This window comes from Micromys minutus (genome assembly GCF_963924665.1).
Source record: "Micromys minutus genome assembly, chromosome: 2".
Taxonomy (NCBI): Eukaryota; Metazoa; Chordata; class Mammalia; order Rodentia; family Muridae; genus Micromys; species Micromys minutus.
The window spans coordinates 19,366,761-19,644,701 of record NC_137971.1 but is presented as its reverse complement, the minus strand read 5'-3'; the positions used below and the strand labels follow the sequence as shown (position 1 = coordinate 19,644,701).

At 45.3% G+C, this 277,941-nt stretch overlaps 5 protein-coding genes and 1 pseudogene across 8 annotated transcripts in view; 2 read left to right on the top strand and 4 right to left on the bottom strand.

The window, feature by feature from the left end:
• DNTT (DNA nucleotidylexotransferase) overlaps positions 1 to 29,351 on the top strand; it is a gene marked incomplete at both ends in the record, with an annotated part of 29,988 nt that extends 637 nt beyond the window's left edge. Inside the window, 11 exons of one of the 3 annotated variants that reach the window (XM_080913103.1) lie at positions 8,736 to 8,910; positions 9,916 to 10,044; positions 10,795 to 10,965; positions 11,842 to 11,913; positions 13,395 to 13,518; positions 16,538 to 16,670; positions 17,841 to 17,949; positions 22,964 to 23,203; positions 26,367 to 26,450; positions 28,868 to 28,948; positions 29,265 to 29,351. In XM_080913103.1, coding sequence (XP_080769229.1) covers positions 8,736 to 8,910; positions 9,916 to 10,044; positions 10,795 to 10,965; positions 11,842 to 11,913; positions 13,395 to 13,518; positions 16,538 to 16,670; positions 17,841 to 17,949; positions 22,964 to 23,203; positions 26,367 to 26,450; positions 28,868 to 28,948; positions 29,265 to 29,351 — 1,405 coding nt within the window. The remainder of the gene's footprint in view (positions 1 to 8,735; positions 8,911 to 9,915; positions 10,045 to 10,794; positions 10,966 to 11,841; positions 11,914 to 13,394; positions 13,519 to 16,537; positions 16,671 to 17,840; positions 17,950 to 22,963; positions 23,204 to 26,366; positions 26,451 to 28,867; positions 28,949 to 29,264) is intronic. The other 2 variants (XM_080913105.1, XM_080913104.1) reach the window with 2 other exon arrangements.
• Positions 29,352 to 34,473: 5,122 nt separating this feature from the next.
• On the bottom strand, positions 34,474 to 49,670 carry OPALIN (oligodendrocytic myelin paranodal and inner loop protein; the record flags this gene model as incomplete). The annotated part of the gene is made up of 6 exons (XM_080912102.1): positions 34,474 to 34,650; positions 36,795 to 36,851; positions 39,130 to 39,249; positions 41,095 to 41,130; positions 44,197 to 44,232; positions 49,584 to 49,670. The coding sequence occupies 6 exons, from the start codon at positions 49,668 to 49,670 to the stop codon at positions 34,474 to 34,476; spliced, it is 513 nt and encodes a 170-aa protein (XP_080768228.1).
• Positions 49,671 to 54,741: 5,071 nt separating this feature from the next.
• TLL2 (tolloid like 2) lies at positions 54,742 to 166,772 on the bottom strand (the record flags this gene model as incomplete). The annotated part of the gene is made up of 21 exons (XM_080910729.1): positions 54,742 to 54,876; positions 56,111 to 56,361; positions 58,699 to 58,912; positions 61,084 to 61,211; positions 62,396 to 62,521; positions 64,539 to 64,719; positions 66,253 to 66,413; positions 67,065 to 67,190; positions 71,612 to 71,807; positions 72,782 to 72,927; positions 73,569 to 73,685; positions 80,994 to 81,096; positions 85,398 to 85,513; positions 88,145 to 88,269; positions 95,679 to 95,784; positions 97,710 to 97,888; positions 104,923 to 105,040; positions 107,580 to 107,735; positions 119,708 to 119,782; positions 144,657 to 144,767; positions 166,604 to 166,772. The coding sequence occupies 21 exons, from the start codon at positions 166,770 to 166,772 to the stop codon at positions 54,742 to 54,744; spliced, it is 3,039 nt and encodes a 1,012-aa protein (XP_080766855.1).
• A 7,046-nt stretch (positions 166,773 to 173,818) lies between these two features.
• TM9SF3 (transmembrane 9 superfamily member 3) lies at positions 173,819 to 221,148 on the bottom strand. Its single transcript, XM_080912142.1, has 15 exons — positions 220,639 to 221,148; positions 212,048 to 212,243; positions 204,862 to 204,984; positions 203,609 to 203,769; positions 202,387 to 202,464; positions 198,424 to 198,555; positions 195,883 to 196,049; positions 190,595 to 190,689; positions 189,442 to 189,572; positions 183,279 to 183,418; positions 180,969 to 181,037; positions 178,124 to 178,270; positions 177,304 to 177,387; positions 177,110 to 177,186; positions 173,819 to 175,163 (listed from the first exon to the last, which is right to left on the bottom strand). Exons 1-15 carry the CDS (start codon positions 220,732 to 220,734, stop codon positions 175,096 to 175,098), a joined length of 1,764 nt encoding a protein of 587 aa, XP_080768268.1. The 5' UTR covers positions 220,735 to 221,148; the 3' UTR covers positions 173,819 to 175,095.
• LOC308416926 (myb/SANT-like DNA-binding domain-containing protein 4) lies at positions 191,306 to 194,243 on the top strand (annotated as a pseudogene). Its single transcript has 2 exons — positions 191,306 to 191,367; positions 193,278 to 194,243. The product of its transcript is annotated as a myb/SANT-like DNA-binding domain-containing protein 4 (transcript).
• A 10,399-nt stretch (positions 221,149 to 231,547) lies between the features above and the next one.
• The window catches only part of PIK3AP1 (phosphoinositide-3-kinase adaptor protein 1), a 107,227-nt gene continuing 60,833 nt past the window's right edge, over positions 231,548 to 277,941 (bottom strand). Inside the window, exons 9-17 of the mRNA XM_080911751.1 lie at positions 266,104 to 266,199; positions 261,242 to 261,439; positions 257,148 to 257,213; positions 255,695 to 255,900; positions 252,608 to 252,680; positions 246,078 to 246,233; positions 241,878 to 241,948; positions 240,667 to 240,803; positions 231,548 to 231,710 (exon numbers count right to left, since the gene is read on the bottom strand). Of these exons, the coding sequence (XP_080767877.1) occupies positions 231,653 to 231,710; positions 240,667 to 240,803; positions 241,878 to 241,948; positions 246,078 to 246,233; positions 252,608 to 252,680; positions 255,695 to 255,900; positions 257,148 to 257,213; positions 261,242 to 261,439; positions 266,104 to 266,199 (1,061 nt within the window). The 3' untranslated portion in view covers positions 231,548 to 231,652. The remainder of the gene's footprint in view (positions 231,711 to 240,666; positions 240,804 to 241,877; positions 241,949 to 246,077; positions 246,234 to 252,607; positions 252,681 to 255,694; positions 255,901 to 257,147; positions 257,214 to 261,241; positions 261,440 to 266,103; positions 266,200 to 277,941) is intronic.

Here is a 277,941-nt window from a genome sequence, read left to right as displayed (position 1 = left end):
GAATATCTCACCACAGGTACCTATATGGTCTTGGTGATGGTTTTCCAAAGAGTGGTCCAAGTGGGCTTCAGGAAGAGTTGCTCTTTAAAGATGTTTGCCTAGTGGTGACAGATGGCACTCTAGTGTGGTGTGATCAGAGTCTAGAGAGGGAGGCGTCTGAAGCTACTATTCGGACTAGACAGAGCCGCTCAGTAAGCACCAGTTATCATTGGTTTTCTGACTGTTCTATACATTCATTAGATTGAATCAATCAAGAGAATGAAAGTGATTCCACTCCAGTCACCGCCTGTGACTGTGCTAGTTTGGAGGAAGTGCTGAACACACTGTGTCAGAGATGATATGACTTTTACACTTCAGATTTTAAGACTGAATTTCAAAGAAAATTGCCAAACATTTTTGGCTGATGAAATGCTGGCTTTGGAACATTGTAGAGACACATTTCCAAAGTCTGTACTCGGGGAATGTTACACTCCACATGCCCAGCTGAGGGCATGCTTGATCTTTTGCTAAAATGTCCCTGAGGTTCTGGGCCTCTCTCTTTTCTGAGTTTTTTTGTCCCATGGTCTCCTATTTTTTTTGTTTTAAGTCATCACAGCCGCCCTCAACTTCGTTCCCTAATGCTCTTTTCACACGATCCGGCATTCCTACTCGATTTTGATCGTAACTGATCTGTCAGACTCACATACCATGTTAGCTTTAAAAGAGAACGATTAGATAGGTAAAGGGGGGGCAAAAAAAAGTTCAAAGAGAAATTTAAAGACAGAAATCAAAAGTTTTAGCAGCTACAAAGATGTAGTGGTAAAGGACTTGAACAGGGACCAGTCAGGAAAGCAAGAGCGGTCAGGCAGGATGCCACTTACTCAGACAGCTCTCTGGTAAAAGGTCCAAGCTTCTAGTGGAGGCCACTGAGTCCCCGGTGCAGCAAACTGGCTGAGGCAGGTGTTTGGGGCGATGATCAGGAAGTAGGTAACTTTGTTGGCAAGGTGAATCAGAGCGATGCCCCAGCTGCCAGCTGCCAGAACCATGCCGGCTGCAGGAGAGACAGAAGAAACGGGTGAGCAAGCCGCTGCCATGCCCATGATGGAGCAACGTTCTCAGGCTGAGAGCACTGACACACTAACACGTGTGTGCTGCTGAGGGAAAGGAACCACAGGAAGCAGTAGCCCCGGGGCGCTAACAGAATTTCTGTGCTCAGATATAGAGTCGTTAATTCCTGCAGAGAGAACCTTTAGGCTTCACCTCCTGGTGCTAGTCCTTTCCAGATCAAAGGTTCCACACAGCCTCCACCCCCTTTGCTCACCAGCCGGGGCATCCAGATCAATGGTCTGTCCTCTGTCCGATGTGATGCTGAGGTGAGAGGTAGGATGTCAGAATCCTTTGATAAACTTCACCATAGTACAAGTGTGAGTCTGGTTCATTAGTTAGACCCACTGACCTGTACAGCCAAACCAAAGGTTGTCTGTCCATCGTATAAGCTAGGTCAGAGGACAGAAACAAGCAGAACAGAGACAGGAAGGCAGCCCATGAAAACGCTATAAGCAGTTATCTGGTACTTATATGGAGGGTGTATTCTCATATTTTCTGGGTCTTTTTTTTTTTAACAGCAGACATACTTTGTTTATTTGTTTGTTTTTGTTTGTTGAGACAGGGTTTCTCTAAATATCCTCGTTGTCCTGGAACTCACAATGTAGACCAGGCTGACCTCAAACTCACAGAGTTTCTCACATTCCACATTGTCTCCCAAGAGCCTCTTATATCTGGTCTTTGACATGGGTTTTTAAAAACAAAGATAGACCTACAAGATGGCTCAGTGGGCAAGTGTGTTTGCTACCCAGTCTGACAACCTGAGTTCAATCCCTGGGAACTACATGGTAGAAAGAAAGAAGTGATACTCACAAGTCAATCTCTGACTTCTCCGCAGACACCAGAAATAAACGTTTAAAAAAATAGTCTTTTAGCTTGGGGCTGAAGAGATGGCTCAATGGTTAAGAACCCTGATTGCTCTTCCAGAGGACTCAGGTTTGATTACCAGCACCCACAGGGCAGCTCTCAACTAAGTTCTGGACTCAACTCAAGTTCCAGGTGATCTGAGGCCTCCAAGTGGTACACAGACTTACATCCAGGCAAAACATGTATACCCATTAAAATTAGTTTTTTAATTTAAAAAAGTTAAAAATAAAAATGAAGAAAATAAAAAAAAAAGCTATTTTTAAAAAGGAAAGAAGGCCAGAGAAAGGAGAAAGAGAAAGAATCAGGGGAGATTCTAAGGGCAGACACAATAGCTGAGCAGGTGAATTTGAAGTCACTCCCTATACAAGCCTGGCACCTTAGATTTAACCCTTGGAACCCCAGCAAAGGAGGAGGGAAACCAACTCTACAGAGGTGATTTCTGACCTCCACATGTGCACCATGTCATATGTTAATGTGCATGTGCATATGCAATGATATTAATTACTACCAATGATAATTAATTAAAAGGAAAAATATCAAAGGTACTGATTAATAGTAATGGGTGTGCTTCTTTCTTAGCTTGTAAAATTTAAAGCCTAAGGCAAAGATAATGCTATGCTCTGGAACAGGCTAACATTCATCACTTCTGGATACTTGTGGCTGCCAAGAAGTCTTGGTTCCTCCCTTACCTGAGACCCTCAATGTACTAGAGTCTCTGAATTGATTCTGTTCTCTCCAACATACATGTGTCATTTTGAGTAGAATGCCCAGTTATTCTATGAGACATAGGAATTTGATTCCTAAAACATGTAAGAGAAGAGATGCTAAGTTCCTTGGGTGGTTTTGAACATCAAAGAACAGGATATTGAATTTATTCACCAGCATCCTAGACTTTAGTGCATGTCACTAATATCAGTTCACCTAATGCAGGTTCAGCGAAGGAACCAAACTCTCCTGTTTTCCACTCTCTGATTGCACCCTGAGTTCCCATAGAGTGAGATACTTGAAAGCTTTGATCTGTCCTCTTCCCTCCTCTGTAAATACTTTTGCTAACTTCCCCTGTGTCTTGGAACAAATCATTGTAGTCAAGGCAGAAGGACATGTAGCTTAGGATGGTGGTCCATCTTTCTATCTTCCCAGGAGCTTTGTACTTGCTAATATTGCTCTGGTTGTTGCAAAGGCATCAAAGAACATCATTGTCCTGCCAATCCATCACAGCTTGCCTGCAGTGGAAGATGCTGTCTTTGCTGAAACCAGCACAAAATTCCCTGAGTGCCTGCTCTGCACATTATATGTGGCACTCTGGAAAAACAAAATGGAAGAAAACGTGAGTCTTGCTAGCAAAGAGTTTACAATGAAAGAGGGGAATCAGAAATTGTATCTTGAGTGCCATAATCTTGATTTCTTTTCTTTCTTTTTAAAAATATTTTTATTTTTATCTTTGTATATCAGTTAATGATTTACCTGTAAGTATATATGTGTATATATATATATATATATATGAATGTATGTGATGCATATGTATGTGTATGTATATGATGTAAATGTAGATGGTGTAAATGTAGGTGTATACCTATGTATGTATGTGTGCCACATGGATGTAGTGCCCTCAGATGCCACAAGAGGGTGCTGGATGCTCTGGACCTGGTTTTAGGAATGGTTGTGAGTCATGTCATATGTCAGCTCTGGGAATCAAACCTGGATCCTCTGCAAGGGCAGCTAGTGCTCTTACACACAGAGCCAACTCTCCAGCCCCTTAGTTTCTTTTTTGTTCCAATAAAGTATGCTGACAAAAGCAACTTAGGGAAGAGAAGGATTTGAGCTCACAGTAGAGAGCTAATCACCTCACACATGACCAGTCCAGAGAGCAATAAATGTCATTGGACTGCAGACAGAATGTGACCAAAAATTAGCTTTAGACTCCACAACAACTCACTCCTTTCAGAAAGCTTGTAATGGGTGTGTGTTATCTAACCTGGTTGCCTCTGCTCCCCATCTGTTCACCGTTTGTTCGACCTTTGCAATGCGCCTCTCCTTCTCTCATCTCAGAACATTTGCCTTCAGAGCCCACGGGGAGCTCGTGGTAATAAAACCCCACATTTTCCATTTCAAAAGTGATGAGCTTCAAGTTAATGAGAAGTTTTATAATCCCATGAAAGGCATTTAAAGACTTGGGTGAGATCCTGGCCAGGGCTGGCATAGAAAGCTGTCTCTAACCGATGCTGCTGTGTGTAGATTAGAACTGACCTCAGCTGCCTTGCTTTCAGGGATTCTGAAACATACTGGTTGTTAAGAAAACTGGAGGAGCTGAGGTTGGGGTGGGTTAAGCTGGCTTCTTTAAGCAGCTCGGTTTAACTGTAAACATGGCTAATGTCATTGTTTACAAAATACCCAACTCTTGATAAAACTCACAGAGGAAAGGGTGGTAAGTAACAGTGGCTGCCTCTTATGTATATAAGGCTTCTTTACTTATATGGAGTGAGGCAGCGCCAGCCAGGAAGAGAAGGTGACAATGGTATATGAAAAAAAATATTCAGAGCTAAGATTTGTGAGTTAATTCCATAATACACAGTGTTTGAACACCTGACCTCCCACCTGACAATCCTAGAAATATTTAGAATTTCTGCACGTACTTATGCTTGTCATATATTCTAGTTAACATATAATGACTTCATATATGTATAGGGTACAGAATGATAATTGAATATGCATATGCAGAATGTAAGGATCTGTCTCTTTATAGCTCTATTATTTGTGTGTCTGGAGCTACCAGGCACCTCCTTCCTGGGTCTCCATGATGTAAACAATTCGCTATTGTGTTTCTTTTCTCTCTCTCTCTCTCTCTCTCTCTCTCTCTCTCTCTCTCTCTCTCTCTCTCTCTCTCTCTCTCTCATGCCCATGTATGTGTATTTCAGGAGGGTGAGCATTATAACTTATTTCTTTTAAATGTATTCAGTTGTCTACCTCATATGAAGACTGAGTTTTATACCCCCACCCAGCACATACCCCCCACACATGGCAGTGTGTCGTATTTTCAAATGGTGAAGAGACTTCACAGCATGCTTTCCATGCACTTTGTTTGTTTCTTGGTTTCACCCCAGGAGCCCCTCCACTGGTGGTTATTCCCCAAGCCCCTATCAGAGTATGGCTTCACCTAGAGGCAGACTAGATAAGGAGATGCAGAGCAAAGCCAGGTGGTGAGAATGTTTGATGGAGCAGCATTGCTTGCAAGATGAACCTTGGGTCTTCTGAACTCATCCTGGGGGTGCAGAACCCAGAGAGCCTGGAGCAGTTGGTGGCCCCCCTGAAGATCTTCCATCTTGGTGTGCAGCTACAGCAGCTCATTTTAGCTTTGGGATAGCTCTAACCACCTGCAATCTTGTAGTACCGATATTCAACATAAAATAGAAAGACAAAAATTATACCCAAGGGGGCTTCCTGGGCAGATATATCACAGAGAATTTCTTTACTCATTTCTCTGCCCCTTGGAGGAACTGTTTGCTTTTCAGTATGGTACCCGCCCAGATATTCCTTCTTTCTTCTTGGCATGGCGTCCACTCAGATAAGTCTTCTGTGAGGAGGGCAGAAGGGAACAGACCAGGGAACTCCTCAGCTCTGGAAAAGGCTCCAAGTCACAGATGGTAAACTCACGGCTATTCAAGTTCATAGACTTTGGGTTAAAACAGATCCGTAATCAAATTTTCACCCTACGTTATTAGCAGGGAAGGGTTTTAATGTCTCCTAAGGCTCTCTCCTCATGGCTATGTGGGTCTGATAAGACTTGCTTAACAGTATTGTTAATAATTAAATATATAACGTGCACATCTAGAGTGTTAAATATTTAATGCTAGTCCCTGATATATGCTCCTATAGGGTATGGGAGCACTTGGAGCCGAGACAAACCCACGTGTTCCCAAAGAGACAGATGATTGTCACTCCATGTGCATCAGTAAGGAACTGTCAGTGGACCACACTGGAGGGAGCAAGTTGCCATGTGACACTGTCTGGTGAGGCTCAGGATTGAACATGAAGAAGTGTTTAGTCAGAGAGGAGTGACAGCCACCAACCCGATCATGACTGTGACTGTGTTTTTTCTCATTTCCCTTCCTTGCATCTGTGGAAGACTTACTACGAACTGTTTGCTTCAGCCCTTACTTTAGAAAAATCTCATTTTAATACTTTTAAGTTTTTTCTTTCTTTATTTTATGTAGATAGGTATGCTGTCTTCAGACACACCAGAAAAGGGCATCGGATCCCATTACAGATGGTTGTGAGCCACCACGTGGTTGCTGGGAATTGAACTAGGACCTTTAGGAAGAGCAGCCAGTGGTCTTAACCACTGAGCCATCTGTCCAGCCCTTTATTTCAATACTTAATCTTGATTCTTCTTTGAAAATTGCATCAGGCTTGAATTCTGCCAATATTCTTCTAGCTTGAGTTGCCAACCAGGAATTTATCCCATGACTCAACTGTAACTAGAAAGAGTAAATATGTTTCTCACGTTACAGTTACTGTTTCAGTGTGAAATGTCCCCCCATAGGCTCACCCAGCTAGTGCTACTGTTTGCCAACATTGGGGAACCTTTAAGAGGTGTGAACTTGCTGGTGGAAGTGGGTCACTTGGGGTGGGACTGAGGGACTTTTTGACAGTTTGTTTGCGTTCCCCACCCCACTTGCGCTCCCCCCCGCCCCGTCCTAGAGAAACCTTTCTTGTTGCCAACAAGTTCTTCTCTGACTCTCAAGTCTTTATGTGACTGATTGACTGCTGGGTCCACTTCCTGTTCATCTTCGTGTCCAGATTGTCACTGTCTGAGCTCACACTCTTGCATGTGTTCCCACTGTACCTTTTGGAAACGTATGATAAACCTATCCACAGTTGGGGGAAGGGCCCTTGTTTTGATTTTGTTTTGCTAGTTGTATGAGCAGGAATCGAAAGTTTCAACCCCAGCCTTCCTCCATACGATGCCAAGTCATCGCCCACAAAGCTGGGTGATCTAAGAAGGGCGTGTGGCTCCCAGACACAGTGTGAGCTGGAGCCTGCCTATGAGGCACCAGGAAGTCCCAGGAAAAGAACGTGGGGGACATGGTAGGAAGGGTGACTGAGAAGGAGACTTGGAGATTGAGCATCAGGACCCTGACGGCATGCCTGAGTTCACACAAAATTCCATTACTAAAGAGTAAATATTACTGTTTATTCAATAATATTACAATAAATTGTGGTATATATATATATACTCAAATATATAAACACACACACACAGAGTTTCCTTTAAAAGGCAGAGAGCAGAGGTCTGGAAAGACTAAAGCTTCCTCTATGAACAAACTAGTCCTCTATGAATGAACTAGTCCTTTTGTTGTTACCTTAAAATTTTGATGTTAGGGACCTTTCAAAGAATCTGTTACAAATAAGTTCTGAAATTATATGGACCTAAGCTAGGGATGCAGTTACCTGTTTTGCTGTCTGATCTCAACTTCTGTTATCCAAATGGTCTCAGTTCCAACCTCCAGCCTGTCTTGTGGCACCGACCTCAAGTCTCACCTGCCAATCAGATGTCTTCATTTTGATCTTTCTGTCTCTAGAAACAAACAGCTCACCAGAGACAGCTTCAGCGCCATGTCTCTCTCTCTCTCTCTCTCTCTCTCTCTCTCTCTCTCTCTCTCTCTCTCTCTCTCTCTCTCTCCCTCCCTCCCTCCCTCTCTCTCTGCTAAAGAGATTTGACTTCCATCTTCACCGTGATGCTCATGTGCAAGATGTGGCTCCCCTCGTTACCCTCCCCAGTGTGCCCATCTGCTTCTCCTTGGCGTTCTCTTTAGGTGTACCAGGAGTCAGCCTGCTGTTCCCCACATCTCCCCATTCCAACTCTCTCCCTTCCGAAGCACTGTGTGGATCAGGTTGGCTTTTTAAAAATGCCATGCTAGCACAACTAGTGTTCTGCTTACAAAAACCTTAGCCCAGCTCCTGAACGAGGCATTTACAGTGCCTGCCACTGCTGGCTCGGCCATTTCTACAACTAGGACAACCCTTCCCAGTCCGTCTCTACAACCCTCTCCCGTCCCCTGACTGATGAACCCTTTCTTTCAGGACAACTCCCATTAGTTTCTCAGCTCACCCAAGAGCAGTTCTTTTTCTAAACCCCATTCTGATCTCACCCTGGCCTCTTTTTTTTTTTTTTTCCAGGATGTCTCCTGTAGGCTAAGATCCAAAAGTGCACCCTTTCTTCTGTGCCATTTGTGAGGAGTGAGCTTTCTTTGACTTTGAACTACTTCCCCCCCCAAACTCCCCCCCAGACCCCCCCCAGCATTATGGAAGACATTTTGCTAGCACCTCCAACTGATGCAGACAGACAGGCATGTGCACACTTACATATGTTTCTCTTTGCACTTTGAGTTCTCATATCTCATTGACAACTCAGGTTTCATCGAACAACTTTGAAAAGTCCTGGGTTCAAGTCTTCCATGAGCAGAAAGAAAGCAGCACACCAAAACTAGCTGCACCGTGCCAGGCACAACCTTAAGGACAGCTTCCTCTTTATCGTCTTTACACTTCTATTTTACACGACTCTTACTAGTATCACCCCCTCCCCCCCGCATCCAACCTGGGATGTACTCCATTGCTGCTTCTCCACTTAAAACAGAGATGATTTCCGTGTGGCGATCCATGGTCAGGCCCAGTGTGTGCCTTGTCTTTAACCAGCCGGGACTCTCAGAAACCTTTAGGAGTGGGGAGAGCGGGTCTCATTTTGGAAGCTCCTTCCTTTTACTGATAACGTTGCCTTCCATTTCTAGTGATTCTGTCACCCACATCGTGGCAGAGAACAACTCGGGAGCAGACGTCCTGGAGTGGCTCCAGCTGCAGAACATCAAAGCCAGCTCTGAGCTTGAACTCTTGGACATCTCCTGGCTGATTGAATGCATGGGAGCCGGGAAGCCAGTGGAGATGACAGGGAGACATCAGCTTGTGGTAAGTGCCTCCTTTGCAATGGCCACTGTCATCGACGTCAGAGTCCACACACTTGGGCTGACTAGAATTTTCTCATGTGGTCCTCTTAGCTCTGTTGGGCTTTCATTTGTCCTCTATTGTAAAGCAGTACTGCCTACCTCCTGAGATGCAGTGGAACTTGAAGTGACACACGTAAACTGTGCACAGTGCTGACATATTAATAGATTAATAATTAATATAATTATAGATTAATAAATAATACATCATAGACCATTTTCTTTTTAAAAATCTTATTTTTAGTTTTGTGTGTGCATGTGTGTGTCTGTGTCTGTGTCTGTGTCTGTGTTTGTGTCTGTCTGTTTGCACATGTGTGCACATGTCCACAGAGGCCAGAAGACAACAGGTCTCCTGGAGCAGGTTGTGAGTCACTTATGTCTTTGGCAAGAACAGCACTCACCCTTCACTGCTGACCCATCCCGCCAATCCCATGGTGAGAACTGTTTTCAGGAACATATTCACACAGAGATTTTTCAGAATATCAGTCTCGAAATTTAGAAAAGCCAGAGTTTCTTTTTTTTTCCCCTCATTCTGATAATTCATGAAAAAAAAAAAAAAGAAACAATATGACTTCTTAAATCCAAATCCTTTACTAATGATTCCAGGGTCTCTGGGAAAGGGGTTTGGGTCTTCTATAATAAAGGAAACAAATGAAATAAAATTTAACTGCTGGTTCTTTTTTATTTTTGTGATTTCAAAAATATATATCCTATACATACTTGAGCTGCCACAATGGAATTCATCTGGTGTAATTAATAAAATATGAAGAACAATCTTACATGCCTGTTTATTATACACTAGACAGGTATGTGACATAGTTTTCAGTCCTCTGTGACTTTGCCTTCTTCCAGAGACAGCCACCATAAATTGTCTTAAAGTAAACGTTTTCTTTTTGAGTTAATATTTATAGTTACATTCACACTTACTAATTCACTGTCATTCAACACAGATGCTTACGCTTCTCTGTAGGTGAGAAGAAACTCTTCCCTGAGTCCCGGCCCAGGCTCTCAGGATGTTCCACCCCCCACTGTACCAAAGATCTCCCAGTACGCTTGTCAGCGGAGAACCACGTTAAACAATCATAACCAACTCTTCACGGTAATGATGTTTTCTCAAAACCCAGGGCAAAGGGGCACTTGAGGCTTCTTTTCATGAGTCTGTAAGCTAAATTATGATTTTTATGGACATCTGAGATTGCTTCTCCATGCTTACTTGCCTAACCTGACCTCTCGGTTTTCCTCAAGTGGGCCCCCACTGCTACTCCATAGGCTCCCACTACTCAGGGGTCAGGGTTCACCAAAGTAACACATAAGTAGCGTATCGAGCATGGACTTCTCGTCTCTAACTTTCAAGCTGCATCTGTGAGGAACAGCAGGAAACAGATGACAGCCGCTGGGCCCACTGAACCACAGCTGTGTTTTCTGCTAGGCCACACAAGTCACCTTAAATAACCCCTGCTCTGGGTCTGTGTGATGAACACACCTTCATCCCACAAGTACCAGCTGTGTTTTCTGTCCACAGTAAGAGATCTGAATGTCCAAGTGTTGTGACAGAACCCTGGCTACTGACTAGTCCCAAAGACAGGAAAGGTTATACCCAACCCAGTCATGACTTCATGGATACCATGGACACCAAGTTAGTACTTGAATAAATTGTTTCTAAATGTCTAATGATACCGAACACAATTCCTTCATAATCCATTAGACAGGTATCTTTTCAGTTCAGTGACAGTGTCCCACGGGGGAGAATGCAATGGTACAGGAACTTGATCCTGACTCCAAAGGGGACAGGAGGGACTTGCAGGTGACTCTCCTGAGCAGACCTGCTGACCTGGTTTTATTTTCTTAGGATGCCTTTGATATCCTGGCTGAAAATGATGAGTTTAGAGAGAACGAAGGCTCTTGTCTGGCATTCATGCGAGCAGCCTCTGTGTTGAAATCTCTGCCGTTCCCCATCACCAGCATGAAGGACACAGAGGGGATCCCTTGCCTAGGGGACAAGGTGAAGTGTGTCATAGAGGTGAGGAGAAGTGAAATTTGCTACACCTCCAAAGAGGAGAAGGAGAGGCAGAGCAGATCAATCACATGGGTTGATTTTATTTATTTCTCTATAGATGAACCAGCATAGTGTGGAAAGAGATATATGGGTACAGATATATAAAACCCATACCCCAGCATGACCCCAGTAGGATGACTTTCCCAGATAGTGATTTTTACTAGCAGTGAAAGACTCAAGCAGAATGTTCAGCTTTCCTCCCCAGGCTGGGTGGGAGGCTTAGTCTCCCTCAGCTCTTCCTGTTCAGCACAGGGTGATGTCCAATGGGCTGAATCTGCATCTATATGTTCTAGGAAGAGACTGGGCAGTAGTTACATGTTTAGCACCATTTAAGGATTTCTCAACAAGGCACGTTCATCTCTAGTAGTGAGTTTCAATCTAACCAAATGCAAGGTAAGGTACATTATTCTAGAAAAATATCCCAGCTCAAGACAACAGAGATTAGACCTCATAAGGGCCTGATAATGACTGGCTTTTTCGGTGGGCCAACAGTTAGCCTGGTGGTTTGAAAAGCCCTCTTATTTCCACAACTTGAATCAACTGAAAAGAAAATGATCAGGACTATTTGAACAATGCTTGTCAGTGAATATTTTGTCTTAGACTCTATAGATTCACATCTTTATCCTCTGTATCCCCATCTAAGATGATAAAGGTCTTGGATCTATGCTAAACTAAGTTTTTTTTTTTCAAGATTACAAGGAAATTCTTGCTTTCTCCAGATCAGATAGGGAAAATCCTCAAGTTTCATGAGAAACCAGCAGTCGGGGCTGTAGGTTTGAGACTGGCACTTTGGTTACGCAGGGACATAACTCAAAATCTTTTGTTCAACCCTCCTTGCAGGGAATTATTGAAGATGGAGAAAGTTCTGAAGTTAAAGCTGTGCTAAATGATGAACGTTATAAATCCTTCAAAGTAAGCGATTGCACATTTGTATACTAGGAAGTGGTTGGTTTTTGTTTTTGTTTTGTTCATTTATTTATCCTGTTGTTTGCTGTGGTTGATTATGTAACTCAGGCTGCCATACCAAAATGGCACAGACTGGACTGTTTAGTCGTAGAAATTTATTTTCTGCCAGGTCTGGAAGCAGAAAGTTTAGGTTAAGTTCCTGGGGAAAGATCCTGTGGAGGACTCTTTGTGGTTTACAGTGGCCACCCATCGTCTTGCTGTTGCCCTGGCATGGCAGAGATAGAGATGGACAAATGCTCGCTCACAGCTGCCTTTCTCTGTTCTTACATGATTGCGTGAGGCATGACTTCTCGCTTAGGGAATGGCACCTTCCACAGTGGGCTTCCTCCATAAACTAACAGTTACATCTACCACAGACATGCCCACAGGTGGAGGTAATATGGATAATTTCTCATTAAGACTCCTTTCCCGAAAGAGTCTAAAATGCATCGAGTTGACAGTTAAAACTATCCAGCACATGCCACAAAGACTCCACATGCAAAGACCTAACTATCACACTGAGATTACCATGGTTACAAATGTCAAGGGGACACAAGAATTCAAACAGAGCAAACGGGGTGGGGGATGTCCTGAAGCACAAGCTGACATCTGAAAAGACCCCATTGTACTTTTATCTCTGGGACTTAGGGGTGACCACCTTCCAGTATTACCTTAGAGTTTATGGTACTCTGGCAAGTTCCTTCAGTTTATACGTGATACATGGCCTAACATATGGCCAGAACAGGAGCCAGGCTCAGAGTACAGCAGCCCAGGGTTTAAGTTTGTACTTTGCTATTACCCACTTGTAGATAGGACAAATTTGCTGAGTCTCTGTGAGCTTCTTTCCACTGAAGGAAGGTGTGTGGTTAAGGACTTTGTGTAAAAGACTGAGCAAGCTGAAGACAGCCAGAGAGATAGCTTCTCACACAGTCACAGAACAGGCAGTCTGTCTCCTTCCACAGATGTCTGTCTGTCTCTCACCTCTGTTTCATTTTGTGACCCTTTGATTATTCAAGGATCCTCTAGAAACAAAAAACCTCTGAAAGTGACCATGCCCAGGCTCAAGGGAGAACTCTTAAGTGCAGAGAACCTGAGGAAGAGTCCCATAATCAACACAAAAAGCTGTGTGTGGTAGTGTGCCTTTTAAATCCAAGCACTGGGGCAGCAGAGACAGGCAGCTCCCTGGGTTTCACTGACCAACCGTCCCAGCCTGAGGTTGACTTCTGGTCTCCAAATGCACAGTTATGTATGCTTATGCATGTTTGTGCAAGTACACACACACACACACACACACACACACACACGACCCATTCCCTTGATGTTTTCAAGAGAAACTGGGCCAAAGCTTTGTTTATATTTCTTGTTTCTGGCCTGAGACTGGAAAGCATCACTCTGTTGTCATAGTGATGATCCAAGGAATTAACAGCCTTCCTTTCCCTCCCCCTCAGCTCTTTACATCTGTGTTTGGCGTGGGACTGAAGACAGCGGAGAAATGGTTCAGGATGGGGTTCAGAACTCTCAGCAAAATAAAGTCAGACAAAAGCCTGAGATTCACAAAAATGCAGAAAGCAGGTAATGGTCTTGGGGAAAGTCACAGGTCACTCTGGGCTTGTCAGGGTCAAGTGACAAGGAAGTCACTTTTACCTGCTCCAAACTTGGGAGTCAGGTAAATCTTGGCTCCAGCACTTGTCATTGAGTGATTGAATACGCCAGTTAAAACCTGTGCCTCCGTTACCTCACTGATGAACTTGAGCTAAGCAGGGACTACATCAGCTCGCACAAAGCCCCAAGAACATGAGAACAGGCCTCTTTCTGGGCTGCTGTGATCCCTTTATCGAGGCCTTAAAGCTGAGTGGGCACTGTCCTGATTGCTCCAGACTCATCTAGACACTTGGGTCTGGCTGTCTCCCTGTGTTAGAGCCATGCATGAAGAGTTGAGGATAGAAGGTTAAGCGGACATGGAAGAAGGAGAGAGAGGAGTCCTAAACAAAGTACATCCTCATTAGGTTGGTTAAAACCATGAATGTGCGCTAGGGACTGAAAGAGAAAGAGGCAGAAATCTAGCCACAGCCTTGATCTGTTCCCCCAGAGCCCTGTAGCCTAGGAAGAGACAAGAGTGCAGTGGAGACGGAAGGACTCTCAGTATTGTCTGAAAGTCTGGCAAGTCCCACAGCTGCCATCATGACCAGGTCACTGTCTCCTGTGGACAGTGCTGGTACCTTTTCCAGAAATGAGGAATTGCAATCCATAGCCCCATTCTAAATGTGTGTGGTTTCGGAGTGTTTCTTTTTGGAGTACAATAAAAATAGAGTAGAATTGTTCTTCAAGAGGGAGTCTTTGTTACAGTTTCTAGTCCTGTAGCTTCTGTGGTTATGGGGAATGGCGAAGTTATCACGTTTTTAATATGGAAGTGATAGAGTCTTCTACTAGAGGATACTGGGTATGTGCAATCAGTCAACAGCTATCTTCTGTTTAAGTGATAGTAACAGACAGACAGATCAAAAATGATATCACGAGAAATGATTGATGAGGTGAATCATATCTTGGGGGTCCCACCAGTGACACTATAGAAATCCGTATTAAAATCTGTTCATTTCTTATTAAAACATTTTAATTCATTTTTAGTTTATGTATATTGGTGTTGTCTGTATGTTTGTCCATGTAACACATTTGTCCAGTGTCCAAGGAGGCTAGAAGAGGGCATTAGGTCCCTTGGGACTGAAGTTAGAGTTGGTTGTAAGCTGCCATTGGGTGCTGGGAATCAAACCTGGGTCTTCTGGCAGAGGAACCTGTTCTCTTAGCTCCTGAGTCATCTCTCAATTTTGCTGATTTCTAAGTGATTGTTAATAAGTTCTATATAAACCACACAGGAACTAAAAGAGTCTAAGAAGAAACATCTAGAATGTCTACTCTGGATGCCAGAAGGTGTAGTCTAATAAGCATGTTTTACATCAGCTCTAGAGATGCCTTGAAAGAGAAATGTATATAACTCCCAAACCTAAGTGGCATGGAGTCAGTCTGGAATGATAGTGAGGACTCCTAACGCTTATAGCGGAAGTTGGGAGCAGTGTAATAGTTGGCTCAGAAAGCCTTAAACTTGTAATGTCCTGTTTCAGCATCTTGAGTGCTAGGGATGCAGGAGTGGGGAGCTGGCTGACAGCTATGCATTCTTAAAACATCATAACCTCATGTTCATATACATCATCAAGTGAGGAGCATAGGGGTATCCTGGTACCAACTGAGTTATTCCCTCTCTCTCTCTCTCTCTCTCTCTCTCTCTCTCTCTCACACACACACACACACACACACATACACACACACACACACACACAAAGCAGCCATATCCCAATAAAAGGACAACTACTGAGGACAGAACAAGGGAAGTTTATATCATATCACTTACCGATATGAAGGTGGTAGATCCTCAGCCACCGGCTCGGCAGAACAAATGATGGATTAGCATCAACGTCTTTTCCTGGTCCCATCAACATACTTCGGCAGCTGTCCCATTTAGAGATTACAGATGCCCTTGAATTTGGTAACTTTGTTTACAGTATGCTCAAGCCAAATGGTAACAGGGTCCAATCAGCAGCCTCTGGAGAAGTACATCTCTTATTAGTGGAGTGGCATTTGGGTCCCTTAAATGAAAGATCAGCGTCTTATATGGAAGCATGATTAACTGTCATTAGACTCTGACTCTCCCAGACATGCCCAGCTTTAACCCAGTCCTTGAGGATAAGCCTCCTTCCCTTGTGATGCTACTTCTGAACAGTCATTGGTTCATAGTTCTCAGGCCAGGAAACAGCATGCCAACCCCTCCAAGGCACTTTGCACATTGATTTTTGACACAGTCCCACCCTCTTCCTCCTACTGTATTTCCCTTTTCTAATGAAGCCATCAAAGTTCTGAATTTTCCCACCCCCCTTTTGAATAGTAGGGCATAGCTTGTTGGTCAAGAGGGCTGGACACAGTGCTGCACACATGGAATCTCGGCACTTGAGAGGTAGAGAAATTAGGAGTTCATAGACATCTGGGTCTTTCCTCAAAACAGCAGCAGCAAGAGGAGGAAGAGGAAGGAGAGGAGGATGAGAGGAGGAGGAAGGAGAGAAGGAAGAGGAGAAGGAAGGATAGAAGGAAGAGGAGAAAGGAGAGGAGGAGGAGGATGAGAGGAGGAGGAAGGAGAGAAGGAAGAGGAAAAGGAAGGAGAGGAGGAAGAGGAGAAAGGAGAGAAGGAGAAAGGAGAGAAGGAAGAAGGAGAGGAGGAGGAAGGAGAGGAGGAGGAAGGAGAGGAGGAAGAAGAGGAGGAGGAAGAGGAGTCAGCTCTGGATCTCCATTATAATATCAGATAAAAACAGTTTAGATTCTAGAAGGATCTGAATACTTTCCCCTTGACTTCCCCGTGAGAAATCAAAGCTCCTTTGTGACCATGAAAACCCCACAAGTAGACGGACAAGGCAACGCCATAGATTGCTGAGCTCTGTAGAGTCTGGCCAATGCCTGGCAGCACTGTATAAGACAGCATCCTCTCCCATCGATGGCTGGTCCTCTTACATGTGCCTTTCTCTCCACTGCCTGTCAAATGGCCTCCTAGGATTCCTCTACTATGAAGACCTCGTTAGCTGTGTGAACAGGGCAGAAGCAGAGGCTGTCAGCGTGCTAGTTAAGGAGGCAGTTGTGGCATTCCTTCCAGATGCTTTGGTCACCATGACTGGGGGGTTCCGCAGGTAAGTGATGTAGCTGTTTTGGCATCTCTCTTCTGCCTTAGATGGTGCAGAAGTCCTGTTCTGACCTGAAACTTTGGCTCCTGCCTCTTTTGTTTCATGTCAGAGCCCCAAATAGCTTGACACCCCACACACAGAGCTTTTTCTTGCCCCTGTAACTTTGCTCAGATGAAACTTTCTCTACTATTTTGTGAATTTAGTACTCATCTGACTTCACAATTCCTTAAGACTCAATTTAGATGCTGTTGCCTCCAGAAAGCCCTCCATGACTCCTTCTTGCTCTGTGCTGGATTAGGGATTTTCTTCTGTGCTTCCAGATGCCTACTACACAATGTGTGCTTCCCCTGTGGAGCTAGTGGGGTTTGGTTCTTACCCAGACAAAGGTATGAGCCTGATCACTAAGTAGATGCTCAAGAAACTGGTTTAGCTAAAACATAACTCAATCAACAAGTTTTCAGAAATGCACTTCTTCAGTTGGATACAAATGCCTTCATGTCAGAAAGGTACTTGTCCCTCCACCTCCTTTTCTGAGACCTTACCTGGTCACTTGCACTAAAGAGAATTAAACCTAAGAGGATTTTCTGGACTTGGTCCATCACTCAGTTGGCAGAGTATTTATGTAGCATGTAGGAAACTGGCTTTGATTCTCAGTATCTAATAAACCAGGCGAGGTGATACACATATACATATAATCCCAGCACTTGGGAAGTAGAGGCAGGAAGATAAGATGTCCTGGGTCATTCTCAGCTTTATAGTATGCTCAAAGCCAGTTTGGACCACATAAGAGCCTGTATTTAAAAAGATGACAAAGAAAAGAATCTCCTAAGTCATACCATAGTTTCAAGATGGTTAACTTGTATGGTATGACCAAAGCTCTTGGTTGGCGACTCGTTGTCACACGTGTTTCTCTATGTATGTGATGCATATAGAGAGTTACTTTCTTTCCATCCACGTGCAACAACATACATTCTTGATAAAGTTTTTTTGTCCTGTCACAAATATGTTTTTCAAGAAGTAAAGTTGTCCGACCAAGAGTAGCTGGTCATAAATAGTGTGAGTATTTTGTACCACAAACCTCACACTGGGGACACAGAAACGAAGGCATTTTGTTTTGTTTTTAAATGAAGGGCTAAAAGCCAAACTGATTTCCTTTTTGTGCTTTTCATAAATTAGGGGTAAGATGACTGGACATGATGTAGACTTTCTAATCACCAGCGCAGAAGCTACTGAGGAAGAAGAACAGCAGCTCTTGCACAAAGTGACAGACTTCTGGAGGCAGCAGGTAAGGAGACCAGACAGCACCTGCCATTTAAGACTGGTTTAGCATTGCTTTCTGCTTGTTTCTGTTCCCCGTGTGTGTGTGTGTGTGTGTGTGTGTGTGTGTGTGTGTGTGTGTATGTGTGTGTGTGTGTAGTAGGTATGTTATGTTATGTATGTATGTATGTGCTGTACATGTATATGTGTGTAAATATTTGTATGTGGTATATGTATGTGGGGTGCATATGTTTGTGTGTGTGGTATATGTGTGTGGTGGGTATGTTATGCATTGTGTGTTTGTGATGTGCATGTATGTGCATATTTTTATATATGTATAGGCACACATGTGTGGGTACACATGGAGCCTGAGGTTGATGTAGAAAATGATCTTCGAGTACTTTTCCACCTTCTTCACTGAAGCAGGCTCTTTTGATTTAACCAAGAGCTCATCAGTTTGGCTAATTCTACTGGTCAGCTTGCTCTGTGGATCCCTTGTCTCTACCTTCTGAGGCTGGAATTGTAGGCAGGCTGTCATGTCTACCAAGCATTTATATGGGTTCTGGGTCCCTGTGCTTGCAAAACAGGCACTGTCACCACCGAGCCAACTGCCCAGCCCCAAACATTGCTAATTTTATGTGTTACATGATCAATGTACAGTGACTACAATTCTCAATTGTTTGTCACACTTCGTCAAAGCGCCACGTGGCTGACACAAGACTGACCAGCTTTGGGTCCTAGGCAGTGCTTTGCAGATATATATCTTCTTTGAAGAAGGAAGGTGATGAGGGCAAACTGGACCCTGCAGAGGTCATGGCCAATGGCTCCCACCAGGTGAAATCAAGCCTGCCACACAGGAAGCCCTTTGTTAATGGTCACCAAAGACTTCCGGTTCTCTAACCAAGCATCATTTCCTAGACAGACCAAGGGCTGTTTCCTGGGAACCTGCTGGTCTGAGTAGAGGAGGCTGGACCAGAGTTTTCCTAGTGCAGCTTCCCCCTTCCTGAGTAGACAGTGTCTGCTGGGCATGAGCTGAGTTCACTGATGTGCCAAGGACAAGAGCCCAGATACGATGAAAACTAGAAATAGTCAGCCCTGGAGCCATGAGCTCGATGAATGAAAGCTAGAGCTCAGATTCGGATCCAAATTCATCCGTGAAGCCATTCCACATCTCTCTGTCCTTCTCAAGGGAAGCTGCACCGGATAGCCAGAACCCCTTCAGAGACGGCAAGATAAGCTCAGTCAGGCCAGTTGGCAAGGTCTGAAACCCACTGATGTTTGTTCTTGTGCCATTGTTCCACGCTAAGACTATCTGCTGGAGAGATGACAGGGGAATCATCTTTGCATCGCTCATTCGAGGAAGACTTCCTGTGGACCCTGGGCAGAAATAGGTATTATAAGCCCAGGCCCTGCAGTGGGAACTGATAGTAAAACAAGTCTAACCTGAGACTTTAGAAGTAGTGGTACAACCTGGGATGGTCCCTAACAGTTCACAGCCCGTTTCCTGTCTGTGCTAACGGAGGATTCAACGGAAACTCTTCAGAGTGTCTGAAAAATGTCGGCTGTGATCAGCAGTAGGATTGCTTATTGAACTCAGCTTGAGAGCCAGGCACTGGGCTGCAGGGACCCAGAGCCAGCAGGCCAGCTCCTTCCCTTTCCTCATGGGCAAGGTGCAGGTGTTTTAGTGTCCCTGCACTGGACCTATGCCTTAAGCCCTGGACCCAACCCCTGAAGCCTTGAACCCCCACCCCTGAAGCCCTGGACCCACCCCCTGAAGCCCTGGACCCAGCCCCTGAAGCCCTGGACCCACCCCCTGAAGCCCTGGACCAACCCCTGAAGCCTTGAACCCCCACCCCTGAAGCCCTGGACCCACCTCCTGAAGCCCTGGACCAACCCCCTGAAGCCCTGGACCCACCTCCTGAAGCCCTGGACCCACCCCCTGAAGCCCTGGACCCACCTCCTGAAGCCCTGGACCCACCCCCTGAAGCCCTGGACCCACCCCCTGAAGCCCTGGTCCCACCCCCTGAAGCCCTGGACCCACCCCATGAAGTCCTGGACCCACCTGAAGCCCTGGACCCACCTCCCTGAAGCCCTGGACCCACCTGAAGCCTTGAATCCCCACCCCTGAAGCCCTGGACCCACCCCCCTGAAGCACTGGACCCACCTGAAGCCCTGGACCCGCTGCCAATACCTCAACTGCGAAATCAGCAGAGTTCTTCCCATCTGGTTCCTACCTCCACTTCACTCCCTTCCCTACCAGCCTTACCCTGAGCTTTACTTTACAGGTGGCTGTGAGCCCAGGTTAGACAGTGCACATGGGTGTACTCACAGAGCACACACAACACGCCCACAAGATGCTTAAATGTCTGAGAAGTAGTCTGAACAGCTTTCAGTGTATTCTCCTATCTAAATGGTGTCCTTTAAAGAAAACTCCTTGGTCAGAGGTTGGAGAAAGGGAGATGAAGAACTTAGAAATCTGATCTAGGGAGGTGGTAATTCCCCAAGATATTTGTTGTGCCTGAATTCCAATCTGGCTGTAGGTAGTTCACCTCAAAGGAAGGAGACTTCGTGACTCAGGCTTGGGTCAGGCCTGCTGAGTGGGACCCTAAGGGCTTCATGTGGTCAACCCTAGAGTTCATGGAACTTCTGGGAGATTCAAAATGTTGAGTGTGCAAAGTAATACTTTAAGTCAGAACTAATCCTGGTGGTTCACTTCTCACCTAAGCAACTCAGGAGGCTGAGAAATGAGAGCTATTCCAGGCTACCTAGAACAAAATGGAGTTTAAACTGGCTGCAACCTTGGGTTCTGAATTCATAGATTCAACTGACCTCAGATAGGAAGAGATACTTGTAAAAGAGAAAGAAGGAAAGAAAGGAAACCCACACCTAGTCTTAGCATCCATAGGCGCCTCCTATCTTCTGTTTCTAAATAATACAGTATGACAGCAGTGCCTGCCTTTATATAGTAATAGGTATTAATCTGGGAGTGATTAACAGCCTAAGGCGATGTATGTGGCTCATATAGGAACACTTTGCAAGAAGAGCGTGAGCATGACTGTGGAATGACTGAGAGATGACTGCAGGATCACGGGGGGATGACTGTGGATGACTGTAGAATGACTGAGGGATGACTGTGGAATGACTAAGGGATGACTGAGGGATGAATGTGGGATGACTGAGGGATGACTGAGGGATGACTGAGGGATGAATGTGGGATGACTGAGGGATGACTGAGGGATGACTGTGGGATGACTGAGGGATGACTGAGTGATGACTGAGGGATGACTGAGGGATGACTGAGGGATGAATGAGGGATGACTGTGGAATGACTGAGGGATGACTGAGGGATGCCTGTGGGATGACTGAGGGATGACTGAGGGATGACTGAGGGATGACTGAGGGATGAATGAGGGATGAATGAGGGATGACTGAGGGATGACTGAGGGATGACTGAGGGATGAATGAGGGATGATTGAGGGATGACTGAGGGATGACTGAGGGATGACTGAGGGATGAATGAGGGATGACTGAGGGATGACTGAGGGATGACTGAGGGATGAATGAGGGATGAATGAGGGATGAATGAGGGATGACTGAGGGATGACTGAGGGATGACTGAGGGATGACTGAGGGATGAATGAGGGATGACTGAGGGATGACTGAAGGATGAATGAGGGATGAATGAGGGATGACTGTGGAATGACTGAGGGATGCCTGTGGAATGAATGAGAGATGAATGTGGGATGATTGAGGGATGACTGTGGGATGACTGTGGGATGACTGAGGGATGACTGAGGGATGACTGAGGGATGAATGTGGGATGACTGAGGGATGAATGTGGGATGACTGTGGGATGACTGAGGGATGACTGAGGGATGACTGAGGGATGAATGTGGGATGACTGAGGGATGAATGTGGGATGACTAAGGGATGAATGTGGGATGACTGTGGAATGACTGAGTGATGACTACTCCCGCTTTGGAAAACTGACTTGAGTTTGGATACCAGATTGGTTCTTCTGAAAAGAAGATGGAAAGAAACTGAAAAAAAAAAAAAAAAAAAAAAAACAAAGTCAAGAATCCTTGCTGAAGGACTTCTCAACCAGCCCCCTAACACCCCTTCCTGCTGTTACACAATTGCTTGGTATAACCTATGGTTAATTGGTCCACTAAGTTGGAGAAGTGGAGCCCCCACCCTTGTATGAAACAAAGCTAATCTTCCCTAACCCTCGCCAGACTCCTCCAACCCCTGTACCTGGGAACAGAGGGAAGGGGTGGCAGGGAACACTTCTTCCTAGACTAGCCACTGAGTTCCTAGTAGGAAGACAACAGTGGACACTGATGGCCAAGCCTGAGCAGTTCCAGAGGAAAGAAATCACAATGAGAGAAGTGGGGACAGGAAGGGGAACTGAAAACAACAGGGGCAGCCCACGGAAAGTGTGCAGCACAGGAACTCCTAGGGGCTGGTGCTTGCCTGGCATTCCTTTGAATTACCTATTAATTTTCTGGACAGAAACTTGAGATAAAGTAGGCTTCGTGAGCCTTCTCCTGATGCCTCCAAGATGGAGAGAGAGTTCTTTCAGAAGAAGCATTTCCAGGGCTGGGGTATACTCAGCGGCAGATTGCATAGCTAGCAAGTTCAAGTCCCCAGATTCAACCCCCAGCACTGCAAAAGCAACATAACAGCAGAAGTAGCAGGTTACCACGCCCTACTCAGTGATCTGCACGCAGGAAAGAGTGTGGTCTCTGTCCATGGTGACTGTGCTGTTAAAGGAGCCAAGTTGTCCCTCAGAAGCAAACAAGGAGAGATGGAGTCTCTGAAGTTTTATATTTGGGGGGCTTGGACTCAGCCTTTCTCGTGCGGAAATTGCTTTTCTGTCGAGAGAATCATGTATTAACTTTTCTCCCAGATTCTGGGGGGAGAAAGAACAAAGTCCATCCCTGTCTCGTCACCTCTGAAAAGGCTTAAGCGCCACGGTGTTATCACAGGGGTGACCCCCAGTCCCCTGGGACCCTTCCTAACCCCCCCCCACTGCTTTTCAGGGGTTGCTTTTGTACTGCGACATCATAGAGTCAACCTTTGAAAAGTCCAAGCTGCCTAGCAGGAAGGTGGATGCTCTTGATCACTTCCAGAAATGCTTTCTGATTCTGAAACTACACCACGGGCACGTCGAGAAGAGCGGCCAGCAGGAAGAAAAGGGCTGGAAGGCCATTCGTGTGGATCTGGTCATGTGCCCCTATGAGCGCCGCGCCTTCGCTCTGCTAGGATGGACTGGATCCAGGGTAAGTACTGTGTGCTAGTAGCTCTCCTGGCTCAGGAGAGAGTTGAAGGCTGCAGGGCGAAATTGCGGAGAGTAGGAAGGGACCATACCCCTAAACCTCTAAACTGGAGCTTGATACTGACACATGGTCACATGAGTTAGATTCATTTAGATTGCCAATGTATGATTCACCAAGCTAGCAGCAGTAGCCTTACCTGGGGACAGGTTGGATTTACAAATTCTCCACTGTGTACCACTTCATCGGAAGCTCTAGGCAGCTAAGCTCAGACACGTATGTTTGTAAAACCCCTAGGTAACTGAGAGGTATCTTAGGTGAGAGCTACTGGAACCCAGGAAGTGACAGGGTGGTGAGTAACTCGGATGGATTCAGGTCTCACACCTGCTGAAGGGCCCAACCCTGCCTCTTCCTACTGAGTGATCCTGGACAAATTTCCTAAGGCTTTCAAGATTGATGTGAGTGGCGCCCTCTGGGGGCAGCAGTGCACAGCTGCACCTGCTGTTTACATTCCTTTGAAGCATAAGACCATGTGCCTGCCCCTTGTCTCCAGTGCTGCTTAACTAGTGGGGGTTTTTGGAAGAAACTTCGGGAAAGCTGCTCTGTCCCTGGCTGCGCAGCTTTTGGGTAAATAACACTCTCCCAGCCTCCAGGCAGTAGCGCTAACCTCACAGGGCTCTGTCGAGGGCTCTCTGAGACAGCGGTTCATCCGTTCCTCTTTTTTATGTCATGCCAGGCTCTTGTGGAGCACCCGAGGTCATGCAGCACGCCAAAGAACTCACAGAACAAAACAGGGGGTACTGAGCTGAGCATAGGGTGTCACTGCCTGCACCATGACATGGCCTTCTAAGGGTCTTGTTTGGTCCTAGCCTGAAGCCGCGGAGTCCCGTGAGGCCATCTGACACTCCTTTCCCCCTTTAACTCAGAGCATCCAAGGTCACTGGTAGGCCAGGAGGGGCCACAGGCTCTGCCAGACCTGCTATGTCCACTGCTGCTCACACACACACACACACACACACACACACACACACACACACACACACCGCCTCAGGCTCTGGCCAACCCACTGTTCCTACAGAGGCGAAGCCCTTTGGGGCTTTTTTGTGAAGGAAGAGGGAGTGTGTACAGTCTGGCTCCCCGAGAGAAAGAAGCAGGAATGCTCAGTGACAGTGGGTGACAGCTGACATGAATCAGAGTGGCCACATGTTGTCTGAGGCCACAACCTCTAAAAAAATAAACAAATAAACTAAGTGTTTCCCTGGCAGACTCAGTTCCTGGCAGGATGCCCCTGTGGCAGCCTGACACCCCTTCCTGCCTCTGGCAAACCTGTGGGGCTCAGGAAAGGACTGGATTCCTTAGTTAGGGTTATGATTGCTGTGGCCAAACACCATGAACAAAGAAACTTGGGGACAGAAGGGTTTATTCTACTGACATTTCCACATCACTGCTTATCAAAGAAAGTCAGGACAGGAACTCAAGCAGGGCAGGAACCTGGAGGCAGGAGCTGATGCAGAGGCCAGGGCGGGGTGCTGCTTACTGGCTTGCTTCACATGGCTTACTCACTCTGCTTTCTCATAGAACCACCAGCCCAGGAATGACACCACCTATAATAGACTGAGCCATCCCCCATTAATCACTCATTAAGAGAATGTTCTACAGCTGGATCTCATGGAGGATTTTCTCAATAGGTTTTCTCCTTTCAGATAACTCTAGCATGTGTCAAATTGGCATAAAGCTATCCAGCACAGCTCTCTCAACCATTCTGCAGCCATTAAAAAAAAAAAAAAAAAAAGATTTATGTACTTATATACACTGTAGCTATCTTCAGACACACCAGAAGAGGGCATCAGATCTTATTACAGATGATAGTGACCCAGCATGTGGTTGCTGGGATTTAACTCAGGACACCTGGAGAGCAGTCAGCGCTCTTAACCTCTGAGCCATCCCTGCCATTTGGTTTTTTATCACCTGTTTCAAGCCCTCGTTCAGTGATGCTCACCACGGCAGGCAGCCCGCTCAGCAGGTCCACAGCACTGGCTTCCTATTAGCCCAGAGTTTTCTTATTTCTTCTGTTATTATAAACCAGCTGTGTCCCCAGCTACACTCTCAGTCCCCCGAGGAACTGGCACTCCGCGGGTCTTTGTTGGGTAAACTGAATTTTTCTCTACATGCACAGCAACACTCTTGGCCTTGGCCAAGAATCTCAGGAATATGTTTCTCACTCCCCAAACCACACAGGGCAGGGAACTGAAAGTAGCCAATCACTAACTGCATTTAGCCAATCCCATTGCACCTCCAGTCTCTCCGGTTGCTGGGAATCAGTGTTAGCTATGGGCAGATTCTGTCCAGTCAAGAGCTGGGGTGAGCTAAACAGGACCCACAACTTCCCAGGCCTGTGCTAGCAAATCTGCTCCCCATCAAAAGAAATGCTTGCTGCTGGAGGGTGCGACTGACCCAGGCAGTCTGCCTGATCCCAGGGGGAAAAAAAAGACAACGTTCTGGACCTGGGTTTCTCTCAGGAAACCAGCAGCGGTATTTGTGATTCACGGCCCTTGTTTCTAACGTTTGCTGGTCGCTTGTCCTAGGCTTCAGATTTGCTCCCTGAAGCTTCAGGGTGTACTTCTGATTGTGAGAGATGTCACTCTGGGGCAGATGAATCTTCACGGAATCTCAGTATGAGTGGACATCAAGGGGGGAGGGACCTTAATGTTCACTCCCTCCATCTTGGGACAAAGCAAGATTCAGAGAGGCTAGGTAGTAAGGACACATAGACAGACACAAAATCTGGGCCAAAATCTTCCCATTCCTTACCCTCTATTATGATATTTGAAACGATTTAGACAGCGACTTCTCTGGTCCAGGTATTATTCTAGGAACAATGCTCACAATGTCCATTTATCTGTTCAATGGGTATTCACACATCACCTGCTTCCTGATGGACTGTGATTGACAAGGGACCAAGCCAATCAGCTTCCTGTCCACACTAAGTTTCTGTTCTGGTACAGGGACTCCAGAGCTCATCCACCCAGGAGCTTTGACCTGGGGAAGAAAGTCACCCCAAGAATATATGCTAGAGATAGCAGTTTCAAACACCCAAGGGATAGCTTTAAACACCGTGTACCAGAAATAATCTGGACTGGACAGTAATTTGTTTTAATTTTCTTTGTAGCAGTTTGAGAGAGACTTGAGGCGCTATGCCACACACGAACGGAAGATGATGCTAGACAACCACGCTCTGTATGACAAGACCAAGGTAGTGTCTCCTTCCAGAGATGGGCTGCAGACCCTTACCTGTAAACCCTTCCCTTGAACAGATTTTTAAAACAATTTTATTACATTTATTTATTTATTTCTATAGTGGGGAAAATGGGTACGCATACGTGTTTGCATGTGGAGGTCAGGGGTGCCAGCTCCATCCTACCATGTGGGTTCTAGGCTTGGAACTCAGGGCCTCAAGTTTGGCAACAGCACCTTCACCTGCTGAACCCTCTGAGCCCATCCCTAAACCTCCCAACACAAATTATTTTAGTGTTTAGGTTTGCTTCTTTTTTGCTACAAATGTTGTGTTCTCTGTGGATCACAGTTGAAAAGAGCTAGAAACATTGCCTTGATCCCTACTGAGCCCAGGGTGCAACTCCAGGGCTTCTGGCTCAGACAGTAAGTTCATGGGGCTCTAGAACCAGCACATAGGTGTAGAGTTGAGTTGGCTATATTCCTGGTGTTTCTAGTCATTTACTCTTAAAAAAAAATCAGGGATTGTCATGAATCATAAATGTCACAGGAATAACCATCCAATGAAGGGGCAATCACATTCTGAGTGGGCCATCAATAGGCATCTCCTGCAGTAAAGCAACACAGGTGCCCAGAGGTGGATGGGAAGCCATCAAACCTCAGTCACTAACCATGGGGAACTCAAGAAAAGTGACAAGTTACGTGCGGCTGATGATGAATTAACAATTCTATCATTAAATCCATGAACAAAAAGGTCTACCGTTCTTACAGTAATCAAGGGCACCGAATTAGGCTTGGAAGGAGAAGAAGGCATGAAATCACTATAAGCAAGAACTGATTGATCTCCTTGCCACCTATGGATTTGTTATAATTTTTAAAAAATGTGTGTGTGTGTGTGTGTGTGTGTGTGTGTGTGTGTGTGTGTGTGTCTTAGGTAAAAGGAAAAGGATCTTGGGTAAATAAACAGTGCTGTCTCTAGGGACAAAACTGCCTTCAGGTACACCTATGTCCAGGAACCCAGGCAGGTTTTCCAAGGAATAGTTTTGATTGTCAGACAAGGGTTTCCCATGAGTCCCATTCTTCTGGTTATTCTAACAGGAAAGCTATCTTCTGTGATAGGTTTGGCCTAAATCCTAACTACTCCTTGATGAGGCTTGGGTCACGTGCTCATCTATTAATCCATTGTCATACTTCTGATTGGCCAGATATAGGGTATGTGTTTCTCCCTAGACATGAGAGCAGTCCCACAACTTCATGGTTAGAGGGGCAGGATAATCCTCATAGAAATACAAGGTACTTCTCACAGAGGAGAAGGCAGGAGGTACTGGCAGAATAGCCTCAGACACAAGTGTCATCTCTGGGCCCAGGGCTGTGCTATGTATTAGAGGAAAGTCAAGGGAAGAGGTGCCTAGTCTTAAAGAGCTCATGAGGTGGAAACTGGATAGTGGGGACCATGGGCAGGTGTGTAGAGAACAGTTCTGTGTATTAGTATGTTACATGTGGAAGGTAGAAGCCAACACTGGGTGTCTTCCTCTAACATCTTACCCTTCCCCATTGTTTTTGGAGACAGGGTTTGTCACGGAGCCACTTACAATTTTCTGGGCTGTCTGATTAGCTAGCTCTGTCTTGTTTTGTCTTGTCATGCAGTACTAGGCCATTACTAGATGTTTGCTCCTCTGCTGCACATTAGAATAACCTAGAACTTTAACTAGACTGATAACAAGGCCTCTCTGGAGCTTTTGATTTCATTGGACTGAAGTGTGATTCAAGCTTCAACATATTTTATTAGGAAGAGAGGGGGGAGGGAGGGAGGGAGGGGAGTAGAGAGAAGAAGAAGAAGAAGAAGAAGAAGAAGAAGAAGAAGAAGAAGAAGAAGAAGAAGAAGAAGAAGAAGAAGAAGAAGAAGAAGAAGAAGAAGAAGAAGGGAAGGAAGGAAGGAAGGAAGGAAGGAAGGAAGGAAGGAAGGAAGGAAGAAAGGAAGGAAGAGAAAAGAAAAAAGAAAGACCCATTACAAGGTTCCAAAGAGCAGTTCTGGTTAAGAATAGAAGTCTAGGTTGAAGTGATCAGTGTTTAAAAAGCACTTGCTGATCTTACAGAGGATCCATGTTTGATTCTTGGCATCTACGTGGTGGCTCTGATGTCATTTTCTGGTATCCTTAGGCATCAGGCCTGCATGTGTGTATGTGGGATATAGACGTGTGTGTGTGTGTGTGTGTGTGTGTGTGTGTGTGTGTAAAACAAACAAAAACATGAGGAAGGGGGAAGATGTTAGAGAAAGACATCCAGTGTTGGCTTCTACCTTCCATATGTAACACACTACTGTGCATGTATCTCCATACACATATGTACACATACATAAACATGTACTCACTCACACACACATACAAATAAGAATAATTAGGAGCTCAGGAAAAATATCCATGTTTCATTTGCTAACAGTGGAAGACTGTCACCATTTCGCCTTTAGATGGGAAAATGTCAAAAAAAAAAAAAAAAAAAAAAAAAAAACAGAAAGCCTTAGTTGGTTGTTTGGATAGATGGGTGGGTGTGTGTGTGAATGGATGGGTGGTTGGTTGGGTGAGTGGGTGGGTGTTTTGGTTGGTTGGTTTGAGTTAAGGCCTCACTCTACAGCCCAAGTTCCTGCCTCTACATCCCATGTGCTGGGATTCTAGGTGTGAGTCACCACACCTTGGCTTCCTCTGATGAAAGCAGGGGGTGTGGCTTGGGTGGGATACTTAAGCTGACACTCATTCTAGCAAGACAGTTTAACAAGTCTGCACTAAGGTGCAAAAAGAAAATGCCTGAGAGTGTGTGTTTCTTCTCCCTGTGCTTCCAGAGGGTGTTTCTTGAAGCAGAAAGTGAGGAAGAGATCTTTGCCCATCTGGGATTGGACTACATTGAACCATGGGAAAGAAATGCCTAAGATGGAGCTGTTGACATTGTTCTTTTCGGGTTAGACAAACTGTGCTCTGTGTTAATAAAAGATGGCTTGGGAAAGTCAGGGATTCTTTGAACTCAGAGGTTTCTGGCAGCAAGTGGATTGTATGTATACTATGCAGAGAGAATATTCTAAAGCGACTTTGAAGTCTTGATAAACCAGGATGCAGCCGTGGTTCACATTCTCAGGCTGTCTGTCCTACTGCTGCATAGAATTCATTGTCTGTTTCTCTGTTTTAATAAAAATGGTCTTGTCATTGGAGCATCCACAGAAGTGCATCAAAGCCCACCTAACTCCCGTGTGTCTCAATTTCTGTATATTGCCAATAAAAATAGTAAACAAAAGCATAAAGTTTCCTTTGCTTTATTCAGGCATTTTGTTTCTAAGCACAAATGGAAACATAGAAGAAATACAGCTTGTGGTTGATTTTGAAGGGACACATGGGTGTAATTAGTACATCAGAGGTTTCTAAGAGGACCCTGTCCCTCTGAAGTGCTGGGAGGAAGGATCCTGACTCCTAGCTGTCTGCTGTGCTCTGAGCTGGTGCCTTTATCATTCCGAGCTGTATCAGGGATGTGCTGTCATTGCTCTCTTGGATGCAAAAGAAGTTTGTAAGGTTTACATACAAGAAACTCTTCCTTTCCCACCTGGAGCTCTTTAAAGGGAGTGTAGGTTTCTTCATCTCAGGCAGTCTCTAGATCTATTCTACTTCCCGTTTCCTCCAGGAAGGCACAGGACAGAACCTATGCCCTGAAGGGATCCAAGACCACCATTGTATTGACATCATTGTCCTCAGCCTTTTGTAGAGCTGGAGGCAAACTGATCTTGCATCAGCCTGTTTCCAGGAGTTGAGGACGGGAAGGGGTTGTGCTGAAGAAGGAAAGTGATGCCCCATGAGATGGTGAGGTCTCTCCACAGGGATCCTGGTATGATTCTCCTAAGAGAATGGAAGGAATCTGGCCTCACAGGTTACTGTGCTTTTCCCCATAAAGGGTTAGTCAGCCTGACCCATATGCCTATTCTCTAAGAAATGCTTTACTACTTCTTAAGGCCTGGTCAAAAGACCTGGGTGGCAAAACGACAATCTGGTCTGCCCCAAGAGATTAGACAATTTCATACCGTTGCTTCTCTCAGAAGAGACAACCCATCTGGGCCTGTCAGTCACTTAGCCAAGAGACCACCCTTCTGTAAGGCTGTTTCACCTAAAGCTGTGCTAAGGATATAGGAGACATAACTAGCTGTCTCTTTAAGATGGTATACTTGAAGTTGCTTATAGAACTGTTGTTGCAAAACTTTGTCAAGCCTGCCTGCTTTGTCAAATTACTCAAATAAGTTTAACACTTCCTTAAAAAACAAAAAAAAAAAAAACAAAAAAAACCCCTCTTTTTCTTCCTATTGAATATAAGCCAGAGCCACTAATGCTCTGGGTTTTCTTGCTTTTTCTCTGAAGCCATATCCCTCCACTTACCATGTGACTGCATGTCTGCCATCTGACTGCAGCCCACCATGCCCAGCCAAGGCCTGTTTTCTTCTCTTCCTGAGCCTCCTCTTCCTCCCTCTCTTCTATGCATTGCAAGATTTAAAACTAACTTTCTTTCTTTCTCTTTCTTAAATGCTACTAAAATTATCCCCAAGCTGTTATCTGAGCTGTTGTTTTTAAATTCTTTTATTATCAGGGTCAGAAATAAGAAGAGGATAACCCCAAATTCCCTGGTAACATCTAGATTGCAGCGGAACACCCTGAGGCTGGGCTCAGGCAGTCCTGGGGGAAATGAGACTTCAATCTATAGCATACAAAAGCAGCCCAAGCCCTTGGGAAGTGAGTTTGATAACATTAGTTCTACCACAAGCCTGAAGCTGGGAAGCACATGGGACCCTGAAGTGAACATGTGCACAGGACTGATTGAATTCAAACTCCTTTTAATACCTTAAGGGCTCTAGGAACAAAAACCTCAGGGAATCCAAGGGTTGTCTAGCAAGGTAACAGGACATTCTGCAAACACTCGAGACAGGCCTTCCCATAGCTGATGATTGACAGATGTCTCTCCTGTCCTTTTAGCTCTATTTATCACTCCTTGAGCTTCCCATGCCCATGTGTGGAGATGAAAGAGAATCCTGGAGTGCTGGTTTAACCTATGCCATGCAGTTGGTTGCCATTCAGCCAATAGCCAGGCTGCTGTGGTCATGGGTGAACCTTTGATGTAATAGTCCATGACTGGGGCACATACCTGCATGGAGAGGTGCTAAGTGATCCCCTTTGAGTGACTGTGGCCACCCACTCCTTCCAGGGAAGTCTGCTGTAGTCAGGGTGGGAATTAACGCAGAGTCCCTTAAGGATAATACAAACTAAATTAAAGGAGTCTGGGATCCCAGGTATCAGAGGCTCCCAGTCCCCTTCCCTGCCCAGAGTAATTAGGGTTAGAGATGACAGTCTACCATGGATCTCATGACCCTCGTGACCAGAGAAACTACTCCCTCAAAGCTCACTGAGGAGTAAACAAGGTCATTTGGTGAGTCAGAGCAGGGCCTGACTAATGCTCCAAATCCTGATCTTTTCAATATATCAGTTGCCAAGAGGAAGAAGATGGAAGGAAGAAGGAAACATGGCCACAAGGCTGTTTTCAGCATGGAAGTTCCCCCACTGCCTGTTAGTGGAATCCTACTATGACACAGGGAAGGAAGGGGCCTTAGCAGACACAGGGAAGACCAAAGTGCTAGAGAACACACACAGGCTCTGTCAAGCATCCAAGGAAGAGAGACAGAGAGAAGGGAAAGGTTGCACACTTCATGTAGGGAAAGATGAGCCACAGACATTTTGTAGGTTTATAAATAGCCATTTATTTTCACCTTATTACAAAATAAGTCTTTGTACCAACAGAAACCCTGAGCCTTGCAAGTTTAGTGAAAACAATTTGAAATGAAGTTTCTACGCAATTAACTGTAATAGAATTAAGATGAAAATTCCCAAAACAACCCAGGTCATACCTTATTTTACTGATCTGTGTATTTCGATCGAGTCTCACAGCTAACCTTGGTGGTCGGTTTTATAAAACTGAGAATCTAGGTGATCAACATTCTAGGCTGGAGCTGAAACCCATGTATGTCAAAGCCAAAGTCTCCTCAAGTTCTCAAAGAGTCCAAGGTCATTCCCCATCATGTTAGAGAATGTAACCTTTAGCGCTCCTGGACATAGCTGACTGAAGATGTTCACATATGCTTGTCTAAGACCTGGGCCCATGAAAGAACAGAAAATTGAATGTCAGAGGGGCTTTAAAGGCAGATGCTAACACGTGATGGTCATTGGGTTTAGAGAGCCCTTCCCTGCTGCTCAAGAAACTGGACTATTTCTGAACAACCAGAGGCCCCATATGAGAAAAGATGGTTCTCTGGGATATCAAGGTGGCTCATGGAGATTGTGGATGTTTTCAGAGATACTCTGAGCCTCAGCTCTCCCACTGTGAAGCATGACCTGTTTCAAAGCAGTGGATGTGCACTGGAAGGCCACAAGGAAGCTGTCTGGGGAAGTGAAGGCAAAGATCGGGCCCAAACTGGTAAAGTTGTCCCTAAATGTCCCTTGGATGGCAGGTGTGGATATATCAACCCATCCCTTTGATCTTGTGTTCATCTCTGGTCCTCCTGATGTCTCTCCCTCACAAACATCTTTTCTTTATGGTACTTCCAAATAAATGCCACATTGCAAAGAAAAGTCATTAAAGAAGGTATATAGGTTTATATTAGTTACTTCTCTCATTGTTACAATAAAATCAACTTAAGGGTGGAGATGTTTGTTTTGGCTCACAGTTTGAGGGTTCGGTCTATCATGACAAGAAAGGCGTGGCAGCAGGGGTATGAGGCAGCTGGCCATACACTTTATCTGTAGTCAGGAAGCAGATAGGAATGGATTCTGCAGGCTCAACTTGAATTCCCTTTTATTCAGTCCAGAACCGCAGGCTATAGAATGATGCTGTCCACATTCAGGAAGATCTTGCTTAGTTAAATCTTCCTGAAGGTGAGTCTCCTTGGTGTTTCTAAATCCCATCAAGTTGACAATAAATATTAACCATTTCAGACTTGAGCATCCTACAGGTTAATGTGCAACACATAACATAGGTCTCTGTACTTGCAATTTGGAACCTGGTTGACACCCAAGGACAAATGGTATCCAGAGTTGAAGTAAGAAGACTGCTAGTGACAACTAGAGCTGTTTTCAAATGTCAGCAATTTAGACTGCAGGCCACAGAGAAAGTTTAGACTCCCTTGTTGACTTTGTAACTATAGATAGCAAGGACTGCAGAGAGACTGCCTGACTTGATCAGACGGGTGGGACAGGAAGGGGCAGGGAAGAACTGGGCAAGGACAGTAATCAGTATCTCTAGTGTCTACTGAGTGGAAATCACTTCCTTTATTCCCTTTATAATTTTTCCAATGGCCAAATGAATCACAGAGTATTCTCTTCTCTTTTATAAAACCCAAAACAGGCGTGGAGAGGGTAGGCGAGCTCATCAGAATTCTCGGAAGCGCTCAGCACCATGTATGACTAGGGAGTCCATATCCTGTTCTCTACTGTATGACATGAATCAGCCACATGCTTCCTTGTGTTGGGGACATGTATGGCTCCGTGTGAGCTCTACCCTGAGATACTCAAATGGCTTCTTTCACATGTCTTCTGTTCAGTTTTCTCATGTCCTAACTTGTGCCAAGCTGGCCTTGGTCAATGTACCCAGAAAAGCCAACTCCCAAAGCTTTAATTTTTTTAAAGATAACAGTTGGAGCAGGCAGAGGAGAAGGCAGGACACTCAGGAGCCAAGCCATGTCCTAAAGGCAGACTTCTTAGATTCAGAAATAGGACATATGGAGCTCATCTGGATGCACAGATAACTCACCCAGGTTGCGTTGCTGATTACACTGCAAGGCCTGAGATCTAATGAACCTACTGCAGCCATCCCATGAAGAGGAAAGGCGGCCAGATGTGTCCTGGGTCTGTAAATGAATTTGGTATGGAATGAGAGGAAGCTGGCCTCTTACCTCTCCAAGCATAAACCCTGAGCACAGATCCCGGGTTTTCGGCCCTGTTCCAGCTCTGGGTCTGCTCTCCGATTCGGTGACATCACTCTAGGCTCAGTCTGGGTATAAGCCACCAAAGTCCTCTTCTTCTCTCTATTTCTTCGGAAGGACGATAGGTGTCGGGCACGGGCTCCTCACTTCCTGAGACAGTCTTCACATATATGTGACCTTCTTGGGTGCCTCGTGGGTTCATTTCATGTGTGGGTGACTGCCTAGGGCTCTTGAAAACACAAACAGATTTTTAAAATGATATAATAGAGACCTCAGCTTCTGGCTAAGATGAACTCAAACAACTATATTGATCCTTGAGCGGAAACAGCAAGATTCAGGCCAAACATTTGAAATGATGGTTGACAAGACAGTGGCAGGAGATGAAATGTGTGACCTTGGCAGTTGCCTGAGCTCGTTGTCGTCAAGGGGTTTTCAGGCTGTGCAGCTCTCTGGCTAATTATTGTTGGCAAACTGCCTCCACCTTTTAACTTTTAATCTATTTGAGTCTTTATATTCAGAAAGTGTTTTTTTTTATATATATAAAGTTGGGTATTGCTTTTACAGCCAACCAGACTTTCTGCCTTGTAAGTGAAGCTACTTAGGCTCTTTGCGTCTAATATCAGCATTTCTCTTGCTTCTCTTTTTTATGTGCCCTATGTATTCCCTTCTTATTACTCTTCCCATGGTTTTATTCCCTGCAGACTTTAAAACCTTACTAAGTTTACTGAAAACGTGTTAGGATTTATATCACAAATATATTTATGTTAACTTAAAATTATTTATGTGCATGAATGTATTTCCTAAGTGCACATGCCTGGTATCCAAGGAGGTCAGAAGACTGCAAATGTCCTAGAATTCAAAGAATAGGCCATTGTGGGCTGTTATGCGGTACTGGGAACTGAATCCATGTCTTCTGAATAAGCAGGGAGTACTTCTGACTGCTGAGCCATCTCTCTAGTCCACAATTACACTGATTATAGAGATGCTAAAAGTACTAGGAGTTTGTGGCGGCTGACAGCTTCATGCTGCTGAGTCTTTCTATCTAGGACTATGGTATATAACCATCATAACTTAGCTATTGTTCAATGTCTTCTACTAAGTTTTATTATTTTCATGATAGGATTAGACATTTGATCAGATTTGTTCTTTAGCACTCTATGTATTTTGTTACCACTGTAAAATAGGATTTTATAAAGTTCCTTTTTCTAACTGGTAGCTCTTGCCATTAAGGAATCGTACTGCTTTTGAAATGTTTTCAGTGCTGGAAATCACACCTAGGCCTTTGCTCATGTGTAGCACATGCTATATCTCACCTGCAGTATTGTTTTTATATACAATAAACATATTTGACTATTTTTCTAAGCCCTGTAATTTATCTGTAGATTATTGAATTTTTCTATGTTAATAGGCATATATCACCTACAAATTATGATCATTTTTCATCTTCCTTTTCAAGGTTGTATTTGCCTCTTCTTACCCCATTGTGTAAGTTAGGACCTAAAGTCCAGTGCTGAATGCAAGTGATGGATATTTTGATTCACTTCTGATCTTAAAGACATATTCCCTTGGGAGTCACTTTTCAAGTTAAGTTCCTGTTCTAGCTTAGCTTTGTAAGTCCACATCAAGGTCTAGGGGAAAGTGGTGCTTGCTAGCAAGTGTAAGGATCTGAGTTTGAATCCCCAGTACCCCCACAACCCCCACCCCCACCCTGCAAAGTACAAGCACCTGCAATCCCAGCACTCTTACAGGGAGTTGGGAGGCAGTCAGGAGAATCCCTGGAAGCTTGTGGGCCAGCATCAGCAGAGAAAAATGACAAAGATCCTTCCGAAGCAAGGTGGGTGGTAAGGACTGACATCTGAAATTGTCCTCTGACTTCATCTCACAATCCATGGTATAAATACTCAAACACATGCATGTGCACACAGACACACATGTGTATGCACACATATACACTATATATCCAATAAATAAATAAGGAAATAAGTAGACTAACCAACCAGATAAGTCACAAAACCTCATTTTTCCTATTAAAATAGCCTGTTTCTTTTGTTCATTAAATTAATTGTGTGAGGTTGATTTCCTTTTCTGCTGCTGCTCTATTAATTTTCAGGACTGGGCACAGAACCGTGTGAATTCTTTGTGCTAGGTCAGCACTTTACCACTAAGCTACAACTCGACCCCTGATTCTCCAATGTTAAATCTGCTTTGAATCCCTGTCTGGTCAGTAGACACACTGCGTGCCTCCTTTGTGCTGTCACTGTATTCGGCTGGCCTCCCTGTCACAGGATCTCACCTTTGCACGAGTGACTCTTAAAACCCATTACATTACCACACTTAAGGTCACTCTTGGGGATTATAATCGCAAGTGCTTACCTCAAATATTTTGGGATTGTCATAGAGTTCTGAAATTTCACATGGTGCCTCTGTCTCCTAAAATGGTTAAAAATAAATACATAAATAAATAACAAATATATGTATGTATGTATGTGCATGCATGTATGTGTGTATACATATGTGTGTTTGTATGTGTGCATGTATATATGTATGTATGTATGTATGTATGTATGTATGTATGTATGTATGTGAAAGGCCACAGCTGTAACCATTCAAATCCTATATTTTAAACCACTGTGCACATCAGAATTTCCAGAAGCCTTTAAAACAAAATGAACACACCTATGAGAGCCCAAACAGAGAGACTCAAGAGGATGAGTCGGGAGATGGCATCAGGAGGAAGTGACCAGGAGCAGACAAGACTGGCCATGAGTTGGTAACTGGGTCCTCTGTGCTCGGCCTCTATAGTAATGATGTGTAATCGCAGCCATTCCCCTGTGCACATGCAGTGGTTTCAGGTGCCAGTCGACAACGGGGATCTTAAAATGTTAATGGAGATTCCAGAAGCCAAAGGTTTTAAATGTCATCTTAAACAGCATGACAAAGCCTCGAGCCACCCTACCTCACCCCCACCCCCTTGAGCCACCCTACCTTATCCGCACCCCCCTTGAGCCACCCTACCTCACCCCCACCCCCCTTGAGCCACCCTACCTCACCCCCACCCCCTTGCTCAGTGTCTCCCTGCTGCGTATGCTTCCCGCCTAGGACAGTTGACAAAGGAGGTCAAGACACTTCACTCACATTTACTGTTCTATTTTAAGTCATTGCATTTTATTATTGAGGGTGTTAATCTATCAGAGTGACTAATGTATTGCTATCATAGTTTGGTGTGTGTAGTACATATAGGGTTCAGTAAGTCGCAGTGTCAAGTGACCCCTACATGGCCTAGACCACCTGATGGCCCTTTGTGAATGATGTGCCAGGGACTACGTACATGATAAAAATATTGGTTGGGTTGGGAGTGAAGCTCAGTGGTTGAGTGCATGGAAATACATGGGACAGCCGGGACTTGATTCCCCACTGCCGCAATCAAACCAAGCCCCCCAACATGTTCTTGGAACAATGACACATTCTGTCATCAGAAATTCATTCACACATTCACTTATTCAATTTTGTTTTCATGTGTCTGCCTGCATGTGTGTCTGTATGACACATACATGTGGAGGCCAAAAAGCGTTGAATCCCTCGTGACTAAAGTTACAGGTGGCTGTGAGCCACCATGGGGTTGCTGGGAACAGAACCCCAGTTCCTCTGGAAGAGCAGCCAGTGTTCTTAACCACTGAGCCATCTGTCCATCCCCCAGGAACTCCTGATTTAAAGAGCACCAAAAGTTAAACCATTGCCTAAATAAATAATACTGCCATTGTCCACAATACTTTCTGTCATGCATCCAGTTTACAGCTTGTCGATAACTCACACCGTGACAAACATTACTGCCCATTGTCTCCCGCCATCTTTCCACTGCCTCTTAACCTATGTGGTGTTTATATTTATGGCCAGGTTTCATTATTGTTGTGGTGGTGCTGGGGTTCCGTTCTATACCCTTGCATGTTTTAGGCAAGCACTGTACTGAACGTTACACCCCCACCCTGAGAGGGGAGTTTCATGACACTTTTTATTGAGCTGAACTAACTATGGCATAGAAGATGTCCAGCCACCTGTCCAGGTTCATATAAATCATACCATTCAGAGCCTGGACTAGAAGCCAGTCTTTCTGTCTCCCCATGTCAATATCAACCAGTATAAAAGCAGCCATGTTTGTTTATACATAGAGAGTTAAATTGGAACCCAGAGACCATCTGACGCACATCATACTGTGAAGCCTTGTCGGATGGGATGTCAGGTGTGCGTGCACATCCTAATGTGTGTGAGTCATGGCCTTTTAAACACAAGAGTGGGCAAGGTTATGGTCTTATCATACTCCTCCCAAGGATACTTCATCATGTTCTTGCCATCTAATAATGAGACTTGTGCCCTTTCTCTCCATAAGTGTAGATGACACCCCACTGCACAAACATATGCTTACATGTCACCAGTCATTTCCCTCCATTCCTATTTTTGCCAACTCCCCCCCCCCCCATGTCATCCTATTGCCAGAGATTTGCTCAAGCAACCAGGGAGTTACGTGCAAATCAGCTCTGCCTGAATCTACTGACAAAGGACATCACAGAGCAGAAACATTTTCTGCCTTGTCTTCAGACACAGCACAGGTCCTGAGTTTTGACATGCTTACAGCAGACAGAGGCCTGGTACACTGAGGTACCGATTCAAGCTATGCCAAGAAGCAACCATCACCTCAACAGGCTCATCTCACCTCGATGGGCTCATTGGTGGTTCTTCTTCGCTGGATCAATGTAAACAGCAAGGCTACCAGCAGGGCTGTGGCCAGCAGAGATGGGATTCCGGCTGCTAGTCCAATAGAGGGACCACAGTCCTGCTACAGAGAGATAAAACAGAGTCAGAAAAGCCCAGATTCTTCAAGAAGAGAGGATACAGCAGCCACTGTAGCACATGCCTTTAATCCCAGCATCTGGGAGGTGGAGGCAAATCTCTGTGAGTTTGAGGCCGGCTTGGTCTACAAAGCAAGTCCAGGACAGCCAGGGCTGGTGACACTGAGAAACCCTGTCTCAACAAACAGAACAGAATAGAAGATACACTCAGTGATTAAAATAAATAAACAAAAAAGGTGCATGGGCCCCAGATGCATTGGAGAAATGAAATATTTCATAAGACATTTGTGCTGCATATGACCAATGACTTCCTATCCTAGGACCTAATTTATATGGTTTAGGTCCTTTTGGAATGTTGATCCTGTGCTAGAAAAAATGGACAACTGATTTAAACAGGGGCCTCTCAGAACAGAAGCACAAACTGCCCTGCAGAAGAGGAAAAGCCAAGGTTTTTCAGTTCAGAGCTTTGTCTCCTCCCCTAAGGGAGTGTTTCAGAAGAAAAGGAAGAAGAGACAGAAGTCAAGAGAGACTAGAGAAATCAGTGTCTTATGCTCAAGACAGGAGCATCCCACACATGAACTCACCACAGCTGTGTTGTCTGCACAAGATCCAGTTAGTCAGGGATCTAGCGGAGCTCGAGGTGGGGCACATGAGCTCCCACAGCTGACTGCAGAGATGCTGGTAGTTAAGGGCTTTCAGCATAGAGAGAGCCAGTTTTCTCTAGAGGTTTGGTCCCTGGTAGGTTGGCCATACTCCAGTGTCTGGCTCCAAAACTATGTGTATTAGGGTGGCTCGAATTGGATTAGCAGTTATTAAAACAAAATTAAAAGGACATGAAGTTTCAAGGGTGGTGTAGGGGAATTTAAAAGGAGCTGGAGTTGAGAGTGGGGGATGAATATATTGAAATACATTGTGTGCACTCTCAAAATTCTAGAAGAACAAATAAAATATTATTCTAAAAAGAATAACAGATAGAAAAACAAGACATCAGTGTTGTGTGTATATCCAGGGCCATCTGTTATTACTTTGAAAACATGTACACAGAATGCATGATCCAGCTTTCAAGTGTCCACTTAGATCTGACTGGTACCAGGCATGCCTGTAGCACCACAAGGTTTCAGGGTTGCAGATTTTTCTGCAAACACGAAAGATGCAAATTACTATAAACATGCTACAAATACAATGCCAGTAGGGTGTGAAAACCGGTGCCACAGATACACAGAACAAGGACTGTTTGCAGAAGGTCATTTCACACATAAAACTGATGCTCAGATCAAGACCTAGAATTCTCCCCATCCCTTACATGTGATCACCATCCCGAAGTCTATCACTGTAGATGAATCTTGTCTGGTTTCCAAAACTCTTCTATCCCTGGCTGCTTTTCTCCATGTTCTGTGGATTTGTTTGTTTATATGTTTGTTTGCTTGCTTGCTTGCTTTTTATTTACTTGTTTATTTAATGTGCATGTATGTGCACCTTATGCATGCAGGAGCCTTCGGAGGTCAGAAGAGAGTGTAAGAGCCTCAAGAACTAGGTTGCAGGCAGTTGTGAGTTACCATGTGGGTGCTGGGAACTGAACAGGGGTCTCCGGTAAGTGTTCTTCACTGCTGAGCCATCTCTCCAGTGTCACGGCCTGTGGTTTCACAGTCTCTCTGTTGTTTTTGAGCAGGGTTGGTCATGGGCATAATTATTGAGTCTAGTCCTGGACGTGAGGAGAGCTCACAAGTCAAACTTTAATCCTCAAAATTAATGCAAGAGACGGGGAGAGCACTCTACGCTCATGTTATGGACATCAGAGCCAAGGCTTGGTCGTGGGAGTGGACACTTACTGTGGCTTTGGCACTCGTGGTAACTGGAGAGGAAGTCTGTGTGAAAAGAGAATATGCTATATAAGAAGACAAAAATCTGTTGAACACACAACATGCAAAGCACCCCATCACCCCTGAAGTCAAATTCCAGGAGAACATCTTTCTGCTAACCAATCAACAGCAGCGACTGCAAATATAGCCTTGTATGGCTGCTTCCCAAGTAAGAGTCAGAGTGAAATTAGGCTGCAAGGAAAATGAATTTCAAAAGTCGAGTGACATTGTTACCATCTACCCAGTGAATCACCATAACGTATTGTACATCTCCTGTCTCTGGCCTTCAGGCTGGGGCCAGCACACTTCAGCTCACTTGTACCCATGAGGAGAAAGCCTCTTAAGGAAGCCATGTCTGCTTCCAGACACACAGTAAGGCAAGTGGCATCTGGAGATCATCCATGGGCCTGGGTTGTGCCCGCACTGAGCAGTAACTTACATCATTCTGGTTGACATCTCAGCTTGAGGAAGGGGAGGTGCTACCTGTCACTCCTGTCTGAGGTAGTTCAAGTGCATCTCTGGAAACAAAGCATTACACGAGCAATTGTGTGCCCTGTTACATGGAGTCCCAGTGGGCCCTGGGGCCTCAGTGGTAGGGTACTGGCACATAGTACATGGGATTCCTCTCATGGTTAACAGGGATACAATGATCACAGATCGGAGGCTTGCTCTGCCTAAGGTGGAAGGCTTCTTCCTCTGCATAGCAGCTGCAGAGTCTTAAGCTCACTCCACCAGCTAAACCAGGGTAAGCAGTGGCTAAGAGGATAGCTTAGTGTCTAAGCCTTGGGACCAGAGTTCAGATCCCCAGGACCCATGTAAATATCTGGGGGAAGTCATGACCTCCCATAACTTCAGGTTCAGATGGCAGAGAATGGATTCCTAGAGCAAGCTGGATAGCAAGACTAGCCACATCCACACCAGCAAGCTCTGGGTTTGATTGAGAGGCCTTGCATCAATGAATAAGGTGAAAGAATCATGGAGGATGATTCTGACCATCAACCATGGGCCTCCACATGCACACACATGTGTATGTACACACACACACACACACACACACACACACATACGCATGACCATGTACATGCATGCACATTGCTGCACACCACATATACACACGTGAAAGCTAAAAAAGAACGATCATTAAAGAAGGACAGTAATAGCTACCTCTGGGGATTTTTTAGGGTTCACATGAGCACCTCAATCATGACCTTACTACGTCATCCCTTTAAAGCATTCACAGCATTAATCGGGTCTATTTTTATTTAATCCTCTCAGTGACCTTGATGACCACAATGGCCATGGATAACCTGAACATGAGCATTTGAACTCCAGAACAGTCCTCTTTGTCCCCTCGTGGTCTGTTGTGCCTGACATGACTACTTTCACATTAACACAACCCCACACACTCTCATATTACTGGAATCCTGCAGTATCCTGTTGCAAATTATGGTCTTTCTGAGGATGTTGGGGAGATTATTTATTATTATTTCAGGTAAGGTATTTTGTTGTCAAGGTACAGAAATTGACTTGGGCTTGTTAGGGCAAAAATTAAAATATTTATCAGGCACAGTGGGGTACACACCTTTAATTTCAACACTTGGAAGGCAGAGAGATCTTGAGTTTAAGACTATCCTAGACTACAGGCAACATTCAGTTTCTAAATAAGTAATTTTTTCCAAGACAGGGTTTCTCTATGTAACAGAGCCTGGCTGTCCTGGACTCGCTTTGTAGACCAGACTGGCCTGGAATTCACAGAGATCCACCTACCTCTGCCATCTGAGTACTGGGATTAAAGGTGTGCACTAGCAGCAGCTGGCTCTAAATAAATCATTTAAAGGGAGTTAACACCTAGAACATAGAGCCAACTCGTGGAGTCCAGGCGAGAAGCTGGCTTCTCTAGATCCTGAAGGTGTGGGGGGGGGAGCTTAGGGCGAGGCTTCCCTCTCTCCATCTCTCCCAGGCAGCATGGCCACCTCCCTGTTTACATCCCATTTCTCCTGGTGGGATTTGTGCTCTCATGAACACCTGTTAATTGCATGTGCAATGTTTGTGGAGCATTCTCTGTGCGCCAGGCCGTCCAAGCCCTTTTCCCACGTTGACTGACACAATTCACACTACCGAGTGAAGCAGGACCAACATGGCGTCCATTTTATAGATGAGGGAAGCACAACACAGGCAAGTTAAGTGCCTCAAGTAAGCTGTCACAGCCCTCGGTCACACAGATTCAGCAATAGCTTTACACACTGAAAGAATGCTCAGTTTTGATTGGCCCAGTCACTCCCTTCCCACACTCCACACTAAGGAACTAATTTCAGATACGGACGCAGCCAGTGTAGTGGCGCATGCCTGTCATTCGTGCACTAGGTGATGAAAGCAGGAGTGTTGCAGGTTCAGGGCCAATTGTATCTATACCAGAAACTCATGAAAGACTGCAAACGAGTCTTACCCATAATGATGTCCATCACAACGTTATTTCCGTCTGGAACTCATTATATAAACAAAACACTTGAAGACTAACATGTGACTATCATCTCTTGTAGCTATTAATACTGATGGAAAATATTAAAGGTATAAAAGTACGGGTATAGTAAGAGTACACCAAAGGAAGAACAAATCTGAGTACAAGTAGTGTCAGACAGAAGGGGCGCTGCTGCATATATAAAGTTAGACAGCAGGGGGCGCTGCTGCACAGTGTTTTCTGCTGAAGGAAGTTTAGGGATTTGATTTTCTTTTTCAAAATGTACATTTATACTTGTCATCGTCGTTGTTGTCGTCGTTGTTGTTGTTTTAAAACCCATAGGGTGGACAGAGAGAACTGGCTGGCTCCAATATGTTGTCTTGACTTCTGTACACATATCATGGTACATGTACACCCCCCTCACACACGGAGGGAACACACACACACACACACACACACACACACACACGAAGGGAATAACTTAAATTAAAACAAACATTGCTCAAAGCAGACTACACTTTCTATTTGGTGCACGTAGGGCAAGGTTCTGTGGTTCCAATGTAAGTCCTGTGACCTTCACTGACGTCCCTGGAGTCAGGGGTCTAACTACTTACTGTATTCGACAGCAGTGTAAAGTTCAGTGAAAAACTCTGCAAGAGAGAAAAAGAACATTAAAACTCCCGGGGATAAGTTAGCAACCCCCGAACCTCTGCCTCTAAGCCACAGCAACCCAGGGAGAGACGTACTGAACCCAGAGATGTGCTACACCAGCATCTCTCGGTCCCCGTCTCAGAACAGTCACCACAGGAGCCTGGCATGCTGGATATCTGTCTGTGCCCACAGCAATGAATCTTCCCTTCTCCCTCTCCAGCTCCCCAGCCAGGAATAGACTGAGGAGTTCATTAAAGCTCCGGAAACTGACTTTTCCCAGAATGCCTTTCGAGGGGAGAATTGTGAGAACTTAGAAATACTTAGTACTATTTTCATCATTGAGCAGATCAGCTCCCCCAAGTGGGATGGTTCAAGCCCTGACTATTAACAACCTTATGGGGAGAGTTAACTAGAGAAAGACGGAGCTGCTGGGGGGGAGGGGGCGGGGAGCGACAGGTACCCAGTCAGGTAGCAGAGAGTTGAACTTAACCCAGCTCTGCCTGGAACTCATTCTGCATCTGGCTTACCCTTCCCAACTGTGTACAATCAATATATAAACTTTCCAGCACACCACCCTGCATACCAAATTCCTCACAAATGCCTCTTATTAGGATCAGGTCCTGCCGAGGCTTCTGGCAGCTCCTTTATGCCCCTCCCCCATCCCTCCCCATCATTCCAGTTTGGGCTGATTGACACATATTTTTCTAACAATATCAAGTCCCTTCCCTGCTGCTGGGAGCAATGGGTGGATCCTACCATGGCTCTGTTTCTTCTTTCTACCTGCTAGACTTCCATCCATCCCTATTCCTGGTTCCTGGCTGAGGCCTCTTCTAGTCCCATCTCCTGGTACCCCTGTTCCTCCTGCCTCCTAGCTCTTGATCATCTCTATAGCACCCCAAAACTGGATCTGTTACTCAATCAGCAAACCTTTGCTAAATTTTCATATTAAATGCTTTCTGACAATAAAAATATGGAGTTGGGGGGGGCAGAGAAATGGCTCAGCAGGTAAAAGCACTTGCCACACAGGTATGATGACCTGGGTTCCATCCCTGAGACCCACATAAAGGTGAAAGGAGAGAATCAACTCCTCAGAGTGGTTCTCTAACCCACACACAACTGAGAAGACACAAGAACATCTCTCCCCCACTAGTAAGTTTTGACTAAAAATAGAAATAAATGAAGAAGATTAAAGTATCCCAAAAAACATAGGAGGCCTGAAGTGGCTCAAAATGCAAAAGACCTCACTGCACAGGAGAAGAGAGAACAGCCCGAGGACTCATGAGAGATCACAGCATGAACAAGTGAGAAGTTTCAGCTCCTCTCAGAAAATCTTGTTCTGGTGCTGGGTCCAGATCATAGGGCTTGAGGCCAGGTCCTGATCACAGAACCCCATGAGTGCAAAACCAAGAAGACCTACTGGCCTGTGGGCTGGAGGTCACATGGGCTAAGGGATGGTAACGTCCCGACTCCACCCTAAAGATTGGATCCTTTATTAAGATGGCCTATCCAGTTCATACACCACGATAGCTACTTTTCCCACTGCTCTGCCATGTGGTAACAGTGCATTTTCCCTTTACAGGGGAAGCTCCCAAGGCCAGAGAACGGCAATGAGTCACCACACAGCAAAGTCAGCTGTCACCAGAACCAGAGTCCTCTGGTGACACTTCCCTAACAATCCATAGGGGTTCCCTGAAACACCCCAGTTTCTGAAGTTGAATCAACAAACTTTTTCCGGACTGCTAGAGGCAGGGTGGCCCCTGAGACACTCAGGTCACGGCCTCTTTGCCCAAGAGCTCCAACCGCTGCCCTTTATGTTGATGCTACCCAAGCCTACAGGTGCCCAAGCACACTTACTGATCACCATGGTGATGCAGCTGCCCAGACTTATCTCATCCGTAGTGATGTCAGGAGGCCACAGACAAAGCTTCCTTTGGAGGAGATGGAAGAAGGAGGCCGAAAACAAGAGGGACTTTTCGTGTGTTGTTTATCGGGTGATGAAGGTTTTGGCCAATTTCAGAAAGACTTTCATATTTTTGTAGAAACAGTGTCATGCTGTCACGGCAGGGGAAAGATGGCACAGAGCCCTCTAGAGATGCAGCTGTCAGGAGGGGGTGGTGCTAAGGCAACCCTGGGCTCTGAGTCACCCGATCTGGGAGTGAATACAGCCTCTGACACTTTGAGGTTGTTTGGTCTTGGAGAACACACACTTTTGGGTCTCCGTATCCTCACAGACCCCTCTATCCTGTCAGGCTCCGTTCTCCATCCTGGGAATGGGGTACTGCTCTTCCTCCTCACTTCCCAGGAAAAGCCCAAGAGACGGACACACTATCTGTGGCAGCTCCTTCCAGCCTGCAAATGTTCTGGACTGGTGGAGATCACGTCATGTCATGTTCTTTAAGGTGTGTCTAGCACAGAGCTAGCACAGGGAAGCCACTCAGCAGGTGCTTGGCCGGTGGAGTTGTTAGCATCAAGCACCCATAGTAAAGAAACTAAACTGTTTATTAGTGTCACCTATAGAATACTTCTAAGGGCCCTTATGTTGAGGTTTGGTCTTTTGTTATGTACTGTAATGCTAACTATTGGTCCCCAAGGCCCGGATGCTCCCAGGGATGAGAGAATCTGCACATATACACAATAACGCCACGTGACTTTTCTTAATTTAAACTGTTGCTCCAATAAAGATGCCAACAGCCCATAGCCGGACAGAAGAGAGGTAGGTGGGGTTTCAAATCCCATGTGAGGCCTGCAGTAGCTGCATATGGCATATATCCTTCAGCATAATGTCCTCCAAGTCACCCAGGGCTATGGTAAACCTTGGAACCTCCTCAGTAAAGATTGGATAATATTCAGCCAGGAACATTATATGCACACATATATATTCAATATAGACACTCCATATTTATGCATACACATGTATAAAATATAGTTAATGTAAGTACTCCATATTTATACACACACACATACATTGGATATATTTAGTATCAGCACTTCAGTGGCTCATCCACTGTCGGTGGCTTGTGTTATTTTCAGGGAAGTTCATAGATTTTAGCAGCACTGATCCAGAAGGGCTCTAGTATACAAACTGCCACAGGATACCCTTCAGCAACTTGATCTTGGCTCAGACTGACTCTGAGATTATTATATTAATGAAGGAGTTGATCCCCTATCTCAACCCATCTGAGACCCTCTGCTGAAAAAAAAAATCTAATTTCCAGTAATTGGGCAATAAATAAACGTGTTTTGGCAAAAGTTTGGCATGTGTGTGTGTGTGCATGTGTGTGTGTGTATTACTTTATATTATTTCTCCTAGAATAAGTAGAAAAAATTAGGGCTTATAAACCAGTGTTTATAATCAAAGCCATTTTAATTTTTAAATGGTATGTAATATATATATTATATTTATTATGTTATATACTATTACAAGGTCATTTTCATATAGATATATAAGGTACTTTAAGCATGCCCTGCTATTCTCTCTCACACTTCCAGTTTCACTTCTACTTTTAAGTCTACACACACACACACACACACACACACAGGTCAAATAAACATATATTATATATCTATATATTAGCTATTAAGTATATATGTGTATGTAGATAGATAGATAGATAGATGATTTTATGTATCTATAAAGTCTAGAACTCACACAAAGAAAAAAGCCCCCTGATTTTTCCTCCTGATTTAGCAAATGTTCCTGGCCAGCTGACGTCCAGCTACGCATCACACATCAGTAAGAAGAGGTGACGTCCACACACTGAGAAAGAGAAAGCATCCAGCACAGGACTGAACAAGAAGCAGGTGGGACTGCTGACCTGAACCCAAGGCTTCCTCCACAGGAACTGAGGAGTGCTTCCTCCTCTCGGCATCCCCCCAAGACAGGAAGGAAAGCTTTGCATTAATAGTTGAGGTCAGCACATATTAGAGGAGATTTTTTTAAAATTAGTACTTTTCACCTAGGAACATAATTAAAAGCCAACCTCCAAGACTTTGTTGTAATAATATAATAAATTATATATGTACATGTGTATCATATAAGTTATGTGTATTGAACTGGAAGACATGAGCCTTAAAGTCTTGGAATTGGGTTACGGTGAAAGAAAGAAAGGTTAGGCTGAGAAAAGATGCGAACTCTTACCATTTCTGACAGGCTCCCTTGGCAAGCTTCTCTCTCACTGGCACTGTGGGTCCTGTGTCTCCCATTTGTAGGCCACCCGCTGGGAACAATGGGGAGGCAGGGCTAGAGGTACTTCCAGGAAAGCCCTTGCCACACCATGTATGGTCAGGGGAGTAGCCAAGCCCTCCTGATGAGCTTCTCCTGCACACTGCATGCGTGTGGCCTGAGTCTGCCTTCTCTTTGTCCTTATTTCTGTCCTTTCTACTCTGCAGCAAAGAAAGCCACAAGCTGGCCTGAGAGCTTGGAGCTCTGGCAGCTGCAGCCACTGCCATTAGTGGGTGACGGGCCTAAAGAGGTGGCTCGGTAATTTTGAGATCACATACTGCTCTTGCAGAGGTCCAGAGTTCAGTTCCAACCACTCTCTTTAGACAACTCACAACAGCCTGTGACTACAGTCCCCAGGGACCCTACATGTTCTTCTGACCTCTGCGGACACAGTCACACTACACACTGTGTATGTGCGGTGAGGGGGGGGCGGGGGGGGGGACTGTGGAACAAGACTGAGGTGAGCTGCTCCAGGCCTCACACTAAACATTCCTAGCCATGATGTGGGCAACACGACATCCGCATTAGCACAAGAAATGGCAGCATGAGAGGTGCTGAGGCTGTTCTGGGAGGGGCAGGGTTGTGGCTTCCACAAGGAGCAGCATGCCCAGCAGTCCGTGACCAGCCTGGTGACAAGTTTGGCTTCCAGCAATCCTGCCTTGCGTGAGTCCAAGTCTCCTAGGGATGAGGCTTCTTTCAGTAGTTTATGATGTCTGTCGTGAGTTTGCCTCTTAAAACAGTGAGTTGTAGGGCTGGAGAGACAGTTCAGTCAGCAGTGTGCCTGCCTGGCACTGGCGGTAGAGATAGGTGTCCTGTGTCCTGTGTCCTGTGTCCTGTGTCTCTGTGTCCTATGTCCCTGTGTCTTGTGACCCTGTGTCCTATGTCCCTGTGTCTTGTGACCCTGTGTCCTATGTCCCTGTGTCCTGTGTCCTATGTCCCTATGTCCTGTGTCCCTGTATCTTGTGTCCTGTGTCCCTGTGTCCTGTGTGTCCTGTGCCCTGTGTGTTCTGTGTCCCCGTGTCCTGTGTCCTTGTGTCCTATGTCCCTGTGTCCCTGGGTCCCTGTGTCCTGGCTATCTATGCTCAAGGCCACATAGGTCTTTTCTGGCTGTCTTTACAATGTACTTACCAGCTCCCAACTCTCCTCTGATGGCTTCATCATCTCTTCAGAAGAATGGTTGGCAGCTTTAGCTAAGTGGTATTTCAGCCTAAGCATCTCGCCTCAGGCATTATTGCCTGGCTGTATGCAGAGAAGAGAGTCAAAGGACCAGGCTCTGGGAGACAATGGATTGCTCCTCAGATTTCAATGGCAGGGATTCCTGGACAGTCCCCTGAGGATGTCCTTAGGAAAATGTGCTCCAAAATGTACAGGACACAAGACACAGGGACACAGGAGCACAGGACACAGGGACACAGGAGAAAGGGCACAGGGACACAGGGACACAGGAGCACAGGACACCCTTTTGCCGATTGATCAAGACTCTGGTTCTCGAAGGAGGAAGTCCTCAGTCTGGGGTGAGCCACGTGTCAAGGAAGAGTGCTTCAGGGTCCCTGCAATGCTCAGAAGTGGATTTGCACAACACACTTGGAAGTGTTAAGCCAAGGAAATTGGACGCATGAGGTAAACAGGCTCCCCTCCTCTGGAAGTACAGAGACTCCATCATGTATAAGGCAGTCATGCCCAACAGCCCTGCTGTAAATTACAAACATCATAAGTCAAAAATTCATGATGGATGAGCGTTTTGATGTGTTCTTGGTTTCGGTTTGCAAGGAAAGGTCATCCAGAGACTGCCCCACCTGGGGATCCATCCCATACACAGTGACCAAACCCAGACAATATTGTGGATGCCAGAAAGTGCATGCTAACAGGAGCCTGATATAACTGTCTTCTGAGAGGCTCTGCCAGAGCCTGACAAATACAGAGGTGGATGCTCGCAGCCAACCATTGGACTGAGAACAAGGTCCCCAATGGAGGAGCTGGAGAAAGAACTGAAGGAGCTGAAGGGGTTTGCAACCCCATAGAAAGAACAACAAAAGCAACTAACCAGACCCCCCAGAGCTCCCAGGGACCAAACCACCAATCAAAGAGCACACATGGAGGGACTCATGGCTCCAGCCACACATGTAGCAGAGGATGGCCTTATTAGGCATCAATGGGAGGAGAGGCCCTTGGCCCTGTGAAGGCTTGATACCCCACTGGAGGGGAATGCCAGGGCAGGGAGATGGGAGTGGGGGAGTGGGTGGGTGGGGGAGCACCCTCATAGAGGCAGGGGAAGGGGGATGGGAAGGGGATTCCAGAGGGGAAACTGGGAAAGGGGATAACATCTGAAATGTAAATGAAGAAAATATCCAATAAAAAAAGGAAAAAGACTCATGGAACACGCCCAACCTCCCAAACTTCACAGCTTGGTAACAATAAATATAGTGTCATTTTGCTGACACTTGTGACCACATGGTGCCATGAGAGAGTATCTTGCCACACACTGCTTGCCTTAGTCAAAAAATGAAGATTAGACATTTGAGAGCATGGTTTCTGCTGAATGAGTATCAGTTTTACACCACCGTAAGGGTTTTTTTTCCCCAAGAAAACTGTTTAGTCCAACCATTGTAAGTTTGGGGCTTTCTGTCTTGGGCCAGAGGAAGATCTCCTTAGAAGCAGCAGAAGGGATATCCTTAGTGAGGGTGGGGACCCAAACTCTGATTCTCCAGTCACTTACTTTTTCTCCTAGTCAGACCAATGACTGTCTAAACGCTTAGTGGCTGCCTAGAATTCTATATGCTGGGCATCTCATAAACAACAGGGTACCTTATACAGATGCTGTGGTACCTGTCAAGTCCAAGATCAAGGTTCCAACTATGTTGGAATGATAAGGGTCCATGTCTGGTTCAGGGACAGCCATGTCCTGGCTTTACTTTCACACAGTGGATGGGGAAAGGGACCTCTCACTTCTCATAGGCTCACCCTCTAAAACCATCACAGTGGGGCCAGGATTTTACTGTATTCCCATGTGGTACAAAATTATTATTGCAGTGGACTTGTTCTGATTTTTCCAAATGTTTTTCTAAAATGTCAGTGATGGAGATTGGAGATAGTGGACAGATGTCAAGAGTGTTTGCTGCTCCTGAAGAGGATCTGGGTTCAGTTCCCATCACCCACATGGTGGCTCGTAACTGCCTGCAGTTCCGGGTGCAGGGGGTCCTAAGCCTTCTTCTGACCTCCGAGGGCATTGGGCACACACAGAATGCACATGCAAATGTATAGGCAAACACAAACACAAAAAATTTAAATACATTTTTTAAAAGGCCAGTGTTGTCTGAGGCAGTAACACAAACACAGAACACAGCACTAAAGCCACATTCTTTAATGAAACCATCATTTTTAAACAAGGGTTCTCATCTCCCCATGTTCTTGCCAATTGACATTTTACATGAAATGTAGAGTTATTTGAAATAAAAAAAAATACCTTTATATTTATAGATGAACACTTTTCTATTTAAAAAAAAAGAACACTTTTAGATATTTGGGGCTTACTGATTGGAACTTTGATCACAATCTGCAAAGCAAACTTTAAAAACATCAGTGGAGGCTAAGGGACCATCTCTTCCCAAACTGCATGAACAATGCCAAGAACTCTGAAGAGCAACAGGACCCAGCTGACAACACATTCTTATGTAGATTTGCTGGTTAACTGTGTTCAGAGAATGATTTAAACAGGCTGGGAAGTTTATGAATGCCAGGACCGTGTAGAGGGAAATACTGAGAAAGATATTTTAAAGGAAAGAGTAAATTAATACACCACCTGGCTTCAGCTGCTTGGGGAAGTTTTCCGCCCTAGGGTACAGGCTTTAGTTGCTGCTAACTCAGAGTATACTCGAATAAGATCAGTTCCAAGTTTCAAATACTTTTTTATGTCATTTGTCCCAGAGGCAGTTCTTCCTTCTTAGAGCTTCATGACGTCCCCAGGCCTGGTCCCACATACAGGAGAGGATAAGCTGAAAGGTTATCCTTGAGCCCCTCTATCCATCCACATCAGACATTTTCAGAAAGGCCACTGAGCAATTGGAAGGGCCAAAGTGGACACCGGGGTCTTTCTGTGGAAGCCACCCTGAGGCTCTTTTGCAGGGCCTGTGTCATGTGCGAGTCCCTGTGGGTGCTGGCTTCTAGAGGAGGAGCCCTTGTTGACTCAAAGCCTGTCTTCTGGGAATATTTCACTCACAGGCCTAAATAAGGGCTTTCATAAGAACCCTATTGTTGTAAGCTGGCCTCCGCTAAGGCTGTGTGCTTCTGAAAACATTCACACTAAAAAGAATTATCAGTGTGTCACCAGGGTGACAAATGCTGAAACCAACCCTGACTCTCCCTAGCTCCTATTTTCCATGGAATCTGTCAATCTTATTTATACTTCTGAAGGTTAAAAATACAGAATTTTCTTTATCTCCGTGGAGATACAGTGGGGTAGGTGACAGATACCTTATGCATCATGATTTCCATTCCACCCTTGACTGACAAGATGAGGCAAGAATAAAAGCTAATCACACACACACACACACACACACACACACACACACACACACACTCCAGAGAAGTGCAATCTACCACAGTGGGCTGATGTGACAAGGACCATGGCATAAGCTGCCTCTTTTGCCATATGAAGCTCCCTGGGTAAGTGTGCCAGCAACCAGGACAGGATGGAGGCTGAGCCTTGCAGTTCAGAGCCAAGAGAAGAGGGAATGGGTCTCAGTTTTGAAAGGAGAGGCATAAGGTATGGGGCCAGCATCGGAGTCTGATGATAAGCCACAGTCAATGTCTCAATGCTCTGATTAAGGCGTTGATAGCTGATCCTTACATACACAGATACATACATATATACAGATATATATTAATAATAATACTTGGATTGGTTTCTATTTTAAGAACAAAGATCTCCCATGCATTTCTCTCCCCTTTCGTCTCATTCTAGTTTTTTGCTCCCAGCACTTATTCCAGTTGGAAGTCATCCTCCAATTGGTATATTGTGACTTTTTCTTTTTGAGTAGAACCTTTAGCCTTCACACATGCTTGATTTAAAGTGACGATCCATCACATAGGGATTCTGGTTCTCGGGAGCCGCGCCATCTCTGAGAACAATGTCTCCTGTACGGTCCTTTGTTCACCACCAACCCAGCAGAACCTGCAGTTATGTAAACATTATTTTTAAAGTATTCCAATGTAAATGCTCTTACAAAGCTAATGTACCATAGCTTTTAGCTCTTAATGCCCAGAGATGCCTTAATGAAATGCCATTCAGAACTACCTCCGATGCTTCAATTGTACCTTGAGGTGTTAAAATTATGTAAACATCACCCTTAACACTTCTCTAGAGCAAGCACCAGGGTGTTAAGAATTCTGAGTGCACGTGGATGGCTGGGTCCCAGTTAGCCCCAGCAAAGTCACCAATGCACCCTAAGCTGTCTGGTTACATGTGTGCCACAGACCGACTTGTTCTAGAGATGGTGGCTCTTACGTAACATGGAATTACTAGTTTTCTCCTCGTGAGACCCGAATTGGTCCTGAGATGACTCGGGTGCTGTTGGAACTGGTAGAACAGGTGCCTTCGAGGCTGGGGGTTCCTGGAAGCCAGTGGGAACCCCAGCATAGGTCACATCTTCTAAGCCTCTGAGTGGAGGGTGGACAAGCAGTGACAGGAAATGCTCAGGGTCTTCCAAAGCCATAATATGGCTGCCAGGTTGAGCCTCCTCTCTGGGCCCCGGGATGCTACTTTAACTCTTGTGTCCACGTGTTCAGGTTCTTGACTGGCCTGGCTCTGGTAGAGCTACATAAAAGCGTTCAGCCACACCTGTGGGCACCAACACAGCCACTACCAGTCTTTAATCCCCACGCCCAGTACTGTCAGAGGCAGCCAAGTCACCAGCATGGCCTCACGTCACCTATGGAAGCCAGTCCATAGTTGAGAAAGGGGCAGCCTTTTGCCCCAGGCTGGCCTTTTGCCCCAGGCTGGCCCTTTTCCCCATCAGAGCAAAGTTTGGAAACAAGTGCGAAGAATAACATCTTGTTTGTTCACTAACTCCAAACTTTGACCTCCTCCAGAAGCTGCAGTTGATAACACCAGAACCAAGCCAATGGGCCCCTCTTCCTCCTCCTGTTGGCCAAAGACATGTACTGTCATCCAGATATATAGTTTCAAGAATGTAGTTTGAGTTTTTGTTGTGGTACTGTACACCAGGGGCTGCTCATTCACAAGTGTTTAGAACATCCTTTGTCTCTCCGTCTTTCCAGAACCGTGGCACTACTTCCTCATGTGCAAGGCATCTTGGAACTTGGTGCTGGTGTATCGGGCATGAAAGCCTTTCTTGTTGATGGTGTCATCCGTGTGGAAGCGAATCATCAGCGAGTCTCCTGCTGAGTAGATTTCCTCTAGCGGCTGAGGGAAAGAAAAAGGAAAGGTAGGTTTTAGGTCAGCTGGTTACTGCTGGAATTCCGAGGAAGGCTTGCTGAGATGGTGCCTAAGGCCGGCCATAGCGGCTGTGAGGTCACCAGAGGCTCTGACAGCCACACAGACAGGCTCCATCTCAAAGGAAGACTCCCTGGGCCCTGCTTTTACAAGGCTGAGCCTAGACACAGAGCACACAGGATCTATCACACGTCAGGGTGGGTCAGGCACTGTGCTGAGCACATCGAGATCTCATGCAATGCAAACCTCACAAGCATGTAATAAGTCAGGTACTGGCTCCATTTTACACATTCCATTAAGGCATTAAGATCACACAGGGCAGCAGGACCCATGCTCAGGTCTTTCTGATTGTTTGTCCCACGGATCTCCTCCTGCTCTGGGATTTTTAACACTGTGAAGTGTCTGCCAGGAAACCTGGAAGGAAGACCATTGTTCAGGTCTACATTCTGTCGTGGCCAACAAGTGGGTGCAGCTGCTACATTTCCCAGGCGGCTTCTGCCAGGTTGTCTGCAAGGTGGGTGCCAGATGCCAAGGCCACTGCCTGCCAGATCCTAGGGGTGCCAAATAGGGTTCCCCACTAATTAAGGGGCTCCTTCAAAGGGAGGGCTCATTTGGTTGTTCTTTCTTTGGGGAAGGACCAAGAAAGGATAACCATTCAAAAAACATGAAGACTGGGCTGGGTGTCTGTTTTGCACTAGGAGCAGCGGTGAGTCCAAAATGATTTGCATATGCCCAGGCAATAGCAAAGAAGCATGCATGATCCGCAAAGACAGTGGTTGAAGCCCAGGGCAGATGGTGGATAGGGTGCTTTGACCAGAGAGTAGCCAGGACAGTCTCACTGGTTCCTCTATGTCCACGGAGCACAGACTACATGTCCACTCTGAGCCAGGTGCTGGGGTCACACAGTGAGCTCAGGAAGTGGGCAACAAAGAGGAAAATGATGACCTTGACATTATGTTTACACCAAGAATGATTAGTAATCTTCAAGAACACTGGTTTTGCTTAGAATAAGAATTGTGAATAAGCTAGTTGGTGGCTCACACCTTTAGTCCCAGATCTTGGAAGGCGAGAGGCGGGTGGATCTCAGTGAGTGTAAAACCAGCCAGGTCTACACAGTGAGTTCTGGAACAGCCAGGGCTACATGAAAAACTTTGTCTTGAAAAACAACAACAAGAATTGTACCCCAAACATCCCTCAGACTCACCCCTGAGCCACAGAAGCGGCCAAGCCTGGGTGCCGAGCTATCATACCCATCATAGGCTTCCATGTAGTCATAGCCACAGTCAGCTTCCTCCTCGACTTCAAAGGTCCGGAATATCAGCTCCACGCCATAACCGTCTTCTGCCAAAATCACCCAATCACAGCGGGCCTGGCTCGGGTAGTTGTTGTCCCCAAACTGGGCATGAGAATAGAGGTCTTTGGTCTGCACCTCAGCTTTCAGCCTGCCCCCACACTCTGCAGCGGAGAGAGAACAAAGGCTCACTCTCTCCCTCGGCACCCAGAGTCTGGACATCAGCACACTTCTCCCCATTGCCTTCCACACCATCTGTTGTGTATGCCCTGCAGGGGGGGAATAGGTAATCTCACCATCCTACTGTATGAGGACTAAGCAGAGGCCATCGGGGCACAGGGCAGGGTTCCCTGGAACATCCAAACTGGCCTTTTCAACCCCAAGAATGCTGCTGAGAAACACTAGCTGCTGCCCCCTCTCCCCACCAACCAAGAAAAAAAAAATGCCAAAGAGCGGATTGACTGCAGGGATGTGACTGATCTGATTGCTTCAAGCCTTATAGAAAGAAACTGAACCAGAAAGAGCTCACACTAACCCCAGCAAGACTGTAATTTGTGGTGGCTGCCAGCAGAGGGCAGTAAAAGCACATCAGAACTGTATTTGAGCCCAGCAACACAGAAACCTCCACCTGTACGAAAAGGGACACTGTGGGGTTGGGAGTGGGGTGAGGTGAGGAGAAGGAGTCATGTGGGGGGAGCAGTGCTCCTCCTGGTGTGGACTGTGGGCAATTTGGGGTCTTATCCAGTTTGAGTCTTTATTTCTGTCTTTACTCTGGCTATAGTCTCTTCATGTCTGACTTGACTTTCGACTCATGAGACATACAATGAGCACAAGAGGGCAAGATGCCTCCTTCCCTACCTGCTGTGCCATCCCCAGCTCCCTCCACCCCAGAACCCCTCCACCCCAGCACCCCTCCACCCCAGAACCCCTCCACCCCAGAACCCCTCCACACCAGCACCCCTCTACTGTTCCATGCCAGCACCCCTCTACCCCAACATTCCTCTACCCCTCCATCCCAGCACCCCTCCACCCCAGCACCTCTCCACCCCAACACCCTTCTACCCTAGCACCACTCCACTCTAGAACCCCTCTACCCCAGCACCTCTCCACCCCAGCACCCCTCCACCCCAGAACCCCTCCACCCCAGCACCCCTCCACTCCTCTACACCAGCACCCCTCCAACTTAGCACCTCACCATTCCTTATCCCCAACCCTTCCACCCCTCCACCCCAGCACCCCAGTGACCTGTCACATTGTAACTGGATTCAACCACTGGCAACATGCAGGTCAGAGGGAACTTAGGCAATTTGCACCCAGTATCCCCAGGCCTTTCTGGACAGGGTTGACTACAGCTTTGTGGTTCTCAAACTTTGTCCTGTCCCTTGGAGTGTCCCCACACTCTGCAAGCCCATTATTAAATTCTGCAAGTATGTCCCAAGTGTACGCCACCTCCCCAGAGCACCTGTGTTTGTTACTTTGCTCTGTGTGAAAGTATGCATGTGTAGTGGGTGCTTGCAATGTCTGTGGAGTCCAGAAGAGGGTATTGGCTCCCCTGAAACTGGAGTTACAGATAATTGTAAGCTTCCAGGTGGGTGCTGGGAATCAAACCCAGGTCCTCTGCAAGAGCAGCCAGTGCTCTTAACCACTGAGCCATTTTTCTGACCCAGAGCACCCCAGGTGCTGTTCTGTCTGATGGGACAAGAGGGTAAAATTCCTCCTCAGTGGCCTTAAACTCCTGTGGAGGAAGCCTAGATCCTTAAGAGGCTAAAGAGGGTCTCATGCAGTGTGGGGTGTCTGGCTAAGCAGGGAAAACTAGACTGATTAACATAGGGACTGCCATTCTGTAAGCTCTGAGCCCTATTTTTTTGGCTCTGGTTTAGGCGGTGGGCTGGGGTTAGTGGAGGGGGGATAATTAAAAAGAGCCATGGCAGGAAAGGGGACTGTTAGAAGGAATGAATGGCAGAGTCCCACTGTCGTGACCTCCTGCTCAGCACCATGGACAAAAGCTTAAGGTTCTTGGGCAGCCTCTGGTTCTGCAGCAATTAAAGACCAGGATCAAAGGGCCTACACTCCTCCACAGGGTTAAGGCTGACATGGCAGAGTTCTTCCTTGTTGGCCTTCTTATAGTTAACAGGGTAGATAAGTTAGAAACACACACATTTTCTTCCAAAGGAGCCGGCAGAGCTACTGACGTTTGGATGCCAGGAAAGAGAAAAAAGAAAAAGCCACCTTTTCTATAAGCGACCCCTCCAGAGTAAAATGGCTGCTCGCTTCCGTTCAGTTTTCAGACCTTTGGGCTTCCGAGGCCAGCAAACTGACACGGTTTAAAGAAGGGAGAGAGGAAGATGGGGCGGGGGAGGGAGGATGACGGCCACAGGGCACCAAGAAAGCATTGTCAACAGTAGCTGCCGAATCTTCTCTTAACAGGACGCGCATGCGCACTACTCCCCCGCCCTTCCTGAGCCTGCGAAGTGCTCAGCCTGAAGCCATCAGCCCCGCACCTGTGCTGTGCGCGGCCTGGAAGCCTTTCCTCTGCACCGAAGCATCCGAGTAAAACCTGAGGAACAGGCTACTGCCTGTAGCCACCACGGGATCCGGCTTCTTGCTGCCACAGAAGCGGCCGAGGATGGGGGCCAGGCTGTCCGTCCCGTCGTACAGTTCCAGGTGGTCGTAGGCACATTCCTGATGCTGCTCAACCTCAAACTCACTGAATGTCTGGGGAGGGGAGAGCAGAAGTGAGGCAGGGGTCTGGCATTGAGAAGGGAAGGGTACCCTGGGCCTGGAGGTGTCTGTCTACCAGCTTTTTAGGGGTGCCCATCATTGCCGAGATGGTATAACCTCCAGTCCTAGAGTCAGCCGGCCAAATTTACTTCTTCCTTCCCTTCCTCTAATGCTAGTACTGAGCGCTCACCCATGCTGGCCGCTGTGTTATAGGCTTTACAAACATCCCTCATTCAGTCCTTTAAACCCTGTCCCGGGCACAGCTCCTGAAGAAGACATCGGACGGCCTGGCCAGCATCTCACTGGTAGAGCTGGTTATAAGACCGCTGTCTTCAGAGGCGTGGCTGTGAGCCTGTTCAGCTGGAGTAAGAATTGAGCATGACCTAAAGCCAACTTCTCCAGGCCGCACTGTGAACCATAACGGGATGGAGGATTCTGTTACCTCTTCTTCCCCATCCTCCCACCAAAGACTGTCCCCGGTGGTGGTGGGCCTGAGGAACTGAACAGTTTCCAGCCATAAACAGCTAGTTGGGTGCTGGGTAGATGCCTGATTGGCTGACAGCCTGCCTGTGGTGTCAGGGTGAGCAGGGAGTGTTAGGGGAAGGGGGACAGTGGTGGTGTGCAAGGGGGTCACTCTATAGCAACAAAAGGCAGACTTCCCTCCACATGCTCGCCAACCACTTTCAAGGGAAATGTCTTTCTTAGAATAATTCTTGTATGCAGACACCTCCTATAGAGGCTCCCACTTTGCAGGTTTGTGGTCCCACCCCAAGGGAGTGCTGGTCTTCATGACTGGCAGGAAAGGACATGGCTGAGCAACAGAGCATCTTTCCAGCAGATGGCAGTCTAGGGCAAAGCTGGCCTTTCCAAAGCGCCCCTAACTCACCATCCAGATTCTACACTGTTGGGAGGGACCCAGGGCAGAAGAAAGCAATTTCTACACAGGTAGCACACATCATGTACAGGAGGAGCCCAGAGAGCATGCCCCATGGATTGGGGTCCCATGTTGCTTTGGGACCCCACTAATTTATCCTCGTACAGCATGAAACACTGACATTAACATCTACAAATCACCCTTTTCCCTCTGTTCTCTTCCCTCCTCCCTGTGTCTTTCAGTCTGTCATCCATAAGGTCTATCTTGCTAATTTCAATAGTCTGAGGTGTGTGTGTGTGTGTGTGTGTGTGTGTGTGTGTGTGTGTGTGTGTCTGTGAATGCATGTGTGTGTGCATGTGTCTGTGAGTGTTCCTGTGTATGTTTCTGTGCATGTGACTGGGCATGTTTGTTTGCGTGCATGTTTTTGTGCATGTTAGTGTGCATGTTAGTGTGCATGTGTCTGAGTGTGCTTCTGTGTGTGTCTATGTCTGTGCTCCTGTGTATGTTTGTGTGTATATATTTCTGTGAGTGTACATGTGCATCTGTGTATAGCTTGTGCTTCCAAGTATTCCTGTGTATGTGAGTGTGCCCCTGCATGTGTGTGTGTGGGTCTGTATGTGTGTGGTGGTGGGTTTTTTTTTTTTTTTTTTGTAAATAAGAAAATATTCTGTGTGAGACCACACACCAGATATATTGGTGAGATATTACATGATTTGCAAGGTAATTGGTTTTTTAACTGAATAAGGAGTTAGTGTGCTGGTCCTGTTGTTATTTTAAAAAGATGTATATTGCAGAGGAGTATGGATAATTGTATTTATTCTAAGAGACTGATTTGAGTAAGAAAAAAAGAGGTACATGTTTTCCCTTGTGTGGGAGACTTCTGAAGAGATTCACAAATGTCTAGAGTGGGAACAGGGGACCTGAGGACTTGTGACCTTCCCTCTCAATGTTCTGTGTAAATTAAATCTTTTGTTTCTGTTTTCTTCTTCAAGAGTGAAATGTTCTGTAAGAGATCAGCCCCGGACGCAACTGAATGACACACAGCACTGCAGGCCTGCGTGGTGGCAGCCACCTCACACAGTGCTGCTGTGACCAGTGCTGTTACAGAGCCCTGAGCATGCTCCCTTCATCTGCTCAGAGCTCCCACTGCAACATCCACAGCATCTCCCCATTTCCCAACAGAGAAACTAAGACCTGGGCACGCTCCATGCTGATCACGGAGCAGGAACTTGAATCCATATCAGCCTAATGCCAAAGTTTAAGCTCTTAACAAACTAACGAAGCGACTCACGATTTTCACCCTGTGGCCTGCAGTTGATGAAATGTTCCAGGTACATTCCTTCCGGCTGGGGTACTTGTCAGGCCAGTTGGGGCTCATCAGGGTCCCCTCTGCGCTGCTGATCTTGTACGCACAGCCAGCTGGAGGTCAGAAGGGGACACACAGAGGGGTCATTCAACCGGAGGCAGCCTCACAGGGGATCTCACGGTCGACGGGTGGGCACCCAGCCTGCATCTGGTGTGATTTGGTGTCTACATTGCTTGAAGTGGCTCAGGAGGAGAGGCTGTGACTCTTCAATTACTGGGACTATTAACATGGAGGTTGGCACTGGGAATGTGGCAGACTTAGTGCCCTGGGGTCAGGTGGAGTTCAGAGAGGGTACAGGTTCTACAACTTGTGGCATCAAACCTCTCATGGCCCCGTGTGTAAAAGGAGCTCCAGGCTCATACATGTGGGTTAGCGACACACGTACAAGGCCTGGAGAGGGCCAGCCATGGTGAATGCCTGCTTGGTGATGGTGCTTTCCCTTCGTCTTCCTCTGTGGTAAGTGGTTGGCATGCACCCTCTTTCCTAATTTTTCCCATCTCCAAATAAGGACAGAAGGAGGCGTGTTGTCTTCACATCTTTCCCATCCTCCCTCTCCCCTACTGCACCCACGGGAGAGACCTGAAGCTATGTTTATCACAGATACACAAACCTCCTTCACTGGGCAAGGGAAAAGCTAAGGTCAGGCCTCCTCCACAATGGTGGCATATGCAAAGCCATCTGACCCTGAAAGACCTTCAGCAGACACTAAGCAAAATTCCTCCTCCTCTTTCACCCTCAGTCCTCCATGTGGTACTGTTGTGACAGAGACGTGAGCCTGGTATTTATATACTGAATGGACCAGCCTGTCTCAGACACTTCCTAGGCAGGCTTTCATCACTATAGAACCCTTAGGAAAGGGGTGTGTTTACCTTGCTTGTCACGGAAGTGGAAACTGAAGTTCAGGGCAGTTAAGTAACTAGCTGAAGGTTGCACAGCGAGGGAATGCCAGAGCCACGATTGAGATCAATGTGTGTTAATTCTGAAGCCTACTGGATTAACGAGTCTGCAGTGGACACTCATGTTGGCCTCCTAAAGAGAACAGCTGTCCCCCAGGAGGGCCACCAGAGCGGTATCCTGTTGGAGGGCCACTGGAGTGAAGGCTCAGACAGAGATCTCATGGCGATCTGCATATGGTGGCTCCCCAGGCTGACTCCCACCCAAGCCTCCCTCACACACTCCCATGCCTAGGGAAGCAGGTGCTGCCACAGACAGGACCCACCCCACAGTCCCGGCTCACCCTCTTTGCAGTCATGCCCGTTCTCATGTAGCCGGTACCCGTTCCTGCATCTGCACAGGTAGCTCCCGAACGTGTTGACACACTCCTGCTGGCAGCCGCCATTGTCTTTGGCACACTCGTCTTTGTCTGCTGGGACCAATGGACTCCCCTGAGAAGACCTGCCAGCTTGCCTAGTCCCCCACAGCTCAGAACCTGATCCACAGTGGCTTCCTCTAAGGGGCCTCCCACCAAATAGTCCCTTAAAGGGATGTCAGTCACAGAAAGAGCATCTTTGAGGCATCCATTGGTCTCCTGGGGTCTTCTGTGTCGCTAAAGCACTTCCGTGTATGGAACATGTGTTCTTGTTTCACTTCCCACCAAACCCAAGGAGATCCCTGGAGGACAGGCTCACATGAACAGTAAATAATGAAAATGCCCAACATATACTGAATATTTACCACAGAACGGGCTCCTGACACTTCTTATATGTTATTGTTATCTAAGTTAATGCCCACTCAAGCTTAGAAAAGCATAGCTGTATCCCCAATTTACAAGCAGAGAAACAGGCTGAGGCAGCTCATATGCCTAGTCATTCAGCAAGAAGTGTATTATGACCCAAAGGCCTGGCCACACACTGTCCTCTGTGTGTGGAGAGGTAAGGGCTGCATAAGTGATTGAGGCTGTGCCTCAGTTGCCTTGGGCCTCCTCATGATGCTGGAGGGAGAAATGAATGGGAATCGGGAAAGCCCTTGGGAGAGTTCTAGCTCCCAGCAAGTGTCACTGCTATGAGTACAATCTCATGTGACCTCCAGTGCTGGCTCTTATGTGATTCCTGAGGCTCTGGCTGTGCGAACTCTTCCATGGCTACCTGCCTTCTGCAGTAAATGAGGTTCTGTCTCCACTCTATCCTCCCCCTGCTTCTAGCCCACTCTATGTGTGCCTCAGGGATTACTGATGTCACCTTTCCCTCGGTAACACTTTCTCTTGCCACTCTAGCTGTGGTATCCTAGGACATTCACACTGTAGCTTCATCTTTGTATTTCATGGGGACAACCAAGACCTCATCCAGAGCTCTTAGATGCAAACTGACTGTCATGGCCCAGTACAGGCCTCTCCTCCTCCTCTTCCTTCTCCTCTTCTTCCTCTTTTCTTAGGTCCTCTTGCTGACATTATGGGTCCTGACTACTCTCACACATAGCTTCTCTGTCCCAGGTTCTGTGTGCCAGCATGGAACTGTACCCTTCATCAGGGCCTTGCAGCTCCCCCTCTGAGGAGATCTCTAATCCACTCTGCTGGTCTGGTTTGATCACTTGGCGTTTGTAGCCTTCCTTGCTACAGAGAGCTTTACATCTTCTTCCACTAGATCTCAAGCTTTAGCCACTACTCATGGTTCATCATGACCAAACCTGCCTGACCTGGCCCACCGGTAGCCTCCCCAGACAGGCATGGTTCCTGCCAGTCTGCTCTTATCTCAGTCTTTGAGAACACTGAGATCCCCAAATCTGAGTTTATGACGTCCCCTCTTCTCCAGACCTTGATCACTTTCTTTCTAGTCATACTAGCTTGCACATCAGTCCTTCAGATCTGGCCCAGATCACATGCATCGGACAGAGAGCCTTTCCTTTCTCCTCCAAATACTAGCCCTTGTCAAGCCTGACTTAAGCTGGGTCTTAGAAAGATGCTGTTTTTCTGGCCTTCCCAGCCAGGATGAAGCTTATACAGTGCTGGGTGTCATTCAGGCAACCTCTGAGCTCAGGTCTGTGTTGTGCCCTTAACACAGAACAGAACTTGCTCAGTGAGAGACCTCCAGGCTCAAGAGTCAGAGACAGAACTCTGGGTACCTGTAAAAACCAGCAAGTAATAGACCTGCTTCAATGCAGAGCACTAAGACAGAAATTCAAACACCTCACTGAATAGTCACATGGCCATGGGATGTGACCAGCCGTACCTAACAAGTACTTTGTGGTGTCCTTGAATTCTGATTTCTGGCTCACAGAACTTAAGAGAGTTCTTGTTGGGGTACCCCTAGCAGATGAACTGGGCCACAGTATAAAAGCCACCTTCATGGTGGAGGATGGAGAAGAAGCTGGAGGAGGCGGGGAGGAGGCTGCAGGAACCCAGGGTCCAGGAGCCTTACGGGCCTCTGCAGGCCCGCCCCACCTGCCTGAGAAGAAATGAGCCCTGAAGCCTCGCTTGGAGACGGTGTTGTCAGACTTGAACTCCACGCGCATGTTGTTGCTCTGTGATGTGATGACCTCCGGGGTCGCGGACCCACAGAACTTGCCATGAAGCTTGGCATCCGGGGACAGGCCACTGCGCACCTCTACGAAGTCATACTTACAGACCTGCGAAGGAACAGAGACAAGGGCGGCATGCTGCCCCTCAGCTAGACCATCGCAGGAGCACTGGTGTCACCTCCTCCTCTGTACCCTTTCGCCACTATAGCTATGGTGTCCTCAGACTCTTGGATTATAACTTCGTTCTTGTATTTCATGGTGACAGCTAAGACTTTACCCCAGAACTGTACCCTGCCCTGTGGGCAAATGGGCTCACTCAGTCTTATAGCTCATGTCCTCTGCATTGTCACTATGCTGGTGAGCGCCAGAGGGTGACAGGGACTTTGGCTCTCCAGCTGAGGCTCTGCGGGGTCCCAGTGCCTGGTAGGATAAGGCAGGATCCCTATTTACTCATCCGCTCATTTATCTCTTGGGCAACAAGGCATTGGCCTCAGCAATGAGCCCCTGCTGTTAGGAGGTGGCAAAAGAGGGGACAGCATGGGAGGAAATGTCTATCATGGTCACATGCCAGCAAACTAATGCTCAGAAGGTGAACGATGTTTGTCTAAAAGTCACCTGGCTCAGCCGTGGTACAGCTGGAACAAGAGTCCACAGCACCTCATGTGCCTAGAATTTACTTTGAAAGCAACTTAACTGCGAACTGTCCACTCAGTTCCTTTTAAATGTCTAGTTTGTTTGTTTGTTTTTTTTCCTCTGAAGTACTCACTTTGAGATTAACCTTGATCAGCTCCAGAGCCTTCCAACGACTGGTGTTCTTCCTTTTGTTTGTTTTATGTGTACAGACCTGTTTTGTTTTTAGTTACATGTATGCGTGTGTGGATTTGCACACGTGAGTTCAGGTGGCTGTGGAAGTCAGAAGAGTTATGTGTGGTTGTGAGTCACCCGATAAAGGTGCTTGGAATGGAACTTGGGTCCTCTGTAAAAGCAGAACTTCCTCTTAACTGTTCAGCCGTCTCTTGAGCCTCCTGCATTGGGATTTTTGGTGTGGACCCCTCTCGGGAAACCTAAAGCATTGATGGGGGCGGGTGTAAGAGCTAGGCTGCCACTGTTGTTAAAGTGGCAGCCCCAGTTGGGCTGTGGCAGGGGTGCATGGAGAAGTACATGTAGCCCCAGGGGTTCATACCATCCCCAGGGGCAGACATGGGGTGTTCCTGTCACCATTCTGGCTGTGGGCTCTAACTTGATTATCCATAGCCACTTCTGAGAGAAAGAAAGAAGCTGTTTATAGTTTCCCTGTCTGCTGCTAGCCCTCAGAGCCTTTAATCCCCTCAGCTGAACACTAGCCAGCTCCTAGCACCTCACGTTGGCGTTTGGATCTGTTCTGACTGCTCTACCCCCAGCTCCTGCTTCTTTACTCTTGACCCCATCTTCCTTGGACTCAGTGAAAAGGGCACACGGTGAAAATGAGATGAAACACGCCCCCTTCTTCATAACCCCCAATTCCACCTGCACCCCAGGTCTCCACCAGGGGTAGCAATTTCACAGAGGCCACCTGAATGCCTGAAGGTCCTGTTCTAGCGCTGAGCCATTTCTCAACACAGCCGAAAACACAGACACAACAGTGATGGGGCTGAGACATACGTCATTGCCTTCCAGTTCAAATGCTTCGAACTGCAGAGAGATGCGGTACTGGGTGGGGGCCACCACCTGCCAGACACAGTTCTTGTTTGTGGGGTACTCCTTCGGCCATCCAGGGCTGGTGATGGTGCCGTTTAGCTTGGTAAGGAATCCACCACAGGCCACTGCGTGGAGAGAAACATTTTCGGTTCATCTGGTTTTGGTTCCGAGTGACTGCAATTTCCCCCAAGCATCTGGAGGACCTGCTGTCCTTGAGTGACTGGGGAGAAGTTAAACAGTCTGAACTGACTCGGATTCCTTTTATCTAGTTGAATTATTTCCACTGAGGCTTTGGAGGAATGAGCTGGGGACATATCTACTGCTTTTTAAGTGCTGGAGGCACAGTTGACCCGTCACACAGTAGCACAGTCAGGGTCTCCACAGGTCTTGGACCAAAGGAGAGTTAAAGACGTCAGCATCAAGCTCCTGGCCGCGCCTGGCTTGTACGAGCATTCATATATGTGGGTAGGTGGGCTGAACCCAGGCCATGTGGAAAAGTCTATCAACTGAGTCACACCAGAGTGATCACAGTTCCTTATGGGTTTTGCCATGGCAACCACATGAATGTTACACACCCACAGCAGGCGACAAGCTGCAGCCTCTGTCTCGCAGTTTCAAGGGTGTCTGGAACCTGTTGTGTTTGTGATTGTCCCCGCTTGTGTCAGCCTCGGAAAAGTAGGCATCTCTTCTGTACATAGTTTCATAGCCAGCCACCTGCCCATCCCTGTCCCCACTTCTAAAACTTGTCTCCCATTCCCTGTCGGTCCAACACCTACCTTCACATGTCTTCTTGTCAGCAGCCAGCTCATAGCCAGGGTCACAGGCACACGTGTAGCTGCCGAGTGTGTTTACACAGCGTTGCTCACACCCACCATGGTCTGGCCAGGAGCATTCATCCACCTCTGTGGGGAAGGAAGGTGACAGGGCTGAGCTGTCACCAAGATGTACAGTCCGTTTCCTCCCTTGCATACCTCAGGGCTCTAGGTACTTTTCTCTGCGACAAGAGCTACTCCTGTGGTTACCTCCTGAAAATCCCGTGTCTACACTTAACAGTCATACAGCTACAGTCATAGGTGGGATCCTGATCACAGGAGCAGGAGCATCTAGTTATCCAGAATGAAGAGGGACCAGAATTAAGCAAGGTACCCATCCAGTGCACATGACTGGTTTTATAAATCTCACCACCAGGTTCCACACCTGGGGGCTTCATCATTTTAATACCATGGAGCCTCTCAGAGGCATTCAGTTAGGGATGACAGAGGGATGCATTTCTAAACGAAGACATATTAGTATCCCAGACAGAACCAGAAGTCCGCTGTGAAGCAATTTTTAAATAGAAATTCTTAGGAAATTACAGAGAACACTGGACTCTCAGGTTAGCCACAGTTGCTGGGAGAAACTGTTGGGTGGTCTAGAAGGAGGCTTGGGGGTGTATAGCCCGAGACATTCAGCAAGGCAGGTGTCCAGTAGTTAATGCTCGGGGCATTAAACAAGAGTGAGTGGGGTGCTATGCACTGTGACCATGGACAGAACACAGAAGACACTGGAGAATTCCCCCCAGATGTCAGTTCACAAGCCCACTGAAGTAAGAAAAAGCCTTAGCATGGGGAACGAGAAACGGAGAGGCAGAGGAAGTATGAAGCTGCTGGGAAAATCTTGAAAGAATGGATTGCACAAGAGAATGAAAGAAATTGGGATGCTAAGAGTTGGGAAGAGCCTGAAAGAGAGATAGCCAACCTCACCACCACGGGTAGGACCCCTTTAAAATATCCTTGATGGGCATTTTCTCAGACCCGTGCTTACTGCTTCTCAGAGGCTTTCTTGGGTTGTTTGGCTCCGCAAACTCTCAGCTCATTGGCTGTCCACAAATGCAACGCCCTTTCTGTTATTTTCCCCTTTCTGCTTCCCTCTTCCGACTCAAACAAGCCCGCGTTCTGCCTTCCTTCTTGTCAGTTCTGCACACATTCCTTATCAGTGTGATTACCTTTCTTCGGGAAGAGGACTGCTTGTCAGTACTGCAGTGTTTCCCTCAGTGGGAGAGCACACAGAGTAACTCTGGTTGTCAGGTGTTCTTGGGCTCAACAATGACTGAAATGAGTTGGTCACTGCCAAAAGACACTCTAGGCAAGGACATGAAGTTGTCCGTGGCCATTAATAAATATAGTAGTAGGCATGTTGAAACAGCATTCAAGTAACTATTCACTCATTGCGCTGAAATATGCAAAGCACTTTCTTAGGCATCTAAACATTTTTCAGAAATTTTGTAATAAGGGAAATATATAGGATAATATGGAGCAGTAGAAAGAGTCTGGGCTTCCAGGTGAGCTGGGTCAGGTTGGACCAACGGATATGAGCCAATCATATGGGTTTGAATGCCAGTTATTCGGTTTCTCTGAGCCTTCCTCTACTTTTAAAAGGACAAGAGTACCTTGGCTTATACCCACCAAGGACTTGGTATATTGTCAGTGTGCAGAGTGGTCACTTCAGACAACTCTGGTGCAGTTTCTGCATCTCCGGGAGTTGGAAAGATGATGATGGGAAGGATAGAAGGAGGAACAGCCTAGACTAAAGGGTAGTGGGCAGGAGGCAAGGAGAAAGGTAAGGGCAGGTGAAGGGAGGGGCTGTGAGGATGGCTCAGTGAAAAAGGAACAGACAGACAGGAGGGGCACAGCAGGTTCAAGAAATGGACCAGAGAGCAGAGGAAACTTAGAAGAGATTCCATGAGAAAGGACAAAGATAAATAAAGACCCAAGGGGAAGGGAGAGGAGGCCCTGATGCCAGGAAATGTGGTTGTGGGCAGGGCATGGAGGCAAGAAAAAGGGGAGCACCATTTCTCAGCCTAGTTATTGCCAGATGGAGGGAGAGAAGCTAGTGGAATAGACTTAAAGCAAAGAAAGCGCCACTCCTGCAGAGACAAAGGGAAATGTTAGCCAGGGAGCTGGAGAAAAGCTACATGGCATCCACAGTGCCACCTGTGCCAAGCCCACTGGCCCACGCTCATTCCAAACAGGGCACACCTTCTAAGGAGATCTGGGATCATGCAGGTAGAATGGGCTGGAACCAGAGCTTAGCGGGGTACGGCCACAGCTCTGCCTTCTTTCCATCCTCTAGGTACACAGGAAAAGAAGGAGCTATTCTGTGGCTTAGTAATGAGACCCAGGAGAGAGAGAGAGAGAGAGAGAGAGAGAGAGAGAGAGAGAGAGAGAGAGAGAGAGAGAGAGAGAGAGAGAAGGGAAATTAGAGCACACCCCAGGTCTTTGAAGAAATACCTTGAAAGCAGCCTCCCACACCCAGCATCTCCTTTGGTCTCTCTTGCATTGGAATGATTGTGTGTAAGATTCAAGATGGTTGTCACAACCCTTGGACAAGCCAAGCCTTGAATGCCACCATCCTCTCTTGAAATAAGCAGAAGTGTAAGGCTCTGCTCGCTGCCTAGCCAATTGGCTCTGAGAAGGTCTGCCATCTGGCACTAGGAGATCAGTGTTGAGGCCAGCTGGCACCCAGGACTGTGTGATGGGCCAGCTGGGCCTCGGGCAAAGGCTGTTGCCAATTGGCACCAAGGCTCAAAGTTCTCTGGCTCATCCCAGCTCTGCCACAGGCTTGGTGATTCTGTTTCCAGTTCCTCCCTTCTGGCAAAGACATGTGATCCAGACACTGTGCTCTGGGGTATCCTACTGTGGCCTTGATGGTCAGAGGAAACCGGGTGTTAAGATTTTCACTCCCCAGTGCATGCCACAAAAGTGGACAGTTATCCCACATCTCACGTGAAACCCAACAGCTTACAAAGCGTCTCCAAGCCACCGCTTCATGGCAGCTTCACAACTCAACACATTTTCTTCTTTCTGTCTTACAAAGGGAAACTGAGGCTTCCATAAGAAACTAGTCTGGCTAGCAGGATGGTATGTCCTGAAGTCAGTTTTCTGTGTCAACCCTTGGAGGAGAACCTAGGAAAAGGTACCTAAAGAAGAGGCGGGGCCAGGCACAGTCAGAAGATGAGGTATGAGAATGCCCATGAGTCCCGGTGGGTTACAGGCCAGTGTGTGGGTTACGGTATGATATCCTCTCTCAAAAGCTAAAATAATAAAGTAAAAAGGAGGCACAAGGAAGACGGGGTGGTTTGGGATATTTGCCTCTCACAGCTAGGAGACTTGGAAGAGTAGGGAAGCGGAGAAATAGTCTCCCTGTGGTAGATATGGGTGGCTTGGACATCAAGTGGTACCATAATGAAGAAGCCACAAAGAAAAAGCTGCAGGCTTCCCCCTCATCTCTACCAAGAACTGGTGGCATGATCCTGGGGGCCCAGCCACAGTATACCAGGCCTAGGAAATACTCCTGTGTCCTTAGAAGTGGTGTGCGGAGACATGGAAGCCACCCCCCCCCCTTATGCTGGATCACCTTTGTGGCACTGGGTCTGATGCCACCAAGGCTGTTTGTTCTTTTACCCCCCCCCCTCTTGGACACCAGACTGCAGGATAGGAGACAATGCCTCTACAGCGGAAGACCTGGAAGACATGCTTCTCTGGCTCACACTAGGAGTGTTAGGCAAGGTTAGAGAGGGTCTATGGTCTGGTGTCAGAGAGGGTTTAGATCCTTAATTGGCTACTCATGTCCAAGAATGACCCTGAGCAACCTTTCTCAGTGCTGGTCAATATAATCCGAACATAACTGGAAGAATTATCACAGGAACAAAATGATATCAGGTAAAACAAGTGTCTTGCACAGGAGCTGGGACACAGTGAGTGCTTGGCTAATGAAGTTTCTATGCGTGTGTTTTTATTCAATCAGGGGTTTGCTATGTATAGTTTGACCTGGTAAAATCACTAGGCCTTGAAGGCTGTCTTCGGTAGGTAAAGTGTTTGCTGTGTAAGTGTGAGGACCTGAGTTCAAATCCCCAGAACCCACATAAATACCAGGTGTGCACGGCAGCCTGTTTGTAATTCCAACATCATAAGGCAGAATGATCCTCAGAGCAAGCTGACTAGTTAGGTTGGCCAAAATGAGAGACTCTATCAATAGATAGGGTAGAAAGTGTTTGAGACTCCTAAGGTGACCCTCAGGCCTTCTCATGTGCACGCACACCCTTTTAAAAAATCACTAACTCTTGTTTTCCTGAATCGAATAATTTCCCTGCAGATGCCAAGTGGAGCCTGTTTCTCACAGGTATGAACCCCACAGGCCCTGTAAGCAGTTCAAAGTGAGCAGTTTCCTCCCTGCAGGAGCCTTGCCTGCTGACAAGGTCTCATATAGGTTTTGGAATTCTTACACTGGGGAAAGCAGTATTTCTTCCCATGAACAAACATGGGAACAGAATGCTAAGCCATACCCTTGAAGAAATTGGCTGCAAAGCCCGCCTTATTGATGGAGCCGTCGGACACGAACTTCACCCATAGTCGGTTGGCACTGGATTTCACAGCCTCTGGCTTCTCATAGCCGCAGAAATGGCCAATCAGGGTGCTCTCCTCTGTGGGACCATCCCGGATTTCCAGGTAGTCATATGCACAACTGTCATGCCTTTCGATCTAAAGAGAAAGACAGAGGCCACATGGGTGATACTGGCTGGCGTGGCTTCGAGGATTTTTAGCTCAGAATTGAAACCTAACCATCACTCTCAAACCTAACCAGGCTGGGTGCATACTCAGCTGGTCCACTCTGTCTCTGCTGCAAAAGTCAGGATGAATCAGGCTGAGGAGGCTCTAAGAGAAACAAGGAAGATGAACTTGAAATGGACTTTTGCGTTCCTGTTTCTTGCCAAAAGTTGTCTAGTTCTCTCTCTCTCTCTCTCTCTCTCTCTCTCTCTCTCTCTCTCTCTCTCTCTCTCTCTCTCTCTCTCTCTTTCCCTCTCTCTCTCCTCCCACCCTCCCCTCTGTGTGTGTGTGTGAGAGAGAGAGAGAATTTATGTGTCTGTGTGTCTATGTGTGTGCAGTGCATCTCTGTGTCTATGTGCACATCTCTGTGTGTGTTGATGTGTGTGTATGTGTGTGTATGTGTATCTGTTTATTTGTGTGTATGTGTATCTGTCTATTTGTGTGTATGTGTATCTGTCTCTGTGTCTATGTGTATGTCTCTGTGTGTATATGTGTGTGTGTGTGTGTACAGGAGAGTGCATAGGCCAGAGGTAAACAAACCTTGTTCCTCAGAAGACACCTACTTTGTTTTTTGAGACAGGTTTTTCTCCCAGTTAGGCTAGGCTGGCTGCCAGCAAGCCCCAGGGTCTGCCTGCATGGCCTCCCAACTCTGAGGTTACAAGGTATGCATGAAACTTTATGGGTATTTGGGATCGAACAAGAAAACACTTCACTGACTGAGCCATCTCCCCAGACCCCATCCTCAATCCCTTCTGTTCATTTTTGGTTGGTCCAGTCTGGCCCAAAACCCACTTTCTTCCTGCCTCTTGAGTGCTGGGGTTACTTACTATAAGAACCTGTCTTTATAGAGCAGAGAGTATGGAGCAGATATCAGTAAACACTCTGGGAAGCATCCTAGCCGCGCTCACCTCAAAGGACTGGAAGGTAAGCCCCACGTGAAACCCGTCTGCTACTGTGATTCTCCACACACATTCCTTGGAAGGTCTGTAGTCGTCAGGGTAGTTGGGAGATTGAATCTGGCCTGCATCTTTGACTATGTCTCCCCCACACATGGCTTTAGAGAGAACACAAGAGAAAAAAAGGGTCCTTGATCACGCCTTACAAACACGGGTGAATGGCTACTTCTTGCCACAAGGTGGCTCCAAGAGCCAGCATTTTCCTCTGGGTCTCACAAAACTGGCCTTGGGAAAGAGGAGTTTTAAGTCTGGGTAGCCAGATTTTCAATGACTCAAGGAAAAGTGGGGCTTTGCTTTGTTTCCAGTTCCATTCCTTTCTGAGATGAAAGGATTAAGACACACAGACACTGCCCTTGGGTGATTTCACAGCTATTCTCTTACATCTGGGTAATACCATGTTTTCTTTTCTCTGATGAAGCAAGTCCAGAGATGTCAGGACTTGAGCTCATTCAGGTGGCCAGAGGTCACTGCCATCTCTACAGACTCAGTACCCTGTACCTTTCATATCCCTGCTGGATTGAGAGGAGAGCTCACTGGGCTTGCGATAGTAGCAGAGCTCAGCACACTTGGCCTTTGCCTTCCAAGTGTGACAGAGGGAGTGTGCAGTCCTCCGCTCAGACCCCATAAGAGCTTGATCCTGTAGCAAGGTGCCCTGTGCACCTGGGAAGGAAGCTGGCTGTGCTACAAGGACAGACACTTGTCAGTGGCCACCTGCCTGCCTGCTTTATCAAGAACAAACCTTCATAGACCGCAAAGAAGCCTTTGCCCAGGATGGTGCTGCTGCTACGGAATTCCACCCAGAGCCGGCTGTCCGAGGAGACAAGGGGCTCAGGAACCTTATCACCGCAAAACCTCCCTGGAAAGAGAAAAGACAGTCAGGGCACTGTGGGCATTGGGCTCACCTCACCACAGCCTGAAAGAAAGATAGAAAGCAGGCAGTGACCCTCACAGTGAGTATAGTCCACAGAGGAGCAAATACCGGCTCAAGAATCGTACTTCTGTGAGTCCACGAAGGACAAGTCTGAATTCCAGGCACTCAAAGATAAAGGGCAGATACTTCCCTGCCACGCGGGTCCTGTGGCAGATCTTGTGGTGGTCCCAGTGGTAGAGAGGGGATGCTGAGCTACTGATGATGGTGTCTGTTTGTTTGGTTTGGTTGCTTTGCCTGACAGTTCTGAAGACACCAGACCCTCCCCTTTGGGGCACTGATCACTCTGTTACCTTTGCCTCAGGAAGCAGGGCCAGAGACCAAGAGGAAGAGCAAGACTGGGATGAAGAACTCTGGAGGGATAGATGCTATGGAGCCCCTTAAGGATTGATTCCACATCCTCTTCCTCCAAGCCAAGACTATGGCTCGGGCAGGATGATAAAGACCACAAGAAGACTTAAAGGTCTGGGAGAACAGGAAATAGTGTCCCCAGTCCCTGGAGAGACGCAGCAGGGTGATAAGACCCAAGATCCCCCTGCTCTTTCTGGTCCAGTACAGAACTGTCTATGTAGTTTGTCCAAACCTTTGCCCATGACGCAGCCATGCAAAGTTCCCCATGCCATGCCTGACGTAACACAGAACTGTGACTACTGGCTCCTGAGCAGGTATGGGGGTGACTTTTCTACAGTTCAAAGGCCTTGTGTATCCATAAAGTACCTTACAAGCGTGGAGGAAGGTCCACGTAGACTTGGGTGTCACCTGAGCTGCCTCAAGTTGAGACAGTAAGGAAACAGCTACTGGGCTACAGTTTAAGCCCAGGGTCTCACTATGTAGTCCAGGCTAGTGTTAAAGTCACTAAGTAGCTCAGGCTGGCCTCAAACTTGCTTGATTCTCCTGCCTTAGAGGCTCAAGTACTGAACTTGTAAGCATGTACCACTATACTCATTTCTTGGTTACTAAAAAGGTTGGGCACTTTAACCACGGGTGTGCAGAAAGCCCTGGTCAAGACACTAGACACCACAATTATAATTTATTCTTCTGAGAGAAGTGGAACGGCATAAGGCTGGGGAAGGGTTAGTGCTGCCGTGGGCTTCTCCAGATGTTCAGCTCTGGTTTGTATTCTTTGAGGGAAAATAGGGTTGAGGGCTGCCAGTCAGCTCTGCTTCCCCCTGGCTCTGGTGCGCTCTAGCCATTTGGATTCGGTGGTCTTCCCATTCGGTGAAATAAAAATTTTGCCAAGTCTTTGGTAAGGAAAAATACATTAGAAGGGTTAGGGAAATGGCTCTGCCTGAAGTGATGTAAGAAAGCGGTGGTGCGTTCTTAATAATTCTCACACTCGAGAGGCGTATTCTCACTGGCTAGTCAGCCTGAAGGTCGGTGGTATCTGCAGAATGACACCCAGGGGAGGTCCTATCTACACATGCATACATGCTCCTGCATACATGGTCAACCCCCCCCACACACACAGCATGCTCATGCATTCATACACTCAAAGAAAAAAACAGATTGGAGGCCTATCAACTTTGGGAACAGCATCTATGGTATGGCCAATTACTGTGATAATTTTTTAGAAAACAAGAGGTAAGCACAAGGGAGCACCACATTAAGTGTGAGGGAGCACCATGTTAAGAACAAGGGAGCACCATGTTAAGCATGAGGGAGCAGCCCCAAGCAGCCCTAAGCAGGACTCCTTCACCTAGCTCAGGTTTCCAGTCTGTTTCTTACTGTGAAACCCCAGCTGCAAAAGCCACTGAGGGCTGACTTCAAATGAGAGGGGTAGGTCTACATTCTGTTACCTATGGACCTAACTCAACGAGAGAAACCGTCTGCCACCCCTGCCTCAGGGTGACCTACCCTGTCAAGCCCAGGCAGGTGTATTGTTCTGCCTCAGCATTGATCCCACAACCCTCTGTAACTCAGCCTTTGTCTTGTCAGCATAGAAGCTGTCATCAAAGTCCCCCTTTGTCCCTGACAGTGTCTGTGTAAGATTCTGTCTGAAGCATGTCACATGGACTGTCTCATTTCATCCACATTGGCTATGGTTTGGACCTTAAATGTGCCCAGAAGGCTCCTGGGTTGAAGCTCTGTATCCCAGTACAGTAGGGATCATATGTAAGGCCTTGGTGACTGGGGGAGGGGGATGTCTGCATCTTGAGGTCTCTGACCTGATCAATGGATTAATCCATTTATTGATAGACTCATAGCTTAAGGGCTACTTAACTAGATCAATAGAGGCTTGTCCTCAAATATTCTTCTTGTACCACACTCTCATGTCACCATGAAGCACCAGCATTTTTTTTTCCCTGCCAGGTGCTTCTGGCCTTGTCACCAAACTGAAAGCAATCAAGTCAAGTGACAATGGACTGAAACCAGAGCTCCAATAACCCTTTTCTCTTCCAGGTTCACTCCCCTCAGGTGTTTCGTCACAGCGTCACAGTGAGGCAGATCAGACACAAACACGCTGCTTTCCCCTGAATCAGGTACTGAATCTGCCTCGAAGTTGGAGGCGCAAACAAGATGTGAAGCTTGGCATTTTGAGATCCGGACTTTTGGGGCCACTATCACCACAACAACAAAAGGGTCTAGTTCTGAACGTTGTTCAGTTTGGGATACGGTGCCAAATGTGCTTCTGGGACTGAAAGTACCGTGTTCCCTTCCCAGCTCAGACTAAGACAGATGAAGATCACTAAGTACGTGTGCCAGGCTTGGCTGTCGGCCTATGCCATCATATCTGTTCATTTGAAAAACAGCTCATGCCCAGGAAACCTCAGCAGTGGGGCCACACGACTCGCTGGACCAGTCTGACCTTTCTGAACTCCCCTCCCTGTTTCAGGAAAACAGGATAAAGGTTTTCTGCGTGTGTATTATGGAAACACTGAATGCAAGGCAGTTTTGCCGACAAAAATACGGTATTTGGGGCTGCCTCCTCTGACAGCAACGGGGGAGGGGGATCCACATTGAAGGACAGTGTTTACAATTACTCACTGGCACCCCGAACCCCTGTTGAAGGTTAGTGACCCCTGGCATGGAGACCCCTTCTGCGATCTTTAACTGGCTGTCAAACAGCCTCATCTATAATGTTTTTGAACCCAGTAAGTGCAAACCTGGGTCACAAACAGCCTCCCTTGGAAGAGCCGGGGCAGGCTGGTAAGCATGGAGAGTGTCAGTCCCTGGGCTGAGATCTGGTTCCTGGGGTTAGAGGCATTTAATAAGGATATCAAGAAGAGGTGCTGCAGAGGAGGACACTCCAAGTGGGCTCTGTGGGGAGTCATAAAGGGTCCATTCATAAAAAGTTATGTGCGCATTATGCCTGGATTTTCGCACACTGCCCTGGGAAAGAAAATGTGATGCAGAGGTTTTTCAGAGCAAAGATGCCCTAATCCGCTCTCCCTCCTGCCAAAGGGGCCTTGACCTGCCTCCTCCCAGCAGATTTCATGGCACTGACCCCTCCCAGGGACCAGCTTAGCCAACACAATGCACTTGTTCCAAACACAAAAATTCACTAACGACTGCATTTGGAAACATCAGAGCAGACCAAATAGTTGGCAAAGGAGGCCGCCTGCAGACGAAGACTGACGGGGCCAGGCACCTGGCCATGCCTCGGCTGAGACACACACAGACACATGCACAGAGAGAGAGGGGAGGGGGAGGGAGGGAGGGGGGAGACAGAGAGAGACAGAGAGACAGAGACAGAGAGACAGAGAGAGACAGAGAGACAGAGACAGACAGAGAGAGGCAAAGACAGAGAGAGACAGAGAGAGATAGACAGAGAGACAGAGAGAGACAGAGAGAGACAGAGAGACAGAGAGAGAGACAGAGAGAGGCAAAGACAGAGAGAGACAGAGAGACAGAGAGAGACAGAGAGACAGAGAGACAGACAGAGAGAGACAGAGAGACAGACAGAGAGAGACAGAGAGAGATAGACAGAGAGACAGAGAGACAGACAGAGAGAGACAGAGAGAGGCAAAGACAGAGAGAGACAGAGAGACAGAGAGAGACAGAGAGACAGAGACAGAGAGAGACAGAGAGAGGCAAAGACAGAGAGAGACAGAGAGACAGAGAGACAGAGTGACAGAGACAGAGACAGAGAGACAGAAAGAGACAGAGAGAGATAGACAGAGAGACAGAGAGACAGACAGAGAGAGACAGAGAGACAGACAGAGAGAGACAGAGAGAGACAGAGAGAGGCAGAGACAGAGAGATACAGAGAGAGACAGACAGAGACACATAGAGAAAGCAATAATTCAGGTAAAATATGAACACTAACCCCCCCCCCCCACAAATCGACCCAAGCCATCACTAATGAACTGCCAAACCGCACAAGTCCCGTTCCAGTGCTGAGTGCAGTGGAGACATCAGCATCCCTACTGAGAAAATTCCCGCTTGCCATTTGAGCAGAGGGAATGCCTGGAAACCAGCCCGCGTCCACTCTCTGGAACGTGTCTTGGACCTCTCTGGGACACTTTGGCTCCTTCCTCCCATGGCTTTAGTCTAACCCATTCCTGGGGTGTAGGGCTGCCAGCCTCAGCAAGCAGAAATTCAGGAAGCCTGGTTAACTTTGACTCCCAGATGAACAGCACACAGACTGTTTCATCTGACAACATGGGAGGGAAGGATTGTAAATATTTACCAGTCACCTGTCCCCTCAACCAGGACACTGGAACCCTGGTTTGACTTCAGTCACTAGCTAGCTGTGAGGCCTTAGGCATCCAGCATATGCAAGAAGCTTCCCGCGCCATGAGGGGTTCAGAGACTTGAAGATCTGTCAGGTGGAGGGTCTGTGATTCCCCGTGCTAATGAATTGTCCCACGTGGCTTTTGTAAAATGTCCTTGTGGAGGATCCAGACAGTAGACAGGTGTAAAAGACACGGCACAATCCTGCCCATCACCTGCACGCTTCCTTCCTTGGAGGCAACCATCCCTTGAGGAGGATCCTTCCGTGGGCTTGGTACTAGATAGTCACACAAGAGGCTGCTCAAGCTGTACTACAGGAGTCTTACCCGGAGATATCTCCCAGGCAATGATGGCACTCAGACAAGTTTAAGAAGCCCTGCTCCCAGGAGCCCAGCCTTTGTGTGGTGGTGGTGGTGGGATAAGTACGTGTGTTCAGGTGCACTACTTGCACATGCGTGAGGATGTGAATACAATTGCATACGTGTATCCAGGTACATATGAGGCCAGAGACCAACATCAAGTGTCTTCCTGACTTCCTGTCCACCATAATTTTTTGAGAACAGGCTCTCTTGCTGAATCTAGACCTCACTGGTTCAGTTAAGCTGGCTGGCTAGGGGGTTGCAGGGACCCACCTATTTTCACCACTACCCCCTAGTACAGAAACAGAGGCACACACTACACTGCCTGGTTTTTGATGTGGGTGCTAGGGATCCAAACTTTGGTCCTTACACTAGTGCAAAAAGCACTTTCCTTGCTGAATCATCTCCCTGTCCCGTTCCCCTGCCATTTTGGCACATCTGACCAAATGGACTTGTGACCTAGATCTCTGACTGTTACTCCCATGTCTGTTCATTGTAGGCCAGAAACAGAACCCAGTGCAGACCTGCCTTGGGCAGTATAACCACTTGTCTATGCCCACATTCCTATGCATACTCCAGGGGAAACCTGGTTTGTGTGTCTGGCCTATACTCTATCTGATGGATTTTTTTTTCTTCCAATGATGGCACACAGACCTAGCTGCTTGTGACACTTTGGAGCTTCTAAGGATACAGGTTCTCACCTGTTTGTACCCTTGGGGAATTAAACTCACATCTTTATAGATACAGACACTTGTGAGCTATCCCCATTGATAGCTGCTATTCCTCATGCAGAAGGCTACAGGTTCCCTAGAGACGACCTTGCCTGGTGCGACTGTCTCATCCTGGTCCCCCAGGACCTAATGCAACATCGGGGCTTTCTCATCACTATCTGGAGCCAACTGCCCTGGCAGCAGCTTCTTCCCAGGTTTATCACTGGCAGCACAGCAACTGTGGCTTTTCCCCTCCCGTGCAGAAATATGGGAGAGTAAGCTATCACCAAAACCTTGGACTCAGCCAGGCCAGGAGGCCACTGTTTAGATTGTCCTAGCAATAAGGACACTGCAACTCTTTCATCTATCTCTTTGTTGGTCTGTTTTTCCCTCACAGTTCCATTATAGCTGTCCTCCTCAGACCAATGAGATCCACAGTCAGTCCCCAAAACCCAAGACCACTAATTCTAGGCAGTGTTTATCTCCCCTGATCGCCTGAGAGAAATCTATCCTGGGAAACCTTTCTCTTTAGTGTCTCCCTGTGATCTTTCACTCAATGGTCCAAGCTTCCTTTGGTGGGTGAGTTTGTACTCTCGTCTATTCCACAGAAGTTATATCTACCCATCACAGAGCCAAGAACAGTATAAAAGCATTTTTTTTAAAAAAATCCTCTAACCAAAAAAAAATCAAGTACTGACAAAAAATGTATTCGTATACTTTTATGCAAAAATTCTTAAAATCTGTACATTTATCTTTGTTTTTTTAAATAAAGTTTTTCAATTTTTTAAAAAATCCTCTAACATAACCACTATGGGTTATTTACATCTCTAATTTCATTTGAGATTTATATCATAAATCATAAAATGGCTCCCCGAAGTTGGTTCAGCCCACACAAGGGTTTTCAGTAACTCAGTTGTAACAATTTAAGACAGCACAGCTGTGCGCCTTACTTTATCAGACTGGTTCCATTCTGCTTACCTCTGCCCGTGACAGCCGCTAACTGCAATTCCTGCATTATACACATCTTTACGTACATGTATGTGTTTGGAATAATTTTATTTAAATTCTATTTAACATTGCAGGTTACAGAGCACTGGGAAAAAATATCTCTGTATCGATACACACTCTGCTCCAACTTTATTTTTATTGGATGGGAATTTTCCGTTGAAAGTGTGTGTCACGATTTACTTTGCTAAGCCCTGCTCCTGAACCTTAAATTGCTCTGATTCTTCCTGCTTCAGTGAACCTCCCTGCTGCTAGAGCTTCGCACACTTCCTTAATTAGTTCCCTAGGAGAAATTCCAAGGAGTGGAATTGCTGGGTCATAAGGCGCTGACAGTTTTTAAGAGCCTTTAACATGTGTGGCCAAATGGAGTGGTCAGAGTTTTACGATGACAAGAGGGCCTGAGAGCTTCCTGTGTCAGCTGCCATGGGGACCTTCTCCCAGAGAACACACCCCATCTCTCACGCTCTGAAGGTTGGAAGTCCACTCACCCAACAGGGGGGCCTTTCTCCAGTAACCATCCCGGACCTCCACATAATCATACCAGCAGAGGCGGCTCTTAAACAAATCCATGGAGGTGAAATTTAGGATGATCTGTAAAGAATTACCACAAAGCAGGTTTGAACAACAAAGCCCGAAGCATTCTGAAAGGCACATCTCACAAACCAAGGTTCTCATGTTACCCATTAGCATACAGAGTCCTCAGACCGCAGTAGGAACATCTTCTTAAAACACACACACACACACACACACACACACACACACACACACACACACACACACGAAGTCTCCTGACATCAAATAATAAACCTTAGGCAGGCTGGGGAGTAAACAGAGGGAGGTGGGTCCTTCAGTTCTGTCTGGGGAGTCACTTGAGCTTTTGAAGTTGCTAGGTGGTTTACAGAAAGCAAGATGCATTTAAAGATAGGCAGGGGCGAGTTGAGACTAGGGATTTGGGAGGAGGTAAGGGGTCTGCGAGGGTCAGAGATACGAAAGGATCTTGTAACATCATCAATCACTCCAGAGGGTCTGGGGTTAGCTCAAGTGCATCTGAATATGGCTGTGATCCGCATCCCTCAGCCAGGACCTCTCGTTCCTGAGGTGTTATCTCCGAAAGCTTTCCTGAAGTCCGTCCTCCCCTTCAGTTCTGTTTGGTTATTCTTATTCTTGCTGCTTAGCCACTTACTGGGTGTTACTGTGCTGTTTCTCTTCAGTGTCCCCTCCTAATGGCTACCATTGGCATGATCCCCCAGTTTACCCAGCCTTCCACAGATTACACCTCCGGTTTTGCAGACTGTACCCACCCCATGCTTAGAAAACCCCTAAAGAAATCCCCATATTCTTATCTTGTAAGTCAAACCTGCCTAGTTTTCTAGACTCTCCAAGGCTAACCTGTATCTCTTTCTCAGTGCTCTATAGGTTACAAAAGTCCTGGCAGGGCCTGGGTAAGTATACCACTCCTAGTTCGTGCTCAGATGGACCTTTAGGAGTCCCCATTCTCTCTCCCTCCCAGGGGTGTCTAATCAGACAGGTTTGTACTCACACCTCAGCTCCACCCCTCCCTGGCTCTAGAGTCTTGAGGAAGTACTCCATCCCCTCATCTGGAAGACAATGTGTACACCACCAGGTTGTGGAGGGGTCTGTGAGAGAAACTGCATACAGAGTGACTAGTGGGGTATCAGACTGTGTTGGGCATTCAGGAAGTACTCCAGAGGCACACTTTTGAAAGTCAGACTATACACCGAGCGTGTCCTTGGCATATCAGAGCTGACGCCCCACCGCCCTTCCAAGGCTTTCTTTCTATCCTGATTATCACTGAGAGTACCCCACTCCTTCCCCAGGGCCAATCCCCATCCACTGAGATTCTTCCACGGACAGCACTGGTCTCCTAGGAAATGAAGAATGAGTAGCAGATGGGGCTGCGTATGGGTGTGTGAGTGCCATGGGCGTGTCCGTCAGATGCTTAGGGAGTGAGGAACCCAAGCTGAGCAGCATCTTAAATGGGGAGGGGGTCCCTGGGTTTCTCTCAACTCTGCATCATGCTTGTGATGAGGTAGGGTTCAGGAATGTTTATAAGCTGGTCCCAGAAGAATTCTTTAGTCTCTGCTCTTTTAAGATTACAGTGAGGAAATGTTAGTAGAGCTTCCTTGGAAACACATTCATGGTCTGCCTGAGAGGGATAATTATTCAGGCTGATTATTTTAAGTATGTTAGTGAACCATAAAGACCATCAGGGAAAGAGGTGATGAGCGAGAGGTGCTCTGAGAGTCAATCAAGTTTGCTAATTACCAGCAGCTCTGGTGAAGGCTGGGTGAAGCAGAAACGGGAATAATCGCAGGAATTTCAACGATGTATATTCTCTGTGCCCCCAGTGAGCACTAATAATTGAGACTTAGTGAAGCTTACACGGTTCAAACATATCACACAGTCCTGCTGTGCAGCAAGTCAGCAATGTGGGGATTACCAGGCCCCTCCTCTTCCTCTTCCTCCTCCTCCTCCCTGCCTGTTAGCGCCTCTTGCAGGCACAGCCATATCCATGCAAAAGGTCTCTATCTCAGGTTCAGGAAGACAGTCATACTATGTTTGCATGCATGTGCATGTGCGTGTGTGTGTGTGTGTGTGTGTGTGTGTGTGTGTGTGTGGTGTGTGTGCTCTGCACACCTAACTATGCACACACATGCAGAAGTCAGAGAAAGATGTGATTTGTCTTTCTCTGTCACCCATCCCCTGATTTTTTTGAGACAGGATTTCTCACTGAACCAGAAACTTGCCTTTCTGGCTGTACTGGTTTGCCAGCAAGCAAAGCTCTCAGAATCTGCCTGTCTCTGCCTCTCTATGTTGGATTGCAGGCATGTGTGGCCATGCCTGGCTTTTCATGTTGGAGCTGGGGATTTGAACTCAGATCTTTGTGCTTGCACAGCATATACTCTTACCCACTGTGCCTCTGCATATGTAAATGTATATGTGTGTGAGCTCTGTCTCCTTTGTGTAACATGATGATCGTCCAGTATTCAGGTCCTAGGGGGCTCAGAGGTGTGGGTTCACATCCCCATTCTCCATCAAATTTAGTCACCTTGGGTGAGTCCAATTTCCTACTCTGTGATAAGCAGGGTCTGAGGGGCTAGCATGTGGGGTTAGTACAAGGATGTGATTAATTCCTACACAGCCTACTGAGGAAAGAATCCAGTGCATAGAAAATGCTTTCAATAGACCATGGCTGCTACTCTCTGGTTCTCACATCATACTTAAAGTTATGAATTAAGAATATCTGCAGGCTGAAAATATCTAATATATCCCATGACCTCTAGTTGTCCAGGCATGGCTCCATCCTCCTATATCCACATATCCATTTGACAAAGGCTCATTGTACCATGGCTGTGCCATTCAAAGTGGGATGCTGTGACATGGACGATCTCTGTCCTCAGTGTGCTTAAGAGCTATAAATGATAGAATACAGTAGCTATGGCACTGAGACATGCTGTGACCTGTGTGGTCCAGAGAGACATGCTGTGACCTGTGTGGTCCCAGAGAGACATGCTGTGGCCTGTGAGGTCCCAGAGAGACATGCTGTGACCTGTGTGGTCCCAGAGAGACATGCTGTGACCTGTGTGGTCCCAGAGAGACATGCTGTGACCTGTGTGGTCCCAGAGAGACATGCTGTGACCTGTGTGGCCCTAGAGAGATTTGGGAACAGAAGGATATCCCCTCACCTAAGCCCAAAGAAAGAAGGCTGATTTGAGACAAGCTAAAAAAAAAATCTGGATTCTACCAGTGAAAAGATAAAAACTGGAGAGATGGTTCGATGGTGAGAAGTGTGTACCGCTCCAGCAGAGGACCCTAGGTCAGTTCCCACCACCCATGTTGGGTGGCTGATAACTGCTTGTAATTTCAGCTCCAGGGGATCTGGGCTCAGGGAATAAGCTCCAGCTCTCTTCTGGACTCCATGGGCACCTACACACACACACACACACACACACACACACACACACACACACCCTTCAACACACATATACATATAATTTAAATTTTAAAAATCTTTTAAGAGAAGGTAAAGTTCAGAGTTCAAAGCCCCATTCTGTATTTTACTATGAGGTTGGGCAATTTTCCCTCAGTATTTGTTCACAGAATGTTCACTACAGTGCCCTGTAGTGATGTAGAGCAAGCATATCCATCCTTGGACCAAGGAAAAGAAGTCCTGCTCAGCTCTAGAAGGAATCTTTAAGGACAATGGATACAGAGCTGCCAAACCCTTAACATCTTCCAGGGGCCCAGGGCCTTGGCTTTCTCCAAGCCCAGTTATAAGACATCCCATGGCTTCCTTCCTAGATCTGACAGCAGACACATGAATGGCCAGCCCATCCTACCGGAAGGCAGCCATGGAGCAGCTGTTCACAAGGATGGAGTGAATGATGTGGGTGGACCATCAACACAGGTGGAGGTAGAGGGCTGGCCACATTGCCACCTACCAAATCACTCCAGTATGTCAACAAATTCTAAACTGGACACTTGCCCTCTTGAGTATGGTAACAGTTCAAAGAAAGGACAGAGTGTGGTTTACCTGACAGCTTGATTCATAACCTATGTGGACATTTGGTACATGCCAGGCCTCCATTTATATGGGTAGGACTGACTTTGAAGTTATAAAACAGGGAATGAAATGCAAGCCGGTGTGCTCCTGGCCCACAGTAGGTACTCAGAACAGCTGCTATTATTAACAGCACAAGGGTCATGTCTTCCTACTCTACCTGGCTCATGGTATTGCACTATTCTGGATGGGGGTCTAACCTGCCTTTTAAAGATGATGGTAACTGTCCGTGTGGGGGGGGGTGCGGTGTGATGCCCAGCTGTGTTTGTGGCACGCACTGATATCATCAAGAGGTAGAGTCTTCACCTACCTTTTCCCCTGGGCTGACAGAGATCCTCCAGACGCAGTGGGAATAAGAGGGGTAGCCAGTTGGGAAACCAGGTGCCGAAAAGTTTCCTGTTGTGTCCTGTAGTGTCTCCCCACATGCTGCACAAGCAAAACCAACAACTCTGAGGCAGGCACACATGGGCTCCCACCCGAGCTACCCTACCCAGACCTGGGGAGAAAAAGTCCAATGGGAAATGAGCCAAGTAAGCAGCATCCTGGTGCCAAGGGGTCGTGCCCAGAGTTCCTGCCAAAGGCTCTCGGGACTCCGTGTGGCTTGATCTAGGTTTAGATCCTCAATTCTCCAGCCATGAGCTGAACCAACTTAGGGTCCAGTGAGATCACCTGTATCACACCAAATGGGTCCACTCAGGGTTTGGCACCCACAGAGTGTCCCAGGGATTATAGAATGGATTTGCTGATTGGTTATGAGAGAGGTTGAGTCCAGAGCCTTGGGCTTGCTAGACAAATGCTCGACCACCGAGCTATATGCCTCCAGCCACACTGGAGCCTTCGTGTCGGCTGGTAACAACAGCCATAGCAGAGAGAACACAGAAGTATAAGCCAGGGAAGACAAAAGGAAATATGCTTTGAAACTCATTTATGCCTTTAGCTTGATCTTGCCTCCTTCCCAATTCTTTTCTTGTTGCTATTCATCTCTGAGAGAGCTGCCAAACAAACAAGAAAGCAGAAAGAAATGCAGGGGTTTGGGAAGCTACACTAGGATGGTCTACAGTGTGCTCTTGGGCCCGTTCATCTCTGAAAGTTGCCCAGTAATGGATGAGTCTAGAGCATCAAACCTGCAAGGGAAAAAAATTATTTCTAGTTCTTCCTTATAAGTAACAAAGGAAGGGGGATTTTTGTAGCTTGGGAGCAAAAAATATCTGTATTTCCTGAATTATGGAGACCGACACCCCAAAAATTATGAAGCCAGTGGCTTGCTGAATGATGCCTACCATGCAGTTAACCACAAAGTGCAAGAAACAGGACTCCTGAAACATCTCCCTCTCTTGATGCCATCTCTGCTTGGTCATTGCCCTAGTGTGCAGTGACTCCTCAGAGCATCCTTTGCTGCTTTTGGAGCCACAGGAAAGAGCATGCAGAGGTCTGCCCATCATCTGCCTCAGGAAATCCTGGCCATCGGGACCTCAGTGTCACATTACAGAACAACTGCCAGGCATAGTAAGTCTCACTCCCAGCAGTCAACACCCCCGAGGGTTCCATGGAAATTATTTTAGAATAATCATCAGCATTCTGCAAGAATAGATACATTACTGTGTGCTCCAGGATATTTACCAGCTGCTAGGGAGCCTTTGGGGAAATAAGCAGCTCATTCAGTGTAACTAAATAAATACTATGGCATTTCCCAGGGAACGCTCTAAGGTTTCCCTTTGAATTCAGAGGGTTATATGATATGTGTGTCCCGCATTTTAGCCTTAGCATGCCCCCAGATGATTGAGAGATGGCTGAGCACATTTCCTCGTTTGGTGAGGATGTAACCTACACAGCGTTTTGCAGTCCCCGTGGTCCTGCGTTGTAGGGCAGTGTCATAGCCCAGACTTTCTCCAGTGGCCCAGTTTTAAATATTCCACCACAAATCAAAACACATCTTGTCTGAAGGGTGTGGGGAAAATACTGCAGCTATTGGTGATGGAACTTCGTTCTGTCCTTCCCAATCCCCTAAAGGTCATTCTGCCCCATCAGCGGCACAAACTTGGCTGCTACAGTTGATCCTTTGCATGAACTTAGAAGTCCCTTGGGGCACTGACTCCAAGATGACATGGAACAAAAAGATACCAAAGCAGGCTAGTTTTACTTGTCAACTTGATACAAAATAATATTCCTGGGAAGAGCATCCTAATGGGGAATTATCAAGATCAGGTTGTCTTGATTGTAATTTGAAGTAGGAAGACCCAGCCTCACATAGGTGTTACCATTCCCTAGGCAGGCGGTCCCAAGCTATAAAATGCAGGAGAAAGCTACATGAGACAGCAAACTAGGAAGGATCCATGCATTTCTTCTCTCTCTGCTCCTGACTGTGAGCATTTAAGTTCCTGCCTTGGCTTCCCTACCATAACAGATTATAACTTCAAACTTTAAGTCAAAAAAAGCCCTTCATCTTCTGGGCTGCTTTTTGCCAGAGTATTTTATCACAGCAAGAGAAATGAAACCAGAACACAGATAAAGGCACAGAAGGTCAGTCTGAGGAGGGACTGCTGCCCTAGCTCAGAACAAGCCTTTGATACTTTCTGGTCTTTAATAGTATGTGTTTGGTAACCAACCCCCAGACACAGCACAGAGACTTGTTCTGACTGTAGCTTTTGGGAACCAGACTCCTATCATCCCTGAAACATCCCCCTCGCTCTTTGTCTTCCTGCCAGAAGCTCTTGGTTCTTCCTTTGCCATATTAACATTCCCCCGTTCCCTAGAAAGAAGAGGGGGCTCTCTGAGCAACGTGTTGCACTGTGTTGGTTCCATGTGCTCTCTTCTCTCTTTACTCAGGGCTTTGTCAAGAACTTCAAAAGCCTCCCAGAGTCAGGCTTTAGACTCTAAGCTCTCAGCTTTCTGCCCTGCCCTGCCCTGCACACTTCCTAACAAAGACACAAGAAACCACAGCTGCCAAGGAGTAGTCCTTTCAGTTCCCAGCAAGGGGATGGGGCTGCTTGCACACAGCATGCATTGTGTAGCATGGGATGCTAGGAGTTGCTGGGAGTCCCCGTAGCTCACAGTTACCTGGGCATTTGTACAGCTTCCTGGCTTGAGCTATATCTCCCTGACTGAGCCGCACGCGTTGGCCAATGGTTGGCCTGACGCCATTGTCGTCTCGACGGGGGAGGATGGTGTCTAAGAAAACTCCTCTACAGGAAGAAAAAACAAAGAGAGAGGGAGGGAGAAAAGTCAAGGCTGCCAAGCTATATGTGAGGAGACTCCCAGTCTTTGTGTCCTTCCTGGTAACCCATCAACATCCCTGTCCCCATCACTTGCCGCCCTTGCCCCTTGCTGCATGACTGAGTGGTTTCTTTCAATCAGACTGCCTTGAGGTATTCCATGTTACCTGATCTGCCCACTCATTGCTCAGTGGGAAGGCAACTGCCAAGTTGAAAAACATACCCCAGCCCAGTAGTCTGAAGCCAGCCTTCCTTATGTGTACTAAGGACTTTCATGAAGCCCTTGGCTGGCTCTTGTCCTGTCATATTGTACAAACCAGAGACCACCATTTGGAGATCACAGTGTGAGTGACTCCCCCTGGAGTTGTGCACTCAGCAGTACTTTATGTATACTTGGAGCTGCTTCAGGAGGAGCCTGAGAACTGGCCCAGCAGCGAGACAACAAGCACAGGTAGATTAGGTGAACAATCAGACTTTGGGTGTTTCCGCTGGTCAGATCAGATGGACCGAGGGCTAAATCAAGAGCACTAGGGGTCTGCAAAAGATGCCAAGCTGCACATTCCTATGCCAGGCCTGACTTTGCCACGTGGGTTAACTTGACAAGCCCCTTCCCTTCACTGAACCTTTCTGTGCCTCAGTTTACTCCTCTGTACAACAGGAGCTTGTCTGGTCGGTCAGGATGGCCCCTCCTAGCCCTAGCACCTTATTCTACACTGGTGTGACTAAGATCTAAGATACAAGGGGCATTTCTAAAACACAAGAGGACCCCTCCCCCCAGATACCTGGCTGAGCCCTGTATTACTCACAACTCGTTGAAGAGTGCAAGCCCCCTCCTCTCTCTTTAGACCCTCTATTTGGGCTTGTCCTACGAGGTGCTCCTTCTCCAAGTCTCATCTGTTCCTTTCTTAAGCAACTTTCTGAAAAAGTTGTCTCTGCTGCCTTTGGTGCTCAGCCTTCGCTCACTTTTCACTCTGCCCGAGATCGAGCCACATCAGTGATGCTCAGCGGGGCCTTCTCCTTGTCATCTGCCTCTCTCCATCTCTGGAGGCTGTAAGTTTCTCTTTTCTCACTGTCCTCCCTGGGGTTTACAGGCTCTGCTGCGTGGACCAGGAGGAGAGTAACCACATCTCCTTCCTGCTTGGATGATGCCCCTGCCTCTGCTCTCTTTCCATGCTATACCACAGAGAGCTCTAACTACCCCCAGAGAGTTGTCTCCTGCTCAGCATCGTCTAGTGGACCCCAATACGTGAGCCACCTCACTGAGCTGTGCCAGGGGACTAGACCCAACCCTAACTATGAACAAGAAATGATCTCATCCCACCTTTCGAGTTGTCTCCTGGTCTTCGTCTCTGGAGCTTGTATCAGAAAGCTCTCAGCTCCTCCCTGTCTCACACCCTCTTCTTACTGAGAAGAAACCCATGACTAAGTTCTGACCAGTCTACCTTGCAGACAACCTTTGACCCCCACACACTTCTCCTGGGTGCCAGGCCACTGCCTGAGTTCACATGATCAGCATCTCTTCCTGAATTTTCTCCAGAAACTTTCTGACTCTGTCCCCTTCTGTGGGATCAGCTCCAGTCCTATGGTGCTGAAATATGGGCACCCCAGCAGGCAAGGTAGGTGTGTGCTTAGCAACTTCATGTCACTTGGCTTCTGACCTCACCAGGCTTGTTTCATGTTATCTCCTTCTAGATCCCAAATTCCTGCATACACTGTCCTCTCCCTAGGGTACCCACCACCAACCCCCACCCCCTTAACTCACTGACCCACAGACTCCTATCCATTCTCTAGATCCCCATCAGCCCTCCCTTTCTTAAAAGCCTTCTAGGACCCTGTCTACCCCTCCCACCTGATGCTGTCATTCTCTTGACTAATTTCCTGTCATACTATTTTTTTGATTTTTAATGTGTGGTGATATTTTCTTTTCTGTCAAAAGTAAGTTTCTCAAGACTAGGTTTCTCCTTTCTATTCTTAGGAACTGGGGGTGGGGGGCATAAACCCTGACTACTTCTTTAATTAAATTATGCAGCCACAATCAGGAACTATCTTCAAAGAACTTCACAAAATAGTTATTTAGATGCAACAGAATCAGCTAAAACATACACAGCTTAGTTATTAACTGTTCTGTCTCTGTGTCTCTCTCCGTGTCTCTCTCTGTCCCTTTCCCTCCCCCCTCTCTGTTCTCTTAAATTCTCTGCCACAGTGGATAATACACATCTTCATTTCTTTCTGCTTACATCACCTTGTTATCTTTTTGGCTGTGAAATGCTTGTTTTTCTCAGTCAGACACCCAGTGTACTTTCTTTCCAAGAAGCAGAGTTTAGGTCTCCTTTGCCCAGCATTTAACCCTCTGCCCTGACTTTCTCTGAGTCTCATGACCTCATTTTCCAGAGTCCCCCAAGATACTTCAGTGGCACCCTTGTTCTCCCCTTCTGAAGCCAGGTGTGAAACCCTAAATCATGACCCCCTAAGACAACTAAAATTCTGAATTCAGTTACCTGCTACTCAACAGAGACACTTCGGCCCTAACAAAAGACACGGTGCCTTGTGACAGAGTGCTTGAAAGAGGAATTTTGCAAACAAATATCGGCACATCACGTAAGGAGTAGCCTGGGCTTAGCAGATGATTGGCAAAGCCACCAATGGGCCTGGCATGTGAAGACCATGTTTCCTCTCTTACTATTCTTAGGGCATCTCGATGTGCCTTCCTGTCCTTTCATCTTAGAGGACCCTGAGGGGCACGCCTATTGACACTAGGCTCCTTGAGTGACTAGTGTCACTCAGTGACTGATGTGGGAACAGAGCTAGAAATGGAGAGCCAGCTCCTGCTCCTAAACAAGCTTGGAACCTTCTGCCAGAGATTTTCGTCTTTCTGCCTACTGTGCATGGAAGCCTGTTGCTCCTTGGGCACAGTAAGTGATGGTCTGAGTGCCCAGGAGGCTTGAGACAGAAGTCACAGGCTTTCTGAGTTACTGACAGACGGCTGGGTTCTGGAGAATGCCCACTCTCAGAGCCATCCTGTATGCAGATCTAGAGCACCGTTCCTTTCTGCTTTCTGGATAGACAGTGCCCAGCACTGACTTCAGGCTAAACAGGGAAAGTTTGGCAGATGTTTCGAGGATAAAAATGTCAGCTCTGAGTTTTACAAAGACATCCCTGTACCAGAAAACTGTCTCCTCATTTCCTGGACCCGTGCCCAGCAAAACTTCTAAGGACATCATTCCCCACCGCCTGGGCCCAACCAAGGGGGAAAGGGGAAAAAAAAGGCAATAAAACCAGAGGGGAGAGAGCTGAAAAGAGAGCGAGCTTAGGTCGTAAAGAGACTCAGAGACGAGTTTCCCATCAGCAGGAAGGGTTTTGTCGCACAGGCCTGAGCTCTGCAGGCCATCCTGCTTCTTCACAAGCAAAAAGGCAAGGTACAGCGAGGCCCCGGGAACGGAGCATCTAGAGGAATGAGTTGCAGTTAGAAGCGGAGAGGCCTCTATCAGACTGCACACAAAGCCTGTTGTACAAAACAAGCTTCTAAAACTTCATACAGAAAACCGTCACAAACACCAGTGCAAGCATCCACCTGCAACAGAACATTTGTGGAGGGAAGAATTCCAAACTCTGAGGCAAGAGCTGATAAGAAAGCTGGGGAGATGGTAAAATGCACCTCACCATCTTGATAGTGATGTGTCTTTGAAAGACCAGGTTGTCGTTTCTCTCATTCGGAGGCAAAGCCTATTTCTTCTCTTATGTGATTCTGGGTTGTTCTGACCAATAGAATGCAACAGAAGTGACACAGGTCCTAGAGCCTGGCCACAGAGAGGCTTGCCACCACCCAGGCTGCCCTCTAACAGCCCCGAGTCCTTAAGCAGAGAAGGGCCTAACCAAGTCCACGGAAGGGAGAGGGTCATGGGAAGGAGGACATGGGCTATGGTCGGCTTGTACTGAGTACTAGATGTGTGGCTAGGCATTTGAGATTCCTCAGTCTGATCAAGCTCTGGGCAAGACCAGACCAGAGAAGAAAGAGCTGGGCTGACTCAGAGTATCAGAAACAGCAACAGTAAGTTGTAGTTTAAGACACTAAGTCTAGCAAGAAAATTGTGCAGCAACGGGTATTGTAGCAGTGGCAGAAGTCTGCCTGGAGGCCATGCCTCTGTACCCACTGCCCATCACACCCCGGTGCTGTCTCTTGCCAATCTCCTTCCTAGGGATTCCAGGCACTTTGGATGAGGTGTGATTACTTCGTGGGTTTGGCCCAAGGGTTTCCTCTGGTCTGTGCTGATAAGATAGTTCATGCTGACTTTGGAGTTAGTAAAGTTTTCCTCCCGAGGGGCAGAAGCAATGCGATTATGAGCTAGAGATCACAGGAGAGGAAACGATATTTAGGAAAAGAAGAAAGGCAAAGTAGGATGAGCCTCTGCTTGGCCTCAGGCTTCAGAACTTAGTGCACTGGATGGCAGGGAGCTAGTGAGAAGAAGATGGCTTCGTTCCTGTAGCCCTACATGCCCTACATAGCAGAGGCTTACAGCTTCCATTATGGAGAAGAACAACCACCATGAGTACATGCGAAGACTTAGAAAGGATAATGAGCAGGACTTTCTCACCCATTCCTCTGCGATGCAGCTCTCTAGGCCTCTTTGACCTCACACATTCACTTTTAAAATTGGCAAAAAGCTACTGGGTACCTAGTAGGGACCCCACCAGATGCTAGAGACTCGAAGAGAATGAGATGGTGTCTTTGTCCAAGGATCTCAGTCTACTGGGGGAGGGCGAGATGTGACAGATAAACAGAGATGGCTCAGCCACTGAAGGCTAGGCACATGACCAGAAATTATAGAGTGATATGAAGAGTTACAGAAGTTACAGAAATATGACCCAAGGCATAAGCTTCTCAGTTGGGCCAATGTGACATTGTGTCCTTGACAAATGATACTGTCTCTATATCTAGTCCATAGCCCCTGGCTAACAGGTGGTGCTCAGTTATTCCTTATATGTTTTCTAAGTTGAGTCTCAGCCTAACCCCAACACTTACATTTCCACCCACCTCTCTTATCCCTGTTTATAGGCTCCCAACCTATCTAGTTCACTGACTTCCTGAGACTCCCTCAATGTTCTACCTTGCTTCAACTACCAGCTTCACGTAGACTAGAGTCATCTGAGAGAAATGCCTAGATAGAATTGGACAGTGGCCCCCTGAGGGGGCCGTGTTGATCATTAATTGATGTAGGTAGGCATAGTCCACTGTGGGCCGCACTAATCCCTGGGAAGGTGATCCTGGGTTGTTATAAGAAAACTAGCTCTGAGGCTAGAGATATGGCTCTGTAGTAAAGAAAATTTGATGCTCTTGTAGAGGACCCAGGTTCAGTTTCTAGGACCCACATGGCAGCACACAATAGTCTATAACTCTAGTTTCAGGAGACCCAATGTGCTGCCTCTAAGGGTACCAGGCACAGATGAAGTACACTTAGATACATGAAGACAAAACACATGAAATAGAAGTACATAATTGAGAGAGAGGGAAAGAGAGACTGAGGCAAACTAAGTATTATCATGCTGAGGGAGCCAGAGAGCAATATTCCACTAAAGCAGTGGTTCCCAATCTGTGGTTTCACAACCCACATATCAGATGTACTGCATTTTAGATATTTATATAACAATTCATAACAGTAGCAAATTTACAGTTATGAAGTAGCAACAAAATTAATTTTGTGGGTGTCACACCACAACCTGAGGAACTGTATTAAAGGGTCACAGCATTAGGGAGGTTGAGAACCGCGGCTCTATGGTTTCTGCTCCAAGTTTCTTCCTTCCTTAAATAATGCATTATGACCTGAAAGTATAAGATGAAATAAATTCTCTTCTCCCAAGTTTCTTTGGTCATCATATCTTATCACAGCAACACAATGGAAACCATAACACCTCCCAACCCCAGAATGGACCCCTCAAGGTCTAGTTCACCAGTCCAGAAGAGGAAGCCTGTTCCCTTCCGATTTCCTGTGTGGCACTGCACAGAATCACCTGTCCACCCCTCACACACCTGTACTAGACTCAGAGGCTGCTGCACATAAGGATGGACCTGGAGGGCTCGGAGAACAGCTGCTCCACCTGTCTCAAGGAGACTCAGAAACTGATTTGAGCAACACTCTCTGGTGAGAGGGCTTGGACCCCCTACTTGAATGCAGTAGTCAGATCAGGACTGAGGCAGATATGTGGCTGAGAATAGTGTCCCTGAAGAGCTTTAATTTACCAGTTTGGCAACCTCATGGATAGGATGCCTTGCCCAAGAACTTAAGAGCTCTCTCCTGGTAATTGGTTCCCTATTCAGAGCCAACAGAGCCAAGCCAATGGCTCCCTTTAATGCTGACACACGTGGAGACACTGGATGATCTGTTTTCCTCTTTGCCTTGCCTACTAGGAAGCACATGCGGGATCTGCTGCTTGCACTGACAAGCTTCCACATCCCGCTGGTGTACATTCTGAGCACTGACCTCCAGACTTCAACATGGCTGCCTGCTTTCCCATCTTACTCTGTGCGTGTATGTGTGCATGTATGCTGGAAACCACCTCAGAGCTTTCTAGAGGGAGGAATAGATAAATGAACAGACTGTTATGGGAGAATGCTTAATGGGTAAAATGGGGGAAATATTTGCAGTGTGTTCTTTTGAGTGTTCCCTTTAATGACTGGGAGGATTACCAGCTAGGACTAGTGCGGAGAAGCTTTTGTGCACAGACACGCATTTGGACTAGATGCAGGAACATTGTGGAGAACACAGCATCTCCTTTCCCAGCCTCACACGTGGCACAGACCTCCAGTGCACCTGAGGTAAAAAGCAGGTCCAGCCCTTATCTGATGAGTAGCACCCATTCCCTGGGAACTGAAAGCAGGGAATCTGGGTCTTTCTTCTCACTCTGATCTGGGTACTTGAGCTCCCTCAAGATGGCTAAAGCCTAGTTTTCTTTGTCTCTGAAAACTACCTTCGATTTACGGTGCTTCCATCTGACACAGTCTAACTTTCAATAAGCAATGCTTCTTCTAGGACAAGTGTTAGTACCTCCCGATTTGTTTCAGGATGTGCATCGGTCAGAGATGCCCCCCCCCCACCCGCGGTGGGAATCCTACAAAAAGCCTTTAGGTTATTCTCCCAGATGATCTTTCCTTCTCCAGATGATCCTCGTGACATGAGGGAATGATGGGACGCCAGCTTCACAATGGGCCTCAATCTCATTAGCAAGAACATGATTAGACTGTATTTCACAGAGGCCCAGAGGCTACTGTATTTCAAGGATGGACAGGACTATGCCCAGACCCACTCACTTTCCACAGACCACAGGACTCCTACCCAAGCCTGAGGCAGTTACAATAAAAACATGTCACAGCAAAAGGTTCTGACCTTGAGAAGGTGTTCCGGGCATAGTGCATGATGCTGTCGAAGTCGTAGGTCTCTCCCAGAGAGCTCACCTCGCCGGCTTCCATTTTTAAGAAATTATACTCCTGACCTGTGACACAACACTCTGTTAAGGGCTATAGAAGTGAGGCAAGAGGAAACTGTGGGGAGGCCCAGGGTAACTTCCTACTGCTCCTGTTGCCTAAGCAGCCAGAAAACAGGACTTGTGGGGCTTCTGGTTATTGTTTGGAATAGGTTAGAAATTTGAAACATGGGGCAAGCTCTGTGTTCTCTCTGCCCCACAGTCCTGCACCCCTCCTCAAACGCCATTGGAAACTTTCAGCTATGCTTGCAGAAAGATTAGCACTCAATCTACTTGTCCAAAATATTTATTGTTAAAAAAAAAAAATTCCCACTTCATCCAGCAGCCAATGAAAACAGATTCAGAGACCCACACCCAACAGTAGCTGGAGCTCGGGAGCTATTAGGGAAGAACTTGGAGAAAGATTGAGGGACCTGAAGAGGTCAGGGACTCCACAGAACACCAGCAGAGTCAACTAACCTGGACCCTTGGAAGCTCTGAGAGACTGAATCACCAACCAAACATCGAGCCCAGGCTGGACCTAGGCTCACTGCACGTTTGTAGCGGATGAGAAGCTTGGACTTCATGTGGGCTTCAGAAACTGGAGTGGGGTCTGCCTCTGAGCCTGGTGCCTGCCTGCCTCTGGATCCCGAACCCCTGTATGGACAGCCTTGTCTGGTGCCAGTGGGAGAGGACATAGATCATCCCACAGCAACTTGATGCCCAGGCCAGGGGCGGGGTGACGCCCAGAGGGGAGCTTCCCCTTCTCAAAAGGGAAAAGGACAATGGAATGGGGGGAGGACTTGCGTGAGGGGGGTACAAGGGGGAGAGAAAGGGCTAATATTGGGTTGTAAAGTGAATGAGCAAATAGATTTAGTAAAAAAAAAAAATCCCCATATTATGATCTTACAATGTGAAGAAACAAAAAACATTAATCAGAAAGTTAAGTCCCAAGGGCTTTGTCCTCTGAAGCAAGATTAAAGCAGTCTGGGGAGTTTGGTCTGGGGTGTGCTTTCCTCACAAGCATGATGACTTGAGTTTGATTCCCAGAAGACATGTTCAAAAGCTGGCCTTGGGGACAGAGATAGGTGGGTCCCTGGAGCTTCTTAGCAGCCATTCTAGCTGCTTTGGCAAGTTCAAGGTTAATGAGAAATTTTGTCTCAAAAAAAAAATGGAAAGGCTCTAAAGAATGTCACCCAAGGCTGCTCTCTGGCCTCTACATGCGACAAACATGTGAACACACGTGTACAAATACATACACATAGCAGACGTAAGGCAGCCATATGACTTAGTTACGTTCATGTTTAATATCACCTTTTCGGTTTTAGTTTTTCCTTTGGGTTTCTTTGTTTTGAGACAGGTCTCATTAGTTGACCGAGATGGATTTGAACTCGTAGTCTAGGCTGGCCTCCAATTTGTGATTCTCCTGCCTCAGCCTCCCTCGTAAGTGGCTTATAAGGCAACACTACCACACCAGGCTCCAGTACGAACACCAAATTATCCAACATGAGCGCACGCAAACATGTTTGATCTGTGCATGCTGTCTGCCTTGGGGCAGCATGCTTCTATGTAGAGGCATTGTCTTTGCACGCATTTGTGTCTTGATCACATTACGGTTTTTAAAGGCTGCATTGCAAGGCAACGATGACTTGTGAAAGCTGCCAGAACTCCTGTCGGCGAATCATCCCAGACACTGCCATTTAGCACCTGGGATTGGATTTCATTGCTCCTTACAACGTGGAGGGAGAATCACAGCTCCCATTCTGTCGTAAGCCACAAGTTCAGCAGATGCGTTCTCAGGAAGGCCACAGGTAGACAGTGGCAGAGCTCATAATAACACCCTGCAAAGTGGGGTTCCTGCCTCTGCTGCTCCCAGCAGGCCTCTCCTCTCAGTGTTCCAATGCCCATGGATGTCCAGCCTTGCTGGGTCCTAGAGTCCACCCAAGATCACTTACCTGGCTGGATGTTCTCTCTGATGATGGTGACATGCTGGTCTCGGTCCGGCCGAGTATGTTCATGCCAGAACCCGACCACATGGCCCAGCTCGTGAGCCACGATGCCAAACTTGTCACAGTTTTTACCAATGGATATGGCCTGTGGGCCACCTCCGCGGCGTCCCACGTACGAACAGCAGCTGGGTGACAGAAATATGCATATTAGCAGGTCTGAGGGTATCAAAATGAAGAGGCACACTCTGTCCCTGTTTCACCCTGCTGCCAGTGGTATAAAGGTGCATTTGAAAGAAAGAAATTCATTTCAGAGGCAGCTCCCCACAGCGAGGTCACAGTTCCCTTGAATTCATCTCTGCCATTTGCTGGTCACAGATCTGATTTAGAGCCAGGCAGAAATGGGCCTCTTACCCAAAATGAATCTGTGCCTACACCCATCTCTCTTCTAAGTCTTGTGTCTAGGGGTAGGTCCTGCAAAGGGTGCTTCTGGGTGTTATTGTCAATGGCCTTTAGTCTATATTGGGTGCAATTAATTTTTTCAAGAAATGTTTATTCACTATTCCTAATGCACAGGTAAACACCGGTTTCATGCATTACTATTTTGCTGTTGAGTGTTGTGGTGTGGTGTGTGTGTGTGTGTGTGTGTGTGTGTGTGTGTGTGAGAGAGAGAGAGAGAGAGAGAGAGAGAGAGAGAGAGAGAGAGAGAGCACATTAGTATGAAGGTATGTACATACCTTGCATATACAGAGTTTGCCAAAGAATGAAGTAGGTGCTGGGAATTCAAGCTTAGAACCTAAGGCTTCCAGAGCAAACACCCTTACCCACTGAGGTGCCTCTCTATGAGGTGCCTCTCTAGACTGTTAGTATTTTTTAATTATGTAGCCAAGGTTAGCTTAGAACTCATTATGTATCCCAGGCTAACCCTAAGATTCTTGATATTCCAGCCTTAATCTCTGGAGTGCTAGGACTACAGGTGTACACCACTACACCAGGCTTATCCTAATACTTTTATAAAAAAGAAATCAAAGGTGCTAGAGAGATGACTCAGTGGTTAGTGGCACTTGCTGCTCTTACAGAGGAACTGGGTTCAGTTCCCAGCATCCACATGGCATTTCACAACCACCTGAATTACCAGCTGCCAGGAATCTTGTGGTCTCCAAAGGTGCTAAGTCTTTCTACAGAATACATATATACACAGGCAAAACACTCATACACATTAAGATGCTTTTAAAAACCCACATCTGATAGAGGGCTAATTTCCAATATATACAAAGAACTCAAGAAGTTAGACTCCAGAGAATCAAACAATCTTATATAAAATGGGGTACAGAGCTAAACAAAGAATTCTCAATTGAGGAATATTGAATGGCTGAGAAGCACCTAAGGAAGTGCTCAACATCCCTGGTCATCAGGGAAATGCAGATCAAATCAACCCTGAGATTCCACCTCACACCAGTCAGAATGGCTAAGATCAAAAATTTAGATGACAGCAGATGCCAGCGAGGACACAGAGAAAGAGGAACACTCCTCCACTGTTGGTGGGGTTGTAAGCTGGTACAACTACTCTGAAAATCAGTCTGGCGATTCCTCAGAAAATTGGACATAATACTACCTGAAGACCCAGTTATTTCACTTCTGGGCATATACTCCAAAGATGATTCAACATACAATAAGGACACATGGTCCACCATGTTCATAGAAGCCTTATTTATAGTAGCCAGAAGCTGGAAAGAACCCAGATGTCCTTCAGTAAATGAATGAATACCGAAATTGTGGTATATTTACACAATGGAGTACTACTCAGCTATTAGAAACAATGACTTTATGAAATTCCTAGGAATATGGATGTATCTAGAGAATATCATCCTGAGTGAGGTAACCCAGTCACAAAAGAACAGACATAATATGCAGTCACTGATAATTGGATACTAGCCCCAGAAATCTCTGAACACCCCAGAAACAACTCACAGACCATATGAAGCTCAAAAAGAAAAAAAAAAGGCCAAGAAGTGGAAGCCTCAGTCCTTCTTAGAAAAAAAATAAGTGTATAGCACCTTCTCAGAGTGGGTACACCTAGACCTTAAATCATCAATAACTAAAGAGCTAAGAAGATAGCCTTGTGGCAATTTTTGGTATTTAAAAATAATTATGTTTAATCTTTACATACCAATAAAACTTTGACTATTTCCATGTTATGTTTTGTTTTACATGTACTTTATGCACACTGTAACTAGTAAGATCTCAATTCATACTATCAAACCCTTAAAAAAATCAAGTACTGACAAAAATATGTTCATATAGTTTTATGCCAAAATGCTTTTAAAAATCTGTACATGTATCTCTGTTTTTTAAAATAAAGTTGTAAAAACAGATGATTTTTAAAAATTAAAACATCCAGTAATCCTATGTGCCACGTGTTATGTATGGAGCATGTCAGCATGCATGTCCATGTTGCAAAAGACTGAGCTATCTCACCCCTACTCCACTCCTATCCAAAGACAACAAAAACGTTACATCTTCCAGTTCTAAAACCTGTCAGGCTATTTATGAATAAAGAGAATATTTAACTTTTTATTAATTTTGGGATCAGTCACCTTAGTAGAGTGTCTTTGGTTTTAAGTTGCTCAGTTGACTTTCTGGGGTTTCCAGGCACACGGTCACGTTAACTCTCAGTAATGCAACCTTGGCCTTGTTCCTGCCAATGTCCGATGTGTTAATTTCATGTTCCTGTCTAGGCACCTGAGCATTTCCGGAACAGTGCTAAAAATAGTTGTGCAGACCAGGCATCCCTTAGGATGGTTCCTAATTCTAAAGAAAATACTTCTAGGATCAATGTGCTCTTATACATACGTAAAACACACATACACAAATACATAACTATTTCTTTACATGAAAATTTACACTTTTATAATTAGCATCTATTCCTGCGATGCCTTGTTTACTTTTTGAAACAGAAATGCATGCTGGTCCCCCAGATGCCTTCAGCATCTGTGGAGGTATGCCCAGAGATCTCTCCATCGTCAGCTATGTGAGCAGACTTCCTGGATATAGACAGGCTTGTGTTCTAGACAAACCGATGGGCCAGCTTCCTTCTGCTCTCCTCCCACTGGGAGTTCTAACATCTTAGGTGGGCTTCTTGCATAGATTCGTGTGAGGTACATCTGAACTTGTTAATTTCTTCATCCATTACGGGTGCTTTTAGGACAACAGACAATTCCTTGATGGTTCTCTCAAATGCATTGAAAATGTTCTTTCTCTTACAGTGGTTCAGTATCAAAATAGCATTGAGAGATCTAAAAGAAGTCCTCGTGAGACTCTGGATTTGGGGTTCCAAGGGAAAGAATTTCTTCTTTCTATTTATCCATTTCTTTAAAAGTTGCCCTTCTGCCCAGCTGCATCACCCTGGGGCATATACCCAAAGAGCCCTGTGTCCCACCACAGAGACGTTACAATCTGTGTTTATCACTGCTTTCCCTATTCATGATAGCAAGGAAACAGAACCAGCCTAGGTGTCCTCCAACAGCTCAGTGGGTAATGAAAAAATGCTACACAAATACAGTGGAAAGTTATTCGACTGCAAAGAGAAGTAAAACCAGGAAAAGGAATGGATCTATAATCTATAATATTAAACACGATAACCCAAATTCAGGAAGACAAAAACTGCATGTTCTCCCTCATGTGGAGATCCTAGCTTATAATGTGTATATGTATGTAAACAGGTAAATACATGCAAAACACAAAAATTAGAAAGGTAACTAAGAAAGGATAATATTAGGCGATGAGAAAGGATAGATCATAGGCAAAAGAGCACATGGAAAATGAAAGAGGAAAAGTGGTTTGAGGGGAGGAAGGGATGGTAGGAGATGGGGAAGAGGGAGGGAAGAGAACCTCAAAATTGTGCTGCTGTCTAACACAGTAAGTGCCAGGTATGGTGGCGCTCACATTTTAACGAAAGTCCCTAGAGGCGAGTCAAGGGAGGCCAGCCTGGTCTATAGAGCTCCAGGTTATCCAGGACTATATGGCAAGACACTCTCTCAAAGAAAGAAAGTCAAGTCTGCTAGAGTGAGCAGACGCTCGAGAGAACTTGTGATGTTCAGAAAGGATGTAGATACAGCTCAACGGACAGTGCATGGCACTGTGGTATCAGTTCTTGATTTCTTCACAAATCTTTGTTTGTTGTGATTTCCTAGAGAGAAATGCACCAAAGAGCTTCTGGTGGTGTTCTGGTGGCTTCTCACCACTTCCTAAGACTTGGGTCGATTGGCAAAACCTATGGTTTCTTCTGGATCTAACTGCCATTGCAGATTTGTGAGTGGTGTTTGTGAGTGGATCGAGCTTCAGCGGCTGAGTCGTGTGAACTGAATGGCTGGTATCCTAACAACGAAGAATAAAATTGCCCCAAACAGGTCCACCTCCCACTTTGCCCTATTAACCCTTTCTCTCCGCTACCTCTGGTGGGTGGTGGGCTAGACGGGAGGTTAGAGCATTTAAGAACTCCTATTAAAGTAGGCTGTGAAAATTCTAAGCCTACAAAGCTATTGGTCTATACCAATGTTCCCTATTCACCTTGGAGTTATCCACATTTCTTACCTTCAGGGTTGCAAGCAACTGCTCACAATGCTGCTGCTGGTTCTTCGGCTATTTCCCTTTTCTCTCTTTCTATGTTTCTGTGTTTCTGCACTGTTGCCTTTTCGTGCCTCAAGTAGTTATCTACTGTTTTTATTTGGTTATTGAATTTCCTCTTGGATTTATTAGCCCTATAATGTTTTGCTCTGTGTGTTTACTTGTGTTCTCATTGGGATAATTCTATTGTGATGGTGGTTTACATACACATACATACATACATACACACATACACACACACATATATAAATACACACACATATATACATACATACATACATACATACACACAATCACACACATATATATATACATACACACACACATATATATATACATACATACGTACATACATACACACACACACACACATACATACAAACACACAGGGAGGGCACAATCAAGAGATCACCAGCTTCTATGTATTAACAATGTCATCATAATTCTTAATTAGCAATGTTTTGTGGACATGTCTTTAGCTTTGTCTCTTTGAACTGTATTGATTTCATTATCAGACATTATGCTGACCTTGACTACCCTATAAAGGCTATTTAAAAAAAAAGATTTATGTATTCTGTATGAGTATATTATTACTGTCTTCAGATACACCAGAAGAGGACATCGGGAATCCACTACGGTTGGTTGAGAGCCACCATGTGGTTGCTGGGAATTGAACTCAGGACCTCTGGAAGAGCAGCCAGTGCTCTTAACCACTGAGCCATCTCTCCAGTCCATCATTGCTTTACAATATGAGAATATTTTAATGCTGCTTCTAACTTTACAACATACTAAGATGTTCTTCTTAAAATGTATTATTTATTTTTTCTTTTAAAATGTGTGTGTGTGCACACGCGCGTGCTCGCGTGCGTGTGTTTGCAGACATATGCATCTCAGAACACACATGTTGGTGTCAGAGAGCAGCGTGGATGTTGGTTCTCACTTTCTACCTTGTTTGAGATGACACCTCCTGCTGTTCACACGGAGTTCACTGGACAGTCAGTGAGCTGAGGGTTCTTTAATCTTTGCCACTGGGATTAAAGACACACCCTGCTCTATCCAGCTTCAGGTGGGCTCTGAGGGGTCTGAACCCAGGTCTTTCAACTGGTGTAGGAATCACTTTACCCATAAAGCCATCTTCCCAGCCTACTGAGCTACTCTTAGTATTTAATGGATGAGCAGGTGTCTCAGCCTCCCTGCACATTTAAAGATGCTTTCAGGGTATAAACTAACAGACCTGCAGAATCAACCCTATTAACTGTACCTTCCAAATCCTCTACAAACCCCTAATTATTTCTCTCAACTTGATGCTGACCTATTTGGACTTACAGAAGTAAAGCGAGTATCCTAGTGACATTTTTTCACGCATTTCCCTCTTGGATCCACTAGGCTTATCTTATGATTCCTAATGCTGTCTATATTTTGACATCTACACAATAAATATGTATGCAGCCTGACCCTCACCGTATCTTATACCATTTCTCATTATGAACGTCCTATTATCTTATCCTCTGACCTTACAAATGACAGCAGGGGTTGAGCTCACTTGCCTAATATGCACAAGTTCCTGGGTTTGATGCTTAGCAATGCAAAATTAATTGATAATTAATTTTTAAAAAATTTAAACAAAACAGTAGAAGTTTTGTTTGTAGATAAGCTTGTTATCTGGGCTTCCTTCTTTGCTCACACTTGCTGCCAACTTGGTTGTCTTTCTCTTCAAAGTTCAGCCATTTCTTTAGTTGTCATGTGAAGGGTGTGTAGTTGGGATTTTTGTTTAATCTGATATAGGAACCTGGGTAAAATAGCATATCACTTATATTTATCAGCATGACAGACATTTTGTGTGTTTACGTGTGTGCGCTCGTGCATATGTGATTGTGTTTGTGTGTGTGTGTACATACATGTGTGTTTATGTGTGTGTACATGCATGTGTGTGTGCATGTGTTTGTGTGCGTGTAGACCAGAGGTCAGTGCTGGTGCTTCTCTCTATTCCTCTCTAATTTTTGATTTTTGAGGCAGGGTCTCTCACAGAACCCAGAGCTCACCATTTTGGCAAGCCTGGCTAGGTAGGCTCTGGGCCCCACCTCTGGAGTTACGGCATATCCATCACACCCGGCTGATACACAGGTCCTGGGATCTGAGCTAGCGTCCTCATGCTTGCACGGCAAGCTCTTTCCCACTGAGCCATCTCCCCAGCTAGCCTATCAGGTTTCTCCTATAATAGCCCATGGTTTCTAAAGGAAGTCTGTAAGCCCGTGGGGCTTCTAAAATGGCAGAAGTCCATACATTCAAAACCCACAGTGAGCAGGGCGAACCCAGCACTACATCAGCTGCCAGTGTTTCAGTGGAGTCCTAAGTCTCCACAGGAATCATCAGCCACACTGTCCTGGTGACAGGACCCACCAACAGTGAGTCTTCCTGGAGTCATACTCCGAACTCACCTGCTCTGTGATCTCACTGAGGACAAAGAGCTTCCAGCAAACCCTGTCCTCTCGAAAATCACGTCTCAGCGGAAATGTCTCGTGGCAGAAACTTCCAGACCCCTCCTCCTTTCGCCTGTCTCCTCCCACTGTGCGGAGGCGTCTGACTTCCCACTTACCCGCAGGTCCTGTAACTGAAAACAATGAAGCTTTCTTCGTCCGTCCTCTCTACAAAGGTCACACAGGTGTGCTTCTCCCAGTGCTTCATGGCCTGTTTGAAAATGGCCCTCTGAGTGCCTGGAATGACAGGGCGACGCTGCTCATTTTTCTCCTGGGCACACCTTCCTCAGACATGAAGGCACAATCTGAAGACAAAGTTCACTCTGATTTCCAAAAACCTTATTGATAATGCCGTGGTTTGGTTTGGTTTTGTTTTACTTGAAGTTTAAGAGAGATCTGAAGTGTCAACATCATCTAAACACACACACAGCTGGACCCAGGGAGGTGATATGTGTATTCAGTAATTAGGTTGTGGGGACTCATTAAACAATGTATCATTATACAATTAAACATTATAAATACATCTGAAAAAATAAATAAATATATCAGGTCAGCACTTAGACTCTCTTGTGTATATATAGGTTTGTCAAATATTTTAAATTGTTTTCAAAAGTTCTTTTTGTAAAGTAACCCAGGAAAGAAATCCATTGGAAATCATAATTCCCCTTTGCTGGTGCCAGTCTGCCATCTAAGTGCCAAAGGAGACAGAGGCAAGAGTTGAATCACCAGAAGTTCAAAGCATGTATCATCTACATAGTGAGTTTCATCCAGCAAGGCTGAAAAAAATTGTAAAGGGGTGTGTGGAGGCTGGAGAGATGGCTCAGTAGTTAAAAGCACTTGTCGCCCTTCCAGAGGACCCAGGTTCAGTTCCCAGCACCAACAAGGCAGCTCATAATCAACCCAGAATATTCAATGCCCTCTTCTGGCCTCTGCGGGTACTGCATGCACAGAAATACATGTAGGGTCCCCAGCTTTTTGTTTGTACTAGAAGTATTTTTAAAACGTTTGTCTTGCCCAGGTCACTCAATTGGTGGCTGCAGGTTTCTAGATTTGAGGAAGTTCTCTCTTCAGCATGACATTCTGATTTCATTTTCTGTCACACCTGCAGGGGAGTGCTCCCATGTACTCTGTGAATCTATCTGCACACCTGCAGGAGAGTGCTCCCATGCCCTCTGTGAGTCTATCTGCACACCTGCAGGGGAGTGCTCCCATGCACTCTGTGAGTCTATTTGCACACCTGCAGGAGAGCGCTCCCATGCACTCTGAGTCTATTTGCACACCTGCAGGAGACTGCTCCCATGCACTCTGAGTCTATTTGCACACCTGCGGTGCATGTACCAGAGAGCAGTAGTAGCTGTCTCAGAATGGCAGGGAGAAGACTTCTCCGTCTTCTCATGGCAGTCCCTGATTAAGCATGTGGTACCCTGGGTAGGTGCCCAATTCCCCAGGTTCTGCTTATCCACTCGCAGGCCTGCTGATCTGCTGCTAACTGGCTCATTCACAGTTCTCTGTGGCTGTGGCAAGTCATTGTGCCATATGCCTCTTTTGGCCACTTCTTAAAGAAGCCAGAGCATCCCTGGGAGGAAAAAAGCTAATAAAGGTACCGAGAGGCTGGGACGCTCACTCAATGGGGCTCTTTGTTCAGGCATCCAGCCAGTGATGTACTACTGGCCTATTGTGGGCAGCTATGGTGAGCTCCTCCTCCTCACCAGGCACTGTCCTAGGTGCTGGACAAGTAGGAATGGAAAGAGAGGTTAGTCCCTGCTCCCACAGAGCTTGGTAAACACAAATACAAGCGAAGAAACTTTGGACCGTGGTGAATGCTTTTAAAGTTACAGAGGGAGCTGTGCATGCCAAGATGGTGGGGTGGTGAGGATTAGGGAGGATTGACCTTGGGTATCATTTGATCAGAAGCCAGCCAGGCGAAGCTCTGGGGTAATGCCCCAGGAGACAGGACAGTGCAAGTGTGTCAGGGAGCAGGAGATTGGCAGCACTAAAACAGGAAGGTGGCTGGTGAGGCTGGTTATAGAAAAAAAGAGGAAGGAGACAAGACTCTGCAGGGGAGGCTCCAGGTCGGGGCAGCAGCCGGAGCTTCAGTCTAGCTGATTTGCACAGTACAAAGAGAATAGTGTGATACACTGGGCACAGTTCTCTGTGTTAACTCACTTAATCATATTACCATTTCTCTTGATTTTTTATCTCTTTCTTTTTATTTGTTTGTCTTGGTTGGTTTAGGTCTAGGTTTTCAAGACAGGGTTTCTCTATGTAGAGCTGACCGTCCTGGATTCATTTTGTAGACCAGGCTGGCCTTGAACTCAACGAAGATCCACCACTGGAATTAAAGGTGTGAACCACCATGCCTGGCTACTAGTCCTATTTAAAGAACGGGGAACTACAGACACAGATGTTAAATGATTTGTCAGGGGTGGAGCCAGGAGTCATGCCACATTGTGCTATTCCTGTGTGTAGCCTCTGGTTACCATGGGGGACACTGTTCCCGAGCCAAGGGACAGAGGCCAGCTGCCACCGTGGACAGCTCCATGCTTGTCTTTTCCCCTGCTCACTGTTTAAGGTTGACCTGAGGAGACTCTGCTGTCCAGCAAGCCTGGAACAGGGTGACTTTTGCAGACACAGCCCCAACAGATGCCTGATGTCAGGCTACACTGGCACAAGGGAACCTTAACTGGAGGAGCTGCTGTGGTCCTGGCACCCATGCATTCCCACTGAATCCCTTCTGGGAGGAACCTCTCAAGCCTGGCTCCAAAGGGCTACTGACCAGTAAAGTTTCCTCCGATGACATAAGGAATGACCCCTCCAGGCCATATCCGCTCTGTCCTTGAGGTTGTAGCTCTTCGGATCCGAGCAGAGAAGGTCTTGGCTGTGGTGTTTGAGGTCCCAGGGCCAGGCAGAAATCGGGTGCCATCCTTGCCGTCTGCAAGACAGTCAGAGGGTCAATTACTTTGCCACAAAGCGGTGCTTATGCTTAATATTATGCTGATGGTAGACTTGCACAGGGGGTGGGTAAACCTGTGTTCTAAGGGAACATTTTACTCACAATGGTTTTTAGGGAACCTGGCAGATAACGATCAATAGCTGGTTTTTAGGTGAACTGGCTAAAATTAAGTGTCTCCAGGGAACCAATGTCCTTGTCTGCCCTTCACGGGCATTACATTTACATGCTCTCAACCACCCACCCCACCACACCTCCACACATACACGTATAATTAATTTTAATATTAAAAAAGCTTCTAAGTCCAAAAATACCCTAAAAATAGTGGGGATGGACAGGGGGAAATGTTCAAAGTGGGATTCCCCGACTGAATCCATGCCATGGTGGACCTCCATAGGGCCAAAGGGCCATCCAGTGTGCTTACAACCCCTCCTTCCTCTTTCTTGGAGAGCTTCCTCTCCAGTCTTTACAGCCCCCCCCCCGCCCCAAAACACAAAATATGGCTATTGAAAATTCATTTTTTTACTTTCCTTTATTATTTCCTTCTCTCTTCATTTTGTTTTTTTGTTTTGTTTTGTTGCTTTCTTGTTTTTCTTTCTTTAAAAATGAGATCCAGCTCACAAACAGAGCATTCACTTTCGTAGTGTACAGTTCTGTGGGTGTTAGTCTACGTATCCGGTGTGCGGCCATCACCACTGTCCAATTGTATGAGCTTGTCAGCTCTGCAGAAGGAAACCCTGTCCCCACGAATGTCATTTCCGGTTTCCCCCTCTGCCTGCCAGCCTGTGATCTGCTGGGTGGCTCCGCCTGTTCTCCACGTGAGCGAGGTCACGTGACCTTTGTCTCTGCCCCTTTCACTTGGCTAATTTTCAAAGTTCATCCATATTTACAGCATGAATCAGCTCTTCACCCTATTCTGTGGCTCAGTAATAGTCTACAATAGTCTACAGTAGGGGCAGACCACATTTAGTTTCCTATTCCCTGGTTAAACACCGGAGTCATCCCAGCTTCAGGGTTGTTATAAATTATACTACTGTGAACACTCATGTTCAGCAGTCCTAGGATTTCCACTCTGCCGAGCATGTGCTGGGTGTGGAATGCCAGGTCACATGGTGCTGTTTAACCTTTTTAGGAACTACAGGGTTGTTTCCCAGAGCAACTATACCATGTCATGTCCTCATCAGAAGAGAGAAAGAATTATACACATAACCAAGTAAGACCGGATTTGGATTATAAGGCTTGTTTAACATTTAGCTATGTATGTATATTAGTATATCAGCAAGCTAAAATAGAAGAATATTTTTATTATTAAATTTTCTTCTATTATGTTTATTTGTCTATTCTGTGGTGTACATGTGTGTTTTGGGGATGCATGCTTGGCCTGTGAGTGAAGGTCAGAGGACAGCTTGCTGGAGTTGCTTTCTTCCCACCACATGGGTGCCAGGAATGGAATTCAGACTTTCAGATCAAGAGGGACATGCCATCTCTCTGGCCCCATATTTTTGAGGTTTATTTTTATTTATGTATATGTAAGCAAAAGAGTGTATACCAGATGTACATGTGAGTACCAACAGAGACCAGATAGAGAGGACATTAGCTCTCCTGACATGCATTTACAAGCAGTTATGAGCCACCTGACATGGGTGTTAGGAACTGGAGGGTCCCCTGGGAAAGCAGGAAGTACTCTTGACTACTGAGATGTCTCTCCAGCCCAGTGCCATTCTGGTTCATTGATGACTGTCACGTGTAAGTTTAAGTGGGCTTTGGGTACATCTCCTCACAATGCCAAGTGTCCATCTCTTTTCATGTCAATAATCTGCCTAAGGGGCTCTCTGCCTCTCACTTGGGTTTTCCTTTTTGTCTTTCTTTCTGTCTTTTAATTGGATTAAAAGTAGATTACTTCCCTTAACACCCCCTTCTCTCGCTCTTCCTCCCTCCCCCTCCTGTCCATTAACATTGGTTTTCATTTTTTTAATCATACAGAGATGAATGATGAATAAAGAATTAGTGGACTAGAAGAATGGTCTAAAGAAAACCAGAGTCCCAAGTTTTATTCTGAGAAATGAGATGCTTAGAACAACTCCATGTAGAGCACATGGGCTGTGCCATCAGAGGAACAAGCATGGGACTGGTGAGGTGGAGCATGCTTAAACCCTGGAGATCTCAGAACCTGAGACCTGTAGGAGTAGAACTAACTCCCCGTTTCCATGCCTGACTAGGGCACACAATCAAAAGACTCCCAATCAGGTGGTCACAGGCAACTAGCACCCGGAACACCTCTCCATGCTAATGAGGCACCTCAACCAATGACCTTCCCTTCCTGGATATTCTCACTTCCTTCCCAAAATTATAGAACAATAGAACACCTCAGTCTTCATCTGTAAATACTCTCTAACATTCTAGAATTCCTATTAATCAATAGGATTAGACATGACCATGCAAACCTCCATTTTCATCTTCTTCCTTCTTCTTCTTCTTCTTCTTCTTCTTCTTCTTCTTCTTCTTCTTCTTCTTCTTCTTCTTCTTCTTCTTCTTCTTCTTCCTCTTCTTCTTTTTTTTCTTCTTCTTCTTCTTCTTCTTCTTCTTCTTCTTCTTCTTCTTCTTCTTCTTCTTCTTCTTCTTCTTCTTCTGCTTCTTCTTCTTCTTCTTCTTCTGCTTCTTCTTTTTGGTGTCTTCATATTTTGTGTCTTTCTTTGGGTGTAGACAGAATCTTTTATGTAGTGTAGGGAAGCATCAGCTATCAATAAAAAAAATCTGTTGGCCTATTAGCTTAGGCAGGAAATAGGAGGTGGGAGTTCTAGCAGGGGAAGAGGATTCTGGGATAGAGTCAGAGAGGAGATTCACCCCAAATGCTGATGCAGACAATTGAATGAACCTGATCAGAGGTCACTGGCCATAAGTCAGGACTTAGAATAAACAGGTTAATTAAGTTACCAGCTAGTCAGGAACAGACTCAAGCTGATGACCTAGGCAATTATTCACATATAACAAGTCTCAGAGTTGTTATTTTGGGAACTCGGGAGCAGGTAGGAAAGCCCTCAATTACATCTGAGTGCTCAAACTTGCATGATTTCCCAGGAACTGCTTTCTACTTCACTTATTCTCTCTTCAGCTGTGTTCACTACACCATTTATCTTACAGCTGCTTCACTGATGCAGCTACCATCTACTCAAGACCTAGCTAGAAGACCTTCGAACACATCTTCTTTGTAACAATATTCTTTTTCTCCCTCTGTTTTAAATTCTTCCTCTGGCTTCTTCCTTATTTTAGTCACGCTTATTAAAATTCCTTCCGAGTGCCATATTATTGGAGTGAGTTCTCTAATTTGTTGTCTTCTGACTTTTCCTTCATTGATTAACTTCCTGTGTTTCTGGTGTTTTAGGACACTTTCTAGCTTAGCCTTTTTTTTTTAATTTAAAATTTTCTGGGAATTTAATACATGATTACTAGATTTAAATGGTTTCTGCTCCTCCCTTCTTCCCTCCAAGTCCATGTGTCCCACATGCATGAATGCTTTCCCTAGAATTATTGCTGACTTACAAATACATTAAAAATCTTACTGAGTCCACTTAGTGTTGGCCATATGTAAACAGGTTTCCAGGTACTTCTAGGAGTGCTATATGTTGTGGATCCTTTGTATTTTTCTCAGGACTCTTGAGATTCTATGGGTCTCAGGTGAGCTTTTCACATCAGTTTCTAAATTGTGGATTTCCTATACAGGAAGACTGAAGATTCACACCTGCATGAGGACCAGGCTCTGTGACTGAGACTCTTGCAGAAGATATTCCTGGTCCCGTTGGAGCCTGTTACATACAGCAAGGTTGCATTCTATTCTCTGAGCCCTTTGAGGGCTTCTGTTTCATGCAGGAGCCTATCAACCGCATCCTGCCTCACATGGCATGAAGGCACATCTCCCATGCCTAGATTGGCATCCCATTGGTGGTAGTACAGTGGCTCTGACCTCTAAATCCTAGTCCGGTTTCATTGTGCCTGAATAGTCTCTCTACCATCTGAAGCCTGGGAAAAACTCTGGTCTCTTCTCATTAGCCCTCTCACACAACTTCTCTTTGAACTCTATCCATAGTGGATGAAGTGTGGCACACACGGGTTTGCATATGGCTTCCTAGAAGCTCCCTGGCCCTATTTCTGCACCCAAAAAGTTGCTATAGAATACATTTTTAAGGTTGAAACTCTTTTACTGCTTAAATTTCTAGAACAGAAGTCATACACTTGCGGTCTTGGGATCATCCCAACCCACAGATGTGTTTTATTTGGCCTGGACACTTTTGGCACATACTGTGTTGTAAAAAAACAAAATCTCACTTTGGAAGCCAACTCTTGAAAAATCCAGATTTCACATAACAATTTTTTAAAGACAGGGCCTCTCTCTAAGCCCAAGCTTTCCTTGATCTCGTGGCAGGCCCTCCTGCCTCTGCCTCCTCAGTGGTGGGATTATAGGCGTGTGTCACTATACCTGGGATCTAGTTTGTTTTAAAAATGGGAAGATCTGGATGTGGTGAAAGTAGACCATCTTCTACCCGGCTACATCCCACTGGAGAGTGGGGCACCTCTTCCCACCCAATGTCTGTTATTAGAACCCTGCTTCACTTCACATAGTTTATCCGGCCCGTTTACACAGCCCCTGTGCATATTCTATCTTGCTATCCAGCCGTAGAATTCATTGTTTCAAGATTTCAAATGGTCTAGCTGACCGAAAGCCCCATGAGAGCAGGCGTCTTCATTGATGGTTCTATTCTTGGTGCCTGCACAGTGCCTAGAGGGTGGCAGCATTCGGTATTTTTGTAATTTAAATGAATGAACTTACAAACAGACAAGCTATTCTAAAAATAAACAGCCCAATGGTCCAAACATCTCTGTGGCGGAAACTTCTCCAAAAGGTTGGCAGCAGCAAAGCCCTTAATGTTCACATCCTGAGACTCATCCTGTCTTAAGTAATCATAGGCAGAAATGTAGCAAGTGGAAGTTTGTTATTCATATCCCATATGGTTTTCAACAAGTCTCTTAATTTTCCTCCGCTGCCAATTCTCCTTTGGAGAATGGGCAAAAAAAAAAAAAAAAAAAAAAAAAAAAAAAAACTTCTCCATTCAAGGGACAAGCACTGAGACATTCCATGTTGCCTAGAGAAGCTGTGCTATATGGACACGTGACCTAGCATTGTAAGGGCTGGTTTTATGTGGCCAAGTCAGCATGGGAAAGTCTTAAGTGCACCTGGAAACAGACTGGGGTGTAATTTCCAGAGATGGCTTATTGAATGACAGCTTCCCCTTCGGTCCAGTGAGAAATTTAATTTGCCGAGGACTCAACACAGGAAGCATTTGCCGATTAAAAATATGTCTAAACAGATGTTCTGCTTAGCCTGGAAGAGGGGTCTTAATGCAACTGTCATTATTGGATTTTCTTGGATTACTACTATCTGGAACCAGAGTCCAAATAGAAGGATGTAATTATTTATTACGGCCAAGAGCTCTGCATTTCAGGAGGAGCTTGGGGGCATCTGAAAGGATTTAACACGCTGGGGGTGGAATAGGGTGGTGGTGGGGATACAGGCCATTTAAATTCCCTGGCTCTGGGAGCAACATGTCTTCTCTGAAAGTGAACTGGGCATTGCTACTCAATATTTTGTTTTCAGCTGAAGGCACAGCCATGTCATAAACAGAACTATAACTGACCAAACTGCTCAAGCAAAGAGCTTTAAGTTTTACTTTAGGTAAATGGTAACTCAGACACCAGAAGTAAGCACCATGAATGCTCAGATATCTGCAAAACTCTTACCCCAGCAGGCAGTGGCCAGAGTCACATCTTAATGACCATTTCCAAAACACCCAAGAGCAGTTCCTTGCTCAAAAGGGAGCTGCAAATTATCCTATGCAATGGTTCTCAAAGCTGGGTGGGTGCACCCTAAACGCACTGGGAAGGCTGTTAAAAACTGCAGCTATCTCCCTTGCACTGAAATTGTGACCCAAAAGGCCTGGAATCCAGGCACCTGCAGTTTTTAAAGCCCCTATTGAGGCCAAAACTCAGTAGAGTTTGGGAATCACTGATAAAGCTGAGGGGCTGAGACTAAGAGCTTTAGGGGCAGTGAACTTAAGATAAATGCTCAGAATAGTTACAGCCATTTACTGTCCATGTGGTTATGCACAAACTCTTCCCCAGAGCCTGGCGACTTCCTGGAGCATATCTGTGGGACAAGCATGGAACCAAGCAGAGACTGTCAATCACTAGTGGTTAGGAAAGGCTGTGCAAGAGCTTCGGGAACTGCCTGCAGTGGAACAAGTTAGGACAGAGCCTGAAGTTAGTCGGGCTCTGGAGTTATACCTGGACATACAGACAATGACACTCAGGGAGCGTCACCGAGTATGGGTGGCATTTTGCAACTGTCTGTGGGATCCTTGTTTTGGGTTACAAACATCTCCCACTCTTCCCTTTGGAACAAAGGCTTTACAGTTTGGCCCACAAAGGATAAGGACCTCGTTCTTTTATAAATGTGGTTCTAGATTTTGGACTCTACTTAGCTAGCCAAGGTGCACCCTTGAGGCAGTTACACACCCCCTTACTAATAGCATTACAGACCCAAGTGTATGCTGAGCTCCCAGGAAGGGGCTGCTCTGATCAAGACCTCATGGGAATGTTGAGTGAGAAGTCTAGAATCCAGCCCAAGGCTGAAGGCACAAAAGCCCACTTTCAGGACTGAAGGGAGAGAGCTACATAGTGTCAGGAAACCAACCTCTGCTAAAACTAACCCAGAACTCCCTCAAATCCCCTTTTCTGTTCAGTCTGTCTCATTCTGGATTGTGGGAAACAGACAGGCTGCAAATAAAGAGAAATCTAAGGTTGGTGTTTCATATCTTCAGTTCAAATAAAAACAAGATGTGCCCCCAGGCAGGCATCCAACAGTGTCCTAGAGGGTTGGAATGGGAAGATGGAAGGGACAGACTGGAATAGCCTTGACTTCGTCTTGGGGGTCTCGCTCCTCCCCTGGATTAAAGACCTGCTTGTCTGTGGCTGTGGTGTAGAGTAGAGAGAAGAATTTAGTGTCTACGTTTACTGACCTCTCCAGACGAGCCAGAGTCATTCAAGGGGCATCTCTGTGGGTCTAGCAGGCTTCAGAGGTGTGGGAGGAAAGGGGAAAGTGTTATCTTCATCCTGCTTTTAAAACTCCAACATCTGCTACAAAGCCGATTCCATGTGCAGCCCAACTAGAGGCAGAATTTTAATGGGCTGCAGGAGGCTTATTCCTTCCTGTCCTCTGTGCAGCTGCGGAACAGCTGTGGACTCTCAGCCCAGGGGTAGGTGATGTAGTCTTAGTGCTGCTAATATCAGTCCTAGAAGGGAAGTTGGGAAGAGAAAAGTGGAGGGATGCTGGACCCAGTGGTGTGCCCTTGTGATCCCAGCACTTGGGGAGGCAGAAGCAGGAAGATCTTGAGGTCAGGGTCAGTCTAAACTATACTTTGAGAACTCGTCTCTCAAACAAAACAGCAAACTGGGAGGCTGAGCTGCACTCCAGCATGCTTAATGTTTGCTCCTTATGTGAAAATTTTTAATTCTCTCCAGGCTTCAAATAAAGAGAGAAAGTAACCAGTGGCAGAGCTACTAAAAGGCTGAGCTGGGATTCAAACCCACATGCTTCTAATTCTCCTCGACTATTTGGTTGGGTGGTTTTTTTATGCCCTGCAAACTAGTGAATACAAGTACCCAGACATTATCTATTCCTGATGGACACATGAGGAATGATAGTCCTATGTGGACCAGCAAGTTCCCCGGTCTCTGTGACTTACACCGATGCTAACGTTCAGTGGAATCCACCTCTCTCTCTCCTTGAACTCTGACCTTTGGCTTTATTAAATGTAGCCGAAGTAATATTATTAGGGTTTCGATCCAGGCCCTGTGCTTTCTGCCTTTCGATTAACCAGCCACCTCGCTGCATATTTGGATCATTGAAAAGGAGAGAGCAGCTAAGCTGTTCTGAACCATCTAGCCCAAGCTAGAACTCAGTCAAGTGGGTGAGCCTTGCTGACATTAGAGGAAGAGCCACAGCACTGAGTGAGCCTCATGAATCATGAAATGTCACTGTCTGAAGTCAAGTTCAAGGATGGTTTTTCCACAGCGGGAAATCACATAAACAAAGAAGAGAAAATTCAACATGGCACCTATGCCATTCCGGTGCCGTGACAACTCTCTCCAGCTGCTTCTCTACACACTGTGGTACATCTTTACTACATTGCTTGTGTGCAGCCAAATGAAGAGCCCCTGTATTCACCTAAAGCCTGGGAAGCTCGAGGCGCCATATACTGACATCAAAAACCATGGATAAATCAAGCAGGTGCTGATCTGAAAACCTCATCCTCCTAGGCCAGCTTTCATGGTGCTGTAAGGTGCTGTGCATGCTACCAGTGGAGAAAAACAATCCATAGTGTTTCCTAGACAGATCTGAACCTTGTTAGCTACAATAATTACTGTCACAAATAGGCCCACTAATCCAACAGTGGCATGAATATTATAGGAGTAACCAACCACTGTCTGGTTGGATGTAAGACCAACTCCATGACTAGTAACCCATACCAGGCATTGTTATTGGGACCAAAGACCTGTTGTTAGATAGAAAATATGTCCTAGGGAAGAATCTACTAACAGTATTCTGCTTTAAGGCAGTTAAGTCCCGAAGAGTTATTTATTACTGTATTCAAAGATTAGTCGGATCTCTCAAGCTGAATCAGAGAAACTCTTCCAGTAGATGGCAGTTGACACAGAGACCCACAGCTGCTCAGTGGGCAGAGAATAAAAGACTTCCGAGTACTCAGTCCCCAATGGGATATATCCATAGCGCCCTCTTCTCCCCAACTCCCTACCCCAAGGCTCGGGGAATATTGTGGAAGAGGGAGCAGAAGGGTTTTAGGAGCCTGAGCAGATGGATTAGTGTAAGAGAACAGTGTCTTCCAGAGACAACAGGGCAGAGGCATATACGAACTCACAGTGATTGCGACAGCACTCATGAGAGCTGCATGAGCTCAGACCAGACAAAAACCCAGGATGTGGGGCGGAGCGGAGTCCCACTCCCAGCCGGGAGACTACTGGCATTTGATAGCTGCTGGGAGGGAGTCTGTTTTCTTTAAGGGTGAACCAGGGTGAACCATGATCCAGGACAAGCCCCACACCCAAAAATAATTGGGCAACACACTGAACTCAATAGGTCTGAGGGACAGAGGGAGGAGGGGGGGAAAGGGGAGAGAGAGAGAGAGAGAGAACATGAAGTTGGTTGGGTGGTATAGGGAGAGGTGTGGATCTAGGAGGAGTTGGGGGAAAGAGGAAGAAGTGATCAAAAGGCATTATATAAGGTTTTCAAAGAATTAGTAAAGATATTGTTATTAACTGTCAAACAAAAGAAGAAAAGTACATGTTTTTGTCTGTTTTGATTTTTTTGAGGCAGGGCCTTGTGTAGTTCAGACCAGCCTCAGACCTACTGCTTAGCTGAAGACGACCTTGAACTTCTGATCCTCTTGGCTCTACGTGCCTGGTATGGGGATTACAGGTCTGCACTTTGACACCTGGTTTACATGGTGCTGGGAACCAAACCCAGGGCTCCATGAATGCTATAAAAATACTTCAAATACAACTGAACTACAGCTCCAGGATAAAAAGAAAGAAAGGAGAAGATTCTAAAGGACCTGCCTGCTTGTGGTCCTAGCTACAAGATGTGTAGCTGAAAACAAATGCAGGCTCCTCAAATAGCAGGGTCTGGGAGGGGAAGAAACTGTTGCTCTGTAAAATAAGGCAACTTGAAGAAGGGGATCAGCACCCCAATAGGGAAATAAGCAAAGGATACAAAGAGGTGAATGCCATTGTGCACACCCGGATCATTAGCAAACACAAGGAAAGATGCTCACAGCCCCTGGCAGCCATAAAGGAACACAAACTAAGTAATAACAAGCTATTGCTTATTGGTTAAAAATACCTGGTACTAGTGAGGCTCTGGGGAAAGGGATAACCCTTGTTACTATGGAAACATGGATTGTTATTCCTGCAGACACTCGGTATTGCAACATCTGTTTTAAAAATGCTAAGTGGGACTGGATGGTTCAGTGGTTAAGAACGCTGCTCTTGCAATGAACGCAAGTTTGGTTCCTCACACCCAGGTCAGGTCAGGTTGCTTACAATTGTCCACAACTCTAGTCTACATGACCTCTCATCCCTACCTCAGGTCTGCTGTCTTTCCTTGCCACATGGACCCTCTCCTACTCTGAGATACATAGTTCCCCATGTCTTGTTATCCCTCTTCTCAGCTCCAGGGGACACAGTGATCTCTCCTGCTCTCCACGGGCGCCTACCCAGAGATACATACCCACAGACACACACACACACACACACACAAATACGCATAGTTAAAATTAAAAGCAAGTCTTTAAAAGGCATACTATGTAAGTGAGAGTGTGTGTTCGAGGATGTTCATTGCAGGCATGATTCTTGGCGAGAGCTGGAGGGAGAATGAATGCTAACAACCAGGGAACAACTGGGTAAACTATTGGTCTATACTAAGAACGCAACTGAGAATTGAATATACGAAGAATTGCAACTTTTTGTAGGAATAAATTAATCACAGCTACTTCAGAAGAGTTTTCTGCAAGATGCCGACAGAAAAAAAGCACGGTGCCCTGAAATGTGTACAAAAGGCAATCCTGCATTAAGAAACATAACAAAACCTGTGTATGCATACATGTTGATGTGCATGCTTATATATGTACATGTCCTCATTTGCCAACACAAATGCATGCAGAAAAACACATGTAGGGAAGTGGAGAAATGTTATAGATATGACATGAGAAGATAAAGGTGATTGTAGGGCTGGGGGGGGGGGGTGACGGCCAAAATAAGGAAGACAGGGCCACACTGAAGAAGAGCCTATGATGGTATCAAGCTGTTTGTACATTTGTGTGAACGTATATGAAATTTTACATATTCCCATATGTATGAGAAAATAATATTGAAGCAACATTATAAACTATAACAAGTAATGATTTCTATTTCATCCCTACAAAGGCATTCTTAAAACACAGGATTCTAGCATTTAAAAACTTACTCCTTTGCTTTCTGGTTAACTCTAGCACTGCCCTGAATAGGAAATGCTTTTTCATGATTAACATATGTCGAGACACCACCAGAAGCTCATAGGACTGCTGGCCCTTGGGCCTCTAATGTAGAGAGGCCATGGGGCTACTTCTAGGAAGGCTCTAGACGGGCCACAAGCGGCCACCTCTCTCCCATATCCCTCCCTGGGATACTCTAGTCTACAGTAGCCAACCACCACTATAACCCAGACCTAATGTCCTTCCTTGCTTATGGACCCTCCTTTTCTCTGAAACACATAAGTCTTGTCATCTCTCTTCCCAGGCCTTCAACTCACAAACCAAGTAACCAGAGAGAAAAGCCAAACCCTGAGGACAGAATTTTCTATCAGTCTCCAACCAATAAACACTGACTTCCCATATCCCCCATCCCAGCAGGACAACTTTCCTGCTCCCTGCATGAAGCAAGACAGCTTTCCTTACCCAATTTCCCCCACACAGCAAGTCCCCCCACCCCCTACCCGGTATTCCACTAAAGGAAACGCTTCCCTGTGCTCACTGCTGTCTGAGTTCAGGCCCAGCCCAGCTACGGACAAAGGAGGTTCCAGGTTTCAGGAAAGATACCCAAAGCTGCAATCTGGGGTGTGGTGATACCAATCAATGGATGCAGGGTCTCCTTTGGGAGTGATGATAAACGCATGAACAAGATGAAGAAGGTCTTGCCGCACTGTCCATGCACCTAGCACCTCTAGACACTATACTTTGAAATGGCTAAAGGGTTTAGGAAATTTGTCAAAATTTGCTACAATATGAAAGAAAAAACAAAAACAAAAACAAAAGGTCCTCAGAGGCCTGGTGTGGCCTCACAGACATTACCCTTTCTTGGTGTCTGGATGCTGGTATTAGAGGCTGTACCGTTTGGCCACCTTGCAGATGTCTCCTCAAAGCCGCCTGAAAGAGGACAAGAAAAAGAGGTAAAGACAGGCCTTTCAGTAGCATCAAGGGAGCAAACCTGGCCATTGGGTGACCACCAGAGCAGCAAGAATTTGGTCAACTAATGTTTATTGGGTCAATAGATGCCTTTTTTATTTTAACAACCACTCATAAACTAGCAAAACCACCATCATCTTTGGTCAGTCAAGGATGCTCATAATGAAATTAATAGAGTTGGGGGTGGGGAGAGTCTGCTCCTTATCCACCTAGAGAAGACAGAACAGATGCACAAAGAAGTTCTGGGGTCAGGTCCATGCAAGTGGTGTCCAGCATGGCCGCAGAGCTTCCGATGGAGCTCCATCCCTGCGGTACTGCTGTCCTGAGCTTTCTCTTTCTGTTCTATTTTCCCAATACATAAAGGATCGTATTTAGAAAACCGCCGAGCTTTCTCTATAAACGAGAACTCTGCAGACACAGTACAGCAAGGGCAGCAAGGATCAAATGTGTGGGGGGCAGCCATGTGTAGACACACTGTCAGCATTTCCCTCACTCAGACAATGTCAATATCCACGGACTAGTTGTCCTACTGTGTGCTGAGTCCATTCCCAGGACCACAAATTCAGCCACAGACAAGGTAGACAGGGTTTCCTGCCACAGACAGGGTCACTGCTGGTACAGTGACAGTGAAACCGTATCAAAGCCTCCAAAGAAGAAATTATTCACAAACAAGAAGGTGTTTATTTGCGTTGGTTGAGAAACCTGAAACTTATGAAGCAACCTTCCATATTCCCCCTGCCCCCATTTAGAACATTCTGAGCTAGGTAGGGTACAACCCCATCCTGGTGAAGCCAAGGCTGAGGTGAGTGCTATGAGCCCAGAGTGGCCTGGCTCAGAACATGGTCTCCTGGTCAAAGACCCAAGACCTACCCTGAGCCACCAGTGTCTGCGGAAGGCTTTACATTTGGCACCGCACTGTCCAATGGGCAGCCTGTGTCCAAGTTCACACCAGTAGAGGCAGCATGTGGCCATTCACCAGCTCCTGAGTGGCAGGCTGCCTCACCACTATGACTCAGGCGAGGCCTGCAGCTGCCCTGGCCTCCTGTAGAGAAAGGACCCCCAACACCAGGCAGGGACAGGAGACTCCCTGCATCCTGCCTGGCTGGCCAGCGAGGAATGCGCTCACAAGGCTCCTGCAGCTGCTGGGGTCTGCACTGCCAGCTCTCGGCCCTTGGGTATTCCAGTTGCGATATCATTTCCTCTCAGGCTAAAGGTCAGGGGAAATCCTGACGGTATGAAGTCGTTCCTCAGCGCAGGAATGTGCCATCTGCAGAGAGAGGGGCGGGTCGCCGCCAGGCTCCGAGTCCAGCTCAGCCTCCGCCTCACAGGCTATGCAACTGCTGCTGAGGACCTGGGCGTTAGCATCTTTGGTCTGTCAAATGGGCTGCTGTGGGGACCAAATGAGGTAATGGGTTTGTTTAGATAAGTGTTCATTCAGAAAATATGTATCTAACACCTGCTATGCGCCAGATTCTGTTACTACTGCTGGGGAGGTGACTTCAGAAAATTATATTCTGATGGAGGGAGGGAAAGGAGAGACAAATAAAAGTGAAGTATTTAAGTTGGCTGCTGGTGAGTATGAGGGAAAAGGGGAGATTCCAGAGTGCCATTCCATGTGGGGGGGGGGCGGGGAAATCAGAACTCTGAAGATTGACAAAGTCTATAGATATCTGGCGAAGAGCATCCCAAACTGAGGAACAGCAGGTATGCCCAGCAGCAGGGAGCTGGGGGTGCCAGGAATGGAAGGAAAAGATGGAGACTGGCAGTAAGCCTGTCAGCCATCAACTATAAGACCAGCTAGTGTGGGGCCCTCTGGGTGGGCACTCTCTGGACTTCATCTTTGAGCATCCTAGATTGGATTCAGGTATTTAACTGAGTCCACTTTTTGCATAACCGGAGTTGTTGACACTGGACAGGAGGGAGGCACGAGAGCTGAGATAAGTGTCTGTGGCAGTGGGAGTCCGTGACAGACAGCAGCCAGTTTCATCCTATTCAGCTTCCCAGAAGGAAGCAGGAAAAAAGATCTGTGAGTTATGTCTGGACACAGCCTTGGTTCAAGATGAGCAAGGGGCTCTAATGGAGGCACTTAGGTCAGGGGTAGAGGCTGAGGCTGTGGGAAAGACTGAGGCTGTGATGAAGGAGTCAGGTGTCACTGGGTTCTACAGCAGGCAGAGGTCAGGCAGGGTCCTCTGGTTTCTTTGGCTCTGATACTGGGGGCTAGGACAGGGGGAAAGCTTTGGATTTGGGACAGACATAACAGGTAGGTATGGCTGAAAGAACCTGTTCGTTAAAGTGCCGACCACAGTGTTGGCCACAAGCTAAGAAAGATGGCTGAACACCATCCTTGCACAGTTTGGGGGGTTCCAGCCTCATGGACACCCCAGAGGAAGGACCAGGGAACACAGCCAAGTGCCTCAACTGCCTTAAGGGCACCATGGTGTCAGTCACAGAAAGTCCTTATTCCTCTCAGGCTCCCTGTCAAAACAAGAACAATTCGCCCTGTTGCCTACACTCAGGGGTATAGGCAACTCCAAAGAGCCCAGGCTTGTCCAGACAATCTGTGAGAGGACACCTGACACTAATGACAGAGCTGTGGCAGTTAAGAGCACGAATCCCAACTCTTAATGGAAGCACATGTCTGTCATCCCAGCACTTGGGAGACAGAGGCAGAGGACCAGGCATACCAGGCCATGTGGCAAATTCAAGGCCGGTCTAAGCTACATGAGCTCCCGTCTCAAGAGACAAAACCAAAACACTACCACCAAACCAAACAAATGACAAGAGCACAGTCCATCTTCTGACCTTAACCTCAGAGGGACACCAGGCCCAGGCTTCCGGTTCAGCCTGGGATCTACCTAGAGTTCATGAGTTGACAAGCCTAGGATGTTCTGGACCGGAAGCATCCCAATGCCTTTGGGATGTGTTCTGCTCTGGGCATTGCTGAGACCTTTAGTGACATAGCCCTCTGAAGCTCCTTTGCCTCGTCTCTTGCCTCTACAGTCACCCTACGCTGTAGGAAGTACATTTCTACTTCCCATTATCCTCCTTTATTTTTGTTGAAACAGGACCTTATTATGCTGACTAGACTGGCCCTAGACTCAGAATCCTCCTGCCTCTACCTCCTAAGTTACTGGAATCACAGACATGGACCGCTTCACTGTTTTCATCTTAAACATTTTCTTAAAGCATACCCTCCCCTTGGCCCTGGCTAAATCTTACTGGTGTCTCGAGCCTATAGCTGGAGGCTCATTTCCTCGGGGACACTGTGGGCTGACACCTCTGCTCTTCTCGTCTGCCGACCTCTGAGCTTCCTCAGTCCCTTACCCTGTTCATAGCTCCCACTACACATGTCTGACATCGTTTTGTGTTCAGCAGAACCCTCATAGTAACTTTTTAGATTCAGTAACATAAAGGATAGGGCACACACACCCAACCCCAAGTCCTAATACTCAGAACCTAGCATGAGGCAGGTGCCCAGTTACCTAGGTGATGGATGGGCCAGGGAGCAAAAGACTGGGGGCAGCTTAATGGTGTCTCAGAGAACGGTGCCAATCACTGGACACAGCTGGGTTTAACGCTGTGGTGGAAAGGTGTACTTCTCAGCTGTACTAGAGAGAGGGAGGTCGCTATTGAATGATGGGCCTCAACATTGGCCACAATTTTAAATAACCTGGGAAATCTTTTTTAAAAATACTAAGGCCTGCCTCCCAACCCCACCCCTACCCTCAGAAACTCTGCTCGAATTGACCTGCAGCATGCCTGGACATGGGGACTTTGAAAAGCGTCCCAGGTGATCTAAAGATTCGATCAAGATTGATCACAGCAGCCAGGGAAAGAGGCATACACTTGTAATTCCAGCTGTTAAAAGCCTGAGGCAGGAGGATTGTGAGTCCCAGGGCAGCCTGATCTATATAATGAGATTCTGTTGCCCTGCCGCTGCCTGCCAAATAAAGTTGACCGTTAGCTACTCAGAACTGTAGAAGAGGCCTCATCTTCTACTGTATTCTTTTTAAAACTGTGTGTTGGTGGCAATCTATTTAATCTGCACCATACATGGAGGCAGAAGAAAGTGTTGGATCCCCTAGACCTGGAGTTAGAGATGGAGTCACCGAGGTGGGAGCTTCCCCGTGAGCACTGGGAATTGGAGCCTGGTCTTCAGGGAGAGCAACAGTTGTTCGGAACCACTGAGCCAACTCCAGCCCCTCGTGTACTTTTTCTTTGTTTTCTTGGCATTTTGGGTTTTGGTGGGTTTTGTTTGTTTGCTTGCTTGCTTGCTTGTTTTTCAGACAAGGTTTCTCTGTGTAGCCTGGACTGTCCTGGAACTCACTCTATAGACCAGGCTGACCTCAAACCCAGAAGTTCACCTTCTTCTGCCTCCCTAGCATGTTCCACCACTGCCAAGCGTATGTAATTCTTAACAGCAGAGGCCTTTCCTTATAATCTCACTAGGAACTGAAGATGTGGCGTTGGTGTTAGACCCACACAACTCTAGAAGAAGCTGTGTTAACCCCTAAAATGACAGCAACTGTTCCTTGAGAGATGAGGCTCAGGCTGAGACCACAGAAGTAAGTGCTGTAGAAGAAAGACTGGATCTAGACCAGGCTCAGTCAGTAAGGTACTTGTCTTGCAAGCAGCAGGACCTGAGTTTCACCCCAGAACCCATGTGAGAAAGCATGCTGACAAACTAACCCCTGTATTGAAGGGGCTGAGATGGGAGATCCCTGGAACTCACTGACAAGCCAACCTAACCTACTTGGCAAGCTCTGAGCATGTCAGAGAGACTTTGTCTCCGAAGGAAAAGCATTCAGTGTTTGAGGAATCCCACCTGAGGTTGTCCTCTGACCTCCATATGCACATGCACACACATGAACAATGTATACGTACACACATAGACAAAACAAACAAGCCAACATACTTCGGCAACTGGATTCATTTCTAGTACAGGAGTAAATTCTTCCTAAGGAATTGGCTGCAAGACAAAAAAAGGTACACATGATATGTGTACACAAGTACACACACATGCATATAGGTATACACTGGTATATATACATGCATAAACAAACATATCTCATACATTTGACCATTGTTTAATTGCCTCTTCAGTATAACAATATGCAAAGCCTTGTAAATTTCATTAGTCACAGGGGTTTATTCAAACTGTCTCCTTTGCATAAGAAACCCAGGCTTACAGCTGGTCTCTGGGAAAAGAAAGCCCTCCAGGCCTTAAAAAGAGTGCTTGGCCTTCCAAACTCTCTCTGAAATACAGTGGAGGTCAGTGGCCGTGATGCATGAGGCCAGGCTGAAATGTCTAACCAGCATCTGCAATTCAATCCCACAGTTTCCTTTATGGAACAATTCACTGAATTCCAAGTTGTTCTTTTTTTCTAATTCACCATATAATTCACCTCCCAAGTTCAATTAAGAAGCAATCTGTTAGCAACTTTGGGAGCAAGCTGCTTTTCTTTGGGAAAGTCCAATTTTCTTCCGCTCCCAACAAAAAGTGCCTTAATTACATGCATCATAATAGACACTGGTATACACACAACGCCCTTTCATCTCACCATAATTAATGAAATATCAGCGGTACACATCCAAGATATCCAGGCAGGAAGAGACAGGCTCCTTCAAACCCCCAAAGGGACCTTGTTTTATAAATCAATATTGCCCATTTGAATAATAGTGACTATGAATATTCATTAATATGGAAATGCATAAACAAAACTTTAATTATTCCTTCTATTTTCTTTCTTAAAGCATAACATTACTTGATCCCTCATTTTCTTAGACACAATAGTTACTGTTCTTAACTGCAGATTGTTTTAGGGTGTCCTTATAGATAAGTATAGCAAAAGTGCCTTTGAGTCAATCGAAGAAGACAGAGAAGTAGGAAGAGGAGGAGGAGGAGACCCAAGCACAGGATCCTAAAAACCAGTTTACCAGCAGCCCATTCACATAAAAAATCTTGGTTGAACACCTGCCCTGGGCAGCAAACAGAACAGGGTCCTGCCCGCATAGCCTTCCTTCATGGTGTCTGAATTTTAATGGATTAGCATAAACAGTAAGCTTATTTTTTCAGGGAAGAACTAAGCACTTTGAAAAGAACCTGTAGCCGAAGTTTGTGTAAGACAATAGGTGGCTGTGAACTGGGAGGGGGGCGGGGGCATAGAGACAAACAGAGACAGAGACAGGGAGACCTGTGTGCAGAGAGTAACAAAGAAACCCAAACTTCTAAGAAAGACAGAGGAAGATGTGGTTGGAGTTGGAACTCAACTCAAACCTGTCCAGTGTAACACTGAGAGGGACTATCTGGGGATGCGTCATTACCTCGCCTAGTGGCCCATTTAACACCTAGTAACCCTCCCAAGAAGAGTTCCCATTTTATCTAAGAGAGAATCGAGGTTTGTAATCCGTGAACCAGGCAGTGAGTAATTGGATTTGCATTCCTGTCCCAAGGTTGGCCCATCAGAGTCGAGAAGCCACATTGGACTCCATGACTTTGCTCCTCACTAGATAGGTGTGCCTAAACCACCACACCCACACAAGGCCCAGTGGGTACAAGCCTCCACCAGGAACTAGCAAAACCACAACTGCTCCACTGGGGTTTTAATAATTCCCCAAGGGAAAAAAGGCAAAGCCCCTTTAAAAGGTCGATCCACTAACAAACAAGATGGTCAGAACGGGAATCAATGTGTGATCTTGAGCGAGCCCAAGGAGCTTTCAAATTCCAAACAGTACAGAAGGGAAAGGGAAAATGAGTTAAAAGATCACTGCCAGATTTTGTCAATGAAATGATTTAATCCTGGCGCGGGAATAGTGACAGGAATTCTGCTGCAGTTCCGGGGGAAGGAGAAACATTAAACCGGCAGCCTTCTGTAATGTTATGAGATCTATCAAAGTCTTAACACAGGCCATGCTGTGTCTTCAGCGTGTCTGCACTGAGGACAGGGGTCACTTATCTCAGCCTTAAAAACAGTCGGTAGTCCCTGTACCCACACTGGGGGAGGGCTGTGACCATGACACAGTGGAATAATTTGTAGCCGTTTTCTGGGTAGAAAACCATAATACTGTATGGTAAAAAGGAAAAAGTAACGTAAGGAACACAGACCAACAGGTTAAGAAATAATGTCTAATATAACCCAAAAAGAATCCAGCATGACCCCATAAAAAAGCAAATAGGACAACCATGACTGGCAAAGGCCGCGGTGAGGTCTTTCCTTGGGGATTGTGAAGCAAGCTCTATGTTCTTACATGCTCTCTGTAACTTCCAAATTTTGCCCCCCATGATGCTTTTTATAACTGAGAAATAAAGAATTATTTTTAAAGAACTCCATTCAAGTGGATCTTTGCCAAAGAACATGTCTTTTTTTTTCACTTCTGCACACACACACACACACACACACACACACACACACACACACATAGTTGCCAGAGAAACTTTCTGGTGGGGAAGAAACACGGTTGTGTTTATACAGATGGGAAAGTCACAGGCCATACACACCCCCAATTCCCTCCACAGCACCCCACTTTTCTCTCTCACTACTGGAAGAAACAAAGAGCCCACACCTTGGTGGGAAGGCATCTCATTGGTGGGATCCAGAGAGAAGCTGTCAGCACCCTCTCAGGCTTTTCAAGACCCACCCCTCTTTTTCTAAGTTCACAGACCAAATATTTGTGTTGTGGCACAGGTGGATGAAACCTAGAATTTGATCCTGTGCCCTGGGAGAGTATATTTGAGAGAGGCTATCACCCTGTAACCCAGGCTTGAATGGAATGCACTACATAAACCAGGCTGGTCTCAAACTTGTGATTCTGACCCTCTTTCCACAGACCCACGATCTGGGATTCCCAGCCTAGAGTCACCATTTTGCTTGGTATTGGGCCTCCACTCATCTTGAACACTGTGTCTGCATGTGTCTGTTCCCTTATTGGTGGATGAGTTATCACAGACCCTTCGCTTAGGCATGCTTCATCCTTCTAGCTTTCTCCTACCCCTGGGTTCCATGTCCCCTTGTCTACCCACTCCACCTCAGTCACTCAGTCATACCCAGCCTAGCCTTGCCCTCTTGGCTTCATACACCATCTTATAGTGTACAAAAACTAACCTTCCTGGCAGGGTTGTTGTGTAATTAAAGAGAGCGAGATAATACACGCAGTGCACAGCCAGCACTCGCTCAATCAGCTACTATAACTTGGGATGGGTGCTAAGGACGAACCAAGGGCTTTGTGCACATTAGGCAAGTGCTCTATCGACGAGCCTCCACCCTGATATACAACGACACCACCATCATCAGTATCATTGACTCTCAATCTCTTCTCGAAGTCTGAAGGAGTAGAAATGGATGGAACAGCCGACCACCAAGGCAAGACATTTCACACAAGCATCACAAGTGGACATAAAAGTTCACATTCTCCTAAACAGTTGACAAATTCAAGTTCATATGGAGAAACTCTTGCTGGTACTGACAGTCATGGAAACGAAAGCTTGTCACTGTGACTGCCATCATATCTCTTTCAGTCTGCTCCATATAGTGCTTGTCTATAAACCACATATAGATTAGATGACAAAGGGAAAAGGCAGACCCTAAGGAAAGACCCCAGAGGCCAAGTTCTGTATAATCATCCTGTTACCCTTGGAGGAATGAGCACTGAGTGGTCAAGGTTCTCTCTGTGCTTCTCAAACTGTAGCCTAGCACTCATAGAGGTAACTGTCAGGGTCTGTTGGGTATGTTGCTGACTACCACGCTCCTGTGTGCTGAATACTGTGTGTTTTCTCATTTAGTTCTCAGCATGGTTGTCTGACGTAGGCATGATTGCTAGCTTTTACTTAATTAAATACTGAGTCTTCTAGTGGCTCAATGTTAGCTGAAGACACAGCAAATAAGAGGCAAACCCAGAGGGCAGTCCTAGTCCCACCTGCTTCTCCTGGTGGCCTTTGTACTTGAAGACCAGAGATGCCAAACTTGACCACTAATAGTCAGTGACCCAAATGAAAGAGATTGGAAAATCCCTGCTCCCTCACAGCAAGTGTTCCTTGGATGTATTGCAGGGCAGATTCTGGAGGCTTGGGGGAGCCTTGTGCATACTGTGAGATGTGGTCCTCATGTGACAGAGGCAGGCCTTCAAAAGAGAGGAGCAGAGGAAGGAGGGCAGGGAGAAGAAAAGCAGATGAGAAATCCAACCCAAGAGTCAAGAGAAGTTGTCCACTACTCTCTGCCTCCTCGGGGATCCCACCTGGGGCTGCCAGGTGCCTCAGTCTAGGCTCTCAGACTCCAAACTGGGGATCAGGCTAGGCAGCTGTGAAGACAGTTCTTCCTCAGGAACAGGGAATGGTCCCCTCTTGGTATAAAGGAAGAGCAGGAACTTTCTAGATCAGAACCTTTGAGATCAGAACCACTCTAGAACTCCCCCAGAGCTGGCCAAGGCACACCCACCATGGCCAAGAACTGCCCCTTGCTTTGATTCAATCAAGTTCTGTGATGCAATTGGCCAGTTCCTGGTGTACAGGAGACAAAGCTGTGGAGCAGACATAAGAGTAACCTGGGAAAGGACCTCTGGCTGCCAAACTGGAAATCCAAGATGGCTTCCTAAGGATGGTGTTGGAAGACAGGAAGGGGCTTAAGACCCGGGAAATGGAGGGTCTGGCAGGATAAGATGCAGGAGTGGAACAGAATGTCCAGTTACCCAGCACAGCGTTGGATCTAAGTGATCTTTGGTAAGAACTTAAGCTTTCAGTCTGTTTTCTCGTTTGTGGAACAGCTATCAGAGGCTCTAACATCTTATGTGTCAGTAACAGGACAGGGTTGTGGCCTCACTGTCATTCTCCAAGTTGCCACAGGAGACCTCAACCTCTTAACCTTTACGACCTCAAGCCTGGACCTTGCTGAGACCACCTTCTCTGTCTCCTCCAAATGGGCTCTCCCCAAACAAGCTGCAGCCCTGGTTCACCCTAGCTTTCCCTAAGCCAAGGCTGCCCTACATGCACACTAGCCTCAATCCCTAGGGTGTGAGCCAATCGTGTAGTTTCACTGAGATGGAGCAAATTGAGAAGGGGGTAGCGGGAGCAGGACAGAGGAAATAAATGGCCATTCTCCCTCACAGAAATGACTGTTCTGTTTGGGTTCTGTGAAACCCCAGAGGGAAACTGCTACTTTTTCATGGTCCTTTGCTGGGAAGATGTTCATTATATTGACTTCCGGAAGCTTCTGAGAGTCATTTATGAATTAAGGACTGGCTGGGGCAACAGCAGTGAGGAAATTAGTCCCAAGGACCTCGTGACTGGTAGGAAGACAGGAAGAGGGCAGCAAGAACCATAGCACACCAGGAATGAACAAGGCTAACGCAGGCTACACTGGCAGATGTGTGGGCATCCATGGGCTTCCTGAGAAGGGCTGGTGGAGCCTGAAGGAAAGGCAGGTTGAAATGGGAAGAAGAAAGGAGGGATTCAGACCATCCAGGCATTGCTATGGGATTGGGGTAGCCTTAGACCAGTCTGATCCCACCCATCTATCCAACTCACCTCTCCATCCTCATGCCCACAGCCTCCTGTGCTATCCCATCTCATGGTCCAGCTTCCTCCTCCATGAGTGTGTTTGGGCTTGCTTCCTCCTATGATGTCATCCCCCTTACACCTCCAATCAAAACTCCCTAGCCCCCCACCTCCCTTAGCCTCTTTCAGGAAGCCATGCATGCCCCTTCTCCATGCTTCATTCACTGTTCTACACTCGTCAACCTACACCCCAAATTTAACAAACTCCCACAGTACCTCAAACATATAAAAGTGGGGCATGCACTCCTATGTGTGAGCATATGAAGGTCAGAGAACGGCATCTGCCTCTGTTCCTCTCTGTCTCGTTAGCCTTGAAACAGGGTCTCTGACTGATCTAGAACTTAACATTTTGGCCAGGTTGGCTGACCAGCAAGTTTTCAGAATCTACCTGTGTCCACATACCAGTCTTTTTATGTGGGTACTGGGGATCAAAACTCAAGTCTTTGAGTTTATAAACCAAGTGTTCCTACCCACTGATGGTGTCCTCTGCTCTGTGAGAAAGTTTGTCAGTGTGCCAATCCTACAAAGCTGTCCACCCCTTGAGGACCAAGAGAACAGCTTGGATCCCTCCAACCACATGGTTACAGCACATTCCCAGCAAGTGTGTCCAGAGGCTTGAAAGCTAGCTCAGTGGTTAACAGCACGTGTTGCTCTTGGGGAGGACCAGCATTCAGTTTCAAGCAACCATGTCAAGCAGCTCCCAACAACCTGTAACTCCAGTTCCAGAGGATCCAATGCCCTGGCTTCTGTGGGTACCTGCACACGTGTGGTGAATATAGAGACATACAGGCACATGCATATACATACCTACAAATAAACCATTCACATACGCAAACATATAAGCATAGTGTCTAGCTCAAGTAGACACATGTTTACATGTGTCATCTCAACATTGCATCTGGGGTAAAAGCAATTACTGTCTCTCCCCCCCCCCCTTTAGCTGAAAGCTCAGTGAGACATGGTCTGCAGACACCAACTGCTGCTTAGAGAGCTGGGTGTGCTTGTACATAGCTCTTGTCTCATTGCTCCCTGGTGGTCTAGCAGAGGAGGAGGGAACATTGGAGCAATGTGGAATGTGTAGCTAGGTGCTGCTTGGTCTTCAGAAAGCAGTTCTAGTCCATCTTCATTACTCGCAATGATGTTCTTTAACATGGCTGTGAGTGCGAAGCTAGTGAGGCCCTAGTCCAATTCCTAGGGAAGTGAAACACTCTCTTGTGCACAGCATGGCACTGCCAGCTACATGTAACACAGCACGAAGTATTTTGGATGCTATACCATTCGAGTTTCCAACCAATGGTGTCTATAATTCCATGTGTGTTTCTGCTCAGAGACACCTTATTAGCATCTCATACACATTCACCGGCACTGACTTCTCAGCTAGTGGTCGTGTAACTGAGTTCTCAGTATCAGTCCTGGGTCTCTCTACAAGGTCCATTGAAACCTTGGGATTAGGAGATGCTGGCAGCCCTTCAGTACCATGACTGGGCACCACACTAAATGGCAAAATCACCAGTGAGAAGCAGAGACTCCAGATTAGCTAAAAGTAATACATGGAATACAGATACTGACCCTGTGGGAGCCGACCCAGGGAACAGGAGGCAATAAGAAAACATAAGAACACAGAATCCACAAAGAAAGGAAGAGAAGATGCTGATCTCTCTTTTGGGAGCTGGAGGAGCTCAGAGCTGTGTGTTGGAAACAGGGAACAGGCCGGACACCTACTCAATAGAAGCTGCTAGAACTTGAGTAGTCATTGCTCAGGCCGCCCTGCTCCTGCAGGGTGGTGACAGTATTGGATGGTGATACACTGCTCATGTGCACAGGCCACCTAGAGTGGTGAGCAAAGTCTATGCTAGGTAATATATCCAAGAGTAAAGTTTCCCCATAGACAGATGCTGCAGTGTGAGCCCTTGAGCAGTGTCCAGTCCTGTCCTGTAATATCTATACTGTCTGCTTTCAAGTGACAACACATCCGTAATGCATGCTTAAATACAGAAGTAGGAAATGTTCCTGCATGGACAAATATACAGCTAAGCCAATGTGTGTACTGGCTGGGATTAAATCCTGAACTGAACCCTGAGTGTGAACTTGAAGGAGCAGAAAGGACTATGAACAGGCAGGGGCCAGGATTGCTCAGCCAGAGCTAAGGAGAAGCTGTAGAGAAATGTTATCCCATGCTCTTTGCAGAGATGCCCAAGAAAGATTTACAAATATCTCACAGGGCAAGCTCCACGCGCTAAATCAAGGCAAGAGTAGCAAGAGTTCAGGAAATCAAAGAATTTGAGAAAGAAAATGGACCTAAGCCATCTCTCAGGTAGGAGCATCTCAGGTTCAAGACCATCCTGAACTACATAGTGCACATGTCCACAAGATACAGAGAAAGACAGATAGACAGACAGAGACAGGCAGACGGATGGATGGATGGATAGATGGAGGACAGATAGACGGAGGACAGATAGACGGATGGACAGATGGACAGAAGGATAGATGAATGGATGATGGATGGATTGATGGGTGGATGGACAGACAGATGGATGGACAGACATGAACAGACAAACAGAGACAGAGACATAAGAAGGTAGAGGTTACCATAAGTGACACTCTGGGTACTGGCATGTCGGAAAATGTTACAGACATTGGTGCATAGTCACAGTCACCCTCCCATGGAGTCATTGAGACCACTGATGCCAACTTGTATGCAAGGCCACAAGCCCTTCAGGCAAACTACTGAATGTGTCCCTCTGTCATCCAGAGCTCAGGAGGTAGCATGCTATGTAGCGAGCGGGTGCCCAAATATTCAACAGAAGGAAGAAAAGAGGCCCCAGATTCAAACCTTCCCTCAGGCAGCCAGGTAATAGCTGAAGTTCTAGGATCCTACCTTAAGGAAGAGGAGAGAAGGGAGCTTCCCAGCACTATAGGATTTGCATTAGGGCCCAAGATGGTGCCTCTTCCTTGCTGGGTCAATGTGCAAGCTCAAGTGAGTAAGGCCAGCGACCAGGTAGGTGACACGTGAAGGTGACAAAAGAGGATTCTGAAATGATGGGACTGTGGCAACTCGCAAGAACCTGGCCCTGCTGAGCTCGGCCACCGTTATGCAACCCACTGATTGTTGCCATGTGGACTCTGGGCTAGTGTGACTGGATCTTCCTGCTCCTCAGGACAAGCCAGAGCTCTGGGTTTTCATGAGAAATCTGATTTTTAAATGTTGGCAGTAAATTTTTAAAAATGTAAGCACTACAAAACAAACAACACACATCTGCAGACCAGATTTGGCTGGGGGGGGGGGGTCTGACAGCTTGGGACCTCTGGACTGGAGGGTGGAGGGGACAGTCATGCCTGTAGGCGATGTTGATGGCGGGCCGGAAGCAAGGCCCTGGGCTATCGTCTCTGAAGCCTGGGAAGGAAAGGGTGTTAGAGAGCACAGGGCATAGAAGCAAAGTCAGGCCCTTTCCTGGCTATCTGTAGACAAGCAAGCACTGTTAAAGACGACTGGAGAAGCAAGATGGCCAGATGACTGAGTGTGGCTGCCTTACAGCAACATTGTCACCTTCTCTCTGGATCTCCTTGGAAACCAGAGAAATGATGACATACCAACCTTGGTATAGGGAGTCCTCTAAGAACCACAGGTTGGTCCAGGTCATCCAGTGAGTCATCCTGGAGTAAGCAGGCCAAAAGCCTCATCCCAGACCTACACCAGAAGACCCGCCTACTACCCAAAGCAATGCCCCAACCCCCTCAGTCTCGGGGGCTTCGTTCCTGTCTATTTGTGGGAAGCAGTCTGGGCTTTCTTTGGCTCTTCCGTCTGGCTCATTGATGTAGTTTTCTAAGAAGGAACAAAGCTATCCCACGGTCACATGCTCCGACCTCTGGGAGCCCTCCGGACTGTTTTTATTAGGTTCCATATCAGATGCAATTTAAACAGAAGTTCTGGGAAGCATCAAATGAAGGCAAACCACAGATATCATTGTGAGCCCGTCTATACCATGAGCAGCAGAGGCCACGTGGCCAGTCCTCACAGTGTTCAAGGAGCTTCCCAGAATAAAAAACACAACAACAAAAATCAAAACTAACAAACAAAAAACAAAACAACAAAAAAATCCAAAGGACTCACTCCTGGCTCTCAGGAGGACTCTATCTATCCACTATGTAGATAAAAACCTCAGATGTCCCTGAAGCCTGCTCTATCACAGGGAACTCCAAGGCTGTGACACTGATTTTGTCAAAAGCCTGTTTCACCCGTCATTGTGCCCAGAAGAACACGCTAGATCGGCAGGTATATATGCCCAATGGGCAGTTTCCACTGGTCACACAAACAACTAACCTGAGAGAGGAAAAGAGAAAGACTCAAACTCCCAGGACTACACTGAAGTGAGGCAAGAAATACCAACAGAGAAAGTTTCAGAAAGGCAGAATGCTTAGCATGGTGGTACCTGGAACCTAGCACTGAATCAGGGGGATGGCAATTTGAAGACCAGTTTGGCTACACAGTTAGACCCTATATCAAAACCAAACCAAAATAATAATAATAATAATAATAATAATAATAATAATAATAATAATAAGAAGAAGAAGAAGAAGAAGAAGAAGAAGAAGAAGAAGAAGGAATAATCCTTCATTTTCACACACACAAAAAGATTTACATCAGCATTCTTTTCAGTCAAAGAGAACTTTTCCCCTTGCTATACCACTGATACTAGACATATTTATCGAGGGACTACATAAATAAAATACCTTTAGCAGGGTTATTTTGCTTTATTCTGCTTATGAAATCAGCTACTATTTAAGTTAAGAATACCATCAGCACAAACAGCATATTTACAGTTAAAGGAGAGGAAAGGAACTCATAGTTTTGCATGAAGAATGACATTGCAGATGATAGCCTGTTGGGCTGGATGATGAGGCCTGGCCCTAAAGGCTAGGTTAACTCCAAAGGAAGATAAGCCTCTGCAGGGAGATCCCTGTTGACTCCAGCTCCAGAGCTTGCTGCCTCTGTCATTTTTCTTTAGGCCACAGACGTGGACCACACTATCTTCAGTGTCACCATTTCTGTAATCTAAGTCCCCAGCCCTGTTGTCAGCCTATTCTTTCTGTAATTATCTTTGTCATATGCGTTACTCTCAGAACCCCTACACAGGTGGGTGCCACAGTAGGAAACACTTAAGTTGAGAGATCACAGTATAGGTTCATGTGATCATCATATTCGAGCAAGTGCAAGGACAAAGGGCGTTTGAGGTCCCTGAAAAATGAAATCAGCCTTATTCCTCTCTTTCTACCGTACAAGTCCCAGCCCTTCCCTCTCTTTGCCCCTCTTCCTCTCCTATCTATCAATTATCTATTAATTGTCTTTCATCTTGTGTGTGTGTTTGTGCATATAAAGTGTATATATGAGTATGTATACAAGGAGCATGTGTGCATGTGAATGAAGACACATGTCACAGCACATCTTAGAGGTCAGAGGACAGCCTTAGCTGTAGGCCATCTCCTTCCAGTTTATTTGAGGCAAGTCTCTTGGTCACTGATGCATATTCTAGGTTAGTTTCCAGTGATCCTTGGAGGATTCTCCTGACCCATCCCCCACACCTCCCCCTCCCCCTTCTCACAGTAGAAGTACTGGGATGACAGATGCACAAGACCACTCCTGGTTCCATGTGCGGCTGGGGGATTTGAACTCAGGTCCTCATGTTTGAGCAGCAAGAATTTTATTCACTGAGCCATTTCTCCTATCCCTCATATACCTATTATCCATTGATTATTAATCAACCCTCCATACATTCTCAGCACAAACTCTTTCTTTAGAGATACCTTGAGTGGATTCTGTATCTCATACCTGGGGAACGTGTTGACTAGACTATCAGGCGTTACCCACTGCTTGTCACAGTGTCCCCAACTAATCTGATTCTGACTCAAACTCCAAGACGCACAGCCCATGAGAGCAGCGACTCCCTACACAGACTGAGGCTACCTGGCTGCCTGGCTCAGCACCCACTGTGGCTCCAGTCCTGACAAATGTAGTGCTGATAAATATCAGCTCAAAAGGTGAGCTTGCTTTCCCCAACACTTGAAGTTCTCAGTGAGCGCTGGCTGCTGTCCAAGGTGTAACTCAGCCTTGACTGAGGCCCCAGAGGAAGAGATGATAGAATCCTTATGTTGTATTCTTTCTTCCTTCCGAGAGAGCAGATGTGCACTCTATCAAATGCCTCTTTATCATTTCAAACCATCTCACCAAATGAAAGTCTTCATGGGTAGAGGCAATGCCAAGTCTCATTGGTTCTAATGCTAGAGTCCTGGTCCCTGTGCCTGCTGACCAGCAGCCTCAGCTAAGTCCGGGCTCTGGGGTATTCTGACCTCAGTAGAGCTTTGGGAGCAGTTCGCCCTGTCTTCTTTTGACTCTTACCTCACCCCCTGATTTTGATTTGTGGACTTTTGTTTTAGTCTTGACTCTTGTCCCTGTCATATTGTTTTGGGCCAGCACTTCTATATCCTCCCCAGTCCCTACTTTCTATAAGGATCAGGGTCTGCTCTACCCTTCTCTTTACAGCTACCAGTATGGAACTGGAATGTCTGCTAAGGGCCTCCCTAGTGCTGTCTGCCTGGGTCCCTGTGATCTCAGGCTGGGCCCATGCTTACCCCTGCCTGAAAAGCAGTTTTTGGGGAGGTGGGTGGCTGCTACAGGAGGGGAGCTTCTGATGCCAGCTCCCACCCCTCCAGTGCTCCATGGTCATGACAAGAATCATTTGTCATTTCAGCTCACTCGGACTGAGGACAGGAGGCTCCCTGTTTAGCATCCCTTGTGTGAAGGAAGGGAGGGAAGGGAGAGCGATGCGAATCATGGCATCAGAGACAGCAGAGCGGCATGACAGAGCCCAGGACAGGGTGTGGAGGACAGCACATAAAGATCAAGTTCCACGCTGTGTAACTCCAAGAGAAAGAAGTCTCCTGGGACCATCCAGCTGACCATGGGAGGCCAGCTGGATGGCTTCTGTCTAGAAAAGGCTGGAGACCATGGGCAGGAACTTGGATGTTCTCTCTGTCTCAGAGATATCCTGAGGACCATGTTTTTCATCTGAGAATCTGTAGGAAGGGACCAGTAAAATAAGCTGCTGCCTATGTGGGTAATGGACATCATTTTCAGATACTCCAAGAAGGTAATGTGGATCTGCTCAATCCTGGACTACCACTCTAAGGGTGAGACGATTCGCTGAGCTTGTACTTACTCCTAGGGCCTTTAGACAGCACAGAGTCAAGTATACAAACCTCTGGGGAAGATGGTAGGTTGGGTTAAGCCAGGAAGGCCACTATACAGTTCTGAGCCCCTGGTCAGATCTAATCAATGTGCAGAATCTATAGTCCACAAGAGGCATCATTTGGACACCCAGCCTGATACTGGCATTAAGGAAGAAAGGCCAAGACTAAACTAAATAAGTCAGAACTGTTGAGGTCTGACAACGGAGAAATGCAAGCTCAATGCAAGTGGATGCCAAATGGAAGCAAGAATTGTGTGCAGGATGGGGAAGCCTCTCTCATATGCCTGCAGAAGGCATCTTTTCTTTGAGAAGGGTAATGGAGGGACTGAGCTTTTAGCAGTTCAAGGGGACAGATTGGGGATTACACTCGAGGTTGTTTCTAGAAGCAATGAAGTACAGCCCTTAAAGTTCAACCCGAGAAAACAAGAGATATCATTATCTTGGGGGACAGCAGAGACTTCCTACATGTTAGTTGGATCAAATCCAAGAACCTGCCCATACGTGTTGCTACAGGCCTGGCTTTCGTATTCCCACTGGGTCATAGCAGGGTGATGCAAGGAATCCCTTGGGAGCTCAGGGTCTGGGACACAGAGAAGAACCAGAAAGACTAGGAGACAAGAAAACAGCAAAATGTCAACTAAAGGGAATACTACAGGTTTTTTGTGTCCCACTCTGGGATAAAGTCTCTGTGAGCTACATTCATTTAATTCTCCCACGAGGCAAGAGTTATAGTATAGATGATAACACATAAAGTGTCCCATCTTATAAATAGGAAATGAGTTAGTCTAAATCCACAGCTAATCAATACAGAGCCAGGGATGCAAACTTGGGCCTGCCCAGCTCTTACGCACATCCAGCCACAGCACAAATCCACAAGGTCAGAGGCCCAAGTGAGCATCTTTTTTAAGGGTGTGGAAGCACCCAGAAATGAAAAGGTGTAAGCCAAAACTTTATGACTTAAGGATCAATAGTGTTTAAGCTCCTTGACATTCTAAGCTAACATTTATATATGTGTGTATTTCTGTGTGTGCCCTTTTTCTCAGAGAACCAATCAATGATGTTCATCAGAGTCTCCACTCCCCAATCAATATGTCAAGTGCAACATATTTCAAAAATTAAAATGACCGAGCCTGTTATTTAGATCTTTCCCCACCCAGCTCCTGGGGATCAGTGGGAGGGATGTGGATGAGAAAACTCCCTAAGCCCTCTGACCATCTCCAGCCTCCCAAGCCAGAGGCACCAGCAACGCAGATCTCCAACAACCAGGTGTGTCCAAGGTGGCCCTTGGCAGTGTCTAGTGTGTGAGCAGACAGTCTGAACCCTGGGAGCTGTCCCAGCAAGGAGTCACCCCAGGATTCTTATACTTAGGACATAGACCCTCCACAGAACACCACAGGAACCACCCACGTACATACCTTTCATCTGGACCTGTGTTATCTGGAGACGCTCCCACCCCAACAAAGAACTGGTAAAATGCAGATCTTGTGTAAATAGGCTGAGACTGTATCACCATGGCTGTTGATACTCAGAACTTAAGGTCTATTGTGGGCCTGCTTTAAAATCACCCCATCCATTAATTTCTTCAAGGACCCTGAGGCTAAAAGAATGTGTTGGAGAACACATATATGCTGAGTCTGTTTTCAGATCCTCCCTTCTTGGAAAACAGAGCCCAGAAACCCTGAATTAGAGTATCTGATTCAGATACCTACATGCCTCAGGTACACAGCAGTCTCTGATGTCTGTCCTTGACCACATTTGAAAACACCAGAGTTTAAATAGTCTTGAAATAAACAAGAATGTGGTTCCATTGGCCCTTCTATTGCAATGGCAACACAGAGAGTAAATGAGGGTACCCTCTGTCACCCCAAGTTGTGGTCAGGATCAGGAGTAGCAACCTAGAAGCCAAAGGGACCGAAGACTTTATGACTCGAAGGTGACACCCAGAGAGAGGACACAATCTGTTATGTCTTAGACTGGCTTCTGCTCATTTATTTACTTTGAGCCCAGAAGCCAAACTGCTGGGGTTCTGCAGATGCTCTGCCTGGATGGGAGGGGTTAAGGAAGTCAGAGGCTACTTGGCCTCTTCAATGGGGATGGACACAGCCCAGTGGCTCGGAATGAACACGGCGGGAAACATCGGTTTCCATCAGCGCCAGTAAGTAATTAAAACCGCATCCCCTTTCAGAGTTCATACTACAGAGATCAAGAACTCAGATCCATTATCCTAGCAGAGATAACCACAAGATGTACTCTCAAGGTACGTTCACAAAGATGGAGATGTTCAAAGCAAGCTTCCTCAGCCCTTCAGGGAAAGGGGAAACAAACAAACAAAAGGCAGCCCATTGACCACACAGGCTTCTGCCCAGCTTGTGTTAGTAAGAGGAAACTCGGGCTCAGAAACAGGGCAACCAGGTCCTGCCAAGCATACGGAAGAGATGTGAGAGAGTTGGAAAGTGTGTGTGCGCCTGTGTGTGTGTCTGTGTGTCTCCCGCTAAGTACTTCCTTCACTACACAGCTAATCCGATTAGTGGCTTGGGGGGGGGGGGGAACTCCACAATGTTAATTCAAGAGCTCCATTCATGGAGCAGCTAGGCCCATGCCTGCTCAGAGCTCCATTCTTCTCCCAGCAAATCAAAAGCACACAGAGGAATTCTCCCTAAAGGATACACTCTTGCCTCCTGGCCCCACACACATCTAAATGCCACTGCCACATCCGCTGTCAGCTAGCTCCCAGGGCTGGGGAACGAGCCCATCCGAAAATGGAGAAGCCAGAGATATGCCCAAAGCAGCCATTGCAACAGCACTGTCAGCCAGGTGGCATCATACTACTCTTGTACCCAATAAAGAGGTGTCACAAAGGTGCCCAGTTGCGGAGCTGAGCATGAGTCACCAGCCTTCTCTGGTCTTCATTTCTTTGTCTGTAAAATGGGGACTTACTTAGAGCAGAGGGAATCACTGGAGCAGAAGGCTGGATGGGAGGAAGCTCAGGGTGTGGACAGACACGATGTCATTGGGTTGGACAGAGGACAGAAGGGGAAGGGAGTCTTTCTCTGTAGACTGTGGATTGGGAAGCTTTCGGATAAGCAATAGGAGCATCTGAAGGGGTCTAAGGAATGGGGTTGTGTCCCGCCTGTGGCAGCATCCCTCCAGGGTCTGCCTCCACCTCTGCATGTCTTCCTTCTCTGTGTCCTGCATCCTCTCCTCTTCTTGTAAAGCCTTTGGTCACTAAATTTAGGGGTCCACCTTAAACCAAGAAGATCTCATCCCAAGCTTCTTAACTGGATCTGTAAAGTCCCCATTCTGGAGTCATTTTCTGGAGTTCTATTAGATGTGAATGGGGGAGGGGCACTATTCCAAATAGTAGAGAATGCTCCAATGGCCAGGAAGATGACCGTAAGCAGGACACAGAGGGAAAGAGCTGAGGCAGGGAAGCATATTAGGACTCAACAAGAACCTGTGGCCGACGTGAACAGTGATGGAAGTCCCCACTGAGAGCCTCAAAGCCTTCAACGGTCTCTTATGTGCCCGTGCAGAACACCGAGTGGGCTCCTAAACAGGAGCACGGCTCCTCATTATGCAATCGTTCTCCATTCCTTCCTGACGACAAAAAGGCAGCAGGATGGCCAGAGAAGGATGTAGCAAACTGGGAGCTGGGATGCTGTCACTGGGTGAACTCATAACATAGCAGCTCCGGGACACCTCTAGACAAAGGCTGGCTGGCCCACCTTAGAAGCAATGTGTCCCTGTGTTCTGAAGCCTGGAGAGTAGCTTCAGCTTCACAGGGTAAAGCTGGGGAAGTGGCCTGGGGGCTGCTCTGCAGTGACGGTCTTTTCCCTATTGCCCCATGTGGGGACTTCATCTCCCGTCTCAGCCTCCAAGAAAGGAAACTACTTCCCAAAGTGTAGAGACCAGGTGAGCTCTAATAAACACTGAATCCTTCCCTGCATTTCGGCTAGAGAGACGGAGTTAAGGGGTGACCTTTTTCAATGTATTCTTAACCCAGAAGATGCTTAAAGATCTATGTACAATCTTTATTCCAGAAACCTCATTCTCATTTAAAAATTACATGAAAGGGGATGCTGTCTTCACACCCACACCTAAGGGCTTAGGCCATTAGTGGCCTGGGCATGGGGTGAGGGACAGCCATGATGGGATGTTACCAAACATATAGATTATACCAGAACATTCTAGAAGTAAAATTGCTATGTTTATAGGGTGTGAGTGTGTGTGTGTGTGTGTGTGTGTGTGTGTGTGTGTGTTTGTACACAAAACCATGGCACATCAAGACTGAAAGGAATCCAGCAAATAATGCCAGCGATCCCTTGGGCTGAGATAACAGAATTTTCCTTATCCACTTATGAGTTTTGTACTTTAAAAAAAATCAAGCAGTATCAGTTTAATCAGCAAAATCAATAAAAATATTCCCAACCTGAAAATAAAATAACTATTCGGGATAGTTACAAAATACAATTGACCCTCTGAGAAAAGTAATTGGAATAAAAATTCACCTTGCCACAACCCACACTGAGGAAAAAAACACACTAAGCTGAGAAAGGAATGAACATCACTGGTGCGTTCAGAGCCTTGGTGTCCAGTCTCCATGCCCCAAACCCCAAGCCCTTCCACATGCGACGATTTCCCCTGGTCTTCACTTTGATTCCAACCCTTTCCTACATCAATCTTCTCTGCAAACATGAAGAAGAGTCGACCCTTATTGAACATTTATCAGGTTCCAGACATATCACATTTATTCTTTCCTGACACCTCATGATCTTACTCTGAGGCAAGAATTATTTCTATTCCCATTTGGCAGATGAAAAAACTGAGGTTTACCTCTGGGATTCAGCCCAGATTTAGTGTAAGCCTGTGACTGAGATCAGTGCTCATAGCATCCCTTCTGAAACCAAAGCCCCATTGGCATATGTGACCTCCTGGAGAAGGTCAGAGTCTGCAACTTCCATTGCCACTGTCTTCCTGTCCCCAGCAACACTGGTCAGCACCTTCTAGGTCCAAGGCACTGGCCCGCCTCTGAGGAACCCAAAGCTGATGTAGGATCTGTCCTCCGTTAGCTCACACAATAAGGACAGAGCAGGGAGGCATCCCAGTCTCACATCTACCCTGAGCAAGCTTTATGAGAAAGGGGAAACCACTGGACATTCCTTCACCACAGCATCCTCAGTAAGCTCGCTAGCAGCTATGCATGGCACTGTTGTCTGACCAGTGCCTGGTCTCTCTGCAGCCTTTCCCTCAAAACTGCTATGCCATAGCAAGTGCCTTAGGAGCAGTGAAAGGGACCTGATGGGGTGACCGTGTGAATTCCGGATGGCACATGGGCCTGTTGTATGGGCCAGAGGGTACCAGAGACCCATGCTAAGGAGCTCAAGATGCAAAGCTGGTAACAGACTCTGCATGGGTACCACTCCTACTTTCTAAGAAAGTGTGTTCACATCTGGAGTGTGGATTGGCATAACCTCTTTGGAAAGTGATTTGATAATATCGACTTGAACCCGGTACCCTACCGTTCCGCACAGGGCAGCTTCCCAAGGGTAATGGATGCTTAAGGCAATCCATCCTGCCATTATCACATTTACTGAAGCAGGAGACCAGGAGCTTCCCAAACACCTGTCAATCAGAAGATGCAGCAGAACAGCTCACAGTCCTGAAAAGGGATAAACTAGTTTATCAACACTGTGGGTGAATTTTGTATAGTGCAGGCTGGTCCAAGATACAGAAGAACTGTGGCCTGCACAGACAAAAGCAGGGTGAGGGTGATGGAGGTCAGATTAGTGATGTTCCAGGATGAGGGAGATTCCATGAGCATCAGAGTGTAAAGGTCGTCCCAGTGAGTGTGCAAGATACCAGTGTTCACTAGTTTTAAGTGACGATGTGGATGAAGCTTGAGAACCACTTTAAGCACAAATTCATTGGAGCGCCTTCTCCAGAATCCTGAGAAGCGCTGAGGAAAAGGGAGATTGGGCGTTGAGGGAAATCATGAAAAGATGGCTTGTTATGCCGGAGCACAGCTGAGTCAGTGGATACGCTGTTATAAAAAATAATTCTTCATTCGAACCCCTAGTCGGTTCTTCAAACCACACAGAAGAGGCCACACAAATTGTAATGTTGTTCATAGACTCAGACACCACAGAGGAAGTCTGGTATGTCCCCAGACACCAGCAATGGTCCCATGACCTACTGACAACACTGGCTGTTTATCTGACAGCCCCTGTGGGGAGCATCCCACTAGCTGCTCATTCTCCTCAGATAACCTCAGAGCCTCTGACTCTGGACATATCTCCTCCTCCTCTCTCTGGTTTTCAGGGATATTCCTAACATCACCAAGTACATCATTAGGGATACACCCATGATATCACTCCAGCAAGCAGTGTGACCAGTTGTTTACATCCTCAGCTGTACTTCAGCATCCTCATAGTGGCTAATGAGCTACAGGAAGTAGAGGGTTGGGCCTCTCCACCAAGGAATGGCCAAGTCCATACTTATCGAACTATAGTCTTGTTGAGACCTTTCAGAGAGGACTCCTGTTGTACACAGGTTAAGCCCAGGCTCATTAGGGTAGACAGGAAAGACATCTTTGTCATCTTCCCCAGCTATTTTTCCAGACATCTACCTAAAGGAGTTTGCCCACAGGGCTATCCTCCAGTGATCACAACTTAATTCTGTTTCATAGAAAAATTGAAGAACCCCAGGTTCAGTGGGGACTCTCCACCTTACAAAAATGAGCTAGGTAGACACCTGCCATTGACTTCTAACCTCCGCACACATGCACACACATGAGCATAGGTGTGAACAAGTACATGCTACACATACACACATGCATACATGCATACATACACAGTGAGAGAGGAGAGAAAGTGGGAGGGGCTAAATTTAATGTCCCAGATCCATGCCTTCATCAGAGGAGGTGGTATGGTCCCTCCAGGTCTTCCACAGAGGTCTCTGCACCTACATATCAGAGATATCAAAGATTCCTAGTGGAGCCCTTAAGCAGCCCACTGGGACCCAAGCAGACGGGGGAGCCAATACTTGCCAGTGTCGTGCCCCATTTTCTCCATGGATGGCTTGTTCCAGTCTTCAGCCTTGTCAATGTGAAATAACTTGAGGTCATCCTCATCCAAGGCAATATCTCCCCAGAAGACAGCTAGCAAGAGAAAGCACAGTGGGTCAACTAAGCCTGGGGATCAGAAAAGGGGATTTGCTAACTAACCCTCCAGAAGTTGTCAGGCGCGGGGAGCAAATCCTAGGAAAGACAGAGCTGGCAATCCAATTTCTCCTGCAGGCTCGGAGATAATGGTACTAAAGCCATAGTCTCTGGGCCAACCACCATGGGAACCCAGAGGCTTGGCCATCTCACCCTAGCCCCAGGCAACCACAGGTAATCCATCCTGTAGAGGTGGCTGTTTCTCTCTTCTTCTGTCCCCAGAATATAGACAAAAAGACACAATAATCACCTACATTATTGCTCGAAGTATCCGCTGCCCTTCCCTGTGAACGACCCCTCCCCCCATTCTGCAGGTTCCTTCTCTGAGGACAAACAATGTTCTAGACAGCCAAGTCCAGCACGTGGCATCTTGAGCAGAGATGTTGTAGAACACAGAAATGGCCCATAGGATGCTGTCTAATTCTACGTTGGAGGTATATCCACACAGAGCCATGTATGTGGACCTCGATGTACCCCGCTGGGAGGTACTGGAGCCATGAGACTGGGAGAATGGGCCCAGACCCTCCACCCTTTTCTCTTTGCACTATGGTAATGAGATAAGCAGTTCTGTCCCACCAGGGGGCACCGCTGTGGTCACATTTGGCAAATCACTTGGCTGGCATCCTCATCTGGAGATAAAGTTGGAACTGGACTTCAGGGTAGTGTAAGAAATAGTTGAGATGAGGTTTGCAAACAGCAACACAGGAAAGGGTACGGTGAGTACTCGGCGACCCACAGGGCCACCCCCATTCTCACTGAGTCCCCTCTTCACCTTCTATCCTGAAGACCCTGCCAGCTACAACTCTCCCCACCCCGACACAGCCCTTCCTGACTCCACGTTGCTGTAGCTGGACCTGTGCTTGCCAGACTTCAGGCAGATGAGGCTGGCAATCACGGGGCCCGTTAGCATTAGGGTGTTTATGCTTTAGACTTACCAGTGAAGTGCATTCCCCCTTTTTTTATATAGATATTCCCATACTGATTATGTACCCTCTTATAAACCAGAAAATGGCATCCCAGCAAAGAAAATCGTACTCAGGGTTACATGGCCAGCAAGGAGCAGAGCTGACTCCAGTCCTGGTCACTCTCCAGCCTCATCCCTTGGCCTCACAACCCCCTCAGCATTTGGATCTATTCAACTTCCCCCAATGCAAGGTTCTAAATGTCTTGAGGCTCTGGTTTTATGCACACACACACCGTCTGTGAAAGACCACTTCCCACACTAAGGAAACTAAGCCAGAAGCACCACGTATGGAACAGTCACACAGACACTGCCTTTGAGGGACCAGGCACACAACTTAGACGCTCTCAGTCTGAGTTTCATCTCTCAGATGGGGATATAAACAGTGGTGTTGCTTCTGTCCAGGGTTGCTGTGAGCATCCAGTGAGTTGGTGCGAGCAAGTGTTGAACACAAAGCCAGTACCTGGACCCACTGAGCAAATATGACAAGGTATCTCTGTCCTGTAGACCTCAAAATCCTCAGCACTGTCTACATGAGTAGTGATATATGGTCAGACTGAGTTAGGTGGGACCCCCTTTCCATCTGGAACATTGTCTTTTACAAATGCCCGGAACAGGGTAGATCTTACCCTAGTCAGCCACAAGAGGGTCCAGGGCTGGCTTTGGGACATCACACAATGGGCAGATGTGGTGTCAAACAATGGGTTCCATCCAGTGTCCCTGCCGCAGTCAGTCATATTTCCCTCCCCGTGGCCTCCATGGGTTTCCTGTGATAGAATCTCAATCCCTAATTCTTCCCTCCGGTCCTACAGATTCCATCCAAAGACTGATCCCACAGACATGTCACCCGAGACAGTCCAAGTAGCTTCCTGCCCACAACTAAGAAAGGCATCTCCTCCAGAATCATCTGGGGTCCAGACAGTGGTGTTCAGTGGAGATTCGGCAATCCCAAGCTCCTGCCACAGTGTGTCCTTCAGTTTTCTCTCTAATCTGCTGTCGTTAAACCGTGACTCCATGGAGAAGAGCAGGACACGGAAAGGGGGTTTCAATAACTCGGGAAATCGCAGAAGTGCCGTGATTGATTAGTAATGACTGTCACGGCACAGTGGGGACCGGTAACCTTTCTGGCACGTAGTTGTCAGCTGTTCTTTCATTGACAGGAAGGAGACTGTCTCATAGTGTTTCAGGGGAAAACAATCAAGTTTGATCAAAAGCAACTGCCTTCGTGGAAAATCCAAGAGATAAGTTGAAATAACTGCTTCAAAGTTAACATATCAACAGTAACACACCAGGCAGCTGCATAATAGAAACCTGTAGCACTTTGAAAGGGGTTCAGTACCTGAGCTTCAGTGTGGTACCCACTAACTCTCTGTGGACACTTGGGATGTGGTTAATATGAAGGAGAAACTAAATTTTAAATCTTATTTTTGCTTTAATTAATTTAAATTTAAGCTGTTGCCTATGGTTAGTGACCATGTCACAAATATAAAGTTGAATGTAATGTAACAAAAACTCTGACTTATGATAGATATAGTTATTTAAAAGAACAAAAAGAATTAGATACCCTGGAATAAGTTTAATAGGAAGTGTGGCACTGTGCTGAGAAATACAGACTCCTGGTAAAACTAAAAAAGTAAGTGAGCAAGATAGTGCGTTGGTGAAGGCATGTGCCATCAAGTCCTGTGTCCTGAGCCCAAACTGCAGGACCCACTCTGTGGAATGAGAAAGTCAGTTTCCACAAGTTGTTCTCTGAGCCTCCCATGTGCACAATGGCACACACACACACCACATTCGTACATACACACACACACACACACAGAGAGACACACACACATTCATACATACACACAGAGAGACACACACACCATACACACACACACACACACACACACACACCATATTCCTACATACACACACAGAGACACACACACACATACCATATACACATATACACACACACAACACCATACACACACACCATATTCATACATACATACATACACACATACACACATAGACACACACATGTACATACACACACAGACCATATACACACATACACACATACACACATACATACATACATACATATACACACACCACACACACACACATATATACACACACCATATACACATACCATATACACACATGCACCCACACATACACACACATCATCTCCACTTAGCTGACCTTGCTAGAGCTTTACCCTGCAATTCAGGGAGCTGTCAACAGGAGGTGCTGTTTGACTTTGGCATCCTGGCTCATAAGGTAAGGGCATCTCAGGAAGAGATGAGTGATCTACAATAAGAATGCTTTCCAGAAATAAAAATTAGAAACCTGTATCTAGACATGGAGGCTTGGACCTTTAACCCTAGTACTCAGGAAGCTAGAAAGGAAGAACCTCCATGCAAGGCCTGCCTGGAGCTAGATAATGAGTATTAGGCCAGTCTAGACTATGAAGAGAGACCCACTCTCCAAATTTTAAAAGAAAATAAAAGAAGGAAGAAAAGAAGGAGAGAGGGACTCTTCATGAAGCAATTGAGAGAAATTTGTGTATGCATATGTATGAAGTGTAAGCACATATTTGTATAAATGTGTGCACGTGTGTAGGAGATGAGCAAGCACAGATAGGTACATACACTTACAGGACAGAGGTCAACATCACATTTTTTATTATTCTCTTCCTCAAATATATTTTTAAAGTTAGTACATATAAAATGCAGAAATATATAAAAGAGATCAATTGTAAAGGTATTCTTTCCTTTTAAAATGTTTAGATTTGTTTCACTTATTGTTTTTGTATTGTATGTGTATTATGTGCACATGTTGGAGAGGCATGCACACACCAGGGCATGCACGTTGAGGCCAGAGGACAGCTTTATGGAATCAGTTCTCTCCCCTCCCCCATCTTTATGGGAGCTCTGAGAATGGAACTTGAGTTGTCAGGATTTAGAGCAAACCCTTTTGTCCACGGAGTCGTTTCACCAGCCCTAAAAACAAACTTTGTAATCCTGCTTAGTAAATGGGACATGCACTGGTGTTTAGCAGTGGGCCAGGGCAGTCACAGCCTTGGGGAGTGATGTTGGCTGATTCCTGGTGTTGGCTGAAGTCACTGAAGGGAAAGTTAAAGGAGGCAAAGTGGCTGGAGAAGCTGCTTCCCCTCACTAGTGTTATGGTAGTATGTGCACACCACTTCACAACTCCCAAATTCTATTCTTTCCTTGAGTTATCGTACATGCCTGTCCCTTCTGGCTCTAAAGGAGAAACACCCACAATTTGACAGGGACAAGCCACTGGAACAGACTCCTGTCCCACATCCTCCACCCCAGAGTGTGCTCAGTATAGCATGTCACCCTGTCTTCATCCAGAACAACCTCTCTGTCCCCAGTCAGGCAGAGGAAGACCTCCTTCCATTCTGATGCCACCAGCAGCCACATGGCTAAGGTGTGGCTCCTTTAGCACCAGACAGTGCGTCAAAGGGTGGCACTTAAGCATGGGTACCAAAAGTGAAGAGAACCTGGGCAGGGGCACAGTTAAAAGCATGCTGGCCAAAGGAATGATGCATGCAAAGATGTGACAAATGGCAAAACTGTGTCAAGGACACAGAAGTGGTCCCAGCGAAGGAAGTGGTGCCAGCGAAGGAAGAGAAGCTGTACTTGTTAGACATAGCCATATGGATTCCTGAAGATGGCAGGTCATGAGATCACAGAGAGGTTGAAAGGGGCAGAGAAGGAAGAGTAGGCATGATGAATGGAACTCCAGGGCTGGAAGAAAAGCCAGGGTGCAGAGGTTCTGAGGAGCCCCTCACTTTGGTACCACATGTCATAGTTTGCCACCCCTTCCATGCACACATCCTCCCCCAGCTCCCAGCATAGGGCATGGCCCTGACCTACATGACCGTTTCATAAATGAAAGAATGAATGGATCGTCTGGAAGATCCGAGCTGAGGGATGTTGTGTGCAACGAATGGAGGAAATTGGTGAGAAATCAGACCTGTGGTTCCAACTTCCGATTTGACCTCAATTCTCTGTTGCCACACAGGCTCCAACTTCTAAAACTAAGATTCTGGGTGGGCTGGACTGTCTACTTCAGATGAGCACCTAGCATGCCCAAGACTGGACAGCCAGACAGGTGCTTAGAGGGGAGAGAGTGTAGAGAGGTGGCCCTGGAGATCCCTCACAACCCTTCCCATAAGAGTTTCGGTGGGTCTTGGAGACGATGGAATCCTGGCAGTGTTTAATGAAACCAGGTGCCGGACTCAGGGTGCCAGACCCGCAGAACTGGAAATCTGAGCCAGGTATCAGCCCAGACAGACAGAGGAAGACCTCCTCCAATGCTGTCAGTACCAACCACCCTTGACAAGCTAAGCCTCACTAGCTCCCAGATAACACAGAGCTGCAAGCCCCTAGCCTCCCTGGAGCCTCTTAGCCACATGACTCACCTAGAAACTCTCTCCAAACCCCAGGAAACTTGGCCTCTGCTAGGAGAAAGCCTTCAGCCCAATCCTCTGCCTTCTCCCGACCAGCCAGATCCTTACTCTCTCATCTACACTTAGTGATTGAGGGACTTTTCACTCCCCATTCTGCCTAACCACAAATCCCATGCTATGGGGCTGTGTCTCGGGATGTCTGCACTGGTAAAGACGGCACAGTGCACACTCCCACAGCTCACACAGGAAGCTGTTCATGATCCCACACAAGTTATGCTTGCCTTCATTGGCATTTCTTCATCAGCACAGGAGACAGCTGAGCAGCTCCAAGCTGCTGGAGGTCTGGCCCACAATCCACTTGCAATGAGCATCTACAGAGGATGTTGATGTACGGGAACTCCGAGTCTCAACCAAAGTGATGAAATCAACACCTCCAGGAACAGAGCCCGAGAACACACATTAAAATACAGACTCTGTCACGCCCTATTCTGACTCACGCTCAAGTTTGAGAGTCAACAAGATCAATGGTGTCTAAGGCCCATCCATATCAATTGTTTGGTTCCCTTCTGGTGTCTTTTAGAGATCCACCTCTGGCTTGGCACCTGACAATCTCTGTACCATCTCAAGCAGCGAGGCACCTAGTTAGTACTTTGAGATGTGCATCTGGGGATAAGCCTAGGTTAGTGAAGAAACTGAACGGGGAGGGGGGTGGTTCAAACTACTGCTTTCCCTCCCAGGAAACTTGCAGAGGTGGGGTGGAGAGGTCAGAGGCAGGAGAATTACAGGGAAATCCTACCCAGAGATGCTTTCAGTTCTGTGGATTTACCAGGTTTGAAGCAATTTTGTGTGAATCTTTGTCAGGGAAATGTATGTACAAACAAACAGGGAGGGTTTTTTTAGTAAAAAGTTAATCGGCTTAAAAGTGTGCAACTAAATCGGCAAAGCTTACATTAAAGTAACCCACAGAGAAAGGACCCCATGGAAGGAAAAGCTCCAGGAATACAATATGGCCTCTATGTTCTTTTGTAGTCCCCAGCTATAAATATTCATGGGACAGTGTCAATGGGGTCCAGAGCTCTATGCAACCACAATAGTTTTTTTGTTTATTCTCGGGACCATGAACTTTGAAACCATGACCCTAAATTTCAGCGCACTTGGTAGCAAGTGGGCAGGGAGAGGTTTGGCTTGAGAGGCCAGGGAGGAAGCAGGCAAGTGTGAATCGTGCCTCCTGGATCTTTGGGTGCAGATTAAAGGACAGGATCTGTTTAGTATGGGAAGCCTCCCGTCTGCAGATTCCACAGCTGCTCCTGGAGAAATGGCCTTCTTGAGGGAGGGATGGTTAACTTATGCGAGCATATGGCAGAGAGGAGTAGGAAACAGTAAATATTTTAATTGGGCAAAATAGATTAATTGTGAGTTTTATATTGAAGTCTTAGGGAGGAAAAAAAAAAAACAAGTTTGGATCCAGGAATTTCTAAGATGGCAAATATGCAAAAGCCATCTAAACAACGGACTCATTCCTCACTGGAGGGATCCAGGGATTCGAAGCATTGTGTTCTCTTCATGCTCTTATTCATGTGAGGGATGACATGAATCAGACACACTTGGACCTCTTCTGATTTGCTCTCTCCCAAGACAAATGTCCCCCACTGATCTCAGCCCTCCTATCCATTGAACCTGAACATGACCTCTTAATCCGTCTTAGTACAGAGCCGCATAGTCCCCGTGGTGACTGAGAAATAGTCATCCCCACTCTCCACTGTACCAGAGCCATTACCTGCTTGTTCCAGTTAAGAACCATCTAGTCACACATCAGAGACCCAGTAGGAGCCAAGTGTCCTGGGTCGGTCAGGACCTGGGAGAGCGCCTTACACAGCAGGGTCCTATAGAACAGCCCTGAGCTGTTGGAATCTCATAGCAGATGAGCCAAGAGGGTCTGGCTAGAGCCTGTGCTGGTGCCTGCCTTCCTCAAGGTAGCTGCTGTGTTCTGCCTTGACCCTTCATTTATAGATCACAGCACAGTCACACTGATACTTTGGTGGCCGAGCGACAGCTTGACTCGCTGGAATAAAAAAACATCAGTCAGCAAACTGAAACTATAAAATGCACACACAGCAAGATTGGTGTAGGGAAGCTTGTCATAGTTGCAAAGCTACCTGTGTTCAAAGCTCCAGACAGACTTCATCTCATGAACCTCCCCTACCTGTGATGGTTTGTATATGTTTGGCTCAGGGAGTAGCACTATTAGGATGTGTGGCCTTGTTGAGACAGATGTGTCACTGTGGGTATGGGCTTAAGACCTTCACCCTAGCTGCCTGGAAGTCAGTCTCCCACCAGCAGCCTTCAGATGAAGATGTAAAACTCTCAGCTCTGCCTGCACCATGCCTGCCTGGATGCTGCCATGCCCCTGCCTTGATGATTATGGACTGAACCTCTGAACCTTTAAGCCAGCCCCAATTAAATGTTGTCCTTATAAGAGTTGCCTTGGTCATGGTATCTGTTCACAGCAGTAAAACCCTAACTAAGACGCTACTCAACTGGTGACTTTCTTAGACACGTTGGAAAGAGTTAAATCAGTAGTGTCTGTCACCAGCACTGGGGCATTGCTCGTATCTGCACTTTCTCACTCACAAATTGTTTATGTGTTAAACACCGTGCTCCCTGTAAATGAATAGCTGCTCAGTCCTTTGCCTGTAAGCCTGATCTTTGCCCTTGCATCTCCCAATTCCCTTGCCCATTTTCACTGTGGTTGCTTTAAATCAGGAAAAAAACACTGAAGACAGTGCCAGGGGTGGGGTTTGGTGGGAGGTCTGGGTATTTCTCCTCTGCTGTGGTGCTCCAGGCCTGGCCCTGGTATCTCATGGGGCTGCATCACCTCCCACCAGTTTTGACGCCAGTAACATTGTTTCCTCCCTGATTTGTAGCTGCAGGAAGAGCTTGCTTGCTTTCCTCCTTAAACTCTGTGTCTCTGACTAGTCCCTTCATTAATATTAAACACGTGCAGTGACCCTGTTTCCCCACAGGACTTTCTCACTCAGGTAGCTGTTATGAGAAAGACTTTTGGTTATTTCTGCAGCTAAGAAAGGAGAAGGGAGCCAAACAACTTTGACCCAGACAATACTTCTCATGACTAGATTCCAGCACCATATGATTTTCTGCCCTCTGCCTCCCACAGCAGAAGCCCACACTGACCCTACTCAGTAACAGCAGGGAGGATGCAGTTGCCATCCTAAAAGCCAAGAGCGTCTCGGATTTTAATTGTACATCATGTGTGTTTGACTACAGGACCAGGCACATTTCATAAGTCCTAATCTCTCCACTGTGGAATGATCTTTCATAGAGCCATAAATTGCACGAGCAATTGTGCGTGACTCATTCTGAGGCTGACAGCCACTGGAGACCTAAGCAGTGAGCACAGTGGGAAGATATACAAGGTAGGGAGAAGAAGAGGCCTGGGGCCTGGCTCCTGCCAAGCCATAGCTCCCCCGGACTCCTGATACGATACTGCCCCTCCACACCACAGGGTTCTCATTGGGAAAATAGACAGTTAGAACAGACACCCCCAAGGGTTCCTCCCAGCTCCAACATTCCATCAGTTTTGGCGGAACTGCTGGTCAGCTTACGGCAATGCCTATGGCATGTTATCTTAACTGAGCCTTCTGCATAAAAGCACAGCACATTTAGCTGATTGTGGCAAAGGCTGGTTTTTTTTTTTCTTTTTTGCTTTTACCAATCTCTTTTTCTGCTTTTACAAGGGAAGAACCTTGGACTTGAGTTCATGTGCTCTTGACAATAGAACCTCCAGATTCCCAGGTCATGTGGCCATGTGACTATGGTTCCAGCCAATGAAATGATGCGCACATGGAAAATGAGAAGCCTCTTCTCCTGGTCTTTATGCGACTTTCTTCTACCTGCTTCTCAAGGCCAGACTGCCATTGGTGGTTTGAGCTCTGGCTGACATCTTGGACTATGAAGAGAAGAGCCTCTCCCAGGGAGAGAAAGCAGGAAAACAGAGGAAGCTGGCTCCTGGAGCATATCCAAGCTGGAGCTTCCTTGCGCCTAAGCTACACACTCCAAGAATCTGATGTGACAAAGAAACAGATGTCTTTTTCCAGCTGTGGTAGCACATGCCTGTTCTCTCATGTTCTGCTGTTCTAGAGCTGGGAGCTGTAAAAATCCCCCCTCTAACATTTGTTCCATAGGGAGAGAGGCCTAGATGCTACTGTGTGATGGAAGAAGAACCTTTGCTCGCTGGTTCTGGTGACCTCATCTCACTTGCCCCTGCAGGGCACATTCAGAAGAACCACTGGTTCCAGCCACTCAAGGTCTTCCAGTCTCTCTCCATTGGGCAGCACCTCACCAGCAGGCCTTTTCCTGCTGAACTTCTGCCCCACTTCTGAACAGCCTCACTTACCCACAATGAACTGTACTTGAAAGAAGCTAAATGGAAAGTTCTAGAATGAGATGGTTAGTGTTTTAAAGAACACGCTGTTCTGAGTGTATAATAAAATCATGCACTGGGGTATCCTGTCCTATTTGGCATGTGACTCTATCCATCACATACATTCTGTACACACTACCTACCCATTAGTCACTTAGCAGGTCATCTCAGTCATCAGATCCACAGCCACCGGTATGTCACAGCATCTGTGTTCCGATTGGCTGTATCTCCCTTGACTGTAGTTAAGGGACAAGTTCAAACATGGCGGTAAGAAAGAAGCTCCGAAGCATGAAGCATGAGGCAGATTAGCTTTGGCACTATGAGCTATAGGAGAAACACAAGTACAGACAAGATTCTCTACTTTCTGTGTCTCCAGTCATTCACTGGGGTCTTGGATCATAAGTCCCAACAATAACAAGAGCCAGAGTATCTCCATGAACATCAACCTCCAAGGGCTATATGCATGCCCTCTCACAACAAGTGTGGATTTCAGCCTGTGGGGTGGGAGTGGGGAACCCATACCTTTCCTAGTAGTCCCTTCATACACCCAGCACCAATGCTTTCTTCTAAGTTCTCTCTACCTTCTCTTGTCCCCCCTTTCAGATTAACAACTATGTACTCTAAATTTACTGATTGCTCTCCAAATAAATGCCTGCTGTGGTTGGACTCTCTCACCTGCACCATGATAAACAGTAGAGTAACTTGGGTCAGGAAGTAGGCGCTTAATCTTGACTGATAGTCATGGATGGTGGGGGCCAAAACAGTTTTATAGTATGAAATGCCTTTTCTGCTTTCTAAATAAGTAAATAATCTCTCCAGAAATTACCTGTGACAAACGTGACAGAGAACAGTTGACATTCTTACTCTTTAAGGGGACCCACTCTGGTGTTAAAGGCATTTCTGAGTGTTCAAAATCATTTGGAAGCAGAAAGAAATGCAAATCAAATTGTAACTGCAAGTTGAAAAAAAAATAGCAAAATGCTTTTCTCAAGCCAGCACTAATCTTCAAAAGCTAGAATACACAGTATCAACCTTCGTGGGAATGCAGGGAAGAGATACAAATGGAACTATACGATTCCTTTTGCTTTGGCTCAGCTGGAGATTGTACCAGAGCCTTAGGTCTGCTGGGCATGCGCTGTTCCACTGAGCTATGTCCACAAGCCAGACTTCAAGAGCATCTAGACTTCCAGAAACTCTATTTATAGGAACCTCGCATAAAGAAATAAAGACAGGTATAAAGCTAGTTAGCTTAATGCTGGCTTACACATAATCCTAGCTATTTAGGGATGGGAGAGAGAACAAATCACAAGTTCAAGACCAGTTTGGGCTACCTAGGGAATTTTGAGACCTGTGTAGGCAGCTCCGTGAGACCGTGTCTCAAAATAACAACATGAGCCGTGGGCAGAGTGTTTCTATAACATGCTCAAGGCCCTGCCTGGGTTCACTCTCCAATGTGCAGTAAATAAATACCCAGCCACAGGATGACTCTAGCATCATTGCTTACAAAAGAAAAAGGAAACAATTGGGAGGGGGAAATCTGTGTCTTACAAAGGGGACTTGTTAAACAAATGACAATGTAGCTATGCAACCGTGAACACAACTTGAATTGATGCTATCTATGTAAGTCTGCTTGTTACATAAGCATCTTCACTGCCTCAGAAAGAGGTCCGTGGCACTAAGGAAACGGAGTAGAAGGTTCAGAGCTGCACAGACATTCAGGAAAGGGGAACTCCTATCTCAAGCATGCACAGAGGGTCTGGGAGCACGTGTGCCCTGCTAACGGCAATCTTGTTAAGGACATGAGTTGATGGGACACTATCAGTCCTTCCTATGTGAAATTTCTAAGCAGTCCACCTTGATGTGTAGCCCAGGAAAACAATTTATGTTCAAGCATTATCTCTCCTTCACCTCTCCAGGATGTCCCCATGCTTGCTGAACATGTCCCAACGGCCTCCTCATGTTGCTGGCGGGGCCTTTCTGTGCATTGCCGCTTAGGACTCTCACACATCCTTTCTCCCTTCCCTCAGCCAGGATAATAATGGCCCTTCTCTCCCAGGGCTCCTGTAGATCCTAAGAATTTTGTATCTTTCCTGAAATAACTAACCACTCTAAAGCAGTCAGTAGCTCCCCATTTCCCTAAGGTGGGTTTCAGCTCCCTACTTCTCATCCCCTTGTTTCCAAGTTTATTTCAACCTTGTCACCGTTGTTCTTCAAAATAAGCCAAGGTACCAGCTCAGTGACATCCCAAGTACCCCAAGGTTTCCCCTTGACTCACGCTATTCTCTCCGGTGTTCTACCTGCATCCCAGCTTCTCTAAATCCCACCCATCCTTCAGCCCCAAGGTGGGGCTCACCACACCCTTTCCCAGTCATCTTTCCTTAACTGTCCCATGGTCAGTCCTACCTATTGGCTCCCTGTGGCTTCCCATTTACCCAGTTCTCATTTGACAAATACTACGGACGCTATACAGGTGCTGGCACTGTGCTGGTGACAGAAAACTGGGGGAGCCTTGTTTTCTTCCCCTAGTAGCTTATACTCTTGTGTGGGCAGTCATCGAGCAAGTTGTCACACACCAGTAACTCCAATCAGTTCTATTTAGAAAAACAAATGCCATATGAAAATATAAAAGACACTTTATAAATAATGAGCAATCTACACACACACACAAAGAATCTAATATTATATGGGGCTAGTCAGGCGACATGCGACATGGAGTGCAGGCTTAGTCTTAGAGAAGCCTAGGATGTCTGCATGGAGAGCCCTGAGAAGCTGCCAAGAAGACCCTCCCCCAAGGAAGAGTGGCAGGTGATAGGGAGGGGCCTGCAGGAAAGGGCGGGCAGGAACGGAGGACTCAGAACTATCAATCATTCTCACTCCAAATGACTGGGAAGTTCTGAACCGTCGTAAACTGGGTCTGGTTCTGCAAATGTAGTCAGGTGTGAGTGAGTTTTCAAAGATCGTTTTGCCGGTAGCATGCAAAACAGATTTGGGGAGTGTAGGAATTCACAAAGAAGTTGGCCAGGGCGGCGGGGGGCGGGGCGGGGGCGGGGCTTAGATTAAGCGGGCAGCCTTGAGGACGGAACGGAACGAGGCAGAAAGGTTCAAAGTTGGACCCGGAGCAGGCAGAACTTGGTTTGGGCTACATGGCAAAGTGAGGAAAGTCGGTGGCTTGCGACCAGGTTTCCTGCTAAAGCACTTGGGTGGATTCTATCACCTGTGACCACTTCTGAGCCAATGGAGAAAGCCAAAGGACAACTGGCCAGGGCCTGGAGAAGAGTTAAAAAGCAGGAGGCTTGACAGTTCCCTGGGGGAACGGGCTTCCAGGACTCACGTCAGCACCCACCAGTAACCCAGGTGGGAGGAAACGGAAGTGTGGTGGGCAAATTGCAGCATGAGGCGGGGAGCTAAATGGCCCAGCTGGTGAAGCAGGCAGACCCAGGCTGACACCAACACTTGAGTGCTCTGTGGGCGAGTCTGAAACTATTGATTAGCAATTGGCAGGAGCAGTCAGAGGATGGTGTGATCACAGATAGGTCGCTAACCAATCAGCAGGAAAGCTGGGCTCCTGTTGCTAGGCTTGCATCCAGGCAGAAGGAGATTACGAGCAGGCTGAGTGGGTACAAGGGAAAAACCTCTTATGCGTATCGGTATCTGCCACGCTCTCCTCGCTTCACCGAGAGCCAACGAGCGGTAGAAATTAACACTTGTCACTTGCTGTGGATCCCGAGAGAACTCTGCGGCCTTGAGAGGGAGCGAGAAGTACACACAAAAAACCCAGCCTGCCACTCACAGGGAAAATCTTAATGGGGGAGACAATGCAACCGCAGAGAAGAGCTACCAAGAACAGCACACTAAACTCAAGGACGTGATGGCCGCATTTAATCTCCAAACAAACCATCATGGTACGTTTGAATGCCATTCTCATCTCCCAAAGGGGTAAACTGGGACTCTGAGAGGCTAGGAAATTTGGTCACATCACACAGGTAGTAAGGTCACCATGTGCAAACCACAGGCTTGCGTCATGCCGACAACATGAGCCTTCAACAGGATGTTGGCTCCTCCAAACAAGAGCTTCCCTGGGAAGCTGGCCCATCTCCATTCCTTCCTTCTTCAGGAGGAACATGGCTGCATCCTTTTCTCTCACCTGACCTTCCACCTATGCTCTGTCCTGGGGCCTTCTGGAAGAGGAATGTGGGGAAGAGAGAGGAGATACATTTCAAAATCCTGCATTTATTAATTGATTCTTTCCAACACCTTGTGACAAGGAATATCTTAGGGTCAGAACTCTCCCATCTTTATCAAAATCTGGGCCATTGGAGAAAAGAAGTCATGGAAAAAGAGGCTTGCCTGTGGCTTCCTGACAACCTTAAGACTGGCTAGAATAGAGGCGCATTTGTTGCCCATGGGTAGAAAAGGTTCCTTCCTGCAGGGATTCGATGTCCTTGTCCCTGTGTTAACCAGTTAAATGTTCCAGACCATGGCCTGTGGTATCTGCAGGGGCCTAGAAGCACAGGCCATACCCCAGAGGTGTCCACAGAATCTCCCAGTCTGTGTGGAAAGCCTGTATATAAAGCATCAGGTATGGCTGGAACTCACAGGCAGACCTGCAAGGGAGGGTTGGCGCCACCAGTCCTCAGCTCAGAGCCATGGTGAGGATGAGAAGCCATGATCTGAGGATTCAAAAGTGACGGTTAGACAAGGTCTCTGGGGGAAGATGCAGGCCACCCTCAGATGTGCCACGGAAGCCAACCTAACTGGTACCTAGACTCTTTGGAAGTTGGAGGCCACAGGAACACAGTCTTGGAGAAGTCAGGAGGAGCCATGTCCCACTATTGGCCCCTAGAGTTGGGACTGGGTTCTTAGATGTCTTGCTGGCAAACTCTCAGCTCAACACCTTCAATGGGTTCATGAGATTCTTGGCTGACTGTAGTTTTGAGGCAAATCTCCTTAAATATAGAAGGGCTACATACACCAGTGTGGCAAGAAAACACAGATCTTTTAATATGTTCAGTCACTGGGTTTCCTGTCACTCAGAAAGCCAGTGCAGGGTTTCAGAGAGATGAACACAAGCAATAGTAAACACTTTTAGAAGAAAGTACCTCCCATGTTCCAAGCATTCTAAGAGCTATGTCTATATGAAATCAAGCAATCTACCTAGAAACCCTATGTCGTCTATATAGTGTTTTGTTTGGTGAGCTAAGACAGGCCTTCTCTGAGATATTTTTTCAGGACAGGTACTCTTGCTTTGTCCCAGCTGTCTCCTAGTAATGGAGACCACATGAACAGATCCAATCTGCACAGTTGGAGATGTGACAGGTCATTAAGGGGCCACACAGTTATATAGCTGTTCACATTTACTGAGTAAGACTAGGCTAAAGTGTGGGCGTGGAACACTGCAGGAGAGAGTCCTAGGGACACTGGTCAGCCAGAGGCCCATAGCTGATCACAGAAGCATATGGAATAATATGTCCATTTGGCTTCCATCCAGGGGTATCTTTCTTCTGAGCCAACCATGTCCAGCCTGGGTGGCAGTCTTCAGGGAACAGTCTAGTGAGCGCTTAGATCTTTAACACCAGGACAGAGACCACCCACGCCAGAATGCTGCAGATTCGAGGTTATTCCCATTATCACTCCCTGAACCCTGTGCTGAGGTGAGGAAGAAAAGGATGCCCCCCAGGAAGAGTCATGGAAAGCCCGTCAGAATGGGTCCCAGTGATATAAGACCTGGGAGCCTACCTCTGAGGTTTCACAGTGCAAATTTCTTTCTACTGAGTTGAGTGGAGTGTCAGAAAGTACAATCCTGAAACTCAGTTTCCCCGTGTGCAAAGTAGCAGCCACCATATTGCATGTCTCCTCTGGGGATAGGCTAAGGGGGATGCGGTGGTGTTTCTTATTATGCTTGGGCTCCCAGAGCAGCCCCATCTATAAGGGGGTCTGACAAGTTCCCCATTTTCATCTCCCCTTTCCCAGACACTGCCTATCCAGCAAAAGTCTTAGCCATTGTTGGGAGTCCTGGATTACAGTTGGCATTTGCCTGAGCAGATGCAAGAGCTGAACCCTGAGCCAACTGGCTGACCCTTCCACAGAAGCTGAGTCTCCTCCCTAGACACATTCCCTTCTCTTAATCTTTGCTTACTTTATTTTTATTGAAATATAGTGAATGTAACATAAAACGTACCCTTCACTTTTTAAAAATACCTTTCATACTTCTTTACAACTGATTGGTTTTATTTTGTGTGCATGGGTGCTTTGCCTGCATGTGCATGGTGCCCGCAGAGGCTAGAAAGGCATCAGATCCCCTGAACTAGAGTGACAGATGGTTGGGAGCCACCATTTTGGTACTGGAAATCAAACACTAGTCTTGTGGAAGGGCAGCCCTGCTCTTAGCTGCAGAGCCATCTCTCCAGCCCCGACCCCTCTGACCTTTGAGACACTGTTTAACAACAGCAAATCCCAACTCTGATTATGCAAATATGAGATCACTTATTGCAAGCATTTCCACAAACACAGAAGTACTGTAAGAGTACCTGCTCTGTCCTCTGCTGACATAAATGCCAATCGCTGAGCACCTCCTGGTGCCAGAAAACGGGCTCAGAAACCAGTGAAACGTCTACCATTTAGTCCTTGTGGCAACCCTGAAAGCTGGATGAGTTGTCGGCAACTGAGAAAACAGGGTGAGGGAAGAACTTCCTCACACAAGGCAGACAGGTGGACCAGATGCTACTCCTGCCTGGAGAGTGGAGAGGCATTTAACGTACAAGGCCTTAGAGAAATGTGATTTCATTAAATCAGCCATCTGCCCATCAGCAAGGACCTTATAGGACAGGAGAGGATGTAGAGGAAGACATAAAAATGCCAGCTGCTCTCACCAGGGTCTGAGCCTTAGGAGAGTCATAAGGGACAGGAAGACAAGCTTCCAGAGAGACTTGACCCTATCGTCCTCTGCCTCCTCTCCTGACAGTCTTAGGTAAGGGCTGTTGCATGGCCCAGACTGAGGGCAGATGCATAGTTCCTTTAGTCATGAACCCAATCCACCTAAGGCCAGCATCCTTCCTACCTCCTTCATTCAGTAGATACTGACAAACTCCACAGTAAGCTGGATGCTGCTCCGGGTACCAGCCACAGAGACCAAGGCCCAGATATTACAAAGTTGAATGTTCTGACCTTACATCAGGACCTGGAGGGTTGCTGACAGTAGCTTCCCCAGAAAAGTCTTGGGGTGAACCTTCAAAAAGACCTCATTGGTAAGCTGGGCGGTGATGATGAACACCTTTAACCCTGGCACTCAGGAAGCAGAGGCGATGAATCTCTGAGTTTGAGGCCAGCCTGGTCTACAGGGCAAGTTCCAGGACAGCCTGGGCTACATCTTGAAGCAAATGAGAAGGGTAGAGTGAGGCTCCAGATTCCAGAGAGAGGTGAGATTTGAAATCACGGGCAGGGGCCAGGGATAGTCCAAAATGAGTGATGAGCCATTTGTCACACTGTAGCTCTCGAGTTGGCTCATGAGCCTTAAGCCATCAGGGGCCAACAACTCCACACATCACATTTGAATTCAGCACTCACAGCTGTCTGATGCCTTTGGCATTTGCCAAGCCACTAGCTAAATAGTAAGCAGGTGTCCGCAGGCTGACAGCCAGTTCCCTTGGCTTTACACGGGCTGCCCGAGCTTCTCCGCATCACCCAAGCCTCATCCGGGCAGTTTTGGTGAGCTGAGTCCCAAACTCTCCAAATCAACACTGGAAAACTGCCCGTGTTCACTGCCCGTCTCCCCAGTTTTTTACTTTAGAACCTTCCCTAAATCTAGAGGACCCAAGAGCGTTTTGCAAAACTGGCTGCACTTGCTTTTTAACAAGGTTATTTTTACAGCTATCCCGTTGGTGAAAGGGAGTCATGTTCCAGCTGGGGCAGAGGCTCATCATCCTGCTGGGTGTGAGGATGTGAGGTTGTCAACAAAGGCACTCAGACTCCCACCTGGTCCTCTTAGATCTACCTAGAATCCAGTTGCTGTGCTGTGAGGAAGAGCCTACAACAAAGTCACATGGGGAGATGATCGTGAGCATCTCTATCCAACAATCCAATGAACAGGCAGGCTGTGGACAGACACAAGGGTCGGGGAGCCATCGGGTGGATTCCAGCGCCTCACTGTTGATCCTGCAGGTCTTTCTAGTTGACAGACACACACCACCCTAACTGTCCTTAATCCACTAAGACACGATTGTAATGGTGTGCCAGTCAGGTGGTTGTATACCAAGTCAGGGGTGAGTTCTTCCCCTAAAATAGAGTGGGAAGTAGATGTACACAATGAAGGGCTACAACCTTCAGACTCGTTTCAGTTTCCCATTCTCTGGATAGATGATTCTAGGAGGTACTTGGAAAATACTAAGAGGCCTTGGAGGGCCTGAAGCTCACCACCGACAGCAGCGATCTGAATCCCACTCGCCTCGTTGAATTCTTCCTCCCCTGCCTTACACTTCCAGCTCCTCCCCTGCTGCTTTGTTCACCCTCCTACCCACAGTCTACACACAGGTTCTGGTTCCATTACAAGATTCTGCTCCCTCCTCCCCTTTGCAGAGAGTGACACATACGTAAGGGGCACTGTGTTACCAGCCACACAGACAGCAGGGGCAGGGATGAGATAAGGAGCCAGCCCCTGGATTTCCTCCACTGAGGACAAGAGGATGAGGGCAGGCAGACAAGGGAAATCCTGCCAGCATTGAGATGCAGAAAATGTCTGCACTCTTGTACAGTGCCTGAATATGTGGGCAGTATCTAAGGGAAAGCCAGTAATAGACCTATGGGCCAATAGACACGGTGCCCAGAACTGTCTGCATGCCAGGAAGGTTGCCACTCCCCCATCGTCTGACTTAGTAACCATCCTCTTTACGGAGTCAAATGTTAAGTAAATTTAGAATTGACAGTTTAATCTAAAGCTTCGGTAATGAAGATGTTCTTTCAATGCGTCTCTAGAAAATCTGTTTATAATAGACATATCTTTCTATGTGCTCTAATCTGTCATAAACCGTTCCTGTCCATCAACAAGGACTCAGAGACACAGGGAGAGCACAGGTCTTACCCCAGGGCATGAAGCTTGCACACAGCAGGGTAGGTGGGAGTTGTTAATGGTTGTTAACGGTGACATGTTAAAGACATGGTGAGATAGTAAATCTACCTTAGAGAGGGGTTGCAGCACATATGGTGTCTATCACAGAAACACAGAACACCGACAGGGAGGACTCAAGCACATGTCCCTACATGGTGTCATGTGCGTTCAGGGTAAGACAGGTGATACATCCAACAGGGAGTTTCTTGGTTAGCAAGACGTCATAATAGGCAAAGGCACCTGCTGCCAAGCCCTGTCACCTGAGTTCACACAGAAGGAGAGAGCCACCTTCTGAAAGGTGTCCCCTGATCTTCACACGCATGCCATGGAACACCAGCGCATCCCCCCTCGACATGAAGTAAATGGGGAAAAAATTCATTTAAAAATGTTTAAGAAGTGAGAAGCTCTCCAGATCTGTCAGTTTAGAGTCTGAACAGATTCAACATGTCCATTCCATGGGGGGGGGGGGGGGTATCAAAGCCCAGAGCTGACAGAACTTGTCCACTGATAGGTGGGGAACAGCGCCAGGACAGTCCCTCCTGCATTGTGGATGGGACAGGTGGGAAATGGTTTGTTTCTATGCGAAGCTCCAAAGCAGGGGCCAGGAGCTGGCCTTCTGATGAGAGCTTCCAGGGAGCTAGAGTTTCCCTGGGATAAAGACCCTTTCTGAAGGTGAGCTTTAAACCTGTTACCAGGAAGTGCAGTTCCCCCTAGTGGGGAAGCTGCTCTTCCACTAAGACTTTGGCAAAGTGCCATTTGCTGTTAGGCCTTCCTTGTGGTGCTCCCTACTTGGCAGAACTGGGAGGAAGAGCGGTCTGAGTCCTGCTCTGGCTGCAGGTCTCCCTTGCCATTGCTCTCTATTGCTCTCTTCTGGCTGCTCTTAGCACCAGATTAGCCCAGGGAGAGGCAGGCCCAGGGTGAGAGTGGGGCCCGGAAGGTTCCAAGAATGGCTGCCGAGGCGAGGATGCACAAAGCAGCTGGACCACACTCAGACTTCTCTACTTCCCAGCCCTGCCTGCCCATTCCACCCAGTCTATGAATAGTCAGAGCATTCATGTCTTTGTTCCCAACATTCTCTCTAAAAATCACTGGACAGTCAACAGGCAAATTTGCCTTGGGTCGTTCCTGGAGGCTCAGACAGTCTCAGTCCGATCTGTATCTTCCCCTTTGGATCTGCAGCATCTAGACTAGCATCCTACACACATGAGGCACCCAGGCAGTTCCACAAACCAATCTCCCTTCTGGTCCCACTGGCTTCTCTACCTTCCAGAGGCGGCTGCTCTGGATCTGACAGGCGTGAGTGTTGCTCCTGGTACCCCTGCCTTATTTCAAGCTTAAGTGCTCTCTTTTTAGGACCTGGCCACCATTCTAACCGTGCTCAGACCATCCTGGCTGGATCTCACAGTCAAGCCACGGTGCCTTCATTTATCTGGAAATCACCCTTTCTATTTTCCACCCAGAGCCTCATATATAGGTGGATTCTTCGGCCATCTTCCCTGTGGTTAAGATCATGTTCCCACATCCAGCTTGACTTTTAACATACATACACGGGCCCCTCTGGTCTCAAGAACACCCGAGGTCTTCCTCAGAACCTCATCTCCTCCAGACAATATGCACTGTGAAGTGACTCCAGCCTACACACTAGAGCCACCACAGAAATGGTAAAAATAAGGACAACAGCCTAATTGATTCCAATGACAAGGCATTCCACATGAACTCTCCTATTTATCTTCCAATTTAGAGATGAGAGACCCAAGGCTGGAAGAGGTTTCTATGAACTAAGAGAATGAAATGTATTGGCCTAGACCTGGTGGGCCACTGTACCCAGAGAAACCACAAGTATCCTCAAGGCCTCTCTCTTGCCTCTTATCCCTTATTTTTGCCCACCGGAAGTGAGACAGGTTGGGCAATGGAAAGAGGAAAACACTACTAGCAGGCTCCTAGCCACCATCCAAGAGCAACCTCAAGGTGGTCTGAGTCCCGCACCTCCCTGGGTCCTAGCTGGTACCTGCCCGTCCAGATCCTGATTTTGGATAAGGAGTCCTTGGGGGACGGACACTTAAAAACCTTTGCTGGTATGTTTCATCACCCCCATCTACCTCTGGCCACACATCCCAAACAGGGTTGGTATCTGGAGGGAAGCAGGCACTGGAACTGGGGCAAAGGTTTGTGCTCAGAGGCGGGCGTGCCCAATGCTGTCCAGGGGTGCAGCTTCCTGGTGGAATTAGAGCACCTGCTGACTTCCATCTCGGTCTGGTGCTGAGGAGACTGCGAAGAGGCGAATGGCGTTGGGAGGGGGGATGGAGCAAGTCAAGTCATGGGCATTCTTCCTAGAGGACTTTTCCTTCTGCCTCCTGTGAAGCTTTTCTGTAGGTCTTCTAATCTCTCACTAGAGTAACTACAGATCTTGGGAAACTTCGCGGGGAAACTTCCAACTGCTGTGAACTCGGATGAAGCCAGCTACTCCATAGGAGCCTGGAGCGTCGCGCCCAGCCAGGCTTGACTTCTGCAGGATCTGGAGGTAGTGAGTGCCCACAGGCTGACAGGCGACCGGAGCCCACCGTGAGCCACACAGGTTTTGCTTGCCACATCCGCCAGGATTCCCTACAGGACCGCTCCAGCGGCTGCCACCGATGTGCACTGCTAACCTGGGACCAGGATGTCCTCCTGGACTTGGGGGAGTATTAAAGCAGTTTCTCGCAGACAGTGTCCTCCCCCCTCCCGCGGGAACCCGGGACATCCCCCAGGAGCGGAGTGGCCCGCCTTGCCCACCACTCATTTGCATTTCAAAGGCAAACTTCTGCCCGACTTGCCCGGAGACTAGGTCAGCGGTGGTACCTACCAGCTTTGCAGGGGTCGTGGTAATGCAGCTGCTGCTCCATGCCCTCCTCGCCTTCCAAGGCTCCGTAGTCCAAGGCGACATTCGAGTGGTCTCCAGTCACTTCAGCACCGCGGGGCAGCGGTAGCAGCAACAGTAGCACCAGGATGCCAAGAGCCGTTGCCTGGGGCATAGTGGCAAGGGGTCGGCGGCGGGGGGGGCGGGGAGGCACAGGACTTAATGTGCACAGAAAGCTCGGATCCAGCGAGACACCACGAACAGGGTCGGTTGTGGCGGCTGCTGCTTGGATGCCAGGCACGGGTTAGGGTACGGAACAAGCCCAGTAAGGCGTTTCCGTTCAGCCTGGACACCCGGTAAGCTGCTGCTAACACGACTTGCCCAGAGGCCAAGGCTGCGGTGGCTGCGATTGTGTTGTCGGCGGCAGCGGTAGGAACAGTGGCCGCTCCGCCCCTCTCCACCAGGGCTGGACCACACGCCCTCTCCAAGGGCCCCGGACAACCAATCACTTCTGCGCCCTAGGCGAGGCCCCTCCTCTTCCCTGCACCTCGGTAACTTCGGAGGAACCGGAGTAAAGCAAAGACGCTGACAAGTGCTGGGCTCCCCCGGGGCGCGCGCCCACCTGGCCGAACACAGTCTTCTTTGGACACTGCCGTGCGTGCGGCAACTCTGCTCCTCAACACTGGGGCTAGGCTTCGCGCCCTGCCTCATTCTAGTAACTCATTTCGCAAATCCCAGATGCACGCGTGGCACGACGCAGGAGGGTCCGCAGCTTGGTGTGACCAGTCCTGTTACACCTCGCTGCCAACTTGGTGCTTTTGAAATTCGCTTCTCTGCAGAATGCAGTGTCTCTCACATGCCTCAGCAAAGGGGAAAAACCAAAGCCAAAGAACAAAAACCGAGCGGGATTCTTCCTACTCTTTCAACAGCCCCGGTCCGGCCGGCACAGGTGCATGCTGCAGCACCCACCAAACCCAAAGTCGTGGGTGGGATTCGTAAGAAGGATAAGGGTGACCTCATCCTTCAGTAAAACTGCCCCAGTCTGGGATACTTTTGGGAGTCAAAGACTCACAAACGAACAACACTGTTATTTAAAGTTACAGACATACCAAGCAAGCCTTGCCGTTAGTTAAAAAAAAAAAAAAAAAAAAAAAAAGAGTGATTCTTTAAATCTGGTTATTTTTGTGCCAGTGAAAAACATGCAAATTATTTAGAGGGATAATCAGATGTTATTTGAAACTCACTTGTGTATCTTCAATGTAAAAATTGTCAGAACGGATCCACTTCGACATACACTATTTCTGCAAGGATTTTCAAAGATCTTTTCATACAAGTAAATTGCCCTAATCAAGCATGACAGCACATCAATGTGCCGTAAAGATTTGTGAGTACATCACACCCAGGATTTTTTTTTTAAAAACTTAACTGGAAGAAGAACAACGGACTAAATTTCTCTTTGGGGTTTATTACCACATGGCTTCATAGCCACTAAACGATAAAGCAGTTAACAGGTCCAAAGCTGGGCTTTATGCCAGGCTCCAAATGTCTCACACTATCATCTGCCTCATCAGGACAGGTAGTGGTTAACCATCGGAAGAATGCCGCATAGAGTATTTTATACTGTTCTGAATCTCACAGAGGAATGTAAGGCTGACCCTGAGGCTGCCATCAATTGAGCACAGAAGTTACATCCAGGTTGGGCAAGATGTGCTAGGAGAGGAGGGGACGTGAGGAGCAGAGCTGGCACCAAATGGCAAGGAAAGCCAAGTGGCCACTAAACTAGGCCATAGGTGTAGGAGGTTGAATGGCATTTTTGTCTTACTGCTGGAAGGGGTCAAACCCAACGCCAGAGTTCACTATCTGCACCCCAGTGAAGGTCACCACCTGTCAGTAGATAAGTGCACAAATCGACATCTAAAGGGCTAACAAACTTCTGTGACACTTCCAGGCTTCCAGATGGCCCTATGAAAACAGCCAACTGGCTCCCCCATTTACAGAGAATTCTGGAAAACAGACATTAGAGTCTGGTCTTTGGCATGCACAGAAGCTGGAGCTTTTATTGCCCCTAATCACCACCTGGTGGGTTAGTTGCCAGTCTTTTCATGAATACCCTTTATCCAAATATTTTGAAGACCCATGCTCATAGATAAGCGAGCTGCTCAGCTTCGTGTGAGGCTTGTTTGGGTGTTTCTCTGGCTACTGACCAGTAGGTTAAGCAGCAACTGGTGGGACCGTCAGGAAGTTCAAATGGGAATGACTACAGAGAAATGACCAATACTTTGATCCCTTCTACAGCTCCCTCTCACATTACACACACTGGTCTCATAGCAAGCTAATTCGGATTTAAATTTTCCCCTTTTCAGACAGGGTTTCTCTCTATGTAGCTATGGCTGTCCTAAAACATGCTTTGTGTATCAGCTGGCCTCAGATCCAAAGATCCTCCTGCCTCTGCTTCCCAAGTGCTGGGAGTAAAGGCATACGAACCACACTCACTTTCCTCTTTTGAGACAGGCTCTTGCCAAGGTGACCTCAAACTTGTGGCAATCCCTGCCTCAGTTTCTAAGTGATGGGATTATAGACCTGTCTCATTATGTTCTGTGCAAATAAACCAGAAAGTGTATTTCAAATCTAAAGTCAGGGTTGGTTGGAGAGCACTGGTTGTTTAATGTCCAGCTCCACTATCATCTGGAACTACAGTCCTCTTTTGCCTCCATGGGCACCAGGCATAAACAAGTGGTACAGGCATATGTGTAAGCAAAACACTTTTTGTACATACAAAACAAATAAAAACCTTGTGGGAAAAGTGGGATTTAGAACAGGCTTTATGACCTCAAACTGTTCAACTTAGTGGTACTTTCTTCTATGCTTCTGCGTTACCTCTTCAGCATCTCTGGTCCCATGGGAAATCTCTAAATGGTCTTTTTAAGTCTATGCCCTATCTAGCTTACCACATCTTCATTCCTTTGCTCAAATGCATCAGGTTATTTTGCAGCTGCTCAGACCCCTTCAGATCCACATTTGACCTCCTTATTCCCTAACTAGGTCAATTTTTTATTAACAGGCAATGGACCTTGGAACAATGTCTGCTGGCTCGTCCCTTCCTTCACACCACTGAGGTGATCTGCTGAGTTCTCTAAAGAAGGTATTTAATCATTGTTACAACTGTCATGTCTCTAAGACCTTCTTAGCTCAAGGTGAACCCTAGGTCCTCTATCACCTCAAAGCTTCCTTTAACCTTCATGTATCCTGGACTCCTAATGCCTTTCAAGTTCTGTAACTGCTGCCTTCAACATCTACAATCATCCGAACAAGGTCTTGCCTCTTCCCACTTCAATGACTCTTCCTAGAACACTTGGGTGGCCACAGACCCACATCCTCATTCCACAGGCACATCTACAAAATGTAAACACTTCAGACCTGCCCTGCTAAAGCTAACTTCAGCTGACCTGACTAAACTAACCCAACTTTATCTCTGTAGACTCTACTTCCCCAGAACTTCATGATTAGTCCTGTAGAAATGACTCAGACTGAGCCACTGTGAGTTAACAAAAATCAGCCAGTTATTAAAAATGCCCCCACAAGTCTTAAAAATAATTAAAAACCCTGTTCATAGCAAACTTTGAATGTGTAAATCATTTAAGACAAATATTTCAAGGAATTTAAAGACCCTACTTGGCTGAATATAGGCCCCTGTTTGTTATAAATTATGCTGAGTAATTTCACTTTACTTTGAAATCAAGAAGCTGGGTGTATAACAGGCTTCCTTCTATGGCACAGAATCTATGCCTAGTTTTCCAATCAGGCAAGATCAGAAGTCAGCCAAATCTACATTAACCAAACTATATGGCTGTCAGTGGTTCAAAGCTTATCTATAAGGAGAAGTAAAAAAGACCAGAAAAATTAAGTGTTTTTTTAAAAAAATCTTATTCACTATACCATCCTTTCCACTTTTCTGTACTTTTTAAATTCAAAATATATAAAAAAGGCAGACATGAAGATTAACCCTGAAATATTAAAGCCTTCATTTCTGCTGGCCACATCTGTACAGTATCACAAGAGGATGTCCTAGAGTTCTGTATGCACTGCTCCATTAACACCCGAGTTCTCACGCAGATGAGTCTCCAACATAAACGTATGTCTTATCTGACCCCTGACAAGTGCTGAGTCCTGAGCTACTAACAGTGGGATGAATGTCATCCGTCACATCTTGGCAGGCAGGCTGATGATGACAAGTTATCTAACCAACCCCTCATGCCTCAGTTTAACTGTTTTACAAAGGAAAGAAAGCAAGCATCCAAGGGAAGTACATTTAATTTTTTATTACTTTTTAAAAAAAAAAAATTCAACTTTAGATAAATTAACAGACTAGATTAGATCTTCAATTATATCTGATACATTATGTGAGGGATTTCTATTACTAAAAAGCCAACTGGAACACGGCCTACACAAACTCAAAGTGTATACAAAATGAAAGCAATATGGGCAAACACCATGTCTTCCCACTGCTGACTGTCCATGGAGGTTTGTAGGTTCAAGGTGAGCACAGATGAAAAGCCCAAATGAGACTTTTTTCAGGAAAACTGTTCTTCAGAGAACCTTTTTCCTCCTGACATTTAGCTCCTACTTGTAACACTTACAAACTTTCAAAGGACCTAAGCTGAGGAGGAAAGATAATCCCAAACCGGGCCTCACCTCGTCCACCAGAACTTCACCGTCAGCCTCCTTTACGGCAACTGTGAAATAACTTTCTACCTTTGCACACTGCACACATGGCTTCAGTAGGAACACTAAATGAGGAAATTTCAGGCACACTCATCTGCACCCTCAGACATGCAGAACATCTGCAGGTGTGTGCCCCTCTCTGTTCTACCCTTTCTGCAAATCTAGTCTAGTCTTCAAGACACTTTATCGCCTTCACTGCTAATATACAGCATAACTACGGAATTTTACATGACAGAAAACATGAACATCTGTGCTTCTGCATGTCACTACTCCTATCACATGTTCCAATAAGTGAAAGAGAAAGAAGCACTAAAAAATGTTCATATCTAACTCAAAACCCAGATGGAATGCAGTGTGTAGGTTTCTATAAAAGGCTTTTGCCCCTAGAATTTATGTAGTCATTCCTACACAAGTTACACTAATAGACTTTTTCCTTTTTATATTTGTAAAAATTCAGTAAGTTTAAAAATAACATCTGCAAGACATTTGGCATAAAGTGATTAGTAAACATTTAGGAAACAAATGCTATATCAAAATGAGCACAACTTGTGGATAAACCCTTAAATCAAGTGACTTTTGGAAGAACTGGAATTTGCAGCAACTACCTTTAGAAAGAGGGCCACCCGTCATCAGTGGAACACGCGAGCATATCAGCCATGAGGTACAAATAGCACATACAATGATTCTAAGGGCAGGGGTTTCTCCACAAACCACTGTGGTCTGGGAGCCCACACAATACACTACATACTTTAGCATCTCTAACCTCTCTAACCAGCTCCTTACCGCCTTTTCCTACTTTTGCACTTGGGAGACCAGTATAAGGATATCAGTTTCTAATGTAGTTAATTTTTCAGGAAACATGCTTAAAGATACAAAGTATGTTCTTAGTTTTGATAGTATTCAAACTATCAGCTGACAAACTGAGCAGATATTAGTAAACTAAATACAACATTAATGGAGTACAAAAGCCCCTTCTAATTAATGTAAGTAATATTGTTTGAACTATTCTACTGAGAACTAGTGAGAGCTAAGCCATCTGTGACCTACATCTTTTTTTAAGATAGACATTTATGTCACCCATGTGTGAAATTATAAACTAATCAATACAAGTCATTTTATAAAGAATCTTTCAAGGTAATTTAAATCCATTTTAATGTTCTTAATACATTAATTTTTTTCATTGTAGACTTCAAAGAACTCCAGAGTTCAACCTAAACATAGCAAACAAATAGGTGCACCTGAAACCGCCATGTTCTCTGAAAACCCTACACCTTACCTACACAATTATGAAAAACATTAAGGCATAAATCTGCTGTCCCATTTATATATACTCTATTAGACAGAAAAGTGTTGCTTCATTTTTAGAGCTAGAATGTCACATAGCACAGGATAGTCCTGACACTATGTAGCCGAGGGTAACTGAACTTCTGATCTTCCTGCCTCTACCTGTTGAATGCTAGGATTGCAAACACGCTCCATCATACCCAGTTCATACAGTGTGGGGGATGGAACCCAGGCTTTGTGTAAGATAGGCAAGCACTGAGCTACACCCGCAGCATGTAGACTAAGTGTTCTTATGTTAAAAATACTTTACATGTTTAAAAATTACATGAAATAAACAAATAGTGCCCTTTACTTTAAGATCATATGGGCAGGCAAAAAAGAAAAATAAGAATTAGTAGGTGACATTAAACCCAGGATTCTGGGTTAAAGATGACTGACCATAGCTCTATTCACATTGCTTACAGCTCACATAAGGTTAAGAATCCAAACCCCACATCCTAAAGATATCACATGTCTCAGTTTAAGACACGGAGTTTATCAATTTATAAAAATAACTCATGTGACCATGAATGCATATGTTTCACATTAAGGTTTAACAGAGATGACCTGAGTCTTTCTAAAACCACCAAATATATGGTAGTTTTGAGATCTGCAGAGCAAACTACTAAATCAGAAACTCAATGACTTTAGGAAAACTTCATAATATGGGCAGATCCTGAAAATATATGTGTAAATTAAAATAATGTCTTTGAGATACGGTAGCCTTTACTCATCCACCGAATGCGCTGACACTGCAGTCCCTGTTACTCTGCATGGCACAGCATTCCAATGAATGTGTGACTTGTGTGTCACAATTTCACATAAAGGAAATACTTATATTTCATAACTGTATGTAGCCAAGCATTCAGACTTTGTTTTTGTTCTTTCCTGTGACAGGATCTCCCAGAGTAGCACAGAACTCATAGAACTCACAGAACGAACAGTAACTCACTCTCTAGCTCTCAAATTCACTACAACCTCCATCTCTGCGGCTTTCTTGGTGCTAGGACTATGGCATCAACTATCATACCTAGCTCTGAGTTTGGGGATTTTAATGAGTGTCCTCTGTATTTGAAAAGTATGCTTCATTATTTTATTTTTTTAAGTGGAATTCTATAATATGGACTTTTGAGCAGGTATCTTCAAGTTATAAACACATCTACTGTCACAAAACAATTTGGTCAGGAAATTTTATTTGAACATTCTAAAGCAATAATGCTTTAGATGTTACTTAAATGTCCCAGACAGGATTAACAAAATTAAATGTTTCTAAATTACAAATTTAGCTCCAGTAGGAGTTTCATAAAGGAAGAAAACAACCCCCTCCCAAAAGAAGTATGACACACACATTTTGAAGAAACCCCAATGTTTCATGCAATGGTAGGCAAGATGTGAAAGGCCACCCAAACCCAAACGTTTCTACACCAACCATCAGCCCAAAGTCCTCCAGTCAATCTGTACATCCAAATGCATCCAGGAACCTACACCTACACGACATTATTGTTATATACAGTTATTGCCCCCCTTGGTTTTTAATAATTTCTTATGTAAAGCCTTCATTGAAACCCAAAAAAAAAAAAAAAAAAAAAAAAGATGTAAGACTAACTTGAGGATAGGGAGGGGAAGATAATCACTTTAGACATTCAGTTAAACTGTAAATTATCTAAATCTCCAAATGTTTAATAAAAACAAGCATCTTCTCCATTTAACACTTTGCTTGCTAACTGTACAGTAAATTGTATTATAGAGAATAAATCTCTATTTTCATACTGTATCTTCTTTGGATGGAATTGAGAAAGCTGGTTAATTTTAAGATAAATAAATGAGGTTGATCCAACTAGTATTAAGATGACAGCAGATATATTCCATGCAGAATTTAATAGTTTTTAATTTTGTTTTTTTTAAAAAAAGATGCAGTTGAATGGAGGGACGACCAAAACAGGTCAAAAAGAACCCAGGTTCAATATATAAAAACGTCCCACAACACATCAACAATGGCAGTAAAAATAAGAGAAAAAGTAATCTTTCTGGAACATCATTTTTCAATAACATAGAAACACCAAGTGCCAGGAAGATTTCTACTTATGGAATTTTAGCATCCAAGTTTCCCTCTAGTTATTTTATTGGAACAAATGCTTTAAATAAACTATTTGTCCTCTTCACTGAAGAGAGCTGGTCTACTTCATCTTTAATGAGCTAGTTTGGGGAAGATTAGCCATGTACTGTAGTAATGCCTACTGCATAAAGTCCAAGCATCTGCTGTGAACAGTTGGAGAAAGCAGTCAGTAAGAACCTAGGATCAATGGAAATAGATGTTACTGAAGCCATCCACAAGAGACCCACAAAGTACCCAGAGTTAAGCCCAAATCTCTTCTTGAGACTCTTCTTCCTTTCTGTGCAAGTTCCACCTCATGAAAGAGAAACTGATCCGAAGTTCCAGGTGTCTCAGGTGTCTAGTCAATTTTCACATTAGTATAGATTTTTCGAACAAAGGCACTTGTTCCCATGTAACCGATTGCTCCTGCAAAAATAAAATGACATATTTTGAAATAATGGGCCCAGGGTCTGCCATTTACAAATACTAAAATGTTCTCTATTCTAGAGAGTTCCATTCCTTTTTCAAGGTATTGTCTTTATGTTGGCATTCCAGAGTAGTATCTCTCTGAATTGCTTAAATGGTACCATTTGCTTTAAAGACATCTGTTATCGCCAAACCTACCCTATTATTTAGATCAAGTCACAATTACTATTTGTATGGTCAGTAACTGTGGATTAATACAGCTCACAAAAGAAAGGAGTGACTTCAGAATGACAAACCCTGCACATTAAAGCAATACTATCCTCCCTTCATCTCCCCGACATAGTCTTGCTATGTAGCCCTAACTGTTCTTGAATTCTGGAACTTTCTGCTTTAGCCCTGTAAGTACTAGTATAAGAAGTGTGAATGACCATGTATGGTAATATCAATACCAAAACCATACAGAGTCATAAGAAGTAACAAGGGAAACTTTGCGGATCAAGAGAAGTAAGGGCCAGTAGTGTGGAAGCTCTAGAAAAGTACTTTCTCATGTCTCCTTTTTATATGTAAGTTATAAAAGCTGTACAAAGGAGTCTATACTTCAGGGAAACACACAAGAGATAGGTAACTGGGACAGGAGTTATAAACTGTTGGTTTCAAACAATGAATCTTAAATAGGGTTAAATTTCAGAAAGCATTTTATTAATGAAATATTTACCCTCTGTGTCTAAAAGTATCTAGCACATGAAAGTTACTTAATAATTATTTGTTGAATAAGTGAATGAATAGCAGATGAATGAATGAATGAATAAGCCCAGTAGTCTTTTTAGACAAACACTTGGGAGTACTTTTGTTTTGCTTTTTAAACTTTGGACTCTTTGAATAGGTGATCAACAACTGCTTTTCAATTTATTCCTTAAAAACTTTTAAATTAATTTTCTGTGAATTAATTAATAGTACAAATACACACAATTACCTAGTCACTCTTCTAACAGTACTAGGGATTGAATCCAAGGGATTTTGCATGTTAGACAAGCACTCTGAGCTACACCTACAACCATGAACCAATTTGTATTCACCAAACTGGCAAATCTCAAGGTAATAAAAGAGATGAGGAAAGGCTTTCTTTATAAAGGAATCTCTGCTAATAAGCAGAAAAAGATTAAGAATTACAATATTATAACCACCAATAAGTTTCTTAAGGTAGGCAGTAACTATCAATGGCTTCCAAATCCACCTACACATATCTATGCCTTCAATAAAAATCTACAATCATCTGTTGTAACATTCTTGGATAAGCTGAGCACAATACATTTACTTAGCTTGAACTACTATTTTATAGGAAGTATGCAATGGAGTGTTACACTGCAAAACACCTCAGGGATACAATCAACCAAACCCACTGTGGAAAACTGAACAGGCATGCTAAACCCACTGCCAGTAGCCTGTGCAGCCTTTCAGATGCTTTATCTTCCAAACAGTGTAAGAAACTGCTAAACAGAAATCACTCAGGCAACACCTGACAACCGACGACAGAACAATCCTTTCCAATGCCATGTGTGCCACATACTTGTAATCCCAGCTACTCAGAAGGATGAGACAAGAAAATCATCTGCTACTGAAGTTTGAGACCAGCCTGAGCAACACAGGAAAATACAGCATCATAACGAGACAATTCCCATCGAATGAAAAACTAATCATAGTAATTCTGTGCTATGTAGCATCATTAGAATGGATAAAAAAATTGAGTTCATTTTGGTGTTCCTGATAAAGCAAAAGAGCACGATTCCTTGGTTTTTATTTAGTTGTAATAATTTATTATTATTTAATAGTTATTATTAGTCATTTGGACCACAGCACACGGAGGTCAGAGGACAATTCTTTGGAGTCAGTTCTCTGGTTCCAGTGATCAAACTCAGGTCAGTCAGGCTTGAGCGAAAAATACTTACCACACATTATCCCCAAGGCTGTGCTAAATACCGCCATATATCCAAAGTAAAATGATGTTTGAAATAAGCCATACATCCTGCAATACAATAAAATAATATTCAACACAGATTTTCCTTTCAATCTGAGGCTTTACACATTTTTAAAGGACAAGTGTAGTTTCCTAGGTAAGAGATGAGAGAAAAATTCGACTTACTTTGTTTTGAAAAAATAGTAGTAAAAGGAATACATGTAAACATAGATTGCAGTTGATGCAGCAGAGAGAAAACTTGTCCATTGCCTGGAATAAAAACCGAAATTAAAACAAATTATGCATTTGGAATGAATGGTACTAAAAACTATAACGAAAAGAATTTTACAAAAATAGCCTTTATAATCCTGCATGCTTAAAAAAAATACTTGTACCTGATTCTCAAATATATTAGCAGTGAAGAGCCTAGGAACTAGGAACTCCTGAGTCTGGTCAGATTCTCTGAGTAACTTTAAATACTCCAGCTCCCTTTTTAGACTGAACTTTAAAACAAAAAGAGGATTCCTCCCAAGCTCAATGTAGAGCACTTTGCAGAAATATTTCAAACAGGACAGTTTTGACTAACACTATTTTCTTATAAACTTCTCATCACATTTACAACTAGAGAAAAAGCACCTCTCTACTATCTTTTTTTATTCACCCATCTTATTTGCCTCCCTGGAGCTAGGACTGCAAGTGTGCCTTGTCACACCCAGGTTCTCTGTTCTCTCAAACAACCCAATTCTGAGCAGTCCTCTCCTCAACTTGACAAGTTTCAGAGGCAAACCTATTTTAAGATATTAGTATACTGGCCGGTATGCTGACACATACCTTTAATCCCAGGACCTGGGAGGCAGAGGCAGGTGGATATCTTTGAGTTTGAGGACAGCCTGGTCTACATAGCAAATTCCAGGATAGCCAGAGCTACATAGCAAGAGACCCTGTCTCAAAGACCAAAACCAAAAAGATACTATAATCCTGAGAGGTTCCACCCACAAGCACTTACCACCTATAATCCTCTGCATTTAGCAAGAAGTATGTGCAGACGATGGTCACACAGACAGTCACAATGCACAGGATGACCAGCACCAGCATCATGAAGCCATAGACATAGTAGATCTTGTATGCCCAGAAGGATGTGAAGATGAAGTACCTGACAAGAGGCAGTGAGGACATCCTTGAAGCTCACCGCAGCTGTCTCAGCTCTCACTTTTATGTCACTTAAAACCTGTTATTACCCTTCCTAGGAATTCCCAACAGTTTCTCCTTACTCTCATTTATCAAATATTTAAAATATTTTTGCGATTCTTTTTAAAGAGCAAACTCTTTAAAAAGGTATTTATCTCTGAACAAAATGACTAAATTAGCAGCTTAAAGAAGTTAAAGTGTGGAAAAGGACAAATGAGAAGAGCCCCAATTTTGTAAGACAGAGCCAGTCCTCCATCTTCCATTAAGACACAACACTACGCAAGAAACATATTTCAGTTTTATAAAACATTCTATTATAAAAAAAAAAAGTGATAGACAAAGAATTAGGAAAGAAAAACACACCAGGAAGCCCAAGTCTGAAAGAGCATTGTGAAAGAAAGAGCAGCAATATTTTTCATTAAGAAAAAAAAATTTAAATCCATTGCTCAAACATCCTTAATTCAGAAAATGGTTCTTTAGGGTTTTTTGTTTGTTTGTTTGGTTGGTTTGTTTTGTTGTAAATTCTCTCTTTTTTAATTCTCTCCTGTCTTATTTGTAATCCATTTATTCAATATTCAATCACATATTCTTTCAAGAACTATTTACAGATAGACCCCTTGCTACAGATTAAGAGGTAGTGACCTGGGAAAGTTTGGAGGAAAGAAGGGAAGGGGAAAAATCATGTAATTGTATATAATCTCAAAAAAAAAAAAAAAAAAACCAAAAAACAAAATAAAAAGACATTTACTTTATTTAATTACCTTTACAGCAAGTGAGCAGGAAAGATCAGCACAGTAAGAGAAACATCACTATCTAGGAGACTATTTCCTGGTGGAAAAGCCCAGTAACAAGCCAACCCTAGCATCTAATGTGCACTTACAAGAGTGGCTCCTCTGCCTGCCTGGGTGACACGTTGGGAAAAGTAGTAAAAACTGGACAAGGCTCTTGGGGTTGGGGGTGGGGAGCCAGTAGAAACTCAGGGACAGGAAACAACAGAAGCAGGGAACTAGTTCTAAGTAAAGGAATTTACTAAGTCAAATAAGCAAACTAAATACTCTGGGGACAACAAATTAGCACAGAGCTGCTTTCGCAGAGGTCCTGAATGTGATTTCCAGCACCTACACGGTGGCTCACACCCTCTGTAACTCCAGTTTCAGGGGATCTGACACCCTCCTCTGGCCTCCACAGGCACCAGTCATGTATATGGTACACATATACATAATGATTGTAGAGAAGTATTCATACACATAAATGTAAAAGGACAAAAACAAATATACATACACCCAAAAACAGGAACAAAAACCCCTCAAAACGTCATCCTGGCCAAATCTTCAACAAAATGGCAAAAACTAAGAGGATGAATAGGATGGTCCCTATGAATGCTCCAGCTAGTGATTCAAAGTCTTTAGCAAATAATGACATGAAGAAACTCAAAACATATAAACGAAATAAAACAAAAAACCAAAAAATCTAGATTGACAGGTTTAAAATGTCATTCTAGGAAGACTGGGTATGAGAAAAACAAAATAAACATGATTTGAAAGAGCAGAGCGCTTAACTACCTGAGAGAGCAGAGGCAAGCAGGGGAGGACATGACCTCAAGTACTCGGAGAACTGGAGTAAGGGGGACAGTGAAAGGTAAGTCAGAGTGAGGACTGTCAGAGGAACAGAGCTCCCAAACTGGCTCTATTAAAAATGTCAGAGTGACACACTCCAGTCTCTTTCAGGTACCCACCAATGCTTGTAGGATACTCACAGCTGACAGGCAACAAAAGACATTTATCTGTTTATGGATTTATACTTATAAGTTGTGCTGGTTATGCTGTCAACTTGATACAAGCTAGAGCCAACCTGGGGAGAAGCCTCCATCGATTGCCTGGCATTTTCTGGCTGATGTGAGGAGGCCAAGACCACTGCAGGCAGTGCCACTCCTGGGCAGTTGGTACTGGGTTATACGGGACAGTAAGCTGAGCAAGCCAGTAAGCATGATTCAGTTTCTGCCTCCAAGTCCCTGCCTTGACGTTCACTGTGGATTATGACTGGGGTGTATACATAAATAAATCCATCTCCCCAAGCTGGTATTTTATCAGCAAAAGAAAGCAAACTAAGGCATAAATTGGTACCAGGAATAAGCATACTGCTGTAACAGAGCTATGTTATGGGAGAATTCTGAAAGGGAGTCTTGAACTTTAGGCTGAAAAGCCACTGAGTGTTCAGGACTTTACTGGACTGTTGTGGGAACTTGAAAATAATACCGAGAAAAGTGCAGATGATGGAGGCCTGGCTTAGGAAGTTTCAAGAATCAAATACTCTATTGGGCTTTTTCTGCGGGTACTTTGAATTAAGGATCTGTGCTTTTTGGTCAACTGGTGCTCAAGAATCAGCTGTGATTACCAAGAGATATGCACCACTGAGATGTTTCAGCTCCTGCTTCCAGGTTCCTTCCATTCCCTTTACAATGTACTGTGACTTAGACTCTAATCCTGTGAGTTAAACAGAATTATTTCTTTACAAAAGTTAGCAACCTCAGTATTTTATTATAGCAATGCAAAACGGACTTCAGAGAGACCATCTTATCTGATGATTCCATACCAATCTAGCATACTCTAATTCTTAAATTTTTGTTATAACTAAATTTTTCCAAAAATATTGCCAACACTTACATTTCAATAAAGATTGAGCCAAAAGGTAAAATTCCTCCCAGGCAAACAATAACTGCAGGCTCCATAAACCTGGAAAATATTAAGATTAACAGTACATTTCTAGCACAGTTTTTATAATATGTACAAATCCCAATTAATAGATGATGTTTAATACTTTAAAAATCATGTCAATGGATAAAGACAAACCAATAAAAAGAAAAACCAAAATCCAAACAGGTATAAAAATGTAAGTGAGACTTCAAATTAGTCGTCGGTTCTATCCAGTACTAAAGCTGAGTGCAGTACTTGCGAAGGACACACTGTTTCTACTGGCAGAACAAGCAGCACATTATTTATCCCCAGTTTCCCATTGTAGTAACTTCTGAGAACTCTGTGAGCATTTGCTTACAGAAACTCAAAGGGAAGAAGGGAAGAAAAGAAAAAGTCTCAAGGCCCCTGATCTGAAACAAGTTTTCATAAATGGCCTTGCCAGTTCTTTATCCACTTTCTTCTTGGCTTTAATTCCTTTTCAACAAATAATGAAGGTATTGTCAACTCTGGTTTATGAGAACAAAGACTAAGAAATAAAATTCAAAGCTCAACCCTTCTAGTCAATATTCCTGGAGTGAGACCATCGATTCTCTACCTGGAATGCTTTAACTTCATGTTCTCCCAGCAAGCATGGGCAGTTCTCAACCTTCCCTTTGTATTTCAGGAAACTCTACTCCTCCATCAGGATGACTCCTGAACATCCCTACACCACAGAACTTACTACACTGCATTGTAACTCTCTACTGAGTCACATCAGATGCCATTAACTAGAGTGTCGGCCAGCAGATGCTATTTGACTTAGAACAGCATCTGGACAAGCAAAGATACTGAACTGTTAACTCTGGGATGAGCAAACTTAAAAAACAAAACAACCGCAAAAACAATCTCAAAACAAAAAAAGACAGAGCGGAAAACAAGCTTAAAAGTAGTTTATTATCATCTTCCTTTTTATAGAAAGCCATGGTTCTGCGGTTAAAACTGATCTATCCTAGGTAACCATCCCACATGATTTAAAACCCAACAAGAAATAAAATGAAGCCATAGTCGAACTATGTAAAAGTAAAAGTGGCCAATCTACAGGAAGTGAGGGCACATGTTGCTTAGCCTCTCCTAATGCGATTCCCAAAGACCTCCTGTGGATTCTGACTAGGCTTCTCCTTTTCTTCCCAACAATAAGTTGAGTACAAGGATATTAATGGGACCTAGTAATATAATACTGACTCAGGGATAATGCAGTTTAAAAACTCTTTCTGAAAGTTTCTTATAGGTACCAATATAACAAAGACAAGCATATAGTAATTTCTAAAATTGGAAAGGTCACTCTCCCCTAAATCAAAGCTTTTAGATTATGGGTCATGAAATTGAATGTGTATGTTGTTATAAATCAGCAAGATTTGTGAACATTCAATGACCAAACACTAATTCAAAATCAAACAAATATGAACCCAAGGTGTTTCCAGCAGTGCTTGCCCATGTTGCACCATGGGACTTCATTGACCCTTGGTCCTGAATACTTAAATGTGTATGCCTTGATGCCATGTAACACTGACCAATGCTATCTGCGACACAGCTCAGATTCTAGTCTACTGTGTTACAGACTGCAATGTTTACTCTTCCTACAAAGTTTTCTGCTTATAGAAACATATGGTTTAATTATGGAAAACAAAGACTTTTAATGTTTTCTTATTTTTTTTAAGCATAGAAGTATCAAATTAGTATATCTTTAGATTGTTTTGTGTTCAAATATTTAACCACAACTGGTCTCAATTCATCTCTCAATTGGTAGACTTATATGAGAATAAAAGGGTCAATGTTTAGAATAAAGTATCTAGAAGGAAAGGGAGATTATAAACTAGTAGTTGGAAGATTTTTCAGCACATGAGAGGGTTTCAGATGTTGCTGGTGAATAAAAGAAGTCATAGGTAGTGTGTGAAGACTGGGTATGGCTGTGTTCCAATAAAACTTTATTTACAGAATCAGGCAGGGGCACATTTGACCTACAGGCTTAGAGAACTGTTGAAGCTGTACTTCCCACCCACTCTACACACTACTATAGTTATCAAAATGTTGACATGTGAACCACACCAATATTCAGATGGCAAAATAAGGGGCATAACTTATTATACAGTTTACAATGAGGGTTGATGGGAAAATGAACAAACTCTTAAATTCATATAGTCATTTGCATAAACACAAGCTGCTTCTAAAGTCATATGCACATAAAGCCTTAAGAGCTTGTACACTGTAACAACAATCAAATAAGCGTTGGCATCTCTTTACCATTTTTTCTCCGGGATAGGACGAGGCACGGCATTGACACGACAGGGGAAGTTGGGCTGACCTGACAGATTTCGGCCCAGTATTGTACCAACGAGATTTAGAGGAAGAATAACAAAAAAACAGATGCAACAAACGGCCACCTGCAAATGAAGTAAGAACGCGTGTGGTTACTCAGAGAGCAAAACCACCAACAAGTGAGAGACCTGAAAACTTAAGACCCTTTGAGCACAGAGAAAATGCTAATTCCTAGTAGGAGTTAAAATGACACAAGGAACATACCACTGGAAACAGGAGAAAATGTCACATGGAATCAAAGACAAACTGAGTTCTTTCTCACCTTCAGTTTTCACTGTGCCTCGGCTTCCAGACTGCCCCTGACATGTTTCTGACATGTCTACTCCTTATCTTTCATTATTTCAACCAAGTTTCTTGATTATACTTTACCGAGCTCCTAACATGCAAGGAGTTCCCCAAATGCTAGTCCCCTATGTATAAGGTGAAGACCATTGAGAGGTGAGGCTAACTTTCCAAGAGCACACAGTTACTACATGCCAGCCCAAAATTTAAATTCGATTTATTGGACTCAGGGTACTTTTCTCTTCTACAATACCTTAGAACACTAACAGAAACGTGTGTGTGCATTTGTGTGTTTCCTATAATAAAATAATCCAAATATTATTTTGCCCATTCAAAGTCTAAAATTATAGAAAGGCCATAATAATGAAAATGTTTACTTTTGTGGTGTTTTTAGAGGACAGAGACATACTTTCTTCTGCAGAGTATCTGGCTAAGACATCTTCACTATGGAACAGTAAAGCAGAACTGATTATCTCTAAGGTCTCAGTTCTACAGGTAAAGACTGTAATGTACAGGAACACTGAGTATTAACTGATGAAGTACAAGATGGAACAGAGATGGCATCACAACAATCTCTTGAGAACATCAGATTCAAGAACTTACTTGTCTTGGCTGTTAGGACACAAATTCATGCTTAATATAACAAAGACATGAGGAATGTGAGAAATAAGCATTTTAGAATTCTCAAACATTGTATTATGAGTTAAGTGTGGCATATATATGTGGGTGGCAAATCCAGACTGTTTGCTGTTAGGTTCCTTCTTGGTTACTGACTGTCAGATCAAACACCTGTAACACAGTGGTCCCCAACTTGTGTCATGCCCATCAGAAAACAGTTATTTCCGATGATCTTGGGAACTGAGTCACCACTCTATAGCAAAATTACAGTTATGAAAGTACAGCAGAAACAATTTTACAGTTGGGGGTCACAACATGAGGAACTCTATGAATGGGCCACGGCATTAGGAAGGCTGAGAACCACTGCTTAACACATTATAATATAGAGCCCTGTATCTTCCTTTACCGTAACATTAATTTCAAATAGGAATAAAGGAAAACTGAAGAGAATATTCCTATGTGGGATCCATGGCCAAGAAGAATGTTTATAATAAACCCACCAATAGAACCTCACTGCTGAAGGTACAGGACTTCTGTAGGCATTTGATTTGGAACCTTTTTTTGAAGAGTGGGTTGGTCTCTCTCCCCCTTCCTCACTCTCTGCTCCTCTCCCTTTTACCCCTTTTCCTCCTCTTCCTCTTCACTCCACTCTGAGGCAGTCTCATGTATTCCAGGATAGCTATACACTCACTATGTAGCCAAAAATGACTTTGAACCTCTGGCTCTCCTGCCAAGTCCTCTTAGGTGCTGAAATGAATCAGGTGCATATGATACTGGGTGGGGACAGAACCAGAACATTATGCACAGGCCAATACTCTATAAACTCAGCTACCTCCTTAAGCCCATGGAAACAGCTGGCTTTTTTACATGTCCCTAAGTCTAATAATATGGATTCAAACACATTCTACAGAAAATATTAACAAAACAGAGATCTTAGCCAGAATGATTCATTTCCATGCAAACGTCAGAATCAGGTTTCTTCTATTTTGTGTCTATATCTGGACTTCTGGCAAGTGTCATGTAGTAAGGAAAGTTTGAAATGCTACACTGGCCTGTGTGTCTACCTCTCTCCTTATTCAAGCATGCACACATTTGTTCACTAAAAAGTACACAAGCAAAGGCACTAGTACAATACATGTGTGCTACATACAGTTAACCACAGATGCACTAAGCACCCTCAGCATTCTGTGTCCATGGCAAAGCTCAATAAGATATTCCATAAATACTTCATTAAAGATTTACCAACTGTTTAGCACTTTTTAAAAGTGTTTTCCAATCAGATCTTTTTTTATATACATGATTAAGAAGTTTGGGCAGCTGGTTAGAAATCGTGTTGATCAGACTGAAACCAATTCCTAACTCTTTTATGTTCAGAATCAGGACGAGTTCCCTTAAAGAATACTGAGAATGCAAGGCAAGCTGTTAAGAAAAAGTGACACTGAATCGACTCATCGGTCAAGTTCCCTTGACTTGAGATTTGCATTCATCAAACTTTATTTCTCTCCTTTAAACTCTAAAGAGTTACTTAAAGTAGGATCATCACGGTTATTATATCTTGTTCCTCTACTAGGCTTTCACTTACAATCCCACTTTTAAAATGAAACTTAGCAGCCAAGAATTCAAGAACCAGCGTCTACTACACTGGTGAAAATCAGCACAGGTCCTCACTCCAAGGAAAGTGAAAATAAATAGAAAGGTGGGACAGAAATTCCCATAGGGACCTGTGTCCACACACGAACAAGTTAAAAATAAGCACTGCCTCTTAGTACTTAATATACACAAACCAAAGGGCTACATAATGCCTACATTTATCTAGAGATTGACTTCTGGAAAATCTATGGTGTATACGGGTTGCAGGAGCAAATGTAACCAGGACAGATGACAGGGAATGTTAAGAGTAACTGTTAAAGGTGATACATACTAAGTAGACATTAACTGCTTATAGCCATCTTGATTCTTAACCCTGACCCCCCGTGAGAAGATGGAGGAAGATGAACCAGATCCACGTGGTTTCAAAGAGTCACAGGTAGCTATGGTTATCACAGAAAGGCATAGATTATGTAGGGCACATCTGTCCAATCTAGGTGTGCAGCTTATATCTGTATCAGTTGAGTTTGTGTTCTTTTTGTGAGTATTTTCAGGGTTGAAGATTTACTGATATAAATCCAGCTGATAAATTACAAACCTCTGGATCTTAATTTTAAGGGGAGAGGAGTTTAGAGCCAGTGGCCACCAGTCTCAGCAGGCAAGACACAGGGACTCACAGGGGGCAGATGGCCTGGGAAGATGAATGGTTCGGAGGCAAGTGAACCTCAGGAAACTGGACAGACCACTGCTTGGGGATAGCATGGAGGAGGGGAGATCTCACTGCCACTGGCATTAGCGTGGCTTGATTTTTAACAATTACATGCTACAGGGCGCCACTGTTTATTTCACACCCTTGTGCTCTTCTGGTCGTCTAAAACCAACTCAAATGGGGAAGTGATGGTGTTCTGGCAATTTTGCTTTAATGAATTTGTACTTGCTCTTAAAGCTCATTACTTCTCCATCCTTTAAAAAGAAAAAAAATACCAATTCTAAAATCTTGTGCCTCATCAATATAAATCCATTTCATTCTGTAAAGTAGAATCTACTTTCTTCCTCTTCCCCTAGAAAAGGAAATCCAGGTCCAGTTTCATGAACTTCTCTCCTGCCATATAATATGCTCTGTAAGAAAACATGCACACAAGCCAGGACACTTTGGACACAAGTAGCTGGGGACTCCCACACTCAAGTCCATGACTTGGCTTACTTAACTTCCTTCTCATCAGTGCTCCCTTTTACTCTTCTTGTGTGAAAGTTAATTGATAAAAAAGAAAAAGAAGAAGAAAGAACAATTTTATCTGTTCTAATACTGAGCCCATATTCTGAGGCTTTCTTCTGAGAGTCTCTGTAAAAAGCATGTTTGCCTGGCCTATCCTCAGGCAGCTAAGGGAGTGCTTCCTCTAGCCGTATTCTCACAGCAATTCTCTACTGGGTGCACACTACCACTTGGGCATCTGTAGTCTGACTACTTCTGAGACGCAGCTTTAGAGTCCTTGTTATAAGGTACCATTAACTTGGTCTCCCTCTCCTCACGGTGGTAATTTCTGATTATGTATCATGAATTTCCCACATTACAATTTGAGTACTCAAGTAATTTTTTTCCAGTTATCATTCAAGTAACCATGGAAAGACGTCTTCCTATATGTTTGTGAAATCTGATTTCTATAGCTTATGAATATTTCTGACTATGTCCAAGATTTCCCTCCTCAGCTAAAATAGGCTTCAAAATGACAAATCAATACAAACCACCCATTACCCTTACCAACTAGTTTACTGCCTTGTAGACAAATCTAGGAGAATGCAGGATTTATGGGGCATGCTGAAGTGAACATTGTTTAGAGTAGAAAGGTGACTGGGTCCCATGATACCCTGCAGTTCTTAAACTACAACTCTGGTTATCTGAAAACCTATAATACCAAATTCAGCATCTGAGGTATAACAGGTCACACAAGATTTCTTATCTACAATCCTTTCTCAAAACACCCTGGTAAATTGGTCCTGTCCTCATTCTCAAGTGATATAAAACATTCACCCCCCAAAAGACTCTTGTCTTGGTGTGGTGTTGGTTCCTAGCTAGTAGAGCTAAATAATAGCATATAATGTAGTCACCTTGATTATGAGGGCTCTGGTCTAATCAATTTATCAATCCACTAATGGATTAATAGTCTGCTAGTAATACTGGTAGCAAATAATGCTGTGGAAGTGCCAGGACTGAACGGGTCGTGAGAGAGGCTGCGACCTAACACCATGTGGCAGGGCTTACATTCCTGAAGAGGTTAGTGAAGGTGCAGCTTCAGTATTCAGCGTACTGGAGGCACCCAAAGAAGACAGCAATCAGCAAGTATGGAAGAGACCCTTCTTGAGCCCGAGACGAGCTGTGTGCTGTGACGGGAAGAGTTTTCCAGCTTGCAGCTGCCTAATCTGTTTAGAGCCCAGATCAGTCCCAGAGTCTGGATGCTAAGCTACGGTATTTGATTTATACTGTTAAGATTGGGGGGAGGGGTACTTTAATCTATGCCCTGGTTGTTCCTATGCCCTGGTTCTCTTTTTTGATAAGTATATAAGCTGGTTTTAATTTTATGGGAGCCTACAGTTAAAGATACTCAATTTTAAAAGAGACATTGGGCCTTTAGAGTGCTAAAATATTTAAAGAGTATGCTTTTAAAGGTATGCTGAATTTTATATTTTAATAGTAGTAAATCTTGGGGAATAAGAAAGAAAAGATTATGAGTTAAAGTGATATATTCGTGTGTCAAAGGGGTAAAATGTCACTGTAAGCTTCAGTGATTCAGTTAACACACTTGAGAAGAATCGCAATTGAAGAACTGTAACCATCAGATTGGCCTGTAGGCATACCTGTGGGACACTGATGTTGCAGTACCCAGCCCAATGGAGGCAGTTAGTCTTGGGTTGTATATGAAAGATAGCTGAAAGTGAGCCCAGAAGCAAGCCAGTAAGCAGCACTCCTCCACGGTTGCTGCCTTAGACTCCTATCTTGAAACCCTGCTTGCCCTGGCTTTCCTAATGATGAGCTATAAATTTTAAGTCAAATAAACCCTTTTCTTGTTTCTGCTCAGTATTTTACCCCATAAACAGAAAAGCAACTCAGAGCACTGACGTCTTTTAATAAAACACTCATGCTTCTTGGTGCTTCTGGTTTTTCTCTAAAATATACTCATTCATCAGTTCTCTCCTATTTCTGATAAGAGCTATGTAACCAGTTTCTTTTCCTTCCTTCTTTCTCTTTGTTTGTTTTGTGACAGGGTTTCTTCTGTGTAGGCCACACTGTCCTGGAATTCACTTTACAGACCAGACTGGTCTCAAACTCAGAGATCCATTACCTCTGCCTCCCAAATGTTAAGACTAAAAGTGTGCACCACCAGCCTTAAATTCAACTTTTTATTTCATAGAATCAAGAAAATGTAGTAAACTTTAGGTTTTAAGTGTAACCAATAGTTTTTGGAGCCCAGCAAAAACGTTCTGGGACTCAACATGGACTGGTTGAAACTGGTGAACACACAATAGGAGGGACTCTGGAGGGGCAGCAGGCCTTATATTAGAATAGTTGTAAGCATTGTTTAAAATTAAAATCCAAGTAACTTACCATTGTTCCAAAAGGAATGGCTCTAGAGGCATGATAATAAATGGCTATGAAGTTGATGAAGAATGCAGTGCCACACACCATAGCTGGGATGAGGAATGCCCCAATAAACATCTGTTTTATCCATCTCCTCCCTGAAAGAAAAGAGACTTTATTTCCTATACCTGATGAGTTAGAGCTTGAACATCTAAATAAAATAGCCAGGAATAGATAAGGATATGCCTATAGGCCATCGAAAGATCTGCCTAAGCCAAAGGCACTTGACCACCTTATATCTAGTAAAATTTACAGAATAGGCAATGGTAATAACCATGGCCATCCAGAAGGATTTTAAATGACCCTACACTGACTTACTACTACCTATAAAAATTTCAGGTTTCTATAGCCTATGCAAGTCTTGCATTTGGGGCAATCCTGCTGATTCGGCCTCCAAAGTACAGGATTACAGATATGTGCCACTGTGCCCAGACCTACTTTGCTTTTAATAAACTACTAAGTATATATAAACACACAGAAAGATAATATAATGCAAGGCAAGGTCTAATGCTGACCATGCTTAGATAGGCTGTGAAAAATCACAGTACGTAAGGTCTTTCAAAAACCTTTCATAAATATGTGTATTTATCAATGTGAGTACCTTTCTGACCCTCAATATTACAGGTCCAGAGTGAAGAAACTTTCATCTGAGAAACTGTGACACAAAATAACAAATCTTCATAAGGAGTCCTTTGATGAACACTGTTTTCTAATCTCTTACCACTGTCTACAAGCTCTATCCACAGCCATTAAACACACTTTTATATTCACCCATGAAAAGTAACTTAAGGATGAATATAAGGCGGGCTCACCTGGAGCACATCTAGGGAGCTAGGTACCTCAAAGAAAAGTAACATCGATAATTTAGACGTACTCTTGGACATGTTCTTTGGGGCTAACTTTACAATAGAAGAAAATCTTTTAATTATTCATAATTTCAGGAAATAAAACAAAGTTTCCATAAAAACAATCTAGAAAACGTTAACAGATTTGATAGAGGTTATATACATGATATAGAAGGGTCTTTACTGTACAACCTATACTGCCCAATTTCAAATACTTCACAGAAGAAGAATAGCATCAATAATTAAAGACGCAAGAGTCCTAACTCCTAAGTTACCTCCTTGTCTAGCATACAGACTTCCTCCAAAGTACCCATTCACTGGAGATGTAGCAGCATAGACAAATATGGCTGTACTGAGCATTGATCCCCTCCTGCAAAGGCATAAAAATATGTATTATAAATTAAAACCAAAAAGGGGGGTCTGACCCCTTTAATATCATAGATCTACTTAACAGAAACAGAAAAACATCACATCCTGGATTGCAGAAAACCTTAAAAGAATTAAAAGAATTCCCAGTCAAAGGTGAACTGAAACCGTACCAAGTTGGGTCTACTTTTGTCTAGTCTACGGTTGCAATTGTAATACAGTCTAAACAAACACTTTATGTTTCTTTGGCACTAATGGCAAGTCAGAACTAAAATTCTATTTCTAACTCTGTAAGCAATTCCATCATATTAAACAGGATATTTGGCTAAAAAAAAAAAAAAAAAAAACAACAACAACAGAATATTCCTTTTTTATAACTGGTTCAACACTAAGATTTTTGCCTGCTTACTAGAAATATAATTCAAGTAGGATAGTTTGTATGAAATGCTACTAATTTAAATGATACAGCATGCCAAGACTTACTTTTTTCTGTAAAAATTAATTTTTAAAAGTATCTACTGGTTCACAAGGCAACTTTATGTCAGCCTGACAATCTCTAACTGCTTCCCAGTAATGATATCTCCCACGGAGAACACAGGCACCACAATTAACTGGCGCCAATGACACTTTCCTACCTACACCTTGCCAATGTGCCTCCTCTGACTGTCACAGTGATCACTGGGTAAAGTAATCTGCACCTATACACACTAGCTACTCTTTATCCTTAAGAGTCATTACATCACTGCAACGATCATCCCAACTTTACGTTCAAATGTTTCAGTTTCACACTAGTTCCATTGCTTCATCATTATTTTCATTTCCATAACACTGCAAATTAAAAACTGTGAACTACAATCATGTACATTCAAATTATTTCACTTCTCCGGGATTTCTCTTTCCTGTCTTTAGGACAGAAACACAACAGTCCTCATAGAGGAATGATGTGCACACTAAAGGTGCAAATGTGCACAAAGTAAAACCATGGGACCCTGATGTCATCAGTCACTTCTCCATCATACCAACGCTGACAGCTTCACCACTTCTAAGTAACTGCACACACATCACACAAAGACAACAACTACTTACTGCAGAAACTGTCAGAACACCACATGACCTGGCCCTAGCACTACACATAAAAGAGTAGCTTCTTATACCTAAAAACTGAAAGGCTTGGACTAGAGAGGTGGCTCAGTGGTTAAGAACACTGGCTGCTCTTCCAGAGGTCCTGAGTTCAATTCCCAGCAACCAAATGGTGACTCACAACCATCTGTAATGAGATCTGATGCCCTCTTCTGGCCTGCAGGCACACATGCAGGCAAAATACTATATACATAATAAATAAATCTTAAAACAACAACAACAACAAAAAACCTGAAGAGCTTTAAATTACAAAACAGTATGCATTAATAAGAGTTGCAGAATTATAACATCATTTAGAAAAGCAAATCAAAGCAAAACTATCACAGATGTTTTGTGAGACAGCTTTTTTGGTTAATGTGCTCATCAGTTATTAAACATTAATTATTTACTTAATATGAGTAGTCTAAGCATTCAGGAAATTAGGATCTAGTCCTTTTCTCTAGAAACTATCCAGCAAAGAAAATAGCAATTTAGTATATGGTTACACTTTTTTAAATGTATTTACTATTTTTATGTGATCTGTGCCTGTGTGGACATACATACTGCATCACACATATGAAGCCAGGGGCAGGACTTTCTGAAGTCAGTCTTCTCCGGCCCCTGTGGGACCAAACTCAAGTCATCAGGGTTGAGGTGCACTTGTCTGTACATGCTGTGGCAACATCAGACGCGACAGAGCCCCGAGCTTTCTGTTACTGACCCAAACCGACAACTTTTGGCAAACCAGGCTAGCAAAACAGTTCAGCAGGTAAAGGTGCTTGCTGCCAAGCCTGACAGGCTGAGCTCAATGCTGGGGACACATGGTACAAGCCAAGAAACAACTCCTGAAAGTCTTTTCTGACTTCCACATTCGTGCTGTAGCATGCACACGCCCAGATACATACATCCTAAGCACACAGGCACACACTCAAATAAATAAATAACGTAATTTAAGAAAGTCTGGCAAACTGTTTTGGTTGCTAATAAAAAAAAAAAAAAATAGCCAAAACTACTCAAAGACAGATCCTGACCCAGAACCTTCAAAACAATACTGTACATGCTTTGCTTTATTCCTGTGGTGGTGACATATTAATTTTGTAAATGAAATTATAAAGATCTAGTTGAATCTAACATGTGCAGGTTTCCTTTTTCAAACAGTTTTAGATTGGAAGTAGCCTCTGCCTCTCCAAATGACAGCCACCGGTATGTTCAGCCATGCTGTCAAGTTTAAGCATGTACAGAGAAGGGAACACAACTGAAAACATTTAGAATCAAAGATTAAGATCTGGAGGTGTCCACAGGTCACAGGTATCTAACCAGCCTCCAGGACTAAATGACTCAGTGATTTGAACTAAGAGCCAACAAGAGGTTGTCCTTGGGTTTATTTTTTGTAGCAGGATCTTCACATTCTTTGCAGATCTTTTTGCCACTAAAACCTGCACTGGAATTTTAAAAATAAAGCAATTGAAAAAGCAATTTTAGTGTTCAGGAGACTCAGACCCTTTTGAAAGAAATTACCAAGAGGAAGGAAGTCATTTTTTCCAAGCAGCTCAACACAATGATAAACGTGCTGAAGCGAGTGGCCTGGGAGGAGATCGCACAGTGCGTGAAAGCTGTCAGAGAAGGAGAGCAGAGGACCGGCACCGAGGTGAAGAGACTACCTGGACTGGCACGCACTCATGAAAAGGAAGAGGATGAAGGCCAACAAGAAGCTGATTGGCTCTGGGTTTTCTCTGCCCACATCTGATCTAGATGACTCTCTCATTGAAGACATAGATGAAAAAAAATTACCTTCCAAAATGATGCAAATTTTGACTGGCAGAATGTGGCAGATTTCTGGGATGCAGGTGGATCCTTAACAGAGGTCAAAGTGGAAGAGGAAGAAAGGGATCCACAGAGTCCGGAATTTGAAATTGAGGAGGAGGAAGAGATGCTGCCATCTGTCATACCAGATTCCAGGTCGGAAAATGAGCTCCCTGACTTCCCTCACATTGACGAGTTTTTCACCCTCAAGTCCACACCATCCAGACCCACCTATGATGAGCCCCATCTGCTCATGAACATAGAGAAACGGAAGCTGGAGCTGGAAAAATGCTGTCTGGATACTGAAGCAGAAAGGCTGCAGGTGGAAAAGGAGCCGCTGCAGATAGAAAGGCGCCTGCAGCTGAAGGAGCGGCTGCAGACTGAGAGAGAAGTGGAGGCTGCAGCTGGTTAGCACCGAGAAACCAGCCCTAGAGAACAAGCTTGGCCAGGGGGAGAAGGCCATGCTGCAGCCACAGGACATTGAAGCAGAGACGTTGAAACTCAAGCGAGAGCGCCTGCAGCTGGAGAAAGATCGGCTGCAGTTTTTGAAGTTTGAATCTGAGAAGCTGCAGATAGAAAAGGAGTGCTTGCAGGCAGAGGAGAGACCAGACTCAGAAAGAAGGGCACCTGCCTTGACTGTTCTTGGCACTCTGCTTAGCAAATGTTTATGAACTGTAGCTTTTCCCTCCAGTTCATGGAAAGGTGGGTCTGGATTGGCTACCCCATCCTCACCCATGTTTAATGTCAGTTTTTAGTAGGAAAATGATAGAAATACATCGTTAGCTGTGCTTCAGTAGTGTATTATATAAATGCTCTGCCCAACAGTAACAGAAAGCAGAGGATCTGCTAGGCACTTCCACATTAGTAACACTACATAGTGTCCTGTCTTATTTGTGTACCCCAAGTTTACAATGCTGTCTACAGGAAAGTTTCTATCCAGTGACTTTCCAGTGGAGTTTGGGCTCCCAGAAGACATTTGGGATTGTGAAATTTTTTTTTGGTGGTCAAAGTAAATGCATGTAGGCTGCCACCAGCATAGTTGTCTTCACAGGAAAGAATTATTCAGTCCAAAATGTCATTAGTACCAAGTTAGAAAAAGTATACACTGACCTAACTGTGTCTTTATAGCGATGTTCTATAGCTTTAGAATATTAAAACTTCAGATACTTATGTGGTTTGACACTTCAGTGGCCAAAGCCATTTTAACTGTGAGGCATTACTGTAGCATATTGAATATAGGGAGTGATGTAGGTTCTTCATTCAAGTGGTACTGTCCATCATTTGACTGAGACCTAAAAACCTGGGACTGAGATTGTTTAAAAAGAGTCACTTTGAAAGGCAGTTGCCTTCAAGAATCAACACATGATTTGGGAGCTTTAGTTCCTCTTCTTTGAATCTGTCTCATAGTTTGAATACAGAAGTTACCATTTCAGTAATGTACTAAAATGTTATATAAGAGAATGTCAGAAGCTAGTAACAGTACCAAAACTATGACAGTAGTCCATGACGTAGAATCCAATGCACTGTTGATTGACTTTTAAGTGAAGAATAGGCATTTGAGACTATTGAGATGGGGAAATATCCTCGGCATCAGTGGCAGTGGTGTTCATACGACAGTAGGAACTGTGTCATGGTTAGGGGAAATCTTGCTTAACTTAAAATCTGTAGGAGTCTGTGAAAAGGTGTCTTCTTACTCCAGAGTCTGAAGTTGAGAGCAATCCTGCAGAGAGTGAACGGCTGATACTTTACATAGAGGTTGCTTTGTCTTTACTCCTTCAGGATGACTCAACTTGGGAATTCTAAAAGGACAGGGCTGACTTCGCCTGATGATCTGACCAGTGTCCTGATGGTGGTTTATCACAGTAAATACTTTCTGATGCACAACGAAGTTGCAACCTGTTACACAAATTCACTTTGTGTTTCCTGGGGCTGATAGCTTTAATACAACACTTATGTTGACACACTACATTGATTCTGTATATGTTCTTTGTTAATTTAAGAATGGTTAGAAACCATGATTGAATATAGGTATGCAAAGGGAAAATATACCCATGATTACTTATGATTTTGACATAGTGGTTTTTTTAATAATTCTATTAAATACTTCTACCTTAGAAATAAAAAAAAATATTAAAATCTTTCTGCAATAATGGCACGGGTAGTATTAAAATAGTAAAATTACCAAAATAAACAAATATTTGATAATAACTGGCTTAATAGATTACAATGACTAAGGAGGCGGTTGACAAGAAGATGATAAAATACCAGCACTCACTCTGTATACAGATCTTCTATCATGGCAACAACAATGACAATGAGAGACACAGCAAAGATCTGACATCCGGAGCCAATGAGGGAGGAGAATATCAGAGGGTGACTTGACGGTCTGAACACATCCCCGTGCACCTGTTTCCAGCCATACTCATCTCCTAGGTCTCTGTCCTGTACAGAAGACATATGCAAATATGTACAGACAAAATTAGCCCATTCAGGATCAAAGTCAAATTCAGTACACAGGTAAGAAACTGCAGTTGTAAACTCCTTCCTTCAACACTTTAAGAATTCAAAATACCAAGGACAAACATTTCAAAGTTAAAATAACTCCCGTCCCAATAACTCAGGAAGAATGTTATGTGTTCTATGCTGAGATTCATGAAAGTAAAAAGCGGACAGAAAAAAGGCTGAGAAGTAAAATAAACAACTTGGAAAAGTAAAGGTCTCTCTTAATATAACATTACTTCGCTCTCAGGCCCTCCCCTGGCACTCACACGGTGAGTAAGGCTCACTACCACTGATGGCCAAAGACACAAAAGAAAAACATATTTAGACCAGTACTTGCCCTAAAAAAACAGAGAAATGCCCTTTATAACCCAAAGTATTTGAATATTGATATTTAGTCATCTAAAGCTTTTTCTAAAAATCCATAATTAAGTTCAGCTTGAATAACCCAATTATCCTTAATTTCTGGAACAAAGTTTCTTTTTTCTTAATTTTTTTATTAGATACTCTGTATTTACATTTGAGATGTTATCCCTTTCCTTCCACGCTGCTCCCATCCTCCCTCCCCCACCATTTGCCTTCACAAAGGTACTTGCTCTCTCTCCTAATCACTCTTTCCACCCCACTGCCTTGGCATTCCCCTACACTGGGAAAACGTGCCCTCCCTGGACCAAAAGCCTCTTCTCACATTGATGCCAGACACTGTTATCTTCAGCTACATATGAAACTGGATCAATAGGTCTCTCAAAGTGTGCAAAGAATTTACTGGTTTAGTCCATGGGAGTTTTGGAGGGTTTGGTTGGTTGATAATGCTGTTCTTCCCATGAGGTTGCAACCCCTTTCAGTTCCTTAGGTCCTTTCGACCCTCACTGGGGTCCCCAAGTTCAGTTGGATAGTTAGCTGCAGGCATGCTTAGCTGTATCTATGACTCTGACATAGTCCCTGAGGAGGCATCTCTATCAGGTTCCTGCCAGTAAGTACTTCTTGGGATCAGCTACAGTGCTTGGATTTGGTGACTGCATATGTGGTGGATCTCAAGGTGAGGCAGCTTCTGAGGGATCTTTCTTCAATCCCTGTTTCTCTATTTGACCTTGCATTTCCTCCCGAGAGTATGTTTTTGAAACAAAGTTTCTTAAGAGAACTGTTTTTACCATCGCCACAATATATTTAGCATGTTAAAATTTGACATTTTACATTGCTTCTCAAGCCTATTTAATGATGAAGTATACCTCAGTGTTAGTAGTCTACGGGACATGCTTTTATACTGTAATTTAATAAAAAATTAAGAATAAATCTTTTGAACCAGTAAACTAAATGTATATTAATCCTTCGACCCACCCCTTAAATTTAACTCAACACTTAGCAATATTTAAAAATTATATCAAACCAAACCAATGTTTCCTTTTTTAAAAAAAAAAAAGTGATTCTGAAATCAAAAGCTCTGCAAACTAAATTTCTTTCTTAGGTATGATGTATCCTTATTTGGTGACAAAACTTGGCTGGAAATCACAAGTTTCTTTATCTGGCTTAAGAGCTAATTTAACTTATGTTAGGGTAAAGAATATATTTAAATGGAATATGATCCTAGCTAGATTCCACAGGTAACGTTACAATCATGTTTAAACTTTGTAATGCTGGGGATTAAAGTCAACACTAAGGAACACTTTCCCACTGAGCTACATCCCTAGAAAAGTAAGGCTCTTTTCAAACTCCTGGGCTCAGACAATCCTGACTTGGTCTCCCGAATATCTGGAACTATATGTATTTGCCATAACACCTGGCTTTAGACCTTCTTTTAAACCTAAGAATTCTGAATTCTGAAAACTCATCTATCCTTACTGATTTTAGATTAGAAATTCTAATCTAGAGTCAACACTGAAAACACAATTGGCTGAAGAAGCCGGTGAAGTCTGGCTACCTGAGATCAACTCCTAAAACCCATATAAAGGTAGAAAGAGAGAACTGTCCATCAAGTTGTCCTCTGACCTCAACATACATGTTCTAGCATGCATGCCAACAAACACATCATGCACACAGACAATTTTTTTTAATCTTTAAAAATATACATAACAGGGTTTGGAGAAATGGCTCAGTGGTTAAGAGCAAACACTCTTAACTTCACAAAGAGAACCCAGGTTCAATTCCCAGTACCCACAACAGGTGGCTTGCAACCACTTGTAACTCCAGCTTCAGGGGGAATCCAACACCTGTAGCCTCCAGGCACTCACATGCACACATGGACACACAATTAAAAGTAGTAAAATGTAGTGTATGGGATAACTGGTTTTTAATCAAATATAGAGCAGTGTGTACTCACCATGTCGTCCATTTCTTCTTCTTTACTGTATCGGGCATAATCTTTCCTTAAAGTTCTCATTAAAATCATTGAAACTAATCCGACTAAGAAGATCACCATCATAAAGGAATTAAAAATGGAAAACCAGTGAATCTAAATTAACAAAAAATAAAGAGTTACCAGTGTAAAATATCAGTTATAAAATTCATGTTATACCAACTGTATGTTAACAGAAAAAAACTACCATGTTTCATCTTGTATATAAAAATCTAGCTTTCAGACACACTGGAGATAGATAAAAAGTCAAAATGAGGGGCTGACCTTCTTTACACGCATCTTCCATGAAAACATGCTATCATCGACACAGACTTTCAAGTCAGGTTTACTAACCAACTATTATTTAGCCATAAGGCACACACAATTCAACTTTAAATGGAAAGCGCATGGCCAACAGAGTCAAAGGGCAGATTTCTCTGTGGCTTCAGTGTCCCATGTGAAAATGGAGGCAGCACCCTGTGCTCTGTAAGGTGGAGTGATGGTGAACTCAGGGGTCTGGCACTGTGAGCACAGCATGGAAACCCCCCGACAACAGCGCAGGCCAGCAGGCTGCTCTGGACACAGGCTTTCTTCCTGAAGCTGGTTCTCTTCTTTCAGTTAGTCATGCCCTATCATGCTCATTCTCAGGTGTTTCCCCAACGAGTCACCCCCAGTGGCTCCCAGAGCAATTAGTTATTCCTAACTCCTCAGTGTTCTCAGGCCTTTAACTTCATCTATCCAGATTCTGGCCTATAGTTACACAGCACTACTTCACCTCCAAGGACATCTTAGAACTCAGTAGGTCTGACTTGAACTAAGTCTGTGGTTTTGCACACTTCCTCTGCCATTTATACATTTTTTACATTTATTAATTTTTGAGTATATATGTATATGTGTGCAAGTCAGGTGACAATTTGTGGGAGTCTGTTCTCATCTTCCACATGGGCCCCAGAGACTGAGCTGCAGTCATTAGGCTTAGAAAGAAGAACTTTTACCACTGCCCCAGCTCACTGACTCCTCCATGAACTTCTAGGTTGAGCGAGCAGTTGGGTGACCTGCCAGTTCTCTCTGCCAGTTTTAACCTTTGCTGATACTCTACCATCCACGTCACTGGCTGCCACTTTAGTGTCATCTTTCTTTCCACCCTGTTCACCCTGGCCAACTTTTCCTAAAGCTCCAGCTTTGGTATTCAACCATGACTCCTAGGCTCAAGACCAGCTTCCCAGTGATGACACTAGAAATACCTTCAGCCCTTACTTGCTCAAATTTCCATCTTTCATACATCTTCATCTTTCAGACTTTTACTAACTGCCATAACTTTCACTTAAATGCCTCCTTTTAAAAAACTTCTGTTTTCCTTCCAAATTTATCCCTTCCTCTGCATTCCCATGGTATAATCTGACATCTCGACAAGTCTAATTTTCTCTTAATCAGTCTCTCACTGCTGCTTGATCTCTCTCCTTTTGTTTCAATGTAGCTGTATAAAAAGTTACCAAGCAAATCTTCCACAATATAATGCTCACTATCACTACTCTATTCTAAAACATACAGAGCCCAATTTCTTCATGTCCAACCTAACAATGTCCCAGGATTCTGACCTTGCTGTAACATGGCCTCCACATCTCCGCCAACCTTTCCTTCTACTACACCCTACACTCCCAGCAGTTTTCACCCTGCTCACTGACCACATCCACTTTTTCATGTACTTTCTTCTCATGAGTGATTTATATTCCTTTGTAAATTCTTCCTAGTCTTTCAATTCCAAGTCAAACAGTACCTTCTCTGCTACAGAGCCCCCCCCCTCACTTGCATATTGCAGTTCTTCATAGAAATTCTGCTCTGACTATAAGAGTCCCTAGAAAACAACACAGGTGTACTGGCTTGTACAATGAGGACGGGCAGATTTTTACTTGGGCTATTATACTAAGGAAGTGCATGAATGGGAAGGACAGTCCTGCCTCTGCTACTCATCCTGGGGCTTCAGGGAGAAGAAATAAGTTATGTCCTTTCCTGAAAAGAGAGCCGATTATCTCTGCTTCATCCTTCCTTCCTCCAACAATTTATTTATTGTGTCCCCACTGGCATTATAAATAGAACAATGAATGCATCATACTTTTTAAAAGGCTATGTAAATGTATCATAAAAGTGTCACCAAAAAATTTAAAAAGCAGTTTAAGATGAAATGGCAGCTATCTCCCAAGACCCTAATCTTTAGTCAACTGCTCAACATTTTAAAGAGAAAAACGTTATATCTTCTTAGTAGAAGAAAGGTATGCCTTAAATGCCAAGACTTCCCACATGGATAGAGCTAAAGACTATTACACAAAAGAAAGCAAAAAAGAACAAACACCCTATCTTGTCATTTGTATGTGAATACATACGCTGCTCTGAGAAGCTGATGGGGAACAATGGATATCAAGAGGCTAAAGAGAACAGGAGAGAGGAAAGAGTGGGTCAAAGTTATTCAAGAGTACAAGGTTATAGGTAGGTGAGAATGCCATGTCCTGGTCATCCCCACACACAGTATGCTTTTCTTCTGTAGGTATCTATGTGAAATTATGTGAAAGGTTTCTTTCCTAGCTATCTTCTTTTGTAGATAATGTAATATACATTTCAAAAAATAAATGTTAGCAACTTTTCTTACATTTATTTCCAGTGAATATATAGGTATCAAACAACTTTTGAGAGTTAGTTCTCTCTTTCTACCACGTGGGCCCCAGGGACTGAACTCGGGTCACTAGACCTGACAGCAGACACTTTCACCTGCTAAGCCATCTCACCGACCTCTTAAGTGTCCAACATGAAAAACAATGATAAAATATTTGAATTTTATTTAATGTTTAACTTGGCTGAAACAGTAGATAATGTGTATCAGATGTTACCTCATAAATATATATAACATGTTTTACGTATCAGTTTAAAAATATAAATTTTAAAATATTAAAACTTCTAATGAGGTTCCCTGTTATTTCCTAATCTAAGAAATATGCAATCTAAGAAATAAACTTTGAACCAATTCCTACAATAATGCATTGTCAATAATCTAAAACTTCTAACATTCCTTTGGCAATACCCTAAAAACTATACAATGTAGTATAGCCTTAAATTTTTTACACCAAGAAAATACTTATTAAAAATAATAAAGCATCACTGCTCAGTTTTTTGGCTAAGATTAAGTATAAAACTAATAAAGCAAAGAGGTAGCAAAAATTACTGAACCTACAAACTGCACTCCACTGCCCCCTAGCGTTCCTTATTAATCCTGAGCGTCACCCTCTGAATTTTTAAAACTGGACATGAACAAGGAACACCACTAATAGTGCTGCCTTGAACTGAGCAGACAAACTGGTCAGGGTTCCCAGCCAAACCCTGACACAGACACTTCATCCAACATACATGTGTTGGTGAAGAATGAGGACTATGGGAAACATTTATTCCCTTTCTATATGTTCCGAACGAAAGGATTTCCACTGGCAAAACCTCCACTGTTCTCTCATCTCCTTTCCAAGAGATGCTGCTGCTGTTTCTTCATTTCTTCACACTTACCAGGGCAGGTACCCATGTAGAGAAGCAGCCTGCCAACAGTTCATCATCAATGTAAGGTCTGTCTAATTCTGAGTTTCAGAAGTAAGAAGCCCACCTGACCACAGATATAAACCACATTCTCCAATATTACCATCATTTGCAATTAAAGTGTTATTTTTGGCTTCTATGTATTATGCTTTTCCCTGTATACCTTTCAACTGGTTTACACCACACTATGAAGCAAGCTAGTTTTATTAGTCCTTTAAAATTCTCTATCATTCTTATGACTTTAAGTTTGTAACTGAAATCACCATTAGTTACAACTTGAAATCCATAGTCCTTAGCACAGTGACCCACATAGGCATGTAAAGATGTTCACTGTGAAACTGATTTGCACATATATGCTGTATCTTAAATACCTACCCTGTGTTGAAAAAAGGATGGATCAAGATATTTATCAAATCGATCTTCAAATTTTACATCTGATTTTTTCCATTTTACCTGGAGAAAAAAAAATCCCCACTTGAAAATTAAGGCCAATAAGTGATTAATAATCTGATGGCAAAACTCACATAAAAATCAGAAATACTGACATACTTAAAATTAAATTAAATGTTAAGACAATACTGACAGTAGCAGAGGTTTAGTTTTTAATTCTACTATCTTATGTGCATGGGTATGTGTCTGTGCACACCACACATGTGCAGTGCCAGCAGAGGCCTAAAGAGGGCACTAGATTCCCTGGAACTAGAGTTAAGAGCTTTTGAGCTGCTATGTAGAAGCTGGGAATTGAACCCCGGTTCTGTAGAAAAGCAGGCAGAATCTTAACCAATGATTCTTCTCTTCAGCTCCATCTGAGAAGCTGTATGGCATCACAGCTTTCCTCAGATGGGTCATGTCAGCTTTAAAGGACTAATCACTACTGCTGATGGCATACTGACTTGATACATATGTTAGGATTGACGCAAATTCATGTTACAAGTATTTAAACCAATAAAAATAATATATACATTTTTATCTTTACAGATCTATGAGAACTATTAAAATTCTTTATACAGTTAGTTATGTAAGTTATTTGTATTGGATACACATGGACAAAAAAAATTTTCAGGATTGGCCTTAAGCAAGGGGATTATTCTCAATGACCAGGAAAATAATTGGCAAAGAAAAAAGTCTCCCTATATTAGACTTCCTCTCTTTCTTCCACCATTTTTAAGCAAAAAGAATAAAATTACCTTTACAGTTGAGAACTGACTCTGACAAGCTTTTACTGTGCAGAAGTCTTCTCATTAAATAAAACAAACCACAGCAATCTGCACCTACCCAACAACTTTTATACTACCTCTATTTGCAACAGCAAATAAAGAAAAAAAAACATGAAAAAAACATATCCAACCTGAAAACACCAAGAAGATATATGGCTGAGTTGTCACCTGCCCAGTGCCAATGGTAACTGTGGTACAGTAATGGTCATTAGGCCAATGTGTGGCATCCCATACTACAGATCTGAGGTACTTCCTCTTTAGGAGATTTAATGTAGATACACTGAGAAATTTTGTTTCATCTAATTTCAAGATACATTTTTATTTTCTAAAGCTTACAAACACAACCATTTCTTCCTTTAAACAATTAATTTAAAACTTACCGAATATGACATCTGTATTTTAGTATTTGGAACCAGTTTGACCTTTCCTTCACTAGTTAGGTTAACATCAACAATTCGATTTCCATTAAAGCCTATTTCAAGTTTTTTGTAGGTCCAAAGATAGTAATCTTCCCCATTTTCATCTGCTTCACCAACAATACCTAAAAAAAGAAAAAAACACTTTATACAAGGTAATACCCCCTGGTATTCAAAACACCCGGAAGGGGAAAGTTCATGTCTTTTACATCAAGAGGCAACACTACTGTTATCTTGATGGTTAGCACAAGGCAAATGTGCACTCTGGCCTTCTTAGCAAACGTGTGCCATGGTCACACTAGCACAAAATGATGTAGAGATATTTAGCATAAATGGTCACAAATTTGACACTCAGAACTCACACTCTGTCCTCACTAGCACCTCTGCTGCTGCTGCTGCTGCTGTTGCTGCTGCACACAGCAGGGTCTCACTATGCAGTGCTGACTGGCCTAGGACTTGCTATGTAGACCAGGATGGCCTTGAATTCACAGAAATCCTCTTTGCCTTTTCCTCCCAAGAGATTAACTTTCTTATAAATCTCCTTAGCATAGCTAATGTCAGTTTTGCTGCAGATGAATATAATGATCAGTTAACAATTTTAAGATGAAAAGATAGTAACTTATATATAGACAAGAAAAATATTTGTGATCAAACATGTTGCCTATGGTAACTGTCTATTCCTTGCATTTACAATAATTTAATTATTTAAGTTATTTTTGAACTATGCCTATGTTTGTAATAATTATATTATGTCTCTTCCCCAACAGGACGAACAAACAAAAGATAGACAAGAATATTTCTTCAATACTGAGTGTTTTGGTAAAGAACAAAGGAACTGATAAGTAAAACATTCAAGAAATTATCACATTCCTAAAAACATATAGTATCACATAAAGAGGCAAATTTCAAAAATCCTATTCAGATCCTCTAACTACATCTAAGAGAAAATAAACTGAAGAACTTAGAGAAGACAATTCAGATTATTCCAAATGCCTCTGAATTCCTTGAATCTAAAAAGTTAACACTGTATGGAACCTTTTATTTTGAAAATTTCCTATAAGGTTTGGAAGTATCAAAGATGCCGCTAGTAGGAGAAAGCCATAAAATCATCATTAAAGACTATTCTGGGGCAAACACTACATTTCCATCATGATCTGAAGCAGTCACCTTAACACACTGCTTCCTTGAAATCCTACTTTGTAACAGAGGGTACTTACCCCATATTGGTAAGTCATCTATGTACATCTGATACCAATAGTGATTCTTGATAGCATACACAAATGCATCTCTCTTCTCTTTATCTAAGTCAATTTCACAGTAAGTACCTGGCATCACATCATCTGCAATGTAAAATTTACAAATTAACCCACTGATTTGCAAAATAGTTACAGGAAATAGAGCACAAAAGGAAAAGACAGCATTTGTTCAAGTTAACTCTATTCCCAATAGTTCAATCTGGTGATAAGCATATGGGAGCTCAGGATGCTATCCCTCCCAGCATTTTTATATTTCCATTACTCTATAATAAACTATTTTTATCATTTTTCTTTTAAAATTTTTTAAAAAGATTTATTTATTTATTATATGTAAGTACACTGTATCCGTCTTCAGACACACCAGAAGAGGGCATCAGGTCCCATTACAGATGATTGTGAGCCACCATGTGGTTGCTGCGATTTGAACTCAGGACCTCTGGAAGAACAGTCAGCGCTCTCAACCACTGATCCATCTCTCCAGCCCCCGATCATCTTTATTTTCAAAGATTGCCTTACATGAGAAACTCTTCATGCCAATAATAATAATCATCCATGAATAATAGCAAAGACACTTTAAAATAAATGAGCTGATATAAAAACAAGCAACACAGAAGCTAATGAAGCATAAGAAAATTTTCATTTAGTGAATGCTAAAGCTTTAAGGACAGGAGCCTAGGCAGAGAAAACAAGAGTAATTTAAGGTCACTCAGATATACATTCATTGCAACGGCACAGGAAACCTAAGTCATCAGTGGCCACAAAAGCTCTTCTCAACCATTAAGATCACAAGGCTAGTTTCTATCTAGGCGGCATCTCTGCTTATAAATCACTCAAAAATACCCTAAAGATGAGTCATTTCCATTCTTGATTGCTTGCAAAACAGTATTCTCTCAGTTGTGTTCAGGTGGTCTTTTATTTCTAATGTTTCAAACTTTGTCCACATTCTCTATAACTGAAAAACTAGCTAAAAAATCTCTCACCATAACTCATTGGTTGACAATGACAGCAAAATATACTTTCCTCAAGTGAAACACAAACCCACGAATTCTGAAGAAGATGGAACTATGATTTTAGCAATGCAAAAATCCTGAGGAGGATAAAAGCAAAGCTGTACACTAGCAAATGTTAATGCGCATTTCTCAGAGATCACCACGCTAAGTAGATCTAGAACTTAACTGCCAATGTGTGCCCAATAACAACCCAGAAATGACCACTAGTACGGTGCATGCACACTGTGTTCTCTGTGTACCACACCACCTTACTTACACTTTCTCTTTTCATGGAATTACTAATATGGAAAAGCACACTCGTACCTCAAATTCCATAGTGCTCAGCATAGTTAACATGAAATCACCACATATGTACAGAGACATGGCAAAGTTCTAAGTTCTAGTTTGAGTTCCACTACTTACTAGCTACCTAAACAAAAGCAAATGTTTTAACTTCTCTGTGACCCTCACACAGTTCCTCAAGTGTGAAACTGGAAATTTTGCTGGCTCATTCTCAGAATTGTCTTAAGGCTGGAATATGAATGTATTCACACTTTTCTGAAGTATTTTTGCCCTTACACTCTTGAGAATCACATGAATGTGGTACTTCACCTGCCACAACACACCCCCACCCCACCCTGCAAATGTATAATCATAGAAAATGAAGTGCACAATTTCAGAGTACCCAAGGATGGGCCCCCGAAGCCAGAAGTCTGTTTAAACTCTACATTCACAGCCCAGTGCAGTCTGCACTGCAATTACATACATTTTTCAAACACAGACTGGAAATACTGGCATATGCACAGTTAATTTTAAAACAATAAAAGTACAGATTTACTAAGCAACCTGACTGGCAACATAGCTTAGGAGAATAACCCTGGAATCCTAGCTACTTGGATGCTAATACAGAAGGATTGCATGCTCAGAGTCAACCAGGGCTACAGAGGAACTCCTGCTAGGCCACGCAACTTAACAAGACTGTGTCTCAAAATAAAAAGTAAAAACAAAACAAAAACGGTGGTGGGGGGTGGGGGGGGCAGAATTGTAGCTCAGTGGGAAAGCATTTGCTTAACATCTATAAGGTCTTTTCCTCAGCTCCATCCCCAATACTAAAAAATGAAAGAGAGGGAGGAAGAGAAAAGAAACTGCCTTAAAATATTTATAGTCTTTAAATATATACATATACACATGTTTAAAACCTTCAATTTAGTAATTTTACTTTAAAGAATGTATGCTTGTGAAAGATTTATAGATACATTACAATACCTTACGTAAGAATTGCTAAATGCTTAGCAAATTACCTCGTAACTAGCACAGGGGGGGAAAATTACATATCCTAATTACAGAGTACTATTTAGCTACATTTGAAGAATAACAATATTAAAATAGACTCACAAAAAGTTACAAGAAAAAAGGTATAAAAATAATTACATATAATTTTATTTTAAAATGCTCAAATTACGGGCATATGGTAACACTACATAGAGTTGAACTTTTAAAAAATTAACATAGATAACAAGAATTCAAGTTTTACTTTCTTGTGACAGGCTCTCACCACGGACCTCTAGTTGACTGTGAATCCCCAATCCTTCCAATTCAGCCTCACAGGTGTTAGAATTAAAGGACTATATACAAACACACTCAGTTTAATTTCATATATTTTTAAACAATTTGATAAACAGAAGTTTCAATTTTATATTCTCTGTAGATCCTAAATTTTATGTATTGAAGCTGTATTACTACTAACAATCAATAGAAGAAAATGAAACCATACATACAACCTTTTCTTTTTGGAGTGATGTCAATCTGAACAATAATAATTTTAATGATATAAAAAAGGAGTTAGAAGTTATTATCAAATCTACGGTACTTAAAAAAAAAAAAAAACCAAACAAACAAGGAACTGACAAGTTTCAGATTCAATTGTTTCGTCTGGTTAAAGCACTTACTGAAACCAATGAGGAGAAAAATCTAGCAGCAAACTCCCATTTCAGTCATCAACACAAGTTTACACATGGGTAGTTTGCTTTCTTCTCCCTCCTAAAATCCCTCAAATGTCAATAGAAAAGGATGTAAGTGCAACAGGAACGAAGGGATTCTTTGAACTTACAGTTACAGTATCAGGGGGAGGAGAGTCCACCACAGCAAGCAGGCATGGTGGCTGGAGCAGAAGCTGAGGGTCACATCTTGAACAACAAGCAGGGGAGGGAGCAAACTGAAATGTCTTTGAAATCCCAAAGCCCACCCCCAGCAAGGCTGTACCTCCTAAACCCACCCAAACACCATCACCAACTGATCACCAAGTATTCAAGCATGTGACCTACTGGGACATTATCATTCAAACCATAACAAATGAAAAGAACTTAAAACAGACTTTTGGACAAGGAAAACCAGAATTTGACCATTAACACATAACACAGGGGAAAAGAAAGCTGCCTGGTGGAAATGGGACTGACATCAGCCTGTCTAAGATACAGACCTTGAAATGGAAAGGACACACAATTACATGCAAATGCTTACATGGAGTGGACTTGGAATGTAAGAGACAGAAGGACAACAAATTTGAGGTAAATCTGAGGTCTCAGAAAAAAAATCAAGGCCTGGGGATGGAACTTAGTTTTGTTCTTAGGATGAAGATGATGATGACAAGATGATAAAAATAAATGCAAAGAAGAGGAAGGAGAAACAAGAAAGAACACGAGGTTGGACACTCCTGTTCTCCCCCCTACCTATCATAGTTGGATGAAAACCCTCAACTTATCTCCTACTGCAGGAGACCAGAAGCACACTGTCCTCTGGAGAATTTCTGGAGGCTCCAGAAGTAGTAACACTGGAAACAATAGGAGCTAGGGACTGTCAACAGCATGTGGGATCGCCTTCCATACAAACCCTCCAGCTACTCCAAGTTCCTTCCCCATCCTTTGGCAGTCAGAGCTATTCTACTCAGGCAAGCATCAGACTGGAAATGTTGCCTTTGGGAATGAGAGCAGCCAAGATGGAGAATCACTTAGCTTTAAGTACATGAGGATCGAAACAGCATTGGCATTCCTCCATATCTGCAGACCTCTAAATTTACCAATTCACTCAAGGTTAGAGGAAATACAAAATGCCATCTGTATATTAGGTTAGGATACTCAAAGAAGAGATCATTTTAGAAAAGAGGGGGTTGTTTGTCAGCTACTGATGCCTCTACTATACTAACGGGCTCTCAAATAATGGGGAGACACTGGGCAGTGACTCCCCTGCTTAACACTATCCTAGCCGGGCCTAGTGGCTCACACCCGTGATCTCAGCACTCAGAAGACTGAGGTGGAGAATCGCTAAATTCTAAGCTGACCTCGGCAAAGGCCAGCAAGGAATATACAGTAAGTTCTAGGCTTAAGCTAGCCTGGTCAGCATGGTAATACCTTTTACACACACACACATACACACACAAAGAGCCAACAACAAAACATTAAAATTACAATCTCAGATCATCTAGTAATCAAAAGGAACCAAATGTCATAAAAGTAATTACAGTGTGCAATTTATTAAGAATTTCTCAGTCTTAGCAGCTAGGGTATGTAGAAATGTACTAACCTAGTGAAGCCAGGAAAAAGAGTACAGTAGTTTAGGAACACACTAATTTAACATTTCAAAAGTGCGAATACATAAACAAGTAGAATAATAGATCCATATACATATATATAACTATTCACAAACATAAACTATATACCAAGTACTTTTTAAAGTACATTATCTCATTTAAACCTAACAATGATTCTATCAGGTATATTATTCCCCCGCTTCCCAAACAAGAGCTACAAAAGACTGAATATTCTTTCAATAGCCACAGAGAAGGCAGTAGCTAAAACGTAAGTTTTTCTACTCAGTAACAGCAATGATCTGAAATAGTATCTATAATTAGGAAGTAATAAAGTCAGGCCTGGTTTAAAGATGCCTAATATATATCTGTCCTTGTATATTTAATGTATTTTCTCTAAATGATCTCAATTAGCATTTTTGTCTAGCACCAGCATATAAAGAGAAGGCTGTGCAGAAAAACTGAAGTGAGAGGCATCCGACACAACCCAGACCTAAAATAGTCTTCAGACCAAGAATATGATTAGTTCCTTAAAATAATCTCTCTAGTGACCTTCACACTACAAAATGGCACCAATCCCATTAGCCTAATAGAATTTACTAAGTTTAAATAAATTAATTAATAATATTTGTTTGTGTATGTATGTATGCAAGCACGTGGGTATGAGTGCACATGTGTGTATTTTGAATTTTTTACTCCATATGAAAACACCTTTAGAAGAATCAAAAAATTAACTGCTTGAGATCAAAGACTAAAAACACTGGGTTGGATACAATGCTATGTGTCTGTAGTCCTAGCACACAGGAGGTGAGGAGAATGAGAAACTAAAGGACAGCCTCAGACACATAGCAAATTTGAGGACAGCCTGAGCTTCACAAGTCTCTACTCTAAAACAGCTCAAAATAATAAACAGATTGATTGATCAGCGTTTCATATGAGACAATGTTCTGCTTTCTACATCATTATTAGCATGTATGAAATACCATGAACAAATTGCCCTACATCTGAGCTTCCAAAGGTACATTCTACCCAAAAGTTTATTACAAATAACAATGAGTAACAATCAGGAACAATTATGAACCAAAGAAGCAAAAGTCTACTGTAGCAGTAAACAAAATCCTCTCCACTGACTACTTCACCTAGACAACCTAAATGAGCAGCATATCCAACAGAAGGTGTAGAGCTGGCTAGGCCCTAAGAACCTTTCAGGGAGTAACAATGGGCAATTCTTCCATCCCTCAAGTAATAGCTTAGTCTGGAAAGAAAACAAACCTCACTTTCAAGCTCATGAAAATGGCCTCTGAGTACTTATCTTCATCTCGGTCTCAAGGAATTTGCAGAAGGAAGGCTAAGACTGCTGTATAAATCTGATGAAATCGTTGCACCAAAGCAGGACTTGGGTTTACAATCAGCATGTCCCCCCAACTCGCTCCCACACATACTCTCTCACTCCTCTCTACTAAATGAGACAAGTCTACCAAATAAAGAAAAGGAGAAGTAAGTGGATAAATTCAGTACTGAGGTGCCCAAAGATCACACATTTCCATTTAGTTTCTTCATATTTATGATTAAATATTTCAATTACTTTATTAAACTAAAACATAAGCCTCAGGGCATGTTTCTAACACTCATAAAATTATAGGCCACACCACTATGGTTTAAATTTACAACTCAATTTTATAATTAACTCTCAAGAGACATTATGGGGAATGCATAAATATATGCATCTATTTTCAGAACAGTAACAAATAGAAATCTGATAAGTAAGAAGACGATTTAACAAATCAAAGTAACATTATCGTTTTATTGCATGCTGTAGTCTTCTCCCAATGCACTAAAAATGTCAGAAGGCAGTTACTATCTATATTACCTATCCATAAACATAAAGAAGTCAAAATTGAGCAAACAATTTTACTAAAATCAATGAAGTAAAAGAAATAAGGCTAAAAGCAAAGTTCCTGAGTACAAAACCCATGTTCTATTAAAAAAAAAAAATCAAAACTTCTAGATCAAAGATTCAGCAAAATTTCAACTTCCCAGAGATGCTTTAGCCATGGTTCTACAAATCCCTGTGCAGGGAGTGCTGAGATCTCAGAGTAAAGTACTAAGTATAAACATACACATTCTCACTGACAGCTCCAACAAAGAGGAGTCCCCTCAAACCTCAGTGCTTGACTTAAATTTTAAATATTCTACAGGTGTTAAGATGAATTAGTATAGCAATACCAAATACACTGAGTATATTATACAAGATAAATGTGAGGTTTTACACAAAATTTTCAGTAACCACATATTCTTTTAGAGTCCCACACCTCCAAAAATCACTTTAATCTTTAATATGAGTTCTATTAAGGTATATATAAATATATATATAAATATATATATATATATATATATATATATATATATATATACACTTAGAAGTTTACTAAAAAGTACTTTTTAGGAAAAAACTATGTTAGGAAACATTCTATTAACAATTTACTTTGCTAAACATCCTGTAATGTACATGACAATACCATACAGGAAAATTACCTGGCTCCAAAGTCAGTAAGAACTACTAATGCTGACTTACCTTTAAATTTAATATCCAGGCCACTAAATTCTAATTCAACTCCTTGAAGTGCTTCTCCCAAAGTTTCATGGTAATGACTGATACTTTTTTTTGACCCCACACAGAATGGAAGTGAAAAGTATTTGTATGTTTCTTGGCGATTGTGGTAGGGTCCAACAGTATTCATCCACAAAACAACTTCTTCTTTATCTTGATACTGTAACAAGAAAATCAAGACATACACTTTTAAAATACCTATTTCAATTAAGTAAATTGTCTACATTCAAGATGCTAAAAAGGTGAAACATTAGAAATTTAATCTGATACCAATGTGCATAAATCAAAGATCATGACTCCTACAATTCTATCCTGATTGTGGTCTCAGAATCCATTTTCCCCAAACTTCATTTTACAAAAGACAATGTTTTTTTTAAAAAGTCAAGAGCTTGTGAAAGTAGGCTTATAACTATTAAATAATGGTAACCCTCAAACCAGCATACTAACAGGGAAACCTGCACAAGGAAGGAGAACGAAAATCAACAGCTTCACGTTAATCATTAGACTCCCTCCCGACAAACTCATGTCAGCACAAAACAATGCTACCTTCCCTCTCAGTCTTTCTCGCAGCTACTGTACTAGAGACAAATAACTCGAAAAAGAAAAGTAACACTGCAACCAACACAAGAACCTGCAAAGCTACACCAGGAAAGACTCATCCTGCATCTCTGTTGGAGTTATACTTCTAACCATCAGTGAATATTATGCATAGCCATACACAGGTCTGGGACAGCCAACTTCACCTTTTTGTAACCCCGCAGTAGGGCCTACCAAGGATTTTTTTTTTAATCTCTATAAATTTAAAATTTATAATAATATTAACCAGACAACATCTGATTTATTTTTAAATTATGTATATGTGTTTGTGTGTATCTGCCCCTAGAGGCCAGAGGCATCAGATCTACCTAGAGCTTAAGGTACAGGGAGTTATGAGGTACATGGTGCTAGGAACCAAACTCTGGTCCTCCACAAGAGCAGTAGGCACTTGGGTACTTTCAGGTCAGCTAATAGTACAAAAGCTGACCCAATGGATAATGTTTATGAAGGGCCTAGCATGTGCCAACAACTGTGTTGATCACTGAGGATTCTGATTTCACTAGAATGGGTTCCATACCTTATTGATCTCCTGAAGGAAATTATTTAACAGGAAGCTATGCAACTAGCAGCTATATAATTTTTACCTCCACTTCTCCCATTGAAAACTGATCGATAAACACTTTCAACAAAAATCTAACATGTTCACAATCAAATTAACCTTGCTCAAATCTACTGTTCCAACTGCTTTCCTAATGATACTAGAAGACTCAAACCCAAGGCTCCTCTCTATCTTCCAGAGAACCCCAAACCACTAGCTTATCTATCTACTCTTACTCCAAAAATCTGCTTCTTCCTTTCTGCTCATATCAATAACCACCACCTCCCTAAAACATACTAACTGTCTCATTGCTCATAGAAGGAAGACATCATTCAGATAATCAAGGAAATAAAAACTACCTTACTGTTCAGACACACAAGCAGTGCACAGCAAGCCCTAAATTAGATATTTAGGATAGATGGACAATTAAAAAAAAATCCTTCTTGCCTGGCACAGTAGTACATGGATGGTGATACATTAATCCCAGCATTTGGGAGGCAGAGAGAGGTACTTCTGACTTCCAGGCCAGCCCGGTCTATGCAATGTGTTCCAGATAGAGCTACATGGTCAGACTCTGTCTCAAACACTTTTAAAATTTTTAGTATTTAATAAAGAATAATTCTTCTTTCCTTCAAGTTCACAACCCACACAGAACCTTACATGTAAATAATTAACAATGGGGGGGGTTGTGATTACAGGAACAAAGAACTATTGTAGCAACAATGAAGGAAGAGTTAATTCTGCTCTATCAGAGAAAGGTCAGGATGAATAGTAATACAGAAAACTAACTATAGGCTGCTCCAAGTAAATTTAGAAAAACAATTACAGATAATCTCCATACATGATGTTAAAAAAAAAAAAAAAACAACTACAGATAATCTCCATACATGCCATAAATAATTAAGGGTCTGAGTACTAATGTCTCTATACAACTCCATCTATAACTACTCCTTTTGCTTGGGGTATGACTGACAAACCTGTTTGATAGGTCTCCCATCCAATGTACAATCACAGAACATTAATCAAAATATTCCTTTCTAGTTGCACATCCTCAGATTTCTCCCACAACCACTTCTCTCTGATCAGAGTTCCAAGAATGAAAACCTTAGTCACCAAGCCAAAATGTTACAATGTCCAAAGTATTTAATACCACTGGTAAACACGAAGAAAGTGACATGTCAAGTTCACTGGCAACTTAGTCTAAGTAAGTGCTGACTGTAACAGTACTCACTCAGAGATAAAAGAGATTGAAACATTGTATAGAAGTGCCTCTTAATGAGAACCTGGCCACTAATGAATCCTGTTGAGTCTGTAAAAATGTTATATGTAACTCTAGAAATACCTTTGAGATAAACCTCAATAGATGTAATTCTTTAGAAATAAGAAATCTGAACATACTTCTTAAAAATAAGATATTCATTTATTTTATGCACACCCAAACAGTTTAAGGGTAACAATGTATATTAAAGCCACATTCTGAAATGATGTTAATTTGACCATCTGTGAACAGGTTGGTAGAGTTGTGACAGGAATGAGCCAAGAAGTAGAACAAAAATGCACATTCTGTAGGTTAAGATTTTCTCCAGGATGAGACTAAAGTAGCAGTAAAAAACACAAAGCTGCAGGTGAACATTAAGAACTCTAACAGTCTAATGGGTAATAGTCAAGCAGTAAAATGAGACCCCACACTAAAGGTGATGGAGCCCAAACAACGCTTGACTTCTTTGACAGGCTTCCTTTTTGCCATCAAATACAATTAACTTAAAATGCTTACTACTTCATCCAGACTTTATTCACCCCTGAAAGTAGGGCTCCCAAGCAAAGGTCAAAAGTTCAATTTCACTGAGCATGGTGGCACACACTAAGCACAAGCTCAGAAAGTTGTGGCAGGAGGATTATGAGTTTGAAGCTAATCTAGTCTACACAGTCTACCATCTTAAGAGTTCCATCTTAAGAGAGACAAAAAACATGTTTAAAGATATCTTGAAACTCAAAGAACCAAAGGAAATATTTCACAAAACCTTATAAAGGAGGTGGGAAAGCTTTTTCTCCCTTGAAGCTGAGGAAAAACTCCCTGAGCTCCCTGGGTCTCTGGAAGGCTTTTTCTCCACTACTCCTCTTCTTAGAAACCTGTGATAAAGACTACTCTAATTCCCTCCCAAAGCATCCCAAGAAGTCCTAACAAAAACTTTAAAATTTGTTTAGAAAACCTGCACTGGGCAATGGCACTGAGGAACAGGGTGTTCTAATTTACCTGTAAAATGTATCTGGGGAAGAGAACTGTCAAGGAAGCACAGCACAGGTTCCTAGCATGGAAGTAATTCCTTCCATCTGAAGCCTCTGGGGGAAGCAGTCCCAAGAAAGGAGAACCGAGCTTCCTGTGTTCCTCACCTAGTTACTCCCCTGCCTTTAGAAGAGTTTCATTGGGAACACTAGTCCTGCACTGTCCATTCCAGTCAAAATGCCTTAACACTCTCTTCCTTTCCAAATGTACTGCACCTTTCCCTGAAATCTACAATGCCCTTCTTTTCTGCAATTAGTCAGATTCTACTTGCCCTTCAGAAATGCTGACTGTTCCTGAACTCTTCCAGTAAAGCTTTAACTGACCATCCCTTGCACGGTCTGACCTCATCGGCTTCTGTAATAGCACAACACTAGCTGCCACTTTACAACTACATTCCAGGAACTAGGCATGGTCCTCAAGTCTTTATGAAAACATGAAATCTTCTCCAAGCTGTTAAAAACAAGCCATATTATTTCACCCCTTTTACACATTCAAAATAAAAATGAGATGCCAAGTAACTTGTTCAAGTCAGGCATGGTGGAACACACCTGTAAATCACAGCCTTTAGAAAGCTGATGTGGACACAAGCTAAGTTGGCCAACTCAGGCTCCATATCAAGTTCTAGGTCATCTTTGGCTACCTAGCAAGATTTGTAATAAATTGTTCTAGCCTATGTAATTATTATTTTACAAACTAGGGCTTTGCTTTCCTTGAGTTCCAGATAGTCTTTAACGAAAAAGAAAAAATAAGTAGCTGTACAAATCAACAAAAGTGTACAGTACTCAATGCCAAGCTTTTCATTTGAGACTTCCATCTGCTCTGGAGGAAAACAACATCAGATAGTACTTGTGCTCTAATCTCAGAAGTCAAGACCTTCTTCTCAAGCAGTCAGTGTTGGGCCCACCCATTTTGTTTATGTTTGAGGTGAAGACAGCAAAACTTTATCCCCGGATAGACATGATTCCCCCCACCCCTGGGAAGAACATTGAAAAGGTGTTGATTTCTCTGTAAACTCTGACTAGAGAACTCAGAAATTACACTGCTCACCCAGGATCAGAAGGTAAAAGTGAGGGCTCAAGCACTACCTTTCATTTCTATGGGAAAGGAACATGTTGACTTTAAAATGCTTTTATTAAAGAAAGCAAAATCCATTTCTGCGAGTATTTCAGAAATTAATTATTTTAATCATTTAAACTACACTTAAGAATATTAATACCAATAAATTGTATTTTTTTCTAATTTTTGTTTTCAACAGGGTGTTGAGATAATGATTTTCTTAAATTAGCTCTGTACCTCAACTTTCAGTTTATCATTAAGTACAGCCCTAAACAGGACCAAGTCTGGCATTTTGTACAAACTAAATCTACACCAGCATATTAAAAACTCACCCGTAGGACATGCCTTATTCTCATGATAAATCTTCAAGTAAGTTTCTAAAGTTCCTATACTTTTAACATAACAAAAGCTGCCACTAGAGAGCTGGCCCAGTGGTTAAGAGTACTTGTTGCTCTTGCAGAGAACTCAGGTTCAGTTTCCAGGACCTATGTGGCAACCCACAGCCCACTGTGGGATCTGATGCCCTCTTCTGGTCTTTATGGGTGCTGCATGCACATACATACATACAAGCCAGACAATTAATAAACAGAAAATAAGTCAGTCTTAAAACCTTTTTCTAAATCATTCAGTGGTACATTATAAAAGTTTCTGACAGAGACAAAATAAGTCATCTTAGGCACAGGTGGGGCCATCCTACATCAGAAGTCCTGAAACCAAAGCTGCAATGGGATTAGATAGGAAACCTACAGAGAGAACTATGCCTAAGACAATGCGCACAGGTGAGGAATGGGCTGGTTTTGTTCAGTGCACTTTAAGCAAGTTTCATGCTGCCAGTACTACGTATCTTGCATGAATCATCAGGCCACCTGTGCACTGTGCCCATGAGCTAGCCCTATGCCTCAGGGCTTGTGCAAATCTCTCAGTAAGATAATGTGGACCTAGACTCACCCAAATATTCCCTCATGAACTTAAAAGTTCATCCAGTGTTTTATAGCCCTGTTCTTAAGAAAACAAGGTGATCTGACTAAAGACACTAATGTGGGCTTAGGAAGATGCCTCGGTTGGTAAATCTCTCCAAATCCATGTAAGAAACCAGAGGTGGTACACACCTGGATTCCAGCATTTGAGAGGAAGAAACAAGAGGATACCTGGGGCGTATTGCCTAGCCAGTCTAACCTACTGAGTGAGCTTCAGGTCCTGTAAGATGGCCTCTCATGAACAAAAGAGGAGAGCAACTGGGGAAAACTGACTAACCTCTGACCTCTATATGTGTACACACACACACACACACACACACACACACACACCAAACCCATATACAAAAACACGCACAAACTTTGCTTTTCCAAAAGACTTATTAACGAGAAGGTTTAGAGTCAAATTCCACCTGTGTTCAGACTGAGTACAACTGCACACATGACTACCTCTCTAGGCCTGTTTGCTAGTCCATTAGGGCACATCCTCGCCTTGGCAGGGTTATTTATTTGGAGGTGCTATGATTTAAAACTGGGGTCTTGCACATGTTAGGAAAGCACACCACAACCAAGCTACTTCTCTGGCCCTCACTGTTGTCAACACACACTTAATATGAATCAATATATGGAAACACAACAGGACATACTATTTCAAGTCATATTAGTATTACTTCAGGGATGTCTTAGCAGGAAATGCTCTAACGGGGCTTTAGCTTTTGAAAGTTATTCAAAATTAGTAACTCAATGCCACAAGTGCTTTGTAAACATCACTCAGCAATCTGCCCTTGGCAACTTGTCTCTCCCTTCAGTATCATTCTCCCTTCACTAGCTACTTCTACCTTCTTGGAAGAAAAGGAAAAAAGAAATGCCATGATTACAGCCTTATTATTATCTGGCCAAGATGAAAATCTAGGTTCCAAGATTCATTTCCAAGAAACTTGGACGAGTAAAGGATCTGTTCGATGTACACGTGCAGTGACTATCTATCTCCCGCTCCAGTACAACGGCTATCACAGGTGTGCCGTATCTTCACACAGCATCCTTCTGGGACCAGTGGAGTGCAGAGATACAGCCCTGCATAGCATTTGGGAAGCCATGGACTCTGTCTCCAGTGTGGGGAATGAAGGGGATAGACTTTTATCAAATATTTTATGTGCATAAAAATTAAAGCATTCCAGGTTTAGCCAGATGTGGTGGGGGCACAACTTCAATCCCAGCACTCAAGAGGCAGAGGCAGTCAGATCTCTCAATTCCAGGCCAGACTGGTCTAAAGAACAAGTTCCAGGACAGCCAGGGATACATAGAAAATCCCTGTTTCAAAGAAAGAAACATTCCATTCAGTGGTGGAATATGTACATACCACACAGAAGGGCCTGAGTTCAATCCCCAGAAGTGAATGAATGAACGAATGAAGTAAATATGTCATTCCTAACAATAAAATCTCATCGAATTAAGTGCTGGAGAGATGGCTCATGCAGTGAAGACCCAGCATTGGTTCCTAGTATTTACACTGGGTAGTTTACAATCATCTGTCACGCTAGTTCAGGGAATCTGACACCCTCATCTAGCCTCTAAAACACTCAGAACATACATTAACACACACACTACATCTATGCTGGCAAAGCTGTCACATAAAATAAAAATAAACTTTAAATTACCTCATTGAAAGTGCCACTTACAAATTTGTGAATTATGCTACAATTTTTGTACACTTACAATTAGTTATATTATAAACTAAGTCTTCCCTCTTCATAGCAGTATAAAATACAAAATTTGAAAAGCAGAATATAAATTTCTGTCTGTATGGTAGAACTATAACTAACAACAAGTTCCACATTTTACATGGCAACTGAAGAGTTAAAAAATTGGCAAATAAACTACTATACTTGCTGAAATTTAAAAGAAACCAAAATTATCTCAAAGCGGAAAAATCACAAGTGTGGAAGAAAATCGTGTTACCCAGTCAATGTTTCTCTGAAAAAAATTGCATACACAAGCAATTAGATTCTGGCAGTGACTGAAGGTACAACAGCCAAGTTTAGAGCTTTTTATTAGCACGTCCAGGCCATAGAACAAAGTTTTGTTCACTACAAACAAAATCTAAAGTCTGCCCCTGTTTGCTCTCATTTTGTCGCCGATCAGCTACAACCAAATGTTCTCCACATATTTTAATTCTAGTAAATACACAACTACTCGGGCAAAAAAAAATCATAGTAATAATAATAAAAACAAAAAAACAATAATTCGCCAAGCAATCTTCTAAGTTTACCTGACTTTCCACACTTACCCGCCTCTACCATTCTGAATTAAAACATCAAAAAAAAAAAAAAAAAAAAAAAAAACCCAACAACAACAACAAAATCCACAGCGTTACAGCTCTAGGTGAAAGTCACTCCAAGAGTCATTAATAGGCAAGCTTTGATGTGAAGATACAATTAAATAAACCGCCAATCAACTTCAGGCCAAAAGCAAAAGTGAGTGGGGGTGTGGCCTGAGGGCTGGGTGACTCAAGGGCCCCTAGGGTCAGAGCTGTCCCAGTTAGGGGCTGACCACCCGGACAGGGCGTCCTCCGGGGACTCGCAGAGCGCGGACAAAGTTACAAGGGAGTCCCGGGGACTGAGTGCGTGCAGGGTGAGGACGTGTCGGCGTGTAAACCGTTCACATCTCCGCTTCCCTAAAGCTGTCCCCACCCCACGGTTTAAATCCGGTTCGAGTGAGAGGGAGAAGAGTAGGAAGAGGCCGGAGCCGGCCGTGAAGTGATGGGCATTTCCTGGTTGGCAAACGCCTGGATCACCACGGATCCATCTTCCGCCGCGTTGTGTCCCACAGCGTCCAGTTTCCCGGGTCCAGAGCCCGCTACGGGCCGACCCAGGGGCACCAGCCCCGAGAGGCGGAGCCGGGGAGCAAGGCCCAGGCAGCCCGGAGTGCTCGGAAATGCCTCCTCCCAGCTCCCGCGGATCCGGCCCCGCCATGCCCGACCGGAAGGAGCGCTCGGGCGGCCGCGGGGCTGCACCGGGCCCCCCCGGCCTTCAGACCACTCCGGGCCTGGCGGGGCGACAGGCAGGGAAGCGGGGCAAGGGCGGCCGCGCGGCTCGCTTCGCCTCACCGTGTGTTCGTGCTCGTCACACCGAGCCCGGGGCAGCAGCAGCAGCAACAACGCGGCGGCCGCCGCCACGCCAGGAGCGCCCGGCAGCGGCCTCATTCTCCGCGCTCCCACAGGCCGGGCGCCGGCCCACCGACTCCTCCGCCGCCGCCGCCGATTCACATCCACCGGGCGCGGACAGACGCACGGGGCCCGGGCTCAGCCGCTGCCTCCGCCGCCGTCACCGCCCGCTCCGCGCCGCCCCCGCCCCCCGGCCTCCGAGCCTCTTCCTCTGACTCAGCCACGTCATCCGGCCACCCCGGCACACGCCGGAAGTCCTCCCAACGTGGGGCCGCAACCGTCGCCGGCCGTGGGGCGCCGGCGCGCGCAGTCCGCGGGGTTGAAGGGTTCCGCACCCGCTGCCGCGCTGCTCGCTCGGCCTGGGCCCACGCGCGTCCGAGCCGAAGCCGCCAGCTGCCAGCCCGCTGGTGTGACCTGGGCTCGGCGTCTAGCTCGCCGTGACTGCGGGGGCGTCTTACCGAGGGTCGGGGGCTCAGCGTGAACACCCCTTTCCATCTAACCCAGGGAATGGGCCATGGACTCCGCAAGCTTCTTTCTGAATGATGATTATTAAACTTGGACAGGGTGGGTTGGGTGTTTAAACATTACCTAGTACTGATTAAACTAACGTACACGCAATAGATTTGGGCTAAGTTGACATTCTTGTTCATGCATTCGCCCACGTATTGTCATAAGTGTGCCCTGGAATGGAAGCTCCTCAGAGCTCCAATCACTTGATTTTATAATCCGTACCGGAACCGGTAGCAGTAAGGAGCTAAGTTTGGTATCTTACTCTTGTAACCCCCAGCACAAGAGATGGACTTGTTGCATATTGCGTACTTGCTTCGGTTACAGTGTGAGACAAAACAGGAAGAAAACAAAACGAAATAAAGCCTGGCGGTCGTAGTAGTGCCGGCGTGTAATCCCAGCACCTGGAGGGCAAACGCAGAATTGCGGAAAGATTGGGGCCAACCTTATTTACAGGGCCAGTACCAGGCCAGTCAGGCTACATAGTAAGGCCCCGTCTCAAACCAAAACATATTATGGATTCAGAAATACCTGTCAAATGATGAGAAGAACAGTCTTGGGTTGGAGAGGTGGCTCCGTGGTTAAGAGCACTGACTGTTCTTCCAGAGGGCCTGAGTTCAATTCCCAGCAACCACATGGTTGCTCACAACCATTTGTAATGGGATCCAATGCCCTCTTCTGCGTTCTTCTGGTGTGTCTGAAGATATCTACAGCGTACTCATATAAATAAAATAAATAAATCTTTAAAAAAGAAGGAGAAGAACAGTCCTTTAAATGTGGAACTTAGAGGAAGATTGTCTCCTCCTCCATCGGTATCAGGCAGATTTTGGTGTTTGGTCATGTAATAATACCTCACAGCCAATATTCTATACCACCAATACTGTGCAGTAGTCTGAAAAAGACCCCACTGCCAATTTTCCTTCCCTTTTCATTCCCAAGGAGTGCCAGCATGATTTCCTACAAAGAAATAAATCATATTGTTTTGTCCAAAACACACCTTGAATAGTGAATACATATAGTGGAATCATCAGTAATGATTTCATCTGCCAAGTGCTTTGATACACATGTGACAGGTACCTTTATTGTGTTCACATCACAGAAAAGTAACAGATACTCACACAGACCCTATGTGACAGGTACCTTTAGTGTGCTCACATCACAGAAAAGTAACAGATACTCACACAGACCCTATGTGACAGGTACCTTTAGTGTGCTCACATCACAGAAAAGTATCAGATACTCACACAGACCCTATGTGACAGGTACCTTTAGTGTGCTCACATCACAGAAAAGTAACAAGCACAGGTTGGGTGATATGCTGAAAGACTAGACCCATTTGCTTCTTTAGTTTTTTAACTGCTAATGTATTACCAACCATACAGCTCTTTTAAAAGTGAATCAGATGTGCTCTCATTGGCATGAAATGACATCCAGGAAGTACTTACAAATGGAAAAGTTTGCTTCCATTTTAAATGGCAATGTGCTAGCTTACCGGTGAAAACAATCTTAAGTAATTAATAAGCACTCAAACTGTTACCAGAGTGATTTGTTTCAAAATTTGTGTAATTTGTATACACCTCTTTGGAAATTTGTGCATTGTGTGTGTGTTATGTGATGTGCATGTTATGTATATGTGTGAGAGTTTGTGTTGTGTGTGTATGTTAAGGTCAGATGTTGACACGCAGATGTCTTCCCCAATCACTGTCCACATATTTTCTGAGACAACATCTCTCACTAAAGCTGAAGCTCGAGTATTCTGCTAGACAGGCTAGCCAGCAAGACCTGGGAACCCTCCTGTCTCCATTTCCCACTTGATGTGGGTTCTTGGGATCTGAGCCCAAATCCTCATACAAGCAATTTACTGAGTCATCTCTCCAGCCCTATCTGGATGTTTCTTATAAGTGTGTACTGCACGTGAATGAGGTCAGAGACTGGTGCCCTTGCTAAAGAATACAGTCCAGCTTCCTTAGTCTGTGACTCAGTCACTGTTCTATTACTGTGAAGACAGACACTGTGACCAAGGTGACTCTTATAAAAGAAGGCATTCAACCCGGTTTTGGAGGGCTGGCTTACAGTTTCAGAGTGTCAGTCCGTTATCATCCATGGCAGGGAGCATGGCAGCAAACAGCACTGGATCAGGAGCTGGGAGCTACATGTGATCTTCAGGCAGACCCAATGAGACGTTTGAAGCCTCAGAGCTCACACCCAGAGTCACACTTCCCCCAACAGGGCCATACCTCTTAGCCCTCGTAATCCTTTCAAACATCGTCACTCCCTGGTGATCAAATATTTAAATATATGAGGCTTTGGGGGGTCATTCTTATTCAAGCAACCACAATGACTGTGCACCAGTATGATGAGACCCAACTTTACTCTGCAAGTTAAGGTATTTGTTTATTTATTTATTTATTTAGTCAACTTGACTCGAACTAGAAACCCTTGGAAAGAAGAACCCTCAATCAAGGAATTGCCTCCATCAGATTGGCCTTTGCCTGTAGGGCATTTTCTCCCCCTCTGATTTCTGGTTGATGTGGGAGGTCCCTGCCCATAGTGGAAGTGCTATCCATGGTCCTGGGTTGTATTTTAAAAGCAGGGGGGTGCATAAGCCATAGGGAACAAGCACTTGCCTCCTTGTTCCTGCTTGCCTTGCCCTGACTTCCCTCAATGATGGACTGAGACTGGAAATGTAAGCCAAATAAACTTATTCTTCCCAAAGTTATTTACTGTGTTTAACAGAGAAGCAGAAAGCAAACTAGAACATTTACCCGTGTTCTGCCTTCATTCATACACGTCAAATACACATCATGTCCCTTGCACCTCTGTGACCTATGCAGTGCTGGGACTGGAACCCAAGGCCATCTCTATGTTAGGCAAGCATTTTGCCACATGGCTAAGCCAGCACTAAGCTTTTGCTCACGGTATTCTCTTTATCTACAATGCCCTGCTGCACCCTCTTTCTTTAATTCTGTCCTTCCATCGCCACCTGAATCGCCCATCTTCTTTGAGAACTTGCATCATCACATCCTTGGGCACTTGAGCATCCCTTGTTCTGGATTCCCATAGCATTTGGTATATTAGGTCCTACTTGCTGCCCAATCCCAGTTCCTCGTTTGTATTGCAGTCTGACCTTCCTTGATGGCAGGAACTATCGTTCGCTTACTATTTGCCTCTGCTGCCAGCTTAGTGCTTGTCCCATGGGCACTCAACAAACATTTGCCGGACAAAGACATGAACAAGTGAAAAGGCAAATTCCTGCTAGTATAAGAGACGTCTCAAGGCAGTACACGATCAAGTGCCTATGGATCCTATATCAGTAACTGCTACAACAATCAGAGGAGGGAGTCTTACTCATCTCTGTACATCCTCCAAAGCACCTAGCATGGTGACTGGCTTATAGCAGAGGCTCAGCAAATGCCCCATGAATGAATGGTCACTGCCTTTGAATAAAGTGATGATGGGCCCTTGAAGAGCAAGCAGCATGAGCAGCACACGAAGATGGGTGAGTAGTCTCTCAACTGTCCATCATCACCAGCCCCCACAGATTTGAGGCATACACTGTTGCTGGAGTTTGTGTGGAGCGCTAGGCTGGCAAGTGCTCAGAGGTGGAAAGGACACAGGAAAATAAAATGCCCAAGTATTCATTTGGAGAGGGTACATTTAAAAGTAGGAACCCTTATCCAAAAGCTGTTGCCTGTACGTGGGCTGTGGTCTTCTAGCTGGGCTGCCTTGTCTGGCCTCAGTGGGAAAGGATGCACCTAGCCTCACAGAGACTTGAAGTGCCAGGGTGAGGAGATGGGGGGAGGGGGGATGCACTGGCTCAGAGGAGAAGGGGAGGGGAAAATGGGGGAAAGGTAGTGGAAAGGGGTGACCAGGAATAAGTAAGAAACTAAAATTAAAAAATAAAATTAAATTAAGAACTCTTTAATGAATAGGCAGGCATAGTAAAATAAAACCAAACAAAAAAAGCACAGTGTGACTGATCATTTAAGTGTTGCCCAAGCAGTAACAGGAATTGGCAATAAGAGAAAGAGACAACCCATCTCAGTGGAGAATTTGGGACCATTTTGTGGAGGGATGGACAATATAAGGCCATCAGTCAGTTCAGTAACTCTATCGAGCATGTTCTCTGGTGTGGCATCAGTCAACAGAACTGTGGTAGTGACTGGTGTAGAAAGGATTGGGAGATAGAGGGACTATTAGAGAAAAAACAAGTGTGGCTTCAAGTTCCTTGAAATTTGATCATCTCCAGACTAAACCAAAACTCGAGGGCCACTGTCAAAATTAGGTTTTGGGCTAGGGTATGGTAGAGCAATTACCTAGCATGCACAAAGCTCTGGGTTTCATTCCCAGCACTCCAAGAAAATTATTCATCATCATCATCATCTTTTGCCAAACCGGGGATTAAGAATCATACATGTCTTATGAATGTGTTATTTTACCAGTTTCTTCTAGATTAACTTCATTCCCTGACATGTGGAGGCCAGAAGTGTAAGTCATGAAACTTCGCCTCTCCGTGACAGTACAGCCTCTTTTATCTGTAACAGTTTTACTAGGATCCAATTATGTTTAAAGAACTGAGGACCCATAAAACAAGTAAGAAAAAAAAAAAAAAAAACCACAAATTCTGACTCTTATTCCTTCTGGGTAAATGTGATCACCAAAGTCTTAGACTACAGATGACAATGTCACTACAAATAACAATGTAGCTCCTGACCTCTATTCTCTGTCACACTTTTCTTGGGAAGACATTATCTTGTCAGGGCAGTTTGTTGGCACAGGCTTGTCTACCAGCATCCAGAGATGAGTTTCCACTATAAACTCAGAACGAGTTCCAGGCTAGCTATGTCTGTCTGTCTATCTATCTATCTATCTATCTATCTATATATATATATATATATATATATATATATATATATATATATATATCAAATATCTAATATATATTTATATTGAATCTATATCTATATCATACATACATACATACATACATACACACACACACACACACACACACACACACATATATATTTGGTGGTGTTGGAGTTGAACCCAGACTTGAACACACTAGAACTGCTCTATCTACATGACCAGTTTTGGTGACTGGGGTATTTGTTACTTGTCTTTGTGTTGCTGATACAAAGTCTTACAATACAGCCTAGACTAGCCTGGAAATCCTGGGGCTAACAGACACATTGCCTCCTGGCTACTTGAACTTCTGTTTCTTCTTTTTCTTCTTTGTATCTCTCTTGGCAGTCACTTCAGGGAGATGAGGGGAGAGCAACTGCCACTTTCCAACACTACTTTTCCTGTTCTTGCTGAACTGGTCTAGAAAATTTTTATTGTGTTGAGTTCTTTCTTTAGGCAGCTATCAGTCAAAACATTTAGTTATATGGGCAGGCAAGATGACTTAAAGGGGCAAGGTGCCTTCAATCCTCCTGACCTGAGTCTGGTCTCTGGGAACCACATGGTAGAAGGAGGGAACTTCCTCCTACAAATTGTCCTCTGACCTCCACAACTGTACAGTGGTCCAGGTCTCTGCCCACTCCCCTCTACCTCCCACAAAACACACATGAAGAAAAACCTTAGTTTGGGGACTTCAGAGCTACCAAGGCCATTAATTTCATATTTCATTGTATCTGACTCAGTTTCACTTGGGTTCTGCGGTCTGTTTTTGTTTAGTTTGAGTTCTTCAAGATGGAGTCTCGATGTAGTTCAGGCTAATCTTGAGATCACTGTGTAGTCCAGGCTGGCCTCAAACTCACAAGCTTTCTGCCTCTGCTTGGATTGTAGACTCAACACCACCCTCTTCCCTCACCCAGTGTTTTTTTTTTTTTTTTTTTTAATTAATTAATCTATTATAATGATTAAAGGCAAGAAACAGCAACTGTCACATCATAAGAAGCTCTGGGGCTGGGGATTCCGCAACTGTAGAGCACAGGCTCAACATGAGGAAAGTAGGCTGTGGCTTCCAACCCATCTTCTTGCCCTCTGCTCCTCTCACCCATCCCACGTTCACACAGAGATCCTAGCTCCTTAGGTGGCGATGACTCCATTTGGCTTACTCCATCCTCCTTCAAAAGGGGTCCCCTGCCTTGGCCTTGGGTTTTTCAGACTTGCAGCCACCTGGAACACTAGCAAGTGCACAGTTGTATGTTTCAGAGGTGACAAAGCACGAAGTCGTGACGTCGTGATGTGAACTCACGCTCGGGCAGCTGAAATAAAAGCAGAGCTTCCTGCCTGCCAAACAGAGAGATTCTTGTCCTAACACCACGCTGACTCTTCTGGTAGAGAAAAACAAAACTGTCTTCCACTCTGTGGATAAAATGAGCTTTGGCAGGCTAGCCTGGGAAACCTTTCTTTTTCTATGAGAATATGAATTCCAAGTTGCGTCTGAGAATTCTAAATCCGTCTTTTAGCCACCCTCCCACTAACCCTCTCACTACCCTGGGAAGCTTCGTGTCCGGCCAGCAGGAATGAATGAAAACTATTTTATAGCCTCAATAACTTGCTTGGAAACCAAAAGACAATTTACATATGCACCTAAAGCAAAGATTTTACAGTCTGATTCCTCTGGTTTTAAGCTTAATCACTCAGCTTTCTCAGAAACAAATCTCTTACTAATATTTTCTCCACCGAGCAGGTAGAACTCACACACCGTTCCCTGAAGGAGCAGCACAGAATACTCACTTGCTTCCTTGGGGTATGTGGGAAAGGAATCTAAAAGCCCCAGCTATGGGGCTGTTACTGGACTAGCTTGGCTACCCTTTGCTTTTGTTTGTTTTTAATAACAAAGGGCCGGGAGAGTCACTATCTGCTTGATTTGTAAGATAAGTCATTAGAGTGGTCCAGATGCAGATTCGTTGTGTGGCTACAGCAAAGCATAAAGAGTCATTAGAACTCATTAAATATGCCAATTTAAATTATTTCTTTTGAACATCAACTTCTCATTCATATTTAGTCTCCCAGTCTTTATACCCTGTTATTTATGTAGTTGGTCGTTTGTGCCTAAAAGTGCACATACGATGAAGGAAAGTCCTGGCAGGCTGTGTGAATGGAGACTGCAGTGAATGTCACTATTGCTTTTCTTTCTGCTAAGCTCCCTGGTAAAATCTGGAGGAAGGAAGGCGGTGGAAACACTATTGTCAATACGCCAGTGAAGATCTGGAGACCGTCTTTACCTACCTGCTTGTTTTGGCTTCTGGTTCTCATTGCGTTAAAAAAAAAAAAATCCATGTTTTTATTTTATATAACGCATTCCTAAATGTGTGGGTAAATGTGTTGTGTATGCAAAGAGTGAATACATGAGTGCTTTGGCTGTGGTTCTCTTTCTAGGTAATTAGAATTCATCCCAACCAATAAAAACAACCTTTGATAACACCGTCCAGGTGACCAGTGATTCCTCCTCCTCCCCCTCCCCCTCCCTCTTCCCCTCCTTCCCCTCCTTCTCCTCCTCCTTCTCCCCCTCCTCCTCCCCCTCCTCCTCCTCCTCCTCCTCCTCCCCCTCATCCTCCCCCTCCTCCTCCTCATCCTCCCCCTCATCCTCCTCCTTCTCCTCCCCCTCATCCTCCTCCCCCTCCTCCTTCCCCTCCTCCTCCTCCTCCTCCCCCTCCCTCTCCTCCTCCTCCCCCTCCTTTTCCTCCCCCTCCTCCTCCTCCCCCTCATCCTCCTCCCCCTCCTCCTCCTCCCCCTCATCCTCCTCCCCCTCCTCCTTCTCCTCCCCCTCATCTTCCTCCCCCTCCTCCTCCTCCTTCTCCTCCCCCTCATCCTCCTCCCCCTCCTCCTCCCCCTCCTCCCTCTCCTCTTCCTCCTCCTTTACACACAAATAACCAGATTGCTGTAGTGGTGTAGCAGGAGTTATGGCTACACCACTTTGGCTCCCAGATGACTGCACATGCGCACCACCGCCCCCTGGAACTATCTTTGGATTCTCCAATGAAAGACACACACACATTAGCTTATTTTTAAATACCTTGGCTACCTCAAAGACTGTGCACTCTTAAACCTTGCCCTGCTGCCACAGGTCCAATTGGGAAAGTGGCCAGTGACTATTTACCTGAAATCTCACATGGCTGCTTAGCTTTATCTCCTGCCACGTCTGTGTTCCATTATTCTTCCCAGAGTCATTGTGGGCCTCTCTGGTTCCTCTCTCATCCTAGACTGCGCAACTCTAAGTGTCCCACCTCATGCCAGGTCATTGGCATCTTTATTGATTGATCAAAAAACAACTGGGGACAAAGACCTTTAGCATTTGGGCACTCAGATTCCCAGTTGAATCAAAGCATTAAAACCAATCTTCAACAGCTTGCTGGTTCAGAACTTAAGACATCATCTCCTCAGAACTTAAGACAGGCCACTCCCGACTCTGATCAGGTCTGTGTACCTCCCACGAGCATCATGTTCATCAGACCCAGGCTCCTCAAAAAGCACTTTCAATTTCATTTTCTATTTATTTTAATACAAGAATAAAATGCAATAATATACCCAAACATTGAACGGCCATGTTGTTATCAAACTCATTCCCCAGGGTATGTACACTAGCCTACGTTTGGCATTCATAGGGGGCTTAAGATAACGAGATACAACTCTTTTATCAAAATCCTCAAGATGGGGATGATAACAAACAGGACAACCACACTGATGTCATCTTTGTCATCCTATGTGCTATTCTCTTACTTCTCCCAAACAAGTGACAAGAGGGTTGAGGGACATTTGCAGAAAGGCTACCATGTTCCAGGGTCTCTGTGAGATACTTGGTGAAAATACTCTCCCATGGTAGACATGATCAATGGTGTGTTTTATACAACAACTCAAAAGCCCCCCAGAAGTTAAACTCAGTAAGTGTTGGACTGTGGAATGAGATTAAAGGAGAACCTTTAGTTATAAGAAAAGGATCCAGCAAGAATACACTCAAACAGATTGAATATATATATATATATATATATATATTTATATATATTTATATATATATATATTTATATATAAATATATATATATATATATTTATGAGAAACCTTATTACTTGTATTCCAAAAGACCCCATCTGATAACTTTATTGTATACATATATAAAATTAAGGATCTGTGGTTTGAAAGTAGATTTATATAACAGGAACCCAAAATTCCTAACATGGTTACAGTTCTCTACTCTCTGTACATACTTACCAGGCTTGATTGTAACAGTATGTAGTAACAGTACTATTGTTACTGGGAGAAAAGATGTTAGCTTCTTTCTTCCACATCTTCAAGCACCTCAGAAAATTAGAAAAGGGGGGAGGTCCTTCTTCTTTATGATCAGAAATAAGACACATGAAGGCCATATCATATTCTGGTTTATATTTCAGTGGTCCCTATAATGCAGATGGTTTGACAGCATCCTGAGGTACAAAAGCCCAACCTGAAGGCGGTAGCTGATAGCTCCATACCTGGGAGCTATGGACAAAGGAAAGGTCTAGAAGGCCAATAGTTAGTTGTGGCTATATTTCTACATTTGGAGATTTCTTATGAGAGGGAGGAGGTTAGGCTTCTCGGAGACACAAAGTGTGCTGACAGGGGCTGGTGAGTTGGATCAGTAGATAAAGTGCTTGCTGTCCAGGCATGAGGACCAGGATTGAGATCCCCAGTAGCCCACAGATGTCAAGGGGGCATGGCAACCTGCCTGTAATTTTAGCACCGGAAGAGTGGAGCCAGGAGATCCTTGGAGCAAGCTAGGCTAATTGTACCAGTGAGCCTCTGTTGAGAGGCTGGCTCTGCCTCAGTGAATAGAGGAAGAGCGACAGAGACTTCCACCATTGCTTTTAGTTTTCACGCAGAGGTGCACACATATGCCCACAGACAAACAGACATGCATTGCATATGCACACAGCACACATGCACACTCAAAGAGGATGATGACAGAACCACCTGTTCCACACTTCTGGGGGACCCCAAATACCACAGTGGAACAGGAGCCTGGCTTAACCCCTTTCTGAGATGGTTTTCAGCTTGTTAGATGTGACCAGCCCCAGGACAAACATAGAAATGTGGAAGAACTGCTTCAAAGTTAGGTCTCTTCTTACCTCTGCTGGAAGGGCTATAGTCACTTCCAGAAATGAGGCTGCACTACCAGGGATTACAGGCTGGTAGATGTTCACTACAGTTTGCTCATTTGTTAAGCACGTGACCATCAAGCCTGGCAGGCTCCCGCTATAGGATATGAGAGGTAAGCATCTCCATCCTTTTGGTAAATAAGAATGTGAACTGATATATTTGGTGACATTGAACAAAGTTGCCTTCATCTCGGTTTTGTCATGGCTTAGTAATGTCTTCAGGGATCACCCAAACCAGCAGGGCTACACCGTCACCAGGTCCAGTGGGTCTCAGTCATTCAGAAAACTCAATATGAAGACTTCATCCACGGGCTGACAATTGCTAGTCTTAAAAGTCCCGAAGTAGGCTGGATCCAGGAGGTGGAATCAGCGGCCTCTGGGTGGAACTGGCGGAGGAGGATGGAAGGGCTCCCGGGTTAGAGGCCTGAGACAAAAAATAAAGCAACTCTGTAAAAAAAACTAACCAAATCAAAAAGTTGCTGTCCATCCGCAACCTGTGGCTAATGACATATATGTAATGGCTTCTGATCCCTGAACATAAGGACCACCAGTGGAGGTAGTGACAAATGCCAATGCCCAGGCCCTACCCCTGTGGTGGTTAGAATATGCTTGGCCTAGGGAGTGGCACTATTAGGCAGTGTGGCCTTGTAGGAGGAAGTGTGTCACTGTGGGAGTGGGCAATGAGACCCTAGCCACATGGGAGCCAGTCTGTAGAACTCACCCCCTCCAGCATCATGCCTGCCTAAACACAGACAGCCTTGTTTTCTGCCTTGATGATAATGGACTGAACCTCTGAACTTGTCAGCCAGCACCAATTAAACATCCTTGATAAGAGTTGCCTTGGTCATGGTGTCCGATCACAGCAGTTAAACCTCTGTCCATCACACTCTCTTGAGCTCAGTATAAGACCTCTCTTTCTACAGTATCTTGGTCGCAAAGCCCTTGAATTAACCATGCCTTTCATTTTCTGTTGCTTTGTCACCCTTGGGTCTTGTTGACATTGGAGGGACTGCATTTCTCACAGTTAGCTAAAGCCCCAATGGCCTCTGTGTGACCGTCACCAACTTGCCCTTCTTACCCCAGGGTCAGGCTGCAGACAAACAGAGATAGCCCCACTGCCTCAGCACCTTTTGAAGGCATCTAAACTACAGATCCTAGGTCATTTGACCCTTTCCTACCCACCGTTTCTCATGGGAGCCACAATATAAAGCCAATGCCCGTTTCTGACCTTTGTCCCCTCTGCCCCCTGACCCACATGCACGTGTCCCAATATGAACCTTTGCAGTGTGGTACCCCCTTCCTTCTGCTCTGGAGAACCATGAATCCAGCACACTATCTTCTCAATAGCAGCTGTCTCCTGTTCTGTTGACCTTGTCATACTTAAATAACAATAGAACTTAAATGGTAAATGCCCAGCAACTCCAACAGGCAGCCTGGGTAGACTCACTATTGTAGTGAGGTCAACAGAAAGAGGGACAGAGAATTCCAGTGCCTGCTTCCCACTTCCTCATTGGATCACTGCCATCCCAACTGGGTGCTGCCCACCTAAAAGTCCCTCTTCTTGTTCTTCTCCATGGACTTTTGCAAGGTCTTAAGTGACACTCCAGGTAGGCTAGGGAGGGTCTATTTACAGATTGGCCCAATGATTACAGATAGTATTTCCACGTATATGCTGTAAAACCAATATTTAGTCTCTAGTAAGCAAATCAATATGTTCAGAAAGAGAGCTTTGTTGGTTGCCATAAGTGAACTGTGTAACCCTGGAGCGGCATAGACCAGGATTGAATTAATCTGTGAGTAAATATTTGCTAAATGCCTCCTGCACAGTGCTTTTGAACAGGCCAAGGAAGTGACAGTTGGGAAAGAAGAGGCTGTGTCCTGGGAACAAGAGAGGGAGTCAGTCAAACACAGCAAAGAATAACCACAGATGTCCACAGGAGGGGAGGGCTTTGTGTGTTGGCCACTGAATTGCTGGGCTTTTTTTTCAGTGAAAACAAAGGAATGGTATCCTTTTGTTTCCCTTCCAGTCGCCTGCCCTGTGAACTATGGGTCAGGCCACACCTCTTAAGCAAGTTTAGGCCATTCCTTCCTTCCTTTCTGCAAACATTTGTCCACAATTAACAATCCTGTGTGTATCAAGCAGCAGGTAATAGGAGCAAGGATCTGGCCATCAAGATAACTGTGTGGATGCACGTGGGACACAGAATATACAAGATCGGGAGAATATCCTGTTTGACAGGTGGAGCTCAGACCTTAAGGTGAATCTAAGCGTGAATATTTACGTACACTCTCCCCTCCCCCATCTCTCTCTGTCTCTGTTTCTCTCTGCCTCTTTGTCTCTCTCTCCTCCTTCTGTCTCTATCTCTGTTTCTCCTTTCTTTCCTCTCTCTTTCTTTCTTCCCTCTCCCCTCTTTCTGTCTCTCTCATTCTCTCTCCTCTCCCTTTCTCTCTGTCTGTCTCTGTCTCTCTGTCTCTGTCCCTCTCTGTGTGTGTCTCTGTCTCTGTCTTTCTGTGTGTGTGTGTGTGTGTTTGTGTGTGTGTGTAAATGCAACTTCAATGACCATGTTTTCTCGTCTGCCCAATCAAGGTATGTGGGTGCTTCGAGATGACCTGGAAATTAGTGATCAGCCCTAGACCTGGCCTAGAGTAGGCGATCAGAAAGGTTAAGGGAGAAATCTCATTATGAGGATGAGCATAGTTTGAAACCTTTCTTCATGAACTTTACAGTCTGCCGTCCTCTATGAGACAGTCCCTGTGCCCTCTGGTCCCCTCTCTTATCTCAATGTCACACCTGCAAAGACATCAATTAAGTTTCACTCTGTTGGCCAGCTCTGGTGAAAGATCAGAAGCCCTGTCTCAGGAAGATGAGTTTAGAGAAGAGGTATAACAGAACCAGAGAAACTAAAGAATATATGTCCCAACTGGGAGTGGCCTGTACAGAGACTGCCTTCCCGGATGTCGAGAAGCTGAAGACACCTGTACACTGGCTGCTCTTGTTTTTTCTTAAAGATTTATTTATTTTATGTATATGAGTATACTGTTGCTTCCTTCAAACACACCAGAAGAGGGCATCAGATCCCATTACAGATGGTTGTGAGCCACTACATGGTTGCTGGGATTTGAACTCAGGACCTCTGGAAGAGCAGTCAGTGCTCTTAACCACTGAGCCATCTCTCTAGCCCACAGTGATTGCTCTTAATCCAGGGAGTTTCCACTAGTGATATGTTTGGTTCAAGAACCAGCAACTCTGATATTGACAGTGTTCTTAGAAAGTGAGGTTTCAGCTGGTATGCCTTCATGTGCCTGTACATACAGTTTAATGTAATGCTCCAGTTCCCTAGAAGCTAACTGTTCTGTTTTAAAACAGCCTCTTATGGTATAGACCTGGCTGGCCTCAAAATCTTGGCAATCCTCCTGCCTCAGCCTCCAGAGTGCTGGGATTTACAGACACCACATCTGACTTGATGGCTAATTCTGTAAGAGTTTAGGAGGTCCAGCCCAAGTATAAACACTCTATTTTCATAAGTATTTGCTAAGTTCCCTATTTGTGTCTATTACTATCCCAGACGTTGGGGAGATTTTTTAAAAATTGTTCAAAGTAATTTTTAGGTTTGGCAGGCAGCCTATTTGATTTAGCTGTACCAGACGTTAGGGAGAATTTTTAAAAATCATTCAAAAGTAATTTCTAGGTTTGGCAGACAGCCTATTTGATTTAGCAAGTATGCGGATCAGAGTTGAATCTCATGTAAAAAACCTGGGCATGGGACTGGAGAGACAGATCAGTGGTTGGGAGCGCTGACTGCTCTTCCAGAGATCCTGAGTTCAAATCCCGGCAACCACATAGTAGCTCACAACCCTCTGTAATGGGATCCAATGCCCTCTTCTGATGTGTTTGGAGACAGCTACAGTGTACTTATATTTAATAAATAAATAAATCTTTTTTTAAAAACTGGGTACATCATGATGGGGTGCTTGCAATCGAAGCGCTGGGGAGGCAGAGACAGAAGGGTTCCTCTGGTTTGCTGGCCAGTCACCCTATAGCCTGCTCTGCAAGCTCCAGGCCAAAGAGATACTTGGATGAAAATAAAAAGGAACAAAAACAAAACAGAGACCCTTGAGGTTATCCTTTCAAGGACACACACAATTTCTGTTCTCTTGGCCTTCAAAATCCACTTGAGGAGAGGAATAGAAACAGCGTTTGTAATAGGGGATGTAACAGACTACAGAACCTGCAACAAAGTGTCTCACTCAGCGTGGATCTATCCCGACAGGCTTCCTAGAAGAGGGGTGCTTGGACTAAGTCTGAAAGGATGTACACAAAACGGAAGAGTGCAGAAAGGGAAACTTCCAAGGAATGGGAGAGACTCTGCTGGAGAAATCATACACTTCTGAGAACATCTAAGTCATGGAACATACACAAATACAGGAGGATGTTGTGGCTTGTGGCTGGACAGGGCCGGGGCACACTAAAATACACAGAATCCAGTTCTGAGGTTCTTACAGGAAATGATGTCATCAGCTGCTTCTGTTCGAGAAAGTGCCCTTGTGTGGAGGAGGAACCCACTGGGGACAGGGAGGTAAGTGGGGGTGGGAGGCTCAAGGATGAACCAAACTAGCAGGTGGGAAGATGATCACTGATGGGGTGATTGGCGAAGGGAGGCAGGAAGCCAGGTGGAGTCCCAGGCTTGGGAGCTCATGAGGAAGTGGCTTCTGGTAAAGAGCAAGAGGTAGCTGGCTTGGTAGGCTCGATGCTTTATAGGCTGTGTCCGAGATACCATGGGGCATGTGAGTTTAGGTCCCCAGCCAACAGCAGGAAGTAGATAGTAGAGATGGAGATGGAGCACCAGGCTGTCTGCTGACAGCAGTTGCGGCTCTGCCAAGGACATGTGGAACCAGAAGCGGAATGGGCCAAAGCTCAGGTCATGAGGGACTGAGGTTGCACCAGAAAGAGGAGAATGTTGAGGAGAACATGGGATTATAGGTTCCCAGACAGGAGGGAGCTAGGGACATGTAGCCAGCCTCCCTTGCGTCTTTCAGCAGATCAGCCATTCAAGATGGTCAGAGAGGAGCCGGCCTTATTCTCCGCTCAAACCTGCACACATCCTTATAATGCAAGCACATACTTGCAGAGCCTTTTCAAACCAAAATGCACACACGCCTCATGTTCTGTTAATTACATAAATACCATATTTTTTTCAGCAACCTGCTTTAGTTCTTTGTTCTCCCTATCTTTATCAAGGCATGCTTCCCAGCTTTCTAGACAACCCGTCTCCCATCTTGTCTCACACAGTTAAATCCATAAAAAAATCCAGGGTGTGGCTACACAAGTCTGTAGTCCCAGCAGGGGAGGCAAACAGAAAGACCCCAGGTGTTTGCTGGCGGCCAGTATAGCCAGTTGCTGAGCTCTAGGTTCAGTGAAAAAGACATCCACACAGTTAAATGCGTTCCAGTTTCTAATCTTTTCATTTCTGGCAGTTGTTTTCCTGATTCCGCTCTGTTCCTGTTCCATCACCACCACCAACAATGACATCGACAGCGATAACAAAATTCTACATGAGCCTACGGCTACATTTCCAAGGTTACCACCTCGTGTCTTGGTCTAATTAAGACAGGTGGCTCCAGAGTCCCCAACCTTCAGAATAAAGTCTTGGATATTGGATCTTGGATCTCCTCCTCTCTGATATCTAGGCTTTCCTGGCTGTGTGTAAGATGATGCCTAGAAGACCAAATCTGTCCATCAGAGTATCTCTCCACCCACTTCTTAGTCTCAGCCTCTACACCTGCAAGAGGTGAGAATCATAAGTAGGCTTTGGAGAGCATTCAGTCAGTCATGCACTCGATGTGTTTGACATACACACTGTCACATAGTAAGCTGTCATTAAAGAACAGTGTTTATTACCGAAATCGCTCCTGCAAGGCTCCCCTCCCCCACACAGTACATAGCCCTGTCATACAAACTCAGGGCACAGGCTTGGGTTAGCACATGCATCCCTCTGGGAGTCGGACTATTCTCATGTGCATCCCCTAGGCTGCACCAGGGAACATGCCTATGGCTGCTTCGTGGTTTGGGGCTGTCAGATGTTTGTACAGCAGGTATCAGTGTAGGAATGTCCACAGAAGCAGCTGAAAAGCAGTAAACAGCAAAGGCCAAGATGGAGAGAGACCGAAAGACACAGCCCCACTAGTCGGCTTTAACCACTCTTTCCACAGACCATAAAGGATGTTCCTCAGAGGCCCCTGTACTCACTGAACACAGAAATACGGACCCAGCAAGTGAGTCGCACTAGTCTGGGCTCATCTTCAAAACCCGGGCGTCTATTCCTCTCTTGTACAAATGCATTTTCACAGTCTTCATCTCCTGCCACAGGCCAGGAACTTAACAATTACTACTCCATGAGGAACTTCAAACAGTACCTCCATTTTATACTCAAGGATATTGCGGCACAAAAATGTCACATACCTCATCCGAGCTCACGAGCGGTAGCAGGGACACTTCACTCCATGAGACACTTAACCCCAGGACCACTCCAGAGCCTTGCTCACCTCCCCCACCCCCAGACCAGGATGCTTTTTGCCTTCACTTCTAATTTTATCTCCTGTTCCTAAGAAGCCGAGAACCCACCATACATACTGCTAGGGACAGCACACCATGACAGGGACTGCCAGCAGTGGCCGGGATGGAGACATCTCAGAAGCCTGTGGCAGCTCCGAGTGGAAAAAGATGGTGTCTGGGACCCTGAGAAGCAGGAGACACATCCCTCCAGGGGACCAGTCATCTGAAATAAGAGACTGCCCGCAGTAGGCCCAGATGGAGACATCTCGGCTCTTTGTAAAAAAACAGTTGTTCCTACTTCTCCTAACCTTAGCCTTGGACACCGGCTGCATAGATTTCATTGGTGCATGACTGCTTTTCAGTTGGCCTTGGTGTGCATAATTTTCTACTATATCTGACTTTCCTATTTCTTTCTCCTTCTGCTCTGGTGGATTCTCTGAAACTAGATGTTCCTCGAGGTAACGATTCTTAAACAATTGGAAACTGAGGCACAGGGGCCCAGCACAGCACAGTCCTCATGGCCCAGGTGCAGGCTGTGTGTTCTCACCTTGGAAACAATGGACTAATAGAATAATGGTGGTTCCAGATTAATGCTTGACTTACAAAGAAAGTTTAAAGAAGTTATTAGAAAATGAGTTAGAGCCAACATTGGGACCCCAAGAAAGGAAAAAGTTATTAAAGTTATGAAATAAGTTTTGTACAACATTTGAGAGTGGTTTCTGGATAAGAAAGGATATGATGCATGATATTATATACTAGTAAAACTAAGTCAAAATACTGAGATTTTTTTTGAGAGTCATTGTGTGCAATGTGCAGGAACAGAAAGCTAGAGAAACTATTGAGTTAAGGGTTAACTTGATTCTTTCTGGCCATGGCCGGGCAGATTTGCCCATGTCATTTCTTATTATTATTAGAGCTTTACAGGAAAATGCAAGTAGCTGACCTCGGAGCTCTGAAGTATAATAAATTAAAAGTTTATTAATTTAAATAGTGATAAGTTTGCAATTATTATTATTTTGACCACAGGCCTGGGAATAGGGGAAGCTTGAAACTTTGGGGAACAGTTGTAATTCTTAATTCTTTGTGGGATGTGGTTACTCTTTTGAATTTGATTTGGCAATGATTATACAGCCTTTTTTTTTTTTTCTACCTGCTTTTGGAATATCAATAAAAGACTGGAGCAAGAGAAGGGCAAGTGAGTGACTGAGCGAGTATGAACATGTGTGTGTGTGTGTGTGTGTGTGTGTGTGTGTGTGAGAGAGAGAGAGAGAGAGAGAGAGAGAGAGAGAGAGAGAGCATGAGAAGAGCAAGTGAAGAGTGAGTGAAGAGAGAACGTGAGGTGTGTGCAGAGAGTGTGTGTATGAGTGAAAGGAGAGTGCATGTGGTGTGTGTGAGATATGTGTGAGGTGTGCATGAAGAGTGTGTGTAAGAGTGAAAGGGAAGCAGAGATGTGTGTGTGCAGCCTCAAGCTTTGGGCAAGTGAGCGAGCAAGCAAGTGAAAGAAAGAAAACAGAGAAAGAGAAACTTTAAGCCTTAAAAAATTGCCTGTCAGCTTGTACCCAAAAAGTAGTCTGTGTTTATTTAGTATGCGCCTTCCAGACATTCCTGCTTCCAGTTGAGAACTCCGATCCTGCATCGACATACAACCAAGGGAATCCAATGCTATGAGCAGCATTACAATTACACAGATACTAATTACTGAGGAGACTGGGGAGATGGCTCATTTGTTAAAGTGCTTAAAATGCAAGCATTAGGACCTGAGTTCAGATCCCAAGAACTCATCTAAAATCCAGGGCACAGAAACATGAATCTGTAATCCCAGCAGGGGTGGCAAACAGAAGGATCCTAGGTGTTCTCTGGCGGCCAGTGTAGCCAATCGCTGAGCTCTAGGTTCAGTGAAAAAGGCACTGACATACAGACGTTTACATACACACATGTGAGTTAAAGGTTAAAGTTTGTTTTAGGAGATGGAATGATGGCTAGGAGGTTAAGAGCACTTGCTATTCTTCCAGAGGACCCAAGTTTGGCCGAGCACTCACACTGAACGGTTCACCACTGCCTGTAAGCCCAGTCCCAAGGGAATAATGTTGTCTTCTGGCTTCTAGAGGCCCCTGCACACATTTGGTGCTATATAGAGAGACACGTGCATACGCAAAAATGGAGAAATTAAAACAGACATCTAAAAAATATTTTGAATGCTGATAGTCATGTGAAGGTCCTTTCCTTATGAACTTAAACATTATTTAAAGTGTGAGCAGCTAAGCTGGGCATGGTGGTGCGTGCCTGTAATTCTAACCTTCAAGAGGCTCGGGCAGGAGGAGTGAGAGTTGGAAGCCAGTCTCAAGAAAGTAGTGAGAACCTGTCTAAAAAAAATCTAGATCTGGGGGCTGGAGAGATGGTTCAGCAGGTAAGAACAGTTGCTGCTCTTCCAAAGGATCTATGTTTGGTCCCCAACACCCACGTCAAGTGGTTCACAGCTATCTGTAACTCCAGCTCTGGGGGATCCAAGATCTCTGGCTTCTCAGACATGTAGACTCACATGCATATACCCATGTGCAGATGTACATATATACACGTAACTTAGGAATATATAAATAAATATTGTTTTAAATCAAGGGCAAAACCAAGCAAACAGAAAGGACGTATTGGTATTTGTGACAGAATAAAGTGTTACTTTCTATTGAACACACCAGGCTGAAGTATGCCAACTACAGGTATTTCCTTTGGCCACGTCCTTGCTCTTTAGTCAGTTTCTATGTTCCCAAATCCTCCTTTCCCTTACAACTAAGAGGGTGTGAAGAAGATGTCACACAGACTTCCATGTTACCTCTGCGAAGCAGCTCTAGGGGGCACCCTAGGTGGCCTCTCAAGGGTCCCAACTGGTGTTCCAGTCACAACTGAAGCTCCATCCACCTGGGTAAGACCTGGACCACGACTCCGGGTAATTTCAGGGACTTCATTGTCCTACAGAGTGCAAGATAAGAAACAAAGGTGACTGTTGCACAAAGCACATTGACATAGTCAGCCTAACACCGTGGGATAGCCCCCACCATCCTTAGCCTTTGGCTGTCTTCAAACCAATGGTCAACCTGATGGCAAGGACAGTTTTTTCACATCCTTCTGGTGTTGCCAAGAAACATAACTTTACCAAGATTATCACAATTTTTCGGAACTCAAAATCCTGGCTTCTCCAAGTATGTCTGCTGTCTGCTAACACCAGTACTGCCTGAAGGTTTGCGAGAGTGCTCTCCCTACGTATGGCCCATTCTCCTGAGTCTTCAGAGTTCTTGGTGACTCGCGTTATCCCTTGGATTCAAAGCAGCCACTGGTCACCAGGTCAGGAGAGACGCTGACATAAACGGCCCAACTTGGAATGGGGCCACACCCTAGATGAGCTGAACCTCTCAGCTCAGAAGACTCCAGGCTGGATAGCATGACACTCCCCGTGCAGAAATTCAGGGAAGGCCAGTACAGAGAGGAATGGAATTGGAAACTATATACTCTGGGCCCTGGGACATACAGGACAATCCCATAGGTCCATATAGCAAGACACAGCTCCTGATCTAGGCCCAGCATGATGCTGCCCCTGGAGTCCCCAGCTCTCCCACAGCCCCTTCCTGCAGACACCCACTTCTGACTGAGTCATCGGAATGGATCTGCCTATCCCTGGTTATGTTCCCCTCTTTCTCCCCCCCCTTCCTTTACACTGGGGCAACATTCAGATAAGGTCAACCATTACAAAAAAAAATGGCATGGCACCTTCATAGTTTTATGCAACCTCCACCTCTATCTAATCTCGAAACACTTCTCTTGCCTGCAAAGAAACCCCCAGACCTGTTAACAATTCCCTTTACACTCCGGCCCGGCTAGCCACCAACCCTGATCCCGTCTCTCTGGATTTGCCCATTCTACGGTATTTCATACGAACACCTTCCCATAACATATGGCCTTGTGTATTACTTCCTTCTCCCCGCTGGATTCCTTTCCCTTGTGATAAAATGACCTCTGAGACCAGACAGACAGAGTCCCGCCTCTCACCTCGTTGTCGCCCTCCATTCCACTGCTTACACTGAGGAGGCTTCGTGTACTTGATCGGTTACTCATGCTGCCTAAAGGGCAGAAACAACATTAGCTGGACCGTGGATTCTCTCGGGAGAGGGTGAGGTGCGGAACTCCGGCCCCAACTTATTTATGGCAACAGAAATGTACATAAACCTGAAAGTCTTCGAACGGTAGCCACCTTAAGCCATTTCATTAGAGTTCGGCGTGTCTGTTAGTGCTGTATAAATTGGTGTGCTTTCTGATGAGCACTTTGGACTTAATAGCTACCATTTACCGGAGGCTTACCTTGCTTGGAGTGCTTCCAAAAGCCTGATTGCCATTTAATCCCTCTGAAAATCCTATTTGATGTTAGAGTTTGATTTCACAGACGTGGAAGCAGAGGTACCCAGGGTTCCGGTTGCTCTAAATCTGCAAGCTGTTTTTTGGATTTGGTTTTGCTTTGAACTGTAGACTTGCTGCTTAATTAGGAATTACAGGTCAGGGTGGATGTATGACATAGATGAGCCTTCTAATAAGAAATTACACGCCAGAGCCAAACAATGGGCAGGGCTGTGGGTGGGGCTCCATGGTAAAGTCTTTGCTAGTGTGTACAAGACCCTGAGTCCCATCCCCAGAACCACTAATACAGAAATACACAGTACAAATTCAAAGCAATAATTTATGCTCATAGCAGGGACTCTGTGTGAAAAGCCTTTTCAGTTAGGAATTTGCTACCTATATCATTAAAATCGGATTAGTCCATAGAGCTTTCTGGTAATATGTGTTATTCAGTAAATATGCTAGCTTGCATGAAATGCAGGTAGAACTAAGAAAATGAATTGTAAAATTTAAGTTCGTGTGTTGAGACTGAGTCTCATTATTTAGCTATGGCTGACCTAGATCTTGTGATGTAGAGCAAGTCTGACATGTTTAGAAAAATGCTATCAAATAATCTCTAGATGCCCCATCTATAAACAATTCCTACACCCTGGGTCTCCATGCCTGCCTGGGCCTGAGCCTCCAACATGTCATCTGTTACTGTCCCTCACAGGTGCCACAGCGAACCCCCGCCATGTTCTGGAGTTTACTAATCAGCAAGAAGTAAAACTAATCAAATCCCAGGCTCTGGCTTTACAACTGGAAATTCACACCCATCAACTTCCATTCCCCCTTCCCTTAGCATTCCTAAGCCTACAGCTATAATGTTTGGCTGTAAACCTGTCCCACTGATGTTGTCTTCCCTCTGAGCTCATGACTGGCCCACAGCTCCCTTGGGTGCTGTTGGTAAGCAGTCTCTGGTCTTGACCCCATACTCTGCTCTTATGTCGGGGGGGGGGGAGGGGGACGCAGTACCACCTCATTGTCATCAGGGAAGAAGGCTCAGGATCTAACTCCTGCCACTTCTGTGCTTTCTGCCCTCTCGAGTCCCTAAAGACAGGTTCTTTTCGTCTCTCTGTCTCCAGTGGATGAACAAGTGAGAGGGAGGAAAAAATGGCCAGTTATTATATAACCCTTGGGCCAGATAATCCACAGGGCCAGCAGCCGTTCCACACTTCTGCATTTGTTCTCTGAACACATCGCTAATTACTGGAACTTAATTACTTAGTTATAACCGGTTTAACCTGCAACTGTCTTTCTGTAGGTCCCAAGAGATAACAGCTGTGCCATAATAAAAAAAAAAAAAAAAAAAAATAGTAGTGCTCACAGGGTGTGACTTCAGAGTAAAGGGCAGCTGGTGGCTTGGAGCCTGGCTTCCCCCACTCCCCCTCCCTGCCAAGGAACTGGTTCTATTTAGAAGGCGGATAATAGCAGGATCAGGTCTGGATATGACTCCCAAACCCTCTGCTCACTTGCCAGAAAACTCAAGACCTGTTTTCTAACCCCTAAGTGTGATCTAGAGGATACAAGCGTTACTGTCTTGGATGAACTAGGTCAGACAGGGACATGCTTGTCACGGGGCAGGCACAGACCAATTGTCTGATTTACGGAAGCAGCTAAACCTATCATCTTTAATTTTTAAGGCAGTATCTTAAGCTTAGTGACCCGTTTCCCCACAGTGAACTCCACCCCATCACCTTTGGGTTCCCTCCACTCACTCCAGGCTCAGACCTACTCTCACCAAAAGAACATTAGCAAGTGTGGCAAAGCCCAAACTGGACAGGTTCCTGCACAATGGGCTTGTCCTCTCTCCCTAGATTCTATTTCCACGTAAGATGTTTGCACTGTTGAGTGAAAGGCCATATGGGGTGAGGCCTGGGAGGAGACCAGGCCATCCTGGAAGTCCCAGCTGAACGCAGTCATCCAAGTGACTCCTGCTCATTGAACACGGAGAAGACATGAGCCCTTTAGTGTTGTGCCCAGGTTATGAGATCAGATGAAAAGAAATAGTTATATTTCAAGCAATTAAGTTTTGTCACGGTTTGTTTCATAGCAGAAACTCGAGTAAGACCAGCTCTGCTCTGTAGCCACCATGAAGAGTATAAGTCTGGTATTAAATAGCATTTCCCAGTCCTACTAGTTAGCCATCTGTGGGCAACATCTTACTTGGTCCACCCTGTCCTTCTTATAGGCTGCCCCCAAAAAAGCACACAGAGAGCACAGCTTTGCAATCATAACACACACACACACACACACACACACACACACACACACACACACAGACCACTTTGTCTTTAAACCTTTGCAACTGTGGCCTCCTTTTGCCAGTGAAGGCTCTGGCACCCTCTCTGGTTCATTCTCATCTCTTTAACTACTGCAGGCTATGATCCTCACGGAACTCCTGCTTCTGGTATCAGAATACTCAAATTGCCTTGGGCAGAGGCAGTCTTGGGGTACACGTTATTGCCCCCTGTTATGTGTAAGAAGGGTTTCTTCTTGTCCAGTCCACATTCCCAAGTAGCCACACGATGGCCTTTGGATCTTTTGCCACGGTCAAGATGTGAGGATTAACTAACGAGAACAAGCTGGTTTCTACTGCGGTCTTTTCTAGTCTTTGGCTGTTTAACCTTCAGCAAAATTGTACATGTGTCCGAATATAGGTGTTTGGGGGTGTGTGCGTGGGTGTGATTTGTGTGTGGAGGGGTACAGGCAGGTGGGTTTTTCGGGGAAACAGATCCAGAACACACGGGAAATTCTCAAGAAGGTTGTGATGTGAAAGAGATCACTACCGACTTGCAGCACCTACCCTTTAACCTGCGTTCACTTGTGGACTTTCTGCCTCACTTCTAAGGAGACCCGAGTCCTGAAGTGTGTATACGTCTGTCTTTTACATCACGCTCTCGGTTGCTTTGAGAGCCATGAAGTACAAGACAGCCAAGAAATTCAGCTGCTAGTGAGGCCAGCGCGTCAGCAGCTGCAGCCCTGGATACAGAGACAGAGCGCTGTCCCTGAAGCCTGCACATCAGGCAGTGCCTGCCACAATCAGACTCCCATTCATGTTTCTTCACCGAAAACGAAGACGCGTCCTAATTAGACCCTGAACTGCCTGCGCAGACATCACAATTCTCAAATCTGAGTATATTGTTGTCTAAGTATTGATAAAGTGCCCTTGGCGTCACCTTAGCTCAGCTGGGAAGAAGTCCTAACGAGGGTGAAGAGTCCTGGCTTGGCTCTAGAATGAGTTCAAATCCCAGCCCAGCCCATAGTCAACCTGGGACAAGGTGCTCAACCTGAACAATTCCTCCTCAGCAGAAAGAGGTCACAAATCTATCTTATAGAGGTTTGTGGTCACTAAACAATCAGTGGAGACAATTCACTTTCAGCAAATGCCCGACTTTCAGCATGAAGAATTATTATAAAGCTGGCTAGGTGGTGGTGGCTCACACCTTTAATCCCAGCACTCTGGAGGCAGAAGCAGGTGGAGCTGTGTGAGTCTGAGGCCAGCCTGCTCTACAGAGTGAGTTTCTGGACATCTAGGATTATACAGAAAACCCATCTCCAAAAAAATAAAAAGACAAAACAAAACAAATGATTATTATAAAGCAATGCTGGGCCACTTCCCACGTCTGCTGACGATCTCTAGGTTCTGCTATTTACAAATCACCATACAGCTGGGCAAATGCCTCAGAGCAACTGGTCCACATATTCCACACCTCTCAAAACCAAGTCAGGTCCCAGTTGAGGTCTTGGGCTCCTGAGAGTGTTGGCAAGGCCAGCAGATGCCAGCTGGAGGGAGGGAGCCCCTGGCTTGCTGCTTACTTGCTGTGCTGGATGTGCTGTCTGTTTTCCAGTCCCCACGTCTCAGCTCTGTCCGGGCCGGGAAGACGCTCTTCCTGGGGTTGCTCTCATACACGCCAAACTCCACTTTCCCAGGCAGGTGCTGTGAATGTCGGATTGGAACAGTGATCTCCAGGTCTGGAATCAGAAGAAAGGAGGAGATTTGGGCTGGCTGTCATTGTCAAATGTCTCTCATTGTCCATCTGTCTCCTAGGCCTGGGCCCAGGCGTGGGGGGGGAGGGGGGAAACCCCTGGAGCCTTGTCCCACTTCAGCAGTGAGAAGCCACAGAATCCAGAATGGTCCTGCAGAGTGGAAGGATGACAGACCATGAGAAACGGGCAGAAGAGGTCTTCCATCTCCGAGAGCAGAAAGAAGATACACTTAAACGATGCTTGGGCTCCTAGACCCACCACTTAGCAGCTATGCAGCCAACCACTCTGAATCAGCCGCCTGTCTAAGGAATGGGTCATGAACATCCCTGATGGTAACAAACCACCCTGCGAAAGAGGATCATTTTAACAGCCCCATCCTCTTAGATCACTGGATCCTCATAAAACACAAGAAACTGGCACTATTGCTGTTGTTACTGGAAGCAAGGAAAGCACCCAAGAGTAAAGTTGCCCAGCTGGATGTGCCAAACTGAGACGTGAACCCTGGCACTGGGGTCCAGGGCATTCCCTACTCCTAGGGTTAAGGGCTTTCTTGCTCCTTGAATTTATTAGGGATGACAGACAAGGAGGTGTGGGATGGGCAAGCGACCCTGACAACAGTGACCCTGAGAGTTTGTGACCAAAGTCCACGTGAAGAAGGACAGTGCCTTCTAAATTCCTGGTAAAGGCACGTAGTACCCAGTTCAGTGTCAACCCGACCTCTTCAAAGCTGGGCACTGCCAGAGGTTTGTCATTAGTCCTGGGAGCATAAACAACCTTTGCAAGTAGACAGAGTGGGCTGTCAGGTGTGTCACCAGCTGCCTTGCCTGTGGGTGTGAGGTAGATAAAGGAAACCATGGGAGCAGGGGTTAAAGAGGGGGATGCTTTGGGACCGTGTTGTGTTCCAGACACTGCCTCTCCACACCACTACTTCTTCCGGGGAGCGAGTGCAACATGAAGGTCAAAGGTAACCCCTTTGCCAAGGCCAGAGACCCACCAAGAAAGCTAACGAATAAACTAGAACCCCATGGAAAACCAGCTCGAGGGTGGCGTGGACTGGACGCAGTGAACGGCCTGCAAGACCTCCAGAGTGGATTACTGATCTTGATGGGTCCCACCCTTCCTCATCTTAGAGAAGCCGATTCTAGCAGGTGACCTGGCCCTGGTGATAGCTGGCTCCCCAGTCCTTCGTGGAATAGGGAGTGACGTTCAAGTCCCAGGCTCTTTGGTTACACGGCTCATCCTTGCCGCCCGGGGCACAGAGTACGGCTAAGGCAGGCTCTCCCGGGTGAGCATCCAGTCTCAGAGCCCATGTGGATAGACCATTCTTTCCTTCCCTTCTCAGTTTTTATCCTTTATTTTTTTTAAAACTCACTCTAGGACCTTTTAAAGGTTTCCAGTCTGATTAGTTAATTTCGAGGTGGCTAGTTTCCCGCCAGCTCTATGAAGGAGAAAAATTAAAAACCGCACAGGAAGGGCCAGAGGTCAAAGGTTCAGAACTCAGCGACAGGCTAAATGTTTCTAAAACGCTGCCTCTCTCTGCCTGAAGGCACAAGGTCAGGAATAATTTTCCTGTGTGTAAAGATAACTCATCCTGGAGTGTATTCAGATGTGTTATTACCTCCCTTTGGGACTCGTCTATTCCACGGGTAATTATAATCCTGAGGGAACTGAGCTGCACCCTGGGTAAAAGAGTGGCCCCTAGATAAAGAATTGATTCAGCAAATAAGGCAAGGATCAGAGCCCAGGTTTCCTAGACCTCTGCTGGCTCTGCCTTCCAGGACACACCCGGAGCACAAATATTGGTTGTCCTCCCTGTGGGGCCACAGCATCAATGATCTCCATCCGTACAGCTGATTTTCTGTATCATCGACTCCATACACTGCAAAGAGCAAAGTCACTCCCTAGGGCTGAAGGCCATGAACGGAGGAGCCGTTTTCAAGGTCCTAGATGTACCAACCCGAATTAAAGACAAACAGTAATATGTCTCATTTTCTATGGCAACTGGAGTTTCCAAATTTGAGTCAGTCTGGGGGTGGTTAGAATGAGTTCCATTTCCTAGAAAACATCACACAGATGGGAGGTGCCACTCACCAACCCCAGGGTTCTTAATGGTCGATGAGATGTGTGCCAGTGGTTTTCAGTGGTTTGGGAGAGGTTCTGTGGCCCACATGGAGTACACTGTGGAAACCCACAAATAGAGTGCTGCAAATCAGCATGTAAACTTATGATTAAAGTTCACAGTTTAATAAGTCCTATCTGCTCAACCACAAATGATGCCTTTTCTTTGACAGGTGCTCTGATACCTTCTGCCTCATCCCAATGGACAGAATCCAACTTCCAATACCCAGTGCCTGGTGTTCCTGGCCATACCAGGGCACCAGCTCTCCTAGAACCAGAGTTACAAATAATCGTAAGCTATCATGCTGGTGCTGTGTGAGAACAGTGAGTGCTCTTAACTAGGAGCCATCTTTCCACCCCAATGGTGCTTCTGGGAGATGGCAGAAGCTTTAAGAGGCAGGGCCAAGGAGAGGCCTTTAGATTATTGGAGGCTGCCCTTGAAAGAGATAGTGAGACCTCCTTCTGTCTTTCCCCCTTTCTGTCTCCTTTTTACCTATCTTAGTTAAGGTTTTATTGCTGTGAACAGATACCATGACCAAGGCAACTCTCATAAGGGCAACATTTAATTGGAGCTGGCTTACAGATTCAGAGGTTCAGTCCATTATCATCAAAGTGGGAACATGGTAGCATCCAGGAAGAGCTGAGAGTTCTACATCTTCATCTGAAGGCTGCTAGCAGAATACTGGCTTCCAAGCAGCTAGGATGAGGGTCTTAAAGTCCACAATCACAGTGACACACCTACTCCAACAAGGCCACACCTACTCCAACAAGGCCATACCTTCTAATAGTGCCACTCCCTGAGCCGAGCATATATAAACCCTCACACCAGCTGTGAGGGAATTTTGTTTCTCTCTGTCCTCTGAACAGCCTCTGATGTACAGCCTCATCCCAAGCTGCAGAGTAACAGGGCAACCAACCACAGACTCAAAGCTACAAAACTGTAAAACAAAATTCACCTGTTTTTCTTTTCTTGAAAACAAAACACTGCATTTTGTTAAGAGGGTGGGGAGAGACTAGATGTGCACACCATGGTATAACAGTGGAGTTCAGAAGACAACCTGAGAGAGTTGGTTCTCTCCCATCATGTGGGCCCCGAGGATCAAACTTGGGTCAGCAGACTTAGCAGCAATGGACTTTCACCCACTGAGCCATTTTGACGGCCCCAAGCCTTTTTTTATTTTTAAGTCGATTATCTCAGTTATTTATCACAGTGATAGAAAGTTAACTAGAGGTGTCCAAATATACACAGCTTAATCTTTTAGTAGGCATGGCACTAAGTATAGCCACTGACATAAAAATAGTAAAACTACCCCTCTCCAAAGCAAAAAACCCCATGTCAGAAGGTCTGGAAAGAGGGGAGGGAAGCTAGCTGTGTTTCTTTGGAGACCTTTACACGTTGATCATTCTGACTTAGGCTATAGATACAAATGGAGGGAAGTCATTATTCAGAGCCTGACTAGCCCTGGGTGAACTTTGTGGGGTCCTACAATGGAACTCAGGATGGTCCAGAACCTGTGGTCCTCCTCATTTCACCTTTCACGTGCTGGGATATAGGTGTCACAGTGCTCAGACTCTTCTTCCACACGACAGATGGAGCCCAGGGGAAGACAGTTACAGTGAGACCCAGAAGTATCAGTTTATGAACCAGAGCACCGGCCCCTGAGTATGTATGAGGCTACTGCCGTCCCCTCCTGGCCTTCATACACTGGGGTTATCGACCAAGATGCGGCCTGTGTTTGGAAGCTCGGCACAGTTCCTTCTGTCCGTGTTTCTGTCTTTGAGTGAATATGCTCTACTTTTAAAAAGCCCTTCAGTCCTTTCTCACCTCGAGCCCTATTTTCTGGACCCAGGGGATGGTGGATCACAAGCCTGACTTTTTACGGTGTCAGCTCTCTCTTCCTCTCTACCAGGTGGGCAGACACGCTGAACCACCCGCCCCTACCCCAGGGAGAGGGTTACACATTTAAAATCCGGATATGTAGGGCTGGAGAGATGGCTCAGTGGTTAAGATCACTGACTGATCTTCCAGAGGTCCTGAGTTCAATTCCCAGCAACCACATGGTGGCTCACAACCATCTATAACAGAATCAGATGCCCTCTTCTGGTGTGTCTGAAGACAGCTACAGTGTACTCATACACATAAAATCCATATACGTAAAAAGAAGTGCTTAGATGAGTTCCCTGAGCCCTCTTCCTTACCTACTCAAAATCATTAATACTCTCTAAGCCAACTACTTTCAGAAAAGCACCGTGCTAGGCATTATGGGAAAGCCACACCCGGACGAGTCAAAGGACAATTGACTCAGAAACTAGCAGATCACACAGAAGAGCCTGGGCTTCTTCTCGGGCTGGATGCTGACACTTGGTGACAGTGCAGTGATTGCTGTCAGCAGACGTCTCACCGAAACCCTTAATTCCAAAGGAGACGCCCTGAGCGCCACCAGGACGGCACTGCAGACTGGGGAGTCAGCAGGGTGCAAAATGTCCATGTTCCTGCCATCTTGGAACTTATGGTGGAAGGAAGGGTGGATGCTGGACCATGACTAGAACAGAAGACCGAGGAAGCCCTGGTCCATGCTACCCCGAGCAGGAAGCATAAGGAGGGAGAGAACAGAGAGCGTAAGGGCTCATCTGAAAGAATGGCAGAGAAGCCTCTTTGGTGGAAGAAACAAAGCCCGTAGGCTGAGTTGTGGAGAAAAGAAGCAAGTGCAAAGGCCCCAAGGAGAGGCCCGTGCTTGCCTGTTAGAGCAATATGAGGGAGTTATTAACGCTTAGGCCAAGGCATTGTGAAGACTGAGTACAGAGGTCACACACTGTGGGGCCTTGGAGGCTGCATCAGATACTCTACTTCTCCTCTGTGTGGGACAAGAGCCCCTGGAGTACTCAGAGCAGAGGGTGACATACTCCAATATTTAATTTTTCTTGCATTATTACTGTTACTTTTAATTATGTGTCTGTGTGTGAGGGGTGTACATGAGTGCAGTTCCCCACAGTGGCCAGAAGAGGGCAGTAGACCCCCTCAGAATTGGATTTGGCAAGAATGACCCAATATGACTGTGGGAAACCGAACTCGGGTCTTCAAAAGGAGCAATACAAACTTTTAACTACCGGGGCATTTTTTTTTCTAGCCCCTAGTGTTTATCATCGTCATCATCATCATCCTCATTAATTAAAGTTTTGTGATAGGGTCACATTGTGTAAACAAGCTGGCCTCAAACTCACAGATAATAGTCGTCCATCTCTGCTTCATAAAGTGATTTGCCACTACACCCATCCACATAAAGGGACACTGGCTGTAGGGTGGAGGATGGACTGAGTGGAAGCTGAGTCCGGAAGCTACTGTACCACTTCCACCAAGAGACAGCACAGGAGAAAGAGCTTAGGCTGCATGTTGGAGTCAGAGTCCGAGGAATGAGGAAATGAAGTGACAGCGATTGGACAGTAAAGGGACATGCCTGGGGACAACAAGCAGGCCCTCCAGGTGTCCTGACAGAGACAGGACACCTTAGTCTATAATGGGCCAGAGTCTTCTCAGAAAAGGGGCTGCTGGACTGACCCACGGCCCCCGTATAAGAACGCAATGTGAAGGAAGAGCTGAAGAAGAGGCCCGCTGGGATGTCCAGGCTCGTGAGGAGTCACCTGTGGACAGCTGAACACACAAGAAGGCCCGGAGTTTGCTCAGTTTTTTACATAAGGGGCTCCTGTCGCCGAAGTTGAGCACAGAGGCCCAGCCTCTCTGTCCTTGCTCGGGATGGAGCATCAAATGGCTGGTGCAGTGGGGGGTTTGGAGGAGACAGAAGATCGAGTCTGTATTGTATGTATCAGCCACTCATGGCCCTACTGTCAGTCACATAGTGGGTCCCTAGATATGCGTGATAGATTGCCCACTCTCAGCAGAGTGGGGCTTTCTCTGCTCTGTTGGCACCCATGTTCTCTTAAGTGCCAAATAGAGACAAGAGAGAAGATGGAACCAGCCTCTTTGGGTGGCAGGGGCTCTGTCCGTCCATTTTCTCATGGGAGGGGGCATGCCCGAGTACCCCAGCATTTGTAGAAAGGACAAGACAAAACCATCACCTCAGAGGACATCTCGTCTAGTAAAGGACCCGGACCTGCAAACAGGTGCTGGACGAGCAGTCTGTCCACTCGGGCCACAGCAGAAGGGCGAGCCAGGGATGGTAGCAGTGGCAACCCCTAGCCATGTGACCTCCCCTAGTGATGGAGCACACCAAGAAGCCACCTACCTGCATGCTTTCCTGACTTCTGCTTCTCCCTCTGTCTTCGGGTGATGCTGTCTCTTAGTCTTTTAAGGTTTTCCTGGAAGAAAAGTTTATTTGTTGTTTAAGTGAACAGCAGAATGACACCCTTTGGCCACTGGAACCCCATTCTTATTTAATGCTCTCTATCGGTTCCAGGACACTATGGTTGTATCTTTCATGGGCCCCCAGAGAAACTCAAGTCCGATAAACTGTGCCTGAAGTGTGCCATTTTTCCCCTACAGTAGAGTTTGCTTCCAGATGCTTAGTTCCGGTTCTCAGTCTTAGAACCCACTGCCTTCCTCCACCTTTACCCCCAAACCATCCTCCAACTGTACCTCGTAACTAACTCCACCTTGACATGCTCATACACTCAAGTTCGTTCCTGTGTCTGACTGTGGTCTCTTCTTAGCCCTCTGACCTCAAGGGACCCTAGTTCTATAAATCTGTCCCCAGGTCTGGGTCGAGGCTATCTCCCTGAAGCCTTCCCGAAGCCTTATTTCTGTCCATGCCAATCACCTGGGCCACACTACCTTACATATAGGATATGCATGTGTGCACATGTGTGCCTGCCTCTTCAAAAACACCATGGACTTTCCAAAGACCAGGTTTATGGACCTTTCTATAAATTCAATCGTTTGGTCCACTGTCAATAAATGTTGACTGGATACATGAAGGTCGACATTGGTTTCTAACTTAAGTCATTGCATATCTCCGGGAAGGTACGTATCTGCGTATTCTGTACCCTGGGGAGATGTCCACACAGTCTGGTTGGAGCAGCAGGTGGTTATGAGAGAGCCACAGGAAGCCAGAATGGAAGGGCTGCTTGGTCTGCTGTTAAAGACACTGACCCTTGTCCAGAAAGCATTAGGGGAACAAGGAGTGTCAGAAGATGAATCATAATGCTCTGATGACCTGGGGGTGGAAGAGGTAACCAGCCAACAGTGAGGTATGGCTAGAGGCGTGGGTAGACACAAAGGAAAACCACCACAGAAGCAGCCGAGATCTCCAGTTACTGTATATGAGTGGGAGAGCACCAGAGTCTGTTTGGAGCCTGGAGAGATAAACAGGAAGGAGGCTACTTGGCTGGACACGCCTCAGATCTAGTGCACCTCGGGAGAACCTGTCCAGCTAATGGCCTCAACTTTGGAACTGGACAAGAGTCGTCTGCATAAAGAAAGAGCTAAAGAGAGCCTAGGCAGTGCCTACTCACAAGGGACAGGGATGAAAGAGACAGAGGAACAGACAGAATCAGAGGGAAAAGAAAGAGGCTATCCCAGGACCAGTTGGCATATACAGTCCTGGATGGGGGAGACTGTCCTGGTGTAGCCTTGTGTGCACTTCCATTGGCTGGGGTTTTCCACTGTGAACATGAAGCCCAGCATTTGTCCAGGGACTCTGAGCAAGTTAGTGTGCAGGGAAGAAGCTGCCTAAGTAAAGACCTGGGGAGACGCTGATGATTAATCTGCGTTCTAACCATGGGTTTTCCACCCATGCCCCTGTTCCTAAAATGACTCTGAGACTTTTTATTTATGAATAAATGCCGAGGCCACAAGCTGTGGCTCATCCCCACTGGCTCATGGGTCAATTTTGCCATTTAAACTAATCTAAGGTCTCCTCTGTTTCATGTGTCTGTCTCCTCAGAGTTGGGGCAAATTCGTTCCCAACCCTGACTCTATCCGAGTTCCTCTCTCCCCATGAGAACTCCCACCTCCTATTTCCTGCCTTAGCCAATAGGCCACAAGCTTTTTATTAAAGGGTGATGCTTCCCTATGGTATGCAAGAGATTCTCTAACACTGCCCCAGACATGGGAAATGCTTTTCCTGGCTCACACTCTTTCCCTGTTCCCTTCACATGTCAGATGTGGGGAAATGGAGGCACAGCAGGCACATGCCATCCAGCTGCAAGAGGCAGATGTGACTTGGGCTGCCTGCTCCAGAGACAGCTTATAACTACTTTGGCACATGGTCTCAGTACTCAGAGGGGAGGAAAAATAAATCTGTGTTGGGCCAGTAGACTTTGATCAGGATGGCAACTGTTCTAGGGGCTCCCAAGTAAAAGGGGCCTGGAGTCCTATGTGTAACATCACAGGATGCCACCACCCTGAAGACCTCCTAAAGAGGGAGGTGCCTGGGAAAGAGGGTCCTCACGTTAAACGCACAAGCTGGCGCATTTAAGGACATGGGGGTGGTAGAAGGTGTGGGGAGGGGAGCGTAGACTCTGGAGTCAGCCCTCGGAGTCTGCATCTGAGCAGCTCTTCCCCAATCTGAGCCTCAGCTTTCGGAAAAGCAGAGGCCGTACCGTCTCCCTTACACTTATGCTGCGAGGAGCCACAGAGGATGGTCCAGCCCAGCTTTAGCACAGTTACCTGCTGGGTAGCTACCAGAGCTCAAGCAAGGCTGTCTTTGGCTCATCCCTGCTTCTCTGCATCTCAGCCATTCCCAGAAGGCACAGTGCCCCTCCCACGGTCAGATGCCTTTTCCACTCTCAAGTCAGATGGGACACCAGGAACTTAATACACTACTGGGGAGACCTTATCACTCCCTAGAGAAGTGAACTTGAATATGTTCCTTTAGTCCCATGGCCTGATTTCCTCACTTTTAATGTGAATATATGAAAATAATAAGATAAATAAATAAATAAATAAAATGTGTGTGTGTGTGTGTGTGTGTGTGTGTGTGTGTGTGTGTGTGAAGTTGGTTCATTTTCTCATAAAAATCCTCAAACCAGCTGGGCTTGACGGTGCATGCATGTAAGCCCAGCACTCCAGAGGCAGAAGCAGGTGAGTCCCTACAAATCTGAGACCAGCCTGGTTTACATAGTGAGCCCCAGGCCAGCCAAGACTATATAGTAAAATCCTGTCTCGAACCAGCAACAGAGACAGAGAGACAGAGAGTCCGTTAGCTAGCCAGGGTTCCAGACCAGGAAACCCATAGGCAGAGTCACTAACAAGGATTCTCAGCATTCACAGGTTCCCCCATCCAGTTCCAGTGTCACGCATGACAGCTTCAGCAGCCTCCTCCGTTGTCGGGGGTGGGCTGTGGACCACCTCCACGGTGGCAAAGCTGGGCTACCTGCTGGAAGCGGAAGGACTCGGATCGTTTCTTCTGATTGAGTTGCCATTCTTTGAAGTGCAGCACAGCCTCGTCCACATTGACAATGCCCAGCTTCACCTGCTCCTGCAGGGTGATCAGCTGCCGCTGGCCTGGTGTCTTCATCCCAGCAAATGGGTCGTAGATGCTCGATGGGGGCCTGTCCCTCCATGGCCTCACAAGTGGCTCTGGAAAGAATGGCGGATAAAAGTGGTGGGCACAGACTCCAGGAACAGTCTGCCATATCCAGAAGAAACAATGACATGTGGAACAAAAGAGAGGGAGGGGGGACAGGGAACTGGGGTGAGAAAGTCGCTGATCATTTCAAAGCCACCCACCAACCGGAGGGGAGGCATCTAACGCGGCGTTTCTTCACCTGGAGACTGCCGGTATTTTGGGCTGGATCATCATGGGGGCTCGTGCTGTGCATTGGGAGTAATGAGCAGCATTGCTGGTCACCACCTACTGGATGACTTTTGGATTCAACAACCCAAAACGTCCTCTGTTATTGCTAAGCATCCTCTGGGGAGGAAGAGCAAAATGTTCTTCCTATTTGAGACATAAAGCCCCTCGCAGGACAGAAAAGTACCCAGGAAGAGTCCAGCCAAGAAGCTTCTCCCAGTCCTGTCTCTGAGCCGATGGGCACAGAGTACCAATGAGATTGCTGCGTTGGTCCAGTGGCACTGGTACAAACGAGGTGCTCAGTGCCAGCAGGTTGTCCTTGGGCTGTTCTGTACCAACCTCCATCACGGTTAAAGGGCAGCTTTCCACGTCAGAGGTTGGACGCCGGCCAGCCCCTCTCCAGGCTGCAACCCAAATTACTTGCAGAAGTGACTGGGGCCACTGGGCCACGGGAGGACAACTTGACGTCATGTAGTGTGTTCCAGATTTCCCCTGTGAATCTCTTCCCCTGCTTACACCAGGCCGGGGCTGCTTTTCCAAGCAGTCTTAAGTGGGATAATGCTGGCCGTCTATGCTGAGCATCAGGAAACTAATCAATGGTCCAGTAGTACTTAGTGCCTTTAAAGGTCTTTGGGAAAACCGGACATCCCGGTTGTTACAAGAGGGTAACTTTGATCGAAGTTGGCACAAAGCAAGGTGGAGCTGCTAGAGACGAAGGCAGGGTTTTCAAGAAGGCAGTGCCTCACACAGGTGAAGACAGTGCTGGGGCCACTGCCATGCCGTCCACATCAGCCTTAACCCCCAGCTCTATATGGATACCTGTCTATTGGTGTTCTCTGTGGGGTCAGTTTGTACGATAGTCTAGGGTACCCCAGCCTCCCCCACCCCTTTCCTTTGCCTTCAGCAAGGGATTCTGGGGCATCACCCCTGTGCTACCACATAGATCTCTCTCCGGGAATGCCACATGCCACTGTCACGCTTGGCCGCCCTGTCACCCTTGGATGCAGGATGTTGAGGACAAGCCCTGGCTTACCTTTTGTGATGTTCTCTGAAGACACATAGAAATTCCCGAGTCGCTCCTGACTTTTTTCTGCAAAAACTGTGAGAGAAAAAATGTTTTCTGAGTGGAGGCAAGATTTGTTTCTCGGAGACACTGTCACACATTTACAAAAAAAAATTAATCTTGTGGGAAAAAAAGTAATAAATGTGTAGTCATGACCACTGTGCACAGATGTCTGGAAGAAGACACTGAGAGAGAGCAGAGAGTATCAAATAGAGGCAGGGCAGACACATACATGGGTTCTCCAACTTAAAGACAAGCCCGTCTTTAGACACAGCAAGTCTAAAATTGTTAAAAGACTCAGACGGATGGTGGAGGTACTGCCGCCTTTGATCCTGCACTCGGGAGGCCGAGGCAGGCAGATCTTAGTTCAAAGCCAGCCTGAGTCTGCAGAGTGAGTTTTAGGACAGCTAGGGCCACATAGTGAAACCCTGATTTAAATAAACCAAAAAAAAAAAAAATAAAATAAAAATAAAAAAAGGAAAAGGGTCCTAGGGGCTGGAGAAATGGCTAAATTGGTAAAAACACTCAGCGTGCAAACATGAGATCCCTGACACCCACATGCATGCTGGGTACGGCGGCCCACATCTATAATCCCAGTTGGAGACAAGCAGAGGCAGTAGCTGAATTGGTGAGCTCAAGTTAAATGAGAGATGTGCTCCCTGCCCCGCCCCCGAGAAGTGGAACAATTAAAGACTGATCCCCAGAATCAAGCTATAGCTCCAAGTGCATCCAAACAAACATGCACCGGCACACACTACACACAAGGAAGGGAAGAGGGGGGTGAGGAGGGAGGGAAAGCGCTTTGGAGAGACGGAAGTGTGCCAGGATCCCCAAACAGAAGCGTCTGTGAAGACCCTGCAGCTAGAGAAGAGACACCGAGCCGTACTCTAAAGCAGAACTCTACAGGACAGAACGGGTCAAACGACGCCCTCCAGGGGGACCAAGATCAAGCCCCTAGTGGGGAACAGGCATAGGATAACAGAGGAGATTGGAAAGTCAACTATTCTGCATGTGGTAGCTCCCTGGGCTCTAAAGAGGACTCCCTCAGTTCAAATCCCAGCCCTGACACTCATGTGTCCTATGATCTTGGACAAAAAGTTTGACTTCCTCCATGCTCCTGTTTCCTATGTAGGGTGAAGACTATAAACATTGGGTTGTCATGGGAAATTGAGGGCTAGTGCGTATCAAGTGCTATGATCCATTTCTAAGTTTTGAGATGGATGTCAGTGGTCAGAGAAGACAACTCAGAAGGAAAAGCATCTGAAGCACAAAGAGCCAGGCTGATGATAGTATGTACATATTACGAGATGGAAGAGAAGGTAGCCAGATTAGCATAGGAGGTTCGTATAAAGCAACACTGCCCAAATATTGATGTTTCTCTGTGTGGCTATTGGAGACTAGGAAAGGTAAAGAAATACAGCAGCCGGATTAATTCACTGTTTATATTTATGATACAATAATTTTACAAGAGATGAATCTCTTCCAAGCCACTGCCCCTGTTGTCATACTGCCTGTCTCCACTGCCTCTCTTCAACGAGTTGCCACCTCCTCTCCCATTCAGGAATCACCAGTGTGTATTTGTAGGCTTGGAAGTTGGCCCTGAAACAAGGATTTGGTTGCTAGCAGTATATGTGCGTGGGAAGTGTGATAGTACGCCTCACTGTCCACCTGGCTGGATTTAGAATCACCAAGGAAACACACCTCCAGGTGTGCCCATGAGGGCATTCCCAGAAAGGTTTAACAGAGGAGGGAAGACCCACCCTGAACGTGGGTGGCGCCATCCCACGGGCTGGTATCCCAGTCTGCAATAGAACTGTGCTGATGAATTAAACAGTGAGTCACTCTGTTTCCTAACTGTAGAGACAACATGACAGCTACCTCGTGGTCCTGCTGCTGCAGCTGGTGCTGTTCATGCTGCCTTATCCTCTCCCTGACAGTGACGGACTGGACCCTTAAACCCCGGGCCACAGAAACCCTCTTCTGATCTAAGTTGTATTGTAGTGGCAATGAAAGGGTTAACTACCGCAGGAGGTGATAGGGGTGAGGCAGGAGTGGGTGGAGAAAGTTGTCAAGCAAGTTACCACTGCAAACTTGGTGAGTGCACAACTTGCAGTTTAGAGTTATCCCTCGACAGCAGCAAGCAAGGTGGGATATTCATCTGCCAAACCCCATCATCCACAGATTGAATAGTGCCCTGCTAATGCCCTGAGGCTTTCGGTCTGCCCTGTTCGTTTGATGTCTATATGCAGGTGAGAGCAGGCAAAGGTAAGGCAAGGCCTTTGATTGGGCAGTGAAAAAGAAAGGCGGGCGGGCACAGAGTTTTCTTTTTGAGAGGTTGGAGAGATAGGAGAAGGGAGAAGAAAAGATGGAGAAGGATGACCCACCCCCGTGTGGCTTTAATTAGCCACAGGTAGCTATGAATATATTATAAGGGATGGATAATTATAGGACAATTTGTCTTATCTAGGTGGGCAGTTTGTATCAGTATCAATTGACTCTGAGTTTATTGTGTGGAAGTTTTGTGGAGTGATAATTTACTGATATAAATCTGGTTGATAAATTACGATGAGCCTTTAGAGTTTTGATTTTGCTGGGTTACTGGGAATTGTAATTATAACCACAGGGGGCAGATACTGGCATGGTCCTGTAGCAGAGAGCAGAGAGAGAGAGAGAGAGAGAGAGAGAGAGAGAGAGAGAGAGAGAGAGAGAGAGAGAGAGAGAGAGAGAGAGAGAGCGCTACTGCTGCTGCTGCATGGGGCTAGGCATGGATGTGGAGAGACCACTGGGAACAGAGAGTGGGGGGGGGTAGCGTGGCATCCCTGAAAGAGGGCAATGAACACCATGTGTCAGAGAAAGCCCTCAGGATAAGACACAGCAGTCCACTCAGGGGGTATGGTGGGGTAGGCTAGCCAGTGAGCGATATCCAGACAGGCCAATGGGGATGCTTCCCAAGGAGATGGCAAACCTTGGTGGCTCAGAACTTCCCACAGTTGTGTTACAGCCCAACCGAGGGTTGCCAGACCGAGTAAATCCAAATCAGGACCAAAGAAGCTGGCTGCTTGGAACATAGGTGCATTCGAAATGCATTTGCTGCTTGTATGAAATTCAGAGCTAGCTGGGCATCCTGTATTGCATCTGGCAGCTCCAACCCAGTCACCCGGGGTTCTGACAGGATACTACCTGCCCTGTCACACCTTCCACAAGACATGCTATTAAAAATGAATGACGGTGGGTGGTGGCGGTGCGTGTCTGTAATCACAGCACCGGGGAAGCAGAGGCAGAAGGGATCTCTGTGAATTCCTGGCCAGCCTGATCTACAGAGCAAGCTTCAAGACAGCCAGGGCTACATGGGGAAATCCTGTCTCAGACAAAACCAAATAGAGGACAGACAGGTCAGGAGTGAGTTCTGAGCTGGCAAATTTGCTCATACGGAGCATAAGACCACATTAATAAAATCCAGTCCTGAAGTGTAATAACCGTGCCTTCGGTCTCTACCTGGCGGCCCAGGAAAAATAATGAAGAAGCCAAACTAAATTCTTGCTGGCTTTTATTAACATGGGTGAGCAGACAGCCTGGTTTAGTGGATGAAATATCAGCTGTGGAGTCAGGGTCCCTGGGGCCAGGCCCTGGCACTGCTGTGTCGTGACTGACCTTTTGATCTCCCATTTCCTATCCATAAAATGAAGATCACGGCCCCTATCCGAAAGGTTATTGTAAAAAAAATTAAGTGCAAAGAATATTCCTGGCAGATTTCAACAAGTGCCAGCCATTAAAATGATGAACAGTGACGACGGGACAAGTTATGAGATAGAAATGGACTAGTTTCTCATTTACCTCTGTCCTTCCAATTGTGCATTAATGCTGCCAGGAAGGCAGCACTCAATCTAACCGTTGTCCCTGGACTAGCTCCTGAACTATGACCTATGACCTATGACCTATTGCCCTGGCTGAAGACCATGTAAGAGAAGACAATCTGAGCAAGATTTCAGAAAGCCAGGGAACTGGGACTTTCCTGCTGAGGCTCTCAGAAGCCCCGGCTGAGCGCCATCCCCGGCCACACTTACCTTTAGAAATGTATGGCTCGTTGTCGGGTGGTGGGTGAGGGCCAGGGGTGCTGCTGGCCTCTGGCCTGGGCACAGGAACAGGGGGCCTGTTGGCCAGGTCCACAGAGAATGTCTCATCTTCGTCCACGGTGTGATAAAGTTCTTCCCCTCGGGGATGGAGCTGCTCTCTCTCCAAATGGGCTGGTTTCACACCGTCACCTAAAACACAGAGAATGGTGACTGGGTGCAGGAAATTCCTGCAGGTCGCAAGGCCAAGTACATGTTCTCTGTTGTCAAAGTAACAACAACCTATGGCCAAAGGCTTCCCTTGAGCCATCTCCTGTACCATTCATTTGTTTTGAACTCATGAAAGCAACCACACCAAAGTCTCCTTCACCCGGCGACCACCTAGCCCAGGACAAGATCCACAGGCTCAGTTGCCTTGATCTTACAACTAGAATTCTGATATTCCTCTCAGTGTAGTTATGGAGAAAAAGATCCCTTATTCCAAAGCCTGAGGATCCCAGAACCACTTCCTGGTGTCTGAGCAGCGCTGAAATGATGCCCTGAAGCCTCATCACCAGCTACAAGCATCTCCTTGTCCCCCCACAATGGCTGCAGAGTGTGACTCCTTCAGCTGAGTATCATTCTCGGCTCACTTTTCTGCACAATTCTTGCATCTGTTGAGTTGTTACTACCAGTAATCTCAGTTTCCACATTGAAAGAAAGAAAAACAAAACAAAAAAAAAAACAAAAAAAAAAAAAAAAAAAAAACCCCTGAAGCTTTGAGGATTTAAAATGATGTGTCCAAAGACTCTGAGAGCCAGACTGGTACCCAGAAAAGCTAACTCTTCAGCTATCCTCCCCCAGCTATCTACTGTTTCTCACGTCCTCACACTGCCCCCCATTAAACAAAAATTACCAAGGAGAGAAGCTTGCCTCCCTCTACTGCCTACCAGCTTCCCCACCCCCACCCCACAACCCTGGGTTCTCTACAGTCATCTGCTTCTTTGATTGACACCCAGTCAATCAACAAATCTGCTTCCAATGCCTGTTTGAGGTATAGAGATAAGGCTTGGGTCTCCCTCTTATGGAGGTCACAACTCGATGATTTGTTGTGAATTCTGTTTTCACTGCCTCTTTTCTGAGCTGCTGAGAGGTTGCTTTTGGTTTCTTGTTGTCATGTGTCCAGAGGATTGGTCAGGCTGATCCCAACTCGTTAGAAAACACGAGTTCCTGGGCTCTGTCCTCAAGATAAGTTTCCTGTACACGCTTATCTTAACACCTTACACAATCAGAGAAGGAAACTCTGGGAAAGGATGTCCAACCACAACAAAGTAAAGTATCCTGGAGGAGCTGTCAACTACCCCACAGGGCAACAGTGGCTCTCAGGACACTTGTCATTCACTGTCTCTTAACACCCTGGCTCTGCCTCAGTTCTTCGTCCTGCTTTGGGAAGGCTGCCCCTCAGCTTAGAATCTTCTTCACCCCACCTTGTTCCAGGCCAAGCCCATCCTCCAAGCCTCAGTCACACTATGACCTCCCTGGAGAGGCCCTTCTGTTTCTGCTCTCTGTGTTTCTATCCTTGACTCCGTGGCCCTGACATAATGGGGACTCCCTGCCTCTCTCCCTCTCTAGTCTGTGAGCTGCAGAGAGAAGGTCCTAACCCTGGCCCTCCACATCAACCTAGAGGCAAATACAGATGCTTTTATACTGTGCATGCTTGGTCCCATCCTTAGAATGGAGGGACGAATAAATTCTGGGTAAAATATTAATCAAGCAGAGATCCATGTGGTGGGTTTGAGCCCTTCCTACAGTCAGCCCGCCTCCCCTCCCAGTAGTTTCCTGACCTGGGCAGACTTTGGGGAACTCCAGAGAAAGCTTGGAGGTACTAAAGTGTCAGGGCAAGCAGAGGTCTCTTCTATAGAAGGGGAAAGTTTCCTGGCTTCAGAGGGGCAGACTTGTGGAGAAGAGATCTACATAAGAGTTACTTCCTGAGCCACACCTACAGGCAGAGAATTTGTAAAAAACGGCTTTTTCTGGGAAGCTGTGTATTATTAGGAGCCCTGTGACACCCTCCCCTATTCTGCCAGTTACCACAGATAATCAAAATCATCCCCTTGGCTCCTGCCGCCCAAACTGGAATCATTTCCATGAAAAATACCCAGTCCCGTCCAGGCTGCCAGGTTCCCTAGAAATAAAATATAGCAGAGAAGCAGAAGAGAGCTAATTGACAGGAAACAAGTTACCTACGGCCAAAGGTCACCACAGAGGAACTCAGTCTGAGCTGTGGGACCCCTGACAGAATGAATTCTGACCCCTTTCTCCGTCTCTCCCATCATGATCCAATTATGCCATTTAAAGTCAGAAACTAATAATTTAAACAAATAGTTTCTATCTGCCAGGTACTGCTCTGTGCCAGGCTCCATATTTCATTGGGAGCAGAAAGTTAATTCTGCCTAGAACTCTTTTAACATTACTGGTGACTAACTGAAGGCCATATGAGTGTAACGAAGGCCATCATAAGACAGGCCACCTGTCTTAGACTTATGGCCTTCCTTCTTTCGCTCACAGGTAATAGATCTGTAGTCCCCCACACACACTAAAGGTTTCAGAGCTGCTGAATGCCAGGAGATGCTTCTAGAATCATGTGAGATAGAAACAGAGGCTGAGGAGAGGGATTGAGAATGACTCCAGTTTTATCTGTGGTGTAGATAAAGCCTCCATGTGAAAAGCGTTCTAGATCCATTCGTAGCTTCTGGTAGAAACTGTGTGAGCTTAGTCCACTGAGCAACGTGACCTATCAAAATCACAAGACACACTTCCTGAAACCCAGCAATTCTGTTCTGGTGCTGTATAGCATACATGTTCTCAGATATGTGAAAAGGCATTACATACAACAAAGGGTGTTATTCCCTGCACCGAAGCTTGCCAGGCCCAAAGCTGAAGATTGGCTAACATAAGAAAGCATCTAAGCAACAGAAAAGCTAATGTCTGTGCCGATACTACCTGTGAATAAACACAAAAGGAAGACACATGTATACAACACTAATATATCCAGGAAAAAACTTGGAGGCTCTAGGGAGAGATAAAGACAGACAGACAGACAGACAGACAGACTGACTGACTGACTGACTGACTGACAGACTAAGGAGAGAGAGACTGAAACTATTATCATTGCTTTAACTTTTAGGGACAGATACGATGGCTCCCGCCTGTAATCTCTGCAGCTGAGAGGCAGAGGCATGAAAACTACCATGAGTGTGTGTGTGTGTGAGTGTGTGTGTGTGTGTGTGTGTGTGTGTACACATACTTTTTGCATCACTTGAATTTTTATTATTTTTATGTATTACTTTTATAATAGTAAACGACTATAACACAGCGGCAGGTGTGCATAGCAGGGGATGGAAGAAGGTCCCGTTGTTAAAGATAAAAACCAGATCAGATGCTGATTTATAGCCAAGACTCTCACAGTGACCTGCTGGCCCAGCAGAGCAGAGTCTAATGGAACGTGAAAGAAGAGGACTCCTGGGTTCTACTCAGACCTGCGGAATCCCACCCTGGTGAGCTTGTGCCTTCAGGAGGATTCCAGGTGGGTGTGAGGCACACAGAAGTCTGAGAACCACTGGTACAGGGTGAGGCTGGCAAGCTCAGCTCCACCGGCATGCACCGAAGACCTGTGTGCATCAGACAGCAAGAGACAATTTCCCCATTTCCTTATGCCGAAGTCTTGAGGAAGGTACAGTGAACAACCTAACCTTAGGTTAAATTTGCCCTAATCTGGCAAGGACCAGCCTGTCATGTAGACTCCTTTGGTTCCCTTAAATAACACATCACTCCCCTGCAACCCACGGCACCCAGCCTTATACATTAGGTACTGACGCTTATATAAGAAGCGTGGGACGGGTGGTATGCATGAAGCCCTCACGCTCGGTCCGGAGCATTGCTGAAGACAGTGGGGCAAGCCTGGGGCTAAATAACAAAGTTGGCCAGAAGAACCCAACTTTGCTCTCATCCTTTTGGTACCAGGTGCTAGCTGGGCAGCTTACCAAATAGCTGCCCAGACCCCTGTCCTCAGGAGTCAGCAGACATGTTTTAAGGATCCAGATAGTAACTGGACCAGGCTTTACAGGACAACAGTCTATTGAAACCATTCGAAACCAAACCATTTGACCTCCAAGTGCCATGCCCTCAGATGACTGACATACCCGCCACCATCATAAATGGCCAGGCAGAGTGAAACACTCCCTCACAGGGTAACACCTTGTGCACCTGAAAGCACCTATCACAATAACGACTGTAATGTTTACAACCCTTTGTCAACTGTGCCTGGTCCTGGGAGAAGGTTACTGTCACTGCCACTTGCCTGGTTCTCACCGAGACTGCCTCCTTTGTGCATCAGGAACTCAGTCTCCTGATGCTCTGGCCTCATTCATCTCATTTTACAGTGCGGGAGACTGGGGAGCTGAGAGCAGATTGGGAACCACACTGTTAACCACCGCAAGGCTGCTTCTGTTTGGCAAAGAGGGTGCATACCCCCATCCTTCAGCAGAAAGCCAAGGCTCATCTTATTTTTCTTTTGGTCGTCAGTCCTAATATCCAGAACAGTGCTTTTCTGCACACTGGGGATACTTAGTTAATTTTTTTTTTCAAATAAAAACAGGCTTGTAACTTAAATGAAGTCATCTTGGGAACAGCCGACTTAGTATAACGAATTGCTCTAACAGTTGTGAGACCCTCTGGCCTGTCTTTAACTGGCTGATGGGGAAGACCAGGGCAGGTGTGGAGAGAGGCAGAGAGCCTTTAGTCATCATAGGCCATGTTTGTGGAGACCTGTCCCTTGAGCACCAGAGCTTCTGCTTCTCTGATCAGCAGCAACATACCTTCAAGAAACTTGCGGATCATTGAGTCCTTAGTGGGCCGAGAGAAACTTTCTCTGGAGACTGGGTTACCCGCACTGGCCTGAAGCATTTCAACATCTGGAAGGAAAATGAGACAGTTGATGTGCTATTCTTCCACTCAGGTAAGTTGGTTCACAGAAGGAACTGGAAGGTTTGGTAGCATTAAGAGGATTGTGCACTTACCTTCCCCCCCCCCTTCCTCCCTCTCATCCATCCTTCCTTCCTTCCATCCACCAACCTAGTAAGTGTTGATCATTAAGAAAAGTGATAGTCACACACCACAAACCTATTCTTGGATCACGGGCCTCCAAAGACACAGATATGTTCATTTGTGTTTGCAAGAATAGGTTTAACATACATAGTTCAAAATGACACACTAGATTATTGCTTATTACATCAAAAAAAAAACGGGTACAGAAACAGAGAACAAATTATGATTTGTTCAAACAATGAAAGGTTATGTAGCAGTTTTTTAAAAAAAGAATGTCCTAGAGGCACATCTGCCAACAAACTTAGAGTAAGTGCTGAAGTTAGATACAAGTTTGTACATAGAGCAATGGCCACACAGACTTGGAGACCTAGAGCACATTGCTGTAAGCTGCCCATGAGTAAGTAAATATGCAGCCAGCACAAAGGTGCGGTAGAACTCTGACAGTGGTTACCTCTCAGGAAGGAGCAAAAATGACTGGGCTCCAGACAGCCAACAGAGGACTGTACCCAGGATCACAATTTCTCAACTTTTTAACTCATGTGTGTGTGTGTGTGTGTGTGTGTGTGTGTGTGTGTGTGTGTTACGAAAGATCCTGATATATCAAATGATTCAGAGACTTTAATCCTAGCAGAAGCATGCTGAGCTCTGTGAGTTCAAGGTTAGCCTGGTCTATGTAATGAGTTCCAGGACAGCCAGGGTTACATAGAGAGAACAAAAGAGAACCCATATGTTCACAATGATGTTTTAATTACTATGCCACCTTTAAGAGGCAAAAGGAAGGTCTACTTTTATATCTGCACACACACACATATGAATCATACACACACACACACACACACACACACACACACCCTGTTGCAAAGAGATAAAATTAATTAAGACTCAGTGGTTTCCTAGGTTAAGCAGTGAAGAAAGTTATCCCACTGATTCCTTTTTATATCTTAAGGACTTCTGCCTGTGTTAAACAATAACTTAATGTTATGATGCTATCTATGTTGGCATATTATCTCCCAAATAATAATAATTTTATGGCTCCAGTGCCATCGTAGGAAATACGGAACTTCCAAATTGAGGGTTTACAAAGTTATCAATGAGTAAAGGTCAAGAGGATTGGGACTGAGAATGCCTGAGAACCATGCCAAACTCGAAAGGACAGAGGGACAATCTGTGGGTGACAACAGCTGATGGAACTGTGAAAGAGAAGAGGATGGAAGGTTGAAAACGGAGAAACCTGAACAAGATGCTAACGTTAGACAATGTGAAGAAAAGAATGTATGAACTTTGGCATTGTGCAGTTTTTCCTCTTAAAAAATAGTGCAATGTCATTGTCTTCCCAGTGCCAAGCAGCAAGCCAGGGGCTTGCAGATCATAGCAGAGTGCCCACCACTAGGCTAGGTGCTCCCCACTAAGCTGGGTGCTCCCCACTAAGCTGGGTGCTCACTGCTAGGCTGGGTGCTTACCATTAAGCTGGGTGCTTACCACTCAGCTAGGTACTCACTACTAAGCTGAGTGCTCACTGCTAAGCTAGAACACCAGCTCCAAAATAAAAATCTTTGTAAGGGGAGGAATAAATAGGCAGAGAGGTGACTCCAGCAGCCAAAGCAAGCATGGCACATGGAGAGAACCCTCTGCGGCTCCCCGCTCCATCCCCTTTTCCCATCAACATAAGCACCGTCCGATGACAAGCAGAGCAGGCATGTGCGGGTAGAATAACGGAGGCCGGACTAAATGAAATCACATTTGTTTTACTTTATGGTCTTTACATTCGTGCCTTCACTGATCCTTAAGAGTCAGACATTGGAAGCTGAGAAACAAGGCTTTGCCAAATGCTGGGCCTCCTTAGGCCTCCCTGACCATTGAGTAGGAGCAGCTGAGGACTTAGGTATCAGATCACAATGCATATGTTTCTTCCATTCCTTCCCTCTTTTGCTTGTATTAACATCATACCAGGAACCCAACACCAACTAGTCTTTTAAGGTCTACGACACACGACACTAGTTCTCAACCTGTGGGTCTCGACCCCCTTGGGGCGCTTGCGTAGTAGATATCTCGCCTATCCGATATTTACACTGTGATTTGCAAACATAGCAAAGTTACACTTATAACGCAGCAACAAAATAGTTTTATGGTTGAGAAACTATATAACCGGGTGCAACGTTAGAAAGGTTGAGAACCGCTGCTCTATTCAAACTCATTCGCATCCACAAGATGACTTTGCTCGGCACAGGTCAGCATCACAGAGGCAGGAAAGTGTAACTGAACTCGGTCATCATGGTTCTAGGAAATGAGAACCACAGCAGGCAGAGGCAGGAACTACCCTGGGGAAAGGCTGTACCCACAAAAGCACACTTCTTATCACACCCCCCTGAGGTGCAGCTTCCAGGGTCCCCACAACCTACACGCCAGAGTCCTCGCCCCGCAGAGACTCAGAACACGTGTCCTGCGCTGGTATTCACAGCTGTGTACAGCTCCGCCCACATCCAGATATGTGACCAATCACAGGTCATTCTCATTCTAGGTAATGTTGCCTAGAAACACGGTTGACATTTGGCTCTTATCAGGTTACCAGGGTAACAAAGCTAGGAAGTCAAACAAAGGTCAAATTCTCATGCAGAAAGGGAAAAGTGTTTCTATTAACTTTGCCCATGGTTATCCTGGGTCCACTCCTTTCAATTCATTCGGCTTCTCTTTTCCTGTCTGTAAAAAACTGCTGATGGTGACTACACAGCTCAGTGGGTGTGTCATGTCACCTGAGACGCCTTCCAAGAGCGTGGTGCCTATGAGAATGAAGGGCTAGATGACCGCTTTCCATAATTTTTGTTATAAAATCCTGTACCCAGCAAAGAAAAATCTAAAATAGAAGACTATATACACATTAAAATTTTCCAAGGGTTTGGGATGCAGCCCGCTAGCAGACAACTTGCCTAATGTGCATTAAACTGGCTTTTAAAAAAATTTCCAGTACCACAAAAAATATTATTTTCATGGCATTAAGGATTGAACTTAGGAAAGAAATTGACACTATAGTTTATATATCTTTATGGGGTATACAGTGATCACTTTTTAAGACTTATTTTTACTCTCTTGTTGTGAGCCTTGGACTCTAACAGCTGAGCCATCTCTCCTATTGTATTTGTTAAGGTTTATTTTTAAGTTTATTTTATTATTGCTGTTATTGTTGTTATTATTGGCATGCATATGTGCATGTGTGCATGGCACGTGTGTGTGTGTGTGTGTGTGTGTGTGTGTGTGTGAGTGTGTGTGTGTGTGTGTGTGTGTGATGTGTGGAGTAGAAGAGGGCATCAGATGTCCTGGAGCTGGAGTTACAGGTAGCTATGAGCTGTCTGACATTGATACTGAGAATAGAATTCAGAACCTCTGAAAGAGCAACAAGGGCTTTTAGCAGTTGAACCATCTTGCCTCTTATTTGGTGGTTGTTGTTTTAGGTTCCATGTAGCCTGGGCTGACCTTGGACTTACTACATAGCAGAGAGCCTCAAATGTCTGCTCCTCTGGCCCCCATCTCCCATGGGCGGGAATTGCATCACTCTTGGCTCACACGATGATAATTTGGTATACGTTTATGGTGAAAATCGGGTTAATTAACAATTCCATCCCTTCAAACAGTTGTCATGCCTTTGCCTGAGGATCTCTGAGTTTCTACTTGTCTATAAGATATATAATAAACGTTTATGGACTGTAGGCATCTTACTGACCACAGCTCATTCTCCTTTTATTGTTTGTTTATGTCATTCAGTACAGTGTCCTTCGTTCCCAACCATGGGGACACAAATGGCAGGAGTCCTTTCTGTGGGTGACCACTCCACTGTGTGCATGTGCCCCCTTTTCTTTATCTGCTCATGCAGTAATGGGTACCTCAGTCTATTCTAGACCTTGGTAACAGTCAACAGAAACACAGTACACATGAGAACATAGGCATCTCCCCCACAATATGATTTCATTTCCATTGGCAGTCTCTACTGAGAAGAGGGGCTGCTGGGTCATGTCTATTTTGAGAAATTTCCACACTAGTTTCCATAATGGCTATCCTAACGGTGCCTGAGAGTTCCCTTTGTCTGAATCACGGCCAATGTTTTTTGTTGATTTTTAAAGATTTCTATCACAGCCACTCTAACTAGACTGAAATGCTACCTCATTGTGGTTTCGATTTGCATTTCCCCGGTGAGTCATGTTGAACATTTTCATATATTTGCTGGCAATTTGCATATTTCTAAAAAGAAAAGTGTAAAGTCTGTATTACTAATTTCTGATCAGTTTTGGCATTTTTTTTTCTACTGAGTTATCTGAATTGTTCATATGTTTTGAACACCACTTTTTGTTTTAATACTGGGGCTCCCCATGTCTGTGCTGGAGCTCGCTCTGCAGACTAGGTTAGCCTTGAACTCACAGATATCCACCTGCCTCTGTCTCCCAAATGATGAGATTAGAGGTATGCAACGCTACACTTAGATCTAATGTTTTCAAAGATTTTATTTTTGTTTCTGTGTATGTTTGTCTTGGGAAGTGCACAAGAAGCCATTGGATTCCCCCAGATCTGGAATCACAGAAGGTTTTGAGTCACCTGTGGGTGTCGACAACCAAACTGAGGTCCTCTGAAGGAGCTGCGTTCTTACCCACTGAGCACGTCCCCAGCCCCCTGGACACTAAACTTCTACCAGATGAACATTCACCCCCATGCTGTGTATTTCTCTTTAATCTTATTTTTCTATAGAAATGTCTCAATTTGATATAAGCCCCTTTGTCTATTCTTGCCCCTTGCCTCTTTTTATTGAAATGCTGGGACTTGAACCTAGGGTCTCACACATGGTGGGCAAGCATTCTACCACTGAGCCATTTCCTACCCCATGTTTGTCTGTTTTTTTAAAGAGTAAGTTTGTTTTCATGCATGTCTTCTACCTTCAAAATTAGTTTGAGAATGTGTTTGAATTCTCATCCACAATCTCAAACATCTCATTTTAAATTTCCTTGTGGAGACGCACAGTTTTCTTATAGTTAAGTATACTTAAAGCATGAGTAAGGTGGAAATAAAACACTCGATCCTTACAATAGGACCATGTGTGGAAATCTGACTTGCCGAGCATATTCTTTGTTAAGGTCCAGAACACTCAAAAACCCTGCTTCTCTCTTATTAGTGGGCTGGGTAGTTCCCGCTAGGTGGTGCTCTACAGCCTATGCTGCCCCATCCGTGGGTCTACCAGCACTAGTGGGTGGAGGCTGTCCTTAGGAACAAAGCCTAAAGTCAGAGGATATGAGGAATGACTAGACAAAATGAAGCAAGGGTTTAGGGGTGAGATGAAGGAAGTGTGCAGCCCCAGGACAAGGCAGTAAAGAGCAGGAGTCAGCCAAATACTCTGCATTTAGGAGAAAAAGCTAAGTTGGAGAAAGGCAGCAGCTGAAAAACCCAGTGAGCAACGGAGGCTCGGAAGAATGTCTACTGGGCCTCAAGACAGAGGCATTGTGAATGACCTCTGCTATCTTAAAGATTTGTTTAAATCCTGCCTCTGACTCTTACTAGTTCTAAGTCCTTGGGCAGGTCACTTGAAATAGGTAAGCCGCAGCATGGGGACAAACCACAGGGCCTGCCTCATAGGAAGGCTATGAGAGATGCCCAAGACAGTGCTTATGAATGCATAGAAGCTGTGAGAGATACCGAGTTCCTAATTGTCATGATTATTCTGAGACAACTTAGTTCTGAGGCTACTGAGGCAAACTACCACTAACTCGACATAAATGCACTGTCCTACAGTTCTGTGCTTCAGAAGTTAGGGCGGGTCCTGCAGTCCAAAATCGAGGTTTTATCTGGGCCACATTCCTCTATGGAAGAAAGCCTTATCATAGAATTTGTTTCTTTCCCCTCCCCCCACCAAGGTTCGGGGTTGTCTATGTGCCTGAGCACGAGGCCCTCTTTCTCTGTTTTCAAAGGCAGCCATGCCAGAGAGAAAGCTTGGCTTTATCAAGCCTTTCTCACTGAGCCATCGATCTCTTCTGTCCCTGGTTCTCTCTTCTTAAGGACACCCACAGTTATACCAAACTCACACCGAGAATCCAGGCCAGTCCCCTTGCATCAAGGGCAAATGGCCAGCAATCTTAATTCTGCCTATGAGCCTGATTCCCCTCTGCATGTGTCAACAAGACATGGCCACACACTGGGGACATTACTCTGCCTCCCAGGGGACTAGGATTGTGTCACACTGAAGGAAGGCCATTGTGCTTCAGACTGGGCCACCTCGTCTCCCATGGACATTCGCTCTTGTGGTATCTATATGTAAAGTTCTGGAAAAAGATTTTCCGTCCTTTTCAATTCTAAGCAAGGAGGTTCTCCTTAGACTTAACTGAACATATAAATCTTTGAATCTGACCATGAATGGCAGATGTGTACATAGGCCTCCATGCCCTATTGTGTATTCTGTGTACTGTACTCGTGACAGATGTCATTAACCACAGCTTTCTCTATTTCCTCAAACTCTTCTCAACACAGCACCAAGGTACTCAAGAGTGGCCAGCCGACACTGGCATACGTTATTTTAAAAACATGTCTTGCCATAGCAATATTAGGCAATAAGCCTGGCAGGCAATAGGCACTACATTTGTAAAGGTGCCTACTTGTTTGGCACCCAGAACTGGTAAAGCACCCGGTCATAAATCTGAAATTCCGTTGTATCCGGGGGTCAGGTGGACAGCAGGTAGCATCGAAGTGACCAAAAATGCCAGGAGTTCTGTGGGCACAGGGATTTGTTAAAACAGACACCGGGGACTGGGTAAGGCAGCGGAACAATACATCCTTGTATTCCAGGGTATTCAAGGTCTGTCATTCAGACTCCAAGCCCCCCCCCCCACTACTTGTCAGTTAAAAATAAACTGAAATGTGTCAGAAAAGTGCAACAGCCTTTCATTTCATAAGAAGAAAGCAACACAGGTTACCGTCTCCTCCTGAACGTGCCACTGTGGGCTCATAGCAGACGCTGGGGAGTTGATCTTGAAGGACCCACTTCTGGAATGCAAGAAGCTCGGGTTCATGGTGATAAAACACCCCTGCTGCTGCTTAATTAAGGAACCAGTCAATGGCGTCACAAATTCCCAAAGAAACCTGTGAGAACCACCTCTTGGGACAGAACTTTGGTCTAGACGACTCGGCTGGAGGGGACACTCACTCCATCCAGATTACTACATGCAACATAAAGCCAGGAAAACACCAGCTCCAAAAGACTATTCCAGAAAAGCTCTCTAGCCCTAAAAGCCAGCAAGACCCCTCTTCTACCCTCCAGGAAGTATCTTCTGTGGCCAAACAAGGAGCCTTGGTGTAGGAAGCACATGGTAGAACCCGAAGACAACCTGGAGCCTTGCTGGTTCCATCCGTGTCCTAGTAAGATAGGTGACTGATGACATCAACGTACAAGCCCAGCTTTTCACATGCGGATGGAGAAGTGATGGGAAGGAGAGAGGAGGGAAAGACGATGAACAGACACACGGGAGAGAACTGCAATCTAAAATCAGGGTAGGAGAGTGGTGTCTGTCATTGCAATGAGGAAAACAGGGCAAAAATTGTCCAGGTGAAAAGGTGGGACAAGTCCAGCCTGTGACTTTACACATGGCGGGCAAAGCAGCCCTGTCATGCAGAAGCAGATCTATAGAATGTGGGGCCCATGGAACATTGAGTCTGGAAGGCAGGGATCATGACAATTTATCCATTGGTTGTTTATCAACTGGTGCCATGTCCCTTACATGCAAGATAGATTTGATAAGGATTTGTTGAATGTGTAGGTTAAAAAAAAAAAAAAAAAAAAAAAAAAAAAAAAAGCTTACAAAGAATAAGCATGTGTCGTGGTGGAGTTTGGGTTTGTGAAGGAGTCTAGGCATTGTTCAGGCGGAGAAAAAAGACAGGCAATTTGGGCAGAAAAATGAGCACAATGTATGTGAAATAAAAGGCAGCCTGGAGCAGCCAGGGAGTTATGACCCCCTGGGGTCCTGCACTTGGCAGTACCTAATCGATAACTCACGACACCTGTCAAAAACAAAAGAGTACTACACTAGAATGTGGACAAGCTAATCTGCACTGAACTTCCACAAAGTCTGGGATTACATCTTATTTCCCAGTAACCGGATTGGCTGAGCACCTCCAATGTACACTACTGGGCTGGGTGCCGGGGAATGACACGAAGCTGTAAGTCATTCTTCTTATTAAACCCAGGGGCCCATAATCAGAGAGTCTTATTAACAACAGCCCACGGCGATCTATGTGCAGTGCCTAAAGAGGAACATGGTTGGTAGGCTGTGGGGGTCCAAAGGGGATCAAGGCTGGCTGTTGGTGGCAAAAAATATTATCTCATTAACTTTACAACATCTAATCCAGTGTTTTCACAAAACAGAAGGAGGTCAGGAAGTGCACAGCATCCTGATCTGACCCCTAGATGGTACATATCTGACCTGGTACCCAGAACCAATGTCTCTTGTAGTAGTTCCAGGCTCTACTCGACGGAATCTTCTCAAACAGGTTACCAAGGGGATGTCTGAAGGCCTGGATACAGGTCTATCACGGCGCCCAGATCAGACGGAACCTGGCTCTTAGTGGGGACTGTAAAAATCAGAGAACTCAGGTGGAAGAAACCACGAAGTAGAGATGCTCCGTCACAAGACCACGGTTCCCACTAGGGAGTTGATGAGGAAAGCCGGTAAGATGACCAAGGCCAAGGCAGTGTGCAAGGTCATATGCAAACCTCCACTGGTGCAGATCCTTTTGAAAGGTCAGGAGTCAAAAGAAAAGTTTGATTGTAGACAACAGAAAGCTGCTCTGGGATTGCGGTGGCTCCTGTGAGTCTGTATTTCCTAGCCTTGCTCAGTTCTCTCAGGGAGAAATGTGGGCCTCTAAGACATGTAAATAAGCAAAGCTATAACCCACCCGTGGGTTACCCTGGAAACAGGCTGGACAAGGGCTTCCAGGCACGAGCTCCCCAGGTTTCCAGAGCAGAGGCATTGGGCAAAGCTGACTAAGGGATGTGAGACCCACAATCCACCCTCAAAGGCAAGGACACAACTACTGAGCGAGCACGTTAGGGAGCAATGGAGACAGATAACGAGAACGGGTGCCTTGATTTTATCCAGCAATCGCATTGTTTTATCCTTAACAAAGACAGTTCTTAACACAACGAGGTGTGGACGCCCGATGGTTTAACACTCCAAGTTAGAAGAAGCAACAGAAGGCCTGGTGGCAGAGACACACAGTCACCGCCTGGTGGCAGCATATCTAAGCTAAAGACTGAGTGTGCGAGAGGGTGTGCAGCAGTGTTGGTGGAGGTGGGAGCTGTTGTTCAGGGAAGTGAGGGAGTGGAACAGAGCCACAATCCCCAGTGGGACCTCCCCTGTGACCTTCTTATGCCGTGGATACTCGGGGTTCCCTTTGGTAAAGAAGTCCTCATTTTCCCCAAACCTAAACAATAAAGGCGTAAATTTGTCCCAACAACAGTTATGGGCTGATAGGAAAGCCTTGCACTCTAAAGTAGTGGTCCTGTGGGCCAATGCTCTGCGTATGTGGTGAGTGACTTTCCCTAGGACACTGATTTACAGTCTCTAAGAGTCGCCATTAGGGATGACAGTAAAGGGGCACATCTCTAAGCCTGACTATTCAGACATGCAGAAGCAGCTCCTGCGGCATGCCCACCCCCAAGGGTAGCAAATGCAACCCCAGAAGGACAGGCCAGAGGGTCCCTTTTACCCTACTGTGGGAGCAAACAGACTTTCCTCTGGGACCTAGGGATGCCACTAACCCTCGGACCCTGCAGTATTCTCTCTGTAGAGGTTGATTTGGTTTGGTTCTGTGGCTGTTGGGTTTGACCCCCACACAGAGAAAAGTAGCTGGTCCACATCTGGGGAAGGCAAATGCATGAGAAATCACCTTTAGTGCTGCCACAGAGATGGGTCCGCTCGCCCTCTGTCCTGTTTCTTCCCAGAACCAAGCTGCCATCTCACCGGGGCAGTCACTGTAGTGAAATGAGTGTTCCTTCCGGGGCCCAAATTGCTGTATCCTCTGAACCAGCAGGAAAGAAATCATCCCCTGGGTTCAACCCAACCATCACAGACACAGAAACAAACCAGATCATGTCACAGTCAGACTTCAGAGATTATACGATCTGGCAAATTAAAACTATCATCAGTTCAATTTCCTCCCAAACAGTACCTGTGTCCTACAACCTACAGCCTGCCTCTTTCCTGGTAGCCATCTTGGATCTGTGACGTCCTGTCCTGACCCTCCTGACCCTGAGGGACTTTACAAGTTGCCATCCAGCCACAAAGAGGCTTGTCCCATAGCATCCCTTGAAGCACTGGAGAGAATGCATGCCTTAGTATTCCCTTAATGAGTCCAGCAATATGGTGGGGAAATTTCAACTTTGGAGCATCTGGAGGAGAGGAAGTAGCATCATGAAGACTGTCATCAAGAACAGAATGCATTGCTCAACAGCCCCCCAGCTAGGGAATGAGCCATAAAGCAGGTCCACTTTCAGGATCCCTAAAGGGTCCTGGCAGTTGTGTGAATGAGTTTTGCTGAAGTGGATAACGACAGATCTTGGTCCCCTGTGACTCCAACACCCAGAGGGAGAATCAAGTAGCTGCAACAGAAATGTGCCTGGAAACACTTGCTAGCTATGAAGGTAGGTGTGGCGGAAAGAGGTGTCAGCACCCGGGTTTCTTTGTTTAGGGAACTTGTTTAAGAGTAGAGCCAAGGTTTGCCTGTAATCCAGGCTGATCTTGATCCTCCTGCCTCAGCCTGAGTGTCAGAATTATAGGCATGAGTAGCCATGGGCTGTTTTGGCAGCTAGCTCCTGTATCTGCACACAGGGGAAACAGCCTTAGAGTCCAAAAGGCTTGTTGGAGGCGACCGGAACTACATCTCATGTTAGAGACGTATTTGGCCTGGGTTAAAAGGTATAAAATTTGTGCTCTATAGGTTGTTAGCTATGGCATTTGGGGAAGTTAACCTCTGTTGAACGGTAGGTAGCAAAAGCATCCATGGGGTTGCCATGAGGATTCGGTAAGAAGAATGACATGGTGTGGATCATACTCCGTCCCTCACAGCTCTGACAGGTGCCAGGCTCATTTGTGAAGAACTTCCAAGTGTGCTTCTTCCTCTCCCACAATGGTGCTAACAAGGGACTCTCAGTCAACCTGCACCTCCTACGCTATAACCTCCTTGTGGCGCTGGCCTTTCCATGCGTAGGAAAACCCTTCTTTTGTAGGTGCTAAAAGGGTGGCAGTACTCAGCTTAGCCATCCTAGAAATCCTCCATCCATAAAACTGATGGGTTGGTGGATATTTATCTTGTCTTTCTTGAATCTTGAAGTGGGCTCGGAGAGAAAGAGTGTTAAGTCCTGGGCATCATGTCAGAATATTTAGCACTTCATAGTACACGACAGGAACACGACAGTAAGCCCCCGATGAAGTGGGGTGGGTGGGGCTGTGTCCATCTGCTTCCTAGTAGCCTGTGCACTGCCATCCAATCTCATTTAGACCAACTTCTCTGCAGGGTGGGACCCTGCCCCCCGAAGGGTGCTCTGAAGATCTGTCAGGGTGTTTTGGATTGGCACTACTGTGGAGGAA

Excerpts from the sequence above, each read along its gene's own strand:
- TM9SF3 (XM_080912142.1), bottom strand. The coding sequence starts at position 220,734 with ATGAGGCCGCTGCCGGGCGCTCCTGGCGTGGCGGCGGCCGCCGCGTTG. Across the intron at positions 198,556-202,386 it reads CATCCTTTTTTCAACACAGG|ATTCACTGGTTTTCCATTTT; the intron begins GTAGGTATTTAA and ends TTGTTAATTTAG. Across the intron at positions 181,038-183,278 it reads CCTATCCCGGAGAAAAAATG|GTTTATGGAGCCTGCAGTTA; the intron begins GTAAAGAGATGC and ends AATATTTTCCAG.